This window comes from Choloepus didactylus, chromosome 17 (genome assembly GCF_015220235.1).
Source record: "Choloepus didactylus isolate mChoDid1 chromosome 17, mChoDid1.pri, whole genome shotgun sequence".
Lineage (NCBI taxonomy): Eukaryota > Metazoa > Chordata > Mammalia > Pilosa > Megalonychidae > Choloepus > Choloepus didactylus.
This window is the reverse complement of record NC_051323.1, coordinates 26,060,999-26,349,356: the sequence shown is the minus strand read 5'-3', so window position 1 is coordinate 26,349,356 and position 288,358 is coordinate 26,060,999. Positions and strand designations below refer to the sequence as shown.

General features: G+C 41.4%; 3 protein-coding genes, 1 long non-coding RNA gene and 1 other non-coding gene across 5 annotated transcripts in view; 2 read left to right on the top strand and 3 right to left on the bottom strand.

The window, feature by feature from the left end:
- SPRED2 (sprouty related EVH1 domain containing 2) overlaps positions 1-100,625 on the bottom strand; it is a 122,405-nt gene extending 21,780 nt beyond the window's left edge. Inside the window, exons 1-3 of the mRNA XM_037806845.1 lie at positions 99,967-100,625; positions 8,530-8,707; positions 536-704 (exon numbers count right to left, since the gene is read on the bottom strand). Coding sequence (XP_037662773.1) covers positions 536-704; positions 8,530-8,707; positions 99,967-99,992 — 373 coding nt within the window. The 5' untranslated portion in view covers positions 99,993-100,625. The remainder of the gene's footprint in view (positions 1-535; positions 705-8,529; positions 8,708-99,966) is intronic.
- On the top strand, positions 6,306-6,367 carry LOC119513019. Its single transcript, XR_005212527.1, has one exon. It is a non-coding gene; the product is annotated as a U7 small nuclear RNA (small nuclear RNA).
- A 3,757-nt stretch (positions 100,626-104,382) lies between the features above and the next one.
- Positions 104,383-273,012, top strand: LOC119512362. Its single transcript, XR_005212365.1, has 3 exons — positions 104,383-104,554; positions 254,987-255,136; positions 272,629-273,012. It is a non-coding gene; the product is annotated as an uncharacterized LOC119512362 (long non-coding RNA).
- Positions 273,013-274,822: 1,810 nt separating this feature from the next.
- Positions 274,823-277,453, bottom strand: LOC119512064 (catechol O-methyltransferase domain-containing protein 1-like). The gene is made up of 3 exons (XM_037806613.1): positions 277,439-277,453; positions 275,378-275,483; positions 274,823-275,287 (listed from the first exon to the last, which is right to left on the bottom strand). Exons 1-3 carry the CDS (start codon positions 277,451-277,453, stop codon positions 274,827-274,829), a joined length of 582 nt encoding a protein of 193 aa, XP_037662541.1. The 3' UTR covers positions 274,823-274,826.
- Positions 277,454-281,418: 3,965 nt separating this feature from the next.
- Positions 281,419-282,395, bottom strand: LOC119512544 (geranylgeranyl pyrophosphate synthase-like). Its single transcript, XM_037807282.1, has one exon. It carries the CDS (start codon positions 282,361-282,363, stop codon positions 281,461-281,463), a length of 903 nt encoding a protein of 300 aa, XP_037663210.1. The 5' UTR covers positions 282,364-282,395; the 3' UTR covers positions 281,419-281,460.
- Positions 282,396-288,358: the final 5,963 nt, after the last annotated feature.

The following is a 288,358-nucleotide window of genomic DNA, read 5'->3' as shown; positions in this document are numbered from 1 at the left end:
TTGAACTGGAGAATCTGTGAGTTTGCATCTGTGGACTCGAGCCAAGCCCACCATGAGAAGTGACTGCCCAAGGGCCTTCCAGATGTAACCCGGAGCCACTACTCACTCACCAGCAGGCCAAGGCCTAGCCCGAACCAGGATCCAGGGTCCCAGATCCCTTTTCCTTTTCAGTGGGCCTCAGAATACAGGACAGTTGGTAGGCCTGGAACCTCTTGGGACTGCCAGGACACACCGGTTTCAATGGTCAGGGAAGGTGAAATCAGTCAAAAATTCATTCACATGGAGCCCAGAACTGCTCTGCTTGTTTTTTTCAGGGCAGAGTCTAAAAGCAACTGGGATCACTCCTTATTCTGAAATTCATCTCCTTTTTGCCTGCACTATCACTTGTTCTCCTGGGATCCTCACAAAGTTTTGGTGCTTACTGACCTGGGCCCCAACTGCCCTGTAAATAAATGACAAATATATGATGGTACAAATAAAAAGAACTTGGAAAGTTTCCATAGTTCCACTAAGAAAGCAGCAAGAAATTCAATACCTTCTATAAGGTCTTCAATTGCTTTCCTCACTCCCCTGTCAAAGGCTCGAGCATCGGCAGGGCTTTGGAAAGTAAGCCCAAACTTCTTATTATCGACCTTCCAGTGATGAAATGTTGGATTGGCTTTGGTGTAGACCAAGTCCTTTCTCACATAGCATTCCAATACCACCTGAAGGATTGAAACACACAAGCTGTTTACTTGCAAGACAGCCTCGATGATGACTGCTTACAGAAATTAATTAGGAACCATTGCTGGTGGAAATCAACGAGCGCCTCCACTCCCTGCCTTCCCCTATCTGTGACTGCTCCCATCTCAGAAGAAGCATTTGCGTGCCCCTGCTGACTACCCACTTTGTTGACTCATTCATCCTTGGCTTCCTCCCCGCCCCCCACAAACCCGGTGTTGGATGTAGTCCTTTCCCATGTTCTTTACCTCGCCCATTCCCCTCCCTCCTGCCCTTGACTGCAGGGCACTAAACCAAGCTCCAAGTCTTGGATTTCTGGTGATCCAGGCTTAATGTTTCTACACCAATCTCCCCTCTTTCCTAATGAGTATATCCTGTGACCATAATTTCAACAAGCTGAAAAAATTAATTGGCTCTGAAATTTCGGTCACTGATTTCCTCTCCCAACCTCCCCATCTCTGCTCATTCTCTTGACTCCAAATATATGTGGTCATCTTTGCCTCCGCTGATTTCTCTGTCCCCCAGATTATTAATCACCAAACCCATTTCATTTTTCCTTCAACTTCTTTTATATCAGCCCCATTTCAATTGCTACCAATCTGATCTGGGCTCTGTTAACCTTACATCGAGATTATAAGAACAGTCTTCAAAGTTTCTAGCAATCTAGTTTCAGAACTGCTTTTTACTAAGCTACAACTTTGAGTAGGTTTGCTCTAACCTTTAATCTGCTTATCTTTAAAATGGAAGTAACACCACGGTTATCAATGAGAACATCGATATGAACATGTTCTGAAAACACCATAAATGAGGAATTTAAAGTCATACTCATTTCCCAGTATATTTCCACTATAAAATTTTACTCTTTTCTTACAGTTCTTTCTTATCACCTTCATAATTTAGTACTTCATTTCATATTATTCTGTAACAGTTTCATGTGCATTAGTCTTGTTCCCCTAACTAGACTGTAACAGACTAAGACGTCTTATAAAATAATTTCCCCTGTGTCCAGCAGTGCTATTGGTTGACAGAGACAATAGGGTTTAATATTATCAAATAAACAGCATTGCAATCAAGTGAATGTAAATATCACTTTTTATTTCTCAAAAAACCCCAAAATATTTACAATATTTATTCCTATGGTTTCACGATGAATACCATAGTGATTTTGCTAAGTTTTAATAGCCTTGATTTTGTTTTGGCAAAGCTCCACATTTAACACAATGAAATCTTATTAATTTAGACTACTTAAATGGAAGGAATGAAGGCCCGGCCAAATTAGTATAAATCTAAATTAGGGAATTTCTTTAAATGAATATAAATTTCAAGAATACATCTAGCAAACAAATTAAGTGTTGCCAAATAAATGTTCCCTAACTGAATGAATAGATGAGAATAATATTCAAATTGGTATATCAAATAGCTGTCCCAAGCAGTTAACTTTATTACATTGTATTAAAAGAGGACAATAGTTCCCTCACACAATTCTATTTATGATTAAATTCCTTATTATGGCTATTTCCTTCTAAGAATAGTGCAATGATTAAATGTCAGCCCAGCCCCATTCCAAATTGGGGAAATCTAAATAACCAATGCTTTATCTAACAAATGTTATCTATTTTAGAATTTAATAGCCTGAATTCAAAGCCTTAAAATAAACTTTTTTTTTTTTTAACGTAAAAATAAAGACTTTCAGTTTCTTCTCATTTTTAAGGTGAAAAAAAAAATTAGCCTCTGGTCAACATTTTCTAAGCTTGAGATTATTCCAAAGGTACATTTTCTCAGGAAAGTTGAAGTTTAAACTGAAATAAATTCAGCCACCTAAACTGTGGAGGGGAGGAGAATCAGATACTGCATCTTTTGTTCTCTTAAATAAAGTGACATTATTAGATATCTAAATTTAATGACAAAAATGAAAAAGTATCTGACCTTTATAACATGTATAAAGCCTATACTGAAGTTTTGGCACACATGCAACCTGGCATTAATTAAACACTTCAGAAAGGCTTGTGAAAATACAATTTTAAATGAGATGTGCAAGGAGAAAAAAATTAAGAGTGAAAAAATCTACAGGAAAAATACACACTGTTAAGATTTAAGTAATTTAGATGATGTGGAAAAACCCCATTCTTACTCATCTCTCCCTTCCCACTTTCAATACCTCCCTATTTCCAGAGTTAACCACTGTCATTGCAGTAGGTGCAATCGCAGTTCACTTTCTGTGGCTTCTTTACATATACACCCATGTCTGTGTGTACTGTGAGTGCTTAAATTAGTCAGATCTATAAGTTTTTCTACATCTTGCCTTTTATTTTCCTTAACATGTTCTAGAGATACAGGGAGGTAAAAAGCATTCTTTTTAATGGCTGTGTAATATTCCTCAGCATGGCCATTATCATCTAGTCATTCTCTATATCAAACACCAATAGGCACTGAGGTTGTTTCTAATTGGTCACTTTTACAGACAATGCCACAATCAACATCCTTATACATTAGCACTTTTCAAAGTGTGGTTTGTGGACCCCTGTTCCTGCCCCCCCCCCACTCCAGACTCTTTCAGGGCATGTGGGATGGCAAAAACAATTTTCATAATAATTAAAGACATTTTTGCCTTTTTCACTATGCTGACATTTGTGCTGATGGTGCAAAAGGAACGGTGAGTAAAATTGCTGTGCTATAGCATAAATCAAGGCAGTGGCACTAAAGAGTACTAAAAATTACCGGATTCTTTACCATCACACAAAGTTAAAAACAAACAAACAAACAAACAAAAAAACAAAAAAGACTCCAGTTTTACTTAATGTCCTTGACAAAGCAGTTAAATTACTTGATTCCACCTTAACCCTTGAGTATATATCTTCTATTTTGTGTGACGAACTGGATACTCATTTCAGCTTCTGCTTTCAACTTGTTATAATATGTTGCTTTAGTTGAAGTATATGAAGAATATCCGGCATCATGCAAATGTGTAATTGGAAAAGGAAGGAGTGTTTTAATACCCTTTTCACTTCTGCAAATGGAAGAATGACCGTTGTCTCAAGGAAAAGTACTTGTGTGACTCTTTCTGTTATGAGTTGACTTAACTGCTTTTTTCATGGATCACCATTTTTACTCGGAAAAAAAGGACTGACAGACCAATTATGGTTATTCAGACTTGGGTATCTGGCAGACATACTCCTGAAAATGAACAAAGTGAGCCTGTTACTTCAAGGAAAATAACTGGTGGTATTTGTGGCCAACAATTAAATTTGAACTTTTACATGAAAAGCAGATTTTTTTTTCTATTGTCTTCTATTAGGAAGACAGCTTCCCAAAGCTTAAAGATTTTTCTGATGAGATCAGTGGTGATATTAAGAAATGTGATTTTTTGATATTGTAGAAAGAAATGTGTCAACATTTGGAGGATCTGCTTAAACTTAATGAACAACCAATATTTTCCAAATGACCAATTCATACTGTCATGAAATCAGGCATGAGTAAAAGATCCATTCAAGGAGCAAGATCCATTCCAGGAGCAATATAACAGTTTGAAAAGAATATGAAAAGTTCATTGATAAAGATTTAGATTCCACAGTCCATATTTAGGAAACTACCACAGGTTGAAGTTTGTTGTAATATCTAAGAAGAATATTTACATTTATCTGAAAAGGCTATTACAATACTTCTCCGTTTTCCAACTACTATCTATGTGAGGCTGGATTTCCTTCATAAATTGCATCAACCAAAACAACATACCACAACAGACTGAAAGCAGGAATAGTTATTAGAATCCAGCTATTTTCTGTTAAGCCAGATATTAAAGAGATTTGCAAGAATGTAAGACACCACTCTGATCACTAATTGTATTTGTTCTAGAAAAAAGCTCTGTGGTTATTTTTTATAAAAAAGTCATTTATGTTAACAATATTGCTAAATTAAGAAATGTTCTTTAAAATTTTGGGTTTTGATTTCTAATATGGAAAATATTAACAGCTACCCCCCATTCCCACCCCCCACCAAAAAAAAAGTTCTCTGGGGTCCTCAGTAATTTTTTAGAGTATAGGGGGATCCTGAGACCAAAAAACATTGAGAACCATTGTTGTACCTAACTCTCTATGTAAGTATTTCTCTAAGACAGGGCTCTAGAAGTGGAAAAGCCAGGTAAAGGGGTATGCACATTTAAAATTAATATCCTGCCAAATTGGTTTTCATAGAGTTTGCCTGTTGAAACTCCCAGCAAATGTATGTGAGAATGCCCACTGACCTGTACATGGACAAGTTGATGGAATCAACCTTTTAGACTTTGTGATTAATCTTCATAAGGTGGTTTCTCTCACAGGATTTATTAAATTGTAAACTCCTCTAATCTACCTAAAGCAAGATTCAATTCAGAAGATTTTAGCATACATATAGTTGTTCAGTAATATTGATTGTTCCCAACTTTGCAAAAAAACAAAAAACTTATTTTCCAAATAATTACCTGTGAAAGGATGTCTGGAACACAGACTTTCCCCATAGAAACAACAGCAGTTAAGTTCATAGGCCTCACCATGTCATTTAATAAAAAAGAAAAAGAAAAAGAAGAAAAGTAGCTGAATTCTAGAACTGCGCTACATTGGAAAAACCATCGACAACTCTGTTTCTATCAGAAAGGGCACTTCAGAACCTGGCCGGCATCCTGGGGACTCTGATCTCCACCTTTTTAGAGTGGGGCTCCCTCAATGACACACCCCATTTGTAGCCTCCCGTGTGGGCTAAGATTGGAGGTCAAGGGAGTCACCATGTCCCCAAATGCTTCTTTAGTGTGAGGCATTTAGGTACCGCGGGGCATAGGTGTTCAGAATTTCCCACAGAATGTGGAAGGGGAAAGGTAAAGGTGGAAAGACAGAGAAGCATAATTGCAGGTGTGTGTGGTTTAAGGACTCGCAGATATAAAAGTCCAAAAGAATGGCATAATGACCAATGCATGATATAAAGGTGACAGGAAGAGGGATGGAAAGATGGAGAAATATGACAGGGTTGGGGGCATGAGGCATACTTTTAGGGTAGTCCAACCCTTGTATAATAGCAACAAACAACAAAAGCTAGTCAACAACTCCATGGTGTGGGCAGAGGATTTAGTGTAAAGGGACTGGCTTCACAAAGAAATGGGTTCCAATGACAGCTCTGCCCAAGGCTATCTGTGTGCCCCAGACTGACAAAGTGGATCACTTCTGGAAGCATTTAATTTTGCCATCTACAAAGTGGACATGATAACATCTTCCTCCTCCAGAATGTTTCAGGAGTTAAATTGAGGTTATTTCTATAAAGGGCCTCAAACAAAACGGTAGAAGTGCAATTATTATATATGTCAGTGGTAAGATACAAGTTCATAAATGTATTTATAAAATGAAGGGACTGGATTAGACAATCTAAAGGGTCATGTTAGGTTGAACTATTCTACAACCAACCATAGAAAAACCAGGAAAAAAGATCTAAAAATATAGCTCTCTAAGGTAAGATAAGTTGCTAATGCAGAAGTAGTAACAATAGAAACAAGAAAGGAAAAAAGTGGAAAAAAAATTCTATTAACATTTTGTAGAGAAAGAACCCAGCTAAAATTAAAAGGCAAGTGTTACAGCTCTTTTAGAATTTGTCTAGCAGGTTTTCTGGCTTTACCTGGAGAATCCTTACAAAAAAAATAAAAACAAAACAAACAAACAAAAAAAATTAAAAGGCAAGCTAACAGAGTGTGAAAATATATTTGCAGTCACTACGGCAGATGACAATGAATATCTTTATTATACAAGAAGGCATACAATCAAGAAGAAAAATGAGACCCCAATAGGTATATAAGGAATGGATATTAACAGATAATTCAGTTGCAGCTATTTAATAAATGGAAAAACATTTGCTCTCCCACGTAATCAACAAGGTACCATTGTTACTCTATTAAATTGATAAAAGATTTAAAAATATATGACCTTCCATATGTTAAAGGAAATTCCCATATATGCTGGTAGCAGCCCTTTGTATGTCAACACATGTATCAAACATCCTAAAAATTTGATCCCCAAATTATTCCAAGAAAATAGTAAATATGGAAAGCACAGATAAGTGTCTATGAAAACACTATTGATAATACTGAAAAGATTACAAAAAAGAGGAAAGAATCTCAATATTTGATACTTAAGAAAGGTCAGATAATAGACCATCAACTTATTGGCAACATGGAAAATTTCTTGGGACTGTTAAGGCAAACAAATGATACAAAAGTGTTTTATAACCTCTTATTATAACTCGGTAAAGATTAATATATATATATATATGTACAAGGGGGAAAAAAAGGAATCATAGCAAAAGGCTAAAGGTGGTTATGCTTGTGTGACTGACTGTGAGAGAATTGGGGGTCAGAATGACAGGGTTTCAAATATTGTTTCCAGGCCCCCAAGTTGGGTCACCAAGGAAAGGAATCTTTTTGAATGTTACTTTCTTCAGTTATACACATCACTGTAAGGATACAAGGATATACTCTAACTCATGGGCTAGCTTTATACTTAGCACACAGTAAATGCTAGAAAAATGGTAGTTATGTTACTTTTCATTGGTAGTGTGGTTATATCACTTTTATCACAAAAATTACATAAATAAATGATTAAATTACTCACTACTATGTAGGTAATTTCCTGAATAGATACTTCTTAAAATTAGCTGTATTGGACTATATGGTATGTGAGTATATCTCAATAAAACTGCATTAAAAAATTAACTGTATTCTCCATTTAAAATTTCAGAAATGAATTACGCGTGAAAACGGAGCTTCTATTAACCCATACATAATATTCAAAATATTCTGACTTTACTATTTTGTGACTTTTTTAAACTATAAAGAAGGGTTGCCAAAGAAAATTAAATTTGCACATTTAATACATAAACCTCAACAAATGCTTCTATGAAGGGATTCAAACTTAAACTTTGACATGCATTTTCTATGTGAGATTCTGCCCAATTTGAATCATCTTTTGGCTTTTAAGTATTAATTCAATGATAAAATACAGATAGTAGCAATATTCTTCTAGGTTTATGACCACTAATTTAAAATAGATTAGGTCATTCAATTTTCCTTCACATCATAGATTTCTTCATAACAAAGAACTGGACATCATGAGAGTCTCATGAATTCCTTCTTAAGAGTGTATGTTATGAACTATCAGTTCCCCTCCCTGAGTGGGGAAATGATTACTCTCCAATGTATTTATAAGCATGTATAATTATTCATAGAAGTGATAGACTACTTTTTGTTACTTCTCTTTTTCCAGACACATTGTATACATTAGCTTGTGAAATAAAAGCTTCAGTGTCTTTTAGATAAACATTTATTTAGAAGTAACCAAATGTCAGACGACCACCCTGCCACCTTTGCATTTTACTTTTCACCAATCCGAACCTGGATGGCATGTTCCATGAGTAAACTCTACATCCGTACAACTCTGACTTCACTGCTCACCACAATGTAGTTCATAATAAAGAGCACACTTGTGAATTTGAATGCCTTGCACAATGACAGAAAGACATCTTAATTAATCAAAGAAGCAAACAAGGCAGCCACATATACTTCTGAGCATCTGTGCTGTATGGCGTGTGGTAAAAAGAGACTTTACTGGAAATGAGGTATGCTTTGCAATTTGGCACCAGCTTCAGAGTTCTAACTTTTGAAGCTTTTGCAGGAGTTTGAAGTCAGAGAGAGAAGAATGAAATAAAATAAAAGAAATAAAATCCCGAGGGAAGAGGGCTGTAATTTAAAGTCAGAAATCAGTTGCTAATGTAACCCCCGCGTTGTATGTCTGCCATTACCAGTTTGTCTTTCTGTCGTTCACCATGGATGAGAAAGCCGCTGCGTCCATTGCCTTCAGGGTGCATGACCTTACAGACCCCGACTCGACTGATCCCGCCTCCTTCCTGTGGGAACCATCCCCCGCTGGAGTCATCTCTGGTCATAACCACAGCCTTGACACGCACAATATAGCTGTCACTAAAACGACAACAAGAAGAACGGGGCATGACAATGGTCTGGTAGCTGCAGAACACGTTTCACAGTGCAAGATGACCACCAGCATGTTCCTGGACTCATCAAAACAATCTGTGCCTGGCAGCAAAATTAAAAGCTAGCCCATCTCAACTCTGGGAGGTTGGGTGGGGCATGATCAAAACACTTAAAGCAATATAGAAACTACATTTTTAAAGGTACCTAGTAATTAAAAATCATCTGGAAGATGCATGCAAAATTTCTATGTTGAAATCCAAGTCTGCAGGCATAATGTTCTGTTTCTGGGTGTAGACATTATTAATAAAACAATTTGGTATCTGCAAGTTAGGAAAGACAAATCTATTAATGCAAGAGGGTATTATGGTTTCAACCATCAAAAACTTAAGTTTACAATGAATTACCATGGCATAACATTTTATAAAGCTAATCATCTTCTGATTTAGCGTAAGACTGATAATCCACTTCCAAATCACAAATTCATCAAGCAACTGTTTATATGGGTTGGAAAATATTTCCATTCAAATACCCTTTATACATTGAGGCCTTCTGTTTATGATTTTATTTTTTCTAAGCCTAAACGTCAATTCTGCAATAAGTTCTTTTGCACATTTGCCAAAATCCTTTTTCTCCTCCAGAGACCAACTCTTGCCTCATCATTCTTCATCACATTTTGGGATATTTAGTTGGATTTTCAGCAAGTCTATTAAATTCTCACTTGCTTTTTTCTTTCTTTGGATACAATTCATTTTTTAATCATTCAAACATATATTCAAGTTTTCTATATGCCAGATTCTAGGAACACTAAGGCACAGAGTAACACAGTACCCACTCTGTTCCTCGGGCTTCAGGGAAGACCTCCCACCAGACCCTCCTTCAGGGCCTGGCCACCATGATCTTCCAGGCGCCATTTAGACAATCCCATGGCGTCCCACATCCCTCCTCACCTCGCTCACAAGAAGCCAAAAGCCCCGGGATTTTCCATTACTCCTCATGGTTCGCCCTCTGCTGTGACTCTGCTCCCCTCCCACTGTGCCAGTGGGACTCAAGGTCCAACACACCACTTACCTCCTCATCCTCTCCTCTGACCATTCCTTTCACTTTCTCAATCTACCGGAGAACTTGCTCTCTCTGTAGCACACTCACAGGGGGCTGCTTTCTCTCCCTCATCCTCCCCCTGAGGCTACATGCGGTGCAGGGCACTCACCATGGCTGCAGACTATTCCCCCTCCCTCCAGTTCCTCTGAAGCCCCTATGCTCAGCCAGGCTGCCCCTTCCCTACTTTGTTTCAATCTTCTACGACCTCTGGGTCACTCCCCCTCATTCCTTGAAGAGCTTAGCAACCAGCTGACTATCTGTCTTGATTCTTGGTAACTTCATTATTCACATAGAGGATCCTTCCAATTCCTTGGCCTCTCAGTTCCTGGAAATGTCCAATGATCATCACCCATGCACAGGGTTATTATACCCTTGACCTTCTCATTATGAAAATCTGCACCACCTCTGTAAGCTTGATTTTAAGCATCTGCTCTCCAATCATCATCACCTAACTTTGCAGTTCTCTCCCTTCAGACTCCAAAACTTCTTTGGCTCCACTTTGGCCAACAATCTACTGTGTCGACCACCTTTTCCCTAGTCCCCACCCCACCCCATGTTCTCCCTTGATTTTCCAGCTAACTTAAATTCCATGGTCTTTCACAACACTCCAGCACAACCTTAACTCCTTTGCCTTCTCTTTCTTCATTGTAATTGCTTGGCAAAACCCAATCCTACCATCCACCTACTCCATGCCCCTACTCAGGCAGCTGAACGTGGTTAGAGGGAAACTGATACACAAAATACTCCACTATGCTCATAGGTCTTACTTTAAAGTCATAGCCACTAACTTCAAATAGGCCCCTAAGTCCCGCTCAACATCCTGCTACATTTCCCTGGTCCATCCTAAAGACTATTTCACATGTCCTCTCATTTCCTCCCTCTTGGATGATGACGGATGAACCAGCTTTAATTTCACGGAGAAAACAGATGCAATTGGAAGAGAACTTGCACCTGTGCCCACCACCATGCCTACTACTCTGTACCAATACTCTCTGCGTTTCCTTCTGTAGCTGTAGATAAACCACCCATGACCCAAGCTAGGGCCACTCTTCCAGTCACATACCTTCTATATGCTAACAGACCCCAAATTCACATTTCTAACCCAGACCTCTTCCCCGAGTTGACCAGTAGAATCAACTGCCTGTGTGATTTCTCTGCTTGGGTTGTCCAACATGCATCTCAATCAATATGTTTCAAATTGAACTCTTGATACTCAAACCCTCCCCATTCTACTGGTCCACCCTTCAAAATATATCCATGCCTCACTAATATGGACTAATGTGCAAACTCTGAGAATTACGTCTTAGAGCACAGGTCATCAGGGGAATGCTTATTGTAAAGGTCCCTAGATTGTAAGCTCTTACAGCAGTCACATCTATTCCTGAATTGTAGTGGTGTTCTCTAAACTCGGAGATGCTGAACTCTTTGTGTATAACCTGGATGGTTCCTGGAACTCCGAGTATCTGTGTATCAGACATCAGCAGGTACAAATGTCAGTATTACCCCATACAGCAACTGTTAAAAAAGCTGAAAAAGAGTTCAGACTTCCATTAGAGATATGAATGAAGATAATTTGGTAAGGATTAAGGCAAACCAGGCCAAAGGTTAAAGGACAATATTGACTGTGTTTTAAAACTTCAACTTCTGTGTGAGACCAAAGGAAGAGATGTTTATTTGGTGGAAAATCTTTATTTTCTGTAGCACACTAAATAATTTACCTTGTACAGTCAGTTTACTGAAACACCATAATTACATGGAACTTTGAATAGGGAGTGAGATTTGGTAGGTTTGTACAGATTAGAAACCCCAATACATCCCAAAGTAATTTGGATAGAGAATAAAAATGTATTTGCAAAGACCTCTGAGGGACTGGGAAAAATGAGTAAATATTAAACTTCCCCACCTGAGGAATTACTGACATACTCACAAGCATTGGGGACTACCAATCTAGAAGGCAGAGAGCCCAATCTTGGGGCTTGCCCTTATGAAGCTTGTTACTGCAAAGGAGAGGCTCAGCCTGCTTAAAATTGTGCCTAAGACCCCCTCTCTCTTGCTAACCCAACTCAGCAGGTAAACTCACTGCCTTCTTCCCTACATGGGATCTGACTCCCAAGGGTGTAAATCTCCCTGGCAGCGCAGGATATGACCCTCGGGGATGAACCTGGACCTGGCATGGTGGGATTGAGAACATATTCTTGACCAAAAGAGGGATGCAAAATGAAACTAAGTTAAGGTTTCACTGGCTGAGAGATTTCAAATAGAGTCGAGAGGTCACTCTGGTGTTCTTACATACTATATAGATAACCCTTTCTTGGTTTTAATGTACTGGAATAGCTAGAAGTAAGTATCTGAAACTATCAAACTCCAACCCAGTAGCCTTGACTCATACAACAATGTAGCTTACAAGGGGTGACAGTGTGATTGTGAAAACCTTGCGGATTGCACTCCCTTTATCCAGTGTATGGATGGATGAGTAGAAAAATGGGGACAAAAACTAAATGAAAAATAGGGTGGGATGGGGGAGTGATTTGGATGTTCTTATTTACTTTTATTTTTTATTCTTATTCTCTCTGGTGTAAAGAAAATGTTCAAAAATACATTGGGGTGATGAATGCACAACTATATGATGGTACTATGAACAGCTGATTGTACACCATGGATGATTGTATGGTATGTGAATATATCGCAATAAAACTGAATTTAATTATAAAAATAAATTTAAAAGAAAATTGTGCCTAAGAATCTCCCCCAGAGAACTTCGTTTGTTGTTCAGATGTGGACTTTCTCTGTCTAAGCCCGCTCGGCAGGTAAATTTACTGCTCTCTCCACTAAGTGGGACATGACTCCGAGGGCTGTAAATCTCCCTGGCAATTTGAGACATGACTCCCGGGGATGAATCCAGACTCTGCATCATGGGATTGACAATGCCTTCTTGACCAAAAGGGGGAAGAGAAATGAAACAAAGTAAAGTTTCAGCGGCTGAGAGATTTCAAATGGAGTAAAGAGGTCATTCTGGAAGGTATTCTTATGTGTTATATAGATAACCTTTTTTAGTTTTTAGTGGTTTGGAACGGCTACAATGAAATACATGAAACTGTTGAACTGCAACCTAACATCCTTGATTCCTGAAGATGAGTGTATAACCATGTAGCTTACATGGTGTGACTGTGCGATTGTGAAAACCTTGTGGCTCACACTCCCTTCATCCAGTGTATGGAAAGATGAGTAGAAAAATAAGAACAAAAATAAATGAATAATAGGGTGGGATGGGATGTTTTGGGTGTTCTTCTTTACTTGTATTTTAATTTTTTTTGGAGTAATGAAAATGTTCAAAAATTGATTTTGGTGATGAATACACAACAATATGATGGTACTGTGAATAACTGTACACTGTAGATGACTGTAGGGTATGCAAATATATCTCAAACTGAATTGGGAAAAAAAAAACCTGAGAAAAAAAAATAAACATACATATCCAGAATTCACTTTTGCCACCTCTAATGATACTTATCTCAACTAGCTGACACCTCCTCTCACTTGGATTATTGTACTAGTCTCCTAACTGGCCTTCTTACTTCCACGCTTGCCCAACTTTCCCCCAAAAAGGACAGGTAAGTCAGCTTGTGACATTCTACTCAAACAAACCCTCCAGTGGCATCCTATATTACTCTAAGTAAAAGTCTCAATCTGGTCCTTATCCCACTACTTTCCTCCTTGCTGAATCCACTTCTGCCCGATCAATCTCCTTGATAGTCTTCCACACTAAGCACAATCTTACCGACCTCAGGGCCTTTGCACTCGCTATTTCCTCTACTTAGAATGCCATTCCCTGCTCTTCCATGCACTCACTAGGCCCACTCCCCTATTTCAGTCAGGTCTCTGCCCAAGGTCATTTCATCAGAGAAGATTTCCTCGTCACTCCATATACTCCACCCCTCTTATATCTTCTTACACTGCTTTGTTTTCCTACATGCTACTAAATCAACACAGGTCTTATTACGTATTTGCCTACTTTCCTCAACTAGAATGTAAACTCCACAAGAGCAGTGACTTTGCCTTTTTTGTTCACTGCTATATTCATAGACCTAGAATGGTGTCTTGTATTTAGTAGGTTGTGGAATGAATTGGGTTACATAGACAAGATAAACAGGTTCTTAACAAATGATCTGTAGCTAACAGAATCCATGAAAAAATATAAATTGCTCAATAGTCACTTGCTTATGAACCACAATCTTAGTTGGGATAAATGTAGAGATTTTTCATTAAAAGTAAAATTCAATGAAATCACAGGCTACATATGCAGATGCTTTCTATCACTAATCCGCTCATCTCAGGATTCAACAGGCATACTCCTTTAGATCCTAGAGATTAATTAAAAACAATTTATAACATTTGTTTAGATTAATTGCATACAAACAATTTTGGAGGATATCCATGTTTTTTTTCCCTCTCTAAAACCCATTTATTCCAGAAAAGCTAAGAGTTCCTGGATATATAATTTGCCAGTGTGAAACCCAGCTTTCCTAAATCTTCTCTGAGTGTGCTACAGGTTCACCGCAACAGGAAACTGTCTAGGTGAAGAATTGAAACTCTGCACACCTCTTGTTAGAACACGCTGCTACTTTTTTGTGCTGCAGCTGTATGCTGTTCTCTCTTCCTCCGAGAGGATTACGTAAACATTAAAAAGGGAAGTTTGCATTACTTATGTTAGTGCCATAGACAATTGACAGTTTCCCTTATCCTCCCCCACTCCACCTTCCATTTTAGGACCAAATGGAGAAAACCAAATATGTTCCCCTAAGCAATCACTGAGCATGCCTGCTTCATTAGCCCATCTCCAGCCTCCCCATGCCAACAGCCTTCAATGGGAGTGCACCTAAAGTCTTCCCTTCTTCCTGCCGGCCTTATGGTCTCGGCCAAATGCAAAGGATGATGGCTGATTCCCTTGCTATAGCAAGCTCTGAATAAATGGCCTTTACTTGGTCTCATTTGGGTGTTCTTGGTTTACTTCCACAGATTATTTCCAAAAAGTACTCATTTATTAGAGATTAAGAAGAACAACAACAACAAAAAACTCTACTCTGCCTGCCTTCCAGAATATAGGGGCAGCTTTAACTGTGGTCTCTGCTTGCAGTGTGCATCTTCCTCCTTTCTGCCTTGATTCCTCCTAAACCCCTTCTTTATGATGTGTGTGTGTGTGTGTGGGTGTGTGTGTGTGTGGGTGTGTGCGCGCGCACATGCAGAAGCCCCTCCTTCTCTGACAACAACCCGCCAGCCAGCATTAACGGAGGCATCTGGCTATTTAAAACAAGGCAGGGGGATAAAGTGTTGCACTAAAAGCTGAGAAGGATGTCTGGATAACCCAGCTGCATGGCCGCATGCCAACTGCTTCCTATCTGTGGTGCATTCATGTTATTCAGCCACTTAACCCCACCCAGAACAGAAATGACAATGAACCCTACTACTAAAAACGTATAGCGGTGGAAACTTCTTTCCCACCTTCTGTCCCCTACTTTCTGGAAAGAATTAAACAACATCTGTTTAAAGCAGATGTGGGGCTTGCTTGGGAGGGATGGAGAAGGAAGGGCAAAGGCAGATCAGTTTTTTAATTTCTGCAACGAAAATGCTGCTGGTATGTTTTTGGAAAAGACTAATGCTATCATCGTATTTCAAATAACAACAAAAATTTAAGAAAAAGAAAAAAAGCTTCTGAAAGCGGATACTGCTGCAGTGTAACTGATTAAGACAAGGCAAAGTTCCAGACGTGGGTCCAAAAACCAAATGAATGGAGCCCTAGAGTCTGAACTTGAGCTAAACTGCCCCAAAGAAACAATGTTATTACAAATGGTGTTTGACAACCACTACCCAAACAACACCCTAGACTTAAGGTACGAGAGGAGTAAAATTGGCTTTTATAAGTTTGAGGGGAACCTGCCATTTAAACATGAGTTTCTTTAAGGAAAAAGCTTTTATTTCCTAACATGTGGGTTTATTTGTAAAAACAGAACTTCTTGTTCTGTGATCACCCAACACGCAAAAGAGGTAGGTGATGTGCTGTGGCAGGATAGGGAGGGCATATAAAGAACAACAGAGAATCCAGATTTTCATTTGAGGTGGTGGTTCCAAGGTAGCACAGCAAGTTATATAGGTCTTGGGCCTTTATGCTCTACGTTCTCTCAAGATTCAAGGCAGGCCTCTCTGGGCCCTTTACAGAAGTAAACAAAGGAACTGTACAAAATGGAGAGGAGGCATCACTGTGCAGGGGAAAGAATGTGCTTCAGAGACAGACAGGCCAGAAGGGCCACGGCCTTCTCAATAGCCGAAACCTTTCTGAGCTTGGATTTCTGTCTTTGTAAACCAATGAGAGAATCCACCTTGCTAGGTTGCCCCAAGGGCTAAAAACAGTAACAGAGGTTAAGTGCCTGATACGGAGAAGTTGTGATAAACTGTAGCTATCATTATTATTTCTGTTGAATGACCAACTTTGATGACAAACATGTGCTTTAAATACCAGCATCCAAGGAGTGGGGTTCTAGACTGCCAGCCATTTTTTTTTGCTGTCAGAGGGTAGCCTTGCAGGGAAGCTGTCAGGCCCCTGGCAATAGAGGAAATCCAAGAGGGACCTCCACCAATTATCAATACAAATCAGGTTTTTAGAGACCAGGTTTGATTTCTGCATTTCAGGCACACCTGCAGAGGAAAATAATTCCATCTGCTATCTGTGGACTGGCCCTGTGCTGCCGGGAAGTCCTGCCCTGCCCACCTCGGTTTTCTTTCAGGGATGGAGGCTAGAATGTTTACATCCTGTCAATGCTTCCCCACTCCCTCCTCCTCACTGGCCTTCCTCTGATTACAGGAGTCCTTTATCTCTCCATTATCCTAAACATTAGATGCACTTCCTCCCAGCCCTCTTTCCCACCCTTCTCCACTTCACCAGAACTTGAGAGGAATTGGCCAGGACCCCAGCCTCTACAGCTCCCTGTTCCACCCGGCATAACACCCAGACGCCAGCTGAGCCAAATGTAACACCGAGTCCTGGGGTGGGGAAGGCAGGCACACTCACTTTATTTTAATCATACCCCGCTCCCCACTTCCAGTCTTCCTCGTGTCTATAGATTCATAAAGGCCCTTTGAGTTATCAAATTGTATATGTATATATAAAATATTACATACATGTATAATATATGTGCATACGAAATACACATGTCTAGCCTTTTTAAAATGAGTGAATCAAAATATTTCAGCAAAATCAAATGCTTAAGGATTTTTAAAAAGTGTATTGCTCTGATTTTAGAAATTCATATATTCTGAACTTTATGAGCAAGGAAAGTGATACATAATGTAGTTTTATGCAGGGTGGCAATATGGTTTTTAGCTCTGTACTAAAGGTACTAAAGGTAGGCCATTTTCTCTCCCCGCTTAGTGCCCTAGGAAGTAAGGTCTCTACATTAACTGCCAGAACATGTTCTGTTTGTAGGCCATTGTAGAAAACAGTGATCAGAAAAGCCCACTCATTCCCATGGTAAAAAGACTGCAAAGATGTACTATGGGGCAGTAGCTAATTTTGGTAAAGGCATTAGCTCTCTTCCAACCACTGAAGAATAGGCACCATGAGGCAGAGAAGTCTTCTGGACATTAAACGTTTGCTTCGTAAAGGAACTCGTTTGCTTGATATCAGTTTCAGGGCTAAAAGCACTTAAGAAAAGGCTTTCCCACAATTACTGCCATCAGTGAAATCAGTCATAAAGTACATTCGAAGGAGTCTTTAAAACTGCCCCCATTCCATTTCCTACCAGTGGAAGCACCCATTAACTTGAACAGGTACTAACACCTAATTCTTAACTTATGGTGCCCAGGGCACTGTGCTAGTGACCACATTTACCAAGAGAAGAGAAGAGAGCAAGCTCTGCTGTCCAGTCTTTACTGTGTCCTGCTTTTCTGAGCTGCCACAGCCAACCTTGCCTACACAGAATAACTCCCCATGGAGGATTACAACATAGCTTTTACTACTAAGTGCATGTTTTTACATGCGTAACAAATGTTTATGAAAGCATTGTGTTTTATCTTCATGATCAATTTAGGCATTTTCTTAATGGTATGTAATGAGTTTCCAGGAATGGAATATGGTGCCTAAAAAGGGGGGAGAAGGAGCCTGCCTTACAATGACTGGGATGTGACCTTTATTTAGGAACCAATTAGGCTGAAAGCCAGGGGTCCAGCCTACAGGGAGGGAGCCCCAGCGGGGGTGTGAATGGGTTTTCCTCTTTCACTGTGTGTAGGCTCAGAACACGTGGATGAAGTCACTAGAAAATGTTTTAGAAATCCTCACCTTAGCCTTGCACCACAAGCTAGCAAATTAAGTTATGTTTCAAGGTCACTAGAGTCCTCAGTGTCCAAGTTGTCCCCTCCCTCCAGAAGGGGTGGTCTGGGGCATGTCCATTCTCATTCTGGCACGCCCTGTGTAAGGCCAGCCTCTTTGTTGGTGATGCTACCCAGATAAACTGAGGTATATAACTAAACCTACTCACTCACATATAGAAGGGATGGGGGTTATTTTCTCTGTTATGAAAGACACTGCTGGCCCCACTGATATTTGAATCTGATTACTGAATTTAATAATTTGTAAATCATTCTTCAGAACTAATGCTAACAAGTCACAATTTATTCAACATGGACTGCTAGTATTTTTATTTTTCTGACTGAAATTTTAATAAAAAAAATTCCTTTAGAATAACTAGTGCAAACTCCTATTTTTATAAGCTAGTGATCGTTGAAAACATATGCCCATAGCTTTTATTGTGTGACCATGTGACTGTAAAAACCTATGACTGGCACTCCCTTTAGCCAGTGTATGGGCAGAGGAGTAATAAAATAAAGACAAAAAATATATATATAAATCATAGTAGGGGCTAAGGGGTATGGGACGTTTTGAGTGTTCTTTTTTATTTTTATTTTTTTTCTTTATTTTGGAATAATGAAGATGTTCTAAAATTGATTGTGGCAATGAATGCACAACTATATGATGAGCCATTGATTGTATACTTTGAATGGATTAAATGGTGTGTAAATATATCTCAATGACATTGAATTTTAAGAAAATCACATATGCCCGTAACTCATTTGACATACAGTGCTGACTCAGCATGCTATTTGCCTCTAAACTATTTTCCAGTCTCCTGAGGGCTACCTTACATTTTTGGGCAACGAAAGCCAGAACAGCAGGTGCCTTCAGGAGTGGATGCTTGGCCTGCTGTCCCAAGTCTGGGGTACCATGCTGTGACCCATAATGTCCAAGAAAAGGAAAGACAGCAAAGACACAAAGGATCAAACATCAGGGCTGGCAGTTAAGCATGCAGTGAGCTTTACAGGGGCTTAAGAGGCCTATAAGGAAACAGTTGAGGAAATACCAGCAGGCAATTAGGGATCCTCTGCCATCCCTGCCACCTCAGAGGACTGACCCACAGAGCTAGTGAGCTAGAAAAACCTTTGTCTGAGGCAAGTCAAACTTGTGGTGGCCCCTATCTCCCCCCTCAATGAGAGCCCCAAATCCAGCAAATCTTTGTGTACTGTGAACAGAAGGCAGCGAAGCCCAGGGCCTTTGCCACTCTGGAAACTACCTTATAAAAGGTTGCTTTTTTGGTGTCTTTTTCAAGCAAGGTTTACAAAGTTAACGTTAAACTCACTAAACTGTACTACGTTTAAAATGCAATTTTTAATTTAACCTCTAAGCTTTTCTCTCCTGTAGTCTGAACAAGCACAAATCCTCCATGGGAAAAGAGTGATTCAGCTGGATTCTACTTACATTGTTCCCAACTTTTTTTCTTTTGTAAAAATGACATTTGTTGATTTTACTTAATATATCAAATGTCTTAAGGACTGAGCCATAGTTAAAAAAAATAAAAAACAACTTTCTCACCAACATTTAAATTCTGCACTTAAATTCAGAAACCACAAGAATACTAAATATATAATAGTCACAATCTCACGATGACTGCTCACATATAATTGGGGCACCATAAAGACAAGGGCATTAGAGCCATTTTGCTAATGCACAACCTAACACCATAACATGGGGCAGTTTTAAACACAGGCAATGAAGTGTCTTAGCTTCAGCACCTAGTAAAGGCAATTTAGTTAGAAGTTGTATCTAAGGCAAAATTTTTTTTAATGGCCCTCTGGCAACCCTCTGTGTGTCAGTACAACTTCCCAGAGCAAGTTATTTTATGAGGTGAGTAATGCAATCAGCAAAAAAAGAGAAAAAACCAAGAAGAGAATCCCGGGCAGAGGGGTAAGGTCAAGCCTAGTGGGAGAGACTAGACAGGCATGGTAGTTTGTTTATTGTGTAGGACACACAATCCGTGAAGAAAGTAACTGATTTTTTCTTGACATTAGAAAATGATTGAGAATGGCTGATACCAGAAATACTAATTTCTCCTTTCCTGGGGACCCAGAGAAGTAGAGAGCCCTGGCATATGCCCTTAAATCCTAAGTGAGTTTTCTGGCCAGCACTTAGGACTTCCGTATCTTTATTTTTAACTAACTATAGAGTGGATAATTACCTTAATAGTAGAGGCTCTGGAATGCATTAAGTTATTTTTGAGTTTCAAAACACTGACCTCAGGAAATTAAGCAAACACATATTACCCTCCTCCTCCAACAACAAACAACAATAACAATCCCTAAATTTGCAAGCAAATATAATTTTTAGAAATTAATAATTCTACCAAATTCGAGGAGGCCAAAAATTTTTTTGAAAAGGTTTCTTTTTTAAAGCCCAGCATCCAATGACTCACTGCACTGGCCCAGGAGAGGATTATGCTGGTACAAGCTGGCTAATTAAGATTTAGGCTCTTCCTTCCAAAGCAAATCCTCTAACACCAAACAAGGCTTCTGAATCCCAGCTGGCCATGTCCCAAGTACAGGTCCACACTCTCTCTGGTCCTTTTACCTATACCTAGGAATCACATCTGCTATAGACAGAACTACTGAAGTAACAAGATAAAAATATATGTGTGTATGTGTCTTTTCTTTCAATGTTAAATCTGCTATAGCAGTGTACCCAGCTTCTCTAAACGTCAACATGAATATTTTAAGAAGAGTTACAACAGTTTAGGAAATGATGGTTAGAACAACAGTTCATTAATATTTAAGGCATCTATTAGAGATTTCTGACTTTTGGTTAAAAATCACCAAAACATGAACAACTTTGACATGCGTAAACTACTCTTAAAAATAAGAAATTTATCTAATTCAAACCAAAATAGAATGAATCTATTTCTTATAGAGTGAAATGGATCTTTCCTAAAGGGCCGAGTTTCAGGGTGAATACACAGTGCAAAGTGGGGAGAGGGGGTCCTGGGAGATGAGAGGCCAAAATTTGAATCCAGGTTTATGATTTTGCTTTTATTGTCTGTTTTACTGCTTACATGATGAAGCCTGGAGTTGGGTGGAATTCCTAATTAATCAGAATCAAAGAATTACCAACTTATAGCAAAGAAAATAACCCATCCCGAAGAATCCTTTCGTCTCCTACTTTTTTACTCCCAAAGCATGATTTTCTTTGACTTTCCCTCTTACACATCCTTCCAAAAATGGTATTCACTGGTGTGCCAGTTTGAATATATTGTGTCCCCCAAATGCCGTTATCTTTGATGAAATCTTGTGTGGGCAGATGTTATCAGTGTTGATTAGATTGTAATTCTTGGAGTGTTTCTGTGGAGATGCGACCCACCCAGCTGTGGGCGATGACTCTGACTGGATAATTTCCATGGAGGTGTTGCTCTGCCCATTCAGGGTGGGTCTAAGTTGAGTCACTGGAGCCATATAAATGAGCAGACAGACAGGGGAACTCAGTGCAGCTGAGAGTGAACTTTTGAAGAGGAGCTACAGCCAAGAGGGACACTTTGAAGAAAGCACAGGAGCTGCAGATGAGAGAGTTTGAAGATGGCTGTTGAAAGCAGACTCTTGCTCCAGAGAAGCTAAGAGAGGACAAATACCCCAAGAGCAACTAAGAGTGACATATTTGAGGAACTGCAGCCTAGAGAGGAACGTCCTGGGAGAAAGCCATTTTGAAACCAGAACTTTGGAGGAGATGCCAGCCATGTGCCTTCCCAGCTAACAGAGGTTTTCTGGACACCATTGGCCATCCTCCAGTGAAGGTACCCGATTGCTGATGTGTTACCTTGGACACCTTATGGCTTTAAGACTGTAACTGTGCAACCAAATAAACCCCCTTTTATAAAAGGCAATCCATCTCTGGTGTTTTGCATTCCAGCAGCATTAGCAAACTAAAACAACTGGAATTTAGTTAGTCCCCTGCAACAACTAGCACATAGCCAGGAACAACTAGTAAATAGTCTGGAACAACTGATGGGGGGCATCTGTGAACTGGACAAACATCGTACACCAATCTGGAATGGGTGGAATGGCTGAGATCAAAGCATAAGAACTGTAAGTAAAGCTCCTCAAACTGCAGAGCTGCCCCCCACCCCCAACTAGCACTGCAGGCTGAGTTGGAAGACTTCCCTGGGGAAAAAAGAAGCAGTCAACTAGCAGGAAGGGAAGGTGGCTCAACCAACCTCCAAGGGCAGTTTTAACTAACAAAACTGTACTACTGCATACAAGCTACAAGCACAGATAAACCTGGAGCAAGGAGGAAAGGAACAGGGGGTTTATCCCGACAAAGAGGAGGCGGGGCTGATGGAAAAAAAAACATAAATAAATAAAAACAGGCTTCTGAAATCAGCTGAGCTCAGAACACTGGAAAAGGGCTGTGTCCCAAGTAAAGGGGCACATAGAACTGGACACTAACTCTGGTTCTTGACTGGTAACTGGGGGGGCTGGGGACTGACTCTGAAAAGGGGATTTCTTTCTTTTTTCCCTCTCATTCTAAGTAGCTCATGAGAGAAAGCCTCAGGCATTTTCAATTGTCAATACTGACACAGGCAAGGGAGGAGTTAAGATAGTCAGAGAGTCAAAGGAAGAAGTCAAGTGTAGGAGATAAACCTCTAAAGGGTTTATCTTCACCTAAGAAAAGGGAATGGCGGGGCCCAGCTCAAGTGGCTGCTATCCCTCTGAGAACTCAGACCCTAGGGCCTAGGGGAAAAAAAAAATAGAAACAGCTTAAGCTTGGCTTTTATTACTCTCAACCCCTGGCAGGCACACGGTCTACTGAGAATTAAAGGCCATGCACATCTTTACACAGGTGGGGAGCTGCAGGCTGACTAGCACCACCTTCTGGGTAGGATAGGAAAAGCACAGCATCTAGAGGCCCCACAGGAAAGTCTGAAAACTCTGCTGGGTCTCATCCTCAGGGAAACTTGATACTGATTACAACTTCCTGAGACCAGGGCCTGTCTGATCTGGGAAAATCTGATTGGGATATCAAGGAAACCAAATGCCTAGACAACAAAAAATTACAAATCATACTAGAAAAAATGAAGATATATCCCAGTCAAAGGAACAAACCTTACACTTCAAACAAGATTCAGGAATTGGAACAACTAATTAAAGATCTTCAGACAAATATGCTAAATCAACTAAAAAATCAAATCAATGAGTTGAGGGAAGATATGGCAAAAGAGATGACGAATATAAAGAAGATATTGGGCAAACAAAAGGAAGAACTTGAAAGTTTGAAAAAACAACTGGCAGCATTTGTGGGAATGAAAGGCACAATAAAAGAGATGAAAAACGCAATGGAGACAATACAACAGCAGATTTGAAGAGGCAAAAGAAAGGATTCAGGAACTAGAGGACAGACCATCTGAAATCTTTCACAAAAAAGAATAGATAAGATAAAAGAATGGAAAGTTAAAAACAGGGTCTCAGGGAACTGAACGACAACAGGAAGTACACGAATATACATGTCATTGGTGTCCCAGAAGGAGAAGAGAAGGGAAAAGGGGCAGAAAGAATAATGGAGGGAATAATCACTGAAAATTTTCCATCTCTTATGAAAGACATAAAATTACAGATCCAAGATGCACAGCATGCCCCAAACAGAACAGATCCAAATAGACCTATGTCAAGACAATTAATAATCAGATTATCAAATGTCAAAGATAAAGAGAAAATTCTGAAAGTGGCAAGAGAAAAGTGATCCATCACATACAAAGGAGGCTCGATAAGACTATGCAGATTTCTCAGTACAAACCATAAAGGCAAGAAGACAATGGCATGACATATTTAAAATACTGAAGGAGAAAAACTGCCAATCAAGAATTCTATATCCAGCAAAACTGTCCTTCAAAACTGAGGGAGAGTTTAAAATATTTTCAGACAAACAGACACTGGAGAATTTGTGAACAAGAGACCTGCTCTACAAGAAATACTAAAGGGAGAACTATAGGCAGATAGGAAAAAACAGCAGAAAGAGGTTTGGAGAGGAGTGTAGAAATGGAAGACTATCAGTAACGGTAAAAAGAGACAGAGAAAAAATAAAAATAAGATATGACACATAAAATTCAAAAGACAAAATAGTAAACAGTAGACATTACATTGGGTGAAATTAGCCAGAAACGAAAGGACAGATACACTATGGACTTGCCAATATGAACTAACATTGGTGAGTGAAATATGAGAGTTAAAGTTGAGAACACAGGTTGTCAGGAGATAGGAGAAGTTAGAAAACGGGCATTTGATGCTGAAGTAGTACATAAGGTTCAACAGGATTGATTGTATAGATCCAGAAATGGGTAGCATAATACTGTGTGATGGTAGCACAATATCGTAAGTACTCTGAACAAAGATGAGTGTTCTTTGTTCAGATGGAAGGCTAGGGGAATGTATGACACTAGAAAGAAAGATAGAAGATAAAGACTGGGATTGTATAACTTAGTGAAACCTAGAGTGGTCAGTGGTGGTGATTAAATGTACAATATAAGAATGTTGTTAAATGAGGGAGAACAAATGAATGTCAACATTGCAAGGTGTTGAAAATTGGATAATATAGGGAAAAAATACAATCAATACAAACTAGAGTCTATAGTTAATGGTAACATTGTGAGATGCTTCCATTAATTGGAACAAAGGCAATATGCCAAAGCTAAATGTCTGTAAGAGGGGGATTTAAAGGAGTGATATGGGACTCTTCGCGGTGGTGGTGTCTGACCTTTTCATTGTATTTTTATTTTTCTTCAATCTTTTATATTTTTATTCTTCATTTTCCCCCCTCCTTTTCCTCTTTCTTTGCGGAAGAAATGGAAATGTCCTCATACAGATTGTGGTGGTGAATGCATAATTATGTGATTGTACCAGGAATCACTGTTTGTTTACTTAGAGTGAGTTGTATGGTGTGTGAATAAAACTGTTTAAAAAAATAAACAGGGATACAAGTGCTGGAGAAAATGTGGAGAGGGATGCACCTATTCACTGTTGGTAAGGAAGTAGAATGGAGCAGCCCATCTGGAGGACAGTGTGGTCGTTCCACAAGAAGCTAAGTATGGGGTTGTCACATGGTCCTGCAACCCTGTTATTGGGTATGTATTTGGAAGAACTGAGAGCAGAGGCATGAATGGACATTGCACACTGGTGTTTATGGTATCAGTATTCATGATTAATAATGGATGGAGGTGACCTAAGGGTACATGGACTGATAAACAGAATGATGAACTGTGATGTATAGATACAATGAAATACTGAGCAGCAGCAAGAAGAAATGAAGTTGTGAGGTATGCAACTAAGTGAATGGACCTTGAGGACAGAAGGTTGAATGAAATAAGCCTGAATCAAAAAGGCAAACATTATAATGCCTCATTAACATGGACTAACTATAATGTGCAAACTCTGAGAATTAAATCTGAGCGCATAGGTTATCAGGGGAAGGCTTATGGTCAAGTTTCCTAGATTGTAAGCTCTTACAGCAGTTGCATCTATTCCTGAGTTGTAATGGTTATATCTAAATTCTGAGATGATTAGCTTTTGTGTATAACCTGGATGGTACCTAGAACTTTGGGTATCTGTGTGACACCTGAGACTCAGAGTCAGAGTTCTGAAGCTATGAATGTCAGCATTATCCCATACAGCAACTGCTAAAGAAGCTGAAAAAGAGATCAGACTTTAATTAGAAATATGAACAAAATGGACTTGGTTAGGACTAAGGTAAACCAGACTAAAGGGTAAAGGGTGATATTGACAGTGTTTTAAAACTTCAACTTCTGTGTGAGCCCAAAGGAAGAGATGTTTATGTGGTGGAAAATCTATATTTTCTGTAGCATGCTATATAATATAACTTGTATGGTCACTGTACTCAAACACCATTATTACATGGAACCGTGAATAGGGGGTGAAATCTGGTTGGTTTGTACAGGTTAGCATGAAACCCTAATATATCCCAGAGTATTTGGGGCAGAAAATAAAATGAATTTGCAAAGCCCCCTTGAGGGACTGGGGAAAAATTGGAAATACTGAACTTCTCCACTTGGGGAATTACTGATATTCTTAAAAGCTTTTGGGACTACCATTGTAGTATGTCAAGCCTTGTATCTTGGGGCTTGCCCTTATGAAGCTTGTTACTGCAAAGGAGAGGCTAAGCCTACTTATAATTGTGCCTAAGAGTCACCCCCAGAGAACCTCTTTCATTGCTCAGATGTGGCCTCTCTTTCTAAGCCAACACTGCAGGAAAACTCACTGCCCTCCCCCCTACTTGGGACCCAGGGGTGTAAATCTCCCTGACAACTGGACATGTCTCCAGGGATGAGCCTGGACCCTGCACCATGAGATTGAGAACACCTTCTTGACCAAAAAGGGGAAGAGAAATGAAACAAAATAAAGTTTCAGTGGTTTAAAGACCTCAAATGGAGTTGAGAGGTCATTCTGGAGGTTATTCTTATACATTATATAGACAGCCTTTTTGAGTTTTTGGTGTATTGGAGTAGCTAGAAGGAAATACCTGAAACTGTTGAACAGCAACCCAGCAGTCTTGATTCTTGAAGATGATCATATAACTATATAGCTAATATGGGTTAACTGTGTGATTGTGAAAACCTTCTGGCCCACACTGCCTTTATCTGGTGTATGCACAGATGAGTAGAAAAAAGGAGGACAAAAAGTAAATGAGTAAAGGCGTGTGTGGGGGGGAGTGTGAGATATTTTGGGTGTTCTTTTTTCTTTTATTTTTATTCTTATTTTTATTTTTATTTCTTGGAGTAATTAAAATGTTCAAAAAATTGATTGTGGTGATGAATGCACAACTATATGATAATATCGTGAACAACTGTACACTTTGGATGATTTTATGGTATATGAATATATCTCAATAAAATTGCATTTAAAATAAAAAGAGCACTTTACACAGGGAAAAAAAAATGGTATTTACTATCCCCATTAAAGCCCAAAGGCCAGCTAACAGAAGTGTTAGTTACCAAAGAAAATTAACTCTCATCAAATTAAAGTGCACGTGTAATAGAAAAATTGGTATTTCAAAACACAAATGGCAAAAGGAGTTGTTTAAAGTTAATAATCTCCAATTCAGCTCTTTAAATTGCGGCCCTTGAAGTGTGCCTGACTCTCAGAATATCCTCTTTGAACTGGAGGAAAAAAAAAGGGAGAGCGTACTTAACGATTCACAGGCTGAAATGTTTAGGGGGAAGTGCACCGTCACCTCCAACTTCCTTTGAAATGCATAAATAAAAAAACATGGGAATTCTGGATGGAAAGCAGGATGGATAGATGGACATACCTGTGATAAAGCTAATTTCAAGCTCTAGATGGGCTATGTGGTGGTGAGTGTGACCATACAATTCTTGCAATGTTTCTGAAGATTTGAAAGCTTTCGTAATGAAATGTTAGGGGATTGTGGGGAGAAAGAGAGAGAACATGTGTAGTGCTATACACTAAACTGGGTTCAATGCTAAACCCAGAAGATGCTGACAGTGGTACGAAAAAGTCTGTTTACTTCTCATGCAATCCAGGACACGTTTCCCATTTTTACCTGTTGCCCGTGCCTCCCAAACCCCACCTGCCCTCAGCAAACCATGGTCAAAGGGTGAAGAAATTACTTTACTAAGCTTTGTTAATACCAAGTTCTAAACTTACAAAATCCTTTTAAAGCCAGTCCTTAATAAGACCTGTTCTCAAAAGAAGGTGATGCAGTATGCCAAGCCCTAATTTACAGTAGTCCAGAAATACCTAGGTCCCTATCTGAGTATTTATAAAAGTTTCACTTACTAAGTTTATTTTTAAGAAACTTAAATCCTCCCAAGCTCCTATGCCAGATAACTCCCAAAACTCAGAGGCAACAGTCTCTTTAAGAACATCAACCAGATGCAGCCCCCTTCTCCATAATATGAACACCGTTTTCAACATGAACAAGTTAGGGTGGTCACTGCCTAGACATCTCTGAAGATGGAAAAAGTGATTAAACGAGAGGAAGGAGTAGCAACAGACAAGATAGGATTTAACAATGGATTACGAATACTGAATCTTTATATAAATATATTTTTTATATGTTAGGATATTAGAATAGCTAGAAGGAAATAACTCAAATTGTGGAACTGTAACCTATAACATTCTTTGAAATTTGCTCTCTACTTGTTAAATTGTACTTTGAAAGTTACCACTTTTCTGTATATATGTTATATTTCACAATAAAAAATGTCAAAAAAAAAAAAAAAGTGAGAATTTAGCCCACAAGGGGTAGACAAAGTCATCATCATGTGTTAGCAATAGGCCAATAGCAATTTTATTTTTAAAAATTTTTATTATGGTAATCTATTCAACAAAAAATTAACCATTTTAACCACTATCATGTACAGTTCAGTGATATTAATTACATTCTCAATATTGTGTAATAGAACTTTAAAAGCCTCACAGCTTGTATTCCTGAACAGATCTGTTAGACATGCTGTCCTCTGAGGTGGCAAGAATTACCAATTCATTGAAGTTCCTTCTTTTCTGGGATTCTGCGACCTCCCTCATTAGGGATGGAAAGTTAAGCAAACAAAGAAACAAGCGAAAAAGAAGTACACTCAAGGCATTTGCTCTCCTTGAAGGATTCTGGACTCCTTCTTCATTTTCCAAGTAGAAGACAAGAATCAAGTGGGCCTGAAGGTGGTGTTAGGTCTTCAGTTATGTCTAGTGGAACGCCATACAAATAAGGGAGTTGTGCGCTTTTCAAGCTAGAAAGAAGTGTGGAAATGACCTACTCGACACTGTCTCATTCAGATGGAAAAATTAAAATCCAGGCTGGAGAAGGAACTTACTCAAGGTCACTTACATTAGAGACTGATAAAGGACTAAGGAACAGGCTCTGCACAGCCACCACTCCTCACTCCTACTTTTTATTTTAAAAAAAAACCCTTTGTTATGGCAGAGGTCTCCATATCCAAGCTAGGTGACTCTTTAAATTTACTGGATGGGCAATCAAACATCAAAGGAATCCTAAGAAGTGAAGAGGTATCACTAATAACACAGATGCGTGCATAAATGACATGGCTGGGGGTAGGGCTGGGAAGTCTACTCATCTTGGGGAGTTTCACATCAACAAAGGCAATTCACTTTTTTGATCCATCACTGTAACTTGTGCCCAAAGTTGGTTAGACCTAACTTTTGTTGCACATCTTCCTTTCACTGGGTGAGACACCCAGACTCCACTACTGAGACTCAGTTTCTTCATACGTAAAACAAGGAGTCTGGGCCAAATGTCCTTTGAAGTCTTTTTTCAACTTTGGTCCCTTTTTTAACTTTGTGTTAAAAAAAGAAGGAAAAAAAAGGCCTTGAAGTCCTACAGCTGTGCCATAGGGCTTAGCAAACTTAAGCCACCAAGATATTCTACAAAAGCAGATCAGAAAACTTTCAGCAGGAAAATACAACCGAAAACATCTTTCAAATTGAAAAAATTTGAAACCACAAAGACTTGAAACCACCACAAACTAACAGATACATTCTCAGTGCAAATATTATTACGTGAATACAAAGTTCCCAGGAGCAAAACTGGCTTATTTTGTAAAAGTGAGAAAACGGTTAAAATTGAGTTTAATCAGTTTAACAAGATCCTTTATATAAGATAGGTACAACCTAGTCATTTAGCTGAGTTTACACTTTCACAAATGGGAGATTCTCTTTAGACACACAGAAGGAAGGCTCCAAGCCATACTTGGGGAATGAATACAAGCAAAAAAGATGAGGATTTTCTCCCTAACAGTTCGTTCTATATGCTTTACCAACTGACAAAACGGACACACTAGTCTTCATTACATTCAGAGGGAAAGGGGGAAAATGTTAGCAAAAGTTAATGAAGCAACTGCTAAACTTAAAAACTGGGGAGAAACACTTATCGCAGACCTTCGGTAAACTCTGGGCATTTCAAGTCATATATTAGGGTTAGTAGTCCAGGCTGCTTCAGTGTGGCAAATGAGTTCTGGTCCAAAAGTTCTCTTGCAAATCAGTTGTTTGAAACTAGAATATATTTTCCTTCCAGGCAAAACATAAGCTGGTGAGCAGTGGGGTTCCCCATCAAGCCCACGAAAACCTAATCAATTCCTAGAACACCTGGATTACAGTTTACCAAATGCTTTTATGGCCCGTTGACAGTCTCCTGAACAGAAGCCTATCTTCCTCAGCTCTGATGGGAACCACCAGCTCTACGCAGCTCTTGCTGGGTTTTAGCCAACAGTTTTCCTGCCTGGGTACCGGGTAGGGAGAAAGAGTAAGTGAGGAGGAATTCTCAGACTCAAGATTTAGGCTTCATTTGGGAGTCCTTGCAATTTGGCCCCACTAGATCTTGAATGGCTCTGAAAAGAGCCAACCTGATGATATGCTAATAAGGTTGAGCAGTCGACACTAAACAGGCAAGCAGACAAACAAAAAAACAAATCAGTAAGTACCCAAACTTGAAATGACTTGTTTAAATGCAAATGGTAACCAGGATCAAGTCTATCCTTTACAAATCCCAAATAAGTGTTACTGGGGAAAATGACTGTCGGTCAGGGAGGTACAAGACAAGCTTCAGGCTCACAGGATAGTCACAATGCAGCAGATTCTTGACTAGCTGACCTCTATGGCTACATAGAGGATTTGACCGAAAGCACTGGAGCACACAGAAGAGCCATCTGCTCAGCACAAATGCTTCCGTTACGTTACTTTCACCCTATAAAAGAACTGCGTGGTAAGGAGACCGCGTAGGCCAACTAGTACCACGCTTGCTCATCGTTTTAACACGACATTTAAAAAACACCTTTTACTTATAGAGGAGTATTCTACTTTGAGACTCTCAGTTTAAAAATGTCTCCAGTAAACATGAGAGCTACCCCTATAACCCGAAGCCCACCAGCTCTTGCGGAAGGACTGGAAGCCACTTTATTTTGAGACTCATGATCTTCACAGATACCTGAGACCCTTGATGTCTAAGCTAACGGCATTGTACTTTCCTGAGCATCATCACCAACATGCCTGCAGCAGGGAACCAACCAAGATTTCAATAAGTGAATTCAGTGGTGGCTAAAAACCACTGACTGCTCCAGCAGGACAACAGAGGGCCATGGCCAGCTTCTCCCATCAGAGTACTTAACTGATAAGGAGGCACCTGCCATCACTCTACCTTGAAGCCATGCTGTCATAAGCCTGTTGCCAGAGGCTGCCATTTAGTATGGAAATAGAGAATTCAAGGACCCCCAGAACAACCGTGGCTCATTTCATTCACCAATATGCTTCACTAAACTCATATTATTCTGGTCCTACAGGAGAGTCACTATCCCTGAAAGCACTGTGAATACCCCAACCCAGGAGAAAATTGTTATGCACCCAGTAACTTCCTACAGTGAATAACTTAGGTATATGGAAGCTCTTGTGTAAACTGAGAAGGCTAGACAAACATATGATGATAATATTCTTATGGCACTTTTTCTTGTGCATTTGCACAAAGAAAATTAATTCTAACGTCTATTAAAAGTCAACTCCTAACTCAAAAGACAATTAATTCAAGAACTAAAGAGGGGCCACCTGAAACAGGTACCCAAGAAGACTCTAAATTCAGAAATTTGGGGCTTTGGATAAGGAACATTTCTGCAGTCCCTAAGAAGTAAACATTATCACTAATAAAAAATATTTTTTAACTCTCCTGAATGATAAATTATGTAGTTCTCATTGTGTGAACTACACAAATCACGACTATTTTTTAATCTAAAAAATATATTCTTCTAAACTATAAGGAACCATTGACAAATTTGCAATCCTTTCTCGAGGTAATTATTAAAGGAAGGTTTTATATTTCAGATATAAATGTAAATATCGCCTAAGTTTTGTTCTTTGGGATACAAGGCAAATCACATATGTGAAAAACACTAACATTTCCTTTGGTATTTGTTCTACTGAGATCAAAAGGCTTTTCTAACAAAATTATCTCAAAGAAGAACAGAAGAAAGTTAAGCATAATAGATTATTCCCCAATTGTTAGCTGCACTCCTTAGCTAATTATATTCTAATAGAATGCTTACCATGTTTATACACAGACTATAAAATCCCTAAACATATCTTTTTATGATTAACCTTCTTTTAATTTCTTACATTCTACTCTGCTTTTAAGATTGCTAAAAAAAATTTTTTAAATCTCATACTCACAAGGATTTTCTAAGAGTTCCATTTCTTCTACATGGGGTTAATGATGTTTTTAAATATTATTCAAAGCAGAAAAAGGGGGCTATTTTATTTTTCTTTGGAACAAGTTCCTGCCAGATTTTGCACACTGCAGTTCTTTGGCGATATGATGAGAACACATGCCCACCCACAGACACTAATTTTGCTCTTCACCCTTCCCAAGCAGCCTTTATGACAAATGCTGTCTGCACTCCATTTAATGGAATTCAAGAGGCCCAAATAGCAGGCCCCCACAGGGCCAGAGCAATGGCAGGCAACCCATGTTTGCCACTGGATGGGCAGAAGGAACATGTATTTAAAAGAAAACTATGAAAAAGTCAAACCCAGCTTGGGCATCTCCAATCTGAAAATCTTTACCACTGCATGAATTACACTGGAAATGAAAAGTCATCTGTTGGTTGAAACCTGGAAAGAGATAATATCTTCTTGTGGTTCCTTGCACAGTGAGCTCTATGAAGATGATGCAGCGAGGAAGGTACCACTGTCATCCAAGCTGAAAGCTCCTTCTAAGAGGGCTGAAGTGCCAGCTTTGCTGTGAAGCATTTACTTTCTCTATGGGGATCATTAGTCATGAAGAAATGATGGTGATTAAGGATCCAACTGGGAATGCTCAGGGCTTCCATAACTGTCCTGCATATACCCCAAGACAAGCTGGGCACAAAAGTCAGTGCAAACAAGCTGTCAGCAAACTTATACCTGGAAGAATGCTCAGGACTAATAAAAGTCCATGCTGGTTTGATAAAAGCGTCATCATTCACTGCCATTTACGTTTCCTTAAGAGTGGGGTTTATGTCCTAAAAAGGCTTTTCTGTACTTCTCTCTGGCTTTTCTGAGCTATACTGGAAAGTCACTATTTCCAGATAACAATACAAGATTTATCTACAAGTGCGTTTATTCCCACCTACCATGTAGGCAGACTGACCACGGCCTGGATGTGGGGACGACAATGTAACAGCAGAACAGTGGGCAGTGGGTAACAGGCAATGCCCAGGCTCAGCCCTTGCCCTGAGGGTTATAGTTGTTGCTGTGGATCCACACATCACTCACCTGCAATCGACTCAATAAACAGGCCTCTCTACATTCAAATAAGCATTTTTAAATGTTTGGAAGATGATCAATAGTGATTTTCAATAAATCTGTTTTTATTAAGTGGTAACTGAATTCATAATGGCATTGGGGCATCAGAATTCAATTTTAACAGATGCTAAAAAGGGGAGGGGTCTTCAGCAAAAATTTGGAAAAATTTGCTATTTACTATTCTGTTCCACTAAAATCTCCTGGACATGCTAACCTTTGAGGAGTCAATGGCACTCCCTGACTGCCACTCAAACCAACAAGGAGAGCAAAAAAATATTATTTGTCTGAGGTTGTGTCACTCTTCTTGGCTCTGAAAACAAGACCATGAAAACTATCAAATGAATTTTCGAATAGGGTAGTCCTTTCTTGTTTTCCATCCTAGAAGAGTTAGGTTTTGAAGAACCAAAGGGAATAGCTAAAAGTTGCTTATACACAGAGCAATTAGTGGCTCTGGATTACAGACTCCAGTAAATCTATGAATAAAAGAAAACCCGGGAGGAATCTATAGCCAATAACAAATCCCCACCGGAGAGGGAATCAAAGCAAGCACAGGGCTGAGTCCCGTTGCAAGCATTTTTAAATTTAACACCACATTGCTCTGAACATAGGCAGCATCTCCCTCAGTATCTGTTGATTGCTTCCAAGTTCAATGATAAGAGACCTTCGGTATTGACCGTGGCTTTGTATTCCTTTTCCCTCAAAAGGGAAAGAAGGAATCTACAATCCATGTGGTTGCTTTGGACTGATGGCTCATAGGGCTTAACAGAAAAGGGCTTCGAAGGAGGGGCAGCCACAAACCCAGGAGTGTTTATTATTGCGGAATCTCAATGATCAATATGCCCTGAGTGTGTGATGTCACCAAGGCTGAAAGAAATCTGTGCTGCCCTGAAATAATTCAGACAGGATCTGAGTGAGTTTCAACCACACAAATCACAGGGAAACCAGCCATTTTCAGAGAAAACACCAATAAATTCAGAACTTAAAAAAAAATTTTTATATACTTGTCTGTAATTATTTTCTATACCTTTCAAGAAAAAAAAAATATGATTGAACCTGTTTCAGTGAAATCAGAGAAATTTAGAGATTCTACTTTCAAGATAAAACAAAATTAATTCACATTTTTTCCTGATGACTCTTGATGAAGTGAACCCTGAACTGAGATTGGCATCCACTAAAGCTATGAAAGAACCATGTTTACTATAAGATAGCAAAATAAGGACTTCAGTTTAAGCTAACATTTTGTTTAACAGCTTTTCTTCTACAACTTTTTAAAAATTGCTAATTTGAAAGAATAAAAAGGGTCCTCACTTTGAATCTGAAGTATTTAATATTGCTAAAGGCTATTATTAAATATGCATTCTATATAAGCACACATACACATACAAAAATAAGCACTACAGATGTGGGCAGTTAGGAAAATTCTTAGCAAAACCCCCACATATTTCAAATACTGTTCTTCCTCATTATTGTCCTCTACCATAATTAGCATGTTACAGCATAACAGGTGGCTTTCATTTATAGAATGCAAAATTAATGAAATTTGGAGATGGCCTCTCTCCAAAAACAAACTGGTCATTCTTAAAAAAAGTGCACCCCCTAATTTACAAAACAAACAGAAACAAGTCAAACAAACTCCCTTCATGCTGTCTTTCCATATTATCTGAATTTTTGGGTGTGTTTCAGTAGATAAATTCAATGCATGCACTAACAATTTAAAATTCATATACCTCAAAGAAAACAAGTCATTATCATGGGTTTCACAAGAAAGGGGAAGAGAAACGAAGACTGCCTGTATTTCCAGAGTTCTGTTTAATGTTCTCCAATTGATGACAAGACTTACCACCATAGACTGGGCTGCTGCATAAATGCTAAATCTTAGGGAAATTAGTGGGCAGTTGTGGGTCCTGACCCAGCCATTCTGAACAGACAGCTCAGGAAAACATAAATAGTAATGCTATAAACTAACTATTAGCATCTGTCCCTAACAAGTCTCAAAAAGTAGTTTTTAAAAATATGAGGAGACACTGAATAGACTGTCAACACCCATAGGAATGCTTAATATACTCAAATAAACAAGATACGATGTGCCTTAACAGTCAGACCCTGTTTAAATTTAGTGGAGAGGTCAGACATGCAGACAGAGCCTTCCAATTATGCAGAATGATTCTTCACATCATGGGATTGTTAAAATTAAAGTGTTGCTTACAAATCCCACTACCCCTTTCTCCCACCTGGAAAAGTTAATGCATGAATTCAGTATGAGCAAATTGTGAATTGCAAAAATAACCATATTCACTCACTAGGGGAATAAAGGTTGCTTGCATTAAGTCACGCACCTTGGAAGTAGGAAAAAATGGCAATACTGAAAAAATCCAACACAATCCAATGATTACCACTAGACCACCTCCCTCAGATCACCTCTGCTTATTCATTCTTTTAAATCTCTAAGCTACCCACCCTAAAGGTAAACCATCCTCTGCAAGCTGTTTCCTAGGCAGCATCTTTTAAATTCAGGACTTAAAAAAGGGATGGGTCAAAACCATTTAAATTTGAATATCTCAGGAGAAATTTGTTTTCAGAAAGAGGGATGAATGGTCAAGAGCTCTGTGTCCATCTCAAGACCAGTGGTTACCTATCGTCCTTTCACGTGGGCAGGGCATACACACATATACAAACACACACACTTCAGTTCTTACCATTGGAATCATTTTCTGCTCCCTTAAAAAATGTTACAAGCAAACGCCGGAAAGGTTAGGTATAAGAGAACAATGAAAAAATAAAGTTCATGTAAACAGTAAGCACATACCTGCCGGGAGATGCCATTTCCTCTACATTTTAGAGCCCAAGTGCTGGGTATTAGCATTATTGCTACTATAAAGCTTCTGTTAAAAATGGATCATCTCTTGCTGACCTGAGAACCAGCTGGCTGCTGGAGAAGTGGTTTCCCCCATATATGATTCAGTCTCCTTGACAAATGTACTGCATTGTACTGGATGACTCATCCGAGGGTTAGTCCGCATTTTATAGGCCTGTTGTGTCATTACTCACATTCAACATCCTGCTTCTCAAAAGTGGAAGCTGAAAGCCTGACAGCTGATGGATGCTTTTTCCAATTAAAATATTGTTTAAAAAAAATTCCTGTAAGTTACGATTATCAATCATTGATGATACTTTGAAAGGCTCAGGAAGCAAATGGCACAGCTCAATACCTGAGATTACAGTCTGCAGAAAGTGTGAACTGTTCACCTACCCCCACCCACAAACCAAACAATTTTGTTCAGGTTGAGGGCAAGGATCTCCCTCTTTCAAGCTCTCAGTTGAATTAATGTAGGCATGGGCCTTGTTTATTCTGATGGAGGGAGGTTACCTAGCTGCTGGAGCTATGTAAAAACCACATGTCAAAATTTTGGACCCTGGGTATCAGATGACATCAAGGAATAATTTGTTAATTTTGTTAGATGGGATAGTGATATTGTGTTTGTAAAATGTCTACCTTTTAAGAGAGGTATACTGAAGTACGTTAGGGGTGAAATGATATTATATCTGGGATTCATTATATTTTAGACAAAAGAAAAAAAGGGGTAAAGAAGTGTGGCAATATCTTGATAACTACTGCATCTGTGTGGTGAGTATATGGGGGGGTCAATATAGTTTTCTTTACTTTTTTGAGTATCTTTAAAATTCTTAATATAATTTTTTTTTTAAATTAAAACACATTTTTCCAGTCCTGATGCTTTAATTTGTACCTAAACATGGTAGTTTCATGGTTACTCATGAATCTATCTAAAAAGAGTTGGAGTGTGGGATTCAGGGTTACCACATCATGTAACTATGGGGATGGGGGCACCAATCACACAGTGCAACCCAATGGCCCTGAGGGTGCAGGAGCAGGACCTGAAGCTGATCTAGCTTTCAGCTTGAAGAGGAAGGCTGCATCACCCTCCTGCACCAATGCCCTCCCTAGCTGGTCTGGTGGTTGTTTCCTTACGCTTTGTTTGAGAACACAGCCCAGCCTCATTCATGAGTTCAATGTTGACATTATGAAGGCGAGGTGCCTATTTCCAACTTCCTTATATGGTTTTGGAAACATGCCACAAGAGGTTATGTAAGTCACCACCCATAGTCCCGTTCCACCAACAAGTCTCTTTGTAAAGTGGCACAGTGTTTGCTCAACTCACTCAATGCTCAAACAGGATTACTCAAACAATTTGGAGGAGGAAGAGGGCTTTGATTTCATGGCTGAAAAAAAAAAATCCAGATATGGAAGCTTCGATGCATGTTAAATGAATTCACTATTTAAATGAGGTGTCATTTGAAAAATTGTTCCTGTTGATACATGTGAAAGTGTGACAGGTCACCACAGGAAAGACAAAACATGGAGGAGGTTCTTCTAAAGCTAAGAACTCTGGGTTGATCTCTTTTGTTCTGAAACTGAAGGGATGGAGCATGGGAAGGAGGGCCTACCTTGGCCAAAAGTCAACCCCAGTTTTCAGAAGACCCTGTGCAAAGGACTGCAGACTGACTTCAAATTATTTTGACTGTCCCCACACAACATACAATTATAACCTCACTAATCCAGACTAATTTGGATGGTCTGTGGGCTTGAACTGAAGCCCTCCTTGGTTTTGACAAATTATTTCCTCAAAACGATTGCAAACTACAGCCTTATCAAAATGTTACCTCACAATTTAATGATAACCTTCACACACTTCCAAAGCATAATTTACTTCAACACAACAGACAGAAAGGAGGGAAATTAATAAACTTCTAGCCTAATTTGAGCTTAACTGTCTTCAAGAAATAAATTCATAGTTTGTTAAAGAATTTTGTAATTCAGACTTCACTAATTAAAAATACAAAAATAATAACAATAATAATGTGTGTGTATACACACACACACCTACTCATACATAGTGAAAGAATGAGAATGATAGGGCAAATATGGCAAAATGCTAATAACTGGGGAATCTGACATAGAGGACTCCTTTGTACTACTCTTGCAACATTTCGGTAAGTACGAAATGTTTCAAAATAAAGTTAAATAGACCCCACCCTACCAAGATGGCTGAATGAGACCCCTTCATAGAATTTTTGAACAACCAGCAAGAAATGGCAGAAACATCTTTCTCAAAGCTCCAGAAAATAGTTAAAGGATTGCAGCAACAGTGCAAGCTCCAAGCAAGAAGGGGGCGACATAAAAGCTGGAGAATCCCCTGGCACCCTGGCTGCCTCCCCACCCCTCAGCTCCACACACAGCCAGCCCAAACTCCCAGTGTGGACCCCCAGTCCCAGTACTGGGGGGAGTGGAGTGGCTTTCGTGAACATGGTGGGAGCTTGTATGTCTGGCCCAATCTGCCTGGTGGTGGCCTGAAGGACTCGCCACCCCAAAACTTGCCCTGAGTGTAAAAGGTGGCTCACTGAGCTCCCCTACAGAACACTGTGGGAGAGCAGTCAAGTCATGCTGCCTGCGGCAAGGGAATTGTTTCCTAGGGTAGAGGGGACATTTGTAACCATGTAAACAGGGGAATTCCTAGGGCCACAGGTACATGCCCAAGACAAGAAGCATGTACAGAAAGATCAGGAAGGCCGCTACCCTGTTGCCTGGAGCTATTCTGTAAACTCTCTGAATGGATAAATCCTGAAGTAGAGCAGTTTGCACAGGTCAGTCTGCAAAGACCAGGAAATGTTTCCCCCCACCCCCCGCTTCTTTTGTTAGTTGCTAACATTAAGGAAAAGCTCTGTCATAACACTAACTAGATACAAGCTTAAGGAACAAATGCCTCAGAGTCAATTCTAGCACTGACAAATTAAAATATCAAAATATCCAGGTTTCTACAAAAGATCACAAAACACACAAAGAAATAGGAAGGGATGGCCCACACAGAGGAGAAGATTAAAGCACTAGAAACCATCAATGAGGAGGATCTGACTTGGGGCATACCAAAGACTTTTTTAGAAATGGCTCTAAATGTGCTTGAAGAGCTGAAGGAAAACATGGACAGAGAACTAAAGGAAATCAAGAAAAGTGATAGACGAACACAAAGAGAATATTAACAAAGAGATGGAAATTACGAAAAGGAACCAAACAGAGCTGACGATTATAGCAACAAATTAAAAATGTCCTAGAGGGGTTTAATAGCAGATTAGAGCTGGCAGGAGAAAGAACCAGAGAACTTGAAGATAAAACCATTTGGTCTGAGGAGCAGAAAGAAGACAGAATGAAGAAAAGAAACAGAATTTGAGGAACCTGTGAGGCACCATCAAGCATACCAATATACACATTGTGGAAGCCCCAGAAGAGTAAGAAAGATAAAATAAAAATGGGCAGAAAATAGTCAAAGAAATAAGTTTGGGCTGAAAACGTCCACAAATTTAACAAAAGACATGAATATACAAATCCAAAATGTTCAAAACACTCCAAACAGGATAAACCCAAAGAGACCCACGCTGCAGCATAACTGTTGAATGCCAAAGATAAAGACAGAATTCTGAAAGCTGCCAGAGAGAAGCAACATGTCATGCATAAAGGAGCCTCAATAAGATTAAATGCTGATCTCTCATCGGAAACCATGGAGGCAAGAAGGCAGTGGGAAGACGTATTTCAAGTGCTGAAAGCAAAAAATTGCTAAGAATTCCATATCTGGCAAAACTGTCCTTCAAAAAAAGAGGGAGAGATTGAAGCATTTCCAGATAAACAAAAGCTGAAGGAGTTCATCCCCACTAGACCAGCCCTACAAGAGATGCTAAAGAGAGTTCTGCAGGTTGAAAGGAAAGGACAAAAGAAAATAGACTGAAGATGCATGAAGAAATAAAGATCTCTGGTAAGTGTACTGACAAGGATAAATATAAATACCAGCACCACTGTGTTTTTGGTTTCTAACTCCACTTTTTAGTCCCTACAGTATCTAAAGAGCAAATGCATAAAATATGAGAAATCAGTTGTTTTGGACTCAATATATGAACATGTAATCTGTGACAAAAACTACATAAAGGTAGGGGGATGAAGGAACATAGAAACACAGTTTGTGTGTACTATTGAAGTGAAATTGGTATCAATGCAAAAGAGATTGTTAGAGATTCAGAATGTTAAATTTAAGCCCATTGGTAACTACAAAGAAAATATGCAAGCTCACAGAGACAGAAATTAGAGTACAAGTTGCCAAGGGCAGGCGTAGGGGACAGGGATAATGGGGATTTATTGCAAAATGGGTGTAGGGTTTCTGTTTGGGGAGATGGTAAAGTTTTAATAACAGAAGGTGGTAAGGGAACTGCAATATTATAAATGTGATTAATCCTACTGAATGGTATGTTTGAGAGTAGTTGAGATGGGAAAGTTTATGTTGTATATATACTCCCACAATAAAAAAACAGAAAGAAATAATGGCTCAAAATTTCCCAAACCTTATGAAAGACATAAATATACATGTCCAAGTACAATGTACCCCAAACAGAACAAATCCTAATAGACCTACTCTGAGACACATACTAATCAGAATGTCAAATACAAAAGATAAAGAGAGAATCTGGAAAGCACCAAGAGGAAAGCAATTTGTCACATCCAAGGGAACCACAACAAGACTTAGTGTCGATTTCTCATCAGAAACCATGGAGGTAAGAAAGCAGTGGCATGATACATTTAAGGTACCGAAAGGGAAAAACTGCTATTCAAGAATTCTTTATCTGGCAAAATTGTCCTTCAAAAATGTGGGAGAGTTTAAAATAGTCACAGATAAATCGACACTTAAAAGAGTTCGTCAACAAAAAACCTGTGACACAAGAAATACTAAAGGGTGTTCTGTAGGCTTCAAAGAAAAGAAAGGAGAGAGGGGCTTGGAGTAGAATGTAGAAATGAAGATTGTCAGCAAGGGTAACTAAAAGGTAAAAAGAGAGACAAAAATAAGATATGACATAAAAATCAAAGGATAAGATGGTTGAAGTAAATAAAGACTGCCTTTACAGTAATAACATTGAATAGTAATGGATTAAACTCCCCAATCAAAAGACACAGATTGGCAGAATGGATTAAAAACAAAGTATGATCTAACTATATGCTGTCTACAAGAGGCTCACAGACCCAAAGGCAAAAGTAGGTTGAAGGTGAAAAGCTGGAAAATGATATCCCATGCAAAGAGTAACCAAAAGAAGAGCTAATATTGGACAAAATAAACTCTAAATGCAAAACTGTTATAAGAGACAAAGAAGGACACAATATATTAATAAAAGGGACCATCCACCAAGAATAAATAACGATCATAAATGTTTATGTACCTAACCACGGTGTCCCAAAATACATGAGGGAAACAATGGCAAAACTGAAGGGAGCAACAGTTATCTCTACAATAACAGTTGGAGTCTTCAATACACCACTCTCACCAATAGATAGAACATGTAGACAGGGGATCAATAAGGAAACCGAGAAATTGAATAACACAATAAATGAACTAGACCTAAGAGACATATATGGAACATTGTATGGATCATTGTCTAGGATAGATCACATGTTGGTGTTTCACAAAACAAGTCTCAATAAATTTAAAAAGATTGAAATTATACAAAGTACCTTCTCTGACAATAAAGGAATGAAGCTGGAAATCAGTAACAGCCAGAGAATTGGAAAATTCACAAATATATGGAAGTTAAACAACATGCTCTTAAAACAATCAGTGGGTCAAAGAAGAAATTGCAAGAAAAATCAGTAAATATCTCGAGATGAATGAAAATGAGACCATAATATATCAAAAACGTATATGATGAAGTGAAGGCAATGCTGAGAGGGAAATTTATAACCCTAAATGCCTACATTAAAAAGAGAAAAAGAGCTAAAGTCAAAGACCAGTTGCATACTTGGGAACTAGGAAAAGAGCAAACTAATCTAAAAGCAAGCAGAAGGAAGGAAGTAACAGATTAGAGCAGAAATAAATGAAATTGAGAATAACAAAGCAAAAGAGAGAATCAACAAAACCAACAGTTGGTTCTTTGAGAAGATCAATAAAGTAGAAAAATCCTTAGCTAGACTAACAAAGAAAAAAAGAGAAGATGCAAATAAATAAAGTCAGAAATGAGAAGGGGGACATAACTACTGACCCTGCTGAAATAAAAAGGATCTTAAGAGCATACTATGAACAACTGTATACCAACAAATTGGTCAACCTAGATGAAATGGACAAACTCCTAGAAACACAGGAACAGCTTACACTGACTCTATAAGAGACAGAAGACCTCAACAGACCAACTGAATCAGTCATCAAAAACCTCCCAACAAAGAAAAGCTCAAGACCAGACGGCTTCACAAGTGGATTCTACCAATCATTCTAAGAAGAATTAATACCAATCTTGCAGAAACACTTTCAAAAAAATTGAAGAGGAGGGAACACTACCTAACTCATTCTATGAGGCCAACATCACCCTAATGCCAAAGCCAGATAAAGAGAGTACAAGAACAGAAAAATTATAGACCAATTTCTCTAATGAATACAGATGCAAAAATTCTCAAACACCTGCAAATTGAATCCAAGAGCACATTGTAAGAATTATACACAATGATCAAGTGGGGTTTATCCCAGGTATGCAAGAGAAGTTCAACTCAAGAAAATCAATTAATGTAGTGCACTGCATTAACAAATCAAAGTAGGAAAAAACCACATGATCACCTCAATTGATAACAGAAAAAGATTTGGCAAAACCCAGCAAACTTTCTTGATTAAAAACACTTCAAAAGAGAGGAATAGAAGGAAACTTCCTCAACATGATAAAGGGCATATCACTGTACTCAGTGGTGAAAGACTGAAAGCTTTCCCTTTTAAGATCTGGAACAAGATAAGGATGCCCACTATCACCACTGTTATTCAATATTGTGCTAGAAATTCTAGCTAGAGCAGTTAGGCAAGAAAAAGAAATAAAAGGCATCCAAATTGGAAAGAAAGAAGTAAAACTTCCACTTTTTTGCAGATGACATGATCCTATATATGGTTAAGTCCTGAAAATAAACAATACTACTACAGCTAATAAATGAGTTCAGCAAAGTGATGGGATACAAGATCAACATGCAAAAAGCACTAGTGTTTCTGTACACTAGTGATCAGCATTCTGAGGAGAAAAAGAAAAAAAATCCACTTACAATAGCAACAAAAAGAATCAAATATCTAGGAATAAACTTAACCAAGAATGTAAAGAACTTGTACACAGAAAACTACAAAACATTGCTAAAAGAAATCAAAGAAGGCCTAAATAAATGGAAGGACATTCTCTGTTCATGGATTGGAAGACTAAATATCATTAAGATGTCAATTCTAACCAAATTAATTCACAGATTCAATGCAATCCCAATCAAAATTCCAATGACCTACTTTGTAGAAATGGAAGAGCAAATTATCAAATTTATTTGGAAGGGGAAGGGGCCCCAAATAATCAAAAACATCTTGAAAATTCTTTATGGGCAAAAACTCGAATAAACATTTTTCCAAAGAGGATATACAAATGACTAAGAAGCATATGAAAAGATGCTCAACATCAGTAGCTGTTAGGAAAACACAAATTGAAACCATAATGGGATACCATTTCACACCTACTGAGTAGAATGGCTACTATTAAAAACAAAACAAAACAGAAAGTTACAAGTGTTGGAGAGGATGTGGAGAAATACGAACACTCATTCACTGCTGGTGGGAATGTAAAATGGTGCAGCCGCTGTGGAAGACAGTTTGGCCCTTCCTCAGGAAGCTAGGTGTAGAACTGCCATATGATCCGGCAATCCTACTACTAGGCATATACCCAAAAGAACTGAAAGCAGGGACTCAAACAGACATTTGCTCACTAATGTTCACAGCAGCATTATTCACAATTGCCAAAAAGATGGAAGCAATCTAAGTGTGCATCAACTGATGAATGGATAAACAAAATGTGGCATATACATATGATGGAATATTATTCAGCTGCAAAAAGGAATAAAGTCTTGATTCATGCACAACATGGATGAGCCTGAAGACATTACGCTGAGTGAAATAAGTCAGACACAAAAGGACAAATATTGTATGATCTCACTGTTATAAACTAATTATAATAAGCTAGCTTATAGAATCAGAATCTAGAATATAAGTTACCAGGAGATGGACAAGGGTTAGAGAATGGGGAGTTGATGCTGAACTTGTACAGAATTTCTATTTAGGCTGATGGTAAAGGTTTGTAGACGGATTGTAGTGATGGTAACATACCACTGTGAGTGTAATTAACAACACTGAACTATTTAGGTATATGTGGTTTAAAGAAGCAAGTTTAAGATGTATATGTTACTAGAATAAAAACTAAAAGATAAGACATAGGACTGCACAACACAGTGAACTCTACTATGGATGATGGACTACAGTTAATAGTACAAGTATAAGAATATTCCTTCATGGGTTATAGCAAATGTACAATTCTAATACAAGGTGTAAATAATAGAGTGGTATAAGGGAAAAATATTTCTAATGTAAATAATGGATAGAATTATTTTAATAATCTTTCATCAATTGTTATAAAGGTAACTACTATTAAAAAAATAGTACAATTATTTTTTAAAAAGGAATATCATTAATAGTAACAAAGGTTCCACGCCAATGCAAGATGTTAGTGGTGGGGTAGTTTACAGTAATCCTGTATTTTATGCTTGATTGTTCTGTAAAAACTCACAACTTCTCTAATAAAAAAAAATTTGCAAAGACTGTGGAAAAACTAAGTTGAACACATACCCGCACGAGAAAGAAAATATGTACCCTCACTTCTCCAAGTGATTTCTATGGATTTGATAGTCATGATAATGGCTGCTCCTGACACATCCCCCCCCCCCCCATTTAAAAATGCTTGGATCATAAGGAAATTCACCAAATGCTTAACAGTGAGAAATGTCTTCAGGTTAGGGCTTCCCAAAGTGTGCTCCTTACAAACAATCTTGTAAGAGGCAAGAAAGACAAACACATATGCTGGGAAAACAGCTTTTTATATCCTTGAGAATATGGTTCAAGTTTGTTTTTGTGTTTCGCAAATTTATTTGATCACAGAACCCCACCAATCACACACATGCCCATTACCCTCCTGAGAAACCTTAAGAAAGCACTTTGGGACACACTGCTATATGTGTTGGGATGTGGGATACTTTTTAATGATCTTTTACTCTTTCTCAGTTTTCTTCAGAACATACTACTTAATATAAGGAAAAACATAAAACTGGTTGCTGCCATGTTTAATGGACATTTTCTATTCAGTCAACCCGCATGCTAATGACCACTACTAGCCAGAAAACAACTTGGAGTGTGCAATTAATTGATCACACCAGAGTGGCCTGTGCCACTATTAGCAGCAGCCAAGGAGCCTGTGCCTGTGTGTGCAACTGGGTTGGCAGCTCATGCCAGTGTTGATGGCCCACCCCAAGAAGCAGTAGCTTGCTCCAGGCACAGCTCCACTTTACCGTTGTTAGAGCAAACACGGGGTCTTGGAATCTAGAAATGAACCCAATCTTTATGTCTTTGACCTCTAAGTGCACCAGGCCTTCACATACTTATTTCCTAGCACTGATCCTTGGGTGATGAGAAGCAAAACTAATTTGCTTCCAAATTTAACAAACTTATAACTTGCTAATATACCCTTATTTTAAAAATTCTTGTCATGTATTAATTTACACAAGAGTTTTAGCAATTATCTGTCTGCATGTATGTTCTTTTAGCTAACTCCAAAGGCAAACGTGGACACCAACGATGTAGGTACTGGAGGCTGTACATGCTGTTTTGGTTCAAAATCCTACCTTGCCCTTACTTAAATTATTTAACTTCTCTAAGCCTCTGTTTCCTTATCTGTAAGTGATATTATTAATGACCTCACAGAGGTGTTCCATTCAGAACAATAAATGTGGCCATTCACAACTACTCAGCCCAGGGCCTAGGCACACACAAAGCACTCATGAATGTACACAGACGACGATGATGTTTTATGAATTTAGACTCTCAGGGATGGCAAACTATGGCCCACCACCACACTCAAATGGCTGCTTTTGAGCCACAATGGCAGAGTGGAACTGTTGCGACAGAGATCATATGGTCTGTAAAACTGCAAATATTTACTATCTAGACCTCTGTAGAAAACTATTTCGATTCCTGGTGATCAACATTCATGTGGATAAAGAACCAGGTCTTTTCTCTATAGTAGTTTTGTTTCTTGGTCCCTTATTCTGCTAAATGTTCCAATTCAACACTGGCCAGTTTTAGAGTCAGATTTGATCCACATGAGCTGGAGCTCATGCTTTCCTTACAATGCAAAACACATACCATGGTTGTCTCACCGAGGGTGGTGAAATCTACAGAGCCTGGGGTGCTTGTTGGTCTTTGTGCTTCCCTTCCTTCCTGACTTGCACACTCAAAGAGGACCTCCCCTATTTCAGAGACCAGTGACCCCAGCTGATGTGTGTAAGTCCACAGGCATGCCTCCCCTCCCCCAAGTCACATCTGTGTATTATGCAGAAACCACATGTGTCCCCAGAGCTTGAAGCAAGAGGTGAAAGATGATCTGGAAGAGGCCTTCAGGAAACTGAGCAAGCAGAAATGAAGGATTCTCTCAAGAGGGATGGACAGCCACATGCAGGATTCATACAGCAGAGAGGGGTCTACAGAAATTGGGGCTGCAGCAACACTGGCACTGCGGACAATAATCTGGTAAGGAAACAGAGTCCTAACCCAGAAAATGAAGCATACGCCTCAAAAGCAGGTCCCAACTTTTCAGGAAACCTATAAATTCTCTAATTAAAAAAAGAGAAAAAAAAAAGACAGGTCCTGGAGACACATCCTGCATCCAATCGTGCTGCTTATTTTCTTTGGCTGGAAAGCTTATTTATTTGGGGAAAATGAATCCACAGCATTAATGGATAATGCAGGTGAAGAGACTCCTGGGATTGGTCTCTGGGAGAGGAAATTTGAACAAAAGAATCCATTTTAACTGCCTTCAGTTAAGTTCTCTAAAAAAAGTCTTAGCCAGCTGTTTGGCTAGAGATAAAATCTGGGGTATACTTAGATACACAGTGTCTTTCTGGTGGCCACTTGTTGCCTTCTCGGCAAATACCAACATCTTTTAGCAATCAATCCAATAGAGAAATGCCTAAGTTAAATACTAAATTGAATGATGGGGGTTGGTCAAGGAAAGGGGGGAGGCAGATGATTTCTATTGTTGCCAACGAGAGCAGAATTTCAAAGACAGTACGACAGCAACAAATCTCACTTGAAGCCAAGTCAGTTTTCAGCCATTTCTTAAAGTATACTGGCTGGCACAAGTAGTAAAATAAGGCTCTTTCCAAAGCCTGTGGTTAATTTGGGGATGTTCAGCTTGGCCAGAGCAAGAAGACCTGAGCTGAAGTGCATATGAGCTATTCTAAGCAGAGATCTTAAAATAAGAGATCCTACCATGTGAGAACTGTTTGGGGCTGGGATTGTGGATTCAGCTCTGTGCAGGGTAAAGTATACAGTGATATGATTACACCTACAAATTTCCTTCCTGGCCTGTGTGGAGGAAAGACAGGGGACTGAATTAGCAGGCAAATTTAGTCTAGATAGTCTGAGTTTCTGTAGTACAGGATGGATGGGAATGTGGGGGGTTGAGAATAATCAGTACAGGATGCTATCAGGAGGAGGAATCCAAAATAGATCAGAAATATGGGAAAGTCACTCTGGAAATTATGGGAGGTGCCAAAGGCTTGATTAGCAAGGAAAAGTAACAGAGCATTCAAGGTTCTGGGCATATGACTGAGTTGGATGCCCAGTGTCTACAAGAAGACCAGTTTCCCTGGCAAGTCCCAGAAGGGGTGTTGAGGACTAAACAGGACAAGGCCTGGCTTCTCCAGCAACCAGGACTGGAGACTAATCTAGGGGTGGAAACCATCTAGGGGTGGAATTTTAACTTCAAGCGTTGGGGTTGGCTCAATACTTAGAAAGGGGATATAGGGAAGACCTAAGGAGTAATCATTTAATGTATTTAACATCTGTCAGACTGAGCAATGAGGTCTGTGCTTGAAATATTCTCAAGGTTGGATAGCTTATTCCTAAGCCATTGCACCGACTGAGCGTGCTGGACAGAAATCTGCCATTTGGCTAGCTCAGCCTACTCTGTTGTTTCCCTAACTCCAAGCCAGAATTAGGGTTGAAGCTGCTGAGGGGCTGTATAATTCCAGGAAAAGACTTCTGTAGAGAGATCTATCACCTTACTGCTGGCCACAAAAAAATTTGTTCAAGACAATGGTTGCTTCCAAGTGGAAGCCATCTTTGTTTGTCAGATGGTTATGCAGTTGTGGAAATGGAGCTCTCTTCTGAGAACCCTCAACCATATTCTTTAATTATTCACCTATGTAAATAGCACGCATTACTGGAGTTATGAAATGCCACCACCCTTAGGCAGAGTCACTTAACTTCTTTATGCCTCAATTTCCTTGTCTAGAAAATATAGGGTGTAAAGTAAATCAGCCCTAGAGACTAAAAAATTCAAGGAATTTTGGTAACGAAAGGAATGGACTGATAACAGCTAAGTGAGAAAACTGTCTAATAATAAAAGTAGCTCAAGAAGAAGGGGAAGGGGGGAAGGGGGAAAAGGACCAAAATAACTTGCCAGTTAACTGACAAGGAGAGGAAAGGGGAGACCCCACTTTCACCTTGAGTGCTCCTGAAGTAAACTCTAAACTGACCAAATGCTCACCTCCAGAATGAGCCAGAAGTCAGCAGGGAAAGCAAGAAGAAAGTGGAAAGAAAGCTGGACAATGCTTGGTGGATCAAGACCAAAAAGTAGGGAGTCGGGAGCTGTGTTCCTGACCCTGGAACTAAGCAACCAGCCTAAACAAACACAACAGCCTAAAAGGCTGTGGATCTCATCCCAAAGCTAGAACTGACTTTTCCTTACAAACAAACATTAGTCAACAATAGCAGTTAATGTCAACATTAGCTAAGGTTATATATGCAAGCACCGCACCTTAAAGCTTCAAGGACTTGTATCCCCAAAGACCCACGATGGGGAAATGGAGTCTCACACATCCTCTTGCTAGTCTTCATGGCAATCAGTATCATAATGACAACATTTTGTAATGACTTGCCCATCATCTTTGCCCCCGCACCTGAGATTCTTGAAAGAAGATTTTTTTCTTACTTATTTTTGTAGCTCAGCATCTGGCACATAGTGAACCCTCAGTAAACAGGGTTTCTTTCATTCATTCAACAGACAAACACAGATTAACCTTTACTGTCTGAAGCAGGAGGTGGAGATGAAGATTATAAGAGGGGAAGAAATAACAGGTGGCAGCAAACTTTTGTAATGTGTATTTTTTTCTTCATAACAAAAAGTGGTAAATTCACTGTACAAAATTTAGAAAATGCAAAGAAAAACATTTACCTGAAATGACATCCAGGTGGTAGAATTTAAAAGCATTATAGGCATCTACAGTTATGTGATGTATGTTTGCTAATTCAGTGTCTGAATCCCATTTAAAAAAGAAAGAAATGGGAAATAACATTCTCCTGTTATTTAAAATTTGTTCATTCCTGATACAGACAGGTCTTAGCAAGGTTTTTTTTCCTGCTTTAGTTCAGTTCCCCAGAAGGAGCAAATAAATAACTTACGGGTTTCACATCTTATGGACCTTAGATAGTTAACTTTAAAAAAAAAAAAAGAAGAACAGCCTAGAATTCTAAAATGAGCCTTAAGAGATACCTAGTTCTAGATCACCAGCTGTATACATATAAGAGCCTTACTGGGTCCCCCAATTTTTTTTTAATAATTAAATTTTATTGAGATATACTCACATACCATACAGTCATACAAAGTGTACAATTGTTCACAGTACCACCATATAGTTGTGCATCCATCACCAAAATTAATTTTTGAACATTATCATTACCACACACACAAAAGTAATAAGAATACAAATTAAAGTGAAAAAGAACAATGAAAGTAAAAACGATCACTGGGTTTTTTTTTTTGTTTGTTTGTTTTTTTTGCCCGTTTTTCTACTCATCCATCCATCCATACACTGGACAAAGGGGAGTGTGATCCACATGGCTTTTCCAATCATATTGTCACCCCTCATAAGCTACATTTTCATACAATCGTCTTCAAGATTCAAGGGTTCTGGGCTGCAGTTTGATAGTTTCAGGTATTTACTGCTAGCTATTCCAATTCATTAGAACCTAAAAAGGGTTGTCTAAATTGTGCGTAAGAGTGCCCACCAGAGTGACCTCTTGGCTCCTTTTGGAATCTCTCTGCCACTGAAGCTTATTTCATTTCTTTTTACATACCCCTTTTGGTCAAGAAGATGTTCTCCACCCCACGATGCCGGGTCCAGATTCCTCCCAGGAGTCATATTCCACACTGCCAGGGGTATTTACACCCCTGGGTGTCAGGTCTCACATAGAGGGGAGGGCAGTGATTTCATCTGCCAAGTTGGCTTACCTAGAGAGAGTGTGGGTCCCAAACTTTTGACTCCAAGTCTATGGCATCTTACTGAGAATTAACTACCTAGCTAAGAGTAATATTATCCCTAAATTCTGTCACACTGTCAACTTTTGCTTTCTGAAAAACATTCAATTAGAGTTGATTCCAGAACAAGAAAAGTAGATGGCCATGTCTAAGATATTCACCTGTACCAGGACTTTCAGGCTCTAGGTTAAATAAATCCCCAGAGAGTAGCCAAAGTTACTCATTACTCTTTAAGTTGTTTCTGGCTTTGCCATAAACAGTTTAGTTCTATCAGAAATAGGAAAGGGGGGAGGGGGGCGCAACTTGAGTTAGGGAGCTTTGGTCAACAGATTGCACATTATCATATAAAGCTTACAGATCACTAACTTCAGCTCCAACTTCCTCCCTAAGGCTCACCTGACTCTACACAGGTGATTCAACCTGCTTCAACTATCTCCTTTTCTCAGGAACCCCCAAGACTGGTCATAACAAGACCTGAGGAGGGTTGAGTGAGTTGTATCCAAAGTACTTCACCAAAAAAAGAACCTTGCTCTTTAGAGTAGTTAAGATGAGTGTTTTCCAAAGTGAGTTTCAAATATGCACAGTTAACCTTCCAAATTCAATAACATCCACTCAGAGAGAACAAAAGCAAGGGCCTGAGAACAATTAATGAAGCAGTGGTGTTCCTCTAAATGAACACACACCTCGGTTCCTCTAAATGAACACAGATCTTGGTGTTAGCAGGGGAACCACTGACCATGTGCCTCTCCTAGTACATGCATCTTGCCAACACTGAAGTGATTTTAGCATTTAAAGATGTGGTATAGTCTCATCTTTCAACATGGCCCCCCCAATGCTGGCCAACTATTTCATCGGATGATCCACAACAGAAACAGTTATCCTTACCAATGCTGGAGGAAGAGGTGAAAGATTGTATGCTGCTTTCTACAGAACGTTCAAGGGTAATTAAGATCTCATGTGATTTTCACATTGTGTACAGCTCCATTGAAAAGAGGCAGAGGGATCTATGGTAGATATCAATCTGCTCATACCTACCCCTAGAACAGTGCTCACTGTAGACTCACTGGAGAAAGAAAAGGATCTAGAAGGGATTACCCACTCTTTTCAATTAGCTGCCATTTAAAAAGACAGCCACTTATTTCGTTAGAATAAGTATGAGGAGGCTAAAGGGGAAAAGAGGTACTGAGGATGTGGGTATTTTGTAGACTAAAAACCAATTAGTAAGCCCCAAATGCACATATTGGAAGTAAAATATAAAAAGAACATTTGTGACAGAGCCAAGAATAGCTTCTAAGTGTCCTTGAATTTTTTCTTTCAGAACACTTTTAAACAAGGTTCACTACCCTAAGGTTCACTGTTTCAAGTCTCCCCAAAGATCCTCTCTGATTCTGTCTCCACTCAAGAAGGAGAAATCCATGGATTTTCTTTGTGTGTTTCTTGTGAGCCCTGGAAAAACTGTCCTGGCTACTATGAATGTGCAGCTTGTGAACAGCAGGTCTTAACATTTAAACATTCCTAGCTACCAGGGTGGGACCAGTTCTGCTCAGAGAGATTGTGCTACTACTCAGTAGAAGCTGGAAATAAATACAAACAAGCCGACACTATGACACACAGGATGCCAACAGATATGCAAAAGATTGCATGGAGTCCAGAGACAGGAGTGGGGAGGGGAGGCATGCCCTCCTACCACAGGTCACCCCATCATGTGCCATCCTAGAAGACAGCAGCTAACTGTGCTGGAGGACACAAGCAGTGTTCCTTCCCTGTCTTTTACAATTAAATTAGATGCTGTCAGTTCTGTATAAAATTGAGGGTAAGGAAGGAGAAAAGTCCATGGGCTTCAGAATAGAACCTCTGCTGCTGAGCAGGGCATCATGGCAAGAATATGGCACACATTTCATGGTTGGTCACAGCCTCACTATTCAATTTCAGAGCAAGTTCTGGGATGCACAGGTGCAGATAAGCAGTGGCCAGAGCTTATAAAAGAGATTAACTTGGGAATGACATAGTCATCAACTTATCTATTATGATTTAGGTACAGAGGCCTTTATTCTTTTTAATTTAGTTAATTGTTCTGCATAGGTAACACATTCATATGATGCATAAATCAAAATATAGAAATGTATACTCCCACAACATCCCATCTGCCCTCTTCCTTCTCCCACTCAACAACCCAATAGTAACTACCTTTTGTAAGTTTTTTTTGTATAACCTTCCAGGGTTTATACAAATACAGACAAATTTAAATATATATATTCTTTCACCCCCTTTCCCACACAAAGGGTAGCATAATATTCAGATTTCTGAACGTTGCTTTTTATTCCTTGCAGATCTTTCCAAACTTGAACATAAGACAACTAATTCATTTCCTTTTTACATCTGCACAATATTCCATTATAAGGATGTACCATGATTTATTTTGCTGGGCAACCACTAATGGGCATTTTAGTTTTTTTTGAAATTTTTGTTACTGAAAATAATCCTGTGATGAATAACTTTATATTTTAGAGTTGCTTTTATATATTAAGATGCTTGTTTACTGCTCTGTAATCTCCTGGCCTGATACAGAGAAAAAAGGAAGAAAATCTTACAATTGCAAATCCATCAGAAATCAAGACAAAGCCCTTTTAAAGAAATAAAATATAACTATGGAAAAATAACATGAGATCTTGATGTATTGGGCAAGGAAAACACATGGTATGAATGCAGTAGGCACTCAGTTGATACTTGTGTTAGGAGTGAGACAGAGTGTCCATTCTTCTTCCTTATCCTCCTCTAAACCACGCCCCAAAGCCTCACCACCATTCAACCTGGGGGCCATCTGGCCATCTGACCCTCTAAGAAATTCTAACAGCGTTCCATCTCACAGAGGGGGGACACTGTGCTAAAGCAGAGGGCAGAAAATAATCCTCACCATCCCTGATCATCATCTGGATCTGAACCCAGATGTCCAGCTGGAGGTGATGCCACAGAGTCATCTGCTCCCCCAGAGCTGAGCTGGTATTAGTTGGTCCCTCCATTAGAGCACAAACCCCAGGTGAATCCTCAGAGAAAGCAAAGAAGGACACCTTAACAGAGCCCAGAAAGGAGCCCAAGAGGCAGTCCCACCCTCTTCCCAGACACCACCTCCCACAAAGGAGAGGAAATTTGAAGCTATTCAAGGGCAGACTCATACTCTGTTTCCCAGCATCCTGAAGGCTCCACTCTAAGTTTACCAAAGGGAACATGCCTTCAGGCAGAAGCCAAGCACAGAAGTGGCTGTGGCTTGGGCCTCAATTAGCATTTCCTCTGTAACATGTAAAGATCCACCAGGCGGGCAAGGAAAGCAAGGAGAAGAGCAAGCATCCATGAAAACATCAGCTGAGCCAAATGCCATTTGCACCTCTTTACAGAAGTGTACATGATCATTACCTCTGTGTACACAATGATGGTTTCATTACCCTGGGATTAAAGTCAAACTATTAAAAATGAATCTTACTTGTTTGAACCCTAACTGGAACAAACCAAATGCTTAAATGCAATTTTGAGACAAACTGGAGAAAACTAAATATGGATTTGGTATTAGATGATATTAAGAAATTACTGTTAATTTTCTTAGACATGATAAGGGCATTGTGTTTATTTTTTTAATCCCTTATTTGTTAGGTATACATTGAAGTGTTTATGGATGAAATTATATACCTGGGATTTGCTTTAAAATACTCCAGCCCACTCCACAACCCCCCAAAATAAAAGTCTGTGTTGGGGGCATGCAGTGGGTGTGTGTGTGTGTACAGTTAAAACATGAATGGCATAGGGGTAAAAGTGCCAGAGAAAACATGGAGAGAGAGATGTACCTACCTACTGTTGAGGAGGCAGAATGGTGTAGTCTTTCTGGTGGTCAGTCTGGTGGTTCCATAAGAAGCTAAGTATGTGGGGGCCCTAAGGTCCTGCAAGTTCTTTATGAGGTACATACTTGGAAGATCTGAGAGCAGAGACATGAACGGACATTTGCACACTGGTGTTTATGGAGGCAGTATTCATGATTTGCAATGGGTGGAGATGACCTAAGGGTACACTGAGGAAGATTGGTGAACTGTGGTGTATGCATACAATGGAATATTGAGCAACTATGAGGAGTGAAGCTGAGACACCCAAGGAGGTGAATGGATCCTTTAGACAGCATTTTAAGTGAAGTATGCCAGAAACCAAGGCAAACACTATACTGCCTCACCAATATGGACTAACTACAATGTATAAACTCAGAATTAAATCTTAGAGTACAGCCTAACAGGGGAACGATTATTGTAATGGTCCCTAGATTGTGAGCTCTTACAGCAGTCAAATCTATTCCTGAATTGTAATGGCTGTCTCCAAACTTTGAGATGCTGATCCCTTGGTGTATACCAGGATTGGTCCCTGGAACAATGGGTATCTGTGTGACACCTGAAACTCAGAGCTAGAGCTCGGCAGATATGAATGCCAGTATTAGTGCATACAGCAACTGTATTTAAAAAAAAAAAAAAAAAAAAAGGCTGAAAAAGAACCCAGACTTCAATTAGAGATATGAATGAAGCAGATCTGGTTAAGACTAGGGCAAATCAGGCCAAAGGGTAAAGGCTGAAACTGACTGTGTGTTAAAACTTCAACTTCATGTGAGACCAAGGGAAGAAATGTCTATTTGGTGTAGGATCTATATTTTGTAAACAGTATAACTCTACAGTCAGTTTGCTCAAACACCACAATCCCATGGAACTTTGAATAGGAAGTGAGATATGGTAGGTTTATATGGCTTAGAGTGAAATAGTGACACATCCCAAAGTAGTGTGGGCGGAGAATAAAAACATATATGCAGGGCCCCCCTGAGGAGCTGGGGGAGGATGCAGAGATGTTGGACTTCCTCACCTGGATTGTTGCTGGTGTTCTCACAAACATTGAGGACTGACAGCTTGATGTGCCGAGTCCTCTGTCATGGGACTTGCCCTTATGAAGCTTGTTACTGCAAAGGAGAGGCTAAACCGGCATATAATCATGCCTAAGAGTCTCCCCCTGAGGACCTCTTTGTTGCTCAGATGTGGCCCTCTCTCTCTAACTAAGCCACCTTGGTGGGTGACCTCACTTCCCTCCCCCCTACGTGGGACCTGACTCCCAGGGGTGTAAATCTCCCTGGCAACGCAGGATATGACTCCCGAGGATGAATCTGGACCCAGCATCATGGGATTGACAGCATATTCTTGACCAAAAGCAGGATGCAAAATGAAACAAAATAAAGCTTCAGTGGCTGAGAGATTTCAAATGGAGTCAAGAGGTCACTCTGGTGGACACTCTTATGCACTATATAAATAACTCCTTTTAGGTATTAATGTATTGGAATAGCTAGAAGTATATACCTGAAACTATCAAACTCCAACCCAGTACCCTGGACTCTTGAAGATGATTGTATAACAATGTAGCTTACAAGGGGTGACAGTGTGATTGTGAAAACCTCGTGGATCACACTCCCTTTATCCAGTGTATAGATGGATGAGTAAAAAAATGGGGACAAAAAAACAAAAAATAGGGTGGGATGGGGCGATGGTTTGGGTATTCTTTTTTTACTTTTATTTTTTATTCTTATTCTTTCTGGTGTAAAGAAAATGTTCAAAAATAGATTGCAGTGATGAATGCATAACTATATAACTATACTGTGAACAGCTGATTATACACCATGGATGATTGTATGTGAATATATTTCAATAAAACTGAATTTAATTAAAAAAAAAAAACCGTGAATGGCAGCTGGGTGGTGGACACATGGGGGCCCATTATACTATTCTCTTTATCTTTGTGAGTGTCAAAATGTCTCATAAGAAGAAAAAAGGCTGTTATAATGGCCAAGTGCCCCGGGACCTCACTACTGATTAGAATGGACAGTTCTTCCCTGAAGGAGTAAAACCTCTGCCTGGGATGATCTGGACGGGTAAGAGTTAGCAGCCACACACACAGAAAGTCAGTCAACTTGGTAATTAATGACCATATTTTTCATTCTGTTAACTAAGACATTGGTTCTCAAATTTGCCTGCACAATGGAATCACTTGGGGAGATCTTCCTAAGAGTTGCAGCTTGATTTGGAGTGCAGCCTGAATTTCTGGATTTTTTTTTGTTTCCTAGGTAATTCTAATATACTGCCAAATCTGAGAATCAATGATCCAAGAATCTAACAGGGAGATCCAGGAAGGAGTCAGGATAAGTGTGAGAAGGCAGCAGCAGCCCGGCCTATTGCTCTCTGTCTTCCTGTACCCACTCAGCCTGGTGATATCTCTGCAGGACCCCCAATTCGGTCTAGGCTAAGCGCCCTTGAATTACCAGCACAGTCAAGGATGATGCTAGAGCTAGAGTGAAATCTAAGGACTTGGCAAATAGATCAAAACTAGATGCCTACTTTAAATCCAGAGGGAGATGACCCGTTATCGGTACCATGGTTACAATTAATGTGGGGCACTCCACTGGCCTTTTCCCCACCCTGCTGAGCAGTACGTGCTAACGTGCATCTTGCTGAGACCAGCCTACCTTTGCTACAGAAAAGTCTCCTGTTTTAAGAGGATAAAGGGTCTTAGGCAGTTTAATTTGTCATAGTTGCTGAGTGTTGGAGCCCTGAAAGTTGGCTGGCCTTCTACAAAGCACAGGACCTGGGTTCTTCTCTTTGGAGTGCGTGCCTTGCCTCACAAAGGGGCTGGGGAAAATTTCCTGTGGCAGGTGGCATATTCTCATGTAACTGTGAGCCTCTGCCCACATTCTTGTGGCAATAGCGTTAATGTTGGTGTCACTCAAAGGGCCCTGGGAGAGGTGGAGGGTTTGCCTCTACTGAGGCCCCTCATAAAATCACCTCTTTTGACAGTTCTTCACAACTCGGAGGTGTAACTGACTTCCCATTTTACTGACAAGGAAAAAAGGCCCAAGCAAATTTAGTTATTTCACTAAAGTCAACAAAGCAACAGAGTGGAATTTGACCCAGCCAAACTCCAAAGTCCAATACTCTTTCCACAGCCATATCCTCCAAGATATAGTTTAGGATATAGTGAACGTGACACCTCTCTTTTCCACCTCCCAGGAAAGAAGAATCCAAAGTTTACCTGTTGATTGCCCAGCTCTCCTGGATGAACCTATTAGTCATCATGAGCCTGAAGATAGAAAATCTTTGAACTTTCTTTCATCATTTTCCATGAGGCATGCATTTTCGCTCCACCCTAGGTGAGTCTCAGCTGAGTATTTCTTTCTAGCCATTCAGGATGCTCAGTCCATGAGAATAAGTGAGAAGAATGACTGCTTTTCACATGCCCAGCTTTTTTTTTTTTTTTTAATGCAATTTTATTGAGATATACTCACATACCATATAATCCATTCAAAGTATACAATCAATGGCTCACAGTATCATCATATAGTTGTTCATTCATCACCACAATCAATTTTCAAACATTTTCATTACTCCAAAATAAACACAAAAAATTAAAAAATAAAAATTTAAAAATAAAAAGAACACCCTTACGCCCCCCCATTATTTATATATTTTTTGTCTTTATTTTATTACTCATCTGCCCATACACTGGTTACAGTGTCAGTCACCAGTTTTCACTGTCACACAGTCACACAATAAAAGCTATACAGTTATACAATTATTCATCAAGAATCAAGTCTTCTGGATTACTGTTCAACAGATTCAGGTGTTTCCTTCTAGCTATTCTAACACACTAGAAACTAAAAAAGAATCTCTATATAATGCATAAAAATGACCTCCAGAGTGACCTCTCGACTATTTGAAATCTCTCAGCCACTGAAGCTTTATTCTGTTTCATTTCTTTTTCCTCTTTTAATCAAGAAGGCTTTCTCAATCCCACAATGCCAGGGCCAGGCTCATCCCTGGGAGTCCTGCCCCTCATTGCCAGGGAGATTTACATGCCTGGGAGTCATGTCCCATGTAGCAGGGAGGGTAGTCAGTTTATTTGCCGAGTTGGCTGTAAGAGGCGACATCTGAGCAACAAAAGAGGTTCTCTGGGGGTGACTCTTAAGCATAATTATTAATAGGCTTAGCTTCTCTTTTGCAGGAATAAGTTTCAAAAGGGTAAGCCCCAAGATCGGGGGTTTGATTTATTAATTTGGGATCCCTACGCTTGCAGGAATATCAGGAATTCCCCAGGCGAGGAAGTTTAATATTTCCACATTTTTCCCCAGTCCCTCATAGGGACTTTGCAAATAGTTTATTATTTTCTGCCCAAAGTACTCTGGAGTGCATCAGGGTACCATATTAGCCTGTACAGAATAACAAGATCTCATTCCCCATTCTAGGTTCTAGGCAAACATGTTGTTTAAATAGACTGACCATACAGGTTATATTAGAAAGCACACACCCAACTTTTAAATTCCTTGCTGTGAACACCAACCTGAAGGCCCTTCCCTTGAAACACACCTACATTTTCAGATTTGAATTCTGCATATCCCAAGGCATAAAAAAGACCTGGTATGTCAGTCTTATAAGAATGAACCATCCATTAAGAACAACAACAAAAACCAATCCTTACTTTTTCTCCTCTTATTCACCAAGCTTAGCTCTAATTAACTTAAGGCCATTTCCGAAATTAAAATCTACCTTCACAAGATATATACTTACTATCACCATCTTTTTCCTTCTGAAGAGTTCCAAAACAACTTCTGTAAATGTTTCAAGCAAATGATTGTGAGATCAGAATGAGAGAGTAATCTCCCGGATCATGGCTTTGAAAGATAGAACATTCATCTAAAGGTTTATGTTTTGGTGTTTGCTTTAAACAACAACAAAAAAAATTCAAGCCACATGATTATGTCTTATATTATATTTTATATGACTATGGTCCATCACATAGCATTAAATGACATTAATGATAATCTAATGAACTGTTAGCTGGCATTAACCCGATGCTTACTATGCCAGGTATACTTTGCCTTTATGTGTCCTTGTTAATTCTCATAACAGTTCTATGAGGTAGGTACTATCATTATCTCCATTTTACAGCTGGGGAAACCACACAGACAAGTGAGGAACCCAATCCAGAAGGGCATTGAGTAGTAAAACCAAAAGTGTGAGTACAGGGCATGTGGCTCTTCACTCTTTACAGCCAGCTGTGGAGTTGCCCTCTCCCCACTCACCCAGCAGCTGCAGGGGGCGGTGGAGAGGCCAAATCAAACACCACTTGAGAAAGCACTGGACACTCCAGGGCAGACACAACAGCCACGTGGGGAGAAGATTCTGCAGCACAGAGTACTTTAAAAGCCAGGCCAGTGTATGTCCTTGCAGTGAAGCTCAGAGGTGCTCACACGCTCCTCCGTTCTTAGCTTGGCTGGTTCAGCAACCCAGAATTAACCCCTCCCCTGGTTCCTGTCCCAGCCTGCAACAGCAGATATCTCAATAACAAACAAAGGCTTGTGCAGAATGGAGCAGTAAGTACTCGAGCTGGTCTGGGCAGCGCTGAGTGACACCAAAATGGTGAAACTCTTGGCTCTGGAGTCACATAGCCCAAGTTCCACTACCTGCCCCACTGATTTCTAGCTATGAGATCTCAGACGACTTATTTCATCTTTCTAAACTGCAGTTTCTCCATCTGCAAAATGGGAAGAACAACTGTACCTACTCTGGAGTATCTCAGTTAGTTATGCCGTTAGCTGAGAAATACATAAGAAGCAGCACTTCACATAGTGCCTGTACACAGCAAGCACTTAATAAATGTTGGTTCCCGTGTTGATTATTCCGGTAAAGTTTCAGTATCTGACAGACAGCAGGATGGACAAAATGAGGCAAAAGTACAGAGTGCCTCTGTGCAGGGTTGCTCCGCTGGCTGAGATCCCCTAGGCACAGGTGCCCAAGCACAGACGTTTCACCGTGTATTGTCCTCTGGCAAAGGATGACTATACAATTCTACACGTTCTTCCTGGACCTCTGAAGTCAACAAGAAACGCCTCCTTCAACAGGGAGGAGAGGGGAATTATTGGGGACTTTCAAACACCAGTGGAATTTTTCCTGATAGGCCAGCCTGGCATTTGCAGGTTACTTGTGGTTCTGAACTTCTTCAAGCCGTAGTTTCCTAAGCTTCACATCCACCTCGTGTTTCCCGAAAGTATGTTTACGTTTGAGTAACCACTGCGAAGGGAGGAGGGACAGAGAAACTGGTCTGAAACAGTGACTTCCCAGTCATATCTGGGTAGTTCCTGAGTTGGACCTGCAGAAAAAGGATGAAAAGCTGCCACTGGAGCCTGATCTGGGGCAGAAGAACAAACTAGACAACAAATCAAAACAAAAAGGCCCCTCCAGACAACACCTTCCCCACAGACCCCACGATGCTAGCAGGGAAGCGTTCTGAATTTGAAAGACTAGCTTCTAGGAAGGAGGCTGCGGTGCAAAGCAGGCTAGAAAAAAATTAAGCCGGGAAGGATGCTTTTGAAGGGATTAGAAAAAATTCCTGCTGCTGCTTATTAAATTATTAACTCTTTGCCTAGAAGTAGACTGTCCCACCCACTGCCCTCAGCACTCTATGGCTAGGGCTGGGCCACCTCCTCAGCCAGGCCACCAGGGAGAGGGGGCCCCCTCCCTCCAGCCTCTGGGAATGTATCTGCTTCAGAGCTGCAACTAGCAGCTCAGCCCACTCACAGTACTGACCAGCAGCACTGCCCCAGAGAAACGTAATGCGAGCAATATATGTAATTCAAAATTCTCTAGCAGTCACGTTAAAAAAGTAATACAAAACAGGTGAAGTTAATTATAATGTATTGAACAGAATCCAATGTGTCTAAAATATTTTCGTTTCAATAAGTAATCAAAATAAAATAAGTATTAATGAAGCATTTTACATTCTTTTTCTTCAAAATTGGAAGTGTTTCTTATGCTTACAGCACATCTCTGCTCAGGCTAGCCTCATTTCAAGAGCTCAGCAGCCCAGGTGGCTGGTGGCTACCGTGTTGGACAGGGCAGGTCCGGAGGGCAGCCATGGTCCGTGCAGTAATTCCCAATCGCATCACCTGAATCAGCGGGGGGTGGGGGGTGGGGTGCCATAGGGTGCTTAAAATGTGGCACTCCCCGCCCCACCTAGGAAGGCCTCAGTGAGGCCCCAGTAACAAGCAGCTGGCTGCACTCCAAGTTCCGCTGCAGCCACCACCCACGCAGCCTGGTCACCGCGGCCTCTGCAGGAATCACACGAGAAGGCTTACATTTTAAAAATACCTACCCACATGCAAGTTTGGGATTTGTAAGCACAAAAAGGAAGAGCAAGGAAAGGCTCCCAGGGGCAGGTGGAGAGGGATGGATGAGTAAAATGCCCACACCTACTCCTCCAAGCTTGTCTATTCGTCTGTCGGGCCTGGTGGTGGTCAAAGCCTCGAGGGGGTCTTTTCCTGGTCTCTGAAAGGGGAGCAAGGGCAGGTGCCCCGTTAGATGTTGTAGGAACAAATCGCAGCCCGATGAGAGGTATTTTGAGTACTTCAAAGGGGCAGAGACGTTTCTGGAACTGTTATTCCACGAGATATTCATTAGGCATCAGGACATTTACAATTCCTTCAAATAAGCCCCTCTGCATCCATCACTTGATCTGCCTGGGTCTCTGGCTAGAAAGAAGTCCCCTTTAACATGGAGGAGGTGGGCTAAGAGTGCCCAAAAAACACTGAAGGCCACTCCCCACCATTACCTGGGTTTCCTAAGGTCTTTCTGGCTTAGTCTTACTTGCCGGGGTGCCTAATCAAAATCTCTCAGAGGAAGCCTGACATACCAGTAGGGAAAAGTTCTCTTATCATTTGAAGAAAATAGTTTAGGGCTGGGTAGATAAACATGTACAGGAAATACTTCTATAGAGGTCTTGAACCTCTAAAGATTAATAACCCGCGGAACTAGAGACCAGCTTCAAACTCAGAGGAAATAGGCAAGTTATAAAAACAGGAAGAACAGGAAGTTTATTTTTGGATGAATATTTGTTCTAGTGAAGCTCTCTATACTGACAAAAACCTTGATCTGCAGGTCATTTGCTGCAGCTGAGCAGCTGCAGTGCATGTTTCGACAAGCTGTCCCACCAGAGATTTCCGGGTCTTTTTGGAAAGGGCCTCGCCCCACTCCTGCAAAACATCTGCCTCACTGCCCCCCGCTTAGGAAGTCCTTTCTCCTGCATTCCTGTTTGTGAGTGGAATCTCCAGCCCAGCGAGAAACCTCAGCTATCTTCAACCACCTTCTCCACCTCTGTCCTCAGTCCCCAAAGCCCACCCACCTCCACCAGGTGTGTGAACTGCAGCTCTCTGTATTTGCCAGGTCTGCTCCTACACGATTTTTCAGCCTCCTTGTATGTATTAGCAGCCTCCCTGCCGCCTGTCCGTTCTCCTTCCATGATCCCCTGCCACCACACCTTCCACAGCTCCCCACTGCTTATAAAATAAAGCCAAATGTTCCCACACATGACAACAAAGCTCTTTATAATCTTGCCCAGCCCACCTTAGCAGCCCAGCTCCATATGCAGGATGGGCTATGGGATTTGCGGGGGCCCTAGTTCAAAATGAAAATAGCTCCCTTTGTTCAAAAACTAAGAATTTCAAGATGGTGAGAGCATTAAACCAAGGGTGGGGCCTTCTGGGACCGCACGGACCACACACCCATGAAGCTGGCCCCATCCACCCACCTCCCTCGGACCAGCCCCTGAAGGCAGCATATGCTACCACCACTCAGAAACGCCCTTCTCACCTCTCCCCCCACTCAGAAACTCGAGGAAGACTTCAGGACAGGAATTTGGTTTCCATCCTCTTACATGACTGTTCCGGTTTGCTAATGCTGACGGAATGCAAAACACCAGAAATGGATTGGCTTTTATAAAGGGGGTTTATTTGGTTACACAGTTACAGTCTTAAGGCCATAAAGTGTCCATCAACAAAGAGTACCTTCACTGGAGAAAGGTCATTGACATCCGGAAAACTATTAGCAGGGAAGGCACGTGGCTGGTGTATGCTTGCTCCCAGTTTGCGATTCAAAATGGCGTTCGCCAAATTGTTGCTCTTGGGGCATTTTATCCTCTCTCAGCTGCAGCTTCTCTCCAAAATGTCACTCTCAGTTGCTCTGAGATCCTTCTGTTTGTGAACTCCTTTATACGACTCTAGTGATCCAATTAATATCCACCCTGAATGGGTGGGTTAATACCTCCTTAGAAATTATCCAATCAAAGGTTTCACACACAGTTGATTGAGTCACATCTCCATGGAAACACTCAAAGAATTCCGATCTAATCAACACTAATATGCCTGCCCATGCAAGACTGCATCAAAGAACATGGAGTTCTGGGGGACATAATACATCCAAACTGGCACAATGACCCATTCAGATGTCCCTTCCACTGAGCTCTCACATTCCTGACTTTTGGTGTAAGTGTTTATTTACCTGTCTCTCTCCACACTTCACTTAGACTGAAAGCCCCAGGGCTCTAGGCTCATTGCTTAATCATCTCTGGGTCCACCCCTTCACCTTTCCAGAACAAAGCTTGGCCTGATGTAAATTCTACCTAATGCTCACTACTAGTACTGCTCTCCATTTCTAACAGACACTTACAAAGACCCTTATGACCTTGCCAAGTGACCTGTTAAAGGAAAAACACAAGATTCCCTGAAGCTCTCCCTTTTACATAAAGGAGATGAACCTGTGCCCTCTGGAGACAGAATTACACAATGAGTCTGAGGGCATCTGAACAGGAACTTCCGTTAACTGCCATTATGAAACCCGATGCCCCAGACACAAAGGCTGCACATGTTGACTTTGGCAGTGGCTTCACAGGTAGCCTGACCAGTGCAGTGACGGAAATCTCACCACCTTTTTGGCTTCTGCTTGCACTGTCGGGAGTCTGGTGGAGGAATGGAAAACAGGCGAGTCATTACCTTCTTTCACCTACCTCCATCGGACGCAGGGTAGGTGTAAGCTGGAGAGGAAGAGAGTGAGCAAATCTTTTTCTTTCTCTCTCTGATGGAATTTCCTACTAAATGCCACAAGTAGGATAAGGACAAGAACCACGGGGTTTCTTACCTAGAAATTTTAAGTGAGAGCTCATTTCCCTTGAAATGACTAATCCTTCAGGGAAAATGCTTGTGGACCCTTAAGTTCTTTTTGAGCAAAGAAGCAGAAAGAGGTAGGGAACACAAGAGATGAATAATTATCACCACTACCCCTTAAATGCCAACTTGCTTTATTATTTTTAAGCGGAAGTAAAACACTGGAAATCTCACTCAAATAGCTTCCTAAATGTTCAGGCAAAGTTGATTTTTCCAGCAATTGTCAAATCATCAGGCACATGGGAGATGGGGCTGGGGGGTGGGGAGTGGAGGGAAGGCATGGGGAAAATGATACTGTGTCAGAAAGGATGGGCATTAGTCTTGTGCGCCCTGTGATATTAGATCCTCACCAAACAATCAAAGAAAATTCCCTCCCCACTAGGCTGCTTGGTAACAATTACAAAAGCAATAGTAATAGCAGCAGCTAAAAGCTTTTAAATCAGGCACTTGCTAGGTAAGGACAGGAACAGTAGTTTTCTATCATACCTTCCTGCCATTGGGTACAACCTGTAATTTTCTTGTTGTTTACTCCTTTCCTTGCTTATTGTGTCTCTTCCTTTTAAGAATGTAAAGTCACCTCTGATTACCCAAGACCAGGACACTGTCACAAACCTAAGATCTTAATGTAATCACAAATTTAGTCAAATATGTATTATCTCAATCTTTACAATAAGGTAGATAATCATATAAATTCCATTTTATAGAAGAGAGATCTTCTGTCTATGGAAGTACATTTTAGGTGCATTTAGCTCTATGGCCATCAGGCTGAATGGAATATAAAACAATACAGACCAGTTTGTTGATTCAAAGGTCCTGGGGCATAGAAGCATCTTTTACAATGTCCGATTTAGAGACTGGCTTTCCCTGCCACATTCTACTCAGCAAACACACTCATGAACAGTTTCCCCCATCTCTTTAAAAGCTACCTTTTCAAAAATTTTAAGTTGAAGTTCGTTTTAATGTTATAGAAAAACCCATCATAAAGAGATACTTGTATTCAGAGATTACATCTAAAATCCCTAGGGGTGTGCATGGAGTAGGAGACCTCCCAAGGTGACAGGGTGATTTTATGAGAATTAACCCAGATGCCTTCACATAGTGTGGACTTGGTGGGGACTGAATCAATCCCTTGGCTGTAGTCACAGAATGAGGGAGAAGGAAATTCCAAATGGCTACCCAAAAATCTCCTCAACCATCTCTTTCTTAGCCTGTTCACACTGTTCTTGGCTGCGATTTCTCTTTCAGGAATATAATTATCATTCTCCAGCTATGACCACCACAAAGTTGGTATGAACTCCCTCCTACAGAGGATTCTGATTTTCATTTCTAATAACCCGTGGTCCTGATCACTTAAGTTTTTGCACAGAAAACAATGGTAAGCACACCCAGGTCTCAGTTTACTTAACTGAGAGCAACAACTAAAGATCATATTCACTTCTGATACCAATAAATGAAAAACACAAAATTTTCAAACCATATCTATAAATGCTTCAAAATTATTCCAAGTAAACAGGACCTATAAGGTTAGGTAATTTAATATTAACTCCAGAGAGTAGATGTTATAAAGTTTGGTTAAAAGAAAATCAGAAATATTAAAGTAATCAATGCAGAATGCAAATCATTTCCTATTTAGATCTATAAATGAAAAAATGCAAATCTACCAGAGACACTGATACTAATTTATATAGAAAGGTAACTTATAAACACTGAAAAGCTAGGGAGAGCGAATATCTCAAAGCCACCATGTTGAGGCTCATGGCACCAGGTTCTGCCCATTACACAGCCACCAAAGGACCCAGGCCAGCACCTCACCCACAAAGCCGTGTTTGCTCACTCAGTTTAATACAGTATGAATGGGGGAAAAGAAAGTTCAACCCGAGTGAGCCCAGAGCTTGTGAAACTAAACACGAGCCCTCGAGGCAAGGATCGCGTGTCTTCGTTTAAGGGCAGGGCCGAGGACACTATCAGTGCAAAGGGCAGTGTGGTCATCGCCAACTCAGGGCAGCGTGGGAAGGGGCTGCCACGCCCGGCCCCGGGGCCACTCCCTGGCTCCTGACGCTGAAACCCCTTCTCGTTCTCCATCCTGGGCCTTGTTCAAAGCTGCCACGCTTGCTGTTTTTTAGGCAAGGCCCACGGGGCTCACAACTCCATTTCTGGTGACTTCTTGAGCAAGTGAGAGTACTGAGGACACATGTCAACAGCTTTATTATTTGCCTTCAAGAGAGCAACTGGAAGAAGGGCTGGTTTCCTCACTTGGGAGTTTGTGGCTTACTCTTAGGGGTTGTTTATCAACAGGGCCTGGGTCCCCATAGATGACTTTACCAGGACAGACAAGGGACCAAAACCAGGGGTCGGAGGGGGTAAAAGCGATTTTTTTTTCCCTGAAAAACAGGAACAAATAAATGCACTCCTCTTGTGTTAATGGCTGTTTCCTAGTTCCCCAAGGCAAAGCCCCAAACCCTGAGCATGTGGTTTAATATAAAGGCCCTGTTCTTTAATTAAATGGTCTTTCTCAGTCTAGCTCCTAGCCCACTCTTGCCCCATTCTTCTTGCCTTGGACGGAGATTGCTCTCCTGGGCTGCAACACAAGCCACCAATTCAGCCAATATCCCCAGGGGGAGTGCAGGCCCGGGGTATGTGTTTAAGTAGGGTGGAGATCCTGTGTTCTAACAATCTCAATGGCTGTGGGCCCTGGGGTTCTAGCAATGCAGACTGGCCCCAGCCCATCCCCACGCTCTGGCTTCTCTTGCCCCCAGGCATCTTTCCTCTGAAGATGAAAGAACTCTTCCCCTCCTCTTGTCAAGAATCTACCTGGCGTGTGGACAGTGGATTATATATCATGGATGATTGTATGGTGTGTGAATGTATTTCAATAAAACTGAATTTAATTTAAAAAAAAAAGAAATTAAAAAAAAAAAAAAAAAGAAAAGAATCTACCTGGCCATTCCTACCCAGTTTTCACCCCAGTAGATGGCTCTCTGCATTCCAGAGAGGCAGTAGTACAAAGACATGGTAGTCTTTTTTTTTTCACCCCAAGAAAAGGAACATCTTGCCTTGGGAAGCAGTCTGTCCTCTGAACACTAAAAATTCTGCAGACACCCTACTTTACAACTGAGAAAGATTAATTTAATTTTACTACATTACTTCTTCTCTTACCACCCAAAACAATATGTTGGGGTAGGGGTGAGGGTGGGGTGACATACTTTTGAGAGGAAAAGAATAAAGAAACCCATAGCTTCTCTGAAAACAAAACAAGCAAGGTCCAAATTTAAACTTTGGTTTAAAAACAGGGTCGCCATAAAGACGTAAGCACCGAAAACCTTGTTTTGTTATTTATCAAATAACATATTTCTAGGCTCGAAAAGCAAAAACACCCCCCACTGAATAAACATGTAGATTCTGTGCCTCCACATCATGGGTGAGGACTGTCAGTCCCCTCTCATTGTTCAATTAATGTGACAAAACAAATTAACCAGAAACTCTGGCATGGTTCTCAGTGAGGTACAAGTTCCAACAACAGCCAAAGGTATTTATTTTTGAGACAGAAATGGAGTTGCTCTAACTTGAATGACTGTTAGGAAGATCTCTGCCATGCATGGATGTTGAAGGAGCTGGAAATTTGTCAGCAGAGTTTAGTAAAACTGCATTATACGAAAAAAAGTGAAATATATTTTCAAAAATTGTGGTAATATATATATAGCTCACAAAATTTGTCATTTTAACCATTTTTAAGCATACAATTCAGAGGTATTAGTTACATTCATAATGTTATACTACCATCAACACCATTCATGACCAAAACCAGAAAATCTAGGAAGCACTAACTCTTCTCCTTCCCCATGGCCCCTGGTAACTCTAATCTACTTTCTCTCTGAATTTGCATAGCTTTCATATTTAATATAAGTGGAATCATATAATATTTATGTTTTTGAGTCAGGCTTATTTCACTTAGTATAATGTTTTCAAGGTTGTCACATGCATCAGAACATCGTTCCTTTTTACAGCAGAATAATATTCCATTGTGTGTAAATGCCTCACTTTATCTATTCACCTGTTGATGGACACTTGGGTTGCTTCCACCTTTTGGCTGCTGTGGATAATGCCACTATGAACATTGATGTATAAGTGTCTGAAAAGTGCCTGCTTTCAATTCTTTTGAGTATATACACAATTTTTTAATCTGGAAAGTAAATTAAGTTTGTTGAAGAAATGTTTAAAACAGGTAAGCAGAAAGGAGAAAATAAATACTACCTGTGATCCCATCATACAGCCTTAAGTATTGTTAACAATGCAACATGCAAAGGGAGGGGAGGGTGGAAGGTGGTCCTTAGTTGAGCCAAGCTGAGGGCTGGATATGCTAATATACACCACTCCCTTCCCATGTCAGGGCTCATTCTGAAATTTGCACAGAGTTCAGAACTCTCATGGAAGATACCAACACCTAGAAAAACATCTGATGGTCTGGGCAGAGATGCCAAAATCACCTTCAAAGAGAAAGACTGAGGAGCCAGATTTGACAAAATCAAGAAAAAGGATAAGAGTTTCCAGAAACAAACAAGACTGCACCAGGACCCAGTCCTGCTCTTGGGAGAGGAGAGCAGGTGGCAAAACCGAAAAAAACTCTATTGCCAGGGGCCGGCAGCTCTGCCGCAGAAATCCCTACACCCAGGCTCCAGACAGGGGGAAGAGGTTTCCTAGTGTGAGGTCAAGGGCGGTCCTGGGCTATGACGCTGGGGCTGGAGTGAAGCCACAGCAACTGAGAGCGGCCAGCTCAGTGGCCTGTGGGGAGAAACGACATGACAGCCATGCTGACAAGCAACTGTCGAGAAGGATAGCAAGGGCAGCGGCTGGATTGTGGGCTAACTGTCCATACTCCGGATCCAGACTGTCCAGGTTCAAATCCAGCATCTGTCAGGAGCTGTGTGACCCTGGGTGATTTATCTTTGTGCCTCTGTAAATGGGGATGTGACAAAAGAACCTATCTCTAAGGGTTGTGAATATTAAAGAGTGTTAACTACCATAAAGCATTTAGAACAATACTGGCCACATGTAAGCATGATTTGAACTTAGTACATACAGTTTTTCCTACATTTTCTAAAACAAGCCATATGAATTTTATCATCAGAAAATCTATTACCTGATTAACACACAGGCCCCATCAGTTTATCACTTGTCACTTTATCTTTGGCCTTTCCTACCAAATGGCAGACCCTCATCTCAATATGCACGCGTGCATGCGTGTGCACATACACACTGCTCAGGATAGGACTTGTAGTGCTAAAACAGGGACAGTTCTGGGCAAACCAGAGTTGGTCACCCTCACATATACATACAAGAAAAAAGAAGAAAACAGGAGTCATGCTGTAACATGACAACTCAGAGATAATCAGTGTTAATGTTCTGGTGTAGTTCCTGCCAGTCATTCGCCATGCCTATGTTTTAGGCAAAATTTGGATAGTGTTATATAGGTACAGAGTTCTGTATCCTGTTTTCACCCAGTGGTGGCAAATATTACTAACAATTCCTTGGAAATACTGTTTTCTGAGGCTGCAGAACATGTGGTCATATGGATATCCCATGTGGCTTAACCATTCTCCTAGGCTCTTGTATCAACATTTTCACTCATAACTTTACACCACTACCCATGTGTTTTTAGCTGATTATTTTTTCTTTTCTAAATGCAATTTTATTGAGATATATTCACACACCGTATAATCCAGCCAAAGTAGACAATCAATGTCTCACAGTGTCATTTTATAGTTGTTCATTCATCACCAGGATTATTTTCTTTAAATCTTCAGAAGAGGAGGTTTGGGGTCAGAGAGGATGAACTTAAGTTTGGGAAATTATTAGTTATTTCTTGTTTAATTTCTCCCAATAGTTTTATGTGTGGACAATTCTCCTTCCTTTAGAGATGAGTTCAATATTTATTCATCTATATGGTCTCTCTTGTTTTAATTGGTTTTCATTTTTTTTTAATATTTACCTTTTAGTTTTGAAATGAAATGTGAGGTAATGCTCGAAGAAGGAAATCATAAAGCCTATGGTACAACTGAATTGTGTTAAAATGAGGGAATAGTTAGAAATTAAATCTGCAGGACACCAACTGGAGATTTGCATGAGACCTACTCTCAGTAATGAATCAGCTCATTAAAAAGCTGTACTTGACAATGAATAGGATTAATCAGAAAGTGCCAGGGACTCTTAAGTCCTCCCCCTTCCCCAGGCCCTTGTCTTCTAAGTGTTGTTTTAGTAGATTGTGGGGAGTTGAGTGGAAAGGTTCAGGGATGGAAGCAGAGAGCAGTGCAAAACGAGAAGGGAGAACTGGTGCTCCGTCAGGTCCTTCTAGTCCAGGCAGCAATGAACAGATGCCTCCTGCTATTGGTCGCAGGAAAAAAAGGGAAGCATGAGGAGCCTTGCTAAGAGGTTAAGATATATCTTTTCTCTCTTGTCCCCTTCTCAAAAGGGAAAAAAATCATGTAACTAGCTGTTTTTCTCATAGACAGTTACTGCTACAGAGATAAAAATAAGGCAGCATTTTAAGACTACTCATAAATGTAGCACACAACCACCTTTTAGATACAGCCACGGATGCAGGACCATTGTGGAAAGCACATTATGCCGGAAGCGTGGCACCGCTCCCCAGGCACCCTCCACCTGGGTCTCTAACCTCTGACCCCTTTCCCAAAACTCAGAGCTGAAAAAGAAAAGTGCCATTTTGCGCAATACTTATTTGTTGAATAATCATGGGTTTTTCTTTGCAATAACAGTCATAATAAAGAGATTTACCAGACATAAGAAAGATTTGTTGATGTCCCCTGGTTCGTGGCTCACATCCCCGAACAACTATTTCGAATATCCTTCCATACTAGGGAATATTCTTTTTGCAGAATTATTTTATTCATTCATGCATCCATCCACCCATTCTTTCATTCAATGTTCATTCTATTGCCAGTGGTCGGGCTACTCCCTGATAATGGGGGAAGAAAGCCAGGCTGTAGTCAGAGACCTGGGTTCCAATTCCAGTGGGGGGATCTTGAGGGAGGTACTCAACTTTCTGAATCTCATCTAAAACTGGGATAAAACTACACAAGCAGGAATGCTGTGAGGACTAAGAATGCGTGGAAAGTACCCTGCAGATAAACTGTAAAATGTCCATAAATAGTGCCTGCTACTTTAAAAAAAAAAAAAAAAAAGCTTTCCCTGTGTCATATGCATCTATGGATGGGATGTTTCCCTCATATGTGCATTTTTTAAAGTCCAGAGAACAATTTAAATTCTCATTTCCTCTCAGGTAGCTAATCTGCTAGAAATAGATCAACCACAGTTCAACAGCTAAGCAATTACACATCATTAGGTTCAGAAAGGAGATGCCGCAGACGGAACCTCTGCTTTTAAAATTCACAGGCTGCTGGCAAAGGGCACTGCTTTTCGGAGCTCTGCCCTGGGTGGGGGTTGCTTCTGGCGCCCTGCACAGGCCGCTCGTCTGATGGAAACTGGGAGGCAGCTGTGAATGGACAGGAACAAGGGCTTAATGGACCTTCGATTTCAAAGCAGCCTCAATAAACTTAAAAGCGGAGAATTATCTTCAATCTTGGTGTTTAAATATACCACCTCTGGGCCAAATCTGACTGAGGAACACATGCTATCTGAAGACTGGTTTCTTGTTGCTGTATGTTTCGCAGACGCTAGAACAAACATGCAGCTGGCCCACATGAATTTAAAGAGAACACAGTTCCCCTACCTCCCCTCCTCGGCATTTTCCAGTAAACACCCCTGGAGACAGGAGTCTGTGCTATGAGCACCTCAGTTCCACATCTCCCTGCGTTTCTGTTTGCAGGGAGCTGTGATGAGCCTTGCTTATTTCTATTTCCTGGGACACACCAAGCCCAGCTGTAACCACAGTGAGCCCTGAAAGAAGGTGATTTGCTTACGACTAGATGGTAAGGACACATTATCCTAGCCAACAGGTTTTTGCTTTTTCCTATGAAGAGAAGTATTTTTTTAAAAAAACTGTATTTATACATTATGCTACTTTCATGTCTTTTTCTAAGACAAATTTATGACAATTACAGAGGAAATTTTATTCATTTTCTGAACAAGGAAAATGGGAGACTGCCTCGGGTCAGAGGTGACTCTAGCAGCTGCCTGGTGACCAGGAGTTACTGCACCCAGTGATTTCTCTGTCACCTGGCTCCTCCTGAGGTACCCATCCAGTGTCCCTGCTTGTCCACCATCTTTCCATCGAGATTCTCCTCCGGCCTCGGATCCCTCCTTCTGCCCCCTATACCTTCAAGGGTTCCGCGTTCCCCGGGGTTTCCCTGTCCTTGGCCCCTGCATCCACTCTGCCTCCACAAACTCGTCCCTTACCAAATTTATTGCTTCATAGGTTTTCCCATCACCAAGTCCAGCCCTGACACCTGCCCTGAGCTCAGGCCTTCACCCCCCTCTGCAGGCAGAACAACCCAACCTGACCCTGCAAGTCTGTTTATGTGGTTTAAAAAGGAAAATGACCTCCCTCTTCTTCCATGTACCCTCCTCAGGCCTGTCCCCAGCACCCTGCACTCTACAAGGTGGAAGTTAGAAGCCTCTGCTGTGCGGACTCTCTTTCACTCTCACCCCTTTAGCTGCACCCCAACTCTCTCATACCCAGTCCTTCCTTTCCTCCACCCGCCCACCCGGACCATCCCCATCTCTCGTGGACTCTGGCCGTGGCCCGGCTGCTCTCTCTGCCTCTAACCTCAAATTCATCTGGCATTAAATTCCACTTCTAGCAAGTCATTTAATCTCTCACAACTTTTACTCGGGTTCCTCATGGGTTAGGTAAAGTGGGACATCAACAGCACCTACCTTATTGAGCCATCACGGGGACTAAATGAGGTGAGGGGTGTCAGGCACCTGGCACAGAACTCAAATGCTTGCTCTTACAGTGGGAAGGACTGCTGCAGACACATCACACCCCATTAAAAATCTCCAGTTGCTCCCCACCGTTTACAGAACAATTAGCTCAGCATTCATGGTCCTTTTGGTGATCTGCAACTACCCTCTTTTTTCTAAACTTTACTTCAAACTACTTTTCTCCTTCATTTATCTTTTGCTCTAGCTAAAGTCTGCTCTGGTTTAGACGCTGACAGTTTGAGATACGGAATAAGACTGTCTTGGGTTCAAATCTCCACTCTACCCCTTATGAGCATCCTTGGGCAAGTTATTTAAATTCTCCTTGACCAAGTGCCTGGTGCACTGTGAGAACTGCTGGTTATTCATCCTTTTCTCCATGTGTCCTGCTTTATTTCCCTCTGCCTGGACTACCTCTTTCTCTGCACAGCTAAGGCCATCCTTCAAGGTGCAACTCAGATGTTGCCTTCTCCATGAGGGTTCACTGAAACCACCTATCTAATCTCATTCCACCTCTAAATACCTGTCGTACATCATGCTATTCTTGGGCACTTAACAGCTGAAAGTTCCTGTATACCTACCCTATGTCCTCTAATTCACTGACAACATTTGTGGACAGGCCCATGTCTGATTCATCTTTGTGTTCTCCACAAGGTCCTGCATATGGCAGAAACTCAGTAAATATTTGCTAAGTGAAAGAACACATTTTTGGAGGAAAGACAAGAGGGAGTTCCAAGCTTTGAAGACTAAGGAACCAGCACTGTAATATAAATTGAGAAACAGGACAGAGATGGATCTGTCCTGAAACACACAGGAGAAGTAAAGAATTTTCTATTCCAAATGAGCACCAAAACCAAACTATACAAAGTCAAGTGAAGTCAGTAGCCTCCTCCTGTCTACTCCAAATGAAGCATGGCTGCATCTCCAGAGCCAAAGGTGTCCGCCATTTTAAACACATAAGTCATGCTGCCTTTGGTACAAACAGCCTTCAAAGCTTCAAACATGAGGGGAGGGACTCTTGTATACCATAAGCTTGAAAACTTAGGCTTTGATTCCAAGAGGATATTCTAAACTTCTAACTAGGCCTGTCTGCTTAGCCGTTCACTCCTTAAAAGCATGTGTTGGTAGCAAGTACAGCTGCATTCTTAATCACTTACACCCCACAACCAACTAAAGATAGCTTGAGGAGGTCTGCCATATGCCAAATTCTTCTTTTAAATAAGAACACAAGAACTGTTCATGCAAGAAAAATTTAGTCACGGGCCAGCAAAAGAGGAAAAAGTAAAAAGATCTGACTTTCTTCTTATTGTTTTGAATGAAATTCTGAAGTAGAAAAATTTTGACAGAGAAATAAATAGCAGCATACCACGCCTCAGCACCCCATCCACCAGGTTTCTGTGATTTCCATGGCTTGGCCTCAGTGAACCTCTACAGCATTTACTCATGCATAACCTGAAAATGATCAAAGCCAGTCAGAAATCAGCCAAAGACAGCAGCAAAAAATAAACCTAACCCTCACTGCCACCATCTTGAACAAATGAGCAGTGTTAACTTTTCTCACTGGTAACAACAGTGAGATGCAGCTTAGGACATCTCTCTTTTCCTTTTTACCTAAATTCTACCAACTTCTCTAGGTAGAACTCAATTTCTCTCTCTTCTGTGAAGCTTTTTTCAATTCCCCAAACCAAAGTCATCTGCCCCAACCTTCGCTCCCCCCAAGTGATGGTTAGGTTCATGTGTCAACTTGGCCAGGTGATGGTGTCCAGGTATCTGGTCAAGCAAGTACTGGCTTAACAACTACTGCAAGGACATTTGTGTCTGGTTAATAAACCAGAAGCCTGGTTTATTAAATCATCAGTCAATTGGCTGCAGCTGTGACTGATTACATCAATGAAATGCATGTCTTCCACACGGAGAGAATGCAATCAGCTGGATTTAATCCAATCAGTTGAAGACTTTTAAGTCAGACAGATAGAGGACCTTCACTTCTTCGACTAACCAGCAAAGCATTTCCTGAGGAGTTCTTCCAAGTTGCCAGTTTGTTTCCTGAGGAGTTCATTGAACAAGTTCATCGAAGTTGCTGGTTCACTGCCTGTGGAGTTCATCGAACATCTTCACTGGAGTTGCCAGTTTGCTGCCTGCCCTATGGAATTTGGACTTGTGCATACCTACAGTTGCGTGAGACACTTTTATAAAATCTTATATTTATAGATATCTCTTGTTGATTCTGTTTTCCTAGAGAATCCTAACTAATACACCACCCCCACCATCAAATTCCTACAACCTATATTTGGAACCTTTTTTTGGGGGGGGAGGGGATCCTTTACTCACAATACAAGGTATCATAATTGTGTTTAATTCACAGAGCCTGGCCTTTCTCATTAGATAACCAGCTTCTTGAAGACAGGAACCCCATCTAAGTTAAGACTTCTTCAAAGGCACTCCTCTGTGAATGCTTCTCCAATAAAACCACTGATGAACAACCCTTCAGGCAACAATTTTAGCAATTACCTCCTGACTTTATCGGGCTCAACTCTCTTATATCACCCTAGTTCCTCCACAGTTCTCCTCAATCCTTCTTAAACAGCTACATCATACTTTTTAAATAAATCAAGATTTAGTGATAGACTTATGTTTATATAAATATTTAGGCCTGACCTTGTAATAACCTTTGGTTTTATTTTCTTTCTTGTAATTTTTCCCTGTGTTAAAAACTGCCTCTTTTTTTGTTTTTGCTTAGTTTTTATGAATTAATTACTTCATCTACAAACTGGGCCAGGGCTGAAAAACAGAAAAACATCATTCTCTCATGAGGATCAAAAGCACTTTTTCTTAGTGCCATCCCTTTTTGGGACTAACACACCCTGCCTCCCCACACCCCCAAGTCTAGACTGGCTGCTCTCGCGGCCTGATGTGTGGCTGTAGGGCTAGGGTGTTTTCCCTTTGCCTCTCTCCTGTGTTGGATCCTGTTGCCTGGATTCCATGGTGTTCTCTCTTCCTCCCCTTTCTCACTTGCTTTGATGGAGTGTTCTTTCACTGCCCATTTCTGGTTCAGGTGGCAACCCCTGCCTTCAAGATTCTGTGGCAAAACCTCCATCTAGCCCACCACCAACTTTGTACCACCCAACCCCTCAGGCAATTCAGTTTCAGCTTTCCACGTTCTACTAAATCAGTTAGCATTCATGACTGGTATCCATCTTCCAAAACTTGGTTGATATCTCTCTGGGAGCTTTCTGGGAGTAAAGTGATTTTATTCCTTTATTGTCATGTTATTAGAGTTTGGGGAGGAAGTGGAGATAAATGCCCTTGTTCAGTTTACTATGTCTATCCAGAAGTCAAGCACTGAATGTTTACAGATTACAAGGTCAGTTTGCCTGTCTCATATATTTCTCCCCTATAGCACCAAGCAAAGACTTCTAAGTAGTGGGAGCTCAAGAAGTATTTGCCAATAACAGTTGGTCAATATTTTAGTTAACTAAATGCTAAAATTTAGACCACTCACAGATTGCAAACTGTAAAGCAATCAGAATACTAAAACATGCAAACATCCATTTCTTTTTCTCAGGTAATTCCAAAGGCACATGAGTTCGATCGGAGCCCTTGGACATCACCAGCAACCAGGGGCTTTATGCAGGCCTGCAGTCGCAGGACCCCACCTCTGGAGATTGCCTCTTTACAACACAATACAACAAAACCCAGACTCTTCAGGAGCAATATGTTTGCCTTATTGTTTCATTTTTTTTGTCTAAACGGTACAGAATAAATACATTTGCTGGCAGAATTCTAAAAGTTCGCTGCATTCCAGATGAAGTAATTCATTTATTCAACAAATACTTATTACTTTCAGTACTTTCAAGGCACTGAATATACACTTGTGAAAAGTTAAATAAGATTCCTGCTCATGTAGAGGGGAACAGACCAGGAATATAAATCAACAGTGATGAGTTCTACACAGAGAATTAAAGTCAGGTGATGTCACAGGGGATCAGTGGAGTCAGGGAAGGCGTCTCAGAGGTACTGACATTGAAACCCTGATACAATTATCAAGAACGCAAGAGGGCCAGTGGTGGGAGGAACAAGAGGGAACAGCATTACAATCAGAGGGAATAGCCAATATATAGTCCCTGGGGCAAGAAAGAGCTTGCCTGCCTGGCAGGACAATGGTTCAAGATGAGATTGGTGAGAGATACGGACAGAGGCAAGGAGCCAAAGGTTGGTAAACCATGGTCAAGAGGTTTGCATTTCCTTCTAAGTTCAATGGGCCTGGAAGGTTTTAAGCAGGTAGAGACGTGAAACAATGTGGTTTCTATAAAGATCATTTGGCTACACTGGAGAAAATGTATCATAGCGGGGCCAGAGTGAGGTAGAGACGTGAAACAATGTGGTTTCTATAAAGATCATTTGGCCACACTGGAGAAAATGTATCATAGCCGTGGCTCAGGTGAAAGATGATGAGCAGCTTGACAAAGGGAGGTAGGTGCAAAGAGAACAAAGGACAATTTGACAGCCTTGCTGATGGATTAGATGCAGACAAGTGGGATCAAACACACCACATGATTTGGGATTTGAACCCCTGAGCAAATAGCATTGCAAAAGGAAAGGAGGGGATCGGGAGTTCTGTTTTGGATATTCAAGGTTACATGCCTGCTAGGTATCCATATGGCAATACCAATAAAGATCGAGGTTCTGGGAAAGGCCAGGCTGGAGAAATTGATCTAAGAGTCATGTAAACACAGATGGCATTTAAAGCCATGGGACTAGATGTGGTTACCCAGGCAGGCTTGTAGAGAGAGAGGACAAGGGGGCAGGTTCAAGTACCTGGGGTGCCCCATTGTCCAAAGAGGATCAGTCTGGGTGAACTCATAGCAATTCCAATGAGAATTCACCAAGGAATCACAGCTTCCTGTACCATTTTACCATCTTTAAAACAAACTATAAGTTAAACCCACACCTATATCATTGCCTGATTTAGATTAATGCAACTCTACAAAGCAGCTGCATCTGAAGATATCTCTGACAATTCAGAAATTATTAAAATCAATAGACATGGTGTAGACACTCAAACAGTCAGAATTAAGGTTTTTATGTTGCAAGACTATGGACGATTTGCTTCAGTATTAACCAAAAAAGGGTTAGTCAACCATAAGCACAGCTGACCGAACTGAGAAACATAAAATATAAATGGATCCATCACATTTGGGCATTTTATACTTCTGCCAAAGAATTTATTCATACAGTATGTACTTTTAACCGACACTGAACCTAAATACATTTTGAATATACAGTCACAAAAGCCAAATATAAAGCTTCAGACTTCACTCAAGGTCCATGGTGAAGACTGAAACGTCCAAGCTCTAGAAGCTGCCGTAGAGAAACTTGGCAGTACTCTAACCAATTGAAAACCAAACAACGACCTGCCTAAGGAAACAACTATTTCCAGAAGGGATTAAGAATAGAAAAGTCAACATCTGGAATAAGATATGGTCAACATCTTTAGGATACAAGGAAAAACCTCCTAATATTAAGACAAATTAAAGTCTTGCTACTCAAAGTGTGGTCTCAGGGCCAGGAGCAATGGCAGCACCTGAAAACTTGGCAAATGTAGACTCTCAGCCCCCCTACCCCAGACCTCCTGAATCAGAATCTGCATCTTAGCACAAGGCCCAAGTGATTCACATGCACATAAAAAGCACAGATCTAGAAGGCCTAGACCTTATTTCACTTGCTTGGTACTGCCCGGTCATTCATAACCAGATGAACATAACACTTAAAATGCCAGGAATACAACACTCTACTCCAGGGACAGTAGCATAATCAGTTTCCTCTATATTTGTTAAAAAGAAATGTTCATGTTAATAATGTCCCCCTTAATTGTTTTAAGGATTTTGTGTAGGCAGGCAACCATGTTAAATAACGTTTAAATCTATAATCAGGTATACTCATCAAGTTAATCACATATATTAAACATGTCAGCAAATGGCATGGTAGTTAGTTGTAAATACAAGTCTATGCTACTTGCATGCGACCACACCAAGTTGTTTTTAAAGCTTCCATCTTCTTTATTGGATTGCTTAACAATCTCAGTGATGACATTTTTCTTGGGGAGTCTTCTCAGGGAGAACAAGTAATTTAATAGAGATATTCATGCTACCTGTACCCCTCTTCGTTCCTCCAGCAGATCCTTCCTGAACACCTATTATGTCAGGCACTTAACACAGCACTTAACAGCAAACATCCACAGACAGGGTGGACTCAGGGAACTGGAGAGTTAAGAGACCCCCAGGTTCAGGACACAAGATCAGGGAAAAGCCACTCAGAAGGAAAAGTGTCTACAAAAACCACATGTGCATTTCTTACAGATGAGAGCACAGCTCAGTAATCAGGGGCACGACTTTCACAGCTTGGGCAGACGGCCTCTTCCCTTCTGCCAAGCAAACCCTCCCTCTAAAGAACCATGCCACCCCCGTGGTCCGGGAAACCCTTTCTGGTTTTACCAGGCATCTGCTCTCTAACAGACCTTTCATACTCCACTTTGCCTCCTATTTTATGGCTACATTTGGTGGGGTATGTTTTCCTTCTGTTATACAGATGCTGTAAACATGATTGGAAATAATAATTATGACGATAATGATAGCTTGTTGATATTTACCGTGTGCTTTCTCTTATCCAGGGATTTTCCCATTTGGCTGCAACAACTATCAGCCCATTTCTCAGAAGAGAAACAGAGGCTTAGATTTAAGTAACTGCCCCTGGTGTACGACTAACAAATGGCAGACAGGACTCAAATCACCTACTTACGGCACTTTTCAGCATGGTGGAGTAAAACATAGAGCTGCCATAAAAATATTGATAGAGGAAGTAGTTCTCCAAGGGAGTTACTGAAATGTCCTTTTTATTGTTCCTTTTATCAGTCAAAAAGCAGTTAACAAGGGCCAGTTGCCATAAATCATCCTCCCTCTTGCTTAGATCTTTTTTTTTTAAACTTTGACCCCAAATCTTCCTAGCTAAAATATTAAATGGTGATTCTTTTTTTTCTCTTGTCACATTCTTGCTACAAATGTAAAGTAACTGAATGATTTTGTCCAAATGAGCAGGACTGAAAATCCCCCAATTAAATCAAATACACACACCTGAATTTAATGGGACTTTAACACCCCCAGACGATTAATCAGCACTGTGGGGCTCCCGAGGACACAAAGGCTATTTTGTGGGAGTAATGCTGCACTGCAAGCTTCTTTTCTGTGATTACACCTCATTTTATAACAATGTTCAGACATTTGGTTTGAGCAAGTATAGTAATTACATTTCTCACTTTGAACTAATTTAAGCAGCTACATCTGAGCTCCTCCACAAGTCCTCAGGCGTATCCGCCCTCCTCCTCCCACCTAAGCACTCATGGTTGAGAAGACCCAGGGCCTTTTTGCTATGTGAAGGTTCTCCTGTCCTTCACACATGCTTCTAATTCAAAACTGTTAATGTGTTATCTAAGCTGACCCCTCGGCAAGGGGCAGCAGACCGTCCACCCTTTCTTCCCGGTGTCCATTTGGATGTGCCCTCTGAGAGGAGAAAACAAACAGGTGTACCAGACTCTCCCAGTAGGCAACCGTGTCTCACTAGGTCCAGGTCCTCCAGACTCAGAGCCACAAAGACCAGAGTAAAATGTAACCCACAGCCTGTGCCCCACAGAGAAAATGCTGGGATAAACTAGGATTTCCTAATACTCTCCCCCCAAACCTACCACCCATAAACTTTCAAATTCTCTAACTCACTTCTTAATGGTTCACTCTCATAAAAGAATCAAAACAGAAACACCAGCTGCCCTCCCCAAAATCAAAGAGCCTAGTTTTGCTAGGTGTGATCCAATATGTTATCTGCTCATGTCCATGCACCTAAATTTGTCTCCAAGATTGCAAGGAGCTTTTAGAAAGCAGTGAGAAGGGGCCTAACTGGTTGTGGCAATTAATTTGCTAATTATACTCTTTGCGCACCAAGCCTGAGATGTTCTGACATTTTATCTTTGGGGAGAGTGTGTGGGGGAGAGGGGATGGTTGCTTGGGAGCAGGTAGCAGCACAGACTTCAGAATCTGTTATTTCACTTTCCTTCTGATTGGCAAATCAGCCCACTTTGCAGCACAGGAGAGACAGACCAGAAATAGTTAACATCAGGTTTTCCTTTCCAACCCTGCTAGGAGCTAACCTGTTCTACCGGAATGGACTGATAAAGGTAGCTGCCACTTCCTTCGAGATAAGATCCACCTTTCCTAAGAACTCAGACCCAGAAGAGAGGCACAGCCCTTTACCAAGCCGCCTGCCCAGGCTCACACAGGCTTCCGGTCCAAGTTACTTGACACCATTTGGGGCAGTGGAAACTTTAGTCTCTTTCTGAAATGGAACATTCTACTCCTTTATTCTTGGCTGAACAATCCCAAGACAGAAAGTCTCTGAATTCATAGCTAATGTGAATTAAACAATGAAAAAACTCACAAATAACAGGGACTTGAGATGGCTGCACATCTGTGCGGGGGATGAAAACCAATCAAATGACAATCTTCAGGACTCAAACGGCAATCTTCAGGACCACTTACATTATAAAAATTCAGTGCAAGGGGGTTTTAATCTATGTCGTGTAGCATAAGAGTTACTGGTAAATCAACAGTAGGTGCATACCATGCAAGCCTTCTCTGCACTGGGGGGGGGGGGGCATGACGGATTGCCTATTCAAAAGGCAGTTATGGAGAGTCTTTGTACACAATAACTGTCACACACACACACACACCCATTCATGTGTTTTGCAAACCTAGATTTGGTGTCTGGTTTGCTTAAATCAAAAGACCAACTGTATTTATTCTCTCTGCTGGATCACAATATCCTTTTTACCTGTGAAGACATTGTATCCACTCATGCTTCACCTTGTGTGAACACAAGGGAGAAAGACAATAGTCTGGGAAGGCGGAGCACAGGTAACCTCCCCAGAACTCCATTTTGAGGATAATCTCCCTTTGGCTCTTGGGAATGTCTTAAAATACTACTAACATGAGAGTGTGATGTTCTAGCTATAATTTTACTTTCCTGAACAAAAACAACAACTATTGAAAGCTGAGCAAGGAAGCCAGACAGCTAAGGGAGCAGGGAAAAAAAGACAGTTATCAAAATGATTATGACCTGGTCTCTGTGGGGGGAGTTAGCCTGACACCCAAGCCACCTGGGGCCATGCCACCCTATTCTCTTCTTGTCATATTTCTTTCCCAGAGTCCCCAGCACAGTTACAATTCCTGAGTGCAGTCTGAAAGAACCTTTATATTCAATGAACCAAACAGATAAGTGTCTCTTGATCCTCAACACATATTCATTTGGCTCAGACACTATTTATGAATTGCTGTTTTCAGCTCCAGAAAGCATTCCTTGCAAAACCATTCCCTTGGGCCCCTCTTTTATTGCTGGTTCCATCTTTCAAGTTGTGAATTAAACGAGGCAAGATTCTTCTCTTTTGTCTAGACATCAGGCTTTCTCCATAAGCCTTTAAGTCGAAACTGCTTTCCCAAATTTCAGTTACATTCACCTGGCACGTATTAGGCACCTCAAATGTGTCAGACACTGCAGAGGGCATTTTCATGTGCAGTGTTTAATTTAATTTTCACAAGCCTTGTATCATTAGTCCATTGGACAGATGAGAAAGCCATAGTATGGGAAGAAAAACATGCAATATAAGAGGCAGAAACAATTTGAATCCAGCTCCCGTTCTCTGAGGACAAGGCAGTTTTTATGATGCCACAGTTACATTTCTAGGAATTCCCTGAGCAACCTCTTCAGACTGAGCATAGAGCTCCAGGTGAGTGCTCGGACCAGAATCACTATCTCAGATACACATTTACCTTCCTCCTCCAGATCCCACCTTCAATGTTTGTCTATGAGGTCCACATCCCTGGCCCCAGGAATCCCTGTAAGAGGATTTTAAGGTCCTTCTCCAGCCTATAAATATCACCCCAATACTGGCTTTCATCACTATCCTTATCCTTTAATCCACAGTCTATGTGGGACTATAATTAACAGTGGATTTCTCAAAAATCATAGGTGCCATCTGTGGAGTACCTACTTCCTTAAGGACCCAGACTTTTTTTTTTTTAATTTACATTTACATCATCTGACTTAACACAACGGCCCTGAAAATCAGATGTCATGGTCCCTGTATCATATTCAAGGATACTGGGGCTTGGAGAGGTTCAGGTAGTTTTCACTTGGTCACCATAACTAATAAGCAGCAGAGTGGAGTTTACATGCAAATCTGTCTTAGTCTAGAGCTGCACTGACCAATACAGTAGCCACATGTGACCAATGAATAGCTGAAGTATGGATGGTATGAATTCACATGTGCTGTAAATGTAAACTGCACACTGGATTTCAAAGTTTTAGTAAAAAAAAAAAGAGAGAATTTAAAAATTCTCATTAATACTTTTTAATACTAATTACATGTTGAAATTATAATTTTTGGATATAGTGGGTTAAATAATATACATTAAAATTAATTTCACCTGTTTGTGTTTACCTTTTTTTTTTTAATTGTGGCTACTAAAACATTTAAAATTACATATGTGGTCCTTGTATTTCTGTTGGATAGCGCTGGTCAAATCCTATGATCTTTACTAAGACACCCTACTTCCTCCCCAAAACAGCACAGCTCTTAGCAATTTACACCTTGTATACTATTGAAAAAAGGATAAAGCCACCTGACAGTCTGACTGCTAGTAACAAGAATTTTAATTCCTGACTTTAATAATGATTATAAATGCAAAAAAAAGTACAATTTTATATGAATGTGCCAAAGAATCTTTAAGCACCGTACTCAGGGTTGTCCTTGGGAAGCCCATCCCTGGGTCCTTCGCATCTTTCAGGTCATTTGACTGTATCTTCCCAAGCAGTATCTTCTTTTAAAATCCTTTTTCCTGCTCACCATCCCAGTTCTTAACCTCGCTAGGGAAAAATGGTTCCCAAACCAAACCTCAAGAGAACCTAGCTTTTCTCTAAGTTTGAGACTTTTAGAGTTCAGAAGTTAGGTTGAAAGCAGAGGGGGTATACAGGGAAACCCTAAAGAGCCAACTGCACCCCCATGCTTTTCCTTTGGGGCACGGTTCTCAGTGCAAGGTGCCTGGGTGGTGTCCGGACGGGGGTCCTGGCCACCAGAGGAGGACCTGAGGCTGTTTGCTCTGGGAAAACCCATCAGTGGCAGCTCTTGACCTACTGCAACTGCTAACCCTAAAGGTCACTTCTCTCTAGAGTTGTCAATTTTTGTTATAATAACAATTATGATCTGCAGCCACTACCTTAAAAAAAAAAAATGGTTTCCATGTGCCAGGCACTGTGCTGAGCATTTGACCCATGCACTTGGGTAAATATGTTGAATTCTCCTGCAATCCTTTGAGGAATTACTCTCTGTAATTGAGGAAATCACAGCTCTGGACCTAGGCAAGACTCAGAAATTGAACAGCGGGCTCTGAAAGTCACACTGAGGGACAATGAGTTTCCCCTTCTTTCGTTCCTATGATTCTTACATATCCCCGGCATGCTAGAAAGGGGAGGGCAACTAAGTCAGTGGCAAAAGTGTTCACATAGCATCATTTAGTAGTTAAATCACATGCTTTTAAACAGCACTCCTACATGCCAACACGACAAATGACACTTCCACCTGTATGCCTGCAATGGGCCAAACATGCATAGGTTATGTGAAGTAACTGGCTTGAAGGGAGTTGTAAAACTAAGCTACAAACAGGGGAGAAAAGTTTAAGATGGAATGTCGCCCTGAACAGCTTACTTCCTTTCCTTAATTAGTTTCGATCTTAGTGTTAATTGACTTTTGAGTTAAGTACCTTTCGTACAAATAGAGGAAAGCTGACCTTTGGAGCGCTTGTGACTTGTTGGGTAAATATGTCTTTATGGACTTCATAAAATGCAGATTGTGTAAACGTACATTCAGGAACTATTAAAAGCACTGGGTGGCTGGAGTAATACACAAGGGTGGCCATATAAGATTTCTGAGTAGTCTGTAGTCAGACATTTAAGAAAATGAATATCAAGGATGTAATTACAATCTAGGAAGTGGATCTCAAACTCCGGCTTGCAGGCAGAAGAATCACCTGGCAGCTTTCTGAGATGCAGATAGCCTCGGCCCCACACCTAGAGAAGCTGATTCAGGAGGTCTTGGTGGGCCACATACATCTGCATTTTAACAAGCCCTCCAGACTTCGTAGGTAGCCCAGGACCATATATCAAGAAACTATGATTTCAGTAGGATAAACAGCTCACTCACTGGCCTTTCTGACTCCTACCAAAAAACCACCCAGGGCTAAAAATTTAACTAGAGTCCTTCACATAGAAGTGGGCAGAACCTGTGGAATAGGAGAGAACCCTCTTCCCCATCCCTGCCCATTACACTAAGAACCAATAAAAGGCCAGCAGGTGTTCAGCTGGCAACAGAAGGACCTTCTTTTTTGCCCACCCATCAAAGGAAGGGATTTCTGCTCCTCTAAAGTCCACAGAAGCTGATGGTGATCAACATAACCATTAAAAAGAAAATCAATGGCACAGGTTCAGCAAGAACCTGGCTGCAACATTTTCCTTGCGTATAGCCTAGTGCTTCTTCCACTGGCCATGTCCATAAAGCCAGCCCAGTCTGCACAAAGAGAGTCAAGCAGCCAGTATGTATAAGACTCTGTGGTACTGGGAAACTTATCTCCAGTTCTGGGCACCTGTCCCCTGACAAGGAGACCAGAAGCAAGAGTGGAAACACTGCTGACAACTAGAGCTGCATACCCAACACAGTGGATGTGTGCAAGCTGGGCATTCCTTATCCTTGAGGTGTCCAAGCAGAAGTTGCAGGGCCATCCACTGTGGTAGAACAGGTCATATTCTCAGCTCCCTTAACTCGTCAGATCTTTAGATCCTGTGTTTCAATCCCTTGGGGTACTGTGTGCTTTCATATGAACAAATGTGCCCTTGGCACAAAGACCCCTATCTCCTAAACTTTCTGAGTGGTCCTCAAATTTAAGAAATTAGGACATTTGTTTTTTTAAACTAGACAGTGATCGCCAAATTAAGTATCAAAAGAAGGTGACTTAAGTACTCCCAAAGCCAGAAAGTGTAAAATTCATAAGCCATTTATGAATGAGTATACATTTTCAACAATCAAGAATGAGTACTTCTTGGTAAGAGTCTGCATGTAGTTTTATTGAAAAATTCACAAAACCTACATGAAGTTGTTAATATTACCACTCTATGGGTGACTCACTGCAGAAACCTTAAAGATCCCATTTTACACCAACATGCTACTAGTAAAGCTACTTAAAGAGAGAAACATCAAGTCTTAAAACTAAAAAAAGGGGCCTAGCATTTTCAAAGAACAAGTCTTTTTTTCCCCAGGCACACACTATAGCATATATCCATTCTTGCATATTTTGTTTGAATCAAGTGATTCTTAAATTTCATCTCCCAGAATAGGAATCCTTCCATTACAAATAAGGAAAAAGAGGAAAGCCTAACTGTCTGGTTTTTACAGGTGTGTTGAGAGCTCTACTTTTTTGTGTTATGATCACATATGACTGTTTTACCGTCTGAAGTAGGCAATCCTGCTGCCGCTGAGAAACTGTCAAAGCTCTGTAGATGTGAAGTGGTTGCCCAACACCAATCGGTCACTAGCGAGCCTTTGCTTTGGTATAGGAAGGGCCCATCACCCACACAAACAACCGAGACCCAGCTCTACTGTTAGCTCCACTGCCAAGTTGCAAGGCCCTCTAAAGCACTCTCTGAGCTTGTCAAGACTTAACAGTACACTAAGAAACTGCAGGAACCTTAGGCGATACATGATGTTGGGTGCTCCTGGCCTAATCTCAAAGTTCACCTGCTTCGAACTTCTGTGAAGGAAGCTTTTTCAGGGGGAGAAGCAGAAGAGAGGAGCATGGGGCGTAGGGGAGGGAGCCACAGGAGGCTAGAAATCCACAAATAAGAATGTGAAATAGGACATTTGGTGTCTGAGGAGCTCAGACCAGACAGTTGTGTTACTCCATTTTGTCTGGAGAGAAGTCTTGGAGATTTTGTCATTTTTTAGTCCCATTTTTAAGTGGCCTTTACATTTCCTCCTAAGAAAGTAAGACAATTTTTCAGCATTTCCCACATTTGCACGCATTGCCACACTTCTGGGTGACAAGCTAGAATCTTAAAAACTGGCATCAGTTTTTGTTAGAGACATCTGTTTTAGGTTGATGTATTTTCATTTTCGAGGTAAAAGCATATGATTCTATAGCTCTGTTTTCCTTTAAATTCAAGCACATTAACAATGATTTGTCAAAAATATCAAATTCAAGAACTATACCTCTTCCTTGTAAAATAACTGGCTCCCATTCCATATATAAACACATACACACATACATACACATACACACAAAAACACTTTGTATTTACTATGTTAACTATTACAATAGCTGAATTTGTATCCTAAAGGCATCTGTGTTACATCACCAAGGAGAAGTTCTGAAAAAAAATAATAGGGCTTTTAAAGTTTCAGCCAAACCTTTAAAAATATTAATAAAAATAATAACAGTCATGATTTTGGACAGCTGTAGGTGATTTTTTTCGTGTGATTTAGATTTTTTTTTTATTAAATGAAAGCCCTCTTGGGTCAACAATTAGAATTTATTTTTTATTGTCAATCATAATATTACTTTATGGGAAACATTACTTTGGTATCTTCCTCCATAAGAGGTTATTTGGTATCCAACATGAACGACATAGAACAATGAGGAAAGGGCAGAAAGGAAAGAGGCAACATTCCTCAAAACTCTCACACTCACTGTTGTGCACCTGTGCCACCTTTTGAAGAACCTCAGATGTAACGGTCTAATCAAGATAAATTAATGGCAGAGTGGATAGGCAAAGTGGTCAATACTGTCCAGGTGGGCTGCAACCCTCTAGGTTTGGTTGGGTGTTCCTTCCTTCTGAACCCTGATGAGTCTAAGGGACATTTGAATCTCCTGGATTTTTAAAATACGGACTCTGGGAGCCCAGAAATTGTAATTCAAATGGTCTAGGGCTGCGAAAGTAAGACAAAACCCTGGATATGCTCTACATCAACAGGTGCGAGGGGCACACCTGTCTCACTCTCCATCCTGAACAAGAGGAATGTGGGAGAGAGGGACCTGCAGGAAAACTGTGTATAACCAAATCACCCTGGCTGTCTGGATGACCCAGAAGCACTGGGATGTGAAGCCTGGAACTCAACAATGGAATCTTGTGGTTCACAAAAGACCTTTTCCTGATAGGAAGAATGCCTGCTCAGCTGATGGGAAATAGCTGCGGGGGTGCCGGAAGCCCAAAAGAAGGAAAATTAAGACAAGTAAAAGTTTTGAATGCTACACAAGCAGTATGGATCCTGTTATCCCAAAGGGAGTCCTAACCACATAACATAGTATCAAAACAGGATGGGAGATTGATGGAGTCTCCCCCTGCTGTGGGCTGTGATGCTCCCAGTCAGCCTTCTGCTCCTGGTATGGGAACTGTTTTCACTCTTCCCCAAGGCTAGCTTTCTACATGCCCTTGGCCATAACGCTTTCTAGCTGTGTGATTTGGGACAGAGAATAATAATGGGGTAACTTTATCTGAAGTTAACCCATGTGGCAGTGAATGGCCTTATAAAAATCCACCTCCATGCTGGAGTTATTACTATCTCAGGCATCAGTATTTTTAGTACCTCTTTTATGGGAAACAATGGGGTCTCACCCCAGTCCTCTGGTCTATTCTTGGTTTTCCTAGCAATGCTACCTCAAGTAGAAAGTCACGTTCCAATTCATATTTCAGGCTCTTCCTCATCTCTCACCAGGAATTATTTCCAAAGAGTAAGCACTGACAAGTGATGGATAATTTGCATTTTAACCCTATTCAAATTTGGGGAAATGGCTTAATATGCATGCTAATATTCCATCATTATTCCAATTAAGGAAACTATTATGTTAAAGTGTTTAATCAGGAGAATTAGGGAGAACTCTAGACACCTAAAATTAACCTCTAATAGTCTTGACATTCATTTCACTTAAGTGCAATTTGTCAAGCTATAAGCAACTCCAGCTTATGACTTCTGCTTAGGCACGTGGGGATTCCTGATAAGACCTAAAAGCAATTCATTTCCTAACTAGATTGATGTCTAAAAGAATAAACTTAAAAGGGCCGCAATTTATATACAATCAAATCCCCAAGCAGTCACATTCCAAGGGTTTAAACATCATCATCTTGATCCCCAGTAACAATGCTATTCGCTTCAGAAACAACACAACCACTTCCTCTTTTCTGACCTTCTCTGTTTAATTACTTCCTGTGATTTCTTCTAGGGCTGAGTGTACATACTTCCCAGGAAGGCGGTCTTTCCATATATGACTGGTTTGTCTGGAAGGTGCAGAATGCCAGCTGACCATCAGACAGTACACACACAGTTCTGGGACTTCAACATTTCTTGCTAAGTGATGGCTCTCTTGGGCCTCCTAGCATTATTCACCAAGAACTTTTTTTAAACCGTGAGAGAAGAAATGATTCTTCTAATACATTCTCTTCTATAGTCAAAATGTACCTCAAAGCTGGAAATCCTGACAGGGTTGCAGAAGGGCAGGTGTTTGATAACATCTCTCAGTGTATAAGCACCAATCTTCTTCAACAAACACACTCCAAATGCCAAATATGCGAAGTCACTAGTTTTAAAGTCTGGACAATGAAGATGCAAATCTGGTAGCTGAGAGGTCATTACCAGCACAACCACAAGTAGGTCCTTGCTACTTAGCATCATCTGCCAGTTTCTTAGAAATGCAGAATCTCAGGCCTTACTGAACCAATTTACAAGATTCCACGGGTGATCTATATGCACATTCAAGTTTGAGAAGCACTAATACAGGATCCTCCTCCTGAAATAGCTAGGCTAAAATACAGGTACAGGTGAATACTAGGCTTTGTTAGCCATCTTGCTTACACAGACTTTCCATCAGGGATAAGATAGCCAGTTCTCTTTCCAAAACTATCTATATAGCTGCTGTTATCTCAGTGCAGAAAAGGCCTTCTCTTCCACATGTCATCTCAGTGGGCGCTGGCTCACTACTTGGTAGAGCCGAGCTGGAAAGCAGCGAAGAAATATCACCTCACAGATTTGTGCCATTTACAGGATTTTAAGTGAGTTCTAATTTCATTCACCCAACAGTAGTGTAAATCAAGCTGTACACACACCACCACTTTCTATACGAGAAAACAGGTTCCCCCAGGTTAAAACATAAAATGTAGTTCTACAGACATGGGATCTGAAGTCAATACTTAGCCTCTCAAGCTTTTTCAGCCAACGCGATGCCTGACTGTAGGACATACTCCGCTCATGTGCTCGTACATACGTACCCACCCTAAAAATGAGTTATAGAGCCTGTTAGAGGATTCTGGCAGGGGTGGGCAGCTCTTTTAAAGCTCTAGGTGAAGAGTCCCCCCCACCTCCATGCCCGATCTGCAAACCCCATGCTTCCATTTCAAGCATGCAGCTCTAGGAGGAACCCCACAGGAAGGAGGGAAGAAAAGGGAAACAGCTCTAGTAGTCAGTCTTCAAGATGATGCTGTCCTCATACCCTTAAGGCATCTGAAAGTGCCTGGCACCCTAGAATGTAAGCTCCCTGAGGGCAAAGATGTCCTGAGTCATAGCTCAGGTTCGGTCTGGCAAAGGAGATGCTCAGTATTTGCAGTGCTGAATGGCACACAGTAGGCTCTCAAGGGCTACATACTCCCTTTCCTCTGGCCTCACCCCCACTGCTATTTATTTCATCCAATAAAATATTTTATCCAAGGTTTTGCAATTGGACCCAAATACATTCTAAATTCAAGTTCTTTAGATTCAAAGTCCAGCACACTCCAAATTGACACCTGTAATCTAATATCCCATAATTTTCCTTAGGATAGAAGACATCTAAGACTAGGCGATAAGGACCTCAAAGCTGGCTTCTAAACAGCTGAATCCTGTTCTGAATCCTGTTCTGAATCCTGTTCACACCCAGAGATGGCAACCATTATGCCTTCGGGGCCAGAAGTGAGACATTGAGCCAGTGTACATGAGCCTAGCAGAGCAGGCTTGCTTTGCAATTTTGAGCCTGAGAAAAGTCACAGACTTGATTTAACCTATTAAGCAAAGGAGAGAAATTCAATAACTATATTAAGACTATATTCACACTTACGCAGCTTTAAAAGGCCTGTCAAAATGAGCAAAACTGGGTTGCTGATGAATTAAATTAAAACTCTGGTCCAGTACCACATGTATATTCCTTTGTCCACTTTATTCTTTGGCTAGAAATATAAAATGAAAGCACCAACATGGCCTACAAGTAGACGAAACAAGCCATAAGCCAACTCATTCCCTAGAAGAACTCTCGGCCTCACCCTCCACCCACCAAGACTATGGACTTTTATTTTAGAAACAATTTGAATGCTTTTGGTAATAGGGTTTCTAGACCACAGATCACGAAAAGGGAAAGGGATGGCAAGGCAGTCAAGGATGCTATTATAGGCAGGTACACAGACAATAAGAGAGGAAAAACACTAGGAAAGACATAAAAACAAAAACAATACAAAACAAACAAACAAACAAAAACCCACATAGCCAACTAGGGTCACTGAGTAAAGGAGCCAATGGTTAGCTGGGCATTATTGACTTTATAGTACAAGAAACAAGATACTCTCCTAGAGAAACCTACCAGGGCAGCGTTGGAAAGGCCATATGCAACAGCAGAACATGACTTCTGGATTCTAATTCTCCCACGAACTCCCTGAGAAACCCTGAGCAAGTCACTTGACTCTCCCAGATATAAAGTGAGAATCTCATTTCCTGCCTGAAAAGGTTGCTGTGAGGCTAAAACGAGTTATGTTCTCTGCCCTGTAAATTCTGAAAGTAAACAACACCTTGTTACCTGAAGTGGGACATACAAAAAGAGGATGGGAACCACTGAATTCCCAATTTGTAAGGTGATATGATAAAATACTTTATGTCCGCTATGTCATTTTCCCTTTTTAACAGCCTGTAAGTAGACAGCAGAATGAACCTCATTCACCTTAACCCAGGGCTCAAGATACTGCCAGTATCCCTTAGTCAGTAAGGGGCAGAGGCAGGATCTGACCCCAAAGCCCATATCCACTACCTTCATGGTAGCCTCCCCTTTGGTAGGAAAAAGCAACCTCATGAGTCTTTTTGGATGTAGGTAGAGTATGAATAACAGTTTAAAATTTTATATAAGGTAAAGTTATTTTTCAATTAATGAATATTTATTTCAGCCAACAGATAAATGATTACAGAAAAACTACTATTTGCTCAACATTTGGCATAAGGGCCAATAAGCCATTCTTTTCACAGCTAGAAGGGGAGACAGGCCAAGTTTCTCTAAGCATTGTGCCCTATTCTAAGTTAGGGTGGGATGCAAAGATAAAATAAACAGCACTTATCTGAAAAATCAGGCAGAGCTAAAAGAATGCAATGAGAAAAAGACATAAGAGGAATAAATATTGAAAATGAAAAGACAAAGATATCATTACCATATGAACAATTTAAAAACTTAACCTGACAATTAAGTTTTAAGCATTTATGAATGGACCACAGGGAATATATCTCAGAATGAAAACAACCCAGCTTTGAAAAAAAATCATTAATTCAGTACACTGAGGAGCTAAAGGCATACATTTTAGAATTTGCCCGTATTTCGTCTAATCTCTTCAATCGTAAGAGCTAAATCCTGGGGTGAAGTCAAAATCCATTTCTTCTTCTCTAGTGCAAATAAACATAGAAATTTTGTTTTTGAATATTCAACTGTACTTTGAGAGAAGCATAAATAATATTTTATAAAGTATTAAAAATGTAAGCACAGTTTGGTATCACGTGTGCAACAAGCCACATGTGAACATATTTTTGATAAAGGTTACCTGAGAAAGGGAAATGAATAATATAAAACAGTTGTTACTCAATTTAGTGAACTTCTATGGCAGTCAATATCCTGGCCTGACTTCCTCTCATAATGTGGGCCACATGTCAAGTTGTGATACAATCCTTTATGCCTATTCAGGGAAAGTGTACAGAGAACACACTGCTCCACAGTACAGTGTGTGTGTGAGTGCAAAATATCACTATTGTTTCAAAGGCACTAAAAGCCCTGGAAAATGCTGGAAAAGCATCACTGAAGTTCTAGTTTAAATACTGATTAAAAAGAAACATTTACAAGAATAAACAACCAAGTTTATCAATATGATGGGGTCTTTAAAAAAAAAAAAAATCAGCCAAATTTACTTAAGATAAAACAAGCCAAAACAAACAACCACATGCACACAAAACTTCCTGCTCTGCCTCTATTACCATCTTGCTCAATTTCTGAGGATTCTGCTGTTAAACTGTGTATTTGTGTTCAACCTGGTAATATAGGAACTATGCCAATATTGGAGTTCATCGGCACAGCTGTCTCCAACTTCCAGTGTTCAGATTTCATCAGAATCCTGCAGCTACTACAAATTATTAATACTGTGATTTCTGCAGAGATTCTCCTGCAGAGGCAGAAATACAGGCTCTAACTTGTTGAGCTCAAGATCTTCCACATCCCAGTTCCCACAACAGTGACTGGAAATCAAAATGGTTTTGAGGTGTCAATCACAGATCAACCACCACCAGATAGCTCTGTGCCCAATTTCCACAAAACACACCAAGGAGTGACTTCATGCAAACATAATGAGTTTCTCAGAGCAAGGCTTATATACATCCTAAGTTAAACAAATGCAACAACTGTCATTATTGGGTTAGTCAGCAGGGGCCAAATAGCATTTTTAAATAATTAAATCCATTATTTTACTTAAGACATTTATTAAGTAAACACAATGTGTGCGGTCAACAGCTAGAAAACTAGACAGTAAAGAGTGAACCCTGAACTCAAAAAGCTCCTATTTTGTTCCAGAATCTAGCTGGGTAGTATCCCAACTCTAAATGGTGATAATTGCCATATGGTGTGGGAAAAAATACTATAATGAGAAATCGCTTTTGGTTTGGATGGGGGGGGTGGGTGTCAAAGAACGCCTCCTCACACAAGGAGTGGCTCAGAGCTGGCTGGGGGGAATGAGCAGAACTTCATCTACTGGAGAAGAAAAAGAAGGAAGAGGATAATTCCAGAATGAAGAGTTAAGCTCTGTTGAGGCCAATAGTTTTTGGTGTTTGTACTTCGTTCACTTTTAATATTTTGTATTGGTTATACGAACAGAAAAGCAGAAGGCACAAGCTATAGCCAGAAAGGAGGCAGCGTTTGCTAGCAATCCCAAAGAAACAAAGCCAGATGATCATCAGCAGATGGAGGTCTAGTCCAGGCCAGTAACCTAACCAGCCGTGCAACTTGCAGTAGACACCGAACTTTATACAATGACAGGTCTGGCTTACGAGATGGATAAGTTCCTTCCCAGTTTTTTGTTTTGTCTTGCTTTCGAGATTTTATGATGAACAGACCAAGATTCCAGTTCTCGGTGATTTTAACATTTAAGGCATATACTCGTGTAGAACAAAACATACCTGCTTTTTAAGGCCAACACAAAGAGAACAGATCAATAATTGCTATATCAGGTTCAATTTCCACACCTGTTATTTCAGTGAATTTACATGTGACATTCCAAAAATAATCAAATGCACCTCTCCCATTATCTAAAGGTGTACCACAGATTCTCAAGCCCAAATTCATTTAAATTCACTTTAATTCGGTATGTGCCTCACAGCTTTTTCAGAGAAGTGACGTGGAAAAAATTATGGCAAAAACAGATTGCCACCAAATCAGAGGAATTATGGATGGCATGACTGGCAGAAACTATGTGGCCTCTGAAGTAAGGATGACTAAAGCTGGTCGCCTGCTCCCCTTCTGAGGCAGCACCTCACAGCCCTTAAGAGCACAGACTCCTTCCTGAACCAAGCTGCCGGGGGTTCAAATCCCAGTTCCCTCAGCTACTAACAGTATGGCCTTAGGCAAATTACTTACCCTCTCTGTGCCTCGGTTTCACCATCCACAAATGGGAATAATAATACCACCTCTTTCATAGGGCTGTTGAGTAAAGTGCTATAAAAACATCTGCTGTTTGGAGCAAGTAACTTTACTTCACCTTCCCCATCAGTTAAATGGGGGTAACACCTCCTCACAGGATTATCTGAAAATGAACCAGTTAAGCCTGTGAGAAATCTATCCTGGTGTCCTGCAAAGAGCCACGCTACACACCATGTTACGCTTGGCACTATACTGTAACCTTTACATTACATAGCTCTTATTTAACTTTCACATCATAAAATAGGTAGAATTTATTTCCATGTTATTCACACAGATGAAACCAGGGTTAGATACACTACTTGCCTACATCATAAAGGAAGCAAATGGCTAAGCCTCAAGTTGTAAGCATATGTTAGAGATGCATTTAACATGGGGTACTTGATTGGACCCTAGCTGAAATAACTAGTTACAGAAGACAATTTTCAGACAATTAAAACTGAGTGTTAAAGACATCAGGGGATTATTCTTAATTTTGTAAAGTGTGATAGTGGTATTGTGGTTTCACAGACAGTATTCTTATCTTTGGAGAAGCAAGCTCAAGTATTTAAGGGTAAGAGTCTCGATGTCTGTAATTTTCTTTGAAATGGTTCTGCAAAAACATTTACATCTTTTTTTTTTTAGAAATGGGAAACTTTTCAAAATCAGGAAAAATATGACAGAGGACAAAGCTGCAAATCCATTCTCAGCAAGAAGGGTGTTGCAGAGAAGAGTTCACAAGAGGAACGAAATAGAAAGGTGAATGATGTCCTGGATGTCTCCTGAATTACTGCCCATTTCCAAATGGTTTATTTTGACTGCAAATTTCCAAACCAGTCACAGCCCTGATAAAATGCTTTAAAGGCTTAAAGTCCAAATAATTAAAAAAAAAAAAAAGAAAATTCCACTCTTATGCATTTAAAAAACACTTTCAATAGCTTGTTGTTGCTCTTTACTTTTCTAAATTAAAAAAAAAAAAAAGTAGAATTGTAATCTAACATGCATTTCTACCTGGAGTGGGATCAAAGGAGAGGTCAGTGTATTTTCCATATGGAAGCTGTCTTTTAGGACCATCAATGAGAAAAGTAGACAAGTTTTCTTGAATTATAATGTGTTTATTAGAAGAGTTTTAAGTTGAGATGGGAAAGAAAATGAGAAGACAAAACAGTTTTTGCATTAGGTGCAATTTTACCACTTCTATTGCATTCTGCTACTAAATGTAATGTACTTAAATATCTGAACTGTCTAAAAAAACTTTATGTGGACTATCAAGAAAACAAGAAAATCTATTTTGGCACCTAATGTACAATTATATCTCCCCTAAGTCTCCAATTTGATGTCACTAATTCTCTTTTATACCCTATCTGGAAGAAGCCCTGTCTGCTTTCAAAACGTATTTGAGGAACCTCAAACATAAAACCATTAGAAGAGAAAATAGAAGACCAAAATTCATAGAGGGGAAGGGGTAAATAAGTCTAGCAAAAACCTAGGTTAATATGGCTACCGTAATCATTAATTTTTAGCTCTCAGCTTCCAGAGATGGCAAACAACAACCACAAAAGCACCCCCAGCAGGCTCTGAAACTCAGGGAGAAACCTCCCCAGCACTCACATTTAAAAAGAATTTTTCAGATAGGTCATTACATAAGAACGTTGGATAATATAATGGTCAATGTCTACAATAACAATTTATAGCCCTTGCAGCTGCTTTTTTTGCTTGGGCATTTATGTCTCATGCCAAGGTCATGACATTAAAAGCAACCCTGAAAAGGCCAATTCTTTAGTGGACTAAGGCACCAAGGCTTTCTGATACTCTAACTGACAGCAGAACCTGCCCTCAAATATCCATTGTCTCAACTGGGCTTCTGACAGCATTGAAGGCAGCCGGTTTATTTCCATGCTGAACGCGCTCCGAGAACCTGGAATTAGAGATATTATTTCTCCGCATCCCAGACAGAATCCTTTTGATTTGGATACCTGATGAGACAGTAGGCAAGGGTGACTGCTGCCCTGAAAAGGGAAACACCCGGCCTGTACTCACAATGGATGGAGCCAAGGAACCCTCATGTAGCGTTCTCAACCAGACTCCAAGAATCCCCAGCCCCAGCAGACAGCAACTGTCCCTCACTGCTACTTGTGTATGGGGTTACAATCTAGGACCGATAAAATATCTGCCAGGCCCAGTAGCATATTCCTTCCGTCCATATTTTAGCCCTAAAAGGGCAACTTTTTTTTTCATATTACATTTTAAGACAGTATATGAAGGTAAAGCAAAATATCTGAAATAGGCCAGCAGATGCGGCGGGGCTGCTGCGACACGAATACCAGGAGGGATCTTCTCCAAAGACCGGTCGGTGTCCGGGCAGACCAGGGGTTACTGCAGTTAAAGCTCCCTGGGGCCCCATAGGAAGGAAATTCCCTTTTCCAAACACCAATCCTCCAGCGTGGCAACAGCAAACACCATGGGATAATGGGAAGTTAAAAAAAAAAAAAAAAAAGGTGAGTAAATTTCTTGGATTAAAGTGTAACATTCTGTCACCTGCGGCAGGAGACGTCTCCTGCTAGCCTCTCTGTCGCCCAGCACTGAGTCACTTCCCCTCTCTGTACTCCTCTAGTGTCAACGCTCGCCAGGGGCAAAAGAACCGCGGCCTCCACACCCTTCACAGACACGCGCGGGGCCTCCCTCCAGGCGCGCGTCCCAGCGGCTGCAGACCTGCTCCTTGCGCCCAAGCGGGCGCCGCCGCTACCTTGGCTAATGGCAGCACTGAATGAAAGGAGCCGAGGCAAGCTCCGGATTTATGAATGTGCAGGGGAGGAGGGGAGGGATATCATGTGACAATAAAGGAGAGTGTCTTATTCACAAAAAAAAAAAAAAAAAAAAAAAAAAAGTGGCTGGTGGCGGGCACAGCCACTGAGCAGCAGCAGCGGCCGCCTCGCGGTTACAGTTCCGACCCCAGGCCGAAGACCTGAGGCACCCGGTCGGGCGTCCCTGCTCCCATAGCACCGCGATTGGAAAAGCCTCCGGCGGGGGAGGGAGAAGCCAGACCGGACCCCGCGACCGCGAGGCTGGTGGGAACTGCACCTTGGCCCGCCCGCCCTGGCGAAAAGCTCCGGTTCTGCGAGGGCTGCGGGTCTGCTCTGGAGACCCCCGGGCGGAGCGCCCCAAGCATTGTTCCCCTCGGGCCCGCACTTCTCGTGCGCGCGCACACACGCTCACACACACATATACACACGCACACGCCGGCAGCGCGCTGCCCCGCACGCTCCCGCCCCCGCTGCACACGCTTGGGATCCGACCCCCACCCCAGGACCTGCCCCGACTCTGCGGGGCGCGTGTCCCGGGTCCACAAGCGCGTGCACACACTCACATGGGCCGCGGGACCCCTCGGGCGGCTCCAGCACGCCGGCCCACGCGGGGATCGCGGCACAAGCCGACCCTCGCGCAGACGGTGCCAGTCCACCCCTAGCTCCGCCGTATTTTTTATGAATGAAAATGTGGTATGCAAATGAGAGCGATTCAAGAAAACGAAATGGCGGAGCCTGAGTCCCAGTGGGCTCCCCAAGGGACCGCGGGACAAACAGCGGCGTAGAAGAGTCACAAAGTCACCCTATAAAATCCCACCGACCCGGGGAAGCCGGAGCGGGGGTGTCAGGTCTTCCGCTGACACCGCGGAGGATACGGGTTGGAGGGGACTTGTGAGTCCCCGGGGAGGCTACGGGGACCGCCTCGAGGTCACCGGCGCGCCCTTGGTCCCTGCAGCCGCCCCAAGCCCGCCGACCCAGGGCGCGCCCCCGATGGCCCGCGGCAGTGTTCGTCCCCTCCCCACTTCCACAAGCGAGGACATCTCGTGCCCCAAGGCCCACGGGCCAGCGGGGCGCTGCAAGGCACGCTAAGTTCACCCCACAAGCGTCCTCACCCGCATCCTCAGCCGCGGCTACCCAAGATACCCGCCGGGCACCATCGTCCCACTTCACGGCCAAACTTACTCGTCCGGGTGTGTTTCTTCGGTCATTTTCTTGTTCACCTAGACGCCTGTCCCGCCGCGAGCAGCTTTGCTCCCTTCATCTTCCTGTCAGCTCACCCCCCTTCTTCACATCTCCGGAGATCGCCTGATGGGGGGGGGGCGGCTAGAGATGAAGGGGGCGTCGCAGGCAGAAGGGGAAGAAGGGAGACTGTAGCGCGGGTGGGTGTTTGAAAGTAGGGGTGCAAACTGAGGAGGAGTGAGCGCCGCAGCGAGGAGGGGCGCCGCGGAGGGGCGAGGCAGGCGGGATCTCTGGGGGGCTGGGGAGCGGGCGGAGAGAGAGAGATTTGGACTGGGGACGACGGTGGAGGAGAGGAGGCGAAAAACAATCGCGCCTCGGAGCTGCGAGGACTGCTGAGAGGAGGAGGAGAGGGGCCGGCTGCGGTGGAGGCTCGGTCACGGGTCGCCCCTGTGGCGCTGAGCCAATCACGGTTCCGGGGAGCAGTCGGCGGCCGGGGGAGGTGCGCCCGGGAGGCGGTGCAGGGCGCCCAGTCGGAGCCCCATCTCTCGACTCCGCCGATTTACTCCATATTGGATTCTCACCGCCGCCAACAGGAGGAGGAAGTGGGGCGGAAGCGATGACGTCTTCCCAGCGGCCAGAGGTGGTGGAGTGCAAAAAGCTTCCTACTTGTGACCGAAAAAAAAAAAAAGAAGAAGAAGAAAAAAAAAGAAAACTTTGTCCCGCCTACTGAGCATGCCCGGCTTCCTTTCCCCGCTCCCTCCTGGCTTGCACTCCCGGAGGGGACCGCGGAGCCGAGTTGTTTGCGCCGCTTCTGTTTGGCTCCAAATCCTCCTCGATCAAGGCTCCGGGTTTTAGGAAGCCCGAGAGGCGGCAGGAGGCGGGAGCGGGGACTCACACACATCTGGCTCCTGTTTTGTCCCCTCCCTTCTTCCAAACCCAAGAATCAAATGGGGAGGAGGAAGAGAGAGCTGGGGCAGAGGAGGGGAGGGAGTTAAACGGCAGGAAGAGTGCTGGGTCTCTGATGACCATCTACGCTCCACGGTGGGGTGTGGGGTGGGGGTGGGGGTGGGGGTGGGAGTGGGAGGGGCGCAGGTGCCCGGGGCTGGCCTCTCCACCCGGACCAGAAAGGGAGGGAAGGGAGGTGGGGGTGGATAGTCTTTGCCAAGGTTCTGAATGGCAGAGGCTTTTCAGTTTCACCTGAATCTTGTGATCTTTTTTGTCTTGGCAGGGGAAGGGACATTTTGAAGGAACCATTATTTGTGCATTAAAAAATGAACGGGAAATCCAACAGCCCGAAAACGTCTCTATTTCAAAAGAAATTGTAGAGTTTCTCTATTATGCTGGTGGAGGATGGCCCTTGTATCTAGACCCTTGAAAACTATTGTTACTGGGCAAGGGGTTGCCAGCACGCATGGGCTTTCCAGATTGGGAACTCGCTCCTTGCCCTTCATCCTTGCACAGCCCTTCCTGACTGTGTCTCCCTTAGTCTGCCTGCCCTTCCGTTCCTCACCACCACCACCACCACCCCCTTTGTCTTTAAATAATTTTTCCTGCTTTGGCTTGGTACCTGCCAAAGATACTCTGGGTGAGCCCATGTTCTCCAAGGGAGCACTGTCTGGGTGATAGGCAGGGATGGTTTTGAGGGCATGCAATATGTGCCCCAACCTTGGTTTAACCCTCTGCTGACACAGTCTTGAAATTCTTAATAATTTTTGGACAGGGAGCCATGCATTTTCATTTTGCACTAGCTCCCACAGATTACTTAGCTGTTACTGGAAATGGGCATTTCCTCCTGGGTCCCTGCTGGGGAATAAAGCCAACAGTCCCTGCCCTTCCTACTCTCCAACCATAGTAGACTTTTCCAGCCTCCTGAATGTGCCCAGAGAAGATCCATAGAAATATTAAATAGCAACCATTAATCAAATTAAGAGAAGATTAAATATCTGCTTTGAATATAGTGCACCTAAGGGTATATACATTTGGAGAGTCACAAATGTTCCAGAGATGATAAGGGTTTCACCTTGAGTCAAAGAAAAACTAGTGGTTTACCATAGGCTTCGTGTTTATCACAATCATGATCTTTGTGGACAAAGATTGAGGTTTACCCACCTTTGATGCCGGCTGTCCATGATGTGGAGTGCTGAGAAGTGCACTGGACAGGGAGCAGAACACCTGAGTTTTTGGTTTTCTCCTAGCAGTACTGAGACCCTGAGTAAGGCATTTAGCAATTCTTCGGTTTCTTTATAAAACCAGATAACAAGGCCTAGCTTGTCTTTCCCAGTTGTTGAGGCCATTGAGAGTCTATGAGAAAGCATTAAAAAACTCAAGATCCCATTGTTCTCTGAAACCCCTTAAGGCCGAGATATCTCTTGGTTCTCACCCTTGGCCATTGTTGCTTTTCTCCTAGAGTGCTGAAAGAGATCCCACTCCCAGTCATTCCTGAACTTTAGGAACACAAACATTCAGTACATGTCTAAATTATCTACCCAATGGGCATCTCTTTGGCTCCACCCTCCAGTTTCAGAATGCCCAAATGGCAGGTGAGGGGATCATTAATTTCTGCACATAGGTAGGTGCTATAAGCATGCTGAATTGGTGTCATCACCACTCACTCATCCAGCCCTGAAAGCGCTGATCTTCCCACTCTCTCCCCCTTTCAAAACTCTGATTCCCTACTAATAACAATGAATGACTGTCTTAGCCCATGGACAAGGCAACTCAAGGAGCAATGAAATGTATTCTAAGAAATGCCCAAGATCTCTTGGGGCAAACCCTAGCTGGGCCATCTTGGACAGTTTCTTTGGTTCACTGAGCCTCCGGTTCAGCATTGTAGTGTGGGGATAATACATCATAGGGTTGCTGGGAAGATTAAATGAGTCAGTACAGTGAAAGTATTATTTTAAAAACACTGCAGAAATTAGATTCCTGGTAGCCGTTTCCTTTCACTAGCTGTTGAACTACCAAATGCTTCCCCCCACTCCCTCTTCCTCAATTGGTATTCATGTTCTTCTAAATAAAGCCTGCCAGTTCTCATCTGCTTTCTTCAGGACGGAAACACAGCCTTCTGATGGAAACGTTCCTAGCAGGTTACTTCTTGATCCTCCCCATCAATTACTAACTGGTTTGAGGCGAGTCTGCTTCCTGTGTCTCATAGAATAAACGGGGAATCCCATGGAGATATCGGGCGAATAACTCAAATATGTTTCTTGACCTGAAGACCAGGAGAAATCAGAATCCATTGGATTTTTACCGGAGTAGGGATCATCATGGATTTAGGGCTTTAATTTAACGACACTGCTGAAAGAGCTGAGGATCCACACCCTCGTCTCTCCCCCATCAACCAGCTCAAAAGGGGGCAGCGGCTCTGAACACGATCAAATCAAGGGTGTCGACTCAGAGTGAGATGTTCCAGCTGAAAAGTATATCGATTTGTTTACAACTTTAAGCAAAATCAGCGGAGCCCCCAGTGGGACCCCCATTAACCGACCCCTCAATTCCTAGTCCAGAGCTGGGGAAACACCCCTACCCAGGTCCTTCAAGCCGGTGGTCCGGAAAGCCTGGAGAGCGGAACCGGAGCGACCTTTCGGGGCCGCAGGACGGGCATGCTCAGTAGACCCGCAGGTCCTGTTTCACTCGGAAGCGGGCCGCAGCCCCCACCCCCACCCGCCTTGCACGGTCGCCGGGAGAAGCGGACATTTTAACCTCTTCTGCGGTCTACTCTCTCTTCCGTGCCCTTCTCTCTCTCTAGGTCCTCCCACCTCTCCTCCCTGCGGGTCCGGTGGGGCCGGGAGTGTGATTATCTCCGGGAGAGAGGGGGAGGTCTGATAAATCACTCACACTTTCCCCCGGGGTCTGTGGAAGGATTGGGGGGGACTCAACCGTGTGGTCGAGGATTCGGCCGCCCGGCCCGCGGCAGCTCCCGACCCCGCGAGGCGCGTACAGCTGCGCTCCGGCCTGTCCTCACTTCACCCCTTTTCTGCCCTTTGGTATTTCTCAGTGGCCGGCGCTCCTAGGATACTTCCGACCCGGGAGGGAGGAGGCATTATTAGTGCTGGGTTTATCAGTTCCTTCCGGTCTGCCCCGAACCCTGCCCTGCTTGGCAGCGCCGCGGGCGCTGTGGTGCCTTTATTATGGATGTTTAAATAAGCAGCCGGGTGTGCCAGTTTGTGCCAAGTGAGTTTGTAGCCCATCTGTCTCCTCAAGACCCGCTAGCAGAAATGGAAACCCAAGCTCTCGTAACTAAGGGCATGATGCAAACTTAGAAGCTCACCCGCCGCCCGGGAAAGAGGCACCCCCTCCCACCCCCACCCCATGGCGTGCGTCGTCCGGGTCTGGGCATGAATGGCTGGAGCGCGATTGCATAATCTGCGCGGTATAAATAGCCGGTAGGCGCGCCGCTGACGTGCTGGGTTGTACCGTTATCGCGCAATACTTGGACTCGGGTGCCGCTCACTCCCAGGTCATTTTCCCTTTCAGCAGCAAGTCAGGGATTTTAAACAGCCGAGATGAAAGGCTCTTGTCCCCGCCTCCCTTGAGTTCATGTATTATGAATGAAACGCCAACCTTGCTGCTTTGAGGTGCTCCACATCAGGTAGGAGCGAAATGTCAGTGCAGTGGTCCGCAAGCAGTGTGCGCGCGCGCGGGAGGGAGGGAAAGAAAGCAAGAAATGATTGACAGGGCTGGGAAAAAAATCTTTTCGAGAAAATGTAATCGCTCAGGGTTTGCCTCTGGAGTTTGTTTACGACTGGACAAGCCTCCGTCAATTTAAAAGTAGATTCTACAAAGGGTCTTTAGACTGTGGCTCCTCGCTCTCCGCCGCAGGCCTCTGCTTCTGTGGAAAATGTTTCCTCCGCAGGAGGCTGGTTCCCTCTTCCTCCTGAGGCAGCCTGCATCTCTGACTTTAAGGGAGCCCCGGGGCATTTGAGGTTCGATGGAAAGGCAAGTGCGACTCTGGTCAGTTTAGCCGTTCTCTAAGTTCTGGAACTTTTCTTAGAAGCGCTAAGTTTGAAAACTTATTCTTTCCAATAGTATTTCGCAAATATATGGTCATTTTAAAAATTAAAGTGTGCAGAAGAATTGTTTTTCTCCTAAACACCAAATTTCAACTTAATTTCTTAAAATAGAATTTCCAGTTCTTCACAAATGGATTTCTGGAGTGTGAAAAGCAGTGGTCAAGAATATTCTTTTTCAAATTGGATGTCCATTCCTTCAATTTCCGTTTAAAGCGGCAGGTTCTCTGAGGCCACGAGGGTACAGAGGTGAATGGAGCCCTTTAGGGGCTCAGGCAACTGGGGCAACAGGCATGTAAAGAAAACATTAGGACAACAGGGTAACTGCTAAATGGTGTAAGCAGTCGAGAAAGCAATTAAATCTGTAAGAGAGATCAGGGAAAGCAAGGCTGCCCAGAGGAAGGGATGTTTGAGCTGAAGCTTGAAGGATGACTGGGAAAGTGGCTGGAGAACCGGAAGCCCAGGGAATATTTGAAGGACCTGAGGGCTGAAGCAGCATTGGTGGGTGGGGACCTTAACAGAAAGGCCCTGAGGAAGGGAAGGACTCAGGTCAGAGAGGCCAAGCAGGCGGGGCTCAAGGAGGTTAGACTTTATCTTGAAGTCATGGAACCTTTTGTGGCAGGTTCACAGTTTCTCTTTGCCCAACTCAAGTTCATTGCAGGAGCCCTCATAGTTATGCAAATATAGGACAAGTGGGCATCCATTGTTCTAGGATTAGGGCATAAAACCAAATTCACAAACGATAGCTTCTGGCCAGGTAGGGCCCCAGACAAGGTTTGTTTTGCCTGCTACTTAAAAAAAAACAAAAACTCTTAACAGTTTAAAATCTGAGTATTTCACATAAAAATCAAGATTTTTGGCTCCTCCTAAAAGCATTTAAAGGTCTGATGACTGTGAGCTCTGAACTCCTGCTTGGTAACAATTGATTGTTGCTGAGTGAGTGCTACCCTGTCTGTCAGACTAGTGGCTCCTGTAGACATTTGAGGTTTTGACCCTTGGCGTAAAAGAATCTTTTGTGACTGGATCAATACCCTGCTCTGAGACCCTCAGGTAGGTAGATTGTCACTGGGAAAGAAGTAAAGCAATTTGTATGAGGAGCTGTGGGCCTCTTGGGAGGAAAGACACAAAGCCCCAATCCCCTTCCCCAGAACTCTCTATGAAAGTTAGGTAGACCAGGCAAGGTAGATTAGAGTGGGCCCAGCTACAGCCCAGTGGCAGGAGGGACTGATGGGACTCCTAAACTAATAACTAACACATCCCTGACTCAGGCTCTGTGTCTAGGAAACCCAACCCCAGATGACTAGGCTCCAGGCCAACAAGGCAGCCAGAATTTGAAGTGATAACTGGAAAAATTACAAAGTAGAATCATGTTTGTACCCCATGTTTGTGAATCAACTTAAATTTTAATCAGGGCATGCTAGAATCAGGAATATATATGTATCACCAGGCATGGTTAGAAAGAAATTCTCTTCTTCTGTAACAGGAATATAAATACATGGCAAAGCACCCATGGAGAGAAGTGACCAATTTCAAAGACTTAAATGTAGGTAGAAATGGCTTGGATTTATGATCTAATAGATATGGGGGCTAATGGAGAGGTCTAGGATAACTTCCAGGTTTTGACTTGGAAAAATTGGGTGGATCCTGGTGCCTATAACAAGATAATGGTAACAGGTAGGGAGGAGGAGGGTTTGGGGTCCTCAAGATAGAAAGGCACAATAGACAGTTGCCATCAGATAAGTAAATCAGGGTAGAAGGAGGGATAGGAGAGGCCAATGCAGAAGAAGGCAGAACCTACAGATGGTAAGGGAGAGCAGTTCCCTAAGGACATCATTTGAGCAACTGGATTTAACCTTGCCTGAAGCCTCAGAATGATCTGGACTTTTAAGATGTAAAAGCCAATAAATTCTTTTTGTTTGTTTGTTTGCTTGAGCTAGTTTGAGTTTGGCTTCTGTCACAGCCAAAAATATTCTGACTACCAAAAATAGAAAATCATACTTTAGATAGCAAAAAAGAAGAGGAACTAATGAAGGGAATGTAAGGGGAATTTTAGAATGTGAGTTTGCAATTTAACATAGGAATATATAGGGTCAGTGCCAGGGAGTTTCATGTAGATTCTGATTTAAAAGAGCAAACTTTTCCTGGGAAGTCAGTCAACTCTTTATGAGTTTTACCCTCCCCTCTTTTCAGCCTTAGTATCCACCTTTACCATCTTAATTCACATCTTTGACTCTCTTCTTACTCTAAAGAGAATCTCCTTCAGGATGAGGAGAGTGTCAAAGTCACATCACACAGTATATGCAAATGGAATGAGAGGAATTTGGGTCCATTTTTACAATATACTTCAATCCCTAGCTGAATTTCACAATTTAGAGGAAGATATTCATAATAACAATATGTATTTATCACATATATAAATAACATATATTTGTATATATGAGTAATATTTATATATAGGAATACTTTGAAAGAATTAGCTTCCACTTTTACACTGATTTATGGCCAAATAGCTAAAATTGCTTAATGTTTGGTAGATTTGTGCATGCAATAAAACTCTTCTTAATTAATTTAGTGAATAAAGAAAGAGCCCATATGAACTTTTCATTATGTTTGCCTTTCTTTCTCAGCATGAAAACCCTGTTTCTGTTATGCCTTACTTCTTAAAATAGATATGTTCCTGAAGAGATTTGGGTAATTAAAATGTTTGTAAATCAAAGTACATTAAAAAAAAAACTCTAGGGAAACTTAACTATTTAAGGTTGCTCTAGATTGAATAATTTAGAAAAACAAATAATTTGTTCATTACATTAAGATTTTTATTCATAGTTTTGGGATAATTAAAACAAGGCTCATTTGCATTCTTCTTTGCTGGTGGCAGAGGCTCATGATGGCGATGGTGGAGATGGTGATGATGGAGCTATTAGTGATGGCACTGCTGATGGAGGTGGTAGAAGTGATGGTAGTGATGGTGGTGGAGGTGATAGTGGTAGTAATGGTGGTGGTGGTGGTGGTGGTGGTGGTTATGAAAATGGTGGTGGTTATGAAAATGACAGTGGTGAAGGTAGTAAAAGTGATGGAAGTGGTAGAAGTTTCTGAAATAGAAATCCACAGTTTGCTGCAACACTTTCCCTGTTGTCTTCCCACCAGATCTTAGGCTTTACAGGCAGTTGGGGCAAATGCTTTGGAGAAAGAAATAGGAAAACAAGTCAGAGAAGAAAAGAAAAGTCAATGAAGTGTAGGATGAGATACCCTATAGGCCAGACATTTTCCCATTAAACCAGGAGAAGCCAATACCTCCCACTCTAGCCCTCATTTGGATATCACTTTCTCCAGGAAGACTTCTCTCACCTCCCCTCAGTATAGGCTAGGTGTTCCTCCCATGTACATCCTTTCCTTCCTCTATTGTAGCTCTTTCCACACCTTTTTGTAATTGCTTATTTACTTTTCTTTATTCCCTTCCCACTAACTTGTAAGCTCATTAACTTGTAAGCTTGACAAGGGCAGGGACCATATCTTATTCTTTCTTATTCAATCTAAAGTCATTATGGCACATAGTGGGTGCCCTGTAATACGTAAATGAATGACAAGCTACCACAGCTTGCCTTCCTTCATTCCCTCCATCAGAGAAAGTGCCCTTCTGAATGACTTCTCTTCTCCTTTGTCAGCTGCTCCAAGCTCTTGGACTTGATAGTGTCAGATAAGCGACTGGGAACTTCCCCCATTTGAACAGTAATATTAAATCATAGTATGCTAGAGTTCAAAGGAACATTGAAGCACCAGCTGTTTTAAAGATGAGGCAACTGGGACCCAGATAAGTAGTGACTCAACCAAGACTATACAGATAGGGTCACATCCGGAACCAAAACTCAGGAACTCAAAGTCCAAATTCTATAAACAAGGTGCCTTTGTTGAAATAATACTGGATGCACCCTTGGCACTTATTTCTAATTATGCTGCTTGGAGGCAGTGTTGCTTATCAATGTTGTAGCTCATTCGTGAAGAATATGAAAACTTGCTTTTAGCTTTCCAAAAATGAACTCAAGGATATACATGTGTGTATGTGTGTGTGTGAGCATAATATATGTTTGTGTGTGTATATATATATATATAGGTGGGTATGTATAATGTGCATGTGTGCATATGTATATGTGTGTAGGGGTGTGTGTGTGTGTGTGTGTGTGTATGGCTTATATTTGCAGTTCACATTAAATTCTAGTAGACACTGCTAGTCTAAGGGAATAATGGCAATCTCCTTCTTCTGGGCCAATATTTGGTGCGGAGTAGCCATGTTTTCTCTTTCCACAAAGTTGTTTTCTCCCCATACATTTTTCTTTACGTTGAGTGTCACAATGTGGCCAATGAAGTATAGGGAGTTTCTGGGAAATATTTTAATTCCTGAAAAAAAGAGAGATGGGTTAGGGGAAATGCCCCTCCTTCCTGCCTATAGAAGTTCTTGCATGAGGAAGTGATATCCTGAGATACCGTTGGGGAAAAGCCAAGAAAGGCAAAGAAAAGCTAACTCAGAATCCTGAAATTGTTGAACTGCTGAATTAAACATCTTTGAAACCCACCTACTTCTGGACTTCATATTATGTGAAATAGTGAATCTTTATAATTTAGGTCACTGTTAGTCCACTGACTTGTTACCTGCAGCCAAACTAAGTGATTCACACCACATTCAGTCTCTGTATGTACAGCATTCCCTGCCTCTGCATTGTTTGAAGTAAATCCCAGTGTTCCAACAGGAGATCCCTTGGTTGGTCTTTTTTTTTTTTAATGCATTTTTTTATTGTGAACTTTAACATTTATACATAACAGTGGTAACTTTCAAAGTACAATTCAAGAAGTATAGAGAGCAAACTTCAAAGGATGTCATGGGTCACAGTTCCATAACTTCAGCTGTTTCCATTATTGTGAAATACAACATACATACAGAAAGGTGTCAACTTTCGATGTACAGCTCAACAGGCAGTTATATAAATAATTTCAAAAATTGTTATGGGGTACAGTTCCACAGTTTCAGTTCTTTCCTTATTTTGCAATATAGGGTATAGACAGAAAGGTGAAGAGCTTGGTCTATCTTATAGAAGATATGTTGACTTCTAGACATATCTTTGAGTAAAGATAAATGGTCATCTGCTGACTTTTTTATTCTGAGAAATTTTTGGTGCTATTCATGTAACATCTAAACCTTAGGCAATCCACAAAAACATAAAAACTTATAGCTTCTTTATGCTTACAAGCACAAATGCTGTATGCTTGTAAATGTTATAGTTAAAATTCAGTGCTTTCATTCTGTTATTTGTAATTATAAAAGTAATCCCTGTTCCCAGACATCTACTGCCAACTGAGCTTTCTACAGAGGTGTCAAGACCATTCATTCAATGGGGCATTCTAAGTAGTCTCTTCAACAAATGATATTGGGAAAATTGGATATCCACATGCAAAAGAATAACCTGGACCATTTATATAAATTAACTCAAAATGGATAAATGACCTAAGTATAAGTGCTAAAACTGTAAAACTCTTAGAAGAGAACATGAGCATAAATCTTCATGACCTTGGATTTGGCAATGGATTCTTACCTATGACACCAAAACATAGCAATAGAAAAAAAAAATAGATATGTTTGGATTTCATCAAAACTTAAAACTTTTGTGTATTAAGAGGCATCAAGAAAGTGAAGAGAAAACCTATGGAATGGGAGAAAATATTTGCATATCATATATCTAATAAAGGTTTAGTCTCCAGAATAGATCAAGAACTCTTACAAACCCAACAACAAGAAAACAAACAGCCTAATTTAAAAATGGGCAAAGGGCTTGAATAGACATTTCCCTAAAGAAGATATACAAATGGCCAACAAGCACATGAAAAGATGCTTAACATCATTAGTCATTAGGGAAATTTAATTCAAAATCATACTGAGATACCATTTTATACCCACTAGGATGGCAATAATAATAATAAAAAAAGGAAAACCAAAATTGTGGGCAAGGATGCGGAGAAATTGGAAACTTTGTATGTTGTTGGTCGAAATGTAGAATAGTGTAGCCTTTGTGGAAAACAGTTTGGCAGTCCTAATAAAGTTAAGTATAGAACTACCATGTTACCAATTCTACTCCTATATATATACCCAAAAGAATTAAAAGCAGGAAATCAAACAGATATTTGTGCACCAATATTCATAGCAGCACTATTCACAAGAGATGAAAGATGGAAGGAAACCAAATGTCCATCAGTGGATGAATGAATAAACACACTGTGGTCTATACATATGATGGAATATTATTCTGCTGTATAAAGAAATGATACATGCTAGAGCATGGATGCACCTCAAAGACATTAAGCAAAGTGAAAGAAGCTACATACAAAAGGTCACATACTGTATAAGTCCACATATATGACATATCCAGAATAGGTAAATCCACAGAGATAGAAACTACCTGGATGGTTGCCAGGAGATGTTCTACAAAGTAACTGGCCTGGACTCTTAAAAAATATCAGCGTTATGAAAGACAAAGGCAGACTGAGGATTTTTGTCAGCATGTTGAAAATGTTTCGGAACTAGATAGAGGTGGTGGGTGCACAATGCTACGAATGTACTAAATGCCACTGAATTTTAAAATGGTTACTTTTATGTTGTGTAAATTTCATATCTATTAAAAAAATAAGTAAACCCTGTTCATTGTAAAAACATTTAAAGTGCAAAAAGTATAGAGAAGAAAAGAAATTTCCCAGTAATTCCACCACCCAGATATAATTCCTGTTTATATTTTAAGTAGGTATCATTATAGGCTTTTTCTTTATATATATATAAGTAAATTATTAAATTAGTATATATTTTTAATAAAAATAGGATCGGTCTAAAAATACTCTTTTGTGGCCCCCTTAAAAAACTTCTATCTTAGCATCTATAATGAATATTGAACCTATTTGCTCAACTAACTTTCTCTACCAACTAAATTGCAATCCCCTCCAAGGGTGGTAAAGATGGGGAAGTTAACAAATCAGCTAAGATCTATATCCACATATCTACATCAACAAGATTCTCAGTAAATGTTTATAGAATGAACAAAAATAAAATGCTTGTTTATTTTGTTGTTTTTGTTTTGTGATTACAATTAACATTCTATAGGAAAATTTGCACTGCTTTCTGCATTGAAATTCTCATTTCAAACTAGTTAAGATCACACAATGATTAAGATCATAAAGGAAACAAAGAAGCATTACTCAGCATCATTATCTGGTTTACCATCATAAATCTTTTAATGGGTTCTGGACTTAGACCCTCTACCTGCAGGATCTGCCTGCTAGTTTTGGAATTACATTTTAACCACTGAAGTTTTACCCAACACCAAACAGCTCAAAGATAAGTGGCATATCGAACAGACACCTTAATATTTAAATAAACCTACTATTTTTGGTGAGCAGATTTAAAAATCCAGGTAGCAAACCAAATGTGTTCTTTTTTAATCTCAATCCTTGCTGTGGCATAGCCGTAGAATCTCTATGTTCTTATCTCTTCTTCCTCATTTCCATTCCCTTCTGAGCCCACCACAGCCAAGTTTCTGTCCTCACGGTTTCATGCAAGCTACTACTTGGTCAGGTCGCTTGGTCAGCTTAAATCTGACTGTCTTTCTTCAGTCCTTAATTTGTCACTTCACATAGCTGACCACTTCTACTTTCTTGAAACTCTTTCTCCTGTGGCTTCCTTGACCCCAACTTCTGCTTCCTCTTTACCTCTCTGTTTATTCAGCAAAAATTTGACTGAGTACCTCTGTTGTTATAGTAAAAGTATGCAATGATGTTAGTAATAGCTGGCATTATTGAGTGCATACCAAATGCCAGGCAATGTTTTTTGTTTTGTTTTGTTTTGTTTAGCTTTTTTATTAACACACCATACAATCCATTCAAAGTGTACAGTCAGTGGCTCTTGGTTAATCATAGAGTTATACATTCACCACCACAATCAATTTGAAAGTGTTCTCATTCCAGGCAGTATTTTTAACACTTTCTGTGTATGAATTCACTTAATCTCACTAGAGCAGAGATCAGCAAACTTTCCTTAAAGAGCCAGATAGAAAATATTTTTGGCCCTCAAGGCCATAGGGTCTATGTCACCACCACTCAGCTCAACTTTGTAGCAGGAAAGCAGCCATAGACAATATATGAACAAATGGATGTGGCTATATTCCAATAAAACTTTATATACAAACAGGTGGCGGGCCAGATTGGCACGTAGGCCATAGTTTGACAACCCTTACACTGGAGTCTAAGTTCCAAAAGGGGCAGGACTTTTTGTCTCTTTTGATTGGTAGCAGATGATCCATAAATACTTGATGAATTAATACTATCCTTCTCAGGTAGGCACTATTTGAATATCCATTTCACAAGTAAGGAAACTGAAGCACAGAGGTTAATTAATTTTTTCAAGGCCACCAACTGGTAAGTAGCAAATCCAGATCCCAACCCATACAGCCTGGCAGCAGAGTCTGAACTCTCAATGGCCACGCTATTCAGTGGTAGCATGGAGGAGAAGGTTGTCAGCTATTCTCACGGGAGTCAGGAAAGCTTATTTTAACTGGATCTTGAAGAATAAAGAATTCACCAGGAAGAAAGGAAGAGATGAAGGAAAGACTTGGCATTCTAGCGGGTATAAACAACAGTGGCCTGATACAAAAAAGCCATTATAAACAACCTGGCAGCAAAGGAAGAATGCATTCACTTTTCAGTAATGCACATGTCTGGACAGGGTTTGAGGTGAGAATGGTAGAGATGAGACTGAAGGTGGGGTCTTGTGTGATATGGGACCCAATGTGGATTTTAACTTGGTGGCAGACAGACTACTGAAGTGTTTTGTGCCAGGGAAAGAATGACCATATTTGCATTTTAATCAATTTTTTTAAATTAGCATTTATTTTTAAATGACAGGATACATGCATATCATACGATATTCAGACACTGAACAGGTCTTCCTCTTGTCCACCTCCAGCCACCCAGTTTCCTGTCCCGGTGGCAGCCATATTTCCACTTGGATGACTCTCAATTTAGTGTGAAGAAAGGATCAGGTAGGGTGTGCTGGTTGTCATTCAGTCAGTCCTGGCTGATTCCCATCCCCAGACAGAAGGTCACAGCTGTCAGATGGCCTTTTCCATTGAGCTCTCTGTCTCCAACTTCTAGTTCCCACTCCCTCCTTCAGTTACTAGCCCTAGAATACTGCACTATGCTTTGTGGGTTCCCTGTAATATGAATTCTCAAGAGGGTTGATATCACCCCCAAAGCATGGAAATTGTTTCTTGGGGAAGCAGAAAATCTTAGATATTATAGTGGCTTGTGGCCCTCCAAAGCTCAAGCCTACTCGACAAAACCTTATTCATTAGGGAAAATTTAATTTTTTTTCCTTAGGGGGACAATATTGGGGGGGAAAACACACACAAAACACTGCTCTACACCTTGATAAATACTTTCTCTATCAAGTATTCTTCAAAGAACCCAGGTTGCATGTGTCAAGTGTTTCTAACTCATTGGGGATAATGGAATTCAGAGGCTAGGATGTGGGATGGTTACCCACATGATATGTGACAATCAAGAAAAAGCAGTATCCACCTTGGTAATGAGCATGGACTCGGCTGTTAGACAGCTTGGGTTAGAATCCCTGCTCAGCCATTTACTAGCTATGTGACCTTAAACTCTCTGTGCATCAGTTTCCTCATCTGCCAAATGGGGATAATAGTACCTATCTCCTATTGGTTTTGAGGATTGAATGAGTTAATAAATATCCTGTATTTAGCACAACACCTGGCACATATTGCTCAATGGTGTTAGCTATTGTTATTCACAGAGCTGATGATAAGAGCCTCAAAGGAGGCAGGAGGGTGGAATAGTAAAGATTGAGACACAGTATTGTGGAATGTGGAGAATGCTCACACCGTTTCCCATGCCCGTGGGCTGTAGAGTATGGGACAAGGAGTAGCATCCTTTCTAGAAGGAAGAAATATGAATGCATTAGGGAATGCATTCATATTTCAATTAAGGCAAGCAAGGAGGTTAAAACTGAAAAAGGGTTTGTTTACAATTGCATAGAGATTCTAGGGCACAAAGGAAAGACCTGGGAAGGAAGGTGGCAGCCCAGACCAGGATGGCAGGTTGGAGATGAAGGTAAAGGAGCAGGGACCTGGCTGGAGGCAGGGCCACTGCATATGACAACTCTATTTTGTACGGCCCATGAGCTAGAATAGTTTTTACATTTTTAAATGGTTGGGAAAAAAGTCAAAATAAGAATGAATATTTCATGACATGAAAATGATGAAATTCAAATTTCAGTGTCCATAAATAAAGTTTTATTGGAACATAGCAATGCCCATTCATTTACATATTGTCTGTGGTTGCTTTCACATTACAACAGCACACTTGAGTAGTTTGCAACAGAGACTAAATAGCCTGCAAAGCTGAAAATACGTACTATCTCGCCCTTTAAGAAAAAGTTTGCCGATCCCTGCTTCAGCAGATGTCATTCATAGTCTTTAATGTGAATGGCACCACCGGAAGTTGTGCAACCCAGGTGACTTGCCCCTAGGAGCACTCATTTTGGATGGTCACTAAGGTCTATAGGGAGGAGAGGCATGTGTGCCAGTTTGTATATATCATGTCCCCCAGAAAAGTCATGTTCTTGAATGCAGTCTTGTGGGGCAGATTTATTAGTCTTTTGATTAGGTCAAAACATTAGATGATCTCCATGGAGGTGTGGCCCCTCCCATTCAGGGTGGGTCTTGATTAGTTCATTGGAGTCCTGTAAAGAGAGCTTATACAGAGAGTAGAGAGGACAAAACACCCCAAGAGAAGGTGAGAGAGACATTTGGAGAGAAGCTAAAAGCCGATACAGATGCTGACACTTGGAGACACTTGGAGATGCAGACAGAAGGACGTCTAGAGATGCTAAACTAAGAGACGAAGCCCAGAGTTTGTCCCAGAGAAGCTAAGAGAGGACCCCTAGATGGTTAGAGAGAAATGCCCTGGGATAAAGAAGCAAGGATTCACAGGAGCTGAGAGAGAGGAGCAAAGACAGAAGTCCAGAGACATTTTGGAGAAAGCCACTTTGAAACCAGAAACCAAGAGCAAAGGGCAAGCATATGCCGCAGCCACATGCCTTCCCAGCTGACAGAGGTGTTCTGGATGCCATCGGCCTTTCCTCAATGAAGGTATCCTCTTGTTGATGCCTTAGTTTGGACACTTCTATGGCCTTAAGAACTGTAAACTTGTATCTCAATAAATCCCCTTTATAAAAGCCAATCCATTTCTGGTATTTTGCATAGTATGTTGGAATTAAATGGCTTCAAGGCCTTTTTAGGTACATAGGGACAAGGTTGTTTTGTCAGAAGAAAGCAAGCAGTCAACCAGCCTGTATTCACACCACCAGTTCTTGGCTGGTGAGGAGCTTGGTGTGGAGGCACATCTGGCTGTCCTCCCACCCCCCCCCCAGTCTTCATTTTTCCTGGTGTTTCTTCCTAACAGAAACCTCATCTTATCAAGGTGACAGTGTGCCTTGTTTAAAAATACTCATCTCAAATAAGAAAGTGCTCAAAGAATGAAGGGGACATAGGAGCCAGGCTTGAAGGGGTCCTACCAGCCAAGTTTGGGACAATTTGAGAATCAAAATAAATAATGATAATAATGGATCTTAATCCACTGAATAAAATAGGAACCTATGAGTGCATACTGAAATAAATAAAGGGAGGAGAAGGAGAAGTTCTTCCTTGAGGCAGAAGGCAAACTAATAAATATAGAGCAAACGAGAGATTTAGAAAAGCACCATTTAGCAATCACCGTATTATTAATTGTTTGAGGTAAGAATCATCAATGGATGCTTAAACTAGGAGGTGAAAGCTTGATGAGAGACGTGGTATTTATATAGTCTCAAAGCATCTCCTCATAGGATTCTTATTAATTTCAAAGGTATCTTTCCAGTAGAGGAATCTGACAGCCACCTTAACCAAGTGATGAAGTTAACAAAGCTAGTTATGGGACAAATTGAAATCATGTGTCTACTGATATGATGCATTGAGAAGAATATGAGGAAACATCAGACAAACCCAAATGAGAGATGGTCTACAAAATAACTGACATGGACTCTTCAAAAATGTCAGTGTCATGAAAGACAAAGACAGATTGAGGAAGTGTTCTAGATAAAAGAAAACTAAAGCAACAAAACAAAAAATGCAACATGTGATACTGGACCCAAAAAAAATTTTTGTTTGCCATAAAGAACATTAATGGGATGGTTGGTAAAATTTGAAAAAGGTCTGTAAGATTAAATAACTGCATTATATTAATGTTAATTTTTGGTTATAATCGTGCTGTGGTTATGTAAGAGAAGGTCCTTATTTTTAAGAAGCACACACTCAAGTATTTAGAAGTAAATTGGGATCTTGTGTGCCTGAGAAAGAAAACGATAAAGTAAATGTGATAAATGTAATATTTGAAGATTTGGCGTGAAGAGTATACAGGAATTCTTTGTGCTATTTTTGCAAATTTTCTGTAAGTTTGAAATTATTTCAAAACAGAAATTTTTAAAAAATATTCCTCTTCCCCAGATAATTATATCCTCAATACTGGCCAATGAGTTGTAATTGTCAGACTACTGGTTGGAAAGCTATTGTCGGAAGAGATTTGGCAAATGCCTTTTGCTCTTCATCCTTCTTCCTGCTTGGAAGGAGGGTCTGTTGCCTGGAGGTAAAGCAGCTGTATCATGACCATCATGGGGACAAAAGGAGATGAAAGGAGCATGGGTTTTGATTGCTTCAGTAAGCACCAGCCCTAGCCTGCCTTTCTCTGGATAAGAAATTTATTAATTCACCATCATCATGTTTCTGTTATATGCAGCCAAATGCAATTCCAACTGAGCTAGAACATCTAAGGATCCCAGGTGCTGTTTAGAGTTTGGAGTTTTGGTGGCTTGACTTCTTCATGGGCAACTGCTTCTGACAATCCCTCTTATGTTGATGCTCCCCAAGTTTGTATCCTCAGCCTTCTCCTCTCTCTAACATGATCTCCTTGGGCTACCTCATCCACTCCCACTTACCATTTGAACTCTGATGACAATCAAATTACTCTCTCCAGCCCACAATTTTCTCTTGAGTTGTAGACAATATATCTAGCTACTTGGTGGACACCATAGTCACTTCAGCAGTTACAAGACTGAACTCTTTTCCCAGCCACTCACACACACACACACTTGCTCTCTCTCTTCTTCCAACCACCATCTAACCACTTTCCCAAGCCAGAAACTCAGGAGTCATCCTCCCCTCTTCGTACTTTTCACCCCCTACATGCAATTAGTCATCCAGGTCTTGATGACTCTACCTCCTAAAGAGTTTCTGAATTCATCTCCTCCTCTTCATTCCCATTACCCAGGAGATGCCTCATCGTATCTCACTAGTATTTTTTCACTGACCTACTAAACAATCTCCCTGTATCTGTCCTCTGTTCCCCTAATGCATGCAGCTCTCCATTACCTTTCTAAAATACAAATATGACCACCGTACTCTCTCCAGCTTAAAAATTTCCTGTTTCTCCAACTGTTTATGGTAATAGCTTTTTCACGATTCTTGCTCTGGTAGATTGATGCTCACGGGATAACCTTCTCTTGGCTGCTCTTCAGTGCATGGCTGGGTTTATTATATTCTTTTTTTTCTGGTCACATTTTGATTGTGGTAAAATACACATAAAATTTACCATTTTAACCACTTTAAAGTATACCATTCAATGGCATTTAATACATTCACAATATTGTGCAACCATCACCACTATTCAGTTTCAGAACATTTTCATCACCTCAAAAGTGATGAAAATGTGTGACATTAGCAGTCAGTAGGCCCTGATAACCTCTGATCTACTTTTAGTCTCTATGAATTTGCCTATTCTGGATGTTTCCTATAAAGCAAATCATATAATATGTGGCCTTTTGCATCTGGCTTCTTTCACTTAGCATGATGTTTTCAAGGATCATCCATGTCATAGCGCCTACCAGTGTTCCCTTCCTTTTTATGACTGAATAATATTCCACTGCATGTATATACCACATTTTATTCATCCATTTATGGGCATTTGGGCTGTTCCACTTTTTGTCTATTTTGAATAGTGATGCTATGAACATTCAGATACAAGTTTGTGCTTGATCTCCTACTTTTAATTCTTTTAAATATATATTTAGAAGTGGAACTGCTGGGTCATATGGTTATTCTATCTTTAACTTCTTGAGGAACCACCAAAGAGTTTTCCATAGTGGTGCACCATTTTACATTCCTACCAGCAATATTTGAGGGTTCCAAGATCTCCATAGCCTCACCAAATCTTGTTATTTTCATTTTTTTAAAAATTATATCCATCCTAGTGGGTAGGAATTGGTATCTTATTGAGTTTGATTTGCATTTCCCTAGTAGCTAATGACATAGAAAGTCTTTTCATGTGCTTATTGGGCATTTGTATATTTTCTTTGGAGAAATGTCTATTCAAGTTTTTTGCCCCTCCTATATCTATCTATCTATCTATCTATCTATCTATCTATCTATCTATCACTAGAATTTGTAGATTTACAGAAAAATGATGCAGAAAAGTACCGAATTATCCCATGTTTCATTAAACAAGTGGTCTTCGTGTGGCCCCAGCCCTCTCTTTCTCATAGCAAGTTGTATCTCACTTTATTCCATGTCAGATGACCTTTGGTGTTCCTTCACTTGTGGCAAAAATTGATTTTATACATTGACCAAAATGAGATGTTAGGGCTGCTGTGTGTGAGAGGGAAGACTGAGCACTTCCCAAATCCAAGGGGCATCATTCACGTAGATGACATTCCAGTCTGTATGTGATGGCCCAGGTAGGTGAGCTCCAGGGGTGTATAAAATGCAACTTGGCATCACACTGTGTGTCTCTTGTTGCAGAGGCCACTTTTGAATTAAGCAAGCTGGCTCCCAGGACCAGTTTCTCCATTTCCTGAGGCAGGCTGCTGGTGCTTGGGCAGGGTGAGTGATTTAGAGTCCTCAGCCACAGAGCAGGAAGGAAGCTTATTCAGCTTTGGAGGCACCAGCCATCAGCCTTTTCCTTTAATAAGCGTTCCCATTTTGTTCCTAGAAATATACTTGTTTTCTTTTTTTCAAAACCCAGATCAAATGGGACCCATTTAAATTTTCCCTCACCCAGGTGGAGTTAGACAGTCCTCCTAGGAGCTCCATGTTACTTATCATACTATATAGTAATTAGGTCTTTGCATGTCCATTGTCCTTTCTTCATAAAACTTTTCAGTCTAGCAAGATAGATAATTAAACAAGTATTTACAATAAAATTTAATGAAAATTATGATAGGGAAGTTGCTCTAGGAACATAGGACAGGGAACCTAACCTAGTCTGGGGGTAAGGGGAGACTTCCCCAGATGGTGTGAAACAGTTGTAAATGTACTCAGGCCAGGTATATTATCATTAGATGAGATTGCCCTTGTGTTCATAGGAGAGAGACACCACTCTGCGATGTGTAAGACTTCTTGGAAAGGGTGGAATGTTGACCTGGACCAAACTTCATTTGATATTGCTGACTAATCTTCATCAGTAGAACATTCCCTTTGAATGGTGTTTCCAGGATCAAGGATGGATTTGCCTTTATCTGCCCATACTCCAACTTATCTTGTTCTCTTAGAAACTGAGTCCTCTAGCTAAAGAAGACTACATACTGCAGAGATAGGGAATACTGAAGGGAAATGTGAGAGCTGAGTGACGTCTCTAGGCAAGGCAGCGATGTAACACCCTTTCTCCTACCTTCAAATGTTATCCACAACCCACCGACTTCTCACCACCTCCTCTGTAACACCCTGGTCCACGCCACCATCTTCTATTACTGGGACAACTGTAAAAGCCTCCAACATCATCTTCCTGTTTCTAACCCTACCCTCCTACACATATTCTGGCTCTAAAATGCTTTGTTCCTACTTTGGGTACATTAAGTTGAAGAAGACAAAGGGTTTTCAAGGAGAAGAGTGCTTGGATGAAAGAGTACAGAAGGATATTTGTGCCTACCTGTAAGATGAGGAAATGTGGGTAGATGCTGCCTGCCTACTTCACAATGTGAACTTGTGTTAGATAACTAAACAAGACCAAATAAGTCTTCCCCTGTTATTTTTATATTAAAGGATTTTTAGATAAGACCCTAGTCATTCACCCTTTCCCAGACTTCCCTCCTCCACATTACGCAGTCATCCTGGTTTGTCTCCTGGGCTGCAAACATCTCATCCCTCTGTCCCTTCATCTCCTTCCCAGTCTTCTCCTGACTCACCCTTCACAGCCTCTCCCAGCAATGCACAAATATTCTCTTGTCCATCAAAGCCCATTTCCAAGCAATCATAATAATGCCCCAGATGAGGGGAACAAGCAGGGGAGCCAATGCCTCATTTGGGCAGCTCCTAAGTGTGCTGAGTGGAAAGGGTGGACACTCAGTGTGGATTTGCTGTGAGAACAGTTAACCTCCCCCAGGCTTCAGATAGGGCTTCATCTTCCTATAATGACTTGTTTTATTTTTTTTATTTTTGTAACTTTATTTATCAAAAAAATTAAAAAAAAAACATTTCAAACAAAATAAAACAAAGGAATAAGAAAAACAAATAACCTAAAATAACTACATTGCTTCCAACATGTTCCTACCTGTCACAGCTCGAGGGGATTGTCAGTCAAAAGACCAAAGAAGACACCGAGCATTTTCTGAAACGTGAACTTTATTTGGGGCTTACTCACAGGGAGGCAGAAATCTGCAGAAATCAAACAGCTTTGTTCTCGCCAGGTGGGTACTGCTTTTGCAGGGAAGTTGCCAGCACGATTGAAAGCAGACAGCAAGCCAGTTATAAGGGTTTAAGACAAAAACATTCCTAAGGGTGGGAGAACATCCTGTGACATAGGGGTGGTGCAGGAAGGAAGAAATTATAGGATGGGACTTTGTAAATAACCACAAGAGTGATAACACTTGGGGGCCAGGAAGCAGGTAGGCTAGATTAACATTCTTGCTCTTTGGTGACACCAAGAGTTTTTCTCCTCCTGCTTACTTCCCATTTAAAGTTACAGTTTACCCTTTTTCTCTTTACTGGCTTACAAAGATGATAGGTTAAACATTAGCTGCCTAGGTCACGCAGACTGCTGTGCGCCAAGGTCTGCAGGCCTGTTTTGTTCAGACCAGGGGCTGCCATACTACCATACCCAAGAAAATTTACAAACCATAATCATTCCTGAGTGTTCCCATAACATTAAAATTACCCTCAGTAGCTTATCTGTTCTTATTAGATTATTGTTCCCCCTTCACTAGTTGCTGTCTGTCTCTAGGTCTCCTACATTCTACAATATAAAACACTTATTTTACATTTTTCACTGAGTTCACATTAGTGGTAACATGCAATTTCTCTCTTTTTGTGTCTGGCTTATTTCACTCAGCATTGTTTTCATCCATGTTGTCGTATGTTTCACAACCTTGTTCCTTCTTACTGCTGCGTAGTATTCCATCGTGTGTAAATACCACATTTTGTTTATCCACTCATATGATGGTCTGTTTTAAATCTTAGAATTTTTCAAGTGCCAGCAAGGTAAGGGATAGAGACACTATCTATTTCAACACCTCTGTTTTTCTTTCCCCAATTTTTATTCTGAAACATTTCAAACTTACAGTAAAGTTGAAAGAAAAAAAATGAAATCCATATATTCTTTCCCTGAATTCTGCAGTTGTTAACATCTGCTCCCTCTGTCCCTTTCTTTTTTCTTTCTCACTGTCTTTCTTGATACACCTACACACATGCACACACACACACATACTCTAATGAACCTTTTGAAAATAAATTGTAGACAACCTGACACTCCACCCTAAATATTTCATCATGCGTTTCCTAAGAATAAGGCCCTTTCCCTACATACCACAATGCCATTATCATACCCACAAAATTAACATTAGTTGAATAGCATTATCTAAAATATAGTCCGAATTTTTCCAGTTGTCCCAAAAATGACCTTTTAACTGCTTTTTTTCCCCCTCAGAATCCAATCAAGGATCAAGTGTTGCATTTGGTTGCCATGTCTTTTTTTAGTTTCTTTTAACTTTGAATAGTTCTTTCACTTTTATTTTATATTATTTTATTTATTTTTTGTATTTCATGACATTGACATTTTGAAAGAGTTTAGGCCACCAGTTGTCCTGTAGAATAGCCAAAGTCTAGATTGGCTGTTCTAGTTTGCTAATGCTGCAGAATGCAAAACACCAGAGATGGATTGGCTTTTATAAAAGGGGGTTTATTTGGTTACACAGTTACAGTCTTAAGGCCATAAAGTGTCCAAGGTAACACATCAGCAATCGGGTACCTTCACTGGAGGATGGCCAATGGCGTCCAGAAAACCTTTGTTAGCTGGGAAGGCACGTGGCTGGCGTCTGCTCCAAGTTCTGGTTTCAAAATGGCTTTCTCTCAGGACATTCTCTCTAGGCTGCAGTTCCTCAAAAATGTCACTCTTAGTTGCATTTGGGGTATTTGTCCTCTCTCAGCTTCTCCAGAGCATCTCTCAGCTTCTCCAGAGCAAGAGTGCTTTCAACAGCCGTCTTCAAACTTTCTCTCATCTGCAGCTCCTGTTCTTTCTTCAAAGTGTTCTTCTTGTCTGTAGCTCCTCTTCAAAACGTCACTCACAGCTGCACTGAGTTCCTTCTCTTTGAGTCAGCTCATTTATATGGCACCACTGATCAAGGCCCACCCTGAATGGGTGGGGCCATGCCTCCATGGGAATATCTCATCAGAGTCATCACCCACAGCTGGGTGGGGCACATTCCAAGCAAATCTAATCAGCACCAAAATGTCTGCCCCACAAGACTACATCAAAGATAATGACATTTGGGGGACACAATACATTCAAACTGGCACACTGGCAGATTATTTATTTCGGATTAGACTGGAGTTAAACATTTTTTGTCAAGAATATCACATAAGAGATTTTTGTGTATTCCATTACAAGTCATCAGGAGGTACATAATGTCAATTTGTCCCATTATTGGTGATGCTAAGTTTGACCATTTGGTTCAGGTGGTGTACATCAGATTTCTCTATGGTAATTAATAAGGAACAAAAAGGGGCAATACCTTTGACACTGTGAAATATCTTGTTCCCTAATAATCTCTAACCCAATAGTTTAGTAACTATTGATGATCCTTGCTTAAGTCATTTATTACATCATTGATTGCAAAATGATGATTTTCTGATTTTATCACTCCTCCATTTATTTGCCAAAAAAGCCTCCTCCTACCTTTGTTTTGCTTTGTTCAGTATGCTATAATCTATTATTATTATTATCATTATCATTTTTGATTCTCAGATTATTTCAAATTTGGCCAATAGAGCAAGCAGTTTTAACTTTTGATTATTTGTGTTGACTACCAAGATTATTCCAGGGCAAAAGGGCAAATAGCCGTTGCATGCTATGGATAAGGCAGCATTTTTGGGGGTGGGGTGGGGATTGAGGTTTGCGGTTAGAGTTTGAAAAAGAAAATTTGAGGAGGTAACCAGGATTGTATGTTCTCTGAGGGTTTCTAGTTGGCTTAAGCCTCATGTGTTCATGGAATCTGAGTCAGAAAAAGAAAAGGAAAGAAAAAAATGAATGTCAGTTGGTTTCTTAAGAAATAGATTTTTTTTTAGAAGGAAAAGATGAAGTCATAGAGGTATCCCCAGAAAACAAACATTTTCGTTGCACCATGAAGTTAGCTGACATTAGAAGATATTTTATTTAACCCAGAATCTTCCAGACGATTGCCAAGCTTGTGAGAGGCAATATGGCTCGCAGAAACAGGGTTTTGAAACTCTACACAACTGAGTTCAGAGCCCAGGTTTTCCTCAGCCCTTGACCATGGGCAAATTACTTCATCCTTCTTACTCTCAGTTTCCTCAGGTATATAGTGGGAATGTTGTTAACCTCTCCAAAGTTCATTGTAATGATTAAATAAGAATAATGTAGTTTTAGTGCTTGTCCTATAGTAGTCCTTCAGAGCAAGTTGCCCATTTCAAAAGGTAAGTAGAGAAGGGAACTAAGGTGGGTTATTTGAATGGCTGAAATGAAAGCATGTGTTATAGTAGCTAAACAAATGTAGTGAGCTGGCTGCACCTAGGTCAGGACAGTCTAATACCATTTCCCCTGCTTGCATAAGCCTGTAATGCCTCTTACAAACTGGAATATAAATTCCACAGGGCAGGGATTTCCATCTATTTTATTCACTGTCTTGTCCCTAGTATCTGATAGTAGTAGGTGCTCGTTAGATATCTGTTGGTTGAATGAATGAATGAATGAATGAATGAGTGAATGTGGATTACCAGATAAAACAGAGAAAGCTATTGCTCATGTAACTAGAAAGTATCAGCCTCTACCATTCTCTTTTTTTTAAAGTTGGCTTCCTCTGGTATAAAGTGGTATATCTATCAGCTACTGGCACAATTATACTGTCTAACAAATTATCCTGGCACTCAGTTGCTTAAAGCAACAAACCTTTATGCTCATGCTCATGAGTTAAGGGTTGGCTGCAACTTGGAGTGAGCTAGGCTGGCTCTTGGCTCTGGGCTCTGGGCTCCAGGCTCCAGGTTGGATTCTGCTTCATTTGTCTCTCCTTTTCCTTGGACCATTGGCTACCATGGGCATGTGATCTGTTGCCCATGTCTCGTTCTGGGGCCCAAAGTGAAGGGAAGTGATTATCTAATTCATGTTCTTTTCATGGTGGATTACCAGACCTCAGCAAGATATGTTTAAACATGAGAACCCATCAGAAGCTTTGGCATCATGTCTGCTAGCATCCCATTGGCCAAAACAAGTCACATGGTCAAGTCCAAAGTCAAGGGTGTAGACATATAACCTTGTTACAGGGGAGAGAAGCACTGGTACCAATAGTTCAATCTACCACAGGTGGGAATACAGAGGTTTTGATCTTATGGCCCTCATGTAGAGTCCATTTAATCTCCAACTCTGTGACGTGAGCTCCTTCCCATGGCTCCCAGCTCCCCAGCAACCACCCTACTTTGTGAAGCCTGTAACCTCTGAGCAGATTCTACTGGATAGAAACCCAGTAGATTAGCAAAGGGAGGAGGGAGGATAGGACATCTTCCTCTTCAAAGACCCAATCTCGTAGAAGGTCATATTGCTCTATACCACCTTTTTTCACTGAAAAGTTGGGAGTGATTAGAGGGAAATAAAGCATAGGAGGGGAACATTAAAACTGTGCACAAAAGTAGTAGACAGCTGACAGAAGGGAAGAAGATATTATTTGCAACATTTAAAACAAACCAGAGATTAATATCCAGAATGTACAATGAACTCTTGGAAATCAGAATTATTTTTTTAATATATATGGGGGAAACGGGGCTTGGAGAGGTTGCAGCTTACTTCCATTGTGCTCCTCAGCTTAGCAGACAGGCAAGTGATGAGGTGGCATTGAAAAGTTATCAATGGTGGGTGGTGAGAAGTATTCAGATTCCAGACATATTTTGAAGGCAGAATCAACAGGATTTCCTGATGCATTGAAGGTGGAATATGAGAGAAATAAAGGAATTAGGGATGACTGTAGGTTTTTGACCTGAGCATTGGGAAAGATGGATTTACGTGGAAGGCTGTAGGTGGAGCAGGTTTGGGGTGGAGGGAGATCACGTGCTCATTCTTGGACATGCTCAGTTTGCGATGCCTCATTCAGCTCTGTCATTTAACCCTGTCCAAGTCACTTAATGGCTCTTTGCCTTAATTTCCCTATCTGTAAAGTTTTCAAGTCCTAGAATATTTTTTTGTTGTTGTAAGAAGGAAACTTGGAGAGAATTTCATCCATCTTTCCTGCCTTACAGATGCAGAAACTGAGGCCCAGAGAAGGAACCCCACCCTCCCATCTCCTTTAGGTGATCTTTCCTCTGGTTGTATTCCTTCTCCTCTGTTTGAACTGAACAAAAAGAGATAAAGAATAAGGAAGTGCTCTTCCCTGTATAAAGTGTGATACAAATGCGAGATATTGATGTTACATTGAGAGCAGAAGCTGTGGGGAGATGGCTTCCCAGTTCCCTTTCAAGCTGGCCTTGACGAAGAAAAAGATAAGGGTGTCTGTAGGTCATATGACACACCTCCTCCCTTTTTTCTGGTGACAATAATATAAGTGAAAATGCATTTCTTCTAACACCCATTATTCCCTCATTAAGAGTCAGGGCACCTTCCCATTTTGTTTAGAGGCAAGCAGGGCAGCCTTCTTCCAAAGCAGATTGTTCTCGCTGGCCATCAGGCAGGAGTCACTTGGCCTGGGCTTGGTGAAGAAAGCAATGCCCAGGGATCCCACGCTGTATACAGCTGTGCTGGAAATATCATCACTGGTAATAACTAATATTCATTGAGCACTTACTATATGCCAGGCCCTGTTCTAAGTAAGTCATCTCTATTAATTCATTTAACCTACCAACCATCTTATGGGATACAATGCTATTCATATCAAATCCTTTTTAGGGATATGGCAGATGAGGTACAGAAAGATTAAGGAACTGCCTACTCTCGCTGGTATTTAGGGGTTGGATCTAAACGTCTTTTTTTTTTTTTTTTTAATGTGCAGCTCTCAGTGAGAAGCTGATAGGAAAATCCATTTTCAGTCATTCACTGTGGCATAAATTGCTCCTCAGATGATTTACTTAGTGATCCTTAGCAGATCAGTGAAACATGAGAAGTTTTGAGAGAGAGGAGGAAGCGTTTCACACCCAGAACTGACATACTGGGCACCAGTTGGGATTCCAGGCACATTATTTTATAGAACCCTGTGCTGGTTTGAGACTGTTATGTGCCCCAGAAAAGCCATGCTCTTTTAATCCATTCTTGTGGATACAGACTTATTGTGGGTGGGACCTTTTGATTAGGTTGTTTCCGTGGAGCTGTGACTCCACCCATTCAAGGATGGAGTTTACTGGAGTCCTTAAGACAGCTCAGGGAGGGAGAGAGAACCCAGAGCCCACAGAGACCCAGACGCTTGGAGAAGCAGACAGAAAAGATGTTTTGGAAATACTAAACTAAGAGATGAAGCCCAGAGTTTGTCTCAGAGAAGCTAAGAGAGGACCCCCAGATGCTTAAAGAGAAAACCACTGGTATCAGAAGCGGAAAGCAACGCAACCCAGGAGCAAAGGACCAGCAGACGCCAGTGACCTGCGTTCCCGTGTGGCTGAGGAACCCCAGATGCTATTGGCCTTTCCTCAGAGAAACTTTAGCAAACCGAAACAAACTCCCTTGAATATTTGAGTGAAAAGGTGTCCCAGAGGTCAGAGCTTAACTCTGGTCCCTGGACATTTCCAGTGGCCACACAGGCCCTGGGACACTTGTGCAGAGGCTCTCTGTAGGGGGCAAGAGGATGCTAAAGCCAAATGTAGTTTTGTGTAGATCTGGGCCTAGGAAATACTGCTGTTTTTATTCAGTGATAATAATTGGGACAGGCCAGAACCTCTCTGCATCTAGGGGCTTTTGTGTCATGAAGGAGGATGGGTACATAGCAGTGCGCTCCGTAATCATAATTTTGAGTTGCTGGCCACCTGAACTCTCCACTACCCAAGCAGGGGCTGAGGACAGGTTCAGAGAGGAAAGAACTAGAGCTAACATATAACTTGCAATTTTCATTACCTTTGTTATTTGCCTCCAATCTTTCAAATACAGTTATCATGAATATATCAATTTACATGCATCTAGAATCTGAAATCCAAAGCCTACCACAATGCCCTACACAGACCATTCTTTGTTTTGTGAATTAACCTTATCTACTGGCATTGTAGTTCGGCCTGGAAACCTCTTTGTTTGGGATTACTAGCTTTTTTTTTTCTTTCCCCAGAGGCTTAAAGAAGGGTGGCTCTGGCAGGCTCAAGCCCTCTGATGTCTCAACCAAATTCATGGTTGGTTTGCATTTCTGGATTTAGGAACAGCTATTGTTTATGAACTAAATGATGAACTGACAGAGAGGTCCCAGTGGATGCAGGATAAAAGCAGAATCAGGCTCCATAGTGAATTTACCATTTGGTGTAACTCATCTTTAAGAAAATATTCTCTCTGGAGGGAAGGCCTCAAACTGAATCCTCATCCAAGCATTGAAAAGGCAGCGTACAACCCTTCTTTTGTAGGCACCTCCCAAAATAACTCTCAACAGGATATGGCTTGTTATATTAGTTCTGTAATTTTATTTTCCAAATGATGTTTGTCTTTGAAGCTTGGCTGGGGGAGCTATAGCCAAGATTAAATGGGGTTCAATGTTTTATAACAATACTTCCTTACATTTACACGACTTTTTAAAAATATATACATTTTGATCTCTTAAAACCTGTGACATAAAATATTGCATCATTTTCCATCCCGTCATTCATTTCCCATATTTGAAGTAAGTACTGAATGCCTATTATTTTTCAGACCTTCCACTGGGTTCCGGGGAAGACTCAACAGTGAGCAGAAACCAAGTAGCCTCTGATCCCCAGGAATTCACAGCCCAGTGGGGACGTAGACATTACTCTGAGGATCTTACAAATACATGCACAGTGCAGCTGTGAGATGTGTTGATATGTGCATTGGAGCTATTCGAGAGTTTGGGAAGTCAGGGAAGGCTTCCCTCAGACAGAATGCTTAAGCCAAGAGTGGAGACAGCATGTGCAAAGGCCCTGGAGAAAGAGGGACTGTGTCCATATCAGTAACTTGGCCAGTGAGGCTGAGGAGAGGGAGATAGGTGAGGGGGTAAGTGGCAAAGCAGACTGGAGAGGCAGGAAGGACCAGACCATTATATGTTATATAAATATAGTCCCCAGGCCCCACCCACAAAGATTCTGATTCAGTTGGGAGTCAGGTGAGGGGAGACTAGATACAGATATTTTTTAAAAGCCCCCCAGGTAAAGTGCCCCCAGAGTTGAGAGTCATTAGCCTAAGCTTATTTGGTCCTCCTTTTAAGGGCAAGAGAAAACCACGACATAGTTTACAGCAGGGATGACACATTTCAGATGTACATCTTGGGTCCCTACTACGCCTTTACATGCATATACCCAGTGAAGGAAAAAGGAAGTCTTTTTTTCAACATTAAGATGGTGTTCAACTTTGTAAGGAAGCCTTTTTTTTTTTTTTTTTTTTCATTTTTTAGATGGAAAAAACAGAGGCAACAATAGATTTTTTTCCCCTTAATGCTACTTAGGCATTTGTTGGGGTTCTCTGGCAGAAATCTGAATTCAGTTATAGTGGTGCAAATTTAAATTCCAGGTCTTCAAAGAATTTTCCATTTCACTTCACATATCTCTCACCCTAAATCATGGAAGCACCTTCCTTTAAAATGAAAAAGCCATATTCACTTAAGCTCTTTATTTTTTTCAAATTGCTTCCATGCAAGAACCACAGAACACAGAAATTGTTTTGGTTTAGACTCTTTTATTGCAATTTGTGATGTCAGAATATGTGTGATACCTTTCAAAATAAGTTGTCTTCCAAATAAATTACATTTCTGATATTGAAAGTGCTTCCATAATAATATCTCATTTGATACATATAACGATATCTTGAGGAAACTGAGGCACAAAGTTATTAATGACTCTTTAAAGGTCAAATACAAGTTAATAGCCAGTCCAGAACTAAATATTGGTTCTCTTGGTTCTAGCCATATGGCCTTTTTTTTTTTTCCATATCCAAAAATTGAGAAATGTGATCTAATAAATACGGACTTTTCAGAAAATTCTAGTCACGTGATTATAGTAATTGCAACATAGTTTCTTTTGTAGCATCTTCAGACGTTAACTAATTTAAGCCTCATAACTCCACTTCAAGGTGAGAATTAATTCCATTATTTCCTTTCTCAATAATGGTAAGAAGTATTTCACATTTGTTCACCAGGTTCTTTCCTCTAAGTCAGCACCATAGGGCAGTTTCCATGTTGGTCTTATTTGCCGATGGCTTCCCCCCACCCCTGTGCCTAGTATAGATAGTCAATAAAAATGTGTTGAATGAATGAATGGAAAACTCTTTCGTATTGGAAATTCTTTGAGGACAAGAACTGTAACTGTTCTTTTTAATTTGTCTTAATTTGTCTAGTATCTTCATATGTGGCCTTGGGGACTTAGTAAACTCTTAACTGACTAGTTAGCTGCAGAATTAGTCTGAGCTTAAAAAAAGATTAGGGATGCTACCATCTCTTTTACTTTTAGGGTGACCAACTATCCTGGTTTGTCCAGGACTGTCCGGTTTTAGCACTGAAAGTTCTGCAACCAAGGAAACCCATCGGTCCTGGACAGACTGGGACAGTTGGTCACCCTAATGAGAGACAGAACAGTAAGATTTTCACCTGTAGGAATGTACTTCCAAACCTAGTGGTTCTCAAAGTGTGTCCCTGGACCAGGAAATTAGCATCCTCTGGGAACTTATAGGAAATACAGATATTAGGGCCCCTCCCCAGACCTCCTGTATCAAAAACTGTGGGGGTGGAACCAGCAACCAGTTTTTTTTTTTTAATTCAGTTTTATTGAGATATATTCACATACCATACAGTCATCCATGGTGTACAGTCAGCTGTTCACAGTACCATCATACAGTTCTGCATTCATCACCTCAATCTATTTTTTAACATTTTCCTTATACCAGAAAGAATCACAATAAGAATACAAAATAAAAATAAAAAGAACACCCACATCACCCCCATCCTCCACCCCAGCAACCAGTTTTAACATGTTCTCGAGGGGACTTTGATGCACAATACAGTCTAAGACTCACCGTCAGCTTGAGCATTATCGGGAAGTAAATAGATAAACCAAAGATTATCCCATTTCAATCCATCTTAATTTTAACTTTCTTTGGTTGCTCTAAGTCCTCTAATTCTGGCAAAGCCTCTCCAATTGATGTGGTAAAGAAGACATGAGTGGGTGCCTCAACATACCCTGTGGCTTTGAAACTTGAAAGACTTGGTTTATAATAAGGTAATTTCCAAGTGGCACCACTTGCAACAGCAAAATCACTTAGTACTTGCTGTGCACAATGGTCAAGGTAAATGAAAAAAATTATTTCCATAGATGAGTAAGCAAGAATATGCCATGTATATGCCCATGAGCCAGAAGACAGTATTAGTACTGAGAAAAGTGTGTTTTAGAAAGGATGTGGTCAGAATTTTCTCACTTGTTTAAATCTCCAGATTCCAAGAGATACAGGGCCAGATCTAATGCCTGCCCTCCACCTCATCCAGTTATTCAAATTCCTGAAACATCAATGAATCCAAAGTGAATTAACCAGGCATTTTGCTAATCTTCATTAATATTGGACACTTAGAATTCTCTACATGTTCCAGACACAAGTTACACAGATGCCATAAACTCCCTAGGGAGATAAGGAGGAACACAGGGTACCAGTGTTTTCTCCTTTGTGCAGATAAGGAAGCTGAGTGGTTAAGTAACTTTCTTGGATGGCTTTTTAGAAGGGGTATCTGATCCAAGAAGGGAAGTTAGGGGCTCCTGGCTTCTGCACACAGCTCGGGCCATTAGGGCTGATAGGCATTCATCTTTAAAAACCTGAAGATGTGGAACATTTTTGAATGACTTGTCAGACAGATGGAGTGATGGCTTCCAGCCATAGATCTCAACCTGACTGGCGGTCAAGGTTAAAAGTTCTGTCTGCAGATCTCCCCCATCAGGGCTTTTCCTCTGCCCCCTATCTGGTTTGACTGGTCTGGGTAATGGCATTTGTTCACTACTCTGGGGTGTTAGACTATGAGGGGCAAGGTGTGGGCACTATGCCAGAGCATAAATTTGTGAATGGTGCCAGCCAAGATCAGGTTTTTTTGACCTGCCAAGAAATGATGCCCTGGGATCCCTTAAGATGCTAGTGTAGTTTTCCAGGTAATGAATTGACCAAATGACCTTCCAAACCTACCTCCTTACCATTTCCATTTTCTCACCATATTCTTGCGCCATCAACTAGGGATGAATGAAAATAGCCACTCAAGTCAATCTCCAAAATTAGATAACCAACCAAGAGATAGTAATAAGAAACATGTAACACTATGTGCCAGGATCTCATCTAAGTGCCTTGCATATATTATTGACTTACTCAGTCCTTACAGTTGCCCTGTGAGGTAGGTACTGTTATTATCCCCACTTTTACTGAGGCACAGAGAGGTTAAGTTACTTGCCCAGAATCACACAACTAGTAAGTGACACAAATGGAATTGGACCCAGGCAATGTGATTCTAGATTTTGTGTTCTTAATTGATTCTTCCAATTTTCTTCTTTATAAAGTGTAAATTAACCTGAGACCCCAACCTTCTCTTCTCTGCTACAGTATGTCTATGGCGTTTCACAATGACCACAGCAAAAATTTCATTTGGATCCCATCAACCAAATACAGGTGATGTTACCCGCTAATAACTAGAATGTGAGCTGCTTGACAGCAGGGGCCTTTCTCTAAATCCTCCTTGTAGATCTAGCACCTCATACATACTAAAAGCTCACTAAAAGCATTTGGAAAACTGTGAAGCAGTTTATTGCTACATAAGCTCAAATATACCTACATCTTCAATTACAATACTACAGATGGCAGCAGCTGCAGGACTACCTAAGTCAGAATCTCCACCATTTCCTTCTCTGTATCTTGCATTCTATGAACAGACACTCCTCAACCCACAGTGCTCTGCAAGTTACTCCTCAGTCACCGTTATGGCAGAGCTAGGAGGATGCACCGTAGTGCTAGTGCTTGGCAATTCTCCACTTGCTGATGTGTACTCCAACCCTCTCCATTCCCTTCTTTGCCACCAAGCAGCCTTTCCACATTATCAGCCTGCCCTAGTCAGTGCTTTAAAACAATCATTTAAAATTTAAAAATGCTTTTCAGTGATGAAAAAACAGTTAAGTCAGTTAAAAATAATACCACTGTCATTGTATTAGTAGGCAATGATTTCAAGTATGATAAATAGAAAATTTTCATAGTGTTTACACAATGACTTGTGTTATATGAACATGATTTATCTTCAGACTTATGTTTGAAATGGAATTCAAGTATTTATAAAATTAATTTTATTGATAGGGCCCAAATCCAGCCTTTATTATCTCTGCAACAATTTGTAAATGGATCCATCCACTTATGAATGGGCCAGATTTTTGCAAGTGTCAGCATATTACCAAATGAAAAACTGATGGGTGTAACTAGCCTCATGTTTATATTTCTGTGGTCCAGGATACTCAGTTTAATCAGCCATCTTTTACATAAATATCTGTGCCCTGATGGAACACTCAGTCCTTAGATCTCTGGTCCCAGACCTTAGAAGCTATGAAGCTGTGGGCACCAGGAAGGTACTTCTGAGGAGGTTGGTGGATGGGCTCCAAGAACAAGCCTCATCTGCTCTGGGCTGTCTGCCCTTGTGCCTCCAAAGATAACAGTGCCAATTGCCCTGAGGCATTAGAGGAGCTCCCAGTCTGTAAGCTGGGGAAGACACAGCGAGACACAACAGGTGGACCTGGGACCTTGAAGACTTAGCAGTGTCAGTCAAAGGAGACCTGAGTTTTCGGTCTCAAGGCTGAAGTTGTCCCCAGACAGCTTGGAGCCTTCCCAGGTATGATCCTAAGACCGGGCCCCAGCTATCTATCCACCCAGACCCTGTCTCTAATTTGCGTTTGCTCATCAATCACACACGGCTAGTGCTACCCTCTACCTTTGCTGCTTGGTTGATGGTCCCTGTTCTTGGTCACTGCCGAAGCTCCACCCACAGATCTCCAGTCCTTTGACCGTGCCTTTTGCTCCAATGTATGCAGAATCACAATTTTATGTTTGCTTTTGCTAATTTATGCAACACCCAACACTTACGTAGCATACACTATGTGGCAGGCCTTTTGAAAGCACAAAGTCACATTTCTTTAAACCAGTGCATCAGTACCAACCAGCTTGTAAAACAGAGATTGCTGGACCCCAACCCCAGAGTTTCTAACTCAGTAGGTGTACTGGTTTGTATATATTGTGTCCCCCAGAAAAGGCCATGTTCTTTGATGCAATCTTGTGTGGGCAGACATATATATTAGTGTTGATTAGATTGTAAGTCTTTCATTGAGTGTTTCCATGGAGATGTGACCCACCCAACTGTGAGTGATGATTCTGACTGAATAATTTCCATGGAGGTGTGGCCTCACCCATTCAGCGTGGGCCTTGTTTAGCTTACTGGAGCACTACATAAGCTCAGACAGAAGGAGTGAGCTTGCTACAGCCAAGAGGGACACTTTGAAGAGTGTGCAGGAGCTGAGAGAGAAGCTGGAGCTGAGACAGACATTTTGAAGATGGCCATTGGAAGCTAATGCAGACATTTTGGAGAACACCATTTTGGAACACAACCTGGGAGCAAGCAGACACTAGCAATGTGTCTTCCCAGCTAACAGAGGTTTTCCAAATGCCATTGGCCATCCTCCAGTGAAGGTACCTGATTGTCGATGCGTTACCTTGGACACTTTATGTCCTTAAGACTGTAATTGTGTAACCAAATAAACACCATTTTATGAAAGCCAATCCATGTCTGGTGTTTTGCGAAAAGGCAGCATTAGCAAACGAGAGCAGTAGGTCTTGGGTAGGGCTCAATGATTTGCATTTTTAACAACTGCTGATGCTGCTGGTCCAGGCACCACACTTGTAGAGCTACTGCTGGAAGTCATGAGATGACCCTTAGGTGGGCTTGTTAGAAATGCTCTAGCCTGACACTGGAAGGGCATGTAGTCATCTTTTTTGCCTTACTTTCAAGTTTGATAATTTTGCTTAACAGAGGAAAGGCTTCAAGGAACTCTTCATCATACTCTAACAAGGGTCAGATATCAATAGATCATACCACTCTAGAGCTGGAATATTTCGTGGCTTTTATGGGTCTCGGTAGCTGGACTTAAAAGTGGGGGTGGGGACCAGGAAAAAAGCACCACCATTGGTGAGTGTCTGCTGTGTGCTAGGCACTTTATGGGGGTGCGTTACCTCTATTATGAGCTCATTGAGTCAACCACCCTGCAAGGCTGGTATTATTCTCCCGTTTTGCAGCTGAGTAAACCATGGCTTAGAGGGCAGAGCATCTGCAGAAGAGCTTCCCAATTGGTGTGCTGGAATTGGTCATGTACGCTGAAGCTTCAGCACCAGTGGTGCCAGGATGTGGCTTGAGACACATGGAGCACCCTGCTAGTCAACTTCTGTTCTGGTTTGCTAAAGCTGCCATTATGCAAAATACCAGAAATGGATCGGCTTTTATAAAGGGGATTTATTAGGTTACAAATTTACAGTTCTAAGGCTATAAAAGTGTCCAGACTAAGGCATCAACAAGAAGATACCTTCACTAAAGAAAAGCCAATAGTGCCCGGAACACCTCTGTCAGCTGGGAAGGCACGTGGCTGGCATCTGCTTGTCCTTTGCTCCCGGGTTGCCTTTCAAAATGGCTTCCTCCAAAATGTCTTTGGGCTTTTGTCTTCACTCCCCTCTCTCAGCTCTTGTGCGTCCTTGCTTCTTTCTCCCAGGGTGTTTCTCTCTAAGCATCTGGGGATCCTCTCTTAGCTCTCTTAGCTTCTCTGAGGCAAACTCTGGGCTTCATCTCTTAGTTTAGCAGTTCCGAACGTCTTTCTGTCTGCATCTCTAAGCGTCAGCTTCCGCTTCTGTGTTGGCTCCTGAGCTCTCTTACGTAGTCCAGTGAACCCACCCTGAATGGGCGGGGTCCACACCTCCATGGGCATAACCCAATCAAAGGTGTCACCCACAGTTGAATGAGTCATATCTCCATGGAAACAATCAAAATGTTCCACCCAACAAGACTGGGTTAAAAGATCATGGCTTTTCTGGGTTCCATAACAGTTTCAAACCAGCACACCTTCTGAGGAAACATCCCGTCTCTCCACCCTCCATCACCATCAGTTGACCCCAGAGCACTGGCCACAGGACAGACCCTCATTAGGCTCAGGTCCAAGAGCAGACACGGCTCCTCTGTCTTCTGACACTCACTGCTTTGGTGAGCAGGGGCAGGGCTCCTGGGAGAGGCTTTAGGAACCTGCTTGGGGCCAAAGGCAGAGAGAGCCTGGAGATGGAAAATACTCAGAATTGAGCCTGAGGCTGGAAAGCTAGATTTCCTGAGAAGTTTTCATTCCCTTTATGGTAAGAAAACAAAAGGCCCATGATTATACTTGTGCACCACAATCTTAGGCTACAACTAAAAGAAAAAGGAGAAAATAGAATCCTCAGCCATCTCAACTCCACGGAACTAACTCTCAGTGAGAAAGGAAATTTGCCAGACTTTGTCCTTAGTGAACTGTGGCAGATCTGGCGATTTATGACCCATATTTTAATAGTCTCTTGATCAGATGATTGTAGTTCCCTGTATTTTCGTCTGCTGGCTAAGTAGTTTGGTGTCTGCACAAGGCCCAAAGGCTGTAGCCAGACTCCCAGAGAGTCAATGGCCATGTTTATTGGGGGAGGGCTTAAGTAACTCAATTGACTTTTAGTTGTTGAGAGCATTGATTTTTTTTTTAATTGCACTTATGGTTTGTAAGACTCAAAGTAGCCTTGGACAATAGAGGCCAGTTGTACTATTAGTTCTTTAGGCAACTCTTACATATTCTGCCCTCTAAAAGGAACAGTTAATACATCAGTTAATATACTAGGAGCTTCTGGTTTAAGCCAAAGATTTCCATTGATATGACTAGAGGACAATTGATGCTTATATTCCTTCCCATGGGAAGCTAACTTTAAGAGATTCTCATGTCTCCACAAATGTTCTGGGAGATATTCTGCCTAAATAAGGTATGGCTGGGGAGTTCCACAGCTACTCTTTTGTTCCGAATGTGATCTGTGATCTGCTGGCGCCTTTCCTCTTTCCCTAGGGATCATGGCTCTCATAACTGCCCACCAGCTAATGATGGGGGGAGGGAAGGCATTTTCCAGTGAGAGTAATCACTCCTTGTGTTTGTGTAGTATTTTTTAGTCTTCAGTGTTACAGAAAGCATTAAAAATATTCTATGCTGCGCCTGCATTTATAAATGAAGAATTGAGGCCTAGGGAAGTTAAGTGATTTATCCAAAATGTCACAACCAGCAAGAGGCAGGGCCCATGATTATGAATCCAGGGTCCTTGCCAGGACTCCAGACTAATCTGTTTACGGGTAGGGGATCCAGGCTCCACTAGGTTCGCGAGAGACACTCTTATTAAGTTCATCTAGGTATGTTCCTTCTCTGTTATTTTCATGAGTGGGATTGGAGATGGAGAGACAAGGGTATGCTCCAAGCGAGTGTGAGAGCACAACCCCAGCTCCTAAGTCCTCTCTCCTTGGGCAGTGCCCAGAAGGCTATGGAAATTGCCACCTCCTTCCCAACCTTTTCCCCAATTTGGAAACCAGATCGGGAAATAGAAGCTAATGGAATCAATATAAAACAGATTGGAACTTTTGTTTGCTTAAGTGCCCCAGCTTTAAGAAATGTTTGGGAAAGATGATACCAGGGAAATTTTATGCAATTAAAATATAAAGATTGTCACTGAATGATCACTTTGAGGTGACACTTAGCTAAAGGGCAGCCATATACAGGGGTCTGGGGAAAGGAGACTGAAAGGGCTGGAAGGTACTTGTTTTAAACCATATCTGCAGACCATAGAACCAGAGAGGGTTACACAGATAGAGAGGAAGGGAGAAGAGAGAATTATACAGCCTGCCATTAATTAATTCCATAAAGGTTTACAGAACTAATGTGTGTCAGGGGTGGGCATTCAGATATTAAGTCTGCCTTCCCTGGTTCTCAGTCCAGCAAAAAAATTAGAAAGTAGGTGCTGGAAGGGAGGTGGCGCCCAGTGTCAGAAGGATCACTGTCAGCTCAGCTGGGGTTGAGGGTGATTGGGGCTGCCTCCCAGGGCAGGACAGCTGGGGTCTCACTATATTTGCAGCCAGCAAAGCTCAGTTCTAACGTGGTCTCACAGGGATCACCCAATGGTATCTCACAGATCCCCTTATGGATTCATAAAGAAATCCATTTCTTTATTTGGTTGCAGGAGACCTTAACCCCATACTCCCTCTCCTGCTCAAAATCCAGGGCTCTGCTTCAGGAACCACATTTTCAGGGCCAAATATCAGTATACTTGATCTGATATCTGAGAATGAAATTGAATCAATGGCAATATCTTCCCCAACCTAGGAAATGTGGTTTCAGAAGTTGCCCAAAAGGTCTTGCTTAAAGCAACCTCCACCCAAAGTCTCTTTAATAACAAGAGTAGTTGACATTTATTGATCACTTACTCTGTTCCATTGTAAGGTCAAATGCTAAATAAGCCCCTTGCTTGTCTGGCAATTCAGGAATGTTTCCTGCAGGGCCTGAGAACCATCTCTTTGAAATGCAAACACCAAGAAGATAAGGCTCTATCTCCCAATTTCCTGGGGAAGATGGGCCTAACTTCAGACTCCAGATTGCAAACCTACCTCTGGTCATAAAGATAGAAGTATCTTGAGAACGTGAATGTAATGGGTTATGTCACTTTAGCTACATAAAAGGGGTGGCCTTTTTTTTTTTCCTCTATTTGCAATAGCAAATTGCCTGTGATGCACTGCATTCTGTTTAACGTTTAGTTAATAATAAAATGGTTTTTCTTTCTCTTCTACTTTTGTGGAGAGGTTTTCTGGGTTGGGAGAAGATTTTGCTTCTAATTGTATTCCCCTAACACCAGGCACTGTTAGCTCATTTCATCCTCTCAACAACCCTATGGGGGCAGGTCCTGTTATCCCCATTATGCAGCTGAGTAAACAGAAGCTTAAAGTAAATGACTTGCTCAAGATCACACAAGGGAAGAGGTTGAGTAAGGATTTGTAATTTGAGCCCATGCTTTGAGTCCAAGCAGTTTAATCGCAATGTTAAACTGCGCCTTTACGGGAAACTGCAACAACCAAAGTACATTGCTGTTCCAAGGATTCTTAAAGGGATGGGAGGAGCTTCTCAGTCTTACAGAACTGTAGTTTGAGGAAATTGTGTTTACCATCATATCTATTATATACTTTCATATTTTTAAAATGACAATAAGACTATTTCATGCTACCTTCTCTCCTGCAAAGACCGGGAGAAGCCATAGGCTAAACTCCGTGCATCTCTCTGGGTAAAGTAGAGTGGAGGGAAGTAGAGAATAGTTTCCCTATCTATAAAATGCAAGGGATAATAGCACCACCCATTGGGGTTATTGTGAGGGTAAAATCAGATAATGCCTCTAAAGCTCTTAGCACCATGGTCAATAAATAGCTATTACGAATTACTCAGAGATTTAGGGGGAAAGATAAGCAATTTGACTAAGTGATTGTGCCAGTTGGATCAATGTATTATGTCCCCCCCAAACGCCACTATCTTTGATGCAATCTTGTGTGGGCAGACATATTGGTGTTGATTAGATTTTGGAATCCTTTGGGTGTTTCCAGGGAGATGTGATTTAATCAACTGTGGACAAAACCTTTGGTTGGATAATTTCCGTGGAGATGTTGCCCCACCCATTCAGGGTAGGTCTGAATTAAATTACTGGAGCACTATATAAGCTCATACAGAAGGAGCAAGGTTGCTACAGCCAAGAAGGACACTTTGAAGAACACATTGGAACTGAGAAAGGAACTTCAGCTTACAGAGACATTTTGGAGATGGGCTTTGAAAGCAGACTTTTGCTCTAGAGAAGCTAAGAGAGGACAAATGCCCCAAGAGCAACTAAGAGTGACATTTTTGAGGAGCTGAAGCCAAGAGGAACGTCCTGGGAGAAAGCCATTTTGAAAGCAGAACTCCAGAGCAGACGCTGGCCACGTGCCTTCCCAGCTAACAGAGGTTTTCCAGACACCATCCTCCAGTGAAGGTACCGATTGTTGATGCATTACCTTGGACACTTTATGGCCTTAAGACTGTGAATGTGTAACCAGATAAACCCCGTTTTATAAAAGCCAATCCATCTCTTGTGTTTTGTGTTCTGGCAGCATTAGCAAACTAGAACAGTGATTAAGATATTTTAAAATTTAAAAGAAATGGGTACAGATATGACTAGAATGCAAACTTTGCATCTATTTAAAAAGATATAGATGAAATGGCAAAGAAATTTGATACCTGTTATGGGGCCTCTTCTGGGTCTGCCTCAGACATCCTCTTTCCTGCTTTGGGGATATTTTGATGACAATGTTTCATTTGCCAGCCCTTAAAGAGCTCTTTCTGGTTTAATGCCACCAGCGTCTGGTAAAGGGGCCAGCTTGACTTCCCTTGAGATAAAAATGAAGCCCTTGATACCTTGGCCCCTAATTCGGCCCACTATTTCAAGTTATTATTTCCCTGCACTTCCTTTCGGCCTGCTGAGGAGATAGGGCTCCAGACAACTGGGAAAAACTGGGAGGAGGGTGTCTGTCCTCCAGGTACCATCTAGAAAGGGCACCCAGGTGGGGACCAGGGAGACTTTCTAAGAAGACTAGCAAAATTGAGGAGTCTTGGTAACTTCCTCTCCTGTGCTATTTTCTTATCTTCTTTCCCTTTTCCTTTAGAGATTAGCAGTAAACCCATCCAACCTCTGTTGTGAAGGTGGCCTACCTAATGCCATGCTTTCTTTCTTTTTTTTTTTTCCTAATCTGAGGCCCAGAGAGGTTGTGCTATTCTTCACAATCATACAAGTTAGGAGGTGTTATGTGTTGAATTGTGCACCCCCCCCAAAAAAAAAGATATGTTGAAATCCTACCCCCCGGTACCTGTGAATGTGACCTTATTTGGAAAAAGGATCATTATAGATGGAATTTAAGTTACGAAGAACTCAGACTGGAGTAGAGTAGACCCTTAATGCAATATGACTGGTTAACTGGTGTCCTTTTAAGAAGGGGAAATTTGGACACAGACACAGAGAGAATACCTTGTGAAGATGGAGACAAGAAAGAAGGCCCTGTGGAGGCAGAGGCAGGGATCGGAGTGATGCATCTGCAAGCCAAAGCGATGCCAAGGATTGCCAGCAAACACCAGAAGCTAGGAAGGATTCTCCCCCACAGGTTTCAGAAGGAGTATGGGCCTGCTGCTATTTTGATTTTGGACTTCCAGCCTTGGGAATTGAGAAGCAATAAATTGCTGTTGTTTTAAGCCACCTGGTTTGTGGTACTTTGTTATGACAGCCCTTGGAAACTAAGACAGGAGGTGACCTGGAGATTCACGCCTACATCTTCCAATTTCTATTCTTGTCTACTTTCCTCACTAGCCCACTTGCATCTCATCTAGGGCTCTTCCGGAAATCATGGTTACATGATCTGGATGTGGAGCTACACTGACCTGAGTTCTAATCCCAACTATGTGATAGAGGATCATTACATGACTGTGTTAAAGCCTCAATCCCCACCAATTAATGTGAGGATTAAATGAGGTGGCCTGTTTAAAGGCTTAGCACAGTTCCTGATGCAGAGTAAGTTCTTAAGCAATATTAGCCATTTATATTCTTATAAGTAAGTCATAGAAATGCATATTTAGATTTAAGGGGGGTAGAACTGCATTGGGGCTGTTAGCCTCCTCGCCTCACTTGGAAGCTGTACTTAACTGTCCTGATTCTGAACTATCCTTGTCTGGGAATGGTCCCCTTGTAAAGGCTGAAGTGTTTTGCAGCATATAAGATTTCCGTAATGCATCTGGGTTGAGGAGACCTGGGGGTCGTTGAAATCAGTGTGTGTGGGGGGGGGGGAGGCATATTAACCAAGAAAAGGGAAATTGGCCACAAGGCAGCTTTGTGTCCTGCTGAGTGTGATTTCCACGTTGAAGGACAAATATACTGGAGTCACTGAAGGTGTGAGGTTCCACACACAGGTTGTGGGCTTCAGAACTAGTTTATAGGGCAAATGTTTTACTCAGTAGATCAAAAGGAGCAGAATCTCCTGTTTTGCTTACAGCCCCCAGAAAGAATACCCAGCCTGGGGACCTGGGAGAGGCTGGAGCTCTGACAATCCCCTGGGGTGTGGGCTGGCTAGTGGGTTTCCTGGGCCACATCTAACCTTTGTAAAGGAAGTCATTCCTCTGGAAAGAACTTCTGACTGGTTTACAAACACCCAGATTTGGGTGGGGGAGGCGAAGCGTTCCGGACAGCAAGGAGTCCTCTTACAGACAGATTTTGCAGAAGTAAAGGAAACAATTAAGAGAAGAATCCCTGGCATAAGGGAGCAGCTTGCATCTGACCACAAGAAAGCAAGAAAGGCACTTAGGTTTCCTCAAGGAGGCTAAAAGCACCCCCGTCCATTATCTCCTTTGTTAGGAAACCATCCAGGGGGAATAGGGAGGTTTTTTCATCAGCCTCCACGCCCTTTAGAGAGAAGGGATTCGGTGCCCAGAGAGGCGAAGTGTCCAGGCTCGGGGACGGTGAGGACACTGGATGCAGCGAGGCCGACTTGCACCCCAGCGCCCATCGGCTTTTCTCTGAATTGTGGGACACAAAGAGAACCCCACCTGGTTCTCATCGCATATATTGTGAAAGAGATGAGTGACGAATTCTAATTATAAGAAGCTGATTTAGGATTCAGCCTAGGATGGAGGCTGGCGGAAGCTCCCCTTTAACTCTTTCCTGACCAGCACGTGCGCTGAACTGTCCCTGGTGCAACGCCCCGCCCCTCCTCCCCATCCCTTTCCGGCCGGGAGCAGGCAGAGGAAGCAGTCTACAAAGTCAATTTATTTTTATCCTTTGAGGTGAAGCTGATTCACCCCTCCCCTCGCTCCTTCCTTTGAAATGCCGAGTTCTGCTCGCTCCCAGACCGGCCGGGGCGCCGAGTTCTCTCCAGATCTGTCCTTGCTCAAAGCTGCTCAGCAGCAGGATGTCCGGGCGCCCCGCGGCCGGCGAGTGTGGAGGCGGAGCTGACCCGCGGGTAGGAAGAGTTTAAAGGAATTTAAGTACCGGTGCTCCTCGCTGTCATGTGTAACTCGTCCATCCATTTGTTAAGCCAAGAGGCCTGTATTGAGGATCGCTACAGCAGGCAGAATCCCGGAGAACATTCGGAGCCAGGGGCCTGGCGGGGGAGTCAAGAGCATCAGTCGTTAGTGAAATTGGTGTCTCTTCACAGGGTGTTATTTCCAGGGATCCAGGAAGGAAGTGATTACTCAGGGAAACACAGAAATACCCTTTTCATGATGATGGAAAATCCCCCTCTCCTTGCCCATTTTAGTTACTTAAAAAAGAAGGGAGTGTGTCTTTTCAAAAAATTACCAAGAAATATTTCAAATATGAATAAGTACAGAGTACATTGTAACTCATGAGTATGTACTTCTAACCTCAGATTTAACAAATGTTGACATTTAGTCCTATTGAATTACAATTTTTTTTTTTTTAATTTTAAGAAATACCATCACTAATTATCAGTACCAGCCCCCTTGTACTCTCTCTCCATTATTCCACCCCTACCCCATCTGAGGAAGTGGGTATCTTTGTAAGCGAGAAATTAGGATTTAGGGGATGGTTATGATTACTGAATCATTATATAGATATTCCTTTTTACTTTCTGGTATATTCGAGGAGCTAGAGGGAAATAACTGAACTCTCTGAACTGTAATCCAGCTGCCTTGATCTCTGGTAATGACTGTTGAACGACATAGCCCTTAACTTGTGATTATGAAAAACTTGTGACTGAGTTGCACTTATACCCGGTTATCCTGTTTTTCAACTTTAGAGTCCTATGATCACTAAAGACAGCCCACTCCTAATGTTTATTAATGAAGGGCCTTGAGTCAGCCCCGAAGTAACCCACCCCAATTCCAAGGCTATGTTAATATAGGAAGCTGCAGCTAACCAAAATGGGTCCACCTGACATGCACAGTAGCTTAAACTTTAACCTAGAAGTGACTGATACCTTATTATATTACTAAAAATCACACCCTTCATCATATTAAGGCCACCATTTTCTTACACACCTTCTGTGACCAAGTATGCAATCAGTCTGTGCATGCTCAATAATTAGATCATCTTTAATTTCAACTTGAGCCACTGTGCTCATTATCCTGAAACCTGTCCCTCTTTTGATATAAAACTATCAGAATTACTGCAGTTTGGGGAGACAGATTTTTAGGCTGATAGGCCATCTGATCTCCTGCTTTGCGCCTAGCAATAAACCTGATGTCTCAGGAATTGATCATTTGAGCACATCAGCACAGAACCCTCTGCTTTTGATCGGTATCACTTTTCTAGTTCATCACAGTAAAGTAACAAGAGAAATGGATGTTTGTTACCAACTAGCTATTTCCATTAAGAATACTCCTTTAAATAAGAATGAAACAGACTTGTTTGAGACTGGGCTAGATAAGAATAAAGGGTAGAAGTTGACATTGACTGTATTTAAAACTTTGGCTTCTGTGTGGGATCAAAGGAAGAGATGTTTATTTGGTGGAAAATCTAAATTTTCTGTAGCACACTATATAATTTAACTTGTATGGTTAGTTTACTCAAATACCATAATTACATGGAATCTTGAATAGGGAGTAGTCAGGTTGGTTTGTATAGGTTAGCGTGAAGCCCTGAAACATCTCAGAGTAATTTGGGCAGAGAACAAAAAGTATTTGCAAAGCCTCATTGAAGACCCGGGGGAAAATGTGGAACTATTAAACTTCCCCACCTGGGGAATTCCTGATATTCTCGCAAGCATTGGGGGCTACCAGTTTAGTAGGCCAAGCCCTCAATCTTGGGACTTGCCCTTATGAAACTTGTTACTGCAAAGGAGAGGCTAAACCTATTTCTAATTGTGCCCGAGAGTCACCCCCAGAGAAACTCTTTTGCTGCTCAGATTGTGGCCCCTCTCTCTAAGTCAACATGGCAGGTGGACTTGCTGCCTTCCCCATTGTGTGGGACATGACTCCCAGGGGTGTAAATTTCCCTGGCAACGTGGGATGTGAGTCTCAGAGATGAGTCTGGACCCAACATCATAGGATTGAGAAAGCCTTCTGGACCAAAAGGGTGAAGAGAAATGAAACAAAATAAACTTTCAGTGGCTGAGAGATTTCAAATTGAGTCAAGAGGTCATTCTGGAGGTTACTGTCTCTCTTTTTCTTTTAATGCAATTTTATTTAGATATATTCACATACCATACAATCATCCAAATTGTACAGTTGTTCACAGTATAATCATATTGTTGTACATTCATCACCACAATCAATTTTTTTAACATTTTCATTACTCCAAAAAAAAAAAAAACCACTAAAAATAAGAATAAGGATAAAAATAAAAGTAAAAAAGAGCACCCAAAACATCTCATATTCCTTTTCCCCCCTATTATTCATTTACTTTTTGTCTCCCTTTTTTCTACTCATCTGTCCATACACTGAATAAAGGGAGTGTGAGCAACAAGGTTTTCACAATCACGTAGTCACACCTTATAAGCTATATAGTTATACAATCGTCTTCAAGAATCAAGGATACTGCAGTGCTATTCCACAGTATCAGGTATTTCTTTCTAGCTATTCTAATACACCAAAAACTAAAAAAGGGATATCTATATTATGCATAAGAATAACCTCCAGAATGACTTCTTGACTCCATTTGAGATCTCTCAGCTATTGAAGCTTTATTTTGTTTCATTTCTCTTCCCCCTTTTGGTCCAGAAGGCTTTCTCAGTTCCACAGTACTGGTCCAGGCTCATCCCCAGGAGTGATGTCCCACATTGCCAGGGAAATTCACACCCCTGGGAGTCATGTCCCACGTAGTGGGGAGGGCAGTGAGTTTACCTGCCCAGTGGGCTTAAAGAGAGACAGGCCACTTCTGAGCAACAAAAGAGGTTCTTTGGGGGAGACTCTTAGGCACAATTATAAATAGGCTTAGCCTCTCCTTTGCAGTAACAAGCTTCATAAGTGCAAGCCCCAAGATCGAGGACTTGGCCTACTACAATGGTAGTTCCCAGTGCTTGTGAGAATATCATTAATACCCTAGGTGGGGAAGTTTAATGTTTCCATATTTTTCCCCAGGCCCCAGCACAGGTCGTAGCCCCTGGCACAGGGGTGGTCTATCAGTACCCGTTACATGATTGCCCCTTAATGAATGAATGAGTGGTCAAATCTGGCTCCACAGTGTACGTAAGCTTGAGTGCCCTGAATTCCATCCTAATGAATGCAAAACGACTAGAAGGGGGTGAATCTGGTTACTTAATAAAATATAATGGAATAGTTCAAAAAACTTCTTAACTATAGGAAAGTCCACTTGGGATTGTTGGGTAGTAGGTTTTCATTAATAAGCAAGAGGAAGTGTCAGCTAGGAAAATGACACCTCCACCCCACCCCCCCAAAAAAGAAAACAAACAAAAAACTAAAAAAGAAAGAAAACTATTGGAACCTGTAATCAAGGTTTAACACAGTCCAATAAATATGCCAAGAAGTTAGTTCCTCTGGGGTGGTGCCAGGAAATAAAAGAGAGCAGGATAAAATCACAGTCCTACGGGAGCAGGGGGTGGTGAGCACATTGTCAGGGGGCAGGGTTACTGACCTTTGTGGAATTGTTGAGCTGCTTTCACTAACTGGAATAGGCTGACCCTGGACAGGCAGCAGCCTCTGTCCTGGTGTGGCATTTATGTGCTTACTGGCTGAACCGAGGGGCACAGCTGATGACTTCAGAAGAGTGACTTTAAAACCCGTACAGATACCAAGCCAGGTTTCAGTAACACCAAGCTTGAACCCAGCCCAGTCTGCTTCCTGGAGTCCTCAGGGGTTGGCAACACTTCTCCCCAGGAATCCAGGCTGGGCAAAGGCAGGGTGGAGGGAGGCCTGGGGTGGTGGAGTACATGGCAGATACCAGGACCACCAGGGAAGGCCTTCTGGCTGTGATTCTTGGCTGGAGGGTCATAATGAGATCTAACTGGTGCTGAGTGGGTGCCAAGCACTGTGTTACATGCACTCATTCACTAAATCCTTATCAAAAGCCCATGAAGTCGGTGCTATTATTACCCCCATGTATGGACTAGAAAACCAAGGCCCAGAAAACTTAAGTAACTTGCCTGAGCAAAAGAATCAGTGGAGTTGAGGTTCTTTCCTAGGCAGCATGACTGCACAGCCCCTGCTTTTTCTTAAATTGAGGTATAATTTACATAATCTACAGTGGACTTCACCCTTTTTAGTGGTAAACATTTGCACGAGCATTGACAAGCACATATAGTTGTGTAACTATTATCACAGTCAAGATACAAAACAGTTCCATCATGCACACACACCCCCAATTTCCTTGTGCTCCTTTGTAGTCAATTCCCTTCTAATAATCCCAACCCCTGGCAAGCAGTGATTTGTTTTCTCTGTTTGTCTTTTCTAGAATGTCAAACAAATGGAATCATACAGCCTTTTGAGACTGTTTTTTTTTTTTTTTTTTTCACTTAGTAAAATGCACTTGAGATTCATTCTTCTGTTGTTGCATGTATCATCCTTTGCTCCTTTTTATTGCTGGCTGTATCCTAGTTTGTTTATTCATTTACCAGCTTTAGGACATTTAGGTTGCATCCAATTTTGAGTGATTATCAATAAAAGTGCATAAACATTTGTGTATAGTTTTTGTGGGAATGTAAGTTTTCTTTTCTCTTGGGTAAATACCTAGGAGTGGGATTGCATAAGCCTTGCTTCTAACCAGTCTGCAAGATGCTGGGGGCCGGCTTCTCAATACTCTGGAGATGCAACAGCCCCCTGCTGTGGGGGAAGAGCATGGAGAGATGGAGAGAAAGAGTTATTTCAAAAAAAACTCAGAAATAATTATTTTTTATTCTAGTGTTCACATTTTTAGTTTATCAAAACTGGTAATTTTATAATCATAACAGTCTTAAACTTAAAACATGCTTTTAGATCTGTAATGAGTGGTAAAAACTAAATAAGACTTTTTTTTTTTTTTTTTTTTTTTTTTTTTTTTTTTTACCATTCATAATGTTAATTCTCTCAACCTTTTTGTCCCATGACATGTACATTTCTGGACGTTTTATATGATATTTTATATGAAAGCTTTTATGGTCAGACCCAGGTACTCAGAAAAAGGTGTAGTTGAGGTTTTCTTTCTTTCCCCTCTTTAGAATTCTGCTCTTTCTTCTCAGGTTTATTTTAACTCTAATCCCATCCTCTCCCACTTTCCCAACCTCCTCCCTTATTCTCACCCATCATCTGATTTGGAAGAGGGAGTTAGATTCTCAAATTGTAGCCTTCCTGCTATATTTGGTTAAAATCTTAGACATCAGCCAAACCACACCCACCTCCTTTAGTGTCCTGATGAGTGCATGTAAGAAGTGTGTGAAACGCTCCCACTTCTAATGAAGCTGTTCTTCCCTTTTTTGCTCAGTGAGTCAGTAGCTCTCCCACAGATGGGTTCTTGTGATTCAACAAAATGAGACAGGATTTGGTGAAAAGAATTCACCAACCAGGCTTACCTAGCCTTAGGTAGAGGGAATCATATCCTTTTCCCTTCTTTGGACTGGATGTATTGAGAACTTCTCTGAAAAGTAATGCCTCACTGGTTGCAATAAAAATGTTCACATTCAGCACAAACATAAGCAAGGATGAGAAGACACACTCATCCCTGTGCTCTGCAGGTCGTCATTCAGAAGTGCTACCTTTAGAGGTTCCTGAGTGTCCTAGCCTGGGTTCTCCTGAAAGAAGAGACTGATATGAAGACGTCTGTGTGAGTAGGGTGTTTGAGAGTGAAGCAGGGAAGAGGGAGAGTCAATAAAAGGATGAGTTACTGAGTTGGCCTCTGCTGTGAGCTGTGGGTTGCTGGTCTGCAGGAGCTTCCGAAAAGCTTTATGAAATTCATGACAGGTACATCCTGGAGGGGAGAAGGGGAGAGAAGAGAAAACAGGAAAGCAGTTATCCTTCTGCTCCTGGCCCCTGGTGGCCCCCTGGGCAACAATACTCCTGCACTCACTTGGTCTGTGGCAGATGTAGACAGAGCCAGGGGCACGGTACCAAAATAAGCCTATTGTTTACGCATTGTCACTTAAACAACTCCCGGTGTTAGTTGGGCATTAGACTTTCTTGCTGAGTAAGAGGCAAAACTATTCAGAACCTTCTGGGATTTGGAGCCAGGCCTTGTCTTCCTCTAGCTCTGGCTGTAACACTCCAGCCAGGTGCCCTGTGTGAGCTGGCAAGAATGATGGCCATGGAATTTCTACACAGGAGGGGCCTGGGGGCAGCCATCTGGCTGGGATTTGGAGTCAGGTCTTAAAGCTCTCTTAGCATAGCAGACATTGTTTTTACTTAGATCTCCTGTTTATCTGGGGGTGGCCGAACAAGCTGAAGGGGATTGGGGGCTAAGTCTGGACACAGCCAACAAAGGTGAGGTTCTTTGTGGGCAAGTTCTGCCTGTGGTAGCCCAGAGTCTTCCTGGCTTTCCATGCCCCATCTGTCTTTACAAAACCGTGCAGAGTACTTGGCTGGACTCTTTCCCTTTCTCAATGTGCCATTTTGGCCTGCCCACTCCCTGAGCCTGGGGAGAAGGGTGAAGGTGAGCAGGGGAGAAGAAACCCTCTCCCAGCACGGGAGCCGTCAACGATGCTGTGGAAGCCAAGCCTTCAGGGAAATATCTTCAACCCCCAAAGTTCTAACTCCAGGTCCCATGCTGCGCAATCCAAGCACAACAGTGAGAGCTGGCGGTGATGCGGTCCCTGCTGGTGCCAAGTTTTCAGAGTGGCAAGCCGCGGCGGTCACATCCGTCCTCTTACTCAATCAGCCCTCTTAGACACCAAGGCAGGGTGACCATATGCGGTTTGTGTTCCTTGTGCATGTTTTTGCTTGAAAACCAGTCACGAATTACCCTGTAACTATGATCCTGTAGTGTTGAAATGATATTAATGATCTTGAAACCGCCCCCAAATTATAAACATATTGACCACAATTAGGATGTAAACAAATTGGAGAAAACATATTTTTGTAATAAGTGATAGGGAGACATTTGTGTGAAGTAATGATATGGACTGTATTGAACCCAGCCAGGTGGGCACTTCTTATAAAAACCCAGCGCAGATGCTGCTTCACTGAGTGTCAGGTTGAGGCGGCTCGACTCGGCCTTCAATGCCTGCGGCAGTGGCGCCAAGAAGCTCCGTGGCTGTCAGTGCAGCGCTGCAACTAGCACCTCCCGCCCCGCCGGCTTTGGAAACTCCGCTGGTTGCCGAGTCTGACCCGGCTCCTGAGCGGAACCCCTGCTAACTGTATCTACCTGCAGCCCGTCAGCTCTCAGGCCGGGGGTCTTTAGAGACTCGTATCCACCAGCTTTCATTGTGTTATGTACCTTTGACCTGGCTACTGTGCATTGGTTGTGTTGGCAGCTTGCGATGAAACAAGCAAAGAAATTGCACTGAGCGTTCAAACCAGAGTCGCTTGGGGTTTGCTTTCAAGTGCTAAATTTACTTTCGATTTCGATCTGCCGTCAATTTGTTAATCCTCAGATTGTCTCCTAAACCTAGACATTTTTCCTGGTAAATATCTCCTTTTTAATGACTGCTTTTTTTTTTTTTTAAGTTTTTAATTTTTTAAAAACTTTTAATTGTAATAAACATATACAACCCAAAATTTCCAATTTTAATCACTTTCAAGTGTACACTTCAGTGGTATTAATTACATTCACAATATTGCGCTTACATCACCAACATCCATTACTCCAACTTTTTCATCACTTCGAATAGGAACTGCATCCATTAAGCAATAATTTCCCCTTCCCCTCACCCCTGGCCCCTGGTAACCTCCAGTCTACTAACTGTCTCTATGCATTTGCTTATTCTAGATGGCTTTTTGATTTATTGACTCTATTATTTCTTTTGCTTTCCATGTAATTATTTTCAGCTCCCCTTTTTTTAAAAAAAATTTTTACTCTAGTGTATGTATATGACCTAAAATTTCCCCCTTTTAACCACTTTCAAATATGTAATTCAGTACTATTAGTTACATTCACAATGTTGTGCTACTATCACCATCACCATCACCCATTACCAAAACTTTACAATCAACCTGTGCCAGTTTGGATGTATTATATCCCCTAAAAAGGCCATGTTCTTTGATGCAGTCTTGTGGGGGCAGATGTAGTAGTGTTGATTAGGTTGGAATCCTTTGAGTGTTTCCATTGAGATGTGACTCAATCAACTGTGGGCGAGACTTTTGATTGGATAATTTTCATGAGGCATTACCCCACCCATTCAGGGTGGGTCTGAATAAAATCACTAGAGTCAAATAAAACAGCTGACAAACAGAAGGAACTCAGAGCTGCAGCTGAGGGACACATTTTGAAGATGGCCTTTGAAAGCAGACTTTTGCTACAACAGAGTTTGCTATGGAGAAACTAAGAGGATACCCCCAGATGCCTAGAGAGAAACGTCCTGGGAGAAAGCCATTTTGAAACACAATCTTGGAGCCAAGGAAGAAGATGCCAGCCACTGCCTTCCCAGACAACAGAGGTGTTACAGATGCTATTGGCCATTCTTCTGTGAAGGTACCCTATTGTTGATACCTTACCTTGGACACTTTATGGCCTTAAGACTGTAAGTTTGTAACCAAATAAAACCACTTTATAAAAGTCAATCCATTTCTGGTACTTTGCATTCTGGCAGCATTTGCAAACTGGAACACAACCCAAAAAGAAATTCTGTACAATTTAAGCATTAACTCCCGGTTCCCTACCGCCAATCCAGCCCCTGGTAACCTATGTTCTAGATTCTGACTCTATGAGTTTGCTTATTCTAATTATTTCATATCCATAAGATCATGCAATATTTGTCCTTTTGTGTCTGACTCATTTCACTCAATATGATGTCTTCAAGGTTCATCCATGTTGTAGCATGCACCAGCACTTCACCCCTTTTTGTGGCTGAATAATATTCCCCTGGATGGATACCACATTTTGTTTGTCCATCTATCCATTGATGGACACTTGAGTTGTTTCCTCCTTTTGGTTATTGTGAACAGTGCTGCTATGAACATTGGTGTACACTTATCTGTTCGAGTCCCTGCTTTCAACTTTTTGGGTATATACCTAGAAGTGGGATTGCCAGGTCATATGGCAATTCTGTGTTCAACTTTCTGAGGAACTGCCAAATTGTTTTCCACAATGGCTACTCCATTTTAAATCCCAACTATGTATAAGGGTTCTGATTTTCTACATCCTCACTAACACTTGTTATTTTCATTTTTTTTTTTTTAAATAACACCTATCCTAGTGGGGGTGAGGTGGTATCTTTTGGTCTTGATTTCTTGATTTGCATTTTCCTGATGACCAGTGATTTTAAGTGTCTTTTCATGTGCTTATTGGCAATTTGTATACCTTTTTTGGAGAACTGTCTATTTGCCCATTTTAAAATTGCATAGTTTTTCCCACTTGTTTTGACCCAAGGAAGGGAGAGGAGTGTGGTGAAGAGAATAGCCTAGAATTACTTGGCTTTGTGGCTTTGCTCACATCTATCCTCTTTTATTCTCTCTCCCTGTCCCTGCTTCTAGCCTTCAAGTTCTTTCCATTCTTTAAGCACCATGTTCTGAATTAGTTAAATTGGATTTTAAATTGGGTCCGGATGAAGGTCATGTGCGATGCAATGGGAAACCAAGGCCACAATGCAAAAGATTAAGAGAAAGGATAGTTGTTACTCACAGGTCCCAGAGATAGAGTTGTGCCACCAGGGGTCGATGGGAAGTGCAGTCAGCTCAGGTGACTCAACCTTCAGGTGGGGAGCACACAAGCAGTGCAAGAAGGACCTGTGGGCTTGGGCCTTTAGTGTGGCCCAGGTATGGAGGTTAGTAGAGTTTCTGCCAGTCAAAGATTGGTTAATTTAAAGCAAGCACATGTGAAAAGGGAAAGGGAGTGGGGTTCAAGGGCTGTGGGGATAATTAACTTATCATTTGGGACCGGCTGTGGGCTTTGGGTGAAGTGAGTGGGTGGTGGCCCCATTTGCAGGTTTTGGTTTTTGGGGAAGTTTATGCCCCAGGGCTGGAAAGCTGCTTATTAACTAGGCCAAAGGTCAGTGTTGAGATAAGGGCTCAGCCAAAGGAAGACGGATGTAAAAAAATTTTGATGGTTATAACACCTTACTTACTCCAGGATGTCTGACAACCCCAGTTCCCAGGGGTTATAGCATTTCTTTGCTCAGTTCACTTGACCATAAATCAGTTTTGCCTGGTCTTGTAATTTATCTTGTAGCTCTGGTCTTATAGATTGTAGGCACCTTGAGTTTGATTTAAATTTCTTTGTAAGCTCCACAGGGCCTAATCCAGAATCTTAGACATATCAGGTGTCAATAAATTCTTCTTGAATCAGTGGATAAATAGGAAAAAGGACTATGAAACTTTGGGGTAGGACATTCTGATGGCCTTTATCTCCATGGAATCTTAAATTTGCTTGAGAAATTAGCTGGTCTTGGGTGCTATGTCAAGCATCCAAATAATGAACACTTTGTACCAATGTCTGTAGAGTTTGCTTACTAGCATCTACCTTCTTTCCTTCCTTCCTTCCACAAACGTTTATTTAATATCATTCCTAATGTGTAATCATTACTAATGTAGGCTTCAGCAAGTGAGCATCGTGGTTCAAATCCTGGCTCTGCTTCTTTTAGATTGTGTGATCTTGGCCAAGTGACTTAAGTTCACTTTCCTCATTTGTAAAATGGAAATAATGATAGTGGTGGCCTCTTAGGCTTGTTGTGTAGATGAGGTAATGCACATAAAGCATTTGATAGGGACCAAATGGTCAGGGCTCAGATGACTATGATTTGGTGCCCATCCTTGGGGACCTCACTACTCAACAGGGAGAGATACACTAACACAACCATGTGTCTTAAGTTAGGTTCCCCCAGAATCAGACCTGGAGATACGGATTTGAGTGCAAGTCACTTATTTTGGAAGTAATTCCAGGAAGCACCAGTGAGAGAGCAGGGAAGTGAGACATGGAGATGAGATAATCCAAGATACATCAAAGGGCAGGTCAACACTGGATAACTGGGGCCCAATCCTGCTGGGGACCTCCGGGACACTGCAGAGCACACCTCAGGGTTGCCCCCCTTACTCCCAGTGGCAAGAAAGGTGGGGTATTTTTTTTAATTAATAGACTTTATTTTTTAGACCAATTTTAGGTTTACAGAAAATTGAGCAGATAGTACAGAGGGTTCTCATAAATCTCCCCACCCCTACCCTGCCACCTCACAGTTTCTCCTTTAATTAGCATCTTACATTTGTTAGCACTGATGAATCAATATTGAAGCATTTTTATTAACTAAAGTATATATTTTGCATTAAGTTTCACTCTGCGTTGTACAGCTCTGTGGGTTTTGACAAACAGATAATGTCACGTATTAACAGTATCATATAGAATATTTTCACTGCCCTAAGAAGCCCCTTTGTGCTACCTATGCATTCCTGCTCCCACCCCTGCCTCCTGAACTCCTGGCAGCCACTGATCTTTTTCTTGTCTCTGTAGCTGTGCCTTTCCAAAATGCCATGTAATTGGAATCATTCGGTATGTGGCCTTTTCAGGCTGGCTTCTTTTACTAAGCAATATGTATTTAAGGTTCTTCCATGTCTATGCACTCTCGGAAGGATACTTTAGTTGGTTCCAGTTTTGGGCAATTCTGAATAAAGCTGCCATAAGCCTTGGTGTGCAGGTTTTTGTGGAAAATTGGAGCATTTCTCACCATCCCCTATTAGCCATTGCTTGAGAGCTGCTCCCAGAGCCCTGCTCCCCTGATCTTTCAGCTTTCTTGCCGTGGCCACAGGAGAAAACCCTCAGGCCAGAAGTCAAAGGTGCTTGCAGAAGAAAGCCTGGGGTCAGGCTGGACAATGTGCTGGGTGCTAGGGGAAGGGGGCATCGACACTGAAAGCACTTGTGAGTTACTTCTGTCACTTATAAGAGCAAGGAGGGGAATCAAATCAAGATTGATTGTGAATGCTGGTGGACAAAGGTAATACACTACCTTGAGGTTGTCCAAGAGGAAGGTTTGGATAAGGGCAAATGCCTCTAAAGAGAATGCTGCTGCTTCTGCAAAGATGACTGCTGTAATGCGGCATCTCTCCAGTCTCCGCATGGAAGGGCAGCTTTGGAAATGCAGAGACTGTGGTCTGAGCTTGTGGCAAGAAGGGCTCAGCCCTTGTCGTCTCAGCAGGGGTCTGTGACTCTGCTCTGTCAGCAGCAGTGCACGCAGGGGCAGGAAAGAGCAATCTCAGGGATTCAAAAAGAACAGTCCTCTCCCCACCCTCCCCTTTTTTTAAACTTGAGATAACAGAGGAAAAGGGAAAAAAATGTGCAAAAAGCACAGCAAATTAGGGGAAAAGCTGTGGCAGTTTTACTTTTATATGTTCTTCATTAAGGTCAGGGGTTTCTGCCTTTTCCCTGCTACGATTGTCTCCGGAACTTATACTTGGAAGGAAACCGGATAGTGAGTATAGCAGGAGAGAATTCAAGACAAGACTCTGGACTTGTTCCTTTCTCCACAGAGAGCTTTAGTGGGCCCTTTGGGACCTCATGGCAAGTCTGGCTTGTAGGAATAGCCGGACTAGGAGGTTCAAGGCAGGGTGATTTGAAGGTGCTTGAGGTCACCACCAGGCTCACAATTCCTCGCACCCCACCCTCACCCCACGTCTTATCCCCCTGGTCCATTTGAAGTTGGTTTTGAATTTTTGCATTGATCTTTGCTTCTATCAGGGTGTAAGCTACCTGAGGACAAGGATCAGGCCTTACTTATCTTGTACCTCCTGGCAGTGTTGGTAGACTCAAGGTGTTCAACGGAGCCTGAAATGTAAGGTGTTATTGAAAGGTATGGCCCTTTACAGCCTGATTGCTGTCATCACCGCAGAGACTAGGGAGGGTATCAGATGGTGAGAGCAGGGCCCAGGGGTTCGTGTATGTGGGAGGACTGGACAGTAGTAGGGAAAAGGAACTTGCAAGAGGTAGTTGAGGGTGAGCCAAGACCTTCTCCATCTGCTCCCTGATCTTGACTAGAGCTGGCTTGGTTTCTGGGTGCTCACATCTAATTGCGTGGATTCAGAAGGGCTCAGACACTCCTGGGAGGTGGGAAAATCCTTAAGAAGCCAGGACTTGACTGTGGATTCCCTAGCTGGACTGTGGTAGGCTGGGCATCACCAGGGGTGGGAAAAAGGGGGTCATGGTTTGGGGTTGATGTTGATTTTAGCAAACAGGCCATTGTTCTCTCTCTCTCTTTTATTTTTCTATTTTTTATTTTTTTTTAATAAATTCAGTTTTATTGAGATATATTCACATACCATACAATCATCCAAAGTGTACAATCAGCTGTTCACAGTACCATCATATAGTTGTGCATTCATCACCCCAATCAATTTTGAACATTTTCCTTACACCAGAAAGAATAAAAATAAGAATAAAAAATAAAAGTAAAAAGAACACCCAAATCATCCCCCCATCCCACCCTATTTTTCATTTAGTTTTTGTCCCCATTTTTCTACTGATCCATCCATACACTGGATAAAGGGAGTGTGAGCCACAAGGTTTTCACAACCACACCACCATACCATGTAATCTACATTGTTATATAATCGTCTTCAAGAATCATGGCTACTGGGTTGCAGTTTGATAGTTTCAGGTATTTACTTCTAGCTATTCCCCATTTTTCTCTGTTGCCCTTCTGTGAAAGAGAACCTGAACTTCACTGCAAGGCTCTAAAGAAAGTTCCTGGCAGCTCTGTTTATACCAGCAAGACTTTGGAAATGATCTCAATATCTGATGATAGATGATTGGCTAAAGTGTGGTTTAACTCTACATTAGAATCTATTCAGCCATTTAAAATGATGTCATGGATGATTGTTTATTGACATGGTAAAAGAATATCATATATGGAAAAACAAACCAGAGGCAAAGTGTCTTTCCATTTTATAAATATATTTATGTGTGTGCACGTGCACATGTGTGTACATTTAAAGAATATCTTACCTATACGATATAGGTAAGATGTATGTATGCAGACATAGAAAAAGATCTACAAGGAAATAAGACCAAGGTGTTATCAGAGGTTTCCTCTGGCTGGTGAGATTATGGGTGACTTACCCCCCTACACACACACAATGGACACATATTTGTTTGTAGTATAAAACTAGAATAATTTTTTAGTTTAAAAAAATGCTCTTGTAGTGTGCTATCAGATTGTGTCATGAGCGTCCTCCTTCCTTCTCCCCTATCAGAACTTACTTTTCTGCATTTTTTTTTTGTACAGGGTTGGGCTCTTTCTCATAATGTGCCACCAGAGAGCCATGGAGGCAGCACAGATATCCCACCCATCATCAGGCGGGTGTGAGGTTTTACCAGGAGCTTCTGGCCACCCTGTGGGAATTAGTTCTTTGATGCTGCCTGCCGCTGAGCTCACGTGCACTGGGTTTCTTCATTCCCTGCCCTTCCCTACTGTTGCAGTTTGCTAAAGCTGCTGTAATACAAAATACCAGATATGGATTGGCTTCTATAAAGGGGATTTATTAGGTTACAAATCTACAGTCAAAGGCTGTGAAAATCTCCAAATTAAGGCATCAACAAGAGGAAAACTCCACTGAAGAAAGGCCAATGGCATCAGGAACAACTCTGTCAGCTGGGATGGCATGTGACTGGCATCTGCTGGTCCTTTGCCCCCAGGTTCTGGTTTCAAAATGTCTTTCTCCAAAATGTCTCTGGGCTTCTGTCTCTCTTAGCTTCTCTCTCTCAGCTCCTGTGCATCCTTGCTTGTTCTCCCAGGGTGCACCTCTCTAAGCATCTAAGGGTCCTCTCTTAGCTTTTCTGGGGCAAACTCCGGACTTCATCTCTTAGCTTAGCATCTCCAAACATCTTTGTCTGCATCTCCAAGCATCTGGGTCTGTGTTGGCTCCTGAGTGCCCTTAAGTACTCCAGTAAACAAGTGAATGGGTTGGGTCACACCTCTATTGAAATAATCTAATCAAAAGGTCTCACCCACAGTTGGGTGGGTCACATCTCCATGGAAACATCCTAATCAAAAGAGCCCACCCATAATAAGTCTGCCTTTATCAGATTGCTTTAAAGAACATAGTCCTTCCTGGAGTATGTAAGTTTCAAGCCCACACACCTACTGTGAGAGGTACAGAGGCTTCCCTGACCTCTACTCCCCCACCCTTCCAGCCTTGTGTCAGCCTACTTCTCTGTAGTAAACCTCACCCTGCTCAAAATACCAAACCCTCTCCTGTGTCTCTAAAAATTGATCTTAAAAAAAGTTATGTTCTACTCCAGTTCAACTCTGCCAACATTTAATTAACTACTTGCTTGTGCCAATCACTGAGTTAAGAGGTTGGGGAAGAGCTGTTACCAAGACAAGAATTTACCCCGAGAAGGGAATTTAACTGATGGTGCACCTATAACGTGCCCAGTACTTTGCGGAGGACCTTATGTTTATTTATATTTACATGTATTCTTGCTTTCAATTTAATCCATACAGCAACCCTTTGAATAAGCACGGATATTTTTATGCTACAGATGAACAGTTAAGGTGTAGAGAGTTTCTGCTACTTGCCTAAAGTCATGGTAAGTAGCAAAGCAGGAATTTAAATCCAGCTCTGTCTGACTGCCTCTGCTACTACAGTATTTTGTTCTACTTTAGAGTCCACAGTAGTTTCCATTGCACAGTGCTGTTAGCAGTATGCAATTGTTTCCTTAACTCTTCCTTATTTTGAACAACTAGATAGTTTTAAGTATTTCTGCAATTATAAGGAGACACTGCTATAATCATGTGCTTATACGTTTAAAAACATCTTGTCTACATGTGCTTGTGTATGTGAGAGGAAAAAAAAGATGGCTAGGAAAACCCTAAACATTTAACAGTAGTTATGCCTGAGGAGTGGGGTTGAACATGGGCAGCATGGAGAAAAGAGTTTTCACTTTTTGCATTAAATATTTCAGTATTTATCACCCAACAGATGCCAGACAGCAAGGGAGCCATTAAAAATTGTGATAACAAATTTTTTTTTTTTTTTTTCAGAAAACAATAGTCATCATTTTATCTTCCCATCTGGAATTACTTTTTTTTTTTTTTTAATTAAATTCAGTTTTATTGAAATACATTCACACACCATACAATCATCCATGGTATACAATCCACTGTCCACAGTATGATAACATAGTTATGCGTTCATCACCACAATCTATCTCTGAACATTTTCCTTACATCAGAAAGAACCAGAACAAGAATAAAAAATAAAAGTGAAAAAGAACACCCAAATCATCCCCCCATCCCACCCCATTTGTCCTTTAGTTTTTATCCCCATTTTTCTACTCATCCATACACTAGACAAAGGGGGTATGATCCACAAGGTCTTCACAATCACACTGTCACCCCTTGTAATCTACATTATTACATAATTGTCTTCAGGAGTCCATACTGCTGGGTTGGAGTTTGGTAGTTTCAGGTATTTACTTCTAGCTATTCCAATACATTAAAACCTAAGAGGTGTTGTGATAACAATTTTAAAAAACATTTCCTTCCACTGCATTCAAAAGTACAAGTAAACTAGTATCTATCATCAATACAACTGCTTTTAAAGGATTCCTTTAAATAAAATAAAAGATTCCCCCAAAACCAGAGAACTCATTTTCTCTCCTGCCCTGCCAAGGAGAGAGAACAGTAAGCATAGTGAGTATCTCCCAATGAAGATAAACTTTTTAATAACTTGTGTGTGGTTATGACTCTGTCTTGTATTTCAGAATTTAATGACTGTATTATTCCTTTACATATCTAATAGGGGCTTGGATAAACAGCAGAGTCTCCACCTCCCTGAAAAGAGGTTCTAATGAATTGGATCCTGTTTGGCTAAAAGAAAAAAGTGAAGCCTGCTATCTCCCCTAGTGAGAACAAAGAAAAAACTTAGAAAAGGAGAATGTACTTGAGGCCAGGAAAAGAAATTTGGCACAGGATAGACTCCTTTGACTGATGAACTTCTAAGGCTCTTATAGGAAGAAGCTCCGTATTTATGGTCAAAGGGCTTGGGTTCCAGGCCAGCCTCCTCAGAAACTAACTGTGTGATTTGAACTAGATGCTTGGATTTTTTGAGCCACGGTTTCCTCATTTGGAAAATCCAAATAGTAATAATAACAGTAACTATTTCCCAGGGTTGCTATGAGAATTAATTGATGCTTCACTTTCAAAGTGGTTTGTAAAGAACTAAGTGCTTGTTCTAACATGCTGTGCAAATATTCCTTGGGTATTTGGACAAATTGTGTCTGAATGCCTGCCCTGTGCCAAACAAAGAACATACAAAGAAGAATCAAGCTTGTTGCGAGCCCTCAAGAACTTTTTATGCAATAGGAAAAGACACATATGAAAGGATAATTTCAATACCCTTGCACTGGAGCCAATACCAGGTCATTTGTCACTTAATCATATAGGGTCATCTGTATTGTTCATTATTTCAAGAATGTTCTTCTCATCTTCCAAGTAGTTTTCGGGCTCCTTGAGGCGAGGGCCCATGTCTTCATTTTCCTTCTATAGCAGTGTATCCAGTGTTGGGCAGATCGTATCCAGTACCACTGGTGGAGGGTTCTGATTTAAGATCTTTAAATAAATTATCTGATATAGTCCTTAAAACATCCCTATGAAAACCGACAGCTTGACATGCTGAGCCCTCTGTCTTGGGGCTTGCCCCTATGAAGCTTGTTACTGCAAAGGAGAGGCTAAACCTGCTTATAACTGTGCCAAAGAGTTTCCCCCTGAGTGCCTCTTTGTTGCTCAGATGTGGCCTCTCTCTCTAGCTAAGCCACCTTGGCGGGTCATCTCGCTGCCCTCCCCCCTACATGGGACCCGACTCTCAGGGGTGTAAATCTCCCTGACAACGCAGGATATGACTCCTGGGGATGAATCTGGACCCGGCATTGTGGGATTGAGAACATCTTCTTGACCAAAAGAGGGATGCGAAATGAAATGAAATAAAGCTTCAGTGGCTGAGAGATTTCAAATGGAGTCGAGAGGTCGCTCTGGTGGACATTCTTTGCACTATATAGATAACACTTTTTAGGTTTTAATATATTGGAATAGCTAAAGTAAATACCTGAAACTACCAAACTCCAATCCAGTAGCCTTGACTCTTGAAGACGATTGTATAACAATGTAGATTATAAGGGGTGACAGTGTGATTGTGAAAACCTTGTGGATCGCATTCCCTTTATCCAGTGTATAGATGGATGAGTAGAAAAATGGGGACAAAAAATAAATGAAAAATAGGGTGGAATGGGGGGGATGATTTGGGTGTTCTTTATTTTTATTTTTTGTTCTTATTCTTTCAGGTATAAGGAAAATGTTCAAAAATAGATTGGGGTGATGAATGCACAAATATATGATGGTACTGTGAACAGTTGATTGTACACCATGGATGACTGTATGGTATGCAAATATATCTCAATAAAACTGGATTTAAAAATCAATTAAATCATTAAATGTGTGCACAGACCTATAAAAAAAAATCCCTATGAGGTAAGTAATAGTATAATTTCAGTTTTACAAATGGGTAAACTGAGGCACAGTGGACTTAAATAACTTTCATGAGGTCTTCAGCTGGTGAGTGGTAGTCAAAATTTGAACCTTGATTTATCTGAGTCAAAGCCTATATTCCTACCTACTATGCTAGGAACTCTGGAAAGGAAATCTTTGTTGATTAGGGGCTGTACTAATCTCAGCACCTAATGTAGCGTATTTAGTGTTGGGCTTAAGAGGAGGTATGAGGTGGGGAACCAGAGCGTCTGAGGAGGCGAGAGGGAATCCAGGTCTTGGTGGCACGGAGGCCCTGGCCTGGACTCTTGTCACATCCCTGAGGGATATTCCTGTCATTGGGGACCACACACATTCCCCTGGTTCTGTCTTGTGACTATGAGAGCATTTTCCTGCTCTGATATACTGGTCCTGTAGGTGCCGCACAGGAGTACAGGTCAGCTGGGATGGGGATCCAGGGCAGCATGCAGAGGAGGGGCCCAGGCGAGGCCGATCTGGGGCAGGGGCCATCTGGAATTCTGCTTGGCACAAGGAATGAGCCCTGGAGGGGAGATGAAAGCAGGAGTTGGGAAGGGAAGATGTTGGGAGAAGCAGTGAGGCAAGCCAAGGGACACATGGATACTGGCATTGAAAATTGGAGATCTTCATGGTTCTTACCCCTTTAAATGAATGTAATTCACTATGTTAGTCAGCGTCCAGCAGGAAACAGACAGTGCACTCCACAGGGATGCCCAAAGAGATTTTAATGAAGGGGCTGTTGATAAAAGGTAAGGGAAACCAACAAGGGTTGGCAAAGTATTTGAGGGCTAGCAACAGGGGGAAATGTCACATGGCCAGGCTAGAAGGGGAAAGGAGAGACTAGTAGACATGAGAGCCTCTTGAGGGCTTTTGCTGTAGGAGGACAGGAGTCTTAGCCTCTGGTAGATGAGCACAGCCAGTGCCACCCTGCAGCTTGGCAGGAAGTGAGCTGTGTGGACAGAGCACCCCAACTTTCTCTCTCTTCTCCATCTGATTTCCTTCCACTCACATTATTTTCACCCAACAGATGCCAGACAGCAAGGGAGCCAGCTGGTGCTTATAGCAGTCAGCCATCCGGGCATGGAGCAGAGAAGGATGGATCCAGAAGGGCAGATGGAGACTATCCAGTGATTTTACCCATGGAAGTGCTTAAGAAATAGCTATAAAAACAATCCATTGTAGGAAAGTTCTAAATAAACTGTGATACATCCTTATCAGGGAATACTATGCATCAGGTGAAAAGATAGATCACTAAGTACTGATGCGGATAGATCCCTGAGACATATTGTGGAGTGGTGAAGCAAGCTGCAGAGAGATATCCAGAATAGGATGCCATGTTTACAAAACACATGCACACATGCATAGCCACAAAATACCACAAATCTATTGAAGGCCACAAGTCTACATGCACATAAAGTCTGGAATGAAATATATCAAACTAATAATAGTTGTTTGCTCAGGAGGGAGGATGGTCAAAGGGGACTTTGGTTGTGGCAGACACTGTTAGTTACCTGAGGCATGAGAGGGAGATGCTCAGAGGCCCAGGTCCAAAGCCAGGAGCCCTGGAGTCTGTGTGGGACAACTTCAGTTCTGCCCTTAGTCCTAGCATATGAATATTATGCTCATGTAGCTTTATCCAGGGGCATTTTGCAGCTCCTGTGATTTCTGAGGATGCTTTTAATCACTAGTACTCACTGCCCTCACTGGTGGTCCTGTATCCTGGATTTTATCTGGACAGCGGTGGGTGTTTATGAAAATACCTTAAAAAGAAGAATAAGTGGCTTGGACAAGTTTGCATTTGGAGAAGGTTACTCTGGAGGCTGGAGAACCCTGGCAAGGGATTGGAGGAGAGGCTTGTGAGTGACTGGGGGAGATGCACTGAGGTTTTAGGTGGGGCCTAGAATGGGGGTGGAGGGGAGGGAATGGGTTTGAGCTCCCCCCTCCTTTTTTACTTCTTTATTGTCTTTCACTGTGGGTAATGCTCTACCTATGGTGGCAAGGAGAGTTTTCTGCCTTCTCTAAGCAAGAGTAGAGATCTTTCGCATGCTGTTTTTGAGAGTGTTTCCGGTGATCTCTCTGTAGCAAGGGTTTCCTTCGCGGCATTTTGCAATCCAGTCCCAAGTGAGTGTCTTGCAGCACGGCTCGGTAGGGGGACGGGAGAAGACTTCGGTTCTTCCTTTGCAGCTCCGAGTCTGCACCCCCACCTGGGCTGGGTGCCTCCCTTGTTCCTGGCTTTTCACCTGCCCTCTGCCTGTTTTTCCTCCCCAAACCCAAGTTGACAAGGGCTCTGGGAGACGGCCTTCAGGTTTGCAGATTGCCTTCAGGAACGAGATACTTACTGAGAAGGACTTAGGGATGAGGGTGAGAGGGAAAAGATAAGGAAAAGCAAACTTTTGCCTCAGATGCCCAGCCGCTTTAATTTGCATGCTTCCTCTTTCTCACTGTTTTTTGGAAAGGCTGAAAATAAACACTTTTGTAATACTGACTTGTAATTCACACTTTCCTGACAAGTTACTCAAACTGCAGCCACAGCCGCTAAAAGAGAGGATTGACGCAAGCCTTATTCAGCAGGCACTTTCTAATTCAGAATGTTCCAGTGCAGTTGATCTTGCTGCCTCTAAACTAGTTGAGGGGCTGGGCCCAGGAGGGGCATGTTGCTGTAATCTGGGAATCCTGGGCAGCAACTCACCACCAGTGTCTCCACCACAAATTCAGGCTTTTGAAACTCTTGGGTCCTCAGGGCTGTTAGCCACCTCACTTTTTCTAGAATTGTTGTAGAATCATTGAAAACCCCACCTGGAAGGGACCATGGACACCTGTTAGCTCAAGACCCTTATTCTACAGGCCAATAGAGGTGACTTTTCTGCTTAAAATTATGAGATTAGTTAGTGGCAGAGCCAGGAACAAAACCCCAACCTTTGGAGTTCTAGTTCCAGTCCCTGTGCTTTCCATTAACACACGATTTATTAATTTTTTGGATTTTCTTTCATTTAATTTTTTATTATGAAAAATTTCAAACACACCCAAAAGTAGAGAGAATAATATAATTAACACCTATGCATCTATCACTGTTTCAATAATTGTCAACATTCTGATGTTCTTATTTTCTCTATTCCCTACTCCCCCACCTTTCTTCTGCAACCAGATAGACTTCATACCATTTTATCCTTTAATACAGCAATATGTACCTCTAATAGAGAATGATTAGAACAACTACTACAGCAGCAACCATAACCACAGTACCACTATCACACCCATAAAATTAACAATAATTCCTTATGGTCATAATATCCAGTCCATGCTCAGTTTCCTCCAATGGGGTCAGAGTGTTTTGCAGTTTCTTTAAATCAGGATCCAAACAAGATCCATGCATTGCATTTTGTTGACAAGTAATTTTAAAGTCTTTTAAACTGTAATAGTTCCTCCTCTCCACCCTTTTCCCTATGCCATATGTTTGTTGAAGAAACTGGGTCATCTGTCCTTTAGAATTTCCCACACTCTGAATTTGGCTGCTTGTATCCTCCTGGTGTCTTTACATCCTGTTTCCTCTAAATTGGTGCTTAGATGTAGAGCTGTGGCAGGCGGTTTTGCCCCCCAGGGGGCATTTGACACAGTGTGGAGACAGTTTGGGTTGTCACAGCTGGAGGGATTACTGGCATCTAATGGGTGGAGGTCAGGGAGCTGCTCAACATCCTACAATGCACAGGGCAGCCCCCACAATAAAGAATTGTCTGGTCCAAAATGTCAGTAGTGCTGAGGATGAGAAACCGTGACCCAAACACTTGGTTAGTTTCGGGTTTTTGTTTGTTTTTCAGCAAGGATATTTCATAGGTGGTCCCATGCACTTCCTATTGCACCCCACCAGGAGGACACACTGTAACAGTGACTTTTTAAATATAATCTTAAACCTGAAAGCAAGCAGGAAATTGTAAAGTAGGCTTAAAGTGTAACCTTCAAAGCAGGCTATAATGGAAGCTCTTATTCTCACAAAGGAGCAATATGTAAATGTCAAGTCTGCACCCTGATTTGCGATTTGCGATTTGCGTTACCATTCATCTATGGTCCCTAGACCTCCCAGAGATGAATAAAGCCTTCTCATCTATCTCCCTGAACCCCTGGGGGCACCTTTCACAGGTGTCACATAGTTCCTGAAGGAAATGGGAAATAACTAAAATACTGAAATTCCCCAAACCTCTGTTACATATTAACAAAAATGGTGAACTCTCTTTGTCTCTAATGGGTTTAGCCAATTAAAGAATCCCCAAACCTCCCAGATATAGGTAAGCCTTTCGTCAGTTGTCTATCAATCTTCTTGCATATTAATTAAATAATTAATTCTGTCTCCAATAGGTATAAAAACAAATTGAAGAAACGCTTTGGGAAGGCAGATTTGGGAAAGCTTCCCCTGTCCTCCTCTTGGCATAAATAAACCCTCTTTTCCTTCTCAGCCTGGTTCAGTGTGACTTCTATTGGCCGTGCCGAGTGATAAACCCAGATTTGGGAAATGCCCCTTCTCCAATACTATCTGATGTTGAGAAGTTGAGGTTTTCGGTGGGTTCAGGTGGTGTCATCCTGACACATCCATTTTAAAGTTTCCTCTCAATAGAGTGATCACATAGCTTATTATCCAAACTGGGACACTTTGTGAGTGAACAGGGGCACTATTAATAGGGGACAATTGGAAATGGCGCTGGCAGACAGGGACATGTGGACATCCTGTCACTGACTTTTCAAGTGCTTTATTCATCTCTTATTCTTTTACTTTTTTTCTGCCCTCCAGTTTGTATAAAAGTTACATGGGCATAAATTTAACAAATTTTAAAGAGTTACATATTTCTCCTAAACCTTCTGTAATAGGAATTCCCTTGTTCCTCTCCATTTCCCCTTTCTGAGAGGCAACCACTTTCAATTATTTTATCTGGTTCTTTTAATATTTATCCCCACACATGCTAATAATGTGCTTAAATTAATACTTCTTGATTTCTTTGTTTTGGGCATTTTCTAATGACTTCTCCCTATAGAATATGATAATTTCTCTATATTTCAGCTAATGCTCCTATCCCCAAATTTAAGCAGCTTTCTTATCCCTTTAATGTTCTCAGAGTAGTTAAATTCTAATTTAATTTGGTTGTCTGCTCATATTTAAGAAAGGGATATGGAAAAGCTGATTAGAAGCTCTGATCTCATGAGTGGGGCTTGTGGACTGTGGGCTTCACTGTAGGCTCATTTGGCTGTGCTCTTTCCTTAGGGAAGCCCCAATGTCAAAATGTTAAGTCTTTCTTTTAACCAGAGAAGAGTCTTTCAGTCTTCTGCCTGGAGGATGAATGCCTGGCTGCCAGGGTTCTGGGAGCCGAGTGGGGCTGAGTGGGCTGTGAGTCCCAGCATTCAACATATAGACTTGAACTTGATCTCCTCGCCATTGACTATGCCTGGGGTCCTCTAGCCCAGAGACCCTCTCTTCGCTTCCTCAGAGAATAATCCTTGAGTGTAGCTAGGAGTGTGGAAGGACAGTTGCCCACTTGCTCAGATTTGGGGAAGGAAGCTAAGATCAAACTGTTATTTCTTTTTTAAGCAACTTTATTTGAGGCATAATTGATATTAAAATAAGCAGCACTTATTTAAATGCACAATTTGATAAGTTTTGACATACGTATACATCCATGAAATCATCACCACAGTCAAGATAATGAACATTTGAATTACCCTCAAAACTGCTGCCTCATCCCCAGGTAACTACTGATTTCTGTCACTATAGATCAGAATGCATTTTCTGAAACTTCATATAAATGGAATCATATAGTATGTGATCATTTTTGGAGATGTGGGTGGGTTTCTGGCTTTTTTTTTTCACTCAGCTTAATTATTTTGAGATTCATCCCTGCTGTTGAGTGTACAATAGTTCATTCCTTCTTTTTGCTGAGTAGTATCTCACTGTATGGATATACCACAATTTGCTTATCTGTTCACCTAGTGGTGGACATTTGTATTGTTTCCAGTTTTTGGTTATTACAAATAAAGCTGTTTTGAACTTCATGTGCAAGTTGTTGTTATGAGCATACTTTTTCATTTCTCTTGGGTTAACACCTTGAAGTGGAATGGTCGGGTCATATGGTAGATATATGTTTGACTTTTAAAGAACCTGCCAAGCTAGTTTCCAAAGAGGTTGTACCATTTTACATTCCTACCAGGAGTGAATGAGAAAATTCCATTTGCTCAAAATCCTTGCCAACAATGTGGTTTGGTCCATCATTTATATTTTAGACATTCTTGTAAGGTGTGTTGTAGTATCTCATTGCGGTTTAATCTGCATTTCCTAATGACTAATGATGTTGAGCATTTTTGCATGTGCTTACTTACCATCAATATATCTTCTGTGGTGATATGTCTATTCAAATCTCTTACCCATTTAAAAAATTTGGTTGTTTTCTTATTGAGTTTTGAGTTCCTTACTTATTTTGGATATAAGTTCTTTATCAAATATGTGAATTGCAAACATTTACTACCAGCCTGTGACTTGTCTTTTCATTCTCTTGACAATGTCTTTCAAAGAGCAAATGTTTTAAATTTGATGAAGTTCAATTTATTCATTTTTTCCTTTTATATCTTGTGCTTTTGATGTTGTATCTAAGAAATCTTTGCTTAACCTAAGGTCACAAAGATTTTCTTCCTGTTTTCTTCTAGAAGTTTTATAATTTTAGGCTTCAGATTTAGGTTGGTGTAAGATTTTGAGTCCATTTTTCTATATGGCATGAAGTATGAGTCAAACATTGTGTTGTTTCTTGGCTTTCCTCACTGCTGGTTCTCATATTCTATGAGAGTTATTGAAGAGAGCCCCTATATAGGTAACACTACTTTAGACAATCAAAACTGAGACTCATCCACCATTTTCTTGTAAGACCATATTGTCTTGAGCAGGGCCCCAAACTCAAATACTAACAAGGGCAACACAGGGAAGGAAAATGAATGAAGAGCCCTGGTTATAAGGTAACTGGGAGTGGTGGGGATAGACATAACTCATCTTGCTTAGACAGCTGTGTTCCAGCCTCTTGTGGCCATGTAAGAAGAAGGCCTAGTGTTGCCAAATCTCCTGTTAATTCAGAGTATTTGGAAATTCAGAATTTTACATAAAATTTCCTCATTTAAAAAATTTTGACAACCAAGCCAAATTTAAAAGAGAAAAATTTGATTGGGCCAAATGAAAATCCAACTAAGGACTGTGTCTGCCTTGTCAGGTTGCCATTTTGGCACCTCTGGCTTTTTATCTTTTCTTCTCCTTTGTGTTTTCTTGCTCCATTATATGAGCATCTTCCCCTGCTTCCTCATGTATCTCTGTTCCCCCAGATCTTGGCTCACATGTGACTCTGGTTTGCCAAGGAACCCACTCTACCCTTCCTTATAACCTTTTAGTTCAATTGTCCAGCTCCACATAATGACTTAGTCTCTCTATATTACAATTTCAAATTCCTAGAAGGGAGACTCTGATTGTCTAGCTTTGGATTTATCAACTGTGGCTGGAGGGAGTCAGTGTGGGCCTGCAAGGAATGAAGGTGGGAAAGATTTCTTTGGGTAGCAAGGAAATGATTGGCTTTCTATGGAAACCAACTGAATCATACAATGGAAGAGCTGGAAGGGACCTTAGAAATTTTTGGTCCAACCCCATCATCATAGTACAGATGAAGAAACTGAGGCTTAGAGAAGTGAAGTGACTTCCCCAAGTTCAAATAGGGGGCTGAGTCTGGAATCTTGTCAACTAGCCAAGTTTACTTCTATGCTCCATGAGAGCAGGAAATATATCAGTATCCTTAACGCAGTGCTTGGTGCGTAGTAGGTATTGAATAAAATTTGTTGAATATAAAGATGTACTGAGTTGTTTTTTAATAATATTAACATGCTTTCCTTATTTGTGTTAGGATAAGTCTTGGCAACATAGAACAGAAAACCTCTCAAACAATGGCTCACATATGATACATATTTACCTCTCATGTGAAAGAATTCTGGGTCTAGGATGGGGACTTCAGGATGTCAACAATATCCCCATCTCCCTCTGTGTTTCTGTTCTGCCATCATTAGTGTGTGGCTTCCATCTTTCAGTTTTTATTATGGAACTGTGGTTCTAGCCATGTGTATCAGTCAGGGTTCTCCAGAGAAACAGAATCAATAGGATATATGTATATCAGACATATACATATATACATACAATTAAGATTTATTTTAAAAATTGACTCGTGATTGTGGAGACTGGCAAGTCTGAGAACTGTGGGGCAGATTTCTGGCAGGCTGGAAACTCAGGAGAGAGTTGGTGTTGCAGTTTCGAGGCAGAATTTCCTTTCATGCTTTTAAAATGTCAGTTTTTGCTTTTAAAGCCTTCAACTGATTGGATGAGGCCCACACACATTATAGAGGGTAATCTTTTCTTAAAGTCCAACTGACTGTAGATGTTAATTACATCTACAAAATACCTTCACAGCAGCATCTAGACTAGCATTTGACCAAACAGCTGGGTACCACAGCCTTGCCAAGTTGACACATTATCATACCATAATCTGAACTCCATTGAATGGGTCTATAGCAAAAAGGCTCCCTGGAAGCACTACTCAACTTTGACTTAAATCTCATAGTTTGAAATTTAGACATGTGGCCACACTTGATTCCAAGGGAGGCTCAGAAAAGGACTTTTAGTTGAACAAATCTGTGTTTTGTTAAAAAAATAGGATGGAATCGGTATGTGGTAGACAACTAGCAGGGCCTGTCAGACTTTAAAAGAAGTTAATAATTAACTGAAATATTACATTTTCTGCAGTTTTGATATGCACAATAACCAGAACAAAAATATGAAGACCTTTAAAGTCATTTAGTAGAAGAGATGCAAACAGAAAAGATATTGGTTTTGTTCAGGTAATATTCTAATGTTCTAGTTCAATAGTTTTAGAAAACATTGGTTCAGTTATAGTTCACATTAGTTCAGCAAGTTTTATTGTTTTTCATAGAAATCTTTTTGGGTAAGTTCACAATTTAGAAAAATATTTTTGTTTCAATTCAACCCTGGGTTTCACAAATTAGTGCGATTCCTTCGAATTTAGGGCTCATAGTTTGGGTCAACTCCAGTTCCTGATTATGATGTATGCAGACTAGGAATTTTGCAGTTATGGTTTAGAATGTCAATCATAGGCCAAAGAACCGATTTCCACTTAGGCAGGAGTTTATCCTGCTCTTTTTTTACACAGGAACTAATAATCCTGATGGCTTTGAATGACTCTAAATATATCTCTGTAAGTTGGCATGGCTAAAGGTACTGCTTGTGATAGATGTGCCAAAATTAACACTTTGGCCAGTTTCATACTTGTTCCATAACATAAACTCAAAATTTAAAACTTCTCTGTTCGTGCACAGTAAGTTTTGCATTTCCATGGTTTGAGATTCCTTTCACGATCCTTAGTTTTAAAGCACTGTTTGCTTTTCAAGATGTCTCCGAAAAGGCACTTAAAATCAGAGATAGCAAATTCAAATTTTTTTTTTTTTTAAAATAGGGACTAGGGAGGTATTGTAAATTTGAGGAGAGCACAGTAGGGAGTGGTGGTGATTCTGCTAAAGGGAATCTAGCTGTTCAGGACCTTGTGGGGATTGGGCTCAGCATTGCCAGATAGCATAATAATTTTAAGAGAAACCGGTATCTGAGTTCATATGAAAAATCCTGATTTTTATATAAGAGCTACTAGTTTAAAACATCAAAGTCAATGAATGGGTCACTGATGTATAGACCAAACAATATACCCAGCAACAGTACAGAAACATGGACTGCCAGTTTTCAGGCTCTGATTTAAATGACTCACATTCTTCCATGTCCCCTTTGTTCTCTTCTAAGCTTAACGTGATGATTCTGCACTTATTCTTTCGGATAAATGTTGATAAAATATTTGAAAGTGCTTTCTCCTTTCATTGGTATCCTAACAGTGCCTTTAATTCCAAATATATTGCCTAGGATTCAAACTATATATTTCTTCTCATTGTCTAGGAAAGACTAACTCAATTGAGAAGATGTTGATAATGAAGCCCAAATCCAATTCTCTGGGTATGAGAACATGCTTCTCTGTGGCCTTTGGCTACCCCTATGAAATTCATCCAGTCACTTTGCACATACGATTGTTGGTCATAAAGTAGAAAAGGCAAGAGGATGTAAGTAGTTCAGTAAAATCCATTCCAGCTACTGAGACAAAATCAATCCAAGTCTACATATATTGTGAGCTATTTATTTATTTCCCAAAATGCATTCAATGAGTGCCAACTATGTGCTGGGCCTGTGGCAAGATGGCTATTGGATGGGAGGGTGCATGCCTTTCTCTGGGCTTCACTTATTTATTTTTAAAATTTGAATTAAAGGGAAGGAGGCCTTGCTCTCTGGTCATAAGCTATGAAGACGTGAGACTTGAAGCTCCCAGCAGACATAGTTCCTTCATCAGGAGGAAGCTGATCTGAGAGAATAAAAGCAATATCAGGAGATGCATTCTCTCTCACCTGGATTACCCCAGTAGCTTCCTGACTTGTCTCCCAGCTTCTACTTTTGCATACTGACAGCCTGCTTTCAGCACAGGAACTGGAGTGATCCTTTAAAAATGAAAGTCAGATGTCACTCCTTGGTTCAAAACCTTGCTTTGGTTCCCTGTCTTGCTCAGTTTAAAAACTGAAGTCCTTACCATAGTTTATAGGGCTCCCATGTGATCTGACCCCATTTATCTCTCTGGATCTCATCTCCTACTAAACTACTCTTTCATTTACTCTGATCTAGCTAGTCTTCCAAAATTCCTGGCGGGCTCTTGCCTTAGGACATTTGCACTGGCTCTTCCCCATCCCTAAGACACTCTTCCTACAGATCTCTTCAAGACTAACACCCTCCTCTCCTCCAAGTCTTGCTAAAATCTCATTTTCTCATTGAGGCTTGCTTTAATTGGTTGGTCAAATATTATCACCCAACTTGATCCAGAGTTCTTAATCTCTTCCATATAGACACCTTCATGGTCTTAACAAAGTCCTGTCTTTTATTAAGATGTATCCTAAATTCATTGATGGCCTAACCTTGCTCCATCAAGCTCATCAGTTAAGCAGTAGAATCAATAAGGTTAACTGGGCCTTCATTTGGGCTAGATGAAACTCCTTTGTTCTGTGAGAAATAATGATTCTACTCTGTCCTGTCCAATGCTTAATTGGTAGTAATAATACTATAGCTAACACCCATATAATATTTTCTATGTATCCTGGACTGTTACAGTACTTTAGGCATGTGCACTGATTTTAATCCTCACAACAGCCCTTTGAAGCTAGTACTATTATTATCCCATTTATTATATAAGGAAACTGAGGCAAGAGATATTATGTAAATTGCCCAAGCTCTCACAGCTAATAAGTGATGGAGCCACAATTTAAGCCCACAAATTATGATTCCAGAGTCCACAATATTTTAGTTTTTAGATGAAAGAAAACCCATCTCAAACTGGTTTAAGTAAAAAGGGGTATTCCCTCCGCTAACTGACCAGTCCCTGGGAAGGTCTTGCTTCAGACCCGGCTGCATCCATGTGCTCACGCCATCAGGATTTGGTGCCCTTCCCTCTCGTCCCTCTCGTCCCTCTGCCCTGTTCTTTGTGTTGGCTTCATTCTCAGGTGGACTCCTTCCATGTAGTGACTCCAGCAACACTGGGACCACCTCCTCAGCAACTTTAAATTCAGAAGAGAGAGGGAATCTTCCAAGAGTTACGGAGTAAGTCTCAGGACTGAGTCTCAATGATCCCAGCTGAGTAATGGATCCCTAACTGAACAGTTCACTGTGGCAACAGGGCTAGAATACGCTGATTAGCCAGATCTTGTTCCTGTGACAACCTGCCCAGCTAGGGGTTGGAGGTGGCACTGGGTTTGTCTCACCAGAACGACATATGCCAAGGTGGGGTGAGGAGCTGTTCCCTAAAGATTAATAGGGTGCAGTTACAAGCAGGGGGATGGATTTTGGACAAGGAAAAATATTGGATGTCCACTAGGGATCGATACTGTATTTTGTTTGTTTGCTTGCTTTTGTTTTTTGCTTTTGTTGTTTGTGTTTTTACACATGATGCTGAGGATCACAGAAGTTAAGTAATTTGCCCAAGACCATAGACCTAGAGAGTAGCAGGGCCAAGATTTGAATTCCAAAACTTGCACTGTGCTGCCATAAAAAGATAACCTAGAAATGATTGGAATGGCAGGTGGCACGGTGGTATTTGGGGTCAGGAGACTGCTGACGCTGTGTCTAGTCACACCATCACTTCCCCTTCCTGTCTTTAAGCCCAGCCCTGAGTGACTCCAACGCCATGCTCACCAGGACTGATCTTCAGGAAGAAAGGAGTGGAAGGTGCCAGGGTCGGGGAGTGCAGCTTCCTTGAAATGTCCAACTCAGTGACCTAGAGAAGCCTTGCTTCTGGGGGCTAATCTGACTAACTTTAGGCTGTTAATTAGCCTCTGGCAATTATTTTTCACATCCAGAAATTCCCCGGTTTTATTTACGCAGAGTGACTTAGTCTTTCACAGACCACGTCATCTCCTTATTTTTGGATCTGTTTAAAAAACCACCAGCCCCCAAAGTCTCCCAAAAAGCTAGGCTGAAAGCTGAGGCATAGCCCAGCCTGAATGTCTACACCTTCAAAGGGAAGGATAATCTGGAAGTTAGAGATCAGGAGGCAACAATTTGAAGTACTCTAGGCCAATATATTTTCTATTCTTTTTTTTTTAATCTACTCCCTCCCTCCATTCCTCCCTTCGTTGCTTCCTCCCTTCCTTCCATCCTTCCTTGTTTTTGCTTAAAATCCTACATTCTTAATTTGCTGGGCTTATAGTCATGAACAGTTACTTATTAAGCATCTATTGTAAGTCAAACATTCTGTAAAGAGTTTTAAATATGAGGATATGTTTTTGGTAAGATATGTATAAATTACTTTCAAAAAGTTCAGTATAGACAGGGAAAATTAAGTTTGTGCTATTTGGTTTAAATGCCAACTCCAAGGGTAGCCGTCTGCCAAGAACACACGGCTCAGGGCGTGGCCAGCTGCATTCTAATCAGGAAGGTCAGGCAGCTACTAGATGCACCAGCCATATTCATATCTTGATCAATAGCCTGTGCTTTGCTAATTAGCATAGTGAATGTCAGAAAGGGGTTTTATTGGTGAAAGTAGTAGCCTGCATAATGAAACATGGGCTCTCAGTTTGGTGAAATTGAAGATATTCAAGACGTGACTGGACTAAAATATTTCAGAGCCATTCCCCACACTTGCATGTACTGGGTAGAAAACTCTAGGAAGGCCTGTAGCCTGCACCCTTAGGGAAGGCATGGAGACTTGGTTCCTAAATGGTGCTATATCCAGCCATTGGTTTAGGAGGTTGTCTGGTTGCCTGATGCCTCATATAAGGATAACAAAACCTTGCTTCTGGAATGTTGTCATGTCTGCCTTGGATAAACTTTTCCTATAAGATGGTGGTCACAGCAGTTCAAAGGACAGAGAGCTTAGATTTCATGGGGATGATGGAAGAGACTTTATAAAATGTTTTATGTTTGTTTCCCAATAAGTTGTTTTTGAGTAAATGTTTGTGTATGTGGCAGAATTTAGTTTGAGGTTTCCCATCAATTGAACCAGGCAGGGAGGGTGTCAGGAGTAGCTAACCCTCGCCTGTCTCCAGCTTCCTCAGTGGTTACTGTTTCCACCAAAAAGAACTAATGTCGTGTATAACCAGATTGGCTTAGGTTAGTTTGCAATGATTTTGTATTTTAGCTAGAAAGATAAACAATTGAAATAACAAGTGGAAAAAAACACAACTCAAAAGAGTGCATTGAATACTTCAGAGCACAATGCACAAGCAAGAACAGAAGGACTTCAGAAAGGAAAGGAAATGCTTGGGCAAGGTTTTATTCTTTTAAAATTTATTTTTTGTCAGTTTTATTGAGATATAATTTACATAACATAAAATTCACCAGTTTTAAGTGCACAGTTTGATGAGTTTTGACAAATGCATCACAATCAACATGTAGAAAATGTCCATCATCCCAAAAAGTTCTCTCCTGCCCATTTGCAGTTGATCCCCTCTCCCTACCACCCAGCCACTGACCACCATAGTTTTGTCTTTTTAAAAAGAATTTCATAAAAATGGAATTGTACAGTTTGTAGTCTTTTGAGTCTGGCTTCTTTCACTCAGCATAACATTACTGAAATTCATCGATGTTGTAGTGTATATTAGTAGTTCATTCTTTTTTCTTGCTGAGTGTATTCCGTTGTGTCACAATTTGTGTATCACTTTACCAGTTGATGGACATTTGGGTTGTTTCCAGTGATGGTTATTATGAATAAAGCTGCCATGAACAACCATGTATATGTCTTTGTTTTTATTTCTCTTGGATAAATATCTAGGAGTGTATTTGCTGGGCCGTGTGGAAAGTGTATATTTAACTTCACAAGAAAGTGCCATATTATTTCCTAAAGTATCTGTACTCCCATGAGCAAAGTATGAGGGTTCTAGTTGTTCCATATGCTCACCAACACTTGGTATTGACTCTGGGTTATCTTTAAATGGGTGTGTAGTGATAATTCATTACAGTTATAATTTGCATTTCCTTAGTGACTGTTCTCGTTTGCTAATGCTGGACAATGCAAAACACCAGAGATGGATAGGCTTTTATAAAACGGGGGTTTATTTCACTACACATTTACAGTCTTAAGGCCACAAAGCGTCCAAGGTAACACCTCAGCAATCGGGTACCTTCACCGGAGGATGGCCAGTGGCGTCCGCTAAACCTCTGCTAGCTAGGAAGGCAGCTGGCGTCTGCTCCAAAACTCTGGCCTCAAAACGGCTTTCTCCCAGGACGTTCCTCTCCAGCAAGCTTGCTCCTCTTCAAAACATCACTCCCAGCTGCACTCTCTTAGTTTCCTCTCTCTGAGTCAGCTCATTTATATAGCTCCACTGATCAAGGCCCACCCCGAATGGGTGGGGCCACGCCTCCATGGGACCATCTCATCAAAATGATCATTACCCACAGCTGAGTGGGGCACATTCCAAGCAAATCCAACCAGCACCAAAAACGTCTGCCCCACACAAGACCACAAAGATAATGGCATTTGGGGGACACAATACATTCAAACCAGCACAGTGACTAATGATGTTGAATATATTTTCAAGTGCTTATTTTCCATTTGTATGACTTTTGTGAATTATTTGTTCAAATTTTTGCCCATTAAAAAAACTTTTTTTGAGCTGTAAGAGTTCCTTATGTATCCTGGATATATAAGCCTTTATGTACCCTGGACATACACATATGTCAGATATTTGTTTTGAAAATGTTTTCTTCTGGTCTGTGGCTTTCCTTCTTGCTTTCTCAGTTGGGTGTTTGGTTTGTTTTGTTTTGTTTCTGAACTGTGACTTTTGAAATTTTGATGAAGTTCAATTTACCTATTTTTAGTTTTTGTGTCCTATTTAAGAAATCTTTGTTTAATGCAAGGTCACTAAGATTTTCTCCTATGTTTTCTTCTAGTTTTATAGTTTTATCTCTTACATTTAAGTCTATGGTCCATTTTTTTTTTTTTTTTTAATATGGTGTGAGGTGCTGGTTGAGATCCTTTTTTTTTGTTATCCTTATGGATATTGATATTTAATTTTTCCATCTCCATTTGTTGAAAGACTTTCTTTCCCTTCATTGAATTGTCTTAACGTCTTTGTAAAAACCAATTTGTCACATACATGGTATGGTAGGTCTATTTCTGGATTTTCTATTTTGTTCTGTTAGTCTATATGTCTATCCTTATGCCAATACCACCACTGCCTTATTTACTAATGACTTATAATAAACTTACAGATAAATTTTGTACTGTAGTACAAGACCTCAACTTCGTTCTTTTCTTTAAATCCAGGCTTTAAAGCCTGGGAATTAAGTTTGGTCCTGGACCTACCTGGAGTGACAGGACACAGCTCAGCTCCCACTCTGCCACCTGCTGGCTGTGAGACCTTGGACAAGTCACTTGAACTCCCTAAGTCTCATAATTCTTCACGGATTTGTGAAGATTAAATGAATGATTGAAAGTAAAAGAAATACCTTTAAACACTAAAAAAGAGCACCGCGGCGCGCGGAAGGCTACACCAGGTGGGCGAGGCGCGTGGATGAGCGAAGCGCGTGGGGCGGAGGAAGCGCGTGGGGCGGAGGAAGCGCGTGGGGAGGGCTGCGGGTCCGCCACGCCCCTTCCCCCTCCAGACCACTGCACAGGCACCTGCGGTCGGGTGTGGGCGCCCCAGCGGGGAACCCTCCAAGTCCTTGGTGGTGATGGCGCGTCCGTGGGAACTGTCCTCCCGTTCCGCTGCCCCTCGGGCCACCAAATGGTGGGGCCCGACCTCGTCACCTCTGCCTGGAAGAGGAGCGTCGCCAAGTGGTCTTCAGGGGCCCCCAAGTGCAAGTTGGGGCGCTGTACGAGACCTTCGGCCTCAGGGTGGCTGTGACTCGCCTCCGTCGTCAGCTGCGTCATCATCCTGCTCAAGTGCATGGCTTTCCTCACCTGCTGCCTCAGGAAGTGCATGAAGAGGAGCGTGCAGCAGCGCTCGGACGGGGCGGCCCAGCTGTGGTGCCAGCTCTGAGGCGAGAGCTTGGAGACAGCGAAGGCCTCGCACTTGGGCATCGGAGGCCTCAACAACCTCAACAACGAGAGCAAGCCCGGGAGCCGCCCCGCCTGGCCCAAGCGGCTGGGTAGGCGCGTGACAACCGCAGCTTCACCACAGACCACGGCGAGGGCAGCAGGGAGGCCCTGGGCTCCCGCGGCGTGGGCAAGGACCTCTGGACCCCTGTCGCCTCTGGTTTTCCCACGCCCAGGTGACCGTGCACACAGAGCCTCCCGCCACAGCCGTGCCCAGACAGCCCGCGGCCTGCAGCCTGCGGTAACGGAGCGCAAAGCCCCGCCGAGACCCGGGAGGGCGAGGCTGACGCCACCAGGCCATCACCCAGATCTCGACACTCATCTCTCCAGACCCCTCAGGGAGCCGAGCTGACTTCAAAGACTGGGGTGTGGAATCCAAGCGGCGGGGTTGTTCTCTCCCAAGGTAAGCAGTTTTTAAAGATGTGGCTTCTTTGGAACCACTGCTGAAATTAACACGCTAGCTGCAGCCTCCCTGTAACGCGGGTTCCATGAAAGAGCCGAGGAGCCGTTTTAAGGAAACCTGGTTTTGCATAGTAGAATAAGAACACAGCAAGAAGCTTCTTTTTTCTGCAATTACAAATGGCCATAAAACACACACACACACACATACCAGAAAACTTGTCATTTTCCTCAACAGGATATTTTTCTCTTAAACAGCGACCCATCTAGGGTTCTGCTTCCCTTAATCTGTAAAGTTGGGGCGAGAGTTGTGAAATAAAACAAAATTGTTTCTAATACCGGAACATACAAAGGTAAAAATCACTCCCAATTTTTGATCCCTATGTAACAAAACTTAAACATAGAAACGAAAAACCAAACTGTAAAGAGTGATGTACATATCCCCCGTTATGTTGCTGTGGGGCAAGGAGAGGTTATTTTGTAGACAGCCCAAGTAGATCGCTTTTCCTTTATTCTAAGGTAAAAAATATTAGCTGCCTATACTTACTGGACTCTGCCTGCTGGGCCCTACCCTGTAGAAGAATGATATGTCTTCATCCCTTGATGTCATTTGACTGTGTGACTTGCTTTCGCCAATAAATTGTGAGCTGAAGTGACATGTGCCTCTCCTAAGCAGAAGCTTTAAGGGTCATCACGTTTCCTCCACCTCATTCTCGTTTTCCTGTGCTGCTTCTTCAGCCTGGGTTGTGGAATGAAATCTGCATGCTCTAGAACCAAAGGGGATCAGCATAGGGCAGATAATACTCATGAGAAACCTCAATTAATATGAATCATGATTGCGAGTGAACCATTTTTTTTTTACCATCGCATCCTGGCATCAGCTATGTCCCCAAAATTTTCAATTGATTTCTCAACTTGGTTTGTCACAGCAGCAAGGTCAAAGCTCCTCTGCTAGTTTTGCCATAATTTATCTCCGCTCTTTTTATCCAAGAAAGGGGAGAAAAGTAATGGTGTTGAATGTTTATTGTGGACCAGATATCGTGCAAAGCATTTTATATCTTTTCTCATTTAGTTCTACAACAATGCTGTGAGTAGGAATTACCGTTATTTTCCAGAGGGTGACACTGATTTTGAGTGGTTAGGTGACGTGTCCATGGTCATATAGTTGGTAAGTGGAGGAGTTTGTCAGTCTGTTTGATTCTGTAAACACTGTGCTGCTGTACAAAGCTTACCCCAGCTACTCCCCAATGTTTACCTTTAAATGGGAGACTTACATTTGTTGGAATGCAGTTCACTGAAATATTTTTGAATATGAATCCTCCAACAATTACCTAAATAGTATTCACCTGATCTTGTGATATTTGGTCTGTCCTCAACTCCTCATTTTTCTGGATGCTGTTCCTTGCCCTCTCCAACCTTCTTTTTTCCACCTGGTTCTCTCAGAAGCAGCTGCATTCTCCCTTGACCCTGTCACTCGTGTCTCAAGTAGGCACCTGATAGTTTGGGCCAATAATCTAGCCACTGGGATTTTTAGGCTAAAATGGAGACAGTTGGGCTAGTGTTTCTTCAGTGGTTGAAACCATAAGCTGTATAATTTGTGAGTTCTTGGTGGCCATTTTTTCTGCCTTGTGGGTTATAACTGACACCTGTCACGTGTGGCTGTCCAAATCTTGTGCTTATCTCTGCCTTTTTAAAGTTCCATATGTAATGAATCTTATCACCTCAGAACAGATGTCAGAAACCAAAAATAAACAAACCAACCTACATTCCCCATCTATGTTTCTAGAAAGGGTGCAAAATTGTAGCCTAGGTTCCCCCAACCAGCTAATCCTATGTGAGGCTTTGACTTGGAAGTAAAGTACTTGAGAAAGTATTTTGGATGAGTGGCATCTGTCTTGCTGGGTGAGTTGGTGTGATTCTTGGGTTGGTAGCAGTGGTGACCAGATCAGGTCAGTTCTTTAGTAGAGTTCTGGGAAGCTCATCCTAAAGCCTGCTTCTCCACACTCTCAATGACTCTCTGGGCTAATCCAGGATGGTTTTCAAAATATCTAACAAATGGTATGGCATGAGCACTGTCTCACCTGAGACTGCTCATCTGAGTGGATGCTGTGACCTATCAGAATGGAAGTGGCTACAGTCTGCACACCAGCTGAATGTCAGTCTGAGGAAAGCTAATCTCCTTTCATAAATCCCTTTCTTCTTAAACCATATAGGTTTTATTGCCTCTAAAAATCCTGACTTGGAAAAAACCAGTTACTTTCATCAGAGTGAAGCATAAAGGTGATTCACAGAGAGCAGTAGGGCAAAGGGCAGAGTCCATCCCAAGGGAGCTGAGGTCCTGGCTCCTGTCCTGCCCAGGGAACTGCTGTATCCCTGTTCTTCTACATATTGACTGTTCTGTGTGGTTCCCCATTCTTCCCAAATTGCCCTTTATAGCTTGAATTGATTGCATTGTTTCAGACCCTTGCAACCCATCTTAAATTGAACAACTGAGAGCTTTGATGGGTGCTTGGTAGATGCTCCTAGGAAGAGAAAAATAACAGAAATGTAGTTAGACCTTCTGAGTTCCAAGAGGAATAAAGAAAGAACACTGATTCCATGTGGACTGTGTGAAAAGTAGATTGTTCCTATATTATTCTAAAATGATATTTTTTGACTTATTTATCCCTTTCCTTTTGTGGAGAGGGCATCCTAAGGGTCTGTTTCACCCTCTTTCCATCCTTCTTCCTCTTATATGGGGGATCCTGTCACTGTCAACAGGGGGCAGAACGGTAGAAAACAGGTGCAAGTGGAAAGAGAAGGGAATTTTTTTTTTGGCTGTGAAAGCAAATGTTATGACATGGTGGTTCAAAGAAAAAAGGCAATATAATTTAGTCCTCTTGAGAATTTAAAAAACTCATCATGTGTAGGAGACACTCCCATCTTTCTTTCTTCAAAGAGATAGGAAATTGGTAAATTAAATAATAAAAATGAAATAGGTGGAACTCAGTAACTACTCAGTTAAATGATTGATTTAATAAAGGGGTACAGATTAGGCAGGCTCCATTAAATGGCTTAGAAGGCAAACCCTGAAGGAGTATTTGAGTACAAGTAAATTATTTTGGAGGTAATTCCAGGAAACCACCGTAGTAGAGTGCAGAAATGAGAAGGGAAGACAGCTACTTTATTAGCTACTGCTAATAAGGTGTATTTCATCAGCATGAGATACTGGAGCTTATCTCATTTGGGAACTTTAGAAGCCAGTGTAGAAAACACAAATCCATCATATCCTACCCATAGGGGAAGGAGTTGGGGCATTTATACACTAACTCCTATCAGTCATTGTTTGAGGGCTGCTGGTGGTGGTGGGGATGTTAATTATCTGGCAGAATAGGCTCCAGCAGATAGAGAAAGCCCTTAGGCAAAGAGACACAGTTGGCAGTTGAAGTTGGGCAGCTGTCCTGAAATGGTAAGGGAGAGGGCAAATGGGTAGAGCATACTTACTACCCTTTAATTGCTATGCATGCCTGTGCGAATATCATGTGGTAATGAATGCTTGTGTTAAGATAGATTCAAACTGCTTTGGGGTTTAATTGGCAGAATTTTAAAAATTAAATCTTTGTATAATTATTGCTCAAAGCCCATCACTTCTGAATGACTATAAACTTTATGAGGGCAGAAGCTGTGTATTTATTTGATTACTGTTCTGTCCCCAGACTCTACCACGATGCCTAGCACAGAGTAGAAACTTAATACATTTTCATTGAATGAATTTTATATAAATAGAGACAATATGAGGTATTGGTAGATGTGTAAAATTTGGGAAAATCTGAAGGTGTACAACTTAAAGAAAACTTCCTTTTTTTAAAATGCAATTTTATTGAGATATATTCACATAGCAGATAATCATCCAAAGTGTACAGTCAGTGTGGTTCACGGTATCATCATATATTTGTGTGTTCATCACCACAATTTGTGAACATTTTCATTACTCCAAAAAAAAAAAAAAAGAATAAAAAAAAAAATGAAAAGAACACTCAAAATATCCCATACCCCATATTCCCTCCTATTATTTATTTTTTTGTCTTTATTTTCTTACTCATCTTTCTGTACACTGGATAAAGGGAGTGTCAGTCACAATTTAGAAAACTTCTCTTTACAGCTCTGAAATCTCATTGTTGGTTTAAGAATGTGTTACTGTGTGACAAGCAAGTTGATTTACTTATAAAATTATTAATTATTGTGTTTAGCTATCTAAAGGCCCTGTAAACATTGGAGGATGTTTTTTCTTCTTAACTAAAAAAAGTCTAAGGAAGGAGAAGGAAAAAGCTGATTTTTTCAGCTGTTTGTTTTCTGTTCCCTCCCAACACTATGAGGTTTCTGCATGCTGTTAAGCTGGGACCAAGAATCCCTGGCCTGGATTTGGTCCCCTCAGGCCTCTAGGATCTTTCCAGTCTGTAGACTTTTCCAATATGGGCCGACTGACTCAGAAGTGATCTTATTTGTTGACCAACTCCAGGCACGTGTGTTCTTTCATGAGGGGTAGTTTTTCAAAGAAATGCTGCACAGTTTCCATTTGCAAGGGAGGAGTATATTTTCAGAAGCTACTATAGGAGGAAGGGTGACCTTGTGTTAACATGGAGGGCTTTGGATCTGGGTTTTTATAGGGAACTTCCTTTATTCTCTCTCTCTCTTTCTCTCTCTCTCTCTCTCTTCCTGCTGGAGCTAGTTTCTTCTGTTCTTTGATTAAACATTTTTATTGGATGAATTTTACAATGGGGAGGCACAAATATTTGTGGTAAGAACTTCTCAGGCTCATGGAATCCAATCGGGCCCAGGGAATAAATTTTGGGACTTCAGTTTGCTCAAACTGAACAGACACTTTACTACTTCTGTTTCATGTACTTTGAAATGTGACATGTTTCTGTGTGAAGCCACAGAGAGAGTTGAGCTAATTATCAAGTCAGGTGTTCTAGGCAAGAAAAATGAATAGGAACTAATGTTAAAGCAGTCAACTATAAATTTTCCCTCTCCTCCACCAAGAGGCAACAATATGTTCATTAAACCCTCCGTTCTCTCCAGATCCTGCTGAGAAATACCCTCTTGTCCATTGGGAACAATGGTTGGAATGATTATGTAGTCAAAGGGGGTGTGGCGAAGGGTTTGAAATAAAACAATGTTTAATGTGGTGGATCAGAAGCTGACCAATAAAATATTGCAACATTTTAACCAGCCAACCCTATGGTTATGATGGTAATTGCACATTGTTATATCTCATTTTCATTTCATTTATTTTTTGGTAGCTCAGAGATTTCTCTTTTCAGCTGAAAACAGTAAAATTATCATTTCACTGATAATTGAAGGAAGGTGGGAGGAAGTATGATAATCAATTGAGTTGCCCTGTTAGTAGGTAATCAGGATATAAGCCTTGGTCCATGTCATCTGAACATAGAACTGATCCTCAATCAGGAATGGATACCATCTCAAGGTTTTGTTCAAGAAAACCCAAGATTGTGTATCTGTTAGTTGTTTATGGAGAGTGACAATGAATTTCTGTAAACCTGTGCATGTAACAAAATTTTAAGTCCTGTACATAGAGAAAGCGCTTCCTCTCCCTAAGGAGGGCTTCTCAGTCTGTCCATTCAGGATCCTTCCCAGTGGAACTCCAAACTCCTTTTCCAATCCTATTTACCAGTCTTCTCCCACATGAAGGCATTTTTCAAGCAAACTTGCCCCCTGCCCATGTGTTGATTGATGAATACTTCTAGTCCTGAGCTTCAGAATGTTATTGTGTGAATGTTGCATTTTGATTTATTAATATGATGTTTGAATCCATGTGGCATCTTTACTCTGAATAAGTCGGCATATTTTAAATCTAATCTTATACACCAGGCTATAGAGAGAGGAGAAATAATGGTTGTTGTCCCGAGACACCGTCTGTTCTTCCATTTTCACATAGAAATAGAATTTTCAGCTGAGGATTTTGCTGTCCAGCTTAAGAGTACTACAAGATCAATCTGCCTTGTAGCTAGAATGTGGATTGAGTTCTGGCTGGTGGGATGAGCAGAAGTGATCTGTGCAACTTGCAGGCATGCTTTTAAAGGTAGTGGTCTTACACAGAACTTCCCCCATCCTCTCTCCTGCTGCTAGCAGCAGTGTTGTGGATATCATCATGCATCATCTTAGACTATGCAGGTAAGGATTATGCCTACAGATGACAAAGCAACAAAATTTGTCAGCCCTAGATTGTTTATACTCATGCTGTTAAGTGAAAGAACAATTCTTTTCTATCTTGTTTAAACCATGGTTGCTTTGTGAGTCTTTTGGAGCAGCCAAATCTGTATCTTAGTTAATACCGTAGTGAAAAACTTCTTTGCCAAAGTGGTAAACTACAGAACTTTGCTTTGATGATCTGGACAGATCAAGTCCAAAGTTCAGTTTTCAAAAGTTGCTTCAGATTCTTATTCTGTGTGTGGATTCTCTTATTAGCACACGGGGGCTAAAGTGAAGTCCATCCCTTGCCTCTGAACTTGGGAAATTAAGCTATTTCTATGGGTGTTGGATGAAAGTAGAACAAATGAAGGTACTTGAAAGAGAAAGACAAGAAGGTTCCCAGGCCATCAGGACTAGACTGTCGCCTGATCAAATGAACTGATGCATCTAAGAAAACCTGATCATCAAAGCAGAGATTGGTCAGCCCTAGAAAAAGAGAATGGTCAGAGGCTGTGTCCTTGCTTTGTTCAGGGGAGAGGAATCCTTCATCAACCCTGAGTGTCTCTGGCCTCAGTAACACTACAGGAAGTAGAAGGGAAGGGATTGCCAATCTCCTTAGCTAGACAGGTCAGTGTGAGCTCAACGAGCTGAGCTCTTCTCCTGGAAGGGCTTCAAACTTTTGATTCTTTGAATCCACTTTGTTTTGATGCCCTAGTCACCAAGCCATCCTCCTCTACAAATTGGTTTCACACCTGAATCTTAACAAAAGTGGTAGATTTTTAGTATTTCTGGTCTTTGTGACGTGGATGGTTCATGGATAATAAATACAGTAGCAGCAGGTTATGCCAAGTAGCTGACATCCAGAGAGTGAAAAATGCAGGTCATGTTGACACCAGGAATTTTGGCCCCTGTGGAATTAGTTTCTCTTTGTAATTTAATAATTTAATAATGGTATCTGTCTCAGGCTTGGGTGCAGAGACCATCTTTCAACCCTGATAACATCTGAATGAGTTTCTGGGGTCTTCTAATAGGTGAAAAACCCACCGTGTGGTCCTGCCATATCTACCAGGCCTCCCTTGGACCAATAGTTGGCAACTTTTATTTTTAAACAGTGAGACATTTGGTGGACAAGTTCACACCATACGTGTTCCCTGAGCTCTGTTCCACTCCAGGATATTGGCCCTTACACCGGGCTTTTCTCTTCCACTCAAAACGGCATATTGGAGTGTGAGTAGAATGCTTTCTCTATGAGTAAAACTTCGAATACAATCTAAATGATAAGAAAAAGGTCATTTCTTTGCAAAGCAACGTATTACTTCTGCCATACATCACACTATGGGGTCACAGCCTGGTGGGGAGAGGCTGCAGTTGGAGAGCCCATTTCCAGACTTGCTTTCTCTCTTCCAAGAGCCAGGGATACTTTTTCCATGTGATATTTTTAGTATGCATTTTTTTCAATCAAAGAAGTTGTAGGTTAACAGAAAAATCATACAGAAAATGCAGAGTTCCTCTAATACTTCCCTCCCCTATTATTAACATCTTACATTAGTGTGGCACATTTGTTACAACTGATTAAAGACTATTATTATAATTATTCTATTAATTAGAGTCCGTAGTATACATTAGTGTTCACTGTTTTCGGTTCTGTTAATTACATTCACAATGTTGTGTTACCATCACCACCATCCATTACCAAAACTTTTCCATCACCCCAAGTAGAAATTCTGTTCAATTTAGACATTAACTCCTCTTTCCCTACTCTGACCCTGTCTCCTGTTAACCTGTATTCTAGTTTCTGAGTTTGCTTGTTCGAATTATTTCATATTGGTGACATAATACAATATTTATCCTTTGTGTCTGGCCTGTTTCACTCAACATGTGTTCAAGGTTTATTCACGTTGTCATATGTATCAGAACTTCATTCTTTTTTATAGCTTGTGGTGGTTTGAAGCTGTATGTACCCCAGAAAAATATGCTCATAGAGTTAATCTATTCCCGTGGGTGCAAACGCCTTGTAAGTAGGACCTTTTGATGAGGCTACTTCAGTTAAGATGTGACCCACCTCGTTCAGGATGGGTATTAGTCCTATTACTAGAGTCCTTTATAAATGGAATGAATACAGAAAGAGGAAAAAAGCCACAGAAGCAAGAAGCTGAAATCAATGAAACCCAGAAGAGAAGGCAGAGACCAGCAGATGCCACCATGTGCATTGACTTGTGGCAGAGGAGCCAGGGATTGCTGGCAGGTGGTCTTTGGGAAGAAAGCATTGCCTTTATGATGCCTTGATATGGATTTTCCTGGCCTCGAACTGTAGGCTAATATATTCCCATTGTTTAAGCCAACCCATTTCATGGTATCCACTTTGAGCAGCCTAGGAAAGTAAAACACGGCCGAATAATATTCCATTGTATGTATATACCACATTTCGTTTATCCATTCATCTGTTGATGGACACTTGGGCTGCTTCCACCTTTTGGCTGTTGTGAACAATGCTGCTATGAACATTGGTTTACAAAATCTATTTTAATCCATGCTTTCAATTTTTTTAGGTATTGCTAGTTCATATGGTAATTTTATGTTTAACTTTCTGAGGAACTGCCAAACTGTTTTCCACAGTGGCTGCACCATTTTACATACCCACTAATAATGTACAGTGGATCCTACTTTACTGCATCCTTGCTATTTTCTGTTTGTTTTATCATAGCTGTTCTAGTAGGCATGAAGTGATACCTCATTGTAGTTTTGATTTGCATTTCCCTAGTGGCTAATGGTGTTGAGCATCTTTTCATGTACTTATTGGCCATTTGTACATCTTTGAAGAAATTTCCATTTAAGTCTTTGCACATTTTAAAAATTGGGTTTTTTTTTGTTGTTGTGTTGTTGGATTTCTTATATATTCTGGACAATAAACACTTATCAGATATGTAGTTTCCAAGTATTTTCTCCCATTCTGTAGGTTGTCTTTTTATTTTCATTATAAAGTCCTTTGATGCACAAAAGATTTAAATTTTGATGAGGTACCCCTTTTTCTTTTGTTGCCCATGCTTTGGGTGTAAAGTCTAAGAAACCACTGCCTAATACAAGATCCTAAGTATACTTCCTATCCCTTCCTCTAGGAGTTTTATAGTTTTGGTTCTTATATTTAAGTTGTTGATCCATTTTGAGTTGATTTTTGTATGTGGTGTGAGATAGGGGTCTACCTTTATTCTTTTGCATATGAATATCCAGTTTTCCGCAACGTTGAGACTATTCTTTCCCAATTGAGTGGATTTGGCACCCTTGTCAAAAGCCAGTTTGTTGATTGTATACTTTGGATGGATTGTATGGTGTGTGAATATAACTCAATAAAATTATGTTAAAAAAAAACAAAACAGCAGTAAAAATAATAGCCAGATGGCCTAGATGTGGGTCCATTCCACATTGAGTTCAAAATCTCAGCACTTGCCCTTTACTTTTCACTCTTAATTTGCAATTTTAATATTATCTGCAATTAAAAACAGAAAGTTCCCTTTTCTAATGTAAAGTAAATACAGTCATTTGTATTTTGGAGACTAGAAAGCTATGTATTTATTTAGAATGATGACTTCAGTTGGGGAAATAGTTTGGTTTAATGAAAAAAGCAAGGGTTTTGGTGTGAGATCTTTAGCTGCATGGTTCATGATAAAGTACTTTACCATTCTGAATCTTGATTTCCTCATCTGTTAGAGGGCTTTTTTGCAGGGTTGTTGGGAAGATTACATATTGTTTGTAAAGCCAGGGCCTGGGATGGAACACGTTAACAGCTGTTGCCCTTCATGTCTCTGGTGGCAAGGGGAACTCAAAACTCAGGTAACACCTCATGTTGTGTTAAATCCTCAGGGATCCCTGTTTAAAGGTGACTCCTACAGGGCTGGAGGTTGGGTGACTCAGGTCCCTCCACAGCAACTGCTCCTATCTAGGCTGGGCTGTGAGAGTTGCTGGGGGTGGGCGCAGGAGTTGGGGTTGGGGAATAAAGTGTGCATGTATGTATGCGACTGCCAAATTTTGGGGATTTGGAGGGAAGGAACAGGATTTAATTCTATTCTTAGCTTGTTCTTGAACAACATCCCTGTGATATTTGAGACTTGGGTTCTGTTACTGTAAATCAGCACAGTCCTCAGTGCTTTTAAAGGAGAGGGAGTGGGATGCAACTGACAAGGAGTCATAGCTGGATGGGGGGAGGTGAGGGGTGGAGGTCACTTGTGCCAATAGTGAGAGAGACTCTGGGAAGGTCCCGCTGTCCCTAAATTCTTTTTCTCCCACATATAATCTGAAATACCTGAAACACCATAGGATATTTTTTTCCATCTCTCTGCCATCCTTGTTTCTTTTTTTTTTCTTTTTGTTTCTCCCTTAACTATGCATCCAGGTAGCTTACCCTGAAACAGTGCTATGTCCTGGACTAGTTTGGGGAGATCTGGCCAACTTGCTTGTGACCTGGTCTGAGTCACTTTATCTCTATTGGCCTCTTAAAATTAGGTACTTAACTAATCACTCTCCTTCAGTTCCAACCAGCCTCACTATCCTGTAATGTAGGAGATTGTTACCAACATGGGGTTTGCTTCTGGAGGGGGCATCTTCAACATCTTAGGCTGTAAGTGCTCGTGTCTGTGGGTGGGGGTGAGGGTGGCATGGAATGTTGAAGGCACAGTTGAATCACTTCTTAGGCAGGCCCTGGGCTCACTCTGGGGGTACCTGTCAGAGAAGGTTGCTAAGAAAGTTTCCCATAGTTTGAGAAAGCATCCTGTTGATTTTAGACTCAAGCAGAGGAAAGCAGAGCCATCATTTCTGGGATTGTCCTATGAGTCCTGCCAAACAAGAACCCAAGGGGATGAGAGAAATGATAAGATTGGTTTTAAGCAGTGTGGAAATTGGAGTCAGGAGTTCTGGGTTTGAGGCCCAGGCTTACCACTTCATTAGTTGGATGAAGTGGGCAAGTGACTTGACACCTGTGTACTTTACTTTCTTCCTCTGTAAAGTGGAGCTAATCATCCTTTACATGGTATAATTGAGGAGAGATCATATTCACTCACTTACTCATTCATTGTTGAAATATCTTTTGAATAAATTTATTATGTTCCAAACAGCATTCTCAGAAGTGGGGATACAATGGTGAATAAAACAGACAGGGCTCTTACAGTGCCTATCATCCAATGGGGGAAGACAAACAGAAAACTAACTAAATGAACAGGATAATTTTGGATTTAGGTTAACTGCCTTGGACATAGTATAGGCATAATGGAGGTGAGAGCCATTTGTAATTAGTCACTGTTTGTGGTTATTTCATTACTAGCTGCTTCCTTCTGATCACTGAGCTTGTTATCTGACTGACGGTTTGAAATGTCTTTTTCATCCTTGTACTGATTTGCCAGAGCAGCATAGGGCATGCCACAGAGGTGGCATTTCTTCATTTCTGGGATAATTCACTTCTTTTCTTGTTCATCACTGAACTTCCCTTTTGGTATCTTGTTCCTCGTCAGGTAGTCGTCTCTCCACACTCTAGGCTTGGAGATGTGGGATCTGTATTTTGGGTTCTTCTTAGTAGTGAAGGCTGTTGCCATAGCAGTGGCTTCCTAGACTTAATCATTCCCAGTGGAGGTGTCTCCTAGGATTTATTCAGGCTATAGCCAGTTCTTTCTCCTCCTCAAATACCACAGCTTATATAACTCCTTTGCTTCTAATCTTCAAGCTGGAGAAACTTTTCAAAGAATTCTGTCCTAAACAGGTTTCAAGTCTTTTTAAGAAAACTGAAAGTAAAAGCAAAAACCAAAAGACCTTCCTGCCAGGATAACAGAAGGTGCCTCACATACTTGCTTTTGCCTATTGCCCCTCTGAATCTTTCCAGACTTCCTGCAGGATTACACAAGGGGGTCTGATGATGAGTGCCCATGCATTTTTAGTAGCATTCTTTTTCATACTTCTCTGCTATTTGGATCTGGTGTTAGATTCAAAGGCCAGATTTATAAGGTTAGGAGAATCAAAGACAGCCAGTGACTCATATGCTTTCATGTTTCTCAGCCCTTGTCTGATGGTAGTTTCTGGACCGACTTGTAACCACTTTCTTGGAGTCAGTGCAGGTAAAGGAAAGGAGCTCAGCGAACAGGGAGGGGGTAGGCGGCCTGCCTGAGCCTGAGCCCGAACCTGGGCCTGTGATGTGGTTGGGTCATGGTGCACCCAGCTCCACAGGCCCTGCCAACTCTGGTCAGACAGGCTAGAGCACACACAGCTTGGTGCCTGCCGACAGCTTGGTGCCCGCCGGCGCCTCAAAGAGCTCCTGGGTTCCCTGCAGGGTGGGGCTGGCTGGGCTGTCTGCTCCCAGGGCTGCCATGCGTGTGTGCTTGGTGTGGTGGAAGCAGCCAGGGAGGGAAGTACAGGAGGCTGTGTTGATAAAAGTCCTGTAAATATTCACTTGCCTGTGTGACTTCATGCATACCTTTCATCCTGGAAAGGATGAACTTCCTTTCTGGTTTTTAAAGATCTTTAGGGAAAGACAGTTATGTTCATTTCTGTAATCCTATTTCTTTGATCTTCAAACCACAGGTCATGCCCCAGAAGTGGGGCATGAAATCAATTTAGTGGTTCACAAACAGCACAGAAGAAGAATAAGGAGAAAAAAAAAAGATATTAAGTGAAATGTTAATTTTTTTGTGCAGTAATGGCTTTGTGGTTGAGAAGGAGAATGTCTTTATTCTTAGAAGATGCATGTCAAACTAGTTAGGTGTAGAGTGTCATGATGCCTATAATTTACTTTCAGATAGTTCAAAGCAAAAATGTGAGTGTGTGTGTACACACACATGTGTTGAGGGGATGATAAAATAAATGTGGCAAAATGTTAACTATTGGTAGGCCTAGGTTCTCAACTGGGGGCAATTTTGTCTACCAGAGGACATCTGGCAATGTCTGGCAACATTTTTGGTTGTCACAACCTGGGAAGAGATGCTAATGGCATCTAGTGAGTAGAGGTCAGGGATGATGCTAAACATTCTGCAATACACAGGACAGCTCCCATAACAAAGAATTAACTGATCCAAAATGTCAGTAGTGCTGAGATTGAGAAATCATGTTGGTCCTACCATTTTCTCAAAATTTTTGTAGGTTTGAGAGTTTCAAAAGTAACTACATAAATGAAACAAAATAGAGTAATGAAGAATTGAAAGTCTCAGAGAATACCACATGTTGCAGATAGTAAAGGAAATTATTGTTTGGTAGAACTTGTTTTGTTTCATTATATAGCTATATTTATGTGTACTGGGTCACAATATTAAAGTATTTTTTATAGGGATTGTGCTTATTTTGGAAAACACTGCCTAATCCGTATCCTTATGGCTGCACTTGCTGTTGGAGAGATAAAGTTTATCAAACTCTACTATGTTCACTTTCAACTTATCCACAATGATATTATAATCTTATCTTGTATTTATAATGTGCCATGTACTGTGCTAAGCCTTGTATATGCATTATCTTATTTAATCTTCACAATAACCCTTGTGAAGTGGGTACCATTCCTACCCTCATTTTACAAATTGACGCTTAGAGAGATCACATTGAAGATCCGAGGGCACACAGTTAGTAAACGGCAGAACAGAAACTTGGGCTTCTTAAACTCCCAAATCCAGGCTCTTAATTATCATGCCATTCTGCCTCTTACCCTCTCGAATCTTCCAAACTCAATGTTGCTTGCTTTGAAGTGAGAGGAGCCTTAAGTCTCCTGAAGGATGTTGTATGCATGTCAGCAAGCGACTAAACCCTTGCTCTGCTGTAATCCATCTTCTGGAGACAGCATGTGTGAGTTCAAGCTTTCTGACCCTAAAGAAGGATGGTGCTCATCTTGAAGTGGTGAAAATTTGACCAGAAAATAATCTTTAGGGCAGAATGGCAAAAAAGACAACGAGTGGTCATGAAAATATTTGACTCAAATTCCAACTGACTGAGTCAAACCTAAGTAGAGATATCCAAAAAGCCCAGAGTACTGTGTTTGAGGGGCAAAAATGAGTAGTTCACACCCATCCTTCCATGGGAACAATTTTTGTAGTGTAAATTAAGTTTCAAAGAATTTGTTGAGGTCTCTAATGGTTGCCCCTACTCCGTGTGATCAGTATATCGATGACATCAGGTCCCCAAGTAAATGTGGGCCCCCCAGACTTAGGACAAGAAAAGACCAAATCCAGTGTCGGGAGGGAGAGCACACGCTTCTGGTTTGGATGCCTTTTTGGCTAAAGGCTGCACCTCGTGGCCATAGTTAGAAAACTTCAGATATCTTTGGCCGCCCTGACTCTCACTTCCTACATTTAATTGGTCACTCACTCCTGGCAATTCTTCTTTCTAATGAGTGGCTCTTTTTGCATTGCAGTTGTCACTGCCTTGACTTCGATCCCTACCACCTTGCACATATTTAGAGTCTAGGTCTGAGGACCCTGCAATAATGTGCACACGGACCCGAGACTCCTTTGTTCATTGTCCGCATAGAAGCCCGAGGGGTCTTTTAAAAACATCTTTTCTTAACTTTCCTACTCAAAAATCTCCAGTGATGCCTTTTCTTTGTTGGCTAAAGTCTTCATTTCATGGTGTAGGATTCACTGTCTTTTAAAACCTTGTTGTTTTTCACATTTCCACTCTCATCTACCTTTCCTACCATGTGGCTGACACATCACCCTTATCCAATAACTTGCAATCCCCTGGATAAGTCATACCCTCTTTTAGGTCCATGCCCTTGTGTTTGCTCTCCCTTCTCTACCTACAATGCTTTGCCCCACTTTTCTCACCTGGTAAACTGCTGAGTTTCAGTGAATCTAAGACATGATCCATTGCAAGACACACCATTATTTTTGTACCATGAAAAAGGAGAAAAATATATGCTAATTAAATGATCGCATGTTAGTTTTTTTAACTTAGAATTCTTTATGCTGATTGAAAGAACTCTTTTAAACTTGTTTAGATATACTTAAAAATCAAATATGGCTCTTATGTATACATAAAAAGAGTAAGTGAAATAAATTGATTAAGGTAATCCTAAATCTTATTTACTCTGAAAGTCTGACTGTTCTTTATCATTTCCTTTCACATGACAGTCAACATTTTATTAGTGATTTGGATGAAGGCATATGTTGATTGAATATGTGGTTGACACAAAGCTGGTTAGGATGGCTAATATGCTAGATACAAAGAATTATAGTATATAATCAGTCAATGGGCATGATGACCCTGAATTGAGATAAAATTTAATAAGAGAAAGTCTAAAATTTACATGACTGTCTATTGTTGCTGTGTCAAAATCCAATATTTCTGGTAGTGGAGATCACACAGACTCTCTGAGAAAGGGGCCTAGGCTACCTGACCACCTCAGTCAGACATCAACAAATAAGTATAGCCAGATTAGGGGAGCAACATGAGAAATGAAAACTGTAAATGGCCACCTAGGAATACATGAAATGTAAAACTCAAGATAAACATGTCATGACCTCAGAAGACCTTGGGAGGCCCTGAGCTTGGTCATCCACTCAGTTAACGACAGTTTCTGGGGCAGCATTTCCCTGGAAAGATTTTCCTTGGAGAGGTGCTGGAATTCAGATCATGGGTGCTACCTGGAGGTTCACTTTTCACAGCTTGCAAGTAGAGGTCAACTGATCTAAGTTTACGGACCTGGTTGGACAGTGGGACCTGGCAACAGTTCCTCCTATGTTTAGCACATTTTAAAATTGAGCTAAATACATAAGAGTCCTGGAGAAGATTTATCCCCCCTCAGACCACCTCTAACAGAGAGCTCTGATCTTAATTAACTTATTCACTAAAAAAGTTTTTTTCTTCAGGTGTTAGGGGAACCGAGTGATTTGGTCTCTGTGGTGAGTGTGTGTGTTCTCACTTTAGGCCATAGTTTGGTAAGTAGCTCACAGCTGGTGGTTGAGCAAGCTGGGCAGAGGGAGCTCTGCCATTTTCATGTTGGGAACAAGATATTAAGTTTCTGCTTGGATGTACAGACAGCCCAGAAGTGGGCTGTGTGGATCCCCAGGAGAGCGAACAATGGGGAGTCCATCCTCTGCTTCTGGAAGGCAGACCTGGGAACCAGTCCTTTGCAAGCCTGTTCTTTGTCCCTGTCACACTTGAAGCCCAATCTGCTAGGCTTTTATGGTCCCTGAGCTGGTCATTTCAGATGAAGTAAAACGGACTTTCAGAGAGCCAGATGCCTTTGGCAACAGCTGGAGGGCCCTTTCTCAACATGGGTGTTCTATTGGTCCATGCAGCTGTGGTCAACCTGAAATTTCAGGGTTTTGCCCCAACAGATAGTTAGTATCCACCTCTACCTCTCCTGTTATCTTGGGAGGTTGGTAAAGCTTAGCTTTATGTATATATAAAATATTTATAAATATAAATATTTATTTGTTATTATTTTTTGGGGGGCTGTCCTGTGCATTGAAGGATACTTGACAGCACCTCTGGGCTCTGCCCACTAGATGCCACTAGCACCCCTCCCCTCTTGTGACATTAGCTTTTATTTTATTGCTTTTACATCTTTCTGCTTTAACTCTTAAATCACCGCTCACTCTAACACATAGGGATCCTCAGACATGGACACTTTTTCCATAGAACTCTTGAAACACAGAGGTTGAGTCAACACATGGTTTTGTGAGTAGATGGAGAAGACTTCTTGATGTTTTCCCCACTTTAAAAAACATTGGGATATAATTCATATGCCATACATTTACTCTTTTAAAGTGTACAATTTGGTGGTTTTTAGTATATTCAAAAGGTTGTGCAACCATCATCCCATCTAATTTCAGAACATTTTAATCTTTTATCAACTTTTTATTCCAGTTTTTCCACATGATCCTCTGTGCCATCATGTGCCTTGTGATGTAGCATTTCTTGAGTGTGTTCCTTTGTTGTCTCTGGGATTTTCTTCTAAGCTACTGGCACCCATTCTGCAAGTTTTGATGCTGTATTTTCCCAGTTGTGCTCGATGGAGTCAGGCAAGAGCTATGACATGATTACCTGCCTACCTGGCTGACAGAGATTGTATGGCACATACTGATGTCAGAGATGTTCACTTGTGAGAAAAATATGTATTAGACTTGAACTCAGTATTTATCTCTTTAGCTTCAACTCCAGAGTTGCTGCATCTTCTGTGAAACAATTCTTGACTCAGTTCTCAGGGTGGCATAATTTAAACCCTCCTTCTGAACTCCCTGGTGCTTTGGACTAAATTCTACTATTGCCTCTGTTGTATGACATTATTTATACTTGTTTATGTGTTGTCTCTCTCCTGTCACCCCCTACTTAGTAAATTAGCATGCTATTCATATTTGTATCCCCTGTATCTAGTATGATGTAAGGAATAAAATAATAATAAATACTTACTGACTGAACAATGATAATAAGGACCTACAAATTATAAATGAGTAGGGGGAAATGCTTACAAGAACCTACATGGATGTTAATCTCCTTTTAGTGCAGTTTGTTGGTGAAATTAAACAGCACTTCTTAGGTAATTAAGAGTCATCCAACTTAAAATGTAACCAGTGAGCAATCAGAGAAGTTGGGGAAGTAACATTCTACAAAGACATGGTGAAATAAACAAGGAACGGGCTGCTAATGGCAGCAAAACCAGAGGGGATGTGGTTGTGTTTAGGTCTAGGAAAGAGATGGAGGTTTAGAATTTCCAGGATTGCCAACCAAGGCCTGAGGACTTGTCGCCTGGCCGAGGTCTGAGTTCTGGGGGATTGGCAGGTCTAGGGATGATGTTGACTAGGACTACCCAGATTCCTAGGACTTGTCCATCCAAGTTTCCTCCAGCAGGAAGAAGATATGCTGAGGGCTTGCCTGTCACAACTGCTTCTCAGGATAGACTGACTTTCCCATTTATATGGTAATTTAGAGATGGGCTAGCAGGAGTCAACTCAGCAGGGCCTGATATGATGGCTTCTGATGAGTCCCAGTCAGTCTTAGCCTCATCCAGCTGCCAGCAATAATTACCTGTTGCAGGTTCCCTCTGCGCCAGACTGGAATCCAGGAGCCCTTAGGATGGCAATGTGTTAGCACCTTTCCCCTTTAATGTGTGGATTTGGAAATTGTCGGTGTCTCTGCTGTGTCCAGAAGGCCATGGGTGCCTGTGCTCGTTGGGGACGGCACCACATGTGTGGCTGGTCTGCTCTGCTCACCAGCCTTGTTGTACCCGGGTCCCTGATTTCCAGGTCTCGTCTGTTTCCCTTTCCTCTGGGAACCTGCTCTTGGCATCTCTTTCCTGCAGCTCCAAAGGCCTCCCTGAGTCTCACTCACACATCTGCTGGACCCTGAGAGCCTTGGCCTCCTAGATAGGAAAGCGTGGATCTCTTTCCTTCTACAGAATAGACCCCTGCACCTTCCAGAGTTTGCTCTGCCTTTTGAAATTTGGTCATTTGAAATGCTAGACTTGCTCTTCAGTGAAAGAGGAGGAAAGAACAGCCTTATCTGTTCTGGCTAATTTCCTAAGCTTTTGTTCCAATTTTAGGCTATTTTCTCTTTTTCATCTGAAGCACCCCAGCATGTTTTGTGGCTAGGACCATCTCTGCCAGGAAGACTGAAAAAACTGAATTTCTATATTTGTAAAATTGAGGACCTATTAATGGATCAAGAGGACCTCTGTGAGGTCCACCTTGAAATAGGCTTCATCTTTAATCCAGCATAACCAAGCTTCTTAAGGAACAGTGGCTGTGTTGCCTTCATCTCCTCCAATTCCTCACCACTTGGTTGTTACCTTTGCCTCTATCCTCTGTAACTTTGTTTCTCAGACCAGAAGTACTGAAAGCTCCTGAGAACTTGTTAGAGATGGAAAGTTTCAGTTACCTGCTACCCCCTACCCCCAGACCTCCAGAATCAACATCTGCATTTTAATATGAAGTCTGTGCTTGGTACTTGCATTTGGTGCTAGAGATTGTTATCTACAGATGCTAAGGGAACTCATATTTATGGAGCACCTATTATGTGCCAGTTTCTTTTCTATTACTAAGGCACTGCCTGAGGGCAGGATACTTATGTCGTTTATAGCTTATTCACTCATCCATTCGATCTAATTTAGTGATCAACGTGTTCTGGTTATTGTGCTAGCACTGCAAGTGCAAAGGTGAACATGTCTTGGGCCTTGATTGCAGTGGACTCATAATGATTATGAGGCTGTAATAGCTGCAGAGTGTGCTGCACACAGTGGGTGCTCATCGAGTATTGCCAGTGTCTGATCCCAGTAGTTTGGCGTGGGACCCTTCTCTGTCTGCCCTGGATGTTGCACAGTGGGTGGGGTGACACTTGCTATGAGGAACCCAGGTTCAGGGTGGGGAGCCCAGTGTGTAAAGGGCATCATTATCACTGATGTTAAACAGGAAGAAGTACTATGTGACAACCCAGAAACATGGAAATTTGACCAGCAACTGATATTAACATGAAGCAAGAACTAAACAAGCCATGTTTCTTTGGCCATTAAGCTCAGTAAGTTGACATTTTTTGTTTGTTTGTTTGTTTGCTTATTTATTTGTTCACCTAAGTCCAGGGGTTGGCCAACTTTGGCCCACGAGCCAAGTCTAACCTGCTGCCTCTTTTTGTAAATAAAGTGTTATTGGAACAGAGCTGGGCTCATTTTTAAGGCCCTGTCTATGGCTGCTTTCACACTGGAACAGCAGAGTTGAATAGTTGTAAGAGAGACTGACCATAAAGCTGAAAATATTTACTATCTGGCCCTTCACAGAAGCAGTTTGCTGATATCTGACCTAGTCTTCCACTTCAGCTAAAATTAAAAAAAAAAAAAAGTGTTTTCAACTATTTTTAAAGTATACATTAATTTAGATAGAAAATGTCTGTAATGATGTAACAAAGTTATTTATTGTTTCCTCTGGGGAATTTGATTTGGAAGAAGTAGGGAAATGGAACACTTTCAATTTCCCCTTAATTTAATACTTTTTGAATTTTTAATGATCAGAATCTATTACTTTTGTATTAAAACAGACTGTTTTGTTATAGTAAGCTATGTTTGTTAAAGTATTTTTATTTTACAAATTAAAAATAAAAGACTGTTTTTAATTGCAAAGCTATATATCTAAACATGTTTATTATAAATATTTTAGAAAATACAGGAAAGCAAAAAGAAAATTAAAACCACTCAATAATTATACCACACAGAAATGTCGTTACTGTTACTGTTTTGGAGCATATTCTTCTAGCTTTTCATTTGAATGTGTTTCTATTTTGGTGTATATTTTTCTGGTCTTTTGTATGAGTGTGTATGAGTGCATGTATGTGTACTCATACATATTTAATGTATTCACTTTCTTTTGTAAACTATTTTTAAAAATTTAATAATGTGAGCATTTTTCTGGGTCATTAAATAGTTGCCTATTTAACATTTTAAATTGTTGTGTAGTGTAGTAGCCTATGGATGGATGATGATGTATTTAACTGATTGCCCATTGTTGTTATTTTTCCTAGCTTTTTACTCTTATAAAGAATGCTATGGTGAACATTCTTGTAGATAATCTTTGAAGACATGCAGTATGACTTTTATAGGATATATTTGTGTACATTGAATTGCTAGAATAAAATACATGCAAGTTTTTAAGTTTTGTTTTCTACTTTTGGCTACTTTTTTTAAAATTTTATTTTGAAATAAATTCAGACTTACAGGAACAGTTGCAAAAACAGTACAAACCCCATACACAGAACTCCAGCATACCCCGACCCCCCTCCCCCGATACCCCGATACACCAGTGTTAACATCCTGTCACACCACCATTTCTTTCTTTCCCTTCCTCCCTCCCTCCCTCCCTATCATCCATCATCTATTGCTCTGTCTTCTGAACATATGAGAGCAAGCCGCACGCATCTTTGAACAAATAATATAATTCACATATACATTTCCCATGAACAAGAACATTCTTTTATGCAATCCCATTAAGCGCAGCTAAGAAGTTCAAGAAATTAAACATTGATACAAAGCTTACATTCTGTATTTCCTTTTTTTTCTGTGTCCCAACTGTGTCCCATTGAGCCTCCTCTCCTCCATCCTCAGATCCCATCCAGAATCATCCTTGGCATTTAATTGTCATTATCTATTTAGACTTTTTAAAAAATTTTTTTCAATTGTGGAAACCTATATACAGCCTAAATCTTCCCATTCCGGCCCCTCCCTAGCATTCCATTAATGGGATTAATCACATTTAGAATGTTGCAATGCCATCACCTTCCCACCATCCATTACTAGAAATTTCCCTTCACCCCAAACAGAAATCCTACAATTATTTCTTAACTCCCCATTGCCCCTTCCTCCACTTCTCGTAACCCATGCCCTGCTTTTCATCTCTATGGTCATATTCTCTGATACTGTCTTTGTTTTTACTGTGGGACTTAAATTTAACATCTTAAATCTATAACAATCTTGTTTTTCTTTGATACCAACTTAACTTTAATAGGACACATAAACTATGTTCCTATACTCCTCCATTCCCCCACCTTTATGTAGTTCTTGTCAAAAATTACATAATTTACATTGAGTCCAAAATCACTTGTTTATCATTACAGTTTATGTATTTTAGATCCTGTAGGAAGTAAATAGTGGAGTTACAAATCAAAAATGCAGTAGTATTGGTGTTTATATTTACCATGTGATCTCTACTGGAAATCTTTATTTCTTCATGTGGTTTCAGTTAATTGTTTAGTGTCCTTTCCTTTCAGCCTGCACAATTCCGTTTAGCATTTCTTATAGGACTGATCTACTGGTGATGAAGTCCCTCAGGTTTTGATTATCCGGGAATGTTTTCATCTCCACCTCATTTTTAATCTCCAGGTGTTTGTGAATTTTCTAAGTCTCTGATGGTTATCGACTTCTGTTTGTATTCCATTGTGGTCAGAGAATGTGCTTTGAATAAATGCAATTTTTTAAAATTTATTGAGGCTTGTTTTATGTCCCAGCAGATGGTCTATTCTGGAGAAAGATTTGTGATCACTATAGAAGAATGTGTGTCCTGGTGATTTGAGATGTAATGTTCTATATATGTCTGTTAAATTTCTCTGTTATCTCTCTCTCCTTTCTTTGTTTCTTTGTCAGTAGGGCTTCCTTTAGTATCTGAAGTAGGGCAGGTCTTTTATTAGCAAAATCTTTTAGCATTTGTTTGTGAAAAATTTAAGCTCTCCCTCAAATTTGAAGAAGAGCTTTGCTGGATAAAGTTTTCTTGGTTGGAAATTTTTCTCTCTCAGAATTTTAAATATGTGGCCTCCATAGTGGCCTCTGAGTAGTCACTACTTAGTCTTATGTTTTTTCCTTTGTATGTGGTGAATTGTTTTTCTCTTGCTGCTTTCAGAACTTGTTCCTTCTCCTCAATATTTGGCAGTCTGATCAGAATATGTCTTGGAGTGGGTTTATTTGGATTTATTCTATTTGGAGTTCTCTGGGCATTTAAGCTTTGTGTATTTATATTGTGTAGAAGGTTTGGGAAGTTTTCCCCAACAATTTCTTTGAATACTCTTTCTAGACCTTAACCCTTCTCTTCCCCTTCCGAGCCACCAATGTGTCTTAAATTTGGACGTTTTATTTTTATCTATCATATCCCTGAGATCCATTTTGATTTTTTCAATTTTTTTTTCCCCATTCTTTATTTTGTTCTTTCATTTTCCATTCTGTGGTCCTCGAGAAGGCTGAGTCATTGTTCAACTTCCTCTAATCTTGTATTATGAGTATCCAGAGTCTTTTTAAGTTGGCCAACAGTTTCTTTTATTTCCATAAGATCTTCTATTTTTTTTATTTGCTCTTGCAATTTCTTCTTTATTCTCTTCTAGGGTCTTCTTTATGTCCTTTATATCCTGTGCCATGCATGCTCTTCTTCATGTCATTTGTATCCTGTGCCATGCTCTCATTGTTTGACTTTAGTTCTTTGATTAATTGTGCCAAGTACTGTGTCTCGTCTGATCTTTTGTTTTAGGTGTTTGGATTTGGGTCTCCATATTGTCTGGTTTTATATGCTTTAAAATTTTCTGTTGTTTTTGGCCTCTTGGCATTTGCTTTACTTGCTAGGGTTCTTTCAGAATATGAAAAACACCAGTCTCTAATGTGTCAGATCTACAGCTTAGTGGCGTACACTTTCTCTAACTAACTAGCAGATGGCGTCCACGAGTCACCTATTCCCCTCAAGTCAGTTCTCCCCAACTTGTGTGGTGTGTGTGAGTCTGATTCTTGTGGGGTTCAATTGGTGCACCAAGTTTGGGTGTGTTGTTGGTGCTGTCCGCCCTGAATGAGGTGCATGTGTCTGAGCAGTTAAGGAGGCAGGGCAGCTTTAATAATCAAACCTCCCAGGTGTTACTGGAGATTTAAGGCTGTTGCAAGAGTCTAAGCCTTCATTTCAGTCTTGCCACAGATTGTCTCTGCTGCTGACCCACAAGTCTTTGGTATTCGTGTAGGGTCCCTGGGATTTCCGAGCGGGTCTCCCTTCCCAGCTGTGCTCTTCTAGGACCTCTGCTGAGGGAAGGCTGTGCCATGTCACAAGTGCGTGTCGGCCCTCCAGGGAAGCCCTGGGCCACTGGGCCATGTAGGGGTGTTCCCAGCCTGCTTTAAAGATGGTTGAATGGGGCATGTTAATTTCCCCCTTTTCGCACAGCTCCGCCTTCCCAACTCCAGGATAATTAGCAGTGGGTGCACTAAAGGCCAGTGTCAACGGCCGATATTGTGGCGTGTGTGCAGTGCTGTGGGAAACACTCCCCATCCCAGTGGGACCCTTGGCACTGCTCAGGGCTGTAGCTCTGGCCCCGGGCAGGAGCGTCCCCAGCCCGCCAGGAAGATGGCTGCAAGGGGCGCGGTTTCTTTCTCCCTTTGGCTTCCCTCTGCCCTCCTGGCTCCGAGACGATTAGTAGTGGGTGTGGGAAGGGCTATCTTCCACGCCAGATATTGAGGCATTGGCACAGCCCGTTCCTGCCACACTTCACTGCATGGTTCTTGCTGCCTTATCCACAGCCGCTCCTGGGTGTTTTGTTTTGTTTTGTTTTGTTTTTTTAAAAAGGACTAGTCCGTCTCCAAACGCCAATCCATAGTTTCCTCACACTACGGTGCGGCCGCCGGACTTTCAGCCAGCTCACTCACTTGTTTCAGAACGCAGACTCCCAGTTTCACCAAATGCATGGTCTCTGTGGATTTAGCAGATCTTGTCCGTCTGGTGCATCGCTGGAACTGGTGTTCTGGGTCACTTTCTGGCTTCTATCTAGTATTTTTCACAGAGGTGTTTTTTTGCCCTGTCTCACCTAGCCGCCGTCTTAGGTTCTCCCCTTTGGCTACTTTTTGATAATGTTGTGCCAATTTAAATCCTCAACAGTATGCCTTAGAATGCCTGCTTCTCAGAACCTTCAACAAGGTGTTATCAAAAACAGCAACAACCATACATTTGCCACTTCCATCATTGGTTTCGTGTTTTCTTAATAGATAAGGTCTCCTCTTCCAATTGACTATTTGGACTTCAACTTTCTCCTGTAATGTTGAGCAATAGGCTTCATCCTATACTTTCTAGGACCATTTAAGTCCTTAACTACTAATCCTTGGCAGTACTAGCAATCAGCACCAGCATCAGTCTGTTCAGGACTTTGGTCACAGCCTGTATCCATGTTCTCCTGCTCCACTTGAACATACGTGATGAGTGGTGAACCTGGTGGGGTTGCAGATCATGGCATGTAATAGCCACATATTACATGCTTAATCTTGAGGTTGGATGACCTCTTTTATTTTCTCCTTGGCCAAAATTCTTTAAAGAGTAGTGTAAACTTTTTGTCTCCACTCCCAACCCCATGAGGTTCTACTGAAATTGAGAAGTAAGAAAGGAATTTCTTACTGCCCAGTCCAGGAGCTTTCCTCTCAGGTCTTATCCTTCTCGACTTTTCTGCAGCTTTTGATATTTAACTACTCCTTGGAAGCTGTCCTGTCCACGATCCACATTTAGCTATTCCTATCCAATTGCCTTTGCTAGTTCTTCCTTTGAACTTCCTTTAATATTAATATTCCTAAAATCTTTCCTTATCTCTTTCTTTTTGTTCATGCTTTATGCTTATAACTCCCTACATCTATCATCTGCAGATGGTTTACCTACTCTAGCTTTGTCACCTCAAGACCAACGTGTCCAAAATCTAACTCATCATCTCAATCTCTCTTTACCCCTGTCCTAGGTTGAACAGCATCACTGGCTACCATTTGCCCAATTTAGAAAGCTCACAGGTATTCTTTTCTTTGCTGTCTGCCTTGCCTGTCACCATCCAACATGTCATCAGGCCCTCTTGGTTTTCTTGGTGAATGTTTCTTTGTGCAGACCATCCAGAACTGAAATCCATCTCTCCTCATCTTTGGCTTAAATTATTGCAGATTTTCTACCTTATTTCCAGCTTCCAGTTTTTCCCAGAGAGATTTCACTTTCCATGTTGCTGCCAAAGCTATCGTCCTGCAATACGAAGTTGACCAAATCCTTCCTCCATTAAGTAAATTTTTTGATGACTTCTCACAGATTGCAAAGGCCTCCACAGTCTACCCATTGCCCTCGTCTTCTGGTTTACATCCTGTACCTCCTCCTGTCCTGCTGGGAGTCTGCCCCTCAGCCAGCCCTCATTTCCTCTTGTTATTAGCCCACTCCAAGTCCTCTGCCCACAATGCTCTGACGTAGCTCTGACTTTGCCTGACCTTGTGAGACCTTCCGCCTTCTTCCCCCAGCATTACTCACTTCCGATCTCTGGTCCTTGGCACCTTGGTCATATTCCTGGTGAAGCAGTTATTGCATTGTTATTCCACTTAATTGTTGGCTCTTCCCTCCTGCCCCTGCTAATGATGAGTTCATTGAGAACAGCACCTTGACTTACTCATCTCTGCATCTCCAGGGCTTAGCACAGGGCCAGGCACAGAGGACTCACTCAGGAAATGTTTGTTCAACTAATGATCTTGCCAAGCATGAGAACTGATATTTTAAAAGGTATATTGTAGACTCCTAGTTCCCCTAGTTTTAATGATCAACTTCCATATTGATCTAGCTATTGTTGCTCTTGATCAGGCATACACCTTAGATCTATCAAGGGGAAGGAGGCTTGCTCCGTGAAGTTAATGCATTTTCTGCAGTTCGAATATGGATTCAGAAAGAGTAGTTCTCCTGAAAGGTTTATGTTTGTTTTCATCTCCAAACAGGAAGTCAAAAGGCAAATGAAAATGAAGAGTATCCCAGTTGGCAAAAAAGTTAGCTGAGATTATTAGTAGTTCCTTACCCAAGTATTTTGGGATTTAGCCTGTTCCTACTAGTTTAGAGAGAGGCATTTGCTCGGCTGACTGTCCCCTGTATAATCTGAGGGGTCCCAAGAGCATTATTCATGTTTGGCATTCATGCTTGGCAGCTTGTGGGCTTTTTTGCTAAGGGCATTTTACCTCTTTGAGTCTTAGTGTCCTCATCTGTAAAAGGGACATGATGATACTGCATTATAAGATTGTTTGTTGTTGTAAGGATTAAATGACAAAATGTGTGACAGCATCCCACTGCTCTGGGGCCTGGCAAGTAGAACCTCTCAACAAAACATAGTGACTGAGAAGTGCGGCCCCTTGCAAGTACACAGTAGAAAGTGAGCCAGAAAGTGCTGGCCACATGTAGGGCTAGCCCTTGGTCAGTCTATGAAATAGTTCTGCTCTATGCCAACCCAAGAAATGATTAAATTGAGTTTACCTGAAGCTGGGCAGGTGCAAGATGGTTAGTCAAGAGTGGGCATGCCCTATTGCTTTAAAAATTCAGTGACTACAGGAAAGGTTTTTGGTGGTTCATGGGCAGTTTTCAGGAGTTGTCTGAACTCCCTGAAACCATATGGCCAGTTTTGAGTTAAAGTACATTTTTCTGGGGAACGAGTACTTGACTTTTATCAGCTTCTCAGTGAGATCTGTGACCTTAAAAATGTTAAGAATCACTAGCCGGGAGTCATACAAATGGGAGAAATTTGAATGTGCGTCACTCTTCTGTCTCCTAGGATGTGATGTGAACAGTGCATTATACTGAGCAGTTCCACTTTCAGACTGCTGTGTGGCTTGGACATCTAGATGGAAGAGACTGGTGTGTGAAATGATTTTACTTTGTTATGGCTCCTGTTCTTGTTATAAGCCCTGGAACTGTTTTACCAGGGAATGCCAGCCCTCACATTCAGACAAGAGCTGTACTGCCTATAAGAGGCTGTGCAGGCTCTGGAACTGTGAGGCTGGGGTGTGTGCATGTGTGTATGTGTACTCGTGCATGTGTGCAAGTGTGTGCATGTGCATGTAAATGGATCTGCCTGGATTTTTGCACCAGCTGCTAGGGGTGAGAGGTGCAGTCTGTACTCCAGGAACTCTATAAAAGAGCCATATTCCATGATCCTCATGTAAATGGAAGACAAGCCTTGGTCTTGTCAAGCCTGGCTCTAACCAGCAGCCTCAGGAGGCTCACCAACTTTCACAACAGACCCACAGAGAAAAAAATGACCCATCCTGGAGAAGCATCTCCCAGGCATGATGTTAGCCTTATAGACCAAGGTGCTACCATAGGAGGCTTTTCCTTCCATCTTGTTCTGGGATAAGGTGCTGCAGAGGGGTCAACTGGCTCCTCTCACAGGGTCGTTCAGAACACACAAGCGTTGTAGCCCTGAATTCTCCTCAGAGACTGAAGGAGACTGTGGACTGGAAATCTTGTGTGTTCAGACGGCCTGACTCACTGTTTTATTTTGACATGTCAGATTGAGCATGATGGGATGTAGCCTGGTGGTATTCCATGGCTGTACGAGGTTCCTGATGGAAATTTGTTTATTCAGCAGCAGATTGATGCTTCCTTTGACAGGATCTCACCGCTCCTTGTATTTTGGAGACAATTGTACTCTAAATTAACTAACTCAACTTTCCCTGTAAGCAAGTGGAAGTTCGTTATTTTTCTTGCTGAAGGAGAAAAAGATTATGCTGTGAGATTTCAGCCCGAGTTTGTCTTCACGCATATTACATTCAGGTTTTTACAATGAGTGTTTGATTTGCAGTGGAGGAATATTTATTTCCAAATCCACCAAATGCTTCACCAGGCATCCAGCCTCCACACAGATTTTAATTGCTAAACCCACTTATTCTGACTCAGTGTCTGTTCGGTAAAATGTCTAGAGATACAAAAAGTAGGGGGACAAGTGAGCTGGACCCAGATTCTTCTCTATGACTAACAGAATGTCCACCCAAAGTTGGAAGATGACAGCCTCCTGGCATGTCATAGGTGGGTGGGTTTCTCATAACTCTTATTTAAAGCTGTGTCCTATCCGACTAAAATTATAATTTGTGAATAAGCATTGAATTGGAGTTGTGGGGCAGAGCTGACTCACTGCCGCCAACTGGTACTGGGTCTGAAGAATGTCTTTTATGTCACAGTCAACTCAGGCAAGAGGAGAAAAACAGAAAGCGCCCAATGGGGAACTTGCCCAAGGTGTTCCTGGATGTCATTTCTGCAGCAGACCTGCATCAGTGGGCTTTCTCTCCACCTATTTCTTCTGCCCTCTCGAAGAATGGGGTTATGCTACAGTATTCCTTACCAGGTCTGCCACCGGATCCCAATGAGAAATGCTTGAAAATTGGGTTTGGGCCTCAAGGTTGTGAGAACTGCATCGATTTCTAGGACAGCCCTTGCAGGAGCAAGTGGGGCTGGGCACACACAGGGCCAGACTGGTATATAGCCTAAAATCCTCATCATTTAAGGCATGGATTTTGGGAAATTGGGAGGAGTAGATAATCTTTCAAAGGTGGCCTGAGCCCCTCTGCCAAGTTTTGTATTTCTGGCAGATGGGAAAAAGCCAACTCCCTTGAGCTGAAGTTAAAGTGCTCAGGGGTTCTTTTTTTTTTTTTTTTTTTTTTTTGTTGTTGTTGTTGAATTCAGTTTTATTGAAATACATTCACACACCATACAATCATCCATGATATACAATCCACTGTCCACAGTATGGTAACATAGTTATGCGTTCATCACCACAATCTATCTCTGAACATTTTCCTTACATCAGAAAGAACCAGAACAAGAATAAAAAATAAAAGTGAAAAAAGAACACCCAAATCATCCCCCCATCCCACCCCATTTGTCCTTTAGTTTTTATCCTCATTCCTCCACTCATCCATACACTAGATAAAGGGGGTGTGATCCACAAGGTCTTCACAATCACACTGTCACCCCTTGTAATCTACATTATTATATAATTGTCTTCCAGAGTCCAGACTGCTGGGTTGCAGTTTGGTAGTTTCAGGTATTTACTTCTAGCTATTCCAATACATTAAAGCCTAAGAGGTGTTATCTATATAGTGCATAAGAATGTCCACCAGAGTGACCTCTTGACTCCATTTGGAATCTCTCAGCCACTGAAACCATTTCGTCTCATTTTGCATCCCCCTTTTGGTCAAGAAGATACTCTCAGTCCCACGATGCTGGGTCCACATTCATCCCCGGGAGTCATACTCTGCGTTGCCAGGGAGATTTACACCCCTGGGAGTTGGGTCCCACGTAGGGGGGAGGGCAGCGAGTTCACCTGTTGAGATGGCTCAGTTAGAGAGAGAGAGAGCCACATCTGAGCAACAAAGAGGTACTCAGGGGGAGACTCTTAGGCACCATTACATACAACTTTAGACTCTCCTTTGTGGTAATGAGCTTCATAAGGGCAAGTCCCATGCTCGAGGGCTCAGCACATCAAACCGCCAGTCCCAATGTTTGTGACAACATCAACACCAGTCCAGGTGAGGATGTCCAACACATCTGCACCTTCCCCCAGATCCTCGGGGCTGGGGAGGGGGAGGCTGTAAATATATTTTTTATTATCTGCCTAAATTACTCTGGGATGTGTCACTATTTCACATTAACCTATACAAACCTACCAGGTCTCACTTCCTAGTCAAAGTTCTATGTAATTATGGTATTTGAACACACTGTCCAAGTTAAATTGTTTAGAAAATATAGATCCTGTACCAAATAAACATCTCTTCCCTTGGTCTCACATGGAAGTTGAAGTTTTAAAACACAGTCAGTTTCAACCTTTATCCTTTGGCCTGGCTTGCCCACTCAGGGGTTCTTGTAGCCACTCATTTAAAGTTTTTCTCTGGAGCCCCTTGTGTCATCTTGTGTGCTTATGTCACAGGATGCTGAATATGTCATCGGATTGCTTCAGAGTGGTCCCCATTAGGATGTCCCAATGACAAATGAAGAATTGTGGAGATAGGTGAGGTAGCCAATGGTATCTATTTCCATTAACATATTAGTTTGAATTTACTCAGTGTATTAATTGAGCAACATTTTGGAAAATCAGTAATAAGGTTCTGAGGTAATAGGTTTCAGAAAGCATAGTTTACATGGGAACAGGGTAGAAAAGTCCCAGAACACAGGACTCTGGCAGGAGGGCTGTGGGTGGCTTGTGGGTAACCGGGCAAAGTTGCCCCAGGGCAATGGCTAGAGATAGGTTTGGCTGTCGCAGCTGAGGGGAAAGGTGCTACTGGCATCTGGTGGGTGGAAGCCAGGGATGCTACTAAACATCCTCTACTACACAGGACAATCCCTGACAACAAGGAATTATCCAGACTAAAATGTCAATAGTGCCACTCTTGAGAAACTCTATTGTAAATGGACCCCAAAGGATAGCAGTTGCACGCACACATTCTCTTCCTCTTGATTTTTATGTGTAATTCACCAAACATTTTGGGAGCATCATCTGGCATGTGCTGAGCTGAGTGGGAGGCTAAAACATGACTAAGACCAGTTAGGAAGAAATATGTGTCTGCATTTCTCCTATCAGGTGCAACAGCAAACTGTCATTTAGGTTCATCTCTTTACTAGATTGAGAGCTCCCACAGAGAGCGTTGCATCACTTGGACTCTCACAGCATATGCTGTAGTCCTGATGGTGACCTTTGTTTTTAACAAATGGCTGTACCCATTTGGTTGTGGTGGTGGGAGGTGTTGAGACAAACTTCTCTGTGGGGCCTGTGCTGGGATGAGATTCTGTGATTTGGGTGGGTCTCTCTGTACTGTTGCCAGGGCCCCTGTTTCCTCCTCTGAGCAGCATCCCCTCTGTCAGGCAGACTTGTCTTAGTAACTGAGTTGAACTCTGGGATGCAGTTGAAAGAGTGCAGACGTCTTCCTCTTTCCCAGTAGTGATTATTCATGGCTAATCTGAAAAGTTCTGCAGAAAACCCCCCACATCCGGCCTCAGGAAGCCCTGCTCAGAGGTGAGTTCTTACTTGAGTGTGTCCTGGCAAGGGAGCTTTGGAGAAGGAGGAAAACCATCTGGGCCTCTCACATGTTAGTCATTCTAGCCACCCTTGACTACACTTTGAGTCTGAAGAGCTCAGTGGACTGAGAAGGTTTATTTCGCAGTAGGTGTTCTGGCTTGAGGGAGATGTTAGAGATGGAAAAGCCAGAAGACATGAACCCTGCCAAAGACTGCCTGGGCCTGTCCCCACCCCACCCCAGCCCGTCTAGGGGATACATCCCTATTTCTGCTCCATTGAAACAAGGACGATGCTGGGGAAATTCCTTTGCTGATGAACTTATAGCATGACATATCTTTTTACTATTACACAATGATGTTCTTCATATTTTATGTCAAAGAGGGTAAGCCAGTGTGGAAGGTGCTTCAGATTTATTGCAAGGGGTCTGTGCACTTGTGTAACAAACCTTGCTTCTCAATTGAATACAGAAGTTTCACATATGTATGTTCTGTTTTTCAGCTGTATGCAAATGTACAGCAAATGCTGTAATTAAAATATAGGAACTAATTTATAGGTGCTGAATTCAAAGTGAACTGTCATCCTTTTGCTACTCATAACCAGTTTTGAATCTTGTCTTCTCCCTACTTCGAATACCTTCCCACTTCCACCTCTCTAATCCAGAACTAGGTCTTGTCGATAACTCCTTTGTAGTCTCATGTATATGTCGTTTATTCTCCACCCTTGCCACCCAGTCTGGACCTTACCACTCCACCACTCAAAGATGACCAGAGCTGCCCACCTGGTCCCCAGGCATTATTCCAAGTCACCTGGCACACTGCCATTGGGTAAATCTTCCTAATAGTCCATACAATTCCTTTGTTTAAAAATATTGGGGAGTTCCAGTTTCCTTAGCCTTCTATTCAAAATGCTTCACAGTCTGGCTTTAAGAACTGGCTCTTGAACACAAAATGAGAGTCACCTTATCATTTACATGCCTTAATATTTTAAAAATAACTTAAAAGGCCAGGTTCAAGTGACCCATTAAAATGCTAATTAATTTATAATTAGTGTGTAGAATTATTTTATTACTTTATCAAAACCTTCAGAGTAAAAGTCATCAATAAACATATACACATACAATATCATATGATATAATGGACTGCAATGAATAATATTTTTTTTTCATGTTCCCTAGATTTTTAAAAGAACAGGTATTCATCTTTAAACCCTTTAATTAGGTTGCCGAAAAAGCTAGAGTGCTATGCATGAAAAAAGGCCAGGAACCACTGGCTCAGTTTAAAGCACCAGATTTTGTACCATTTTAGCTTCATCTTGCTTGGATTGGGGTGGGGGTGGGGGGCGGGTAAGGAGCAGAGAAAAGCAAAATATCCCAAATAGGACCTGCTGGCTCCCTCTTGTGGAAAACGGGGAGAAAACACGTGAAAAGTTGCTTTATTGGCAAATACTATTTTATTGAAACAACCCCCAAGAAACCTCTTCTGCAAAATGGGATCTGAGACAGAGTTGTATTTTGCTGTGTATTGAAAAAATGATTGGGAAGCCATCAGAGGATGGAGAATAAATTGAGTAACTAGAACCTGTGGATGATTAAAATACTAAATTTTAACCACTTGTTTCATTGTTTGCCCAGAGGAAACCTTCCCACCAGGGCTGTTTACCAGAGACAAACTGGCTAGGGGTCTCACTTTCTCCTCTTCTGTTTTCATGGTGGGGAGAGGAACAAAATGACTGAGGTGGGTGGAAGAGCATGGCGAAGTTTCCTGCTCCTGGCAGGGACTCAGTCCCAGGCCCCTCTGCATGCCCAGCCACAGCCTGGACAGGTCCAAGGTGTCCTGGGGTTGCCTGGTGTCCAGCACAGGACTCTGTGTTCCAGTTCCCTTACTGCCTGCTCTTTCTCCTGACTGCCTTCAACCACCCTTCTGCCCCTCTGTCTGGCCCCAGCTCACTTGCCAGTGCACAAGTAGGCCTTTCGTTCCTTCTCTGCTTCTCCCCACTAGACCAGGGGTGAGAAGGGTTGGGTGGTTGGAGGGAGAGTTTGAAAGGAATGAAGGGGCTGGCGGAAGGCTAACCACTGAGGGGTTTCCTGGGGCCATGGTAAGGGTTTCTTCCCTCAAAGGAGTGGGAACAGGATGGGCAATGATTAGCAAGTCTAATACAACCTATCATGCATGAAATGCATCAAGTCTTTTGCATGTTCAGCCTCTGTGATTGCACTATGGGGTCCTTGATTTTGATGTCAGAGAGACAGCATTGTTTTAATACATCTGACTGGTTAAACACCAGCAATATCCCTGCATGGTACTCTTCCTTGCTTGGTTAACTCGGGTTGCCTTCCTGCTCTTATCTTAGAGGTAATTTACTCCTGGAGGCCCTCTGGAAGCCCCATATGGCAGGGTGGAGTGGTTGCCTCATGGGCTCCCCTTTGCATCCCGGCCATGCTCTGGTTGTCGAACTTACCACGCTGTATTTTGCCAGTTTACTTGGTGGTGGCCACCATCACACTCCCAGCCTCTAGGCAGAAACTAACCACATCTTACCAACCTTCGTATCCTCAGGTCCTAGTCCCCAGCTGGCACACTCAGATCTCAGAACTCTGAGGGGAGCTGACAGTGGGACTAGGAGTGGAGGGGAATTACATATGATGTAACTTATGAATGAGTAGGGGTTTCCTGGCAGAGAGTGCATTTCAGAAAGAGTTGACAACATTGGCTTGGTGAATACCATCCTTAGATTGGGCACTAGAGGCCCCCACTTCAGGGGACCATGCTCTGGCCCTCCTGCAATGCCTCCCCACCCCACAGTGCAGCAGGTTTGTGGGAGAAGGGCATGTGCTCATGCAAAGCCAGCAACTACTAGACCACGGTCTGAGTACCATGAGCCCAGAATTCCCTGCCCAAATGGCCCTGAGCCCCCTTCCAGGCTGGTGTGGTGCTACCACCTGGGCAGGTTTGGAGCATGCAGACGAAGATGTCCTGTTGCATTTGAGGTGCAACTGAGGAAATGATTAGTGGGCAGTTAGATAATGAGAGGTCAAGTCTGGAGACAGACATGTGATGATCATCAGCATGCTGTAGCTAAAGCCATGAGAATGGATGACATCTTGTGGTGTTTGAGGAGAAGGAGGAGGGTTAGAGCCCTGAAAAACACCACCATCATCTAGACCCAGAAAATGGAGAACCAGGGCGCCACAGAAACCACAGAGAAAGTTCCAAGAAAGGAGTGATTGGAGGCGCCAGATACTTCACGGTGATCAAAGAGGATCAGATGTAGCCCTGGATTTGGCAACAGAGATGACAAGTAACCTTTGTCAACAATTTCAGTGGAGTGGTGGGGGAGGCAGCAGCTCTCAGTGGGCTGAGGATTGCACGGGAAGCCAGGAAGCGGAGGCAGAGAGCAAAGCTGAACTGTGAAGGAGATTGAAGATGAAGGCAAGAAAGATGGTGTTGAGGGAAAATTTTTTTCTAAGGGTGGATGGGGCAATGGTTAAATCATTATCTTTTTATTACTATTTTTAATGAAAATATTATATGCACATGGTAAAAAATATCAAATACTATAGCAAATGAACCAAATAGAAAGTAATATTCCTTATTCTTTATCTTAGAACCCCAGTCCCTCTCTCCAAAGGTAACATTTATTATAAATTGCTTGTATATTCTTCCAGAAAAAATTTTCTTACATACGGAATTCTTTCTCTCTCTCTCTTTAAAAATGAGAGAGACTTGGCTGAGTTTCAATACATATGGGACAGGGCCATGTAGAGAAAAAGGTGAAGATAGCTGGAGGACTGATGGGAGAGTGCTGGTAGAAGGAGGTTACTCTGAGTGGATAGGAATGGACCCCAGAGGTGAAAGGGGAGGAAAAACCTTGATTAGCAGGCAGAAATGTATGCCTTTTGCTGGGACAGGAGAGAAAGACAGAGTACAGGACTGGCGGAAGTGAGGAAGTGAGAAAGGTTAGAGGGTGCGAGGCCATGGGTAATGATACCAAAGGTGGGGCAGTCAGGGGTGATGGGCCTGGAGGAGGCCATGAGCATGGGTGAATGGAGTGAAGGTAAAAGTCCTTGGGGTTGAAGAACTTTGAGCCTGGGGTGTCGGATGGGTCCTTCGTGTGGGTGCTGAAATCTTAAGATGTTTGGAGGTGCCAAAGTTGTCAGTGAGGGTAAGGTGTGGCCTGGAAAGGAAGAACCTTGGTCATGGTAGATTTTGGGAGTGTCAGAAGAGAGGGTGGCCAAAGGCAGAAAAGTAACATTTAGGAAGCAGCAACCGGGAACAGGGAGCAGTGTGGGAGACCGAATAGCCTCCAACTTTGGGAAGCAGGAGGTGGATGGTGTTTTCAGCAGAAAGGATGAGAGGCAGAGGAGATTGTTTATGTGGGAACAAGGGCTCCAGAATGTTCTGGGTGGGGAAAGGGCCTGGAGGAAGTGGGGTGGCTGTCAGAAGCTTAGGGAACCAGCTGGGGGAGGCATTATGCTGAAAGTGGAAGATGTGAGATGGAGTGAACAGGATGGGTGGGAGGAAGGGCTGCCTTTGGGATTGTGACTCCAGCAGGCCTCAGTGTTCCCATCTTCAAAGCATTTGTTTTGGTGCCAGATTGGCTGCAAGTCCCAGCCAGGTCTTGGCAGGACCCAAAGGGAGCAGCTGCTGAACCTTCTATCCAGGTGGCGGTAGAGCCCATTGGTGGGAGTCAGCCTTCTGGATTTGAATACCATTTAGGTATCCTTAGGGAAGATATATAATCTTTCTTAGCTTCAGTTGCCCTGTCCATAAAATGGTGATAATAATAGTACCAACCATACTGCATTTTTATGAGGATGAAATGAGAACAGTGTCTGGCACATTTTAAGTGTTTGATATGAATTGTCATCGTCATAGTCATTGTCGTCATCATCATATGGACCTGAATTGATTTGTAGGCTAGTGAACCATAAAAGGAGTGAGCTCTTTGTCTGTCATCATGCTCCAGAACTCATCTTCTCAGGTAGGGAGTTTACAGACACACCCAGGCCAATTCTATAAGGAGGAACCAGCTTTAAAATGAGCACCAAGTTCAGCTTTGGACTCACAAAAGGACAGCATACTGTCTAAGGGTAGGTGGGAAAATCTTAACACTTTTGTTTAATTTTGGGGGTAATGAGGAAAGAGGGAGTGTTGGCCTTATGATCTGTATGTAAGCCACAGAGCATTAGATTCTGCTAGTGGGGAAGGTTCTTTCTTCCCTATTCTGTCTCTGAATCATTGCCCAACTACCAGGGCTTCAAGGAGGTATTATGCCATTCACTTCCAAGCCAGAGGTCTGGAGCATTTTCAGAATTTGTGAGAAGGCAGGTTCTCTTGGAAGCATCTGAGGCTGACTTCTGTTGTGCTGTAAATTCCATCGGGAAAAGGACTTTGCAAACCTAAGAATCCGGAAATCCTACTCCAGGTTGGTATGGATCCCTTATATTAGTAGTTCTCAAAATGGGTTCCTGGACCAGCAGCATCAATGTCATCTGGGGACTTATTGGAAAATGCAAACCCTTGGGCCCCACTCCAGATCTACTGAGCCAGAAACTCTGGGAGTGGGGCCCAGCAGTCTGTGTTTTAGAAAGCCTACCAGATGATTTTGATGCATACTCTAGTTCGACAGCCCTTACCTTGTAATATTATTCTCCTTCTCCCTCCCTGGCTTGGGTACAAGCATTTACATATCCATACATTTCATCTTGTTCACTAGAATATCATGAAGCCAATGTTGGGTGAAGGGGTTGTTGGGAGAGGGGGACTTCCAGGGCTTCTGAGTGACAGAAGGATCCTCTTGACACCCAAGAGGACAGCCAGTCCTGCTCTGTGCTGCCTTCCATGGGCAAGCCAGTTATGTAGCTGTGTGGCTGTGCCAGAAAGTATATTGGCTCTTGGCTTGGAGTGGGGAATGGCTAAGGCAGGGCAGAGCTAGTGTGGAAGGGTGCAAAGAACTGGATAGTGTTTCTGCATCCCTTCTAGTCTTGCCTCTATAGCTAACTAGTTGCATGACACCTTGAGGTCAAGTGACATGATCAACATGTTGGTTGGTATCTTGAATGAAGATACAGAGGCATTGTCTTAATGAATGTTAATAAACCGGAATGTGAATGTTGTAAACCAGAAAGGGATAGAAAATATGCTGGATGACAGAATCAGAATCAACAAAAATTTAATTGATAGGTTGAATGTAATAAAATGGAATTTTTGGGGGATAAATGTCAGGTCCCATATGTAGCCCTGCTAATATTTAGCTACATCAGGAAGAGGTGGAGGAGGTGTGTCTTAAGAAAAACATTTGTGTAACTGTTTAAAGAGTGAATCTACAAAAGTTCAATATGTGCCAGTCATTCAGTCTATTCATTAATTTAATTAAGAGTCATTCATTGAGCCTCTTCCATGTATGAGACATTAAGCTTGGTAAAGTAGATTAAAAAAGAAAGCATGTGATGAGGCTTTCAAATTCTTAGTGGAATTTTGGTTTATATATGTAGAACTATAACATCTGGCCTATGGGAGTTGATAGAACTGCAATACTCACCTGTTGAGAATTGTGTTCAGTTCGTATCATCTGGACTTAAAAGACCACCTTGACTATATTGAATGGTGATGGAGTCATATGAGCAATGGGTTACGGAACTGGGAACATTTAGGTTAGAAAAGAGAAGACTCAGGGAGGACATCATTGCAATTTTTAATTATCTCAAGATTTTATCATGTGGAAGAGAGAAAACTTGACCCTTTGTTATTTTTAGTTTCTAGGTGTATTGTGGGAGATGCAATTGAGAGATAGATTTCAGATCAATAAGGCAAGACCTATCAGTAAAGTATATATATCTGTAATGTGGTTTTTACTTTTTATTTCATTTTTTTGATGTTGATGTTGGGGAATAACGTGTAGAGACCAGGTGAACATTAGATGAGGGAATGGATTAAGAAATTCTAAGTTCCCTTCCAAATCTTAGAATCTATGTGTAGTGGAAAAGAATATTGGGCATACCTGTTTTTGAATCCCAGCTCTGTTATTTGCTAACTGTATGACTTTGGAAAAGTTACTCAACCTTTTAGGGTCTCAGTTTCCTTTTGTTTGTTTTTAACAGGGATAACAATGCTTATCTCACAAAATGTTTATGAGAATGAAATGAGATGAAGCATGTGAAGGTGCATTGCCTGGCACACAATATTCTCCATAAATATTTAATGTCTACACGTGGAGAACAAAGAGCTGATACTTCTTATGTTCAATAAATGTATTTGAATCCGAGTCCCTTAAATCTTCCTTTGACCTTCAGTCTAATCTCCATCACTTGTATTCATTCCAGTTCAGAGGACTCTGGTTTTCATGGTCTGAGGAGGTGATTCTTTTGAAAACATGGAATGTTTCAAATCACTTTTGGGGTGGAAGAAGAAAAAATTTTAATTTAGGACTCGGTATACATTTTCTCATAAACATGATGTAAATTGCAGTTCCAGTTGTTGAAATGGTATTTGTTAGTACTACAGTACTATAGTTCAGGCTAATGTTTCCCAAATTGATGTTTCATGGAATACTGGATATGAGTGAATTGAGAAAAAAAAATTAAATAATTTGAGAAATGCTGGGTTCATTGTAGTTAAACCAGCTTCTTTACTGTAGGATTTCTCAGAGGCTTAATATGCTAATGAGCATAAGAGAGGGATATAATATGTTTGATTTTCCTATCTTATTTTCAGAGGAATTTCTTCTAGCAGGCTTTGGAAGAGTTTTATGTGGAACAATTTGGGAAATACTGGTTCAGGTCCACAATAGGTATGGTGCACATTTTCAGAAGCAAACATTGAGAAAGATGGTCTTATATGTGATGGCCTGAGAATGGTCAAAATATTTGAAATTGCAATTGTCTTGAAAGATTTGAAGTTTAGGTTATGGTTTTGATATGAGCTCAATAACCTGATACCTATTAATAATACATTATTATTATTATCTTAATTTAAAAAGTGTTCTAATTCTGATTTGCAAACAAACTTTTAGAAGAGCTCTTACTTATAAGCTGAAAACCCTTGTATAATCTCATTTCTCACATAATTTGTGTTAATAGCATGGTAGAATCCTTCTTAACCAACTTTATTTAACCAACTGGGTTAGTTTCCTGTGGCTGCCGTAACAAAGTACCATAAACTGGGTGGCTTAAAACAACAGAAATTTATTTTCTCACAGTTCTGGAGGCTAGGAATCTGAAATCAAGGTGTCAGCTGGGACATGCTTCCTCTGGTGTCTCTGAAGGAAAACCTTTTCTAGCTTCCGGTGGCTCCTGGCAATCCTTGGAATTGCTTGGCTTGCCACTGCATCACTCCAATCTCTGCCTTCATCTTCACATGGCCTTCTGGTCTTTGTTGCTCTGTGTCCTCTTTTCTTATAAGGACACTAGTCATTAGATTTTGGGCCCTCCATAATCCAGGATGATCTTGAGATTCTTAACTTAATTACATCAGCAAAGACCTTGTTTCCAGATAAGGCCACAATCACATGTATTGGTGGTTAGGACTTGGACATGACTTTCTGAGGGACACTATTCAACTCACTACCCCAACTCTCTCCATCCCCAATTTCTTCTGTGAACATAGGCACCTGCCCAGGGACTGTGAATGCACATGGTGGGTAAACCACCTTGTAGTGCCCTACACAGTTGATATGCATTTTTACCAAATTTTAGTTCTGGGTGATCACAAACCCGATTATATTGACTATTACTGTAATTATATAATTCAAGCAAATGTTATTTAGACAGGTAAAATATGGATACAAAGAAAGATTTATGGTTTCTAAGAAAACCAAAATAAATACTTTGGCAAGACTTGATAAAGATGAATTTAAAAAACATTGGTATGAGGCGGGGCAAGATGGTGGCACAAGGAGGTGTGGAATTTAGTTAGTCCCCTAGAGCAACCAACAAATAGCCAGGAACAACCATTAAATAATCTGGAACAACTGTTTGCAGGACTTCTGTGTCCAGACACACATCGTACACCAGTCTGGAATGGGTGGAATGGCTGAGATCGCAGCATAGAACTGTAGGTAAAGCTCTCCAAAATGAGGAGCTGGTGCCCTTCCCACACTGGCATGGCAGGATGAGTTGAAACACTTCCCTGTGGGAAAAAGAAGCAGTCTACTAGGAGCAAGGGAAGGTAGCTCAACCAAGCTCCAGTTGCAGTTTTAATTAACAAATTTGGACTACTGAATACAAGCTACTAGCATAGATAAACCAGGAGCAAGCAGCAAAGTTACCCAAGGTTTCTCCCAGCAGAGAGGAGGCAGAGCTGATGGAAAAAATACATAAATAAATAAAAGTAGAGGTTTTTGGAGTCAACTGAGCTAAGAATAGTGGAAAAGGGCTGTGTTCCAAGAAAAGGGGCACATACAACTGGGTATCAACTCCAGTTCTTGACTGATGAACTTAGGGGTTGGGGACTGGCTTTGAAAAGGGGATTTCTTTCTTTTTTCCCTTTTTTTCTTCCATTCTGAGTAGTTCAGTAGAGAATGCCTCAAGCATTTTCAGTTGTCAGCTCTGACTCAGGCAAGGGTGGAGTTAAGATAGAGAGTCAAGGGAAGAAGTCAAGTATAGGAGATAATTCCCTAAAGGGCTTATCTGCCCTAAGAAAAGGGGGGCAGGGCCCAGCTCAAGTGGCTGCCCTCCCGCAGAGGTTTCAGACCCTAGGGCGTGGGGAGAAAAAAAACAACAGAAACAGCTTAAGCTTGGCTTCTGACTCCCTTGGCCCTGGCAGGGACAGCGTCTGCTGAGAATTAATGGCACTGTAACTCTTTATGCCAGTGGGGAGCTGCGGGCTGACAAGCCACCCTGCTGGCAGGATAGGAAAAGCACAGCATCTAGAGACCTCACAGGAAAGTCTGATAATCTTCTGGGTTTCACCCTCAGGGAAACCTGATACTGATTACACTCTCCTTCTGAGACCAGGGCCTGTCTGGTCTGGGAAAATCTGATTGGGGTAATCAAGGAAACCAGATGCCTAGACAACAAAAATTTACAAATCACACTAGGAAAAATGAAGGTATGGCCCAGTCAAAGGAACAAACTTACACTTCAAATGAGATACAGGAGTTGAAACAACTAATTGAAGATCTGTAAACAAATAGGCTAAATCAATTAAAAAATCAAATTAACCAGTTGAGGGAAGATATGGCAAAAGAGATGAAGGATATAAAGAAGACATTGGGCAAACATAAGGAAGAATTCAAAAGTTTGAAAAAACAATTGGCAGAATTATGGAAATGAAAGGCACAACACAAGAGAAGAAAAATGCAATGGAGACATACAACAGCAGATTTTAAGAGGCAGAAGAAAGAATTCAGGAACTGGGGAACAGGACGTCTGAAATCCTACACAGAAAAGAACAGATAGGGAAAAGAATGGAAACATATGAGCAGAGTCTCAGGGAATTGAATTGACATGCATGAATATACGTGACATAGATGTCCCAGAAGGAGAAGAGAAAGGAAAAGGGGCAGAAAGAATAATAGAGGAAATAATCACTGAAAATTTCCCGTCTCTTATGAAAGATATAAAATTGCAGCTCCAAGAAGCGCAGCATACCACCCAATAGATCCAAATAGACCTACTCCAAGACACTTAATAATTAGGTTATCAAATGTCAAAGACAAAGAGAGAATTCTGAAAGCAGCAAGAGAAAAGTGATCCATCACATACAAAGGAAGCTCGAAAAGACTATGTGCATATTTCTCAGTAGAAACTGTGGAGGCTAGAAGGCAGTGGTATGATATATTTAAGATACTGAAAGAGAAAAACTGTCAACCAAGAATTTGTATCTGGCAAAAATGTCCTTCAAAAATTAGGGAGAGTTTAACATATTCTCAGACAAACAGACACTGAGAGACTTTGTGAGCAAGAGACATCCTCTACAAGAAATACTAAAGGGAGCACTACAGGCAGATAGGAAAAGATGGGAGAGAGAGGTTTAGAGAAAAGAGTAGAAATAAAGATTATCAGTAAGGGTAAAAAGAATTAGAGAAAAAATAAAAATAAAATAAGATATGACACATATAATCCAAAAGACAAAATGGTAGACAGTAGACATTATGTTGAGTTAAATTAGCCAGAAACAAAAGGATGGATACTGTTTGGATTCACTAATATGAATTAACATTGATGAGCGAACTAAAGTTCAAGTTGAGAACACAGGTTATCAGGAGATAGAAAGAGGTTAGAGATCAGGCATTTGATGCTGAAGGAGTACAGAAGGTTCAACAGTATTGATTGTACAGATCCAGAAATGGATAGCATAATACTGTGTGATGGTAGCAGAATATTGTAAGTACGCTGAATAAAGATGAGTGTGAGTGAGATTAAAAGAGGAAGGGTAGAGGCTTGTATGACATCAGAAGGAAAGATAATGACTGAGATTATATAACTTAGCGAAACCTAGAGTGGTCAATGATGGTGATTAAATGTACAAATATGAGAAAGTTTTTAAAAGAGGGAGAACAAATGAATGTCAACATTGCAAGGTGTTGAAAATTGGATGCTATAGGGAAAAAATACAGTCAGTGCAAACTAGAGTCTATAGTTAACGGTACATTGTAAGATGCTTCTATTAATTGGAACAAAGGCAGTATACCAAAGGTAAATGTCTATAAGAGGGGGATATAAGGATGTGATATGGGATTCTTGGTAGTGATGTTGCTGTTTGATCTTTTCATTGTATTTTATTTTATTTTTATTTTTTCTATCTTTTATATTTTTATTTTTCATTTTTTCCCTCCTTTTCCTCTTTCTTTGTGGAAGAAATGGAAATGTCCTCATATAGATTGTGGTGGTGAATGCATAAATATGTGATTATACCAGGAATCATTGATTATTTACTTAGAATGGATTGTATGGTGTGTGAACAAACTGTTTAAAAAATAAACAGAGAGATACATGTGCTGGAGAAAATGTGGAAAGAGGAATGTCCCTATTCACTGTTGTTAGGGAAGTAGAGTGGTGCAGCTCATCTGGAGGGCAGTGTGGTATTTCCACAGGAAGCTAACTGTGGGGTTGCTATATGGTCTTCCAACCCCGTTACTGGGTGTATACTTGGAAGAACTGAGAGCAGGGACATGAATGGACACTGATATTTATGGTGGCAATATTCAGAATTTGCAATGGATGGAGGTAGCCTAAGGGTACATTAACTGATAAATGGAATGGTGAACTGTGGTTTATACGTTCAATGGAATACTGAGGGGTGGCAAGAAGGAATGAAATTGTGAGGTATGCAACTAGGTGAATGGACCTTGAAGACACTATGTTGGGTGAAATAAGTCAGAATCGAAAGACAAACATAACGCCTCACTAATATGGACTAACTATAATGTGCAAATTCTGAGAGCATAAATTATCAGGGGAAGACTTATTGTAAAGGTTCCCAGATTGTAAGCTTTTATAGCAGTCACATCTATTCATGAGTTTTAATGTTTATTTCTAAATTCTGAGATGCTGAGCTGTTTGTCTGTAACCTTGTCCATCCCTGGAACTTCGGGTATCTGTGTGACACCTGAGACTTAGAGCCAGAGTTTGGCAGCTGTGAATATCAGCATTACCCCATGCAGCAACTGTTCAAGAAGCTGAAAAGGAGATTAGACTCCAGTTAGGGATATGAACAAAATGAATTGGTTAGGCCCAAGGAAAGGGAAAAGGATGATATTGACTGTGTTTTAAAACTTCAACTTCTGTGTGAGACCAAAGGAAGAGATGTTTATTTGGTTAAAAATCTATATTTTCTATAGCACGCTATATAATTTAACTTGTATGGTCAGTTTATTCAAACATCATAATTACATGGAACCTTCAATAGTAGGTGAGATCTTTTTGGTTTTTACAGGTTAGCGTGAAACCCCGATACATCCCAGAGTAATTTGGGCAGAGAATAAAAAGTATTTGCAAAGCCCCCTTGAGGGGCTAGGGAAAAATGTGGAAATATTAAACTTCCCCACACAGGGAATTCCTAATATTCTCACAAGCATTGGGGACTACCAGTTTAGTAGGCCAAGCCCTTGATCTCCAGAAGTGCAAAGGAGAGGCTAAACCTATTTATAATTGTCCCTAAGAGTCACCCCCAGAGAATCTCTTTCATTGTTCAGATGTGACCTCTTTTTCTCTCAGCTTATTCTGCAGATAAACTCACTGCCCTCCCCCCTACGTGGGACATGACTCCCAGGGGTGTAAATATCCCTGGCAACATGGGACGGATGAGCCTGGACAGGGTTCATAGGCTTTAGAAAGCCTTCTGAACCAAAAGGAGGAAGAGAAATGAAACAAAATAAAGTTTCAATGGCTGCGAGATTTCAAATGGAGTCAAGAGGTCATTCCATATGTTATTCTTATGCATTTTATAGATATCCCTTTTTACTTATTAGTGTATTCGAATAGCTAGAAGGAAATACCTGAAACTGTTGAACTGCAATCCAGTTACCCTTGATTCTTGAAGATGGTCGTACAGCTATGTAACTTATACTGTGACTGTGTGATTGTGAAAACCTTGTGGCTCACACTCCCTTTATCCAGTGTATGGGTAGATGAGTAGACAAAAGGGGGAAAAAGTGAGTAATGGGGGGGGGGGAGTATGAGATGTTTTGGGTGTTCTTTTTTATTTTTATTTTCATTTTTTGGAGTAATGAAAATCTTCAGAAAATTGATTGTGGTGATGAATGCACAACTATATGATGATACTTTGAACAATTGATTGTACACTTTGGATGATTGTATGGTATATGAATATATCTCAATAAAATTGCATTAAAATATCCAGGAAAAAAACATTGCTGTGATTTAGGTAAGGGCAAGACAACTGTAACAGTTTGGTTTAAAATAAATCATAATATTCTAGAGGGATTCTGAACTCAGATTTCTTTGCAAAAATGTTTAGGTGCTTTCTCCACTTTAAAGAATTTGAAACTGGAAATTGTAGATGATACATTATGAATTTGGTTTATGAAAGAGAGATGATTTTGGAAACTTCTTTGAAGGCTGTGCATGAAGGAAAGACCTTTCTACTACAGCAAAGTGTGGTGAGTGAATGTGTGTTTGTAGCAGCTCGTGTTGGTGCTCTGCTTCGTTCCCCTTCACTGGCTGGTATTAACTTTCATCTCCAGGGACTCGTGTTTGGGCAGGTGGAGGTGCCTTGCCTAGAGGCACCTGGGATTAAGCCCTGTTTTCTTTCTTCAAGGTCAGACAGACTCTGTGGTGCAACTTACTGTGCTGAGCTCCCTGAGGGATCAGGCTGACGGGCTGAAACTAGATTTCATCTGAAACCACATCCTCTCTTAGTTTCTCCTTCTTGCCTAACCTGCTCCCAAGAGATCCTTGTAATCACTTGCTTAAGAATCCCAGTGTCTGGCTCTGCTCATAGGGAACCTGACTGGTAGCATACCAGAGAGGGGAGGGAGCAGTAAAGTGGGAGCGGTCTACCCTGGGGTGCATCAATAGGGGGTACATTGTCAGGAGAGAATTTAGAAACAGTAAAACAGCTAAAGTCAATCTGCTGTTTCTAAACTCTTTTAGTGATAAACTCCTTCTCTCTGCTGGATGGGCTGTCCCTAGCATCCAACCCCCTTGATATGCTGCTGAACCTAAGAGACCTTTTATGTGTTTCAAGTTAAAATATAAAGTATAAGGTACATGTATTGCTTTGAACAATTCTGCAATGATTGATCCCTATGGTAACAAGTCTCTACTGCAGTAGGGGTAAGATGAGTATGTTTCAACTTGTTGCTTAACTGGAGAACTGGACAATAGAGAACTGAAAGGGATTTTGGGCCGAGTATGGGCTCAGTGATGAGGACAATGCTAGTTTAGCAATATTCTGCTACTGGTCGAGGGACTGTATTTCATGGTTTGCTGGGAAAGCCCTGGTTCATGCGTTTTGTCCTATTATAGAAGTAGGCAAACTTTTCTATAAAGGGTCAGATATTTTAGGGTAAATGTTTAAGCCAAGGGGCCAAGATAACACATATAGTTTCTGTTGCGACCATCCAATAATGCCCTTGTACTGTGAAAGTAGCCACAGACAACAAAATGAATCAGTGTGACTGTGCTTGTGGGCTGTACAAAACGGATGGTAGGCCAGATTTGGCATCTCCTCTCTTAGTGACTAAGTATTCAGAGTCTCTCATTCTCTCTTAAGAGTGTCCTGGTCTTGAGAATCAATTGCATAGTTGGGGTCTGGGCTGGGCAGGGTGAGGGTGAGGGGGCTGTGGCACACCATATTTGCCACACTCAGCCCTGAGAAGCAACTGGTACATTAGTGCCTCTTACAATTAAAACCACTGAAGGAAACACTAGTTTTTTATTACTCTCCTTTTCAGTGCTCTCTCCTACTTTTCCTTCCCATTGTGGATTTGGGACTTGGGGGACTTAGCTTAAAAGGTCTATGACTTCGAGGCAGCTGCTCTCTCAGATTTTTTGCTGCCCTCACTAGGCTTCCCCTTCTCGGGGGACAGGAGCCTGAGGTCCCTCCAGCATCTGAGCAGGGGCATAGCTAGCTTAGCCAGGGTAGGAAACATAACCTTGCCACCACAAATAAACCAGAGCACGTTACATATTTTTCTTTCTGAATAGAGAACACTTGAAATGAGAGGAAAACATGTAAGAACTTGTCAATCTCTAGTTCTTACACAGTATCCCAAGAGATTGGAAAATAAGATGCCTGATCTTGAAATGGCGGCTTCCTCTGAGAAGCTCAAAGAACATTAAAAGCATCAAACAACAAGCATTTATTGAACCCTCCAGGTAATCCTCGAAATCGTTGCAGAGTGGCTGCCCAGGGGCTTTTACCCAAGTGAGCTAAGAAAATTCCAAGGGCTTCTCCACCCTGGAATGACTGTCCTGGAGAATGCTTTATATTTTAGCAGCACGAAGGGGTCATCTGGCTGTAGAGCCTGGGGAACGTCTGTAGACATACGGCAGCTCTCTTCCCACTTCCGCTTGTGTAACTGGGTCAAAGGTGGCACCAGTGTCTCTGTGTGGTGGGGAGGAGAGGCAAGACAGGGCTCCTCCAGAAGGCTCCTAGATGCTTTCCTGGGGGCTGTGGTGTAACTTTTACTCAGTGCTCTTCTTGGCAGAGCTGGCAGGGAGTGAAGTGGCTCCCCTGGAACCCATCTTTGGTTGCTGCCCAGCTTGTTCTGCTGGGTGTCCTAGGAATGGAAGGTGCTATCAGGAGGTGGGTTGCTCAGGTTGGCACCCTCGCTCCCCTCCAAGGGGTCATTTCCAAAAAGCCACTGGGCAGGATATTCTGTAACTGAGTTATATTTTCTCATAAATTTCCGCTATAAAACTGGAGAAGGCTTACAACTTGCATATTATGGTTCTGGTGAACTTAATACTGTGTTTTCCATTTTCTGTATTTTCTTTAAGAGATCTTATTTCGTCTCTAGCTCCTGTTTCTCTGATGGCAGGAAACCCTTGCTCTTGCCAATTAAATTTATTGTAGCCTTGGTTGGTTTAAAACTTTGTCTCTTTTGGCTTAAATCAGTCTCTTTTGGGATATTTCCTGGCTTTCTCTTCTGTTTTCTTCTCTCTGGGCTGCCACCAGGGCAGAGGCAGGAAGAGCCTCTGGGCTTTGTGGGGCCGTCCAGGCCTTTGCAGTGACCTGTTTCTGAAGCACTGGTCTGGTCTGCTCCCTGTGAGGCTGTTGCTGAGGGTTGGGTCTTGTATGGCCAGCCCTGGCATCTGGCTGTGTTGGCCCCTCATGGGCATGGATCTTTTCTTGTTTCACGAGGTCCCCATATTCTGAATCCTTGTCCCAGCTCCGGGGCCTCTTTAGGTCCATGGGTTCTCTCAGCATCTTGCTGCCCTTGCTTTGGGCACAGAAATCTTTGGCTCCCCTGCCCTTCTGCCAAGGCCTCTGTACTGCCTCTGCCATGTGCTGGATGCAGTCCTGAATGCAGGACTCCTTTGTATCTGGGATGCCAACCTGGGGATCGTGGAATGCCCTCAAATTACACAGGATTCCGTTCTAGCCCAGGATGGTAAGGGTTGCTTTTCTCCTTCTTGTGGACCCAAACAGCATCCATTCCTACTCTTGTCTTCTCTATTTTCTGCCTGCTACTTACATTTTTATTTATTTTTTAATAGACTTTATTTTTTAGAGCAGTTGTAGATTTACAGATTGTTCAGAAAGTACAAAATTCCCAAATACCCCCTCAACAATTTTCTTTATTATTAACATTTTTCATTAGTATGATACGTTTGTTACAATTGATGAACCAGTATTATCAGAATTATGTTATTAACTAAAGTCCGTAGTTTACGTTAGGGTTTGCTCTTGTGTTGTATGGTTATGTGTTTTGTTTTGTTTTTTTTAAAGATTTATTTGGTAACATATGAAATATGAAATTTCCCATTTTAAATTGTTTTAAACTGCACAATTTGCACTTTTATTATTTTTCTCCAGTTATAAGAAAGCTATAGCCTGACATCAAATCTTGCATGCTCTTTACATTAAGGTTTATAGTAAGATTCTGTGTGTAATCTCAAGTTTTGTCCCTGACTTTAGAATTTAGAAAACTTTTTTTTTGTTTTTCTTCCCTCAGTTAAACCTGGCTTTAAAGACTGTCATCTCTTTGGGGACCTTAAAATTTTTTTGCTGAAATTCAAATAATGACACCTCTGATCAGGAGTGGCAGCTGTCTTCCTTCCCCAGGGTACAGTATATGCCATTAATTCAATAGCTGATGAGATCTTGCTTGGCAAGGAAGGAGAGACCACCAGGACTAAAAACAAAAAAGTTTTAATATCTCAAAAATGTTTCCCTACATATTCTTTCTTGAACTGATTTTGCATTTAAGTTATTAAAATTGTACTTACGAATGGAATAGATTCATATAATCATGCATTTAAGTTCACTGATTAGGGTAAGCCTAAAGGTTGGCGAATCAGCATGAGACTACACATCGTGTGTCTGCCTTGACTTCACCTGTAAGTCAGTGTGCAACTTCCTTGTACCCCTTAGGCATGGACCAACATGGGTGAGCCACAAACACTCCCATGCCATTCCCTTGTTTGATACCTGTCACCTACTTGCTCTTGGTTAAGACCTTCCTGTACAGTTGAGCAGCCTGTGCACTGCACAGATCTGGGGTGGGGGGTGGGGCTCAATTCTTTGCCATGTGAATGGCATTTCTTGAAGTCCTGCTCCGACACATCCATCTGATCCCATTTCAACCCGACCCTCAACTCCTGGGACCCCCTTCCTCTTCCTCATCCTGCCCCTGCACCTCTGGAATTAGACTGCACTCCTTGGAGAAACTCTTGGCTTTCTCTTAAGAACTTGGATCTGATTTTTCCCTTGGCACTTGGGCTCCAGATTGCCTCTGGAAGGATATCCTGATCCGTTGGCTACTGGACACCCACCCTCTAACTTGGATCAAAGCCATGACTGGGCCCATAAGGCTTCCAGTAAGCATGTGTGGGAAGCTTCTGAACAACTCGCGTTTCAAAGAAAATAGCTACACTTAGAAGTCTGGATACAATTGAATTTGAGTTTAAAGTTCCCTACAACATTGCTCCATTTCTGCCAGTAACTAGCTCTGACCTCTGTATGAGTTTCTTTACCTCCTCGGCTTCAGTTCTCTCCTTGATAAAAGAAGAGCTCACTGGTTGACTGCTGAGGGTCCATTCTGCTCTACGACTTGATGACATTTACAAGAACACTGGCTATGAGACTTTAATAATGTTACTGACACTCACAAGGTATGGAAACTCTACCAAATCTTAAGATATATTAAGAGCTACGTAGTTCCAAGGGAGGAGTACAAGTTTACTGGTCTTTTAAGAGCAGTGTAAATGCTCCTGTAGTTTGTCCCCCATTACCCAATCCTCAATCACATCCTCAGATTATTCCATTCACTTCTTTTCAGAGACCCTGATTGAGAAAAAGGGGGGTGGCTCCAGACTGAGATCTCTCCATCCCTAAGTGATCTCTCAAAAGTTGCTCATGGGCTCCCAACACCCTTGAGCCTAGTTGCATCTGTGGCAGCCCCAGGCCCTGTGATGCTGCACCTCTTGTCACATCACCACTGAGTTTGTGCCCTGAGGTGAGTGGGGCCATCTGGTCAGCAGAATTGCCCAGGACAGCCTCCCTCAGGCATAGCCTGCACACCTGTATGTGGCTCTTCCTGCCCTGGAGGGACAGAGGTGCAGGTCCACGAACCTCAATCAGGACTGATGTTGATCTAGACAGACAGACACGCAGCCTTCCTGTTTTGGGTGGCAGTAACCCAGGCTCGGTAGATGGAACCCTCTCCTACAAACCTTCCTGATCTCCCTGAGCCTGAGCACTCCTGTCATGAGGTGTTGAGACTGCCATGGCCACAGCCCCTCCATGGCCAGAAGGGGCCGTACACAGTGGGGCCAGCTGGGAGTGAGTAAAGTCATGGACCCATGGGATTAACAAGCTTGACAGCTGGCTGTGGCATTGGGAGGCTGCAGGGAGTGGGGGCACTATGGGGGCACATGCCTGGCTGAAAAAGCTCAGCCACGACTCAGCTTTGACTAGAAAGTGAGCTCGACAGAACCCAAGAGCTGAGTTTTCAAGTGAAGTGGTGATCTGGATTTTTAAGAAAGGTGAAATCTCATGTTCTTTAAATGGTGGTGTCTTAGTTTGCAGGGCTACTGTAAGAGAGTACCACAGACTAGTTGGTTTAACAACAGAAATTTATTGTCTCATGGTTTTGGAGGCAAGGAGTCCAAAATCAAGGTGTTGGCAGGGTCATGTTTCCTCTGAAAGGGAGAACACATTTCATGACTCTCCCCTGGCTTCTGGTGTGTGGCCAGCAATCCATGACGTTCCTGGGCATGTGGCAGCATAACTCAGTCTCTGCCTCCATTACATGGCCATCTCTCTCTGTCTGTCTATGTCCAAATTTCCTCTCCTTATATGGACGCCAGTCATATTGGATTAGGGCCTACCCAAATCCAGTTTGGCCTCATCTTAATGAAATAAATCCACATTCACAGGACTGGGTATTTGGACTTGAACATGTCTTTTTGGAGGACTCAGTTCAATCCATAACAGTTGGCAACGATTTCAAATTAAAAAAAAAACAAAACAACCACCACAACACACCACCATCTATGTGAGTCAGTATTGTATCAGACAACAAAACACATCTGTGAGTTCATGTTCTCTTCTCGGTCTTCTTGGCAAGGGCTGCTCAGGTTCTCCATACAGACTGACAGACTGACAGACTGACAGACTGACAGACAGACACCTTTCTTGTTTCTTCTGGTTGCCCATCAGAAGGCTGATGTTCCCAGGGTGACTGAGCCAGCACTCTGGCTTGAAGCCTTGAGAATTAGTGTGTGGACTGTGCTTTTGGGCCCTGAATGTGCACTTGGCTGGAACTTGGTAACTTTGGGTCCTTGTCTCCCAGATCAGCCCCAGCCCAAATGATACCTCTGGCTGTTTCACTTTCCTCTTCCTTTGCTTGGGCTTTCCTTTGATTTCCTACCATCTTCAGGCCTCCATCCTGTGTCCTATTTCCTGTGACAGTTGGATGATCATAGCTGATAAACCTGAGTGTTTTCCCTTTCTTGGTAGTCTCCTTTATAATAGAGAAAGAGCTGAAGGTGCAGTAGCCTACCCTGAAAGGCTGAAAGGGACCAGGGCAAGGCTGGATCGCTGCTTCCTGCAGTCCCCGCATTTGGTCCCCAGTCTACTTCACGGACAGATAAAAACCTCTGTAACCTGGAACCTCGCCAGACATTCTCCTTTCTTCTGGGCAGCAGTCACTGGCAGGCTTCCTACTCTCCAGGGACCCAGCCTTACAAGCTGCCACCTTGCCTCCAGGAGGCTGCCGGGGACCTGCCCTTAGATCTGCTTTAATTGGTTTATTCCAAGCACCAGGACTGAGCACACCTCCCTCAGGGCCCCTGCGAGGCTATTCAACATGAATACACTCTATTCCCTTTCCTTTTTCCTCCAAATGGCCATGGGATTGTGCAGTTAGATGCAATAAGCTGTGTCTTTGGTGTAGTTCACTTGGCTAGGAGGTGGGAGGATGGTAAGCAGGACAGGAAAAGACAGAAAGGAGAAGCGGGGAAGGACAGAAAAGGTAACCATTTGCTTCTTTAGTTCTGAGGCTCATATGAAACTTGTTTGGCTTGTCCTGAAACTTAGAAGAAAACCTCTTGGAGGAAATTTGCAGGGGGTGTGTTTCATGTGCCATGAAAACATTCTGTTGAGTGTGTGCATGTATGTGTGTGTCTGAGCTGCTGGGAGGATATACCGTTTGGGTTGTTTTAGATTTTGTGAAAGGTATTTAGCTTCTCCACGTGTTCATTACAGCATGTGGCAGCTTGAAGTTCAAGTTTGCTTGCTGCATCGTTGATGTTTTTGAAACAGTGGGTAGGGGGTGGTGGTGGAATTACTATCACGGAATTTTATGGGAGGAAATTTAGACACATCCCTGCCAGGAGAAACACTGGAAATTTTCTCTTTTTGCTTGGGGCATCTTGAAGCTATTTTGAGGTGATTAGTTTGTTTTTGGTATTTGACGCCTTCTGTGTTAAGTAAATACCTTACTGAAGGGCTCAGCATGACTTTTCTGGTAAAGCTGAATTCCTCCTGGGGCTGCTTGTACAGATGGATTTGGGCACCCTGTGGGAAGGCTTTCTTTTGTTCCACACAATGGGCGGGTGTGTTGAAGTCTGGTCTGGGCAAGTGACTTCAGCTGTGGTTTGGGACTGAAGTGTTCTCAGCTCTGACTTCTGACTTGAGGAGGATCCTAAGCTTGTTGGTGACTGTTCAGGTCCTTTAAAGCTGTGTGGGGATTGGGATGTGGAAGAGAAGCGAGTTTGGGTTTTGTGGGTGGGAGCTTCTCTTCACAGAGGGTCTTTTCTTGCAAGCGTTGCTTGTTTGTGCTCACACAGCTCTGGGCTCCTGGTGAGGGACTAAATGGCTCATCTTCAATGAAAATATTATAGGTTGAGATGTAGCAGGTCCTGGAGGCTGTGTTGGCTCTAGGCACTGTGGTAAGACCCTCGGCTTCCATAGCTTCATTTGGGCTATGCCTCTGGGGTCGTGGTTGCACAGGAACAGGGTAGAGGGTAGAAAAGGAGGCACCCGACTTCAATGTTTGGCTGTATTTTAAATTTTAACTAATTTAAATAGCCATGTGTGTCTAGTGGCTATTGTATCAGAGAGCACAGTTCTAAAGCCTCCTATTGGGTCATGTAGAGTGGATAGGAATGGTTTCACCAGACAAAGAAGTGTGTGCTAGCATGTTAACTAGCAGTGAGTCATATCACCCAGGTAACGTCAAAACTTAATCTTAAAAAGGGAGAGTCTCCAGAAGGCTCGTAAAGAGTGACTTTCATGGTGGGATTTTCAGACACCCTGACAAGCTGCTGTTGGCATCTGTTTTTATTTTTGTGGTGGATGGGGACTTTTGCAGCCCTTAACTCACAGCATTTCAGCACACATCTCTGATACACTAGTGTGGAAAGCCGCCTCCCGAATCGGGCCTAGCGTATGCGCTGCAGCCTGCTCTAGAGTTACCCCCGCCCATCGAGTGAGCCAAGATGGCGCCTGCATCCTGTTTCCGCATAGTGACGCATGTATCCGCCACCCGCTCCTACCAATTGAAATCCTGTATACGCGATACTAGCCTAGAAGCTTATTGGTTGTTAATTGTGTATAAAAGGTCTTACCCGGACGGGGTAGGGTGAGACAGCCCACAAGGAGCCGTGCCTGACGGCCACATCGAGGCTGCTCTCCCACGAGGCGCCGTGCCCCGTGTGGGAACCAGTAACACAGAATGTTCATCTAGCTGTAGTAAAGGGCTTGCTTTCACAACTGCCGTGTGGTTCGAGTCGTGATTCATGACCAGGTTAGTTCGCGCAGTCTGCATCTCTCTCTCTCCTTCCCTGTTTCCCCTCGCCGGCCGGGAACCGGGGACCGAGCGGGGCAGCGCCGGACAAGTGGTGGCCCGTACGGGGAAGCTCCTCCTCCTGCCTCGCTCTCGACGGTCCCTCTGTGAGGAGAGCAGCGCTGCGCGTCGAGCTTACGGCGGACTTCCCGCGCCTGATCAACGCGAGAAGGTGAGTGCGTCTTATTACATGATAGTTAGGGCCCGTGGGTTTTCAGGTGACCCCGGGGGACTCGGAAGAGCTCTCCGAGTGACTGAAGTATAGTGCCGACTGCAATCATGGGGCAGTCCGGAAGTTCACCTCTCTTAGCTCCCTTAAAGAACCTTTTGAAACAACGGGGTATCTCGGTCAGGAAAAGCTCCCTTCAGCGTTTTCTTGATGATGTTGATACTTTTGCCCCTTGGTTTGCCTGCACCGGCAGCCTTAGCCTACCCTCTTGGATGAAGCTCGGTCGCGACATAGACCGAGCGCGCCAGACGGGCGTGTGTATGGACCCGATTCTAGTACCCGTATGGGAGACCGTCCGTGCGGTCCTTGAACTAGAATCGGCTACCGGCCTAAGCCCGTCCTCTGTCTTGCAAGAAGCACGGTGCGCGCTCCAAGAAACCCAGTCAGTTTCGTCAGCGGACGGCTCCTGTAAGGGCAAACCGCCGGAGTCCAGTGACTCTGACTCAGAGTCAGATAGCGATACTGACGAGAAGGCGGAAGCATCCCCGCTAATTGAGTGGGAGGAGCCTCCCGCCACACCCGTGCGGCCTTCCGCCCCGCCAATGTCTACCGCTGCACCCCCAGGGACACCCCAGCTCCCAACTGACGCCTTGGGCGGTCCCACCAAAGGACCTTGCCGAGAGCTCCCTCTAGTGGCCATGCCCAGTAAATGTAATTATCCTTTGCTGCCAGACCCGGAAACCCCGATGGGTCGGTCAGGGGAGGGGCAACCTTTGCCGTACCCCCCGCCCGAGTATACAGGCCCTCAGGACCCTTTGCCATTAGGTAGTGGTGGGAGACATTTCTGGAGATGGAACCCTTTCACAACATTTAGACCTTTTGGCATGCTGGGTGGCTACCAGCCACTTGAGCCGCAGCCAGTCTCAGAAATGTACCCGGTTATTATCAATCCCCAAGGTGGCAATCGGCACGAATCATATGATTACAAACTATTGAGGGAATTGAGGCAGGCCGTCCATCAGTATGGCCCCAATGCCCCTTATACCTTGAACATGATCGAGAACCTCTCTGCTCTAAATCATACACCCGCAGATATTTTTCAGCTAGCCCGTGCTTGCTTGCCGTCAGGCCGATTCATAGATTGGAAAGCATGGTTTGAGGAGTTAGCTGAAGAGCAGGCCGCAAGGAATGCGGCGGGGAGACGTGGCGGGTGGAATGCTGACATGCTGTTGGGGAGAGGCGCCCATGCCCAGAACCAAACGGGTTTCCCACAAGAGGTCTATGCCCAGATCTTCCGCTGTTTTGTGGGTGCCTGGAAAAAGCTAACAGGTGAGGGAGAGGCTCAGGCCTCACTCAGCAATATACATCAAGGCCCCACAGAACCATTTGCGGATTTTGTAGCCAGGATGCAAACCGCAGCTGAGAGAATCTTCTCAGATCCAGGAGTAGCAGAGACTGTGGTTAAGCAAATGATTTTTGAGCAGTGCAACAAGGAGTGCAAAGTTATCCTGGCACAAAACAGAGCAAAAAATTTGACAGAGTGGGTCAGGCTCTGTAGAGATGCTGGCAGCCCTTTAACTAATGCAGGTCTAGCTGCCATGCTAGCCAGCTCCCTACAGGTGGCTACAAAAAGCCCGAGAACCTTAGGGGCAAAGTCTAACGGGTGCTATGGCTGTGGCCAATCAGGGCACTTTAAGAGAGATTGTCCCAATAGACGTCAACCCCCTGCCACTCAACGGTTTGGCGAACCAGGTGCAGCAACCAGGCCGTGTGGCCGTTGCCACAAAGGCCCCCACCGCGCAGAAGACTGTAAATCGGTTTTCGATGCGCAGGGTAGACGCCTCTCTGGCCGCCCCGAGCAGATTCCAAAAAACGGGAAGAGGGGGTCCGCCCTTTCGACGGACCCCCTTGCATGCCATTCGACAACACAGGATCCGATCAAATTCGTGCGTCCCCCGGCTCAGCAGGACTGGACCTCTGTGCCACCTCCAGACTCGTACTAACCCCCTCCATGGGTGTCCAGTTAGTAGGGACCTCCTTCAAGGGGCCCTTACCGGCTGGTACTGTAGGGCTCATATTGGGAAGAGCATCCACGGCCCTGAAAGGATTAACAGTTATACCAGGACTTGTAGATTCAGATTTCACAGGCCGTGCCCAAGTTATGGTTCAATCTCAGCGGGGCACCTTAGTCATTGCAGAAGGTGATAAGCTGGCGCAGCTCCTGCTCTTACCCAGCTTACATGCAGTCTTTCCAAGCAGAATCAGACAGAGAGGGGAAAAAGGGTTCGGATCCAGTGGAGCGATTTTTGAGGGACTCCATATGTCCCTGGAGTCTCGACCTATGCTAACCATTAAGGTGCAAGGCAGATCTTTCTTGGGCCTGCTCGATACAGGGGCCGATCGGTCTATCATAAGACAACAAGAATGGCCCCCCCACCTGGCCAACGAGCAGGGCGGAAGAGCCCATTAGAGGAATAGGCCAAATTTCAGCGCCCATGCTCAGTGCAGCTGCCCTTCATTGGGCCGATGAAGAAGGACACCAAGGCAGTTTCCAGCCTTATGTATTAGCCCTGCCTGTGTCTTTGTGGGGAAGAGACATTCTGACCCAAATGGACGTTACTTTAATTAGCGGCTACTCCCCAACCTCTAAGCGACTGCTAAAAGAAATGGGGTATACCCCCGGCAAGGGTTTAGGAGCTTCACTGCACGGACGTGCGGAGCCTATACAAGCTGCCCCCAAGTCTGACAGACGAGGCTTGGGTTTTTCATAGGGGCCACTGAGGAGAGATTCCCACCCACACCTATAAAACTAAAATGGAAAACCGAGGCTCCGGTGTGGGTGCCTCAGTGGCCCTTGCCACAGGAAAAACTTGCAGCGTTGCATGCCCTAGTATCAGAACAACTAGAAAAGGGCCATATCGCCCCTTCCACGTCACCGTGGAACACCCCTATATTCGTAATAAAAAAGAAATCTGGTAAATGGAGACTGCTACATGATCTAAGAGCTATTAACGATTGCATGGAGCCTTTAGGGCCCGTTCAGATGGGACTGCCCCTCCTCTCGGCATTACCGGAGCACTGGTCGATTTTCATCATAGATCTGAAAGATTGCTTCTTTTCTATTCCGCTCCACCCTGAAGACACCCCTAAGTTTGCCTTTACTGTGCCCTCTAGTAATCAAGAGGAGCCCTGTCAACGCTTTGAATGGACAGTCCTGCCCCAAGGCATGGCTAATAGTCCTACCATGTGCCAGCTGTATGTCGCTGCGAAGCTAGCTAGCACTCGGCAGCAGTTCCCTCAAGTGAAAATCATCCATTATATGGATGACATTCTCTTAGCCCATAGAGACACAGATCTTCTTAAAACAGTTTTGTCACATTTAGTCCTTAGTCTTAGAGAAGCTAACCTAGAGATTGCCCCTGAAAAAATCCAAATGACTGACATTACCACTTTCCTGGGGGCGAAAGTCGCACCCACTCATGTTTCCCCCCAAAAGGTGTCTCTCAGGCTAGACAATATACACACTCTCAATGATCTACAAAAACTCATGGGGGATATCAATTGGATCCGTCCATACCTAAAAATACCCAATGTCAAACTAACACCTTTGTTCGACCTGTTGAAGGGGGATTCTAATATAAACTCACCTCGAAGCTTCACTCCAGAGGCAAGGCGAGCACTATGCCAGGTGGAACAGGCGCTCAGTGGCGCTGCATTGAAGAGAATAGACCCTGATGAGCCTTTTGAAGCCTGCGTGCTGCCGACAGAATTACAGCCCACTGCGGTACTGTGGCAGCGGGGGCCGCTGCTCTGGGTCCACCCTGGAGTTTCCCCCAAAAAAGTCCTAGAGCACTATCCTACAGCGGTTGCAGACTTGGCCCTAGAATGCATTAAAAGGGCTGTGCAGCATTTCGGTCAGCAGCCCAAAAATCTCAGGGTGCCTTATTCTTCCCAGCAGCTTGAGATACTCACCGGATGCATAGATCAATGGGCCATTCTCCGGTGTACATTTCTTGGTCCCATTAACAATCAGTTCCCTAAGGCTCCTCTCTTGCAGTTTGTCACCCGGCACCCAGTGATTTTTCCCAAAGTAACCTCTCCTAGGCCACTAGCAGGCGCCCCCACCGTATACACGGACGGCTCCAGCTCTGGAACAGGGGCGTATTGTGTGGAGGGGGACACTCCTAAAACAGTGCTCTTCCAACCACAAAAGCCTCAATGGGTAGAACTGCAGGTTATCATTGCAGTCCTGGAAAGCCTTTCCGAGCCCTTAAATGTCGTCTCGGATTCTGCTTATGTTGTGAACTCTGTACAAATTTTAGAAACGGTGGGCATTGTTAAACATTCCTCTACAGTAAGGACGTTCTTTGCCAAACTACAGGAGGTTATATGGACCAGGCAACACCCTTTTTACATAACCCATATTAGAGCCCACACAGGTTTGCCTGGCCCTATGGCCCAGGGGAACCATAGCGCAGATGTAGCCACTCGACAGCTGCACATCTTTCCGACGCTGGTACCGTATCAACAAGCCCGAGAATTCCATGCCAAGTTTCACATCAATGCAGGTACCCTAGCTAAGCGGTTCAGCATACCACGTGCAGCTGCTCGAGATATTGTCCGAGCCTGCAACAATTGTGCAGAGCAGAGAGCAGTCCCCTCGGTTGGGGTCAACCCTAGGGGTCTCACCCCAGGGGATACTTGGCAGATGGATGTCACTCATCATTCAGAGTATGGTAAGATCAAGTACTTACATGTGTCGGTGGACACATGCTCCCAAGTTTTATTTGCCTCTGCTGAACCAGGAGAAAGAGTCTCCCACGTCATTGCACACTGCCTTGCTGCATGGGCAGCTTGGGGTAAGCCAAAGACGTTAAAGACGGATAACGGGCCTGCCTACACTAGTAAATCCTTCCAAAAATTTTGTGACAACATGGATGTCCAATTAAAACATGGCATCCCCTATAACCCTCAGGGGCAAGGAATCATTGAAAGAGCGCACAGATCTCTCAAAGACTTGCTTAAAAAACAGAAAGAGGGTATAGGCCACGGCCTGTCCCCAAAAGCTCGACTGTCTGTAGCCTTGCTCACATATAATTTTTTAAACGAAAATTCACAAGGAATGACACCTGCCCTGCAACACACCACCCCGAGTCCTCCGCATAGAGGTCTAGTCCGTTGGAAGGATGTCCTGTCGGGGCAGTGGAAAGGCCCTGACCCGGTGCTCAGCTGGGCCAGAGGCTCTGTTTGTGTTTTTCCCCAGGAACCAGGACGTCAACCAGTGTGGGTTCCGGAAAGACTGGTGAGAACCGTGACATCACCTGAAGAAGCCAAGGAACAGCTGTCAGAAACGCCAACGAATATACAACCTGAACCATTAGACCAAGCCTCCGACCCTGCTGATGATGGCGACGACCGACAAGACGATAATAGTAGGACTGACCACCCCGCGGTTGCCCAAAAAGAGGATCGGTAACTCTGTTCTTTGCTCTCCTATAGCAATCCTTCTAATCTGCCTTTTTAACTATATTTCCTCCACAAGCTTCAACGAGTCCTTCCCCCTCACCAATGACACACTGATCCTCTCTTTTGCTAACCTCTCTGTCAAGGTTGTCAACACCACAGTTGCGGCGAATGCTACTTGTGAAACTGGTAATGGCGAGTTAAGTAAGGGAGTCTTGCTTGAATTTCTTAACGTTACAGGGAAGAGCCGCCAGTCTTGTGAAGGGATCTTGAGTAAAAAGGAGACTCAAAGGTGCCTTTTCCTTCCAGGGCTTGCTCCTACAGTCTGCAACCGTTCCAAAGACCCGGATGCCTCGCCGCCCCCGCTATCCTAGTGTATCGCCCAAGTTATGTCTGGCTCCCCGTCAAGGCAACCGACTGGGTTGGCCCTGTTTCTCAAGTTGTTTCACTTAACAATATCCCCTTCTCTAAGTCTAGGCGTCCAAGAGGCATAAAAGAATGGCTATCGAATGCTGCCAGTGTAGCTTCCTCTTTGTTTGTCCCAACGATCGGGCAGGCTGTGCTACAAGCATGGACAGATCGGCAGCTCGCCATAACGATGGAAACGGTAAATGGCTTGGTCAACCTTACCCGAGACGTGCTACGCCGCCACAATCAGATGCTGAACTTAAATTTCCAGGCCATTCAGAAACTCCAAGCGGAGATAGATGAACTTGGACTGGAAATAGATGGACTCTGGAGAGTGCTTCAGCAAACATGTGACACCCGGTGGCTTACGGTTAAACTCTGTGTCACTCCTGTCAGGGCCAACGTGACCGGAAGCATTTCCAGAGTCTCTGATTGGCTGAAAAGGTCATATTTTCCTGAATTTGTTAATCTCTCCCAACAGGTGGAATCTAGTTTAGACACAATTGGGGGGATCAAGTTAAAACCCGTTAAAGTCGATCTCTCCGGGTTAGGCGAGGTTCTACAGAAACTATTGCACAGTGTTTCTTCCTGGTTCTCTTGGCCCAATTTAACTAATTGGATCCTCATTGCAGTGGGATTATTGGTGGGATTAGTCGTTGTTAAATGTTTGCTAGAACGCCTGTTTCAAGCGCAGCAGCAATTGCGTGTTACCACTATGATGGCTATGACTCCCACCTCTGTTACCCCCGATAGTGACCGATTTATTAACCATACCCCTTCCTGGTCGCCTCAGGTGGGGCGCTTTGGAGCAAAATTTGTAGCGAATCGCATGGCTGTTTCTCGGGTGTAAAAGGCGACACCAGTAGTCATAATTTTGTCTCAGGTGGGTCTCTAGGGCAGAGTCCTAGTTGTGGCCAGACTGGACCCTAGCCATTGCACAGAGACACCTAGTGACACCCCCGACTCTGGTTACTGCTGTTCCTGCCCCCGTCGTTGTTCCCCAGTTGCCAGGCAAAGCACTGCAGGGAGAGTCACGTTGCTTCCAGCTTACGGACTCTCCGGTCTCCATATGACGTGAGCATTCTGGTTGGTGCTAGAGGCTCCGCCGCTGGATGGCTGAGGCCTAGTCCAGACTCCCCAAAGCACCAAAGAGGTTGTGAACCATTTGGGTTCACGGGAGCACGCTCATCACTGGAGACACTGGGTCAAAAATAAATAAGAAAGGGGGAGATGTGGAAAGCCGCCTCCCGAATCGGGCCTAGCGTATGCGCTGCAGCCTGCTCTAGAGTTACCCCCCGCCCATCGAGTGAGCCAAGATGGCGCCTGCATCCTGTTTCCGCATAGTGACGCATGTATCCGCCACCCGCTCCTACCAATCGAAATCCTGTATACGCGATACTAGCCTAGAAGCTTATTGGTTGTTAATTGTGTATAAAAGGTCTTACCCGGACGGGGTAGGGTGAGACAGCCCACAAGGAGCCGTGCCTGACGGCCACATCGAGGCTGCTCTCCCACGAGGCGCCGTGCCCCGTGTGGGAACCAGTAACACAGAATGTTCATCTAGCTGTAGTAAAGGGCTTGCTTTCACAACTGCCGTGTGGTTCGAGTCGTGATTCATGACCAGGTTAGTTCGCGCAGTCTGCATCTCTCTCTCTCCTTCCCTGTTTCCCCTCGCCGGCCGGGAACCGGGGACCGAGCGGGGCAGCGCCGGACACACTAGTACGCTCACCCATAGGATATGGGGATCAAACTGCATGGACAGTTCTGGGACAGCCCTAATTTAATAGGTTTTGTCCTAGAATGAAGAGATAGGGGGATGTGGGTGGGAATGGAGAGGAAAGCGGGAGTTCTACTTTTAGTTTTGTATCCTTTACCATGGTTTGAATTTTTGACTGTGTACATGCATATCTTTTATCTAAATAAATACATAAAATACATACAATTTTTATAGACCTTTTCTCAAGTCTTCACTGCATTAATGTTGGACATAAAAAATGCTCAGGATATTTCATTATGTGAAAACAGTTACACAGCCATATAATTCATTTTTTTAGGACACACACAGAAGAAGACTTGATGAATATGCTCTGTGTTACTTCGGTAGTGGGACTTTGGATGATTTGAAGTTATTTTTTGTATCCATGTTTTAATTTTCCTTCAAATAACATGTATCACTTGTGTTGTAAAAATAATAATGAGAACATAATTTAACAGAACAACAACAACAAAAACACTGTTCCCTGTCTCTCAGGCTCTTGCGTTTTTCATCTTAAGTGTCCTGGTTCAGGAAATAGGGTTAAATAACCAGATGAATACTTTTAAGTGTGTTTGTGTGGGGCTGTTTAGAAAACTTTGAATTGAAACTGAATAACAATGGATGGATGATTGTGGATATAACATATGCTATGTGAACTTAGGAGCCCCCTATTTTATAAGTGAAGCCCTCAATATTGAGGCTTGCTTGGGTGAAACTAATGGCTGTAGAGAGGAGGCTAACCTCACCAATTATGCCTGGGAGTCACCTCCAGAAAACCTCTTTTGTTGCTCAAATGTGAACTTTCTCTAAGCCTAACTCTGCAAATAAATTCATCACCCTCCCCCCAATGTGGGACAGGACCCCCAGATGAATGAGCATTCTTGGTGACATGGGACATGGATTCCGGGAATGAGCCTCACCTTGACATGGAGGGATTGAGAATGCTTTTTGACCAAAAGGGGGAAAATAAAGGCAACAAAAATAAGGTTTTAGTGGCTAAGAGAATTCAAATAGAGTGAGGAGGTTGTCCTAGAGGTTACTCCTATGCAAGCCTCACCTAGATATGCCGAATGACCACAATATGATAGGCCTAAGTCAACAGTAGTCCCAAAAACCTTACAGAGTGCCCAGATCCCTATCTGAGACTCTATAAAGGTTTTACTCACTAAGTTTATTTGTCAGAAACTTATATCCTTCAGAGTGCCCCCTTTGTCGGCTAAGTCCCAAAACCCAGAGGCAATAGCCTCTTCAAGAACATCAACTAGATCTGTCCCCTTTGCTCATAAAGTTGACACCCCTTTTCAACATGAACAGGTTAGGGTGATCACTGCCTAGACATCCCTGAAGATTGGGAAAGTGACTGAATTAGAGGAAGGGGTAGCAACAAACAAGATGGAATTTAACAAAGGATTACGAATACTGAATTTTATATAATTTTCTTTTTCTTAGTTGCTAGGGTATTAAAATAGTTAGAAGGAAAGAACTGAAATGGTGGAACTGTAACCCATAGCATCCTTTGAAATTTGTTCTATAGCTACTTGTTCTGGCAAAATCTGATGTTTTTAAAAAAGGAAATCCAGGAGGTTCCCAAGGTCTCACTGGGCTAGCAGCTCTGACGCCAGATGTGGATATATTTCAAAGAACCATTGTGCATCTTAATTACAACTAAATAGATGGATATAAAAAAACCCTGAATTTGTGGCATTTGGAAAGGAGACTTAAGAAATTCAATTGTTCTCTCTATAGCCACTGTGTAAAAGATCTTTAGAACTGTGGATGGGAAGCTGTTCTTTTGTAATTAATGAACTGGATTTGATTTGATTTTGATTTCTTGGGTTTTGTGTAAACTGCTTCATCCGGGGTCAAATAGAAATTCAGGAATATATCTTATTGGGTTTTTCCTTAGATCCAAAATGTGGCAAAAGGAAAGTGTTTGTCTACAAGTGGGGATTAAGCCATTTAGTTGAGGAGTGTTTCTCTGCAAACCTTTGGGGACAGTGACATCTAGTGGCCATTTCGTTTATATGCCCTTTTCAGTGGTTCCCAACCTTACTGCGTATTAGAATCACCTGGAGAAATTTTTTTAAATCCTGATGCCCAGGCAGTACCCATAGACCAATTATCTCAGAATCTCTAGGAGTGGGGCTCAAGCATCAGTATTTTTTTTTTTTTTACAGGTGGTTTATTTTTTATTTATATTCATACATATTTTCAAAATCCCCTCAGTGAACATGTTTCCATTTTATCAGAAATAAACTAGAAGCATTATTTTTAAAAAATTTAACACCAAACTCTTTTCTGTTCTAGGGGTAGTTAGCATTTAAAATCTAATGGCATTCTTCTCATAGTATATGAACCACTCTGATGAGAGAATCCAACCATTTTAAACACTGGTAATGCTGAAGTGTGGAGACAACTCTTAATTTCTTTAACAGGGTTCAGTTTTATTCTGCATCTTTCTCCCACCTTTATTATTTTTTTTATTATTATTATTTTTTTTAATCATTTTATTGAGATATATTCACATACCACGCAGTCATACAAAACAAATCGTACTTTCGATTGTTTACAGTACCATTACATAGTTGTACATTCATCACCTAAATCAATCCCTGACACCTTCATTAGCATACACACAAAAATAACAAGAATAATAATTAGAGTGAAAAAGAGCAATTGAAGTAAAAAAGAACACTGGGTACCTTTGTCTGTTTGTTTCCTTCCCCTATTTTTCTACTCATCCATCCATAAACTAGACAAAGTGGAGTGTGGTCCTTATGGCTTTCCCAATCCCATTGTCACCCCTCATAAGCTACATTTTTATACATCTGTCTTCGAGATTCATGGGTTCTGGGTTGTAATTTGATAGTTTCAGGTATCCACCACCAGCTACCCCAATTCTTTAGAACCTAAAAAGGGTTGTCTAAAGTGTGCGTAAGAGTGCCCACCAGAGTGACCTCTCGGCTCGTTTTGGAATCTCTCTGCCACTGAAGCTTATTTCATTTCCTTTCACATCCCCCTTTTGGTCAAGAAGATGTTCTCCGTCCCATGATGCCGGGTCTACATTCCTCCCCGGGAGTCATATTCCACGTTGCCAGGGAGATTCACTCCCCTGGGTGTCTGATCCCACGTAGGGGGGAGGGCAGTGATTTCACCTTTCAAGTTGGCTTAGCCAGAGAGAGAGGGCCACATCTGAGCAACAAAGAGGCATTCAGGAGGAGACTCTTAGGCACAAATATAGGGAGGCCTAGCCTCTCCTTTGCAGCAACCGTCTTCCCAAGGGTAAAACCTATGGTAGAGGGCTCAACCCATCAAACCACCAGTCCCCTATGTCATGTTAGCAACCATGGAGGTGGGGTAGGCGAATACCCCTGCATTCTCCACAGGCTCCTCAAGGGGGCACTACATCATTTTTTTTTCCTTGTTTTTCTTTCTTTCTTTTTTTTTTTTAACTTTCCCTTCTTTTTTAAATCAACTGTATGAAAAAAAAAGTTAAAAAGAAAACAAACACACAATAAAAGAACATTTCAAAGAGACCATAACAAGGGAGTAAGAAAAAGACAACTAACCTAAGATAACTGCTTAACTTCCAACATGTTCCTACTTTACCGCAAGAAAGTTACATAATATAGCAACCTTTCTGTGAACTTGTTCCTACTATATCCATCAGAAATTAACAGACCATAGTCATTCCTGGGCATCCCCAGAACGTTAAAAAGCTTATCTGTTCTTCTTGGATTATTGTTCCCCCTTCCTTAATTACTCTCTACTGCTAGTTCCCCTACATTCTACATTATAAACCATTTGTTTTACATTTTTGAAAGTTCACATTAGTGGTAGCATATAATATTTCTCTTTTTGTGCCTGGCTTATTTCACTCAGCATTATGTCTTCAAGGTTCATCCATGTTGTCATATGTTTCACGAGATCATTCCTTCTTACTGCCGCGTAGTATTCCATCGTGTGTATATACCACATTTTATTTATCCACTCATCTGTTGAAGGACATTTGGGTTGTTTCCATCTCTTGGCAATTGTGAATAATGCTGCTATGAACATTGGCGTGCAGATATCTGTTCGTGTCACTGCTTTCCGATCTTCCGGGTATATACCGAGAAGTGCAATCGCCGGATCGAATGGTAGCTCTATATCTAGTTTTCTAAGGAACTGCCAGACTGACTTCCAGAGTGGCTGAACCATTATACAGTCCCACCAACAGTGAATAAGAGTTCCAATTTCTCCACATCCCCTCCAGCATTTGTAGTTTCCTGTTTGTTTAATGGCAGCCATTCTAACCGGTGTTAGATGGTATCTCATTGTGGTCTTAATTTGCATCTCTGTAATAGCTAGTGAAGCTGAACATTTTTTCATGTGTTTCTTGGCCATTTGTATTTCCTCTTCAGAGAACTGTCTTTTCATATCTTTTGCCCATTTTATAATTGGGCTGTCTGTACTATTGTCATTGAGTTGTAGGATTTCTTTGTATATGCAAGATATCAGTCTTTTGTCAGATACATGGTTTCCAAAAATTTTTTCCCATTGAGTTGGCTGCCTCTTTACCTTTTTGAGAAATTCCTTTGAGGTTCAGAAACTTCTAAGCTTGAGGAGTTCCCATTTATCTATTTTCTCTTTTGTTGCTTGTGCTTTGGGTGTAAAGTCTAGGAAGTGGCCGCCTAATACAAGGTCTTGAAGATGTTCTCCTACATTATCTTCTAGGAGTTTTATGGTACTTTCTTTTATATTGAGATCTTTGGTCCATTTTGAGTTAATTTTTGTGTAGGGGGTGAGGTAGGGGTCCTCTTTCATTCTTTTGGATATGGATATCCAACTCTCCCAGCCCCATTTGTTGAAAAGACCATTATGGCTCAGTTCAGTGACTTTGGGGGCCTTATCAAAGATCAGTCGGCTATAGATCTGAGGGTCTATCTCTGAATTCTCAGTTCGATTCCATTGATCTATATGTCTATCTTTGTGCCAGTACCATGCTGTTTTGGCAACTGTGGCTTTATAAGAAGCTTCAAAGTCAGGGAGTGTAAGTCCTCCCACTTCGTTTTTCTTTTTCAGAGTGTCTTTAGCAATTCGAGGCATCTTCCCTTTCCAAATAAATTTGATAACTAGCTTTTCCAAGTCTGCAAAGTAGGTTGTTGGAATTTTGATTGGGATTGCATTGAATCTGTAGATGAGTTTGGGTAGAATTGACATCTTAATGACATTTAGCCTTCCTATCCATGAACATGGAATATTTTTCCATCTTTTAAGGTCCCCTTCTATTTCTTTTAGTAGAGTTATGTAGTTTTCTTTGTATAGGTCTTTTACATCTTTGGTTAAGTTGATTCCTAGGTACTTGATTTTTTTAGTTGCTATTGAAAATGGTATCTTTTTCTTGAGTGTCTCTTCAGTTTGTTCATTTCTAGCATATAGAAACATTACTGACTTATGTGCATTAATCTTATATCCCGCTACTTTGCTAAATTTGTTTATTAGCTCTAGTAGCTGTATCGTCGATTTCTCAGGGTTTTCTAGATATAAGATCATATCGTCTGCAAACTCTTCTTCTTTTCCAATTTGGATGCCTTTTATTTCTTTGTCTTGCCGGATTGCCCTGGCTAGCACTTCCAGCACAATGTTGAATAACAGTGGTGACAGCGGGCATCCTTGTCTTGTTCCTGATCTTAGAGGGAAGGCTTTCAGTCTCTCACCATTGAGTACTATGCTGGCTGTGGGTTTTTCATATATGCTCTTTATCATGTTGAGGAAGTTTCCTTCAATTCCTACCTTTTGAAGTGTTTTTATCAAAAAGGGATGTTGGATTTTGTCAAATGCTTTTTCAGCATCTATTGAGATGATCAATTGATTTTTCCCTTTCGAGTTTTTAATGTGTTGTAATACATTGATTGTTTTTCTTATGTTGAACCATCCTTGCATGCCTGGAATGAACCCCACTTGGTCATGGTGTATGATATTTTTAATGTGTCTTTGGATTCGAATTGCAAGTATTTTGTTGAGGATTTTTGCATCTATATTCATTAGGGAGATTGGCCGGTAGTTTTCCTTTTTTATAGCATCTTTGCCTGGTTTTGGTATTAGATTGATGTTAGCTTCATAAAATGAGTTAGGTAGTGTTCCATTTTCTTCAATGTTTTGAAAGAGTTTGAGTAAGATTGGTGTCAGTTCTTTCTGGAAAGTTTGGTAGAATTCCCCTGTGAAGCCATCTGGCCCTGGGCATTTATTTGTGGGAAGATTTTTGATGACTGATTGGATCTCTTTGCTTGTGATGGGTTGGTTGAGGTCTTCTATTTCTTCTCTGATCAGTCTAGGTTGTTCATATGTTTCCAGGAAATTGTCCATTTCTTCTACGTTATCCAGTTTGTTGCCATACAGTTGTTCATAATATCCTCTTAAAGTTTTTTTTAATTTTTTCAGGATCTGCAGTTATGTCACCTTTTTCATTCATTATTTTGTTTATATGGGTCTTCTCTCTTTTTGATTTTGTCAGACTAGCTAGGGGCTTGTCAATCTTGTTGATCTTCTCAAAGAACCAACTTTTGGTGATATTTATCCTCTCTATTGTTTTTTTGTTCTCTATGTCATTTATTTCTGCTTTAATCCTTGTTATTTCTTTTCTTGTACTTGGTTTAGGATTGGTTTGCTGTTCATTTTCTAGCTTCTTCAGTTGATCCATTAGTTCTTTGATTTTGGCTCTTTCTTCCTTTTTAATATATGCGTTTAGTGCTATAAATTTCCCCCTTAGCACTGCTTTTGCTGCATCCCATAGGTTTTGGTATGTCGTGTTCTCATTTTCGTTCGTCTCTATATATTTAGCAATTTCTCTTGCTATTTCTTCTTTAACCCACTGATTGTTTAGGAGTGTGTTGTTTAACCTCCAGGTATTTGTGAATTTTCTAAGTCTCTGATGGTTATTGACTTCTAATTGTATTCCATTGTGGTCAGAGAATGTGCTTTGAATAATTTCAATCTTTTTAAATTTATTGAGGCTTGTTTTATGTCCCAGCATATGATCTATTGTGGAGAAAGTTCCGTGAGCACTAGAAAAGTATGTGTATCCTGGTGATTTGGGATGTAATGTCCTGTATATGTCTGTTAAATCTAATTCATTTATCAGATTGTTTAGGTTTTCAATTTCCTTATTGGTCTTCTGTCTGGTTGATCTATCTATAGGAGAGAGTGATGTGTTGAAGTCTCCCACAATTATTGTGGAAACATCAATTGCTTCCTTTAGTTTTGCCAGTGTTTCTCTCATGTATTTTGTGGCACCTTGATTGGGTGCATAGACATTTACGATTGTTATTTCTTCTTGCTGAATTGCCCCTTTTATTAGTATGTAGTGGCCTTCTTTGTCTCTCAAAACATCCCTGCATTTGAAGTCTATTTTATCTGAGATTAATATTGCTACACCTGCTTTCTTTTGGCTGTAGCTTGCATGAAATATTTTTTTCCATCCTTTCACTTTCAGTTTCTTTGTGTCCCTATGTCTAAGATGAGTCTCTTGTATGCAACATATTGATGGTTAATTTTTTTTGATCCATTCTGCGAATCTATATCTTTTAATTGGGGAGTTTTATCCATTTACATTCAACGTTATAACCGTGAAGGCATTTCTTGAATCAGCCATCTTATCCTTTGGTTTATGTTTGCCATATTTTCCCCTCTCTCTATTAATATCCTTTATTGTACCCATACCGAATCTCTTTAGTACTGAACCTTTCTCCAAGTCCTTCTGTCCTGTCTTTGTTTCTCTGTCTGTAGGGCTCTCTTTAGTATCTCCAGTAGGGCAGGTCTCTTGTTAGCTAATTCTCTCAGCATTTGTTTGTCTGTGAAAAATTTAAGCTCTCCCTCAAATTTGAAGGAGAGCTTTGCTGGATAAAGTATTCTTGGCTGGAAATTTTTCTCACTCAGAATTTTAAATATATCGTGCCACTGCCTTCTTGCCTCCATGGTGGGTGCTGAGTAGTCACTACTTAGTCTTATGCTGTTTCCTTTGTATGTGGTGAATTGCTTTTCTCTTGCTGCTTTCAGAACTTGCTCCTTGTCTTCTGTGTTTGACAGTGTGATCAGTATATGTCTTGGAGTGGGTTTATTTGGATTTATTCTATTTGGAGTTCGCTGAGCATTTATGATTTGTGTATTTATGTTGTTTAGAAGATTTGGGAAGTTATCCCCAACAATTTCTTTGAATACTCTTCCTAGACCTTTACTCTTTTCTTCCCCTTCTGGGACACCAATGAGTCTTATATTTGGACGTTTCATATTATCTATCATATCCCTGAGGTCCATTTCGATTTTTTCAATTTTTTTCCCCATTCTTTCTTTTATGCTTTCATTTTCCATTCTGTCATCTTCCAGGTCACTGATTCGTTGTTCAACTTCCTCTAGTCTTGTACTATGAGTGTCCAGAATCTTTTTAATTTGGTCAACAGTTTCTTTAATTTCCATAAGATCATCCACTTTTTTATTTAGTCTTGCAATGTCTTCTTTATGCTGTTCTAGAATCTTCTTGATTTCCTTCATATCCCGTACTATGGTCTCATTGTTCATCTTTAGTTCTTTGAGTAGCTGCTCTAGGTGCTGTGTCTCTTCTGGTCTTTTGATTTGGGTGCTTGGGCTTGGGTTATCCATATCGTCTGTTTTTTTCATATGCTTTATAATTTTCTGTTGTTTTTGGCCTCGTGGCATTTGCTGAACTTGATAGGGTTCTTTTAGTGTTTGTAGACCTATTGAAGTCCTTATCTCTAATTTATCAGATCTACAGCTTCGTGGAGTACACTTTCTCTAACTGACCAGCAGGTGGCGTCCACGAGCCACCTGTTCTCCACAAGCCAGTTCTCCCCTGCTTAGCCTTTTTGGTGAGTGGGGGAGTGAGTCTTGTGGGGTCCAATTGGTGTACCAAGCTTGCGTGTGTAGTTGGTGTTGCCTGCCCTGTATGTGGGGCGTGTTTCTGGGCAGTCGGGGAGGGGGGGTGGCCCTAACAATCAAATCTCCCTGGTGATCCTAGAGTTTTAAAGCTGGTGCAATAGTCTAATCCTTCAGTTCAGTCCTGCCACAGTTTGTCTCTGCCACTGACCCACAAGTCCTTGGTATTGGCGTATGGCTCCTGAGACTTGCAAGTGGGCCCCTCTTCCAGGCTGTGCACCCCGGGTCTCACAGGACCATTTTTATAAAGAAACTCTCTCTCATTCCATTCCCTTACCTTCCCATCATTTTATACCCTCTGTGGTAGATTGAATCATGTCTCCCACAAAAACATGTTCGAGTCCTAACCCCCAGTCCTGTGGGTGTGAACTCATTTGTAACCAGGACCTTCGAGGATCCTATTAGGATGAGACCAGACTGAATCAGGGTGGGCCTTAATCCTTTATGACAGGAGTCCTTATAGGCAAAGGAAATTTGAACATGGAAGTACAAGCCACAGGAGGATACAGAAAGAGAGATTGCCATGTGATGCAGGCAGAGATTGATTGCCAGCAAGCCACTACCAGAATGCTGCAGACTTTGGAGATAGCATGGCCAGCTGAAACCTTGATTCTGGACTTCTAGCCTCCACACGATGAACCAACAAATTCCTGTTGTTTAGCCATTCAGTGTGTGGTATTTGCCATAGCAGCATGGCAAACTAAGGCACCCTTTCCGTGAGAGAGGGGTTTTACAAGTTCTGTAAGTGGTTCTTGGCCATCTGTTTTTGTAGATTTTACTGGTTGGTTTGTCTAGCAATTCACTTTGGCATTTGATATCTTCCACCGTGGGGTCTTGAGGTAAAAAGTCAACTGTAATTTCTAGATTATCTAATAAATATAAAAGGTAATTTTAGTTACAGATAATCACTAGAAGGAAACAAGCAGGGTAATGAGAGTGTAATGGTAGGGGATGACTACAGTGTTGTTGTTCAGGGAAGGTGTCTCTGGAAAGATGACATTTGAGCTAAGAGCTTCAGGAGGAGAAGTAGTCATGCATATCAAGAGCTGGTGAAAGAGCATGGCAGGCAGATGGAGCAGCAAGTGCAAAGGCTGTGAGGCAGTATCATTTTGGCATATTCATGGAATACTAAGAGAGCTAGTGTGAACAGGGCCAAATGAAAGAGGGAGAGAGTGGTAGGAGATGAGATCACCGAGGTGAGCATAGGCCAGATTGTGAATAGAAAAAATAAAGATGTGGATTCTATCCTAAGTGGGAGAGGGAAGCCACTGGTGGTTTTTGAGCAAGGTAGTGACTTAATTTTATTGCATTTAGTTTCTGAGTGAACTATAGCCAGTAGTGGGAGCAGGAAGATCAGTTAGGTGGTGTTACAGTAATCCAGGTGTGGCAGAGATGGCCAGCCTTCCTTAATATAGAGTTATCATTGCTAGGAGGTGACAAGAATGATTGTCTTTTAAACCTACATGTTAAACCTACCCAGTCAGGGACTAATTTGCCAGCCCCTCCTTATATAAGGTGTGGCTATGTGACTAGTTTCCACCAATGGAATATGAACAGAAGTGATCTGCATTGCTTCCAGACCAAGGCTCTTAAGTAGTGTGCACTCTCTTTGCTATTTCCCCTCCTGCTAGCTGGAACTTGGTGCGCTGCAGGAAGTGAATGACAGCCAGGGTGGGTGGAGCCATGTTTTGAGGTAGTTTCTTGTTATCCAATAAATTATGCAAGATAATTTTAGTTAGTGATAATCACTAGCAGAAAGTAGTATAGGGTGAGGTGGGTTGTAACCGGATTGTGGGACCTGGAGTAGGAAGGATTGGTGGATTATTGGCAGAGGAATAACTCAATCTCAACTGCCCTTTAGGAGGCTGTCCTAGGATGGGGTAGGGTGGGTTAAAATGGGAGAGCATACCGCTGGGGGCACTGACCAGGGGCTGCTGCAATTTACCTTAAGGGTGGGCAGTGTTAGGGGTCTGCACCAGGCCAGTGGCAATGAGAGTGGAAAGGACAGTGATGCATAATTATTCATTACAAAGAAATAGATCTTTTTCTTTTGTCCCTTCCAGATAAAACCATAGGACTGTGCTAAATCAGTTTTGATTATTGAGAGGCCAGGAGATGTTCCACGTGCTGTTAAAATGACTCTTGGGAAGAATGGTGTTCATTTTACAAATGCTGACTCCATTCTAATGTGGGCATGATCTCATAGCTCCAGTCTGCTTGCCATTTCTCTTCTCTTCTCTTCCTTTCCTCTCTGACCTAAGAATTCAACAGTTTATGTCAGGAACAAGAGTGGTCAGGACATGTTTTTCTATTCCATGATAACAGATAATTCAACAAGGGTGTGTTACGTAGACTTGCATCTGTTTGAATGTATCATAACATCTAAAATTCCTGATGTTTCATTAAAAAAAAAAGGGAGAAGGAAAAACATGTAGGTTTAAAAGACAATCGTTCTTGTCACCAACTTAATCTGAGGATGTTTGACATTGAACTTACCTACTTATGAGAAGTGTCTTTATTCAGCTGTAAATTTCAAAGCAGGTTAGATTGGGAACAAGGGAAATGGATCAAGTGGCCTTCTCGTTAGAGGGAAAGTCAATTGAATATGGAGAACAGGCCCCAAAATTTATGACGACATGCAGGAGATGGCTTGATGGATGAGGGGTGGATGAAGTGTAGCACAGGGCATACCTGGAAGTTTGCTCTGGATTTAAAAATAGGATTTTAGTCTTTGGGCTGGACAGAGAAGGCAAAGGCACATGCTAGGACAAATCTGCATTACCAAGAGCAGATTCATAAGGAGCAAACAAGAGGCCAGTTGTCTGAGCTGAGGTTCCAGGTCAGAGCCACATCAGGAGTGCAGGTGAGTGTCCGCCACGTTGGCCTCTTGAGATCCTTGTGCCTATGTTTAGGCTTAGACTGTGGTGCTGAGGCAGGGATGGCCCTGCAGGTGAGGATCAAAGGCCCCAATAGTGAGGAAGAGGCTGGGATCCAGGCAGGGCCAGGGTTAGCGAGGTGGTGAATTCTCATGCTGCTACGAGACAGGAAAGAAAGATGTAGAGTTCAAACTTAAACAAGCATTGGAACAACCTAGAAGGCTTATTAAAACAATTGCAGCATGCTACTCCCAGAGTTTTTATTCCATAGGCTTGGACTAGGGTCTTAGAATTTGCATTTCTAACATGTTCGCAGGTGATTCTGATGCTGCTAGTCCCAGGCTCCTGCTTTGAGAACTGTGGTTCTCAGTACTTACTGTATATTTGAATCACCTGGGAAGTTTTTTTTTTTTTTAACTTTGGATGCCTGTGTCCTTCTTTCAGAGATTCTGATTTAATTGCTCTGGGGTCCCCAGGTGATTACAGACTTTAAAATAGGCTTTAGACATTATCACAGACAGGTTGACGCAATCAAATGAAATGTAATTAGCCTATTAAAAAGGTAAGTTGGTTTACACCTACCAAAATGGGTAGAACAAACCAGAAAATAATAAGTGTTAGTGAAGGTAAGGAGTGATTGGAACTCTTGTGGATTGCTGGTGGGAATGTACAATGGTGCACCTGCTGCGGAAAAGTTTTATGCTTCCTCAAAAAGTGAAACATCTGGAATTACTATATGACCTGACAATTCTATTCTTAGGTATATACTCAAAATAGTTGAAAATAGGTCTCAATCAGATACTTGTACATAGTAGCATTATTCACAATAGCCAAAAAGTAGAAGCATCCCAAGTGTCCATCAGCTAATGAATGGCTAAACAAAACATGGTGTTTTCAGACAATGGAATATTATTCAGCCATAAAAAGGTATAAAGTTCAGTTACATGCTACAATGTGGAGAAACCTTGAAAACATTACACTAAGTGGTATAAGCCAGACACCAAAGGACAGATATTGTATGACTTCACTTATACCAAATATCTAGAATGTGCAAATTCATAGAGACAGAAAGTAGATTTGAGATTACCAGGAGCTGGAGGGAGAGGGAAATGGGGAATTATTTTTTAATGGGTGTGGAGTTTCTGTTTGGGGTAATGAAAAAGTTTTGGTAATGGATGGTGGTGAAGGTAGCACAGTGTTGTAATTGTAATCGAAGCCACTGAATTGTATGCTTATAGATGATTAAAACGGCAAGTTTTATGTTATATATATGTTATCACAATAAAATTTTTAAGTAGTTGGAATTAATAAATTTGGTAGAGATAAAGAAAACAGTTTTTTTTTCCATAAAAATATATCATACAATGTATAATGGTTTCCCATGCCACATAATACATGAGAAAAAATATATCATTGGCTTGGGTTACAAAGCTTTGCCCTTAGCTCCTATGGAAGTCATTAGGTGTGTTTACCCATATTCTGTTTTCCTCCTTCTGGGAATACCACTTGAGACAGGATAGCCATATGATTTGATTTGGCTAAATTAATGTGAGCAGAAGTGATGTTTCATTTACAGGCAGAAATATTTAAGAACCAATGCTTGATTCTTCATATTCCATACCCCTTGCCACTGTGACCTGTGATCTTTTAAATGGTACATGCTTCATCAGCCTGCATCCCTGAGTGAGAATGATGTGGAGCAGAGATCTCAGCCAACCTGTGATGGGTAAGTAGCATGAACAAGAGCTACACTTTTCTAGTTTAAAGATGCTGAGAAGTTTGGGATGTTTGTTACTATAGTATAACCTGACTTACGCTGACTGATATAACCCCAACTTGTTCCCTGAAACTCAGTCTTCAGTGTCTTTCTGAATGACCGTTTATCTCTGGTACTAAAGGAATGCTTTATAGCAGTAGCTCTCAAACTTTTTGGTCTCAGCAACCCTTCTACAGTTTTAAAAATTATTGAGGACTCAAAAATTCTTTTGTTCAAATGAGTTATATCTTTGGATATTTACCATGTAAGAAATTCAAATTGAGAAATTAAAGATATGAAAAAACCAATTACATGTTAACATAAAAATATTTTTGATGCAAAAAACTGTATGTCCCAAAACAAAAACTTCCTGAGAAGAGTGGCATTGTTTTGCATTTTTGAAAATCTCTTATCTGCTTTTAAATTCAAACTGTTGTGATATGTTGTTTTGGTTGAAGTATGTGAAGAAAATCTGACTTCACAGATATTTAGTTGGAAAAGGTAATATTTTAATAGCCTTTGAGGGTATTCGTGGACATTCTTCTTTGATACTATACCAAAATTCAACAAATGAAAGTCTCTGAAAGTTTAGTTACAGTGTGGTATATGAAATTATATCAATTAAATTTCTACTCCATTACATTATAATTCCTTGTCTATCTTACATATTGAATGAATATTTTACCTGTGAATGACTTAGTAAAATCACTCAGAGGTCACTTGGAAAATATTTGTTCACTGAGTTAAATGAAGAGCTTCCAAATGTTGACACAATTCATTATGCAATATAAAAAAAAATCACATTTGTTAATATCACCACTAATTTCCTCAGAAAAAATGTTTATGTATTAGGAAGCTATCAAGTTCATAGTGGTGGACATGTATTTTCCAAAATTCCAAGTTTTGCTTGAAAATTTCAATTTTATCATTGGCAGAAATACTACTAGTTGTTTTTCTTAAAATGACACGTACTCACTTCATTTACTTTTGAGAAAATATCTGTTAGATATGCAGGTTTGAATAAGCAGGTGTGTCAGGTGTCCTTTCAAGTAAAAATTACATTCCATGAAAAAAGTGGCTAGTTCAGCTGATGACTCCAATAATCACACAAATTCTTTTCCTTGAGACAATCACCTTACTTTGGTATTTAGAAATATATTATGTATACTTCCAATTTGCCAGATAGAATATTAAAGAAATGTGTCTTAAAACTTTTTACTGCTTTATTAAATAAATTCTTAAGTGAAATCAGCATTATTTTTTACTGTGAGTGCATGGTGGTGGTGTGCCAATAGCTTGATTTATGCTAAGCTGTCAGCAGTTTTATCCATCATTGCTTTTGCATCATTGTTACAAAAGTCAACACAGTGAAAAAGACAAATCACAACACAGCAAAAAAGATAGTTTGACCTTGTTGACCCTTTTAGATTCACAGGGGTCCACAAAGTACACTTTACAAATATCCCCTCCTTGCCCCCATAACCAAGGGTAGTCCACTTGAGAGAATGAAAAACCATGGTGTTGAACTCTTAGAGCCACTAGACTCCTTCTGTGGGTCTCTGGGAGGATTTTCTGCAACTAACCCTTGTAAGTTGTCATGGATTTTTTTTTAACTTTTTATTTTGAAATAATTTCAAAGTTACAGGAAATTTACAAAAATAATACAGTAACAATGCAAAGAACTATACCATTCCCCTCACAGATTCCCAGATTTGCCAACTATTAGCATTTTGTCACATTTGTTACATCATTCTGTCTGTCTGTCTAGCTATCTTCCTGTCTGTCTGTTTATCTATCATTATCATCTCTTTCATGTCAGTAGGTTGCATACATCAAACTCCTTTAACACTTAATTCTTGATGTACATTTCCTGAGAACAAGGATATTCATTTACATAACAACAACCTTAAGTATAGCTATCAAGATAAAGAAATTTAACGCAGTATAAAGCATACAGTCCATATTCCAACTTTTCCAGTGGTCCCAATAATTTCCTTTTGAGCATTTTCTCCTTCACTATTAGATCCATTTCAGGATCATGTGTATTTAATTATCATTGTCTCTTTAGACTCTCTTTTTAAAAATTTGATAAAATATATGCAACATAAAATTTCCCATCTAAACCATTCCAAAGCATATAATTCAGTGACATTAAGCACAGTCACAATGTTGTGCTATCATCACTGCCGTCTATTACCAAAACTTTTCCTTCACGCGATCAGAAGCCCTGCACCCTTTATATGTTCCCCTTCACTTCTGGTGTTGGTAACCTGTACTTTCTGTTTCTGTGAATTTGCATATTCTAGATATTTCATGTAAGTGGAATCATACAAAATCTTTCCTTTTGTGTCTGTCTTATTTCACTCCACATGATGTCTTCAAGGTTGATCTATATTGTGGCATGTATCAGAATTTCATTCCTTTTAATGGTAGATAGTGTTTCATTATGTATACACCATATTTTGTTTATCCATTCATGTGCTGATGGACAATGGGTTGCTTCCATCTTTTATTTATTATGAATAATGCTGCTATGAACATCAGTGTACAGATAGCTGTCTGAGCCTCAGATTTCAGTTCTTCTGGGTATATACCTAGAAGCGGGACTGCCGGATCATATGGTAATTCTATACTCAATTCTCTGAGGAACTGCTAAACTGATTTCCATAGTGCTGCACCATTTTACATTCCCACCAACAGTGCACTGAGGTTCCTATTTCTCTGCATCTTCTCTACACTTGTTATTTTCTGTTTTTAAAAATAATAGCCATCTTAGTGGGCATGAAGTGGTACCTCCTTGTGGTTTTGATTTGCATTTCCCTAGTGGGTAATGATATTGAGTGTCTTTTCATGTGATTATTGGCCATTTGTATATATATTTGTGTGTCTTGTCTATTCAGGTCCTTTGCCCATATTTTTAAAATTTAGTTTTATTGCGATATATTCATAAACCATACAGTCATCCACAGTGTACAATCAGTTGTTCACAGCACCATATATAGTTGTGCATTCATCATGACAATTTTTGAACATTTTCATTACCACACACAAAAGAATAAGAATAAAAATTAAAGTAAAAAAGAACACCCAAAACATCCCATACTCTCCAGTCCCTCCCTATTATTAATTTATTTTTTGTCCTCATTTTTCTACTTATCTGTCCATACACTGGATAAAAGGGAGTGGGAGCCCCGGGGTTTCACAATCACAGGGTCATATACGCTATATAGTGTAAGCTATATAGTTACACAATTGTCTTCAAGAATCAGGGTTACTGGGTTGCAGTTCAACAGTTTCAGGTATTTCTTTCTAGTTATTCCAATACACTAAAAACTAAAATGAGATATCTATACAGCACATAAGAATAACCTCCAGAATGACCTCTTGATTTCATTTGAAATCTCTCAGCCACTGAAACTTTATTTTGTTTAATTTCTCTTCCCCTTTTTGGTCCAAGAAGGCTTTCTCAGTACCACTGTGCCAGGGCCAAGCTCATCCCCATGAGTATTGTCCCATGTTGCCAGGGAGATTTATACTCCTGGGAGTCACCCCTGGGAGGGCAGTGAGGTTACCTGCAGAGTTAGCTTAGAGAGAGAGAGGCCACATCTGAGCAACAAAAGAGGTTCTCTGGGGGTAACTCTTAGGTACAATTTTAAGTAGGCTTAACCTCTTCTTTGCAGTAACAAACTTCATTAAGGGCAAGCCCCAAGATGGAGGGCTCAGCCTTCTAAATTGGTAGTTACCAATGCTTGTGAGAATATCAGTAATTCCTCAGGTGGGGAAGTTTAATATTTACACCTTTTTCCCCAGTCCTTCAAGGAGGCTTTTCAAATATATTTTTATTCTCTGTCCAGATTACTCAAGGTTGTATCAGGGCTTCACAGTAACCTGTACAAACCAACCAGATTTCGCTCTCTATTCAAAGTTCCGTGTAATTATTGTGTTTGAAAAAACTGACCATGCAAGTTAAATTTTATAGTGTGTTACAAATAATATAGATTTTGCACCTAATAAACACTTCTTCCTTTGGTGTCACACAGAAGTTGAAGCTTTAAAACACCATCAGTATCATCCTTTACCCTTTAGTCTAATAACCCTTAGCCCTAACAAAGTCCATTTTGTTCATATCCCTAATTGAAGTCTGATCTCTTTTTCAGACTCTTTAATATTTTCTCTATGGGGTAATGCTGACATTCATAGCTGCCAAACTCTGGCTATGAGTCTTAGGTGTCACACAGATACCCAAAGTTCCAGGGAATGACCAGGTAATATACAAACAGATCAGCATCTCAGAATTTAGAAATAGCCCTTATAACTCAGGAATAGATGTAACTGCTGTAAGAGCTTACAATCTAGGAAACTTTACAATAAGCCTTCCCCTGATAACCTATGCTCTCAGATTCAATTCTCAGAGTTTACACAATGTAGTTAGTCCATATTAGTGAGGCGTTATAATGTTTGTCTTTTCGATTCAGGCTTATTTCACTCAACATACTGTCCTCACCTAGTTGCATACCTCGTAACTTCATTCCTTCTTGTAGCAGCTCAATATTCCATTGTATGTATAAACCACAGTTTGCCATTCTGTTCATCAGTAGATGTACGCTTAGGCCACCCCTATCCACTGTGAATCATGAATGCTGCCACCATAAACTCCACTGTGAAAATGTCCATTCTTGTCCCCCTTTTCAGTTCTTCCAAGTATATACCCAATAACAGGGTTACAGGGCCATTTGGCAACCCCATGCTTAGCTTCCTGTGGAACCACCACACTGCCCTCCAGATGGGCTGCACCATTCTACCTCCCCACCAATGGTGATTAGCTTCATCCCTTTCTCCACATTTTCTCCAGCACATGTATCCCTGTTTATTTTTTAGATGGTTTTATTCACACTCCATACATTCCCTCTGAAGTAAACAATCAATGGTTTCCTGTATATCACATAGTTATGCATTCACTGCCATTATCTACATGAGGACATTTCCATTTCTTCCTCAGAAGAGGAAGAGGTGAAAAAAGAAAAAGAAAGCAAAAATAACAATTAAGAATCAACAAAAGAAAAAAAATACAATAAAAAGGTCAGACACTACCACCAATGCCAAGAGTCCCATACCCTTCCCTTATACCCCCCTCTTCTAGACATTTAGCTTTGATATATTGCCTTTGTTATAATTGATGGAAGCATATTGCAATGTTACTATTAACTATAGAGTCTAGTTTGCATTGATTGTATTTTTTCCCCAATACCATCCCATTTTCAACACCTTGCAGAGTTGACATTCGTTTGTTCTTCCTCATGTAAAAACATTCTTATATTTGTACATTTAATCACAATCACTGACCAATCTAGGTTTCAGTAGGTTATACAGTCTCAGTCCTTATCTGCTGTGTTTCCTTCTGGGGTCTTACATGCTCCTAACCTCCTTCTTTCAACCATACACATGGTCATCTTAGTTCAGTGTACTTACAGTATTGTGCTACCATCATACAGTATTGTGCTATCTATTTCTGGATCTATATAATCAATCTTATTGAACATTTTGTATTCCTTCAGCATCAAATGCCCAGTCTTTAAAAACTCTATCTCCTGGTATCTTCATTTCTACATTCTTCTCCAACCTCTGTCTTCTGCCTTTTCCTCTCTGTCTATAGCATTCCCTTTAGTATTTCTTGTAGAGTAGGTCTGCTGTTCATGAATTCTTTTAGTGTCTCTTTATTATTAAATATTTTAAATTCTCTCTCATTTTTGAAGGACACTTTTGCTGGATATAGTCTTCTTGGTTGGCAGTTTTTCTCTTTTAGTATCTTAAATATATTGTACTATTGCCTTCTCACCTTCATGGTTTCTACTGAGAAATCTGCACCTAGTCTTACTGAGCTTCCCTTGTGTGTGATGGATTGCTTTTCTCTTGCTGCTTTCAGAATTCTCTCTTTGTCTTGGACATTTGACAATCTGATTAGTAAGTGTCTTGGAGTAGGTTTATTTGGATCATTCTGTTTGGGGTATGCTCCACTTCTTGGATCTTTAATTTTATGTCTTTCATAACAGTTGGGAAATTTTCAGTGATTACTTCCTCCATTATTCTTTCTGCCCCTTTTCCCTTCTCTTCTCCTTCTGGGATACCTATAGCATGTATATTCATGTGCTTCATGTTGTCATTCAGTTCCCTGAGCACCAGCTCATATTTTTCCATTCTTTTCCTTATGTTTTCTTTTGGGTGTAGGATTTCAGATATCCTTTCTTTGAGTTCAGTAATCCTTTCTTCTGCCTCTCCTAGTCTGCTGTTGTATGTCTCCATTGTGTTTTCTTTTAAATTTAATTTTATTGATATTGTTCACGTACCATACAATTATCCAAAGATCCAAAGTGCACGATCAGTTGCCCATGGTACCATCATACAGCTGTGCGTCCATCACTACAATTAATTTTTTCTCCAATTTTTAGAACATTTTCATAATCCAGAAAAGACAAAAAAAGAAAACTCAATTCCTCCCATACCCTTAACCACCTCCTGTCCATTATTACTCATAGTATTGGTATAGTGCATTTGTTAATGATGATGAAATAATGTTAAAATACTGTTAATTGTAGTACATAGTTTGCAATAGGTATATTTTTTCTCTATATACTCCTCTATTATTAACTTCTAGTTATAGTGCCATACGTTATTTCTAGTTCATGAAAGAGATTTCTAATATTTGTACAGTTAATCATGGACATTGTCCATCACAAGATTCACTGTTTTATACATTCCCATCTTTTAACCTCCAACTTTCCTTCTGGTGACCTACATGACTCTAAGCTTCTGTTTTCCACCACATTCACACACCATTCAACATTGTTAGTTATTCTCACAAAATGTGCTACCATCACCTCTGTCCACTTCCAAACTCTTAAGTTCAACCTAGTTGACCATTCTGCTCATAATAAACAACTGCTCCACATTCTTTAGCCATGTTCTATATCCTGTTAACTTATATTTCATGTCTATGTGTTTACATATTATAATTAGTTCATATTAGTGAGACCATGCAATATTTACCTTTATGTTTCTGACTTATTTCACTCAGTGTAGTGCCCTCAAGGTTTCTTCATCAACCTGTTTTTTTTTTTTTTTTAAGATGGTTTTGTTCACACACCATACTTTCCATCCTAAGTAAACAATCACTGGTTCCCTGTATAGTCACATATTTGTGTATTCACTACCATCACCATTATCTATGTAAGGACATCTTCATTTCTTCCACAAAGAAGGAGGAAGAGTCAAAGAAGGTAGAGAGACAAAAGAAAAAGAAGAAAAAAAACATGACAGCTAAAAAGCAATGAAGGGAAAGATAGAATTAAACTAAAGTAGAATAAAAGAGTAAGACAACATCACCAGTGCCAAGAGTCCCATACCCCTCCCTTATGTCCCCCTCTTATAGCTTTGGTATATTGCCTTTGTTACATTAAAGGAAGCATAATACAATGTTTCCGTTAACTGTAGTCTCTAGTTTGCATTGATTGTATTTTTTCCCCCAATACCACCCAATTTTTAACACCTTGCAAGGTTGACATTCATTCATTTTCCCTCATGTAAAAACATATTTGCACATTTTATCAGAATTGTTGAACACCCTAGATTTCATTGAGTTATATAGTCCCAGTCTTTATCTTTCCTATTTCTTTCTTGTGTCCCATATGCTCCTAACCTTCCTCTTTCAGCCATACTCACAGTCATCTTTGTTCAGTCTACTTACATTGCTGTGCTACCATCACCCAAAATTGTGTTCCAAACTTCTGACTCTTGTCTTTTCCTATCTGTCTGTAGTGCTCCCTTTAGTATTTCCTGTAGCATAGGTTTCTTGTTAACACACTCATTGTCTGTTTGTCAGAGAATATTTTAAATTCTCCCTCATATTTGAAGGGCAGTGTTGCTGATATAGGATTCTTGGTTGGCAGTTTTTCTCCTTCGGTATCTTAAATATATCACACCACTTCCTTCTTGCTTCCATGGTTTCTACTGAGAATTCTACACATAGTCTTATCAAACTTCCTTTGTGTGTGATGGATTGCTTTTCTCTTGCTGCTTTCAGGATTCTTTCTTTGTCTTTGATGTTTGATAATCTGATTATTAAGTGTCTTGCTGTAGGCCTCTCTGGATCTGTTCTGTTTGGGGTATGCTATGCTTCTTGGATCAGTAATTGTATGTCTTTCATAAGAGATGGGAAATTTTCATTGATTATTTCCTTTATTATTGCTTCTGCCTCTTTTCCCTTCTCTTCTCCTTCTGGGACACCCATGACACTTACATTCATGCATTTCATGTTGTCATTCAATTCCCTGAGGCATTGCTCATATTTTTCCATTCTTTTCCCTATCTGTTCTTTTGTGTGGAGGCTTTCAGTTGTCTTGTTCTCCAGTTCCTGAGTGTTTTCTTCTGTCTCTTGAGATATGCTATTGTATGTCTCCATTGTGTCTTTCATCTCTTATGTTGTGCCTTTCATTTCCATTGATTCTGCTAGTTATTTTTTCAACCTTTCAATTTCTACCTTATGTTTGCCCTGTGTTTTCATTATACCCTTCATCTCTTTTGCCATATTTTCCCTAAACTTTTTTTTTTTACAGTTTTGTTAATTCAATTTTATTGAGATATATTCACATACCATACAGTCATCTACAGTGTACAATCAACAGTTTACAGTACTATCTTATAGTTGTGGATTCATCACCCCAATCTATTTTTGAACATTTTCCTTACACCAGAAAGGATCAGAATCAGAATAAAAAAAAATAAAAATAATAAAAAATAATAAAAGAACACCCAAATCACACCCCCCATCCCACCCTATTTTTCATTTAGGTTTTGTCCCCATTTTTCTACTCATCTATCCATATACTGGATAAAGGGCGTGTGATCCACAAGGTTTTCACAATCACACTTTCACCCCTTGTAAGCTACATTGTTTTACAAACATCTTCAAGAGTCAAGGCTACTGGGTTGGAGTTTGGTAGTTTCAGGCATTTACTTCTAGCTATGCCAATATATTAAAACCTAAAAAGTGTTATCTATATAGTGTGTAAGAATGTCCACCAGAGTGACCTCTTGACTCCATTTGAAATCTCTCAGCCACTGAAGCTTTATTTCATTTCATTTTGCATCCCCCTTTTGGTCAAGATGTTCTCAATCCCGTGATGCCAAGTCCAGATTCATCCCTGGGAGTCATATCCTGCATTGCCAGGGAGATGTACATGCTTATCAACATGATGTAATGGCTAAACCAATTATGGAATGAAATAAGAAAACTACTAATAAGTTAGATTTAGTGAAAGAAATCTCTTCTAATTGTTAGTTTAAGTACGAAAGGTGTATTATATCACTCTTACTGTAGTCGTGTCTTGATTAGTTGGAATATTTTAAGTAAAATTTTGCAGACATTCAAGGTTAAGTTTGAATCTCTGATAACACTGTAAATGCCCTCCTTTGATCTTGATTCACCTGTGGTTCACCACCTATGATTCACCCATTGTAGTTCAGTTGGTTCTTTTTCAATTATAAAAGGTAGGATATGACTTCATTGAATGTACACTTAATCAAAGGCTTTGTAAATACTCTGTAACTTACACTGGAGGAACATATCCAGTTGCTTCTGGAAGGGGCAGAAGTCCCCAGGCTTGGTAATGTATCAATTAATTGTTACAGGTTAATTTTAAAGTATGCCCTTGTGCTAAATTGCCGGTGTTTTTTTTTTTTTTTTTTTTTTAATTTTATTTTGAAATAAATTCAAACTTACAGGAATAGTTGCAAACAATACAAAACCCATACACAGAATTCCAGCATACCCTGACCCCCCTCCCCTGATGCCCCGATCCACCAACTTTAACATCCTGTCACACCACCATTTCTTTCTTTCTTTCTTTTCCTCCCTCCCTCCCTCCCTATCATCCATCATCTATTGCTCTGTCTTCTGAACATATGAGAGCAAGCTGCACACATCCTTGAACAAACAATATAATTCACATACACAATTCCCATGAACAAGAACATTTTTTTATGCAATCCCTTTAAACACAGCTAAGAAGTTCAAGAAATTTAACATTGACACAAAGCTTACATTCTATATTTCCTTTTCTTTTCTTCTTCTTTTTTTTTTCTTATGTTGCCACTGTGTCCCTTTGAGCCTCCTCTCCTCCATCCTCAGATCCCATCCAGGATCATCCTTGGCATTTAATTGTCATTGCCTATTTAGACTGTCTTTTTCTTTTCTTTTTTTTTTTCTTTCTCAATTGTGGAAACGTATATACAGCCTAAATCTTCCCATTCCAACCCCTCTCTAGCATTCCGTTAGTGGGATTAATTACATTTAGAATATTGTAATGCTATCAGCTTCCCACCATCCATTACTAGAAATTTCCCTTCACCCCAGACAGCAACTCTACACTCATTTCTTAACTCCCCATTCCCCCTTCCCCCACTTCTCATAACCCATGCTCTACTTCTCATCTCTATGGTCATATTCTCTGATAATTTCTTTGTGTTTATTGTGGGGCTTGAAATTTAACCTCTTAAATCTATAACAATCTTGTTTTTCTTTGATACCAACTTAAATTCAATAGGACTCATAAACTATGTTCCTATACTACTCCATTCCCCCACCTTTATGTAGTTCTTGTCAGAAATTGCATATTATACATTGAGTCCAAAGCCACTGATTTGTCATTAGAGTTTATGTATTTTATATCCTGTAGGAAGCAAATAGTGGAGTTACAAATCAAAAATTATTGACTTGTATTTGTATTCTGTTGTGGTCAGAGAATGTGCTTTGAATATATTTAGTTTTTGTTTTTTTTAATTTATTGAGGCTTGTTTTATGTCCCAGCATATGGTCTATTCTGGAGAAAGATCCATGATCACTAGAAAAATGTGTGTCCTCGTGATTTGGGATGTAATGTTCTATATATGTCTGTTAAATTTTCTATATCTCTCTCTCCTTTCTTTGTTTCTCTGTCGGTAGGGTTCCCTTTAGTATCTGAAGTAGAGCAGGTCTTTTATTAGCAAAATCTCTCAGCATTTGTTTGTCTGTGAAAAATTTAAGCCCTCCCTCATATTTGAAGGAGAGTTTTGCTGGATAAAGTATTCTTGGTTGGAAATTTTTCTCTCTCAGAATTTTAAATATGTCATGCCACTGCCTTCTTGCCTCCATGGTGGCTGCTGAGTAGTCACAACTTAGTCTTATGTTGTTTCCTGTGTATGTGGTGAATTGCTTTTCTCTTGCTGCTTTCAGAACTTGCTCCTTCTCTTCAGTATTTGACAGTCTGATCAGAATATGTCTTGGAGTGGCTTTATTTGGATTTATTCTATTTGGAGTTCACTGGGCATTTATGCTTTGTGTATTTATATTGTGTAGAAGGTTTGGGAAGTTTTCCCCAACAATTTCTTTGAATACTCTTTCTAGACCTTTACCCTTCTCTTCCCCTTCTGGGACACCAATGAGTCTTAAATTTGGACGTTTTATTTTATCTATCATATCCCTGAGATCCATTTAGATTTTTTTGCTTTTTTTCCCCATTCTTTCTTTTGTTCTTTCATTTTCCATTCTGTGGTCGTTGAGGACACTGAGTTGTTGTTCAACTTCCTGTAATCTTGTATTATGAGTATTCAGAGTCTTTGTAATTTGGCCAACAGTTTCTTTTATTTCCATAAGATCTTCTATTTTTTTATTTACTCTTGCAGTTTCTTCTTTATGTTCTTCTAGGGTCTTCTTTATGTCCTTTATATCCTGTGCCATGCTCTTTTTCATGTCCTTGATGTCCTGTGCCATGCTCTCATTGTTTGATTTTAGGTCTTTGATTAATTGTGCCAAGTACTGTTTCTTTTCTGATCTTTTGATTTGGGTGTTTGGGTTTGTGTTCTCCATATTGTCTGGTTTTATCATATGCTTTAAGATTTTCTGTTGTTTTTGGCCTCTTGGCATTTGCTTTACTTGATAGGGTTCTTTCTGGATATAATACCGATATCTAATTTTTCAGATCTACAGCTTGTGGCGTATACTTTCTCTAACTAGCCAGTAAATGGCGTCTGTGAGTCACCTATTCCCCTCAAGTCAGTTCTCCCTGACTTGGTCTTTGTGGTGTGTGGGGATCTGATTCTTGTGGGGTTCAATTGGTGCACTAAGTTTCGGTCTGTTGTTGGTGCTTTCCACCCTGAATGTGGGGTGTGTGTCTGGGTGGTTAGGGAGGCAAGGCAGCTTTAATAATCAAACCTCCCAGGTGTTCCTGGAGATTTAAGGCTGTTACAAGAGTCTAAGCCTTCATTTCAGTCTTGCCACAGATTGTCTCTGCCACTGACCCACAAGTCCTTGGTATTGGTGTAGGGTCCCTGGGATTTCTGAGTGGGCCCCCCTTCTCAGCTGTGCTCTTCCAGGACCTCGGCTGAGGGAAGGCTGTGCCATGTCACAAGTGCATGCCAGCCCTCCACGGAAGCCCTGGGCCGCTGGTCTGTGCATGGGCATTCCCAGCCTGCTGTAAAGATGGTTGAATGGGGCATGTTAATTTCCCCCTTTTCACACAGCTCCTCCTTCCCCGCTCTGGGACAGTTAGCTGTGGGTGCACTAAAGGCCACTGTCCACTGCTGGTATTTTGGCGTGTGTGGCACTGTAGGAAACACTCTTGGCGTGGCTCTGGGCTATGGCTCCGTCCCTGGGCAGGAGTGTCTCCAGCCTGCCGGGGAGATGTCTGCAAGGGGCGCAGTTTCTTTCTCGTTTTGGCTCCCCTCTATCCCCCTGGCCCCGAGACAATCAGGAGCAGGTGTGGGGAGGGCTATCCTCCATGCCAGACACTGAGGTGTTGGCTACAGCCTGCTCCTGCAGTGCTTCACTGCGCGGTTCTCACTGCCGTATCTGCAGCCACTCCTGGGTTTTGTTTTTTTTTTTTGAAAAGAACTAGTCCATCTCCAAATGCCAACCCACAGCTGCGGGACTTTCCACCGGCTTACTCACTCATTTCAGAATGCAGACTCCCGGTTTTACCAAATGCACCATCCCTTTGGATTTAGCAGACCTTGTCCGGCTGGTGCATCACTGGAACTGGTGTTCTGGGTCACTTTCTGGCTTTTATCTACTATTTTTCATGGAGGTGTTTTTTTGCCCTGTCTCACCTAGCTGCCATCTTAGGTTCTCCCTTCCCTAAACTTTTTGAATTGATTTAGCATTAGTTGTTTAAGTTCCTGTATCTCAGTTGAAGTGTAAGTTTATTCCTTTGACTGGGCCATAACTTCGTTTTTCTTAGTGTAGGTTGTTGTTTTCTGTTGTTTAGGCTTCTGGTTTCCTTGGTTACCCCAATCAGGTTTTCCCAGACCAGAATGGGCTCACGTCTTAGAAGGAGGTGATATTTAGTATAGGTTTCCTTGAGGGTGTGTCTTAGAAAATTGACATACTCTGTGAGGTCTCTAACTGCTCTGCTTTTCCCAACCTGCCCGGCAGGTGGTGCTTGTCAGCCGTAGCTTCTGACTGGTGTAAGGAGGTGTGGCCTCCTTAGTTTCTGTTTTGGCTATTTTCCCCCAGGCTCTGGGGTTCTGGTTCTGAATGGAAGGCTGGTAGTAGAGCTGGGTACCACTTCCTTCCTCTTAGGGAATTTACCCCCCTAAGGAGTTATCATCTGCATTTAAATAGATTCTTTGTCTCTCTTACTCTGCTGTCTCCACCCTTGTTTGAGTCAGAGCACTGCGAACTGGAAATGGCTGAAGTTTTCTTCACTGAGCCTCTCAGGTTGAGAGAGAGAAAAAGGAAGCCCCCTTTCAGAGCCAGTCCCTGGACCCCCAGTTTCACTTGTCAGCCAGTGGTAACACCTGGGCTTCTGGGCTCCCCCTCCCTGGTTCTTTAAGGTCAGTTGTCACTAAAAGCCTCTGTCTGCTTGTTGGGGGTTTGTAGCTTGTATTCAGCAGTCCACACTTGTTAATTAAAACCCCAGTTGGAGCTCAGCTGAGCTATATCCACTCGCTTGGAGAGTGCCATGCTGCTCTCTACCCCAGTGAGATTTTGCATCTCAGCCTACTGTGGGGGGAGGGGCTCTTGACATGGTTCTGCAGCTTTTACTTACAGATTCTATGCTGTGATCTCAGGCATTCCTCCCACTCCAGGTTGGTGTATGATGTGTGGACAGTCATGGTTGTCTCCCAGCAGTTATTCCAAATTATTTACTAGTTGTTCCTTGTTGTTTATTAGCTGTTCCAGGGGGCTGACTAAATTCCACTCCTCTCCATTGTATTTTTAATCTCTTCTATTGTGCCTTTCATTCCCATAAGTTCTACCACTTGTTTCTTCAAGCTTATGAATTCTTCCTTATGGTCACTCAGTGTCTTCTTTATATCCTTCATCTTTGTCACATTTTCTTTCAACTTGCTGATTTGATTTAGAAGATTTTTTTGAAAATCTTTAAATTGTTTCAACTCTTGAATTTCAGTTGAGGTTTTAGTTTCTTCCTTTGCCTGGGCCATAGTTTTGTGTTTCCTGGTGTGGCTTGTGATTTTTTGTGTCTAGGCATCTGATTTTCTTGATTAGTTTATTCTGGAGGTTGTTTTCTCTCTTTTGCCTTGGGTTTTCTTTGATCTCTATATTTCTTTGTTTCTCTCACTGGCCAGTTGTTAGATTGGCTCTGTCCCCCAGTATTCCCCCAAAATCAGGCACCCACCATGGCCTGCCCCAGGGATGGCCTGCCCCACTGGACACCTCAGCAAGTTCCCTGTGTGTGGTAATATAGATCTGCTAGCTTCCAGTGGTGCTGTGTTTTACACCAGTCAGCAAGAGCTGGTTTGTTTTAGAGCCCTGCTTTGACAGTTGGGTTATCTGTATTTCTCAGCCAAAACTGGGCTGGGTTTCTGTCCAGGGCATAGACCAGCTCCTGTGTCCTAATAAAGGGTCTGGGTCCCTTGTACTTTCCAGAATGTCCAGCAAATGCTGGTGTTCAGTAACTTAATCATCCTCAGAGGCTGCTTTGCCTCCCAGCACAGGCTACATTTACACAGATGAGCTGAAACTGTGGGATTCCTATGCCCTCACTTTGCTGGCCAAGGTCAGGCTCAATATGGGGCTACGTCTGTGGCAAAGGACTCCCTCAGCTGTCCCAGTACTCCAGCCATCCCCAAGGCAGGGAAATGGCTGCCGGCTGCTGCTTCTCTCAAGGATGGGGGAGGGCTTTTCAGACCCAGGGCTAGAAACACAGTCTCTGTCCACGTTTTCTCAGTCTCTTTGTCTCTCACTGACCTTGGCTCTTCCCCTATCCCCTGGGTTTTCAAACAGTGGGGGTATGTCTCACTGTTGTGAGATTTTAAAATGTGTCCCTGGTGGGAGGGTCCCTGTCTGCTAATTCTGTACTTTTCCCTCACTGAGCCTGGGTGAGGGGGAGGGGAGAGGACTGGCTGGTCTGGGAGGAAAGATTTCTACCTGATATTTCTTCTCTTTCTTCAGTTTGGCATCTGCAGGGTCCTTCTCCAGTCTATATCCTCCACCAGAGTTTTAAACAATTCAGAATTGTCCTTTTTTGGTTGAATCTCTGGAGAGGGGTTTTCGGTAGCTGTTAAATCACCCTGTTGATGACTGTGCCAGTTTGGATGTATTGTGCCCCTCCCCCACAAAAAAACCCGCCATGTTCTTTGATGCAGTCTTATGGGGACAGACGTATTGGTGTTAATTGTTTTGAAATTGTTTGATTGAGTGTTTCCATGGATATGTGACTCAATCAACTATGAGTGAAACATTTGATTGGATAATTTCCATGGAGGTGTTACCCTTGCCCATTCAGGGTGTGTTTTTTTGTTTTTTTTTTTTTTTTTCAGTTTTATAGGGATAATATTCACATACCATACAATCATCCACAGTGTACAGTCAGTTGGTCACAGAATCATCAGATAGTTGTGCATTCATCACTACAATCTGCACTTGAACATATTCATTACTACAAAAAATTTTTAAAAAGAATAATAAGATAAAAATAAAACACAATAAGGCCAGACACTACCACCACCACCAAGAATTCCCTACTGTTCCCTTATATCCCCCACTTACAGACATTTAGTTTTGGTGTATTGCCTTTATTACATTTAATAGACGCATATTACAATGTTACTGTTAACTATAGGCTCTAGTATGCATTGATTATATTTTTTTCCCCAGTACCACCCCTTTATCAACACCTTGCAAGGTTGACATTCATTTGTTCTCCCATATGTAAAAACATTTTTATATTGTACATTTAGTTACCATCACTGACCATGCTAGGTTTCACTAATTTACACAGTCCCAGTTTTGATATTATCTATCTTTCCTTCTGGTTTCATACATGCCGCTAGCCTTCTTCTTTCAGCTTTACTCACAGACATCTTTGTTCAGTGCTAACATCACATGGTATTATGTTATCCATTGTGCTACCATCTCAATGTTGTGCTACTATCACACATTATTGTGCTATCCATTTCTGGATCTATACAATCAATCCTGTTGAACATTCTACTACTTCAGCGTCAAATGCCTGTTCTCTACCCTCATTCTGTCTCCTTACACCTGTGTTCTCAGCTTTACCTCTCAAAGTTTTAGAGCATTACTTCTTAACCTTCAGTGTGCACACAAATCACCTGGGAATCTTGTTAAAATGAAGATTCTGATTCAGTAGGTCTGGGATGGAGGTTTCTGTATTTCTAATAAGCTCCTAAATGATGTCAGGGTTGAAAGTACTTAGAACCTTTTCCCCCTCCAAATAGGGATTTTTCTTCCAATTTTTTTTTTTTTACTGTTTTGAAATCTAAAGAAAAGTTGAGAGAGTAGTACAGTGCATACTGTACCCCCATCCCCCACATTCACCATTTACTATTTTACCACATTTGTTTTATCTGTGGCTATGTGCATATCTTGTTTTCTTTTTTCTACTTACCCTTATATCAATTATTTAAATATATGTTTTGCTGGCATGTCAACATATCAGCCTTAGCATGCATATCCTAAGACATTTTTCTACATAACCACAGTATCATTGTCACATCTAAGAAACTTAATGTTAATTTAATACCTAATATGTAGTCTGTATTAACATTTCCCCAGTTGTCCTCCAAATGTCTCTTTATTGTAGTTTTCTAGGATCCAGTCAAGAGTCATACATAGCGTTTGATCATGACTCTTTATTCTCTTTTAGCCTAGATCATATATTGAACATTGTATGTTCTCTAGAGCTCTTTGAACTTATATATTATTAAGCTGTTTATGTTCTGTTACTTGGTACTTGAGGATGGTGCTTTTCCATCTGAGTCTGGATTCTCCCACATCCCAGGGCATTTGGAGTTCCTTGTCAGATACTTCCAAGCGCCCTCTGGTGGCTGCACTAGTAGGTCAGTTGGCAGGCAAAGTGGCAGGAAGGTTCCGAGGTGATTATTAGAGAAAACAGCAGACTCCTGAGGTGCCTGGGTGCATCATGGTTATCTGTTTTTGCTTCCAGGTGTGAAGCTTACACTGTCTGCTCTGGTAGATGGGAAGAGCATTAATGCTGGAGGCCACAAACTTGGGCTTGCTTTGGAGTTGGAGGCTTAATCCAGCTGAAGAAACCTCTGGGAATGGATATTGGAAGATTTGGCCTTAATATATTTCCATTGTGACCAGCAGGCTTTTTTTTTCCCCCAAGAAGGTGATCAAAACAAAGGATGATCTAAACAAGAGCTGTATTTTAAATACTTAGACAGTTACTTGTTAGCTGGTTTCTAGTTGAATTGGTTATCTAGTTACCAATGCTGCAGTCTTGCAGTCACCTATACATTATTTAAATGTATTTAACTGTTAAATGCGCTACCCACCAATAATGAAATAGACCTTTATGAAAACTGTGCAATTGTGTGCATGTTTGTTTTTATGTTCCTTTTAACATTTGATATGATATTGCCGTTGAATGAGATGGATCAGTGGATATTTTAAGATGAGGTTAAAAATTTTTGTTAAATTCAACCAATATTAGAAATACTTTGGTATCTCAGTACATTACAAATGAATAAAACAAGTATACATAATTATGACTCCAAGTATTTGCAGAGTTAAAAACTTGTCAGCTAAATCTTCCTTGTGTTTAGCTAATACTATATATTTTTGGTGAGCATTTTGCTCTTTACCTACATGCCATAAAGTCCACTGTGTCCCTAGAGTAATTCCATAAACTTTTTAAGATTGCAATAAAATAAGAGGATATATGCCTTTATACTCTTCAGTTTTGTAAGTTTGTACAAAGTTACATTGTATCAGCACTAACCCCAGGAAGGTTAGTAAACCATAAAGAAAGGAAAATGAAGAGATGATGCTGAAGGTTGTATGTATATGCCATACCCCTGTGAGCTGTTGCTACTATTAAGGGGGAAGATGTACTAGGCCCTAGTTTGGTAGGATGGTACTAGATGTGGTTAAATGGAGTAGGGTGTAGACAGTGCCAGGAATCAGAGGGCCGGGAAGGGACTACGTGGGCATCAGTGAGATCATTACTTCCAGGCAGATACTGGATTGAAAAGCTTGGGCGTAGGTATGAGACCAGAGACAACCCCTTCAGGCTCTCTGGCCATTGGCCTTTATCTGGAGAGGAGTGAAGACTTGATATAAAGGAAAGCAATCAATAGGTGAGTATGGTTGAAAAGGGAGAAAAGAGCAAGTTTTCTGAGGGAAGAAGGTAGTTGGGAGAATATGATCAAAGGTTAGAGAAGAGGCAGGTTTGTTCAACAAGTCCTTAATACAAGATATGAAGTACAGTTTGAAGTTTGAGAGCAAACAAATGAAGTGCAGTAAACTTTAGGATTCATCACCTAAGAAATGATACATGCTGAAAATTTTCAGGTTGACAAAAATCTGGTGTTAGGAGATCAGAGCTCAAACTCCACAGGGGTGGATTGGGGGCATGAAATGCCTTGTGGTCTCAGGGGACTGACTGGAGTAGACTGAATCAGAAATCTAAGGCCCTCCACAGACACATGACTTAGCTGCAGAAGTATGGAATTTGAACCAACTTGCCAATAAGGACTTGGAGGTAAGAAGGAAAATGAAGGAAAAGGTGTCTGCACAAGCTAAGTGTGAGGGGCACTTAAGAGAAGTGTGAAGTAGACCACCAGACAGCTCTCACAAACTGCTGTTGGTGCCAGGCAGGAGGGACCTGTTCAAAGGCTGCATACCCAAGATGGCCTGCTGCTCCTTAGCTAACAGGGTGCTAAGTCCTCTGGCTCACACCTGCAAGGGGCCAGAGTTCACCTGGTCTGGGACTTGGCTGGGGTGTGGCCATTTATTGTGAGGGGTGGCACAAGTTACCAGTTTCTTAAGGATTTTCTTACAGGAAATTAGACCCTATTTACCTAATATGCTTTCATGAGTAGGAAAGAAAGGTGGTTTTATAGCCAGGGCCTGAGGGTTATCCATAATTCAAGGTGTACCCCAGGAGCTATGGACTCATATTGCTCCTGGGGCTTCCAGGAGCAATCAATCAGGTGTGCTTCCTTCCCCCACTCAGGCCTGACCATATGGTGCAAAACCTTATATTCTAAGCTGATGCCATTTCTGCCTTAGGCAGTGTTAGTGGAAAGAACACTTTATTGTCGGGTTTAAAACTCAGGGTCCATGGCTCAGGTCCTCAGGTCCCCAGGTCCCCTTCGAGTTACTCAGTAAGAGCGAACCCTAGATCTTGAAGGCCAAGGTGAGGCCGTCGCCCAGGGGCAGGAGGCTGATGTGGACCCTGGCGTCCCGCAGGATGCGCTCGTTCAGGTGTCGCACGCACTGGGCAGCCACGTCCCCTTGCTGAGGCCACAACACCTTTCCGTGCCACAGAACACTGAGAATGGCGAGAACTCCTCCAGGTCGCAGCAGTTGCAGGCACCGCTCGTAGTAGGCAGCGCAGTTCTCCTTGTCGGCATCCACCACGGCCGTGTCGAAGGTGCCGGCCTCACCCGCAGCCAGGAGTTCGTCGAGGGTCTCCAGAGCGGGCTTCAGCCTGAGGTCTATCTTCTGTTCCTCCTCGGCCTGCCTCCACAGGGGCCGCCCCAGCTCCGGGGGCCCCGCGTCCACCTCGCAGGTCACCACGCGCCCGGCCGGGGGTAGCGCCAGGGCCAGCGCCAGGGCCGAATAGCCCGTGAAAGTGCCTGGGGGACGGGGACAGGGGCAGGTTCAGCCCAGGCTGGGGGCCGGCCCGGCGACCTCGGCTCCCAGTGATCCCGGGCGCGCGCCCATACCCAGGTCCAACGCCTTCTCGGCCTTGATGAGCCGCGCCAGGTTGGCTAGAAACTGTGCCTGCTCGCAGGTCATCATGGAATCCCCCTGCGGCTGCTCCAGGGTCAGCTGTGGGGCGGGGGGGGGGGGGGGGTGGGGGGTGGATCGCACCAGCCTTGCCAGACTTCTCCCCCCGTCCCCTCAGGGTGTGTTTTAATTGGATCACTGGAGTCATATAAAGAAGTTCACAGACATGAAGGACCTCAGAGCAACTGAGAGTGATATTTTGAAGAGAAGCTGCAGCTAAGAGAGACACTTTGAAGAATGCACAGGAACTGAGAGCGGAGCTGAAATACAACCTGGGAGGAAGTGGATGCCAGCCACTTGCCTTCCCAGCGGGCAGAGGTGTTCCAGATGTTAATGGCTATCCTTCAGAGAAGGTACCCTATTGATGCCTTACCTTGGGCAGTTTTATGGCCTTAAGACTGTAACTTTGTAACCAGATAAAGCCCCTTTATAAAAGCCAATCCATTTCTGGTATTTTGCGTAACGGCAGCATTAGCAAACCAGGACAATGACGTCACCCTCCTTTGCCCATATTTTGATTGGGTTGTCTTTTTATTGTTGAGTTGTAGGAGTTTTTTTGTGTATCCTAATATTAAACCCTTATCAGATATGTGATTTCCAAATATTTTCTCCCACTGTGAGGTTGTCTTTTTACTTTGTTGGTAATGTCCTTTGATGCACAACAGTGTTTAATTATAATGAGATCCATATTATCTATTTTTTGGTCCTGATGATTTTCTCCTATATCTTCTTCTAAGAGTTTTATTATTTTAGCTCTTAGAGTTAGATCATCAATCCATTTTGAGTTAATTTTTGTATATGTGTGAGATAGCGGTCCATTTTCTTCTTTTGCTTGCGGTTTTCCCAGCACTATTTGTTGAAGGGAATATTCTTTCCCCATTGAGTGGACTTGGCACCCTTGTCAAAAATCAGTAGGTCAAAGATGTGTGAGTTTGTTTCTGAATTTTCAATTCTTTTCTTTGGTCTATATGCTTATTCTTATGCCACTAACACACTGTTTTGATTGTTGTAGCTTTGAAATTCTGGAAGTGTGATTTTTCCAAATTTTTTCTTTTTCAAGATTGTTTTGACTATTTGGGGTCCCTTGTCTTTTCACATGAATTTAATGGTGGCTTTTCCAATTTTAGAAAAAAGGCTGCTGGAATTTTGATAGGGATTGTGTTGAATTTGTAATCACCTCTGGGAAGTGCTGATATCTTAGCAATATTAAATCTTCCAATCCGTGAACACAGGATGTCTTTCTATTTATGGGTCTTCTTAAGTTTCTTTCAGCAATGTTTTGTAGTTTTCATTATATAAGTCTTTCATATCCTTGCTTAAATTTATTCCAGATACTTTATTCTTTTAGATGCCCTTGTAAATGGAATTGTTTCCTTTTGGGTTGTTTTAGTTTCCTACCTGTGAAAACAAATACAATATAATGGGTTGGCTTAAGACTGGAATTTATTGGCTCATAGTTTCAGAGACTTGAAGGCTTGCTTCATCCTGGGTTTGGTATCTTCTGGCTGGCTGTCAACCTTTGGGTACCTTGGCTTTTCTGTTACATGGCAGTGCACGTGGCAGTGTCTTCTCCTTTCTCCTCCAGGTTCTGATGACTTCTGGCTTCTGGCTGCTCCCTGTGGCTTTTCCGTCTGCCTGACTTTCACTCTGCTTATAAAGGACCCTAGTTATCCAGATTAAAGCCCAACCTGATTCAGTTGGGTCACATTTTAACCAAAGTAACATCTTAAAGTGATTTTATTTACAGTGAGTTCACCCAGGAGATCAATCATGTCTGAACTGGGGCAAACAATTCAATCTACCACAGTCTTCCTCTGACCCTAAAAAAGACATTTTCTTCCCACATGCAAATACATTCATTCCATCACAACATCCTAAAAGCCTTAAGTCATTTCATTAAAAATGCTAAGTACAAAGTCTCATTAAAATTGGTTCTGTTCACTTCCAGCTTCTGTCTGCTCCTTGTGACTTCTTCGTGTCCAATTTTCTTTGCTTACAAGGATTTCAGTCATATTGGCTTGAGGCGCACCCTCAGTTTGGGCCCACCATAACTAATAACATCTTCATAAGTCCTATTTACAAATGAATGCACACCTACAGGACCAGGGAATATGACCTGAACATACCTTTTGTGGGGAACATGATTAAATCCCCAACAACATTGCTCATTGCAGAAACAAACTGATTTTTGTGTGCTGATCTTGTACCCTACAACTTTTTGAATTTGTCCATGAGCTCTAGTAGCTTTCTTGTGAAGTTCTTGAGATATTCCATATATAGGATCATATCATCTGTAAATAGTGATAGGTTTACTTATTCCTTTCCAACTTTTATTTCTTTTTCTTGCCTAATTACTCTGGCTAGAACTTCCAGTACATTGTTGAATAGTAATGGTGAGACTAGGAATCCTTGCCTTCTTTCTGACCTTTGAGTGAAATCTATCAGTCTTTTACCATTGAGTATGATGTTAGCTGTGGGTTTTCTTATATGCCCTTTATCATGTTGAGGAAGTTCCATAGTTGGTTTCTCTTTATTGCTTATTAGTATTCCATTGGATGAATGTACCACAGTTTGTTTGAATACACCAGCTGTGGTAGTTTGGAAACTGTATGTATCCCAGAAAGGCCATATTCTTTTAATCCATTCCTGTGGGTGCAGATCTATTGTAGTTGGGACTTTTTGATTAGCTTATTTTAGTTGAGGCCTACCCCAGGGTGAGTCTTAATCCTCTTTTTAAAAGGATAAAAGACAGAGAAGCCCAGAGAAGTTTAGGAAAAAGCCCCACAGAAGCTAAGAGAGGGCCTACAGAAAACAGAGAGGAAGCCACTGAAGCCAGAAGCTGAAAGAAATGAAACTAGGGAGAGAGGACCAGCAGATGTCAGCCACATGCCTTCCCATGTGTGATGGTTAGGTTCATGTGTCAACTTGGCTGGGTGATGGTGCCCAGGTGTCTGGTCAAGCAAGCACTGGCCTAACGATTACTGCGTGGACTTTTGTGGCTGGTTGATACACCAGAAGGCTGGTTTATTAAGTCATCAGTCAATTGATTTGCATCTGTGGCTGATTACATCAACAAAAAGTGTGCCTTCCACAATGAGTGAATTAAATCAGCTGGATTTAATCCAATCATTTGAAGACTTTTAAGGGAGAAGAGAGAGAGCTTTTACTTCTTCTTCAGCCAGCCAGCCAGCCTCTCCTGGGGAGTTCATCAAAGACCTTCATTGGAGTTGCCAGCTCACTGACTGCCGTATAGAATTTGGACTCATGCATCCCCACAGTTGCATGAGACACTTTTATAAAATCTCATATTTACAAATATCTCCTGTTGGTTCTGTTTCCCTAGGGAGCCCTAATAAACCACATGACCAAAGTGTCCTGGATGCCAGCAGCCTGTCTTCAGAGTCCAGGTATCATCCTACTGATGTCTTGAGTTGGATATTTTCACTGCCTAAGAACTGTAAGTTGTAAGTTAATAAATCCCATTGTAAAATCCAACTCATTTCTGGTATGTGTATTCTGGCAGCTTTAGCAAATCAGAACACTAGTTTGAGAATATTTGGGTTGCTTGTAATTTTTTGGTAATTATGAATAATACTTCTATAAACATTCATATACAGATTTTTGTGTGAACATGCCTTCATTTCTCCAGGATAAATACCTAGGAGTGGGATTACTGGGTTATATAGTTAACGTATGTTTAATTTTATAATAACTGCCAAATAGTTTTCCAAAGTGGCTGCACCGTTTTCATTCCTACCAGCAGTGTATGAGAATTCTGTGTATCCTCACCAGTACTTGGTGTTGTCATATAGATATATATTTGGTGGAAGGGGGGGATATCTAATAGATTTGGTACCTCATTGTGGTTTCAATTTGCATTTCTCTAATTTACATGTGCTTATTGCTATTCATGTTTCTTCTTTAGTCTATTTTTCCTTTAAATTCTATCGTTTTTTGCCTCGTGTTTTCATGCTCTGTTTTTAGATGTATACACATTTTTGATTGTATGTCTTCTTAATGAATTGACCCTTTCATTATCTTTATCTGTTGTTTTCCTCTGGCTGCTTTTTTTTTTTATTTTCCAGCAGTTTGATAATTTGTGTTTTGATTTTTTAAAAATTTATCCTGTTTGCAGTTCATTGAACCTCTTGAATTTGTAAATTTATTTCTTTCATCAAATTTGGAAAATTTTCAGCCATTGTTTATTTATTTATTTATTTTTAGATGAATTAATTCATTTTATTGGATTTAAACTACATTTATATATATTTTTTGTAATAACACTTATGACTATAAAGTGAAAAAAATGGATTTTTGATCATTCAATAGTAAAATGACTCCTTTTATAAGCCCCAATTCAAAGTCAAGCATTTCTGCCAGTGACGAAGACAAGATAAAAATGAGAAAAACAATTATGAATAGCACCACGCCAAAATTAATTTTGATTAGGTAAGGAAAAATCTTAAGCAATATTTATACTTAAAGGTAAATTTCTGCCTCCAAAGTAAGCATTAGGCTTTTCTGAATAAACATTAAGCTTTTTAAAAACTGCCATGGGTTCATAAACAGGAAGTTCAAATTTCCATACTATAGCACAAATAACCATAATTTTTAGAAGTGGTTTTCTCATCATTGTTGCAGTGGAAGATTCAGATTATCTTAAAAGTTAGTACAGGCAGCATACAAGTTTTCAAAAACTTTAGGTTGAGTGCTTCATGAGAATATTTTCATGCAAGTATATGATTAGATCCTAGATAAACATACTGCAGAACCAATCAAGCAAAGTTGTATTTCCAAAGGAATACTGTGGGATGTCAACATTTCTAATACAGGAATCAGGCACTCTTTTCCTTTTTTCCTACCTCTTGGGTGAATGAATGGTTCCAATGGTGGGAGACGAAAATTAACAAAACAGGGCCAGGGTTAAGGAAGGCACTATATAAAGCTAATTAGTTAGTTCTAAATAGTGCAGCTTTGGCTACTTTTTAGCCAGACACTAGGTCTCAGGTTAACACTTTTTCTTTCCTTTAATCACAGAGATTAAAGATACCTAAACTTCCTTTTCCACTCATGCACCTAGTGCCTTTGAGAGGTGTAGTGATGGTATGTAGGAAGGAAAAGGGAATTTTTCCTGCTTTTGTATTTGAGGTAAGCAAACAGCCCTTTATAATGGGGGCAATATAAAAAGATGTAAAGGTTCCATCCTAAGATATTTTTTCTTTATATCCTTTTTCTTTTCTTCACAAATGAAAACGTAATCACTTTTGTAACACACAAGTTATATCAGAATGAGAAAAAAAACAGCTTTGGGAGCATGTGAATTTCACTAAGTAGAGCCTCTCTAAGTAAAGAACAGAATTCATGGGGTAGAGAAGGGAGGGAAAAATGGAGGGGGTGAAAAAAAAGAACCAGAGTGTTTACCGTTTATCACTACCTTTTTTCAAGAAAACCTTTAGAAGAGGGTTTCCAGGAAGAAAGAGAACGAGAAATTCTAAGCAGCAGCATTTAGAAAAAAAAAAGAGGAGTTCCTGTGGTCTCTGAGTAGTCTAGCTACAGAAGTTTGCCTCAAGAAGTCACTGACTAGGAACTGGGATAGATGGATTGGGAACTGCCAATATAGTCAAGTTAGGAAGCATTTGAATAAAAATTCCTGGAAGCTAAAGTCTACTTTATTGACAGAACCAATGCAACATTCATGGTATTAGGACAGAGTTGTTCATAATGTCCCACAACAGCACATTCTGACATTCAAATTAGACCTAATCAAATGTGGCTCTTTTCAATTCCTACAACTTTGTATTACAGTGATTATCTGTACAGAGGGGTTCTAAATTGAAACAACTTCATTCACATCACCTCTATGAACTCAGTTTTTGGAGACCAACAACTTTGTCCAATTATTTTAAAAGGTAATAGGCTAAAAGACAGGACCCCCCAAAACAACAAAAACAAAAACAAAAAAAACCCAAACACAAAAAAACCAAACCGAAATAAAATAAGCTATAAGGCCCAATCAATATTACTCATTTTCTTCCTTGAACATCTTACTCAAGTGCTTTATCAGAGCTACTAGCTCAGGGTTCCCACCACATGCATCAATTTGTTCATAGGCTTTAGATTCAAGCTCTTTAAGACTATTTCGAGTATATTCAAAAGAACCTACATTCTCAAGATAATACACGCAGTATTTTTTAATATCTGTGTTTTCGGTTCTCTGGCGCAAGATATTCTGCACTTGGGTGCTTTCAGGCCTCGACCAAATAGCATGAATAACAGGGAATGAGAACTTTCCCTCTGTTAGATCTTCACAAAAGCTTTTGTTTTCATTATATTCTTTGGAGTGCAGATTAGCGTAATCATCCCTAATTTGAAAAAAGAGCCCAAGTGTATTAAGTAGTGGCTTTAAATCTTCTTTGTAATCAGAGAACAACTGCATGAGACCTACTGCTAATCCAAACAGTCCACCTGTCTTTTGCAGGACCATAGCTTTATATTCTTCTTCAGTGGGACAAGTGTAACTATCTCTCCAGTAAATATCAAGGCCCTGTCCCTGGTGGAGTTCTAAAAGCTGACATGTAAAAAGCTTCACTGCATCTGGGTGATTAAGGGTTAAGACTTTCTCTAAACCAAGGAAATACACATAATTGGCAGAATTGATGACAGACGGAATTCCATAGATGCTGTGTGCCACTGGAAAGCCACGTTGCAGTTTTGAGTTGTCTTCAATATCATCAATGAGTAAACTGGCATTATGCAACATTTCTGTCACTTCAATGATAATCTGTAGCTTGTCTTCTGGAACTTTCAACCAATGATTAAATGCATGTGAAAGTTTGGTTCTCACTTGTTTACCTGGTAACTGAAGTAGGTACTTGTAGGGTTCTAGAAGAATTCTTTGGATTGTTTGCTGGGTCTTCTCCATTGTTTTTAAACTTCAAAGCTGCTGGTTCAACGATGATGTTATGACTTTCACGCTGCCGGTCCGGTAACAGCCAGCCATTGTTTATTCAAGTACATTTTTTCCTGCATCAATCTTTTTTTCCTCTTCTGGGAGTTGAAAATAGCAAATGTTAGACTTTTTGATATTGTCCCACAAGTCCCTGAGGCTTTGTTCACCTTTTTTCAAAATTTTTTTTTTTCTCTAGTCATCAGATTGGACAATTTATATTGATCTAACTAAAATTCACAGACTCTTCCCTATGTCATCTCTGTACTACTATTGCACCCATCTAGTGAATTTTTTATTTCATATATTGTATTTTCAGATAAAATTTCCACTTTTCTTTTCTTTAATAAGAATACCTGTTTTTCTGCTAATTCCTATATTTTTATTCATTCTAATAATGTTTACCTTTATAGTAAGGACCTTGGTTACAGTAGCTGTTTTAGTGTCATTATGCGATAATTCTAACACTCAGGTTATCTTGGGGTTGGCATCTCTTGATGGTCTTTCCCCTTGAGAATTGGTCAGGGTTTCCCTGTTTTTTTTTTATGTGTGTTGAGTATTTGGATTGTATCCTGGTTATTTTGAATATTATGTTGCAGCTCTTAAGTCCTATTGAAACCCTGTGGTGAATGTTGATTACTTTTGTTTGCTTTAGCAGCAATCAACCCCATTGAGTTCAGACTGGAAGCTGTACTGGTGTGTGTGGTGTATGTGACTGTGTTTGTAGTGTCTTGGTTGAATTTAATTCCTTGCTCTCTAACAATAATCCTCCAAATCACCTAGGTCTAAAGGGATCAGAGGCCTTTAATAAATAGAATTCTAGAGATCTACTTTCAACTCTTTCAGTTCCTGAGGTGGACATGTAGGAGTAGCCTGAGTATGACCTTGTGATACATAATTATATGGACAGTGTGGTGGTTTGGAGCTATGTTTCACAGAAAAACATGTTCTTAAATTTAATCCATTCCTGTGGGTATGAACCTTTGTAAATAGGACTTTTTTGATGGGGTTATTTCAGATAAGATGTAGCCCGGATGGGTCTTTTTATTTTTTATTTTTTATTTTTTTTTATCTTCATTTTATTGAGATATATTCACATACCATGCAGTCATCCAAAACAAATCGTACATTCGATTGTTCACAGTACCATTACATAGTTGTACATTCATCAGCTAAATCAATCCCTGACACCTTCATTAGCACACACACAAAAATAACAAGAATAATAATTAAAGTGAAAAAGAGCAATTAAAGTAAAAAAGAACACTGGGTACCTTTGTCTGTCTGTTTGTTTGTTTCCTTCCCCTATTTTTCTACTTATCCATCCATAAACTAGACAAAGTGGAGTGTGGTCCTTATGGCTTTCCCAATCCCATTGTCACCCCTCATAAGCTACATTTTTATACAACTGTCTTCGAGATTCATGGGTTCTGGGTTGTAGTTTGATAGTTTCAGGTGTCCACCACCAGCTACCCCAATTCTTTAGAACCTAAAAAGGGTTGTCTAAAGTGTGCGTTAGAGTGCCCACCAGAGTGACCTCTCGGCTCCTTTTGGAATCTCTCTGCCACTGAAGCTTATTTCATTTCCTTTCACATCCCCCTTTTGGTCAAGAAGATGTTCTCCGTCCCACGATGCCAGGTCTACATTCCTCCCCGGGAGTCATATTCCACGTTGCCAGGGAGATTCACTCCCCTGGGTGTCTGATCCCACGTAGGGGGGAGGGCAGTGATTTCACCTTTCAAGTTGGCTTAGCTAGAGAGAGAGGGCCACATCTGAGCAACAAAGAGGCATTCAGGAGGAGGCTCTTAGGCACAATTATAGGGAGGCCTAGCCTCTCCTTTGTAGCAACCGTCTTCCCAAGGGTAAAACCTATGGTAGAGGGCTCAACCCATCAAACCACCAGTCCCCTATGTCTGTGGTCATGTTAGCAACCATGGAGGTGGGGTAGGCGAATACCCCTGCATTCTCCACAGGCTCCTCAAGGGGGCACTACATATTTTTTTCCTTGTTTTTCTTTTTTTTTTTTCTTTCCCTTCTATTTTAAATCAACTGTATGAAAAAAGTTAAAAAGAAAACAAACATACAATAAAAGAACATTTCAAAGAGACCATAACAAGGGAGTAAGAAAAAGACAACTAACCTAAGATAACTGCTTAACTTCCAACATGTTCCTACTTTACCCCAAGAAAGTTACCTAATATAGCAACATTTCTGTGAACTTGTTCCTACTATATCCATCAGAAATTAACAGACCATAGTCATTCCTGGGCATCCCCAGAAAGTTAAATAGCTTATCCGTTCTTCTTGGATTATTGTTCCCCCTTCCTTAATTGCTCTCTATTGCTAGTTCCCCTACATTCTACATTATAAACCATTTGTTTTACATTTTTCAAAGTTCACATTAGTGGTAGCATATAATATTTCTCTTTTTGTGCCTGGCTTATTTCGCTCAGCATTATGTCTTCAAGGTTCATCCATGTTGTCATATGTTTCACGAGATCGTTCCTTCTTACTGCCGTGTAGTATTCCATCGTGTGTATATACCACATTTTTTTTATCCACTCATCTGTTGAAGGGCATTTGGGTTGTTTCCATCTCTTGGCAATTGTGAATTACGCTGCTATGAACATTGGCGTGCAGATATCTGTTCGTGTCCCTGCTTTCCGATCTTCCGGGTATATACCGAGAAGTGCAATCGCTGGATCGAATGGTAACTCTATATCTAGTTTTCTAAGGAACTGCCAGACTGACTTCCAGAGTGGCTGAACCATTATACAGTCCCACCAACAATGAATAAGAGTTCCAATTTCTCCACATCCCCTCCAGCATTTGTAGTTTCCTGTTTGTTTAATGGCAGCCATTCTAATCGGTGTTAGATGGTATCTCATTGTGGTCTTAATTTGCATCTCTCTAATAGCTAGTGAAGCTGAACATTTTTTCATGTGTTTCTTGGCCATTTGTATTTCCTCTTCAGAGAACTGTCTTTTCATATCTTTTGCCCATTTTATAATTGGGCTGTCTGTACAACTGTCATTGAGTTGTAGGATTTCTTTATATATGCAAGATATCAGTCTTTTGTCAGATACATGGTTTCCAAAAATTTTTTCCCATTGAGTTGGCTGCCTCTTTACCTTTTCGAGAAATTCCTTTGAGGTGCAGAAACTTCTAAGCTTGAGGAGTTCCCATGTATCTATTTTTTCTTTTGTTGCTTGTGCTTTGGGTGTAAAGTCTAGGAAGTGGCCGCCTAATACAAGGTCTTGAAGATGTTTTCCTACATTATCTTCTAGGAGTTTTATGGTACTTTCTTTTATATTGAGATCTTTGGTCCATTTTGAGTTAATTTTTGTGTAGGGGGTGAGGTAGGGGTCCTCTTTCATTCATTTGTTGAAAAGACCATTATGACTCAGTTCAGTGACTTTGGGGGCCTTATCAAAGATCAGTCGGCCATAGATCTGAGGGTCTATCTCTGAATTCTCAATTCGATTCCATTGATCTATATGTCTATCTTTGTGCCAGTACCATGCTGTTTTGGCAACTGTGGCTTTATAATAAGCTTCAAAGTCAGGGAGTGTAAGTCCTCCCACTTCGTTTTTCTTTTTTAGAGTGTCTTTGGCAATTCGAGGCATCTTCCCTTTCCAAATAAATTTGATAACTAGCTTTTCCAAGTCTGCAAAGTAGGTTGTTGGAATTTTGATTGGGATTGCATTGAATCTGTAGATGAGTTTGGGTAGAATTGACATCTTAATGATGTTTAGCCTTCCTATCCATGAACATGGAATACTTTTCCATCTTTTAAGGTCCCCTTCTATTTCTTTTAGTAGAGTTACGTAGTTTTCTTTGTATAGGTCTTTTACATCTTTGGTTAAGTTTATTCCTAGGTACTTGATTTTTTTAGTTGCTATTGAAAATGGTATCTTTTTCTTGAGTGTCTCTTCAGTTTGTTCATTTCTAGCATGTAGAAACATTACTGACTTATGTGCATTAATCTTGTATCCCGCTACTTTGCTAAATTTGTTTATTAGCTCTAGTAGGTGTATCGTTGATTTCTCAGGGTTTTCTAGATATAAGATCATATCATCTGCAAACAATGACAGTTTTACTTCTTCTTTTCCAATTTGGATGCCTTTTATTTCTTTGTCTTGCCAGATTGCCCTGGCTAGCACTTCCAGCACAATGTTGAATAACAGTGGTGACAGCGGGCATCCTTGTCTTGTTCCTGATCTTAGAGGGAAGGCTTTCAGTCTCTCACCATTGAGTACTATGCTGGCTGTGGGTTTTTCATATATGCTCTTTATCATGTTGAGGAAGTTGCCTTCAATTCCTACCTTTTGAAGTGTTTTTATCAAAAACAGATGTTGGATTTTGTCAAATGCTTTTTCGGCATCTATTGAGATGATCAATTGATTTTTCCCTTTTGACTTGTTAATGTGTTGAATACATTGATAGATTTTCTTATGTTGAACCATCCTTGCATGCCTGGAATGAACCCCACTTGGTCATGGTGTATGATTTTTTTAATGTGTCTTTGGATTCGATTTGCAAGTATTTTGTTGAGGATTTTTGCATCTATATTCATTAGGGAGATTGGCCGGTAGTTTTCCTTTTTTGTAGCATCTTTGCCTGGTTTTGGTATTAGATTGATGTTAGCTTCATAAAATGAGTTAGGTAGTGTTCCATTTTCTTCAATGTTTTGAAAGAGTTTGAGTAAGATTGGTGTCAGTTCTTTCTGGAAAGTTTGGTAGAATTCCCCTGTGAAGCCATCTGGCCCTGGGCATTTATTTGTGGGAAGATTTCTGATGACTGATTGGATCTCTTTGCTTGTGATGGGTTGGTTGAGGTCTTCTGTGTCTTCTCTGGTCAGTCTAGGTTGTTCATATGTTTCCAGGAAGTTGTCCATTTCTTCTACATTATCCAGTTTGTTGCCGTACAGTTGTTCATAGTATCCTCTTATAATTTTTGAATTTCTTCAGAATCTGCAGTTATGTCACCTTTTTCATTCATTATTTTGTTTATATGGGTCTTCTCTCTTTTTGATTTTGTCAGACTAGCTAGGGGCTTGTCAATCTTGCTGATCTTCTCAAAGAACCAACTTTTGGTGATATTTATCCTATCTATTGTTTTTTTGTTCTCTATGTCATTTATTTCTGCCTTAATCCTTGTTATTTCTTTTCTTCTACTTGGTGTAGGATTGGTTTGCTGTTCATTTTCTAGCTTCTTCAGTTGATCCATGAGTTCTTTGATTTTGGCTCTTTCTTCCTTTTTAATATATGCGTTTCTTCCTTTTTAATATATGCGTTTAAATATGCTATAAATTTCCCCCTTAGCACTGCTTTTGCTGCATCCCATAGGTTTTGGTATGTTGTGTTCTCATTTTCATTCGACTCCATATATTTAGCAATTTCTCTTGCTGTTTCTTCTTTAACCCACTGATTGTTTAGGAGTGTGTTGTTTAACCTCCAGGTATTTGTGAATTTTCTAAGTCTCTGATGGTTATTGACTTCTAATTGTATTCCATTGTGGTCAGAGAATGTGCTTTGAATAATTTCAATCTTTTTAAATTTATTGAGGCTTGTTTTATGTCCCAGCATATGATCTATTGTGGAGAAAGTTCCGTGAGCACTAGAAAAGTATGTGTATCCTGGTGATTTGGGATGTAATGTCCTGTATAAGTCTGTTAAATCTAATTCATTTATCAGATTTTTTAGGTTTTCAATTTCCTTATTGGTCGTCTGTGTGGTTGATCTATGTATAGGAGAGAGTGATGTGTTGAAGTCTCCCACAATTATTGTGGAAACATCAATTGCTTCCTTTAGTTTTGCCAGTGTTTCTCTCATGTATTTTGTGGCACCTTGATTGGGTGCATAGACATTTATGATTGTTATTTCTTTTTGTTGAATTGCCCCTTTTATTAGTATGTAGTGGCCTTCTTTGTCTCTCAAAACATCCTTGCATTTGAAGTCTATTTTATCTG

Bases quoted from the DNA above. Each gene is read 5' to 3' on its own strand.
- LOC119512064 (XM_037806613.1), bottom strand. The intron at 275,288-275,377 runs GTATGGGCGCGC...CCCGTCCCCCAG, and splicing joins CGAGAAGGCGTTGGACCTGG to GCACTTTCACGGGCTATTCG.
- LOC119512544 (XM_037807282.1), bottom strand. From the start codon at position 282,363: ATGGAGAAGACCCAGCAAACAATCCAAAGAATTCTTCTAGAACCCTAC.